Source organism: Pipistrellus hanaki (assembly GCF_964339955.1).
Source record: "Pipistrellus hanaki genome assembly, contig: scaffold_41, whole genome shotgun sequence".
NCBI classification, from domain to species: Eukaryota; Metazoa; Chordata; class Mammalia; order Chiroptera; family Vespertilionidae; genus Pipistrellus; species Pipistrellus hanaki.
In genome coordinates, this window is record NW_028182292.1 from 608,845 (window position 1) to 873,430 (window position 264,586).

The 264,586-nt window shown below is 58.5% G+C and overlaps 25 protein-coding genes, 1 long non-coding RNA gene and 1 pseudogene across 70 annotated transcripts; 10 read left to right on the forward strand and 17 right to left on the reverse strand.

Annotated features, from left to right (window-relative positions):
- Nucleotides 1-4,826: 4,826 nt before the first annotated feature.
- On the reverse strand, nt 4,827-6,694 carry TMEM249 (transmembrane protein 249; the record flags this gene model as incomplete). The annotated part of the gene is made up of 6 exons (XM_084907133.1): nt 4,827-5,009; nt 5,244-5,329; nt 5,497-5,692; nt 5,792-5,886; nt 6,084-6,355; nt 6,687-6,694. 6 exons carry the CDS (start codon nt 6,692-6,694, stop codon nt 4,827-4,829), a joined length of 840 nt encoding a protein of 279 aa, XP_084763259.1.
- Nucleotides 6,695-6,907: 213 nt separating this feature from the next.
- On the reverse strand, nt 6,908-10,026 carry FBXL6 (F-box and leucine rich repeat protein 6). Of its 4 annotated transcripts, XM_084907193.1 has the most exons (9): nt 9,424-9,906; nt 9,059-9,217; nt 8,848-8,911; nt 8,414-8,545; nt 8,232-8,339; nt 8,025-8,138; nt 7,725-7,956; nt 7,393-7,639; nt 6,908-7,129 (listed from the first exon to the last, which is right to left on the reverse strand). In XM_084907193.1, the coding sequence occupies exons 1-9, from the start codon at nt 9,831-9,833 to the stop codon at nt 6,979-6,981; spliced, it is 1,617 nt and encodes a 538-aa protein (XP_084763319.1). In that variant the 5' UTR covers nt 9,834-9,906; the 3' UTR covers nt 6,908-6,978. The 4 variants fall into 4 exon arrangements, with proteins under 4 accessions (XP_084763319.1, XP_084763316.1, XP_084763318.1 ...); XM_084907190.1 differs by having other exon boundaries at nt 8,414-8,911; nt 9,424-10,026; XM_084907192.1 differs by having other exon boundaries at nt 8,106-8,138; nt 8,414-8,911; nt 9,424-10,020.
- Nucleotides 9,963-12,600, forward strand: SLC52A2 (solute carrier family 52 member 2). Its single transcript, XM_084907194.1, has 5 exons — nt 9,963-10,293; nt 10,619-10,835; nt 10,930-11,809; nt 11,904-12,027; nt 12,128-12,600. Exons 2-5 carry the CDS (start codon nt 10,706-10,708, stop codon nt 12,338-12,340), a joined length of 1,347 nt encoding a protein of 448 aa, XP_084763320.1. The 5' UTR covers nt 9,963-10,293; nt 10,619-10,705; the 3' UTR covers nt 12,341-12,600.
- Nucleotides 12,601-19,538: 6,938 nt separating this feature from the next.
- On the forward strand, nt 19,539-32,280 carry ADCK5 (aarF domain containing kinase 5). The gene is made up of 15 exons (XM_084907283.1): nt 19,539-19,630; nt 26,249-26,343; nt 27,015-27,164; nt 29,730-29,805; nt 29,936-30,136; nt 30,212-30,352; nt 30,439-30,552; nt 30,634-30,765; nt 30,836-30,919; nt 31,017-31,098; nt 31,172-31,250; nt 31,336-31,427; nt 31,498-31,750; nt 31,828-31,944; nt 32,029-32,280. The coding sequence occupies exons 1-15, from the start codon at nt 19,619-19,621 to the stop codon at nt 32,132-32,134; spliced, it is 1,734 nt and encodes a 577-aa protein (XP_084763409.1). The 5' UTR covers nt 19,539-19,618; the 3' UTR covers nt 32,135-32,280.
- On the reverse strand, nt 32,268-42,383 carry CPSF1 (cleavage and polyadenylation specific factor 1). Its single transcript, XM_084907282.1, has 37 exons — nt 42,131-42,383; nt 40,225-40,252; nt 39,997-40,139; nt 39,808-39,888; nt 39,554-39,705; nt 39,325-39,471; nt 39,109-39,248; nt 38,926-39,036; nt 38,744-38,837; nt 38,558-38,645; nt 38,343-38,465; nt 38,216-38,267; nt 38,041-38,135; nt 37,899-37,973; nt 37,732-37,812; nt 37,564-37,653; nt 37,247-37,357; nt 37,035-37,176; nt 36,757-36,935; nt 36,542-36,678; nt 36,293-36,467; nt 36,017-36,223; nt 35,855-35,944; nt 35,322-35,465; nt 35,006-35,158; nt 34,442-34,558; nt 34,282-34,372; nt 34,131-34,215; nt 33,921-34,062; nt 33,686-33,838; nt 33,430-33,606; nt 33,250-33,316; nt 33,132-33,179; nt 32,904-33,059; nt 32,686-32,815; nt 32,458-32,596; nt 32,268-32,385 (listed from the first exon to the last, which is right to left on the reverse strand). The coding sequence occupies exons 1-37, from the start codon at nt 42,272-42,274 to the stop codon at nt 32,338-32,340; spliced, it is 4,335 nt and encodes a 1,444-aa protein (XP_084763408.1). The 5' UTR covers nt 42,275-42,383; the 3' UTR covers nt 32,268-32,337.
- A 1,413-nt stretch (nt 42,384-43,796) lies between these two features.
- On the reverse strand, nt 43,797-48,173 carry SLC39A4 (solute carrier family 39 member 4). The gene is made up of 12 exons (XM_084907124.1): nt 47,885-48,173; nt 47,280-47,564; nt 46,860-47,061; nt 46,574-46,740; nt 46,323-46,494; nt 45,895-46,067; nt 45,578-45,742; nt 45,363-45,503; nt 45,200-45,251; nt 44,958-45,110; nt 44,320-44,507; nt 43,797-44,239 (listed from the first exon to the last, which is right to left on the reverse strand). Exons 1-12 carry the CDS (start codon nt 48,074-48,076, stop codon nt 44,111-44,113), a joined length of 2,019 nt encoding a protein of 672 aa, XP_084763250.1. The 5' UTR covers nt 48,077-48,173; the 3' UTR covers nt 43,797-44,110.
- A 4,319-nt stretch (nt 48,174-52,492) lies between these two features.
- Nucleotides 52,493-67,794, reverse strand: TONSL (tonsoku like, DNA repair protein). Its single transcript, XM_084907271.1, is given in 36 exon segments — nt 52,493-52,632; nt 52,709-52,800; nt 52,873-52,926; nt 53,200-53,301; nt 53,396-53,501; nt 54,574-54,663; nt 54,824-54,861; nt 54,960-54,988; nt 55,171-55,299; nt 56,655-57,153; nt 57,156-57,183; nt 57,875-58,024; nt 58,343-58,416; nt 58,764-58,939; nt 59,557-59,728; nt 59,862-60,163; nt 60,557-60,635; nt 60,715-60,868; nt 61,207-61,283; nt 61,388-62,124; nt 62,250-62,373; nt 62,455-62,618; nt 62,698-62,770; nt 62,997-63,144; nt 63,146-63,251; nt 63,858-64,035; nt 64,140-64,265; nt 64,403-64,555; nt 64,655-64,800; nt 65,173-65,287; nt 65,408-65,579; nt 65,783-65,912; nt 66,210-66,393; nt 67,135-67,277; nt 67,478-67,573; nt 67,662-67,794. Coding segments are annotated over 36 exon segments (5,289 nt in total). The 5' UTR covers nt 67,687-67,794; the 3' UTR covers nt 52,493-52,514.
- Nucleotides 67,795-71,170: 3,376 nt separating this feature from the next.
- On the reverse strand, nt 71,171-83,086 carry LOC311616004 (zinc finger TRAF-type-containing protein 1). 4 transcript variants are annotated; one of them, XM_084907185.1, is made up of 5 exons: nt 82,392-82,618; nt 82,065-82,217; nt 74,391-74,629; nt 73,587-73,798; nt 71,171-72,183 (listed from the first exon to the last, which is right to left on the reverse strand). In XM_084907185.1, exons 1-5 carry the CDS (start codon nt 82,482-82,484, stop codon nt 71,792-71,794), a joined length of 1,089 nt encoding a protein of 362 aa, XP_084763311.1. In that variant the 5' UTR covers nt 82,485-82,618; the 3' UTR covers nt 71,171-71,791. The 4 variants fall into 4 exon arrangements, with proteins under 4 accessions (XP_084763311.1, XP_084763310.1, XP_084763313.1 ...); XM_084907184.1 differs by lacking the exons at nt 82,065-82,217; nt 82,392-82,618 and adding an exon at nt 80,077-80,552; XM_084907187.1 differs by lacking the exons at nt 71,171-72,183; nt 73,587-73,798; nt 74,391-74,629 and adding an exon at nt 82,976-83,086 and having other exon boundaries at nt 81,441-82,217; nt 82,392-82,678.
- A 781-nt stretch (nt 83,087-83,867) lies between these two features.
- KIFC2 (kinesin family member C2) lies at nt 83,868-90,275 on the forward strand. The gene is given in 19 exon segments (XM_084907188.1): nt 83,868-84,052; nt 84,251-84,332; nt 84,460-84,611; nt 84,718-84,856; nt 85,019-85,069; nt 85,072-85,139; nt 85,236-85,298; nt 85,383-85,511; nt 85,937-86,014; nt 86,120-86,234; nt 86,309-86,418; nt 86,836-86,944; nt 87,026-87,183; nt 88,513-88,617; nt 88,701-88,822; nt 88,911-89,034; nt 89,128-89,257; nt 89,362-89,618; nt 89,701-90,275. Coding segments are annotated over 19 exon segments (2,337 nt in total). The 5' UTR covers nt 83,868-83,953; the 3' UTR covers nt 89,947-90,275.
- A 473-nt stretch (nt 90,276-90,748) lies between these two features.
- Nucleotides 90,749-92,364, reverse strand: FOXH1 (forkhead box H1; the record flags this gene model as incomplete). The annotated part of the gene is given in 4 exon segments (XM_084907189.1): nt 90,749-91,526; nt 91,647-91,751; nt 92,064-92,297; nt 92,299-92,364. Coding segments are annotated over 4 exon segments (1,170 nt in total). The 3' UTR covers nt 90,749-90,761.
- A 2,785-nt stretch (nt 92,365-95,149) lies between these two features.
- On the forward strand, nt 95,150-110,550 carry PPP1R16A (protein phosphatase 1 regulatory subunit 16A). The gene is made up of 11 exons (XM_084907164.1): nt 95,150-95,268; nt 105,355-106,366; nt 107,400-107,470; nt 107,562-107,707; nt 108,587-108,690; nt 108,757-108,881; nt 108,958-109,083; nt 109,173-109,248; nt 109,325-109,454; nt 109,622-109,787; nt 109,973-110,550. The coding sequence occupies exons 2-11, from the start codon at nt 106,102-106,104 to the stop codon at nt 110,345-110,347; spliced, it is 1,584 nt and encodes a 527-aa protein (XP_084763290.1). The 5' UTR covers nt 95,150-95,268; nt 105,355-106,101; the 3' UTR covers nt 110,348-110,550.
- On the reverse strand, nt 97,024-112,323 carry LOC311616003. Of its 3 annotated transcripts, XR_014793837.1 has the most exons (6): nt 111,942-112,323; nt 108,035-108,125; nt 106,114-106,356; nt 98,912-101,828; nt 98,121-98,182; nt 97,024-98,068 (listed from the first exon to the last, which is right to left on the reverse strand). It is a non-coding gene; the product is annotated as an uncharacterized lncRNA (long non-coding RNA). The 3 variants fall into 3 exon arrangements; XR_014793838.1 differs by having other exon boundaries at nt 97,024-98,182; XR_014793839.1 differs by lacking the exons at nt 97,024-98,068; nt 98,121-98,182 and having other exon boundaries at nt 98,190-101,828.
- On the forward strand, nt 111,221-115,870 carry GPT (glutamic--pyruvic transaminase). 8 transcript variants are annotated; one of them, XM_084907167.1, is made up of 12 exons: nt 111,221-111,417; nt 112,480-112,648; nt 112,752-112,841; nt 113,373-113,481; nt 113,870-114,003; nt 114,102-114,345; nt 114,523-114,602; nt 114,805-114,941; nt 115,028-115,202; nt 115,282-115,437; nt 115,526-115,638; nt 115,715-115,870. In XM_084907167.1, the coding sequence occupies exons 2-12, from the start codon at nt 112,487-112,489 to the stop codon at nt 115,803-115,805; spliced, it is 1,491 nt and encodes a 496-aa protein (XP_084763293.1). In that variant the 5' UTR covers nt 111,221-111,417; nt 112,480-112,486; the 3' UTR covers nt 115,806-115,870. The 8 variants fall into 8 exon arrangements, with proteins under 8 accessions (XP_084763293.1, XP_084763294.1, XP_084763296.1 ...); XM_084907168.1 differs by having other exon boundaries at nt 111,347-111,410; XM_084907170.1 differs by having other exon boundaries at nt 111,351-111,417; nt 115,028-115,100.
- Nucleotides 115,871-116,007: 137 nt separating this feature from the next.
- On the forward strand, nt 116,008-119,315 carry MFSD3 (major facilitator superfamily domain containing 3). Of its 3 annotated transcripts, none has more exons than XM_084907174.1 (6): nt 116,008-117,618; nt 118,076-118,168; nt 118,462-118,609; nt 118,693-118,817; nt 118,889-118,998; nt 119,100-119,315. In XM_084907174.1, the coding sequence occupies exons 1-6, from the start codon at nt 117,201-117,203 to the stop codon at nt 119,271-119,273; spliced, it is 1,068 nt and encodes a 355-aa protein (XP_084763300.1). In that variant the 5' UTR covers nt 116,008-117,200; the 3' UTR covers nt 119,274-119,315. The 3 variants fall into 3 exon arrangements, with proteins under 3 accessions (XP_084763300.1, XP_084763299.1, XP_084763301.1); XM_084907173.1 differs by having other exon boundaries at nt 116,008-116,807; nt 116,901-118,168; XM_084907175.1 differs by having other exon boundaries at nt 117,296-117,618; nt 118,108-118,168.
- An 80-nt stretch (nt 119,316-119,395) lies between these two features.
- On the reverse strand, nt 119,396-125,649 carry RECQL4 (RecQ like helicase 4). Its single transcript, XM_084907135.1, has 22 exons — nt 125,535-125,649; nt 125,389-125,422; nt 125,188-125,288; nt 124,840-124,980; nt 124,013-124,617; nt 123,824-123,923; nt 123,611-123,737; nt 123,388-123,507; nt 123,191-123,304; nt 123,015-123,107; nt 122,801-122,937; nt 122,302-122,385; nt 122,043-122,222; nt 121,785-121,964; nt 121,240-121,716; nt 120,945-121,167; nt 120,745-120,874; nt 120,494-120,663; nt 120,243-120,423; nt 120,018-120,165; nt 119,780-119,888; nt 119,396-119,690 (listed from the first exon to the last, which is right to left on the reverse strand). Exons 1-22 carry the CDS (start codon nt 125,616-125,618, stop codon nt 119,569-119,571), a joined length of 3,660 nt encoding a protein of 1,219 aa, XP_084763261.1. The 5' UTR covers nt 125,619-125,649; the 3' UTR covers nt 119,396-119,568.
- Nucleotides 125,617-129,442, forward strand: LRRC14 (leucine rich repeat containing 14; the record flags this gene model as incomplete). The annotated part of the gene is given in 6 exon segments (XM_084907153.1): nt 125,617-125,843; nt 127,202-127,555; nt 127,710-128,155; nt 128,158-128,439; nt 128,442-128,642; nt 128,645-129,442. Coding segments are annotated over 6 exon segments (1,809 nt in total). The 3' UTR covers nt 128,944-129,442.
- A 126-nt stretch (nt 129,443-129,568) lies between these two features.
- Nucleotides 129,569-134,278, reverse strand: LRRC24 (leucine rich repeat containing 24). 3 transcript variants are annotated; one of them, XM_084907156.1, is made up of 5 exons: nt 134,145-134,278; nt 132,146-132,357; nt 131,741-132,019; nt 131,322-131,490; nt 129,569-130,687 (listed from the first exon to the last, which is right to left on the reverse strand). In XM_084907156.1, the coding sequence occupies exons 2-5, from the start codon at nt 132,311-132,313 to the stop codon at nt 129,765-129,767; spliced, it is 1,539 nt and encodes a 512-aa protein (XP_084763282.1). In that variant the 5' UTR covers nt 132,314-132,357; nt 134,145-134,278; the 3' UTR covers nt 129,569-129,764. The 3 variants fall into 3 exon arrangements, with proteins under 3 accessions (XP_084763282.1, XP_084763281.1, XP_084763280.1); XM_084907155.1 differs by lacking the exon at nt 134,145-134,278 and having other exon boundaries at nt 131,322-131,481; nt 132,146-133,366; XM_084907154.1 differs by lacking the exon at nt 134,145-134,278 and having other exon boundaries at nt 132,146-133,366.
- Nucleotides 133,499-136,388, reverse strand: LOC311616002 (UPF0598 protein C8orf82). The gene is made up of 3 exons (XM_084907183.1): nt 135,735-136,388; nt 135,144-135,192; nt 133,499-134,943 (listed from the first exon to the last, which is right to left on the reverse strand). The coding sequence occupies exons 1-3, from the start codon at nt 135,900-135,902 to the stop codon at nt 134,498-134,500; spliced, it is 663 nt and encodes a 220-aa protein (XP_084763309.1). The 5' UTR covers nt 135,903-136,388; the 3' UTR covers nt 133,499-134,497.
- A 108-nt stretch (nt 136,389-136,496) lies between these two features.
- ARHGAP39 (Rho GTPase activating protein 39) lies at nt 136,497-168,780 on the reverse strand. Of its 3 annotated transcripts, XM_084907136.1 has the most exons (12): nt 168,588-168,780; nt 155,437-155,598; nt 152,170-152,601; nt 151,653-151,736; nt 148,288-149,659; nt 146,629-147,190; nt 143,615-143,707; nt 140,528-140,601; nt 139,198-139,397; nt 138,604-138,695; nt 138,034-138,203; nt 136,497-137,915 (listed from the first exon to the last, which is right to left on the reverse strand). In XM_084907136.1, exons 2-12 carry the CDS (start codon nt 155,514-155,516, stop codon nt 137,721-137,723), a joined length of 3,354 nt encoding a protein of 1,117 aa, XP_084763262.1. In that variant the 5' UTR covers nt 155,517-155,598; nt 168,588-168,780; the 3' UTR covers nt 136,497-137,720. The 3 variants fall into 3 exon arrangements, with proteins under 3 accessions (XP_084763262.1, XP_084763263.1, XP_084763264.1); XM_084907137.1 differs by lacking the exon at nt 143,615-143,707; XM_084907138.1 differs by lacking the exons at nt 136,497-137,915; nt 138,034-138,203; nt 143,615-143,707 and having other exon boundaries at nt 140,528-140,671.
- A 3,822-nt stretch (nt 168,781-172,602) lies between these two features.
- On the reverse strand, nt 172,603-182,202 carry ZNF251 (zinc finger protein 251). Of its 8 annotated transcripts, none has more exons than XM_084907151.1 (5): nt 182,101-182,202; nt 181,164-181,212; nt 180,796-180,904; nt 180,274-180,387; nt 172,603-174,110 (listed from the first exon to the last, which is right to left on the reverse strand). In XM_084907151.1, exons 2-5 carry the CDS (start codon nt 181,194-181,196, stop codon nt 172,648-172,650), a joined length of 1,719 nt encoding a protein of 572 aa, XP_084763277.1. In that variant the 5' UTR covers nt 181,197-181,212; nt 182,101-182,202; the 3' UTR covers nt 172,603-172,647. The 8 variants fall into 8 exon arrangements, with proteins under 8 accessions (XP_084763277.1, XP_084763276.1, XP_084763275.1 ...); XM_084907150.1 differs by having other exon boundaries at nt 180,796-180,928; XM_084907149.1 differs by having other exon boundaries at nt 180,796-180,967.
- A 47-nt stretch (nt 182,203-182,249) lies between these two features.
- COMMD5 (COMM domain containing 5) lies at nt 182,250-184,195 on the forward strand. Of its 5 annotated transcripts, none has more exons than XM_084907182.1 (2): nt 182,250-182,295; nt 183,097-184,195. In XM_084907182.1, exon 2 carries the CDS (start codon nt 183,151-183,153, stop codon nt 183,823-183,825), a length of 675 nt encoding a protein of 224 aa, XP_084763308.1. In that variant the 5' UTR covers nt 182,250-182,295; nt 183,097-183,150; the 3' UTR covers nt 183,826-184,195. The 5 variants fall into 5 exon arrangements, with proteins under 5 accessions (XP_084763308.1, XP_084763306.1, XP_084763307.1 ...); XM_084907180.1 differs by lacking the exon at nt 182,250-182,295 and adding an exon at nt 182,431-182,701; XM_084907181.1 differs by lacking the exon at nt 182,250-182,295 and adding an exon at nt 182,431-182,602.
- Nucleotides 184,196-186,157: 1,962 nt separating this feature from the next.
- On the reverse strand, nt 186,158-202,179 carry ZNF7 (zinc finger protein 7). Of its 5 annotated transcripts, XM_084907140.1 has the most exons (7): nt 201,551-201,748; nt 200,922-201,217; nt 199,421-199,646; nt 199,276-199,320; nt 198,773-198,899; nt 195,945-196,061; nt 186,159-190,827 (listed from the first exon to the last, which is right to left on the reverse strand). In XM_084907140.1, the coding sequence occupies exons 3-7, from the start codon at nt 199,508-199,510 to the stop codon at nt 189,071-189,073; spliced, it is 2,136 nt and encodes a 711-aa protein (XP_084763266.1). In that variant the 5' UTR covers nt 199,511-199,646; nt 200,922-201,217; nt 201,551-201,748; the 3' UTR covers nt 186,159-189,070. The 5 variants fall into 5 exon arrangements, with proteins under 5 accessions (XP_084763268.1, XP_084763265.1, XP_084763269.1 ...); XM_084907142.1 differs by lacking the exon at nt 201,551-201,748 and having other exon boundaries at nt 186,158-190,827; nt 195,945-196,058; nt 200,922-201,411; XM_084907141.1 differs by lacking the exons at nt 200,922-201,217; nt 201,551-201,748 and adding an exon at nt 201,994-202,179.
- Nucleotides 202,180-202,301: 122 nt separating this feature from the next.
- Nucleotides 202,302-204,920, forward strand: RPL8 (ribosomal protein L8). 2 transcript variants are annotated; one of them, XM_084907176.1, is made up of 6 exons: nt 202,302-202,392; nt 202,637-202,783; nt 202,864-203,005; nt 203,424-203,642; nt 204,403-204,518; nt 204,728-204,920. In XM_084907176.1, the coding sequence occupies exons 2-6, from the start codon at nt 202,646-202,648 to the stop codon at nt 204,884-204,886; spliced, it is 774 nt and encodes a 257-aa protein (XP_084763302.1). In that variant the 5' UTR covers nt 202,302-202,392; nt 202,637-202,645; the 3' UTR covers nt 204,887-204,920. The 2 variants fall into 2 exon arrangements, with proteins under 2 accessions (XP_084763302.1, XP_084763303.1); XM_084907177.1 differs by having other exon boundaries at nt 202,388-202,494.
- Nucleotides 204,921-207,222: 2,302 nt separating this feature from the next.
- Nucleotides 207,223-215,182, reverse strand: LOC311615994 (uncharacterized protein). Of its 7 annotated transcripts, none has more exons than XM_084907162.1 (6): nt 215,094-215,148; nt 214,005-214,151; nt 211,180-211,274; nt 210,587-210,713; nt 210,281-210,394; nt 207,223-209,153 (listed from the first exon to the last, which is right to left on the reverse strand). In XM_084907162.1, exons 3-6 carry the CDS (start codon nt 211,219-211,221, stop codon nt 207,838-207,840), a joined length of 1,599 nt encoding a protein of 532 aa, XP_084763288.1. In that variant the 5' UTR covers nt 211,222-211,274; nt 214,005-214,151; nt 215,094-215,148; the 3' UTR covers nt 207,223-207,837. The 7 variants fall into 7 exon arrangements, with proteins under 7 accessions (XP_084763288.1, XP_084763284.1, XP_084763287.1 ...); XM_084907158.1 differs by having other exon boundaries at nt 210,587-210,728; nt 215,094-215,137; XM_084907161.1 differs by lacking the exon at nt 214,005-214,151 and having other exon boundaries at nt 215,094-215,182.
- A 2,042-nt stretch (nt 215,183-217,224) lies between these two features.
- Nucleotides 217,225-225,935, reverse strand: ZNF16 (zinc finger protein 16). Its single transcript, XM_084907144.1, has 3 exons — nt 225,804-225,935; nt 222,474-222,678; nt 217,225-219,488 (listed from the first exon to the last, which is right to left on the reverse strand). The coding sequence occupies exons 2-3, from the start codon at nt 222,667-222,669 to the stop codon at nt 217,645-217,647; spliced, it is 2,040 nt and encodes a 679-aa protein (XP_084763270.1). The 5' UTR covers nt 222,670-222,678; nt 225,804-225,935; the 3' UTR covers nt 217,225-217,644.
- Nucleotides 225,936-228,724: 2,789 nt separating this feature from the next.
- Nucleotides 228,725-230,879, forward strand: LOC311615984 (UPF0488 protein C8orf33 homolog; the record flags this gene model as incomplete). The annotated part of the gene is made up of 6 exons (XM_084907134.1): nt 228,725-228,898; nt 228,988-229,033; nt 229,125-229,354; nt 229,456-229,540; nt 229,687-229,833; nt 230,115-230,879. The coding sequence occupies 6 exons, from the start codon at nt 228,725-228,727 to the stop codon at nt 230,252-230,254; spliced, it is 822 nt and encodes a 273-aa protein (XP_084763260.1). The 3' UTR covers nt 230,255-230,879.
- A 4,355-nt stretch (nt 230,880-235,234) lies between these two features.
- LOC311616058 (p53 apoptosis effector related to PMP-22-like) lies at nt 235,235-236,566 on the reverse strand (annotated as a pseudogene). Its single transcript has one exon. The product of its transcript is annotated as a p53 apoptosis effector related to PMP-22-like (transcript).
- Between the last annotated feature and the right edge of the window lie 28,020 nt (nt 236,567-264,586).

Below are 264,586 nucleotides of genomic sequence, written 5' to 3' on the forward strand. Positions count from 1 at the left end.
TCCCGCGGCCGCCCCCCGGGTTTGCAGCCCCCGGGACGTTAGGCCCGTGGCCCATGGCGGGGCGCGCGGGTGCGGAACCGGAGGGGGGTGCGAGCGGCACAGTGGCCGCGTGGGGACATAGGTCTCCTCCTAGGGTTCGGCTCTGCCATTGTCTGCGCCCCCACAGGGCGGTCGGGTCCCCCTGCGCCCCACTTTCCCGGGGACCAAGGTCGCAGGGGTGGCTGCGGGGGCAGCGCCGGGCGCGGCGGAGCTGGAGGCGCGTGCACCGGGTGCGGCGCGTTGACCTTGTGCGGGGCCGGTAGCGCGCGGGACCGGGGGCGCGCGGGGCCGGGGGCGCGCGGGGCCGGGGGCGCGCCGAGCAGAGTGCTGAGCTCAGCGCCTCGCCGCCGCCCGCGCGGCGCCCGCTTCCTCCCGCGTCTCCGCCACGCAGCCAGCCGCGCCGGGCGGGTGGGGGCCAGGCCGGTCACAGGCCCGCTTTGTGGCCCGCGACCCCGGCCGTGGCGGCGGCGGGACATCCATCTTGCGTGGCAGGCGCTCCCCGGGGGCGGGGGCGGGGCGCGGCCGCCCCCTTATCGCGGAGCCGCAGCCGGAGAGGTCCGAGGTGGGGGCGGGGACCGGCATCCTCCCAGGGGGTCCGGGCCGAGGCTCAGCCGGAGACCCAGGGCCAATTAGCATTTTGATTGCGGGGCCGGGGGCCCATCTGGACTGAAGCCTAATTATGGGCGAGCCCTCCAGGTGCCGGCGGTGCGTGCCAGGCGCGGGCGGCCCCTCTCCCCGCCCGCCCAGCTCCTGGCTCTCGGTCTGCCTCCACCCCTCTGCCTCCGACCCCAGCCGTCCTGCCGTCGGTTCTTTGTCCCTCCCTCATCACCTTCTCTCTTCTCTGGTTTGGGTCCCTGCCTCTCCCAGTCCACGTCCCCACCCCGCGGTCCCCAACCTCTGGGAAGAGGAGGCGTCAGAGCTCCCACACATGGGTCCCGCGGCCAGTGCTCCCCAGAGGACCTGTGCGGGCCCTGGCTCTCCACGCCTGGGGGAGCCCGGCAGGGAGGGCAGCTGGGCCCAGGCCTTGGTCATCGAAACGGAGCCGCCTGGGTGTGGAGCGCACATGCGTCCGGCTCAATTACTTGGGCCTCCGCGTCCTGACACCCCCTTCCCCCAATCCCAAGGTTCCCGTGCCCCAGTCCTAGGATTCAGCAAGGAGAGGCTGGAAGGGACAGTTGGTGATTCTTACACTTTTTAAAGTATGTTTTAATTGATTTTTAGAGAGAGAGGAAGGGAGATAGATAGAAACATCAAGGAGAATCATGGATCAGCTGCCTCCCACACGGCCTGTCCTGGGGATGGAGCGTACAACCTGGGCCTGTGCCCTGACCCGGATCCCACAGGCAGCCTCTTGTTTCCTGGTCCAGGCTCAGGCACAGAGAACGGGAGGCCCAGAGGAGAGGCGCTATGTTGCAGGAGAGGAGATGGGGTCCCCAGGCACCTCCCTGATGCCCCCGCAGACCCAGCCAGGTGGCAGGACACTCCAGTGCCCTGGACACACCAGTGCATGTGGCCGCCTACCGAGCCTCTGGCCTCAGGGGCTGTTCCCCAATCCGGGTGCACCTGGGCCTGGCCGGTCTCCCTGTGGGACAGGAGGGAGGCCCCGGGGGCTAAAAGGCTAGGTTCTGAGGGAGAGACGCCGGCCCGACCGGCCTGGCTCAGGGGTTGAGCGTTGACCTATGAACCAGGAGGTCACCGTTCGATTCCCGGTCAGGGCACAGGCCCGGGTTGCCAGCTTGATCCCTAGTGTGGGGCATAAAGGAGGCAGCCGATCCATGCTTCTCTCTCATCATTGATGTTTCTCTCTCTCTCTCTCCCTTCCTCTCTGACATCAATTTTAAACACACATATTTCAGGGAGAGATTCTGAGCATGTGTCCCCAGCATTCTGCACCCACAGAGCCAGTAAGCCTGTGTGTGTGCCCATGTGGACCCTATGGCCACCTTCCGACCCCCTTCTGCCTGTGAGGCTCCAGCCCAGCCCAGCCTGGAGGCACCCCAAGCCCCCTCCCTGGCCTCCTGGATCCTCCCTTGGCTAGGAGCCTCCTTTGGCCTGGCTCCATGACACCTCAATACCCTCCCCCCCTCAGCCTTCTCTTCCCCGCAGACACAGAGTGCATGATGGGGTGTGTTGCCTTCCCAGAAGTCCTGGTGTCCTGGGTGCAAAGTGGACAGGCAGCCCTTCAGCTGCTGGTTCTGGCAGATCTTTGGGGGAACACAGTTACCTCCACTCAGTGTGCATTTTTTAAAAAACATGTTATTGATTTTTTTACAGAGCGGAAGGGAGAGGGTAGAAAGTTAGAAACATTTATGAGAGAGAGACATCGGACCAGCTGCCTCCTGCACACCCTCTACTGGGGATGTGCCTGCAACCAAGGTAAATGCCCTTGACCGGAATCGAACCTGGGACCTTTCAGTCCTTAAGCCAACACTATCCACTGAGCCAAACCGGTGAGGGCACAGTGTGCATTTTTGAAAATATATATTTTATTGATTTTTTACAGAGAGGAAGGGAGATGGGTAGAGAGAAACATTGATGGCTTGGATGATGCTACCTCAGTCACGTGGTTCAGGTGGCGCCTGCCACGTGTTTCTACTATAAAAGTACTATTTTTTCATTTTCTGTGCTCTATTCCAGTGATTTTCAAATGTGCAGAAATTTTTTTTTATTAAAGGATGCTGAGAGATAGAATATCAGGAAAGTCATTTTATTTATTTTTATATTTTTAATAGATTTTACAGAGAGGAAGGGAGAAGGGTAGTTAAAAACACGGATGGAAGAGAAAGACCAATCAGCTGCCTCCTGCAGGCCCCACCCTGTGGATGGAGCCCACCACCCAGGCCTATGCCCTGACTGGGAATCGAACCCTGACCTCCTGGTTCATACGTCGATGCTCAACCACTGAGCCACGCTGACCAGGCATTGCTGCTGTATTCTTAGAAAGTAAGTCACTAAATCCAGCCCACACTCAAGGTTCCCCTGATTTTACATTGATTTTTAGAGAGAGGGGGAAGGGAATGGTAGGAAGAGAAACATCGATGTGAGACTAAAACATCCGTAGGCTGCCTCCTGCCCATCCCCTCCGGGAATCAAACCGGCAACCTTTCAGGGCTGTGAACGACACCCCACCCACTGGGCCACACCAGCCAGGCGGGTCTCATGGAGATTTTGGCTGTTTCACAGAGGGCTCCGCACTTGCACTCGGCATGGGGCCCCGCACATTGTGCGCCGGTCCTGGCTCCAGGGACACATCGCTGGACACGTTCCAGAAAGACCTGGGTCCCCGCCCGGCCACGAGGGAGCATGCTCACCCAGAGAACCAGGCGGCCTTCTCTGTTCTCTGCATCCAGGAGGCAGAAACACCTACTGGGCCGGGGAACATGGCCTGGGGTTCCAGCACACACGCGGTCCCACCCAGCCTGTGGGGACCTCTGGCCTCCCGCTCTGTGGCGGGAACGTGAGGACTGTCCAGTGCAGGACCACCTCCGGGCACGGGGCTTGGACCTGAGGCCGTGCCCCATCCCATTGCTGCTGCCCAGAGGGGCAGTGCCTCCACACCCGCCTGGGACGGGCCCCCCCCGCCTAGGTTTCCGGCTGCTCCTCCACTTTGCTCCCACCGCTGCCCCCACCTTTTTTTTTTTTTTTTAATATATATATTTTATTGTTTTTTTACAGAAAGGAAGGGAGCCCAAGCTGGTGTGGCTCAGTGGATAGAACATTGGCCTGTGGACTGAAAGGTCCCAGGTTCGATTCCGGTCAAGGGCATGTATCTTGGTTGCGGGCACATCCCCAGTAGGGGGTGTGCAAGAGGCAGCTGATCGATGATTCTCTCTCATCGATGTTTCTAACTCTCTATCCCTCTCTCTTCCTCTCTGTAAAAACTCAATAAAAATATATTTAAAAAAAAAAAAAAGAAAGAAAGAAAGAAAGGAAGGGAGAGGGATAGAGAGAAAAACTGATGAGAAAGAAACATCAATCAGCTGCCTCCTGCACACCCCCCATGGGGATGTGCCCACAACCAAGGTACATGCCCTTGACTGGAATGGAAACCAGGACCTTTCAGTCCGCAGACCAATGCTCTATCCACTGAGCCAAACTGGTTAGGGCCCACTTTTTTAAAAAAATATATTTTATTGATATATTTTATTGATATATTTTATTGATATATATTAATATCAACATTTTATTAATAATTTATTAATATATTTTATTGATATATTTTATTGATAACTCTACCACTGAGCCAAACCGGCTTCGGCACCACTTTTTTTTTTTTTTTAATTATTTATTTCAGAGAGGAAGGGAGAGGGGGAGAGAGAGAGAGAGAAACATCAATGATAAGAGAATCATGGATATTGGCTGCTCCTGCAAGCCCCACTCTGGGGACCAAGCCCGCTACCTGGGCCTGTGCCCTGACCTGGAATCAAACCCTGACCTCCTGGTTCACAGGTCCACGCTCAACCACTGAGCCACACTGGCTGGGCTACCCCCCACCTTTCACTCCAGGGGCGCTGCTCACTGACAGCAGCCCGGAGGCCCTGGGAGGTGAGCACTGAAAGACCTCGGAGGGGGCCTCCCCGCATGGAGAAGAGGACCCCCAGAAGTAAGTGGCAGCTTTATTGAGAGGAGGGGGGTGGGGAAGGGAGGGGTGGGGGAGGGAGAGAAGGGGGTGGGGTGGGAGAAGAAGGGTGAGGGTGAGAGGGGAGGGGGTGGGGGTGGGAGTGAGAGGGGAGGGGTGGGGTGGGAGGGGAGGGGCATGTGCTCGGTGCAGGAGCGGAGCGGCAGCCTCACACGTCCAGGTATGACTGGCTCTCCGAGTTGGGGCTTAGGAAGCCTCCCAGGTCGTTCTCTGGGGTTAAGGGGACCCCCAGCGGCCAGTGGCGGATCACGTGCCGGTAGGAGGTGGTCAGGAAGTCGAAGTAGTTAATGTTGAGCTTCCGGGCGATGTGCCGTCCCAGGAACTCCACTAGCTGGGGAGCGAGCGGGCGGGCGGGCGGCGCTCAGCGCTCGGGGGACGGGAGCCGCGCCAAGGCCGCCCCCCGGCCCGCCAGGCCGCAGGGCAGCGCGGCGCCCGGCCCGCGCCCTCGCCGCCGCCGCCGCAGCGCCCAGGCCCGGCCCCGGGAGACGGCGCCGTCGGAGGCCCTAAGCCGCGGTCCGCGCCGCGTGGGGCCGCGGGGGAGCGAGGCCGGGCCGGGCGGACCCACCTCGTAGTGCTCCGACCGCTGCACGAGGATGAGCGGCTCCAGCTTGTGGCCGCACAGAACCAGCTGGAAGAAGCTCCTGCCGCGGGCTGGAGGGGGCGCGGCTCAGCCCGAGGCCCGGGCGGGGGCGGGGGCGGGGGCGGGGCTCCGGGAACCGGGGGGTGGGCCGCTGGCCCCCGCTCCTGCTCCCGCTCCCCGGCCGCAGCCCGGCCCCCTGCCCGGTCCTCCGCCCCCCGCCCGCCCCGCCCCTCGTCACCGTCGGAGCTGAGCGCCAGGCGCACGTAGACCAGGTGCATGGGGCCCTGGCACACGGTGCGGCCCTGGATGGAGAAGTGGTAGGTGCCGAGCACGTGGTTCAGCACCAGGCGGCGCCGCGGCAGCGACGAGATCGTGATCCACAGCCCCACGCCCACGCCGTAGGCCGGGAAGCCCCACGTCTCCTGGTTGCGCACCTGCTGGCGGCGCCGGGGAGCCTCTGAGCGGGCGGGGCGGGCGCCGGGGCGGCCGGGGTGCGGGGGGTAAGGGAAACGGGGGAGGGGGGAACCTCAGACCTGGCTCACGAGGCCGAAGATGACGAGGAAGAGGCAGACGAGGAAGAGCAGCGCGCCCTTCCACAGCGTGTCCAGGTAGTACTCGAGCACGAAGACTGCGCGGGAGCAGTGCGTGAGGAGGGGGGTGTGGTCGGCCCCAGGCCTGGGGCTGGGACCTGTGTCCAGCCGGTGATTCCGGGCCCAGGCCAGCCCCGCCCCCGCCCTTCAGGCCTCAGGCCCGCCAGCGCCGCGTCCCGCCCCCGCCCCATCAGGTCACCGCCCCGCCGCCCCCGCAGGGCGCCCGGCTCCGCACCGTTAGGCTGCAGCTGCGTGAACGGGTAGAAGCTGTTGTTCTTGATGCACCAGGCCAGGTGGCGCTCGTTGCAGCAGAGGTCGACCGCCCAGAGCTGGAAGCGCTTGCCCCGGCGAGTGGGGAGGCTGCTGATCAGGTCCCCCGGGACCTGGGTCTGGGCCAGGCGTAAGCAGTCAGTCAGCGGGCAGTCTTCTGCCCCCTCCCCGCCCACACACACACCCAGCCCTCCCGGGACCTGGGAGAAAGTTGCCAGGGCTGCAAGGAGGAAGGAGCTGGAGCGCTCAGGCGATCATCAGGGGAGACCCCAGGCAGCAGTCCAGGCTGGGCTGCGGGGTGCGCTCGGGTTCTAGAAGCTTTGGGTGCTGGGTTCTAGAAGGGTCTGTATTGTTGACCACCCCCTTCCAAGGAGAGTCCCCTGGCCAGGTCCTGGCTGTGGGCGCTCACGGCCCACCCCACCTGTGGGAGGCTCCTTGCACAACCTGGTTCACCTTTCCTGAGGGATGGGGTGGTGAGACACCCCGGCCTCACACCAAACCCTAGAGCTGAGCACGGCGGTCCCCTGCACACCTGCCAGGCCAGAGCCTCCTAACCAAGGTGGCTCACCTCGGCATCTCTGAGGGTGGGACACACAATCCAGATTCCAGTCCAAGGCACAGCCCCAGCGCCCTCTCACCCTGACACTCCCCCCTCAACCAAAGGCAGACTCAGGATCCTGTGGGACACCCCCCCAAAAAAAACACAAAACAAACTCCTGGCCAGCTCTAGCCCCAAGTGGTTCCCTCAGGTATAAGCCCTGACCATCCCCCCAACAAAAGGCCACACAATTCTTAAAAATGTTTATTGTAACAAAATGCTCCAACATCTAAAACCGGAGAAGGGTGCAGGGACGGGTGACCTAGCTGGGGGAGGGCGGGCAGGTGAGCAGCTGCTCCAGGCACCCCTGGACCTCCTCTGGGCCGCGGTATGCCCGCTTCAGGCCCCTCGGAAGGCAGCGGCAGGACTCCAGGTTGAGGTACCGCAGGCCCGGGCAGCTGCTGATCACAGAGCTGTGGGAGCAAGGTAGGCCATGGGGCATGGGGACACTGGCTCCCCGGAGACCCGGGCCCTGCCAGGGCTGGGCCAGGCCGGGAGCCCTCTCTGCCACCCAAGCCACCGAGGCCCAATGCCAGTTCCCTTGGTGCCCCCAAGCCCGACTCCAAGGAGGGGCTTTGCCCGCATATGCTCCCCTTTCAGACCCTGGAGCTGGCGAGCCAGGCAGGACAGGAGGCCGGCCATCCTGGCTCCAAGGGACGGGGGAGGCAGTGCTGACCTGACGGTGCTCGGTGTGACCCGGGTGCCCCTGAGGTTAAGGGAGCACAGGGCTGGGGGGGAGCCGCCGGGGGCGCCCGAGAAGGCGGCCAGGGCCTGCTCCAAGTCCTTCTCACTGAAGCCCTGGCCACTCAAGTCCAGCTCCCGCAGAGTGTGGCACCACTTATGGGTCAGCAGGGGGCTGCCCTCCTTGGCGAGGGTCAGCCGGTCTGACACGCCGTACAGGCCCAGGTACAGCTGCTCCAGCTCTGCAGGCGAGAGGGGTGGGCATGAGCTGTGGGGTGGGCCAAGGCCCCCGTCACACCTGCCCTGCCGCCACCCAGGGGCGCTGACCCTGACAAGGCAGGTCGTGCAGGCCGACGGGTGTGACCCGGGCGCAGCCTCGAAGGTCCAGCAGGCGCAGGCCGGGGGAGCCCCGGAGCAGGCGGCTCAGAGCCTCGTCGCTCACAAAGCTGCAGGTGGAGCCGGCGAGGCAGAGCTCCTCGAGGCGGGGGAAGCCGGGGCCGGGAGTCGCCGCTCGCCCCGCGGGTTTGGGCAGCCATATCAGGTTCAGCAGCCGCAGCACCTGGGGGCAAGGCCCAGGCTGCAGGTGGGGAGGGGCGTGCCAGGCGGGAGAGGTGGGGCAGCGGGTACCTGCAGCTGGGGGCAGCCTCTCTGCAGGGCCTCCAGGGGCAGCTGGAGGGGCGTGTTGTTCCGGTGAATGCCGGTGCTCACCTCCAAGAGCTGGAGCTGGGGGCAGCAGCCGCCCTGCAGAGGTGGGGGCGCGGGAAGGCCGGGGGGTCAGTGGCCTGGCAGTCTCTGGCTCGGCACCAACTCGGCTCCTGTCTGTCATCAACCTACCAGCAGTGCTCCCAAGATGGCAGTGGTCTGGGAGCTGTAGGTCAGCCACAGCTTGCGCATTCGAGGCCCCACCTCCTCCAAGAAGTTCACCACAGCCGTGGACTCCACCTGAGGACCCAGCACAGGGCTACCTGTCACCGTGGCTTGGGCTTCTTCGGGGCCCCTGGGGACACAGGGCTCACCATGGAGTGCTGGACGTCCAGACTGTGGAGCTGGGGGCAGGCTCTGGCCAGTGTGACCAGAGTGTCAGAGGTCACACCGTGGCAATCGGAAAGCTTGAGGAAGGTGAGCCGAGGACAGGACTCACTGACCAGCTGCAGAAGAGAGAGGCGGGGTGGGATTGAGGGAGGGCAGGCCGTGGTCAGCAAGAGAAAGAACCCAGCGGCTGGTACCACCCTCCTGCCTCGGCTACAACCTCCTTTCCTCCCTCGCCAGGCCCACCGGGAGCTCCTACTACTCTGACACCTCCCTGCTGGAGGAGACAAAAGGGAAGGAGAAGCAGGCAGGTATCCCCGTGGGCCAGGGTTGGACGCCACGGTGCCTGGCCCGCTCTCTGGACGCCATGGGCAGCCCCAGGTTTTCGCAGCTGGTGTGCAGGACAGCCTCCGGCACTCACCTTCAGCACGGGATGTACCTGGGACTTCCAGTGGATGAGGGTCAGCCTCTGGAGCTGCGAGAACCTGGGGAGAAGGCAGAGGCTGAGCTGCAAATGTTCCCACGCTGCCTCCCCGCACAGCCCCTTGGTGCAGGGGAACAGGAAGGGGCCTGGGGCTTCCCACACCACAACGGGTACCAGAAGGGGATGAGGAAAAGAGGGGATGCCCCACCGATTGGGCATAAGCCACTCCAGGGAAGCGAGGAGCTTCTTCTCGGCCTTGGCGCTGCCTTTGGTGGATCGGCCGGCCAGCGGGGGCGACAGGGTCACGGTGTGCCAGAGAGCGGGCTGGGAGGCGGCCTCGTGCCAGCGGCGGCACACGCGCGCGGCCCTGGAAGAAACCCTCTGCTGAAGGGCCGCGCTTCTCGCGGCCGGAGCCATCGCACCGGCGGCCGCAGCTCTTACAACGCCGCGGACGCTCCAGCAGACGCTCGTGGGGCTCTAATTGTGCCCGTGCGCAGGCGCGCGGCTTCTGCCCCCGCCTCTGCCCCCCACACGGTGGCAGCAGGTCCGCCACGCTGGACGGGACCGAGGTACCTGCCGAGGAAGGGCATGGGCCCGTCCGCCGCCACCAGGAGCCCGAAAATCTGTAGCAGGATTTCCAAAGGAATGCGGTCGCCCCAGCCAGGGTCCGGCCCCTGCGGCGGCGCGGGCGCGGTGGTGGGTGCGGGCCGGGGCCTGGCCTTGGCCGCCGCGGCGCGGGCCCCGGGGGGCGGCAGCGGCTGGGCGCGGCGGGCGGCGCGGCGGTGGGCGCGAGCGCGAGCGGGCCCCGCGCCGGGCAGCACGAGCAGCATGCTGTCGGCCTGCAGCAGGTGGAACCCGGAGCCGCTCGGCGCCAGCCGGTCCCACCACCAGTCCTCGGCCGAGCGGGCCCGCTCCCCAGCCGGGGGCGCGCCCCGCACTCGGCGCCGGGCTCTCCGGACCCGCCGGGCGCCCCCGGGAGCCATGGGTACCCGTTGCGCTCCGAGGACTGATCCAGGGGAGCGGAAGCTGCGGAACTCGACGACGGAAGGGGCGTGTCGGGAGGGAGGGACTTGTCATCTCTCCAACGAATCAGTGCTCACTTCCGGGGCGGAGCTTCCGGTGGGAAGACGTTGCGGGATTTAACTGTGTTCGGGCCGGGGAGGTGGAATCTCCGCTCTGTCCCGGCCACATCCCCGACGGCTCTGGGTTGGAACCACGACCCTGGGCTGCAGGCCGCGTGGCGGGAGGCCGGCCACCGAGTCGGGGGTCGCTCGGGCGCTGGACCGGGAGGCGCGGAGACCCGGACGCCCTGGCTGCTGTCCACCGTCGTCCCCCCCACGAAGGAGGCGGGGCCCGCCCAGGCCACACCCCTCAGAGCCCCGGGGCTCAGCCTCGGGGCATCGCGAACGCTCCGCACTCCCGGGAGGGCGCTAAGCTGCGAAGGTAACCCTGGCGCCTGAGCGGTGCCCTTGTCCCCACGTCTGCTCTGGGGGGTGGTCGTCTGGCCACTCAGGCCCGACGTGAGCTGCCTCTTGCTCATCCTCCAGCGGGGCTGCCCCGCACCTGGGCCGGGCTTCCCGCTTCCCCACCTGCTGCCTTGCTGTGTCGGGGTCCTGACCCGGAGGCAGGTGCTACTTGGTCTCCTTTGGAGCCTACCCCGCCCCCCCAGCTCCCGGGCACCCTCCGCTTCTCCCGGTCTTGGCCGTCTGACCTTCTGACTCTTGCGTCTCTTCCTTGTGATCCCGCATTTGCGTCTGTTTCCTTCAAGCTAGGAAAGGTCTTCGGTTTCTAGAAGAGCGGAAGCGCTTTCTTCGGACCGAGGTGTGCCCCGTCCTGTGGGGGCCCGCCTTGGCTAATGGCAGCGCCCCCACTGGGCCGCCTGGTGCTGACCCACCTGTTGGTAGCCCTCTTCGGCATGGGCTCCTGGGCTGCCATTAACGGGATCTGGGTGGAGCTGCCAGTGGTTGTGAAAGATCTCCCCGAGGGTGAGTGAGAGTTGCAGGCCACAGCGGGCCAGGCCGGCAGGGAGGCGGGCGGCAGCTGCTTTGCCTCTGATGTGGCCCCCTCCCTTCCCTGCAGGTTGGAGCCTCCCCTCCTACCTCTCTGTGCTGGTGGCGCTGGGGAACCTGGGGCTGCCGCTGGTGACGCTGTGGAGACGACTGGCCCCAGGCAAGGGCGAGCGGGCCCCCATCCGGGTGGTGCAGGCACTGAGTGTGGTGGGCACTGCCCTGCTGGCCCCCCTGTGGCAGCAGGTGGCCCCGGTGGCGGGGCAGGATCACTCCGTGGCCTTCCTGACCCTGGCCTTGGTGCTGGCGCTGGCCTGCTGTGCCTCCAATGTCACTTTCCTGCCCTTCCTGAGCCACCTGCCGCCTCCCTTTCTGCGGTCCTTCTTCCTGGGTCAGGGCCTGAGTGCCCTGCTGCCCTGCGTGCTGGCCCTCGCGCAGGGGGTGGGCCGCCTCCAGTGCCCGCCGCCAGCCCCCGCCAACGGCACCCCTGGGCCTCCCCACTACTTCCCGGAGCGCTTTTCCGCCAGCACCTTCTTCTGGACACTGGCTGCCCTTCTGGTCACTTCGGCTGCCGCCTTCCAGGGTCTTCTGCTGCTGTTGCCGTTACCGTCGTCCGCGCCCGCGGGAGGCCTGGGGCCTGGCCGTCGGACGGGAGCCCCCGGAGCGGAGGAGGAGGCGGCAGAGGGAGAGGCCTCACCACTGCAGGAGCAACCTTTCCAGGCGGCAGGCGCCACGCCCGGCCGAGACCCTGAGGCCCATCGCCTGCTCTCTGCCCGCAGTGCCTGCCTGCTGGGCCTGCTGGCCGTCACCAATGCACTGACCAATGGCGTGTTGCCAGCAGTGCAGAGCTTCTCCTGCTTGCCCTATGGGCGCCTGGCCTACCACCTGGCCGCGGTGCTGGGCAGTGTCGCCAACCCCCTCGCCTGCTTCCTGGCCATGGCCGTGCTGTGCAGGTACACAGGGGCCTTAAGCCGCCGGGGTGGGAGTTTAGGGCTGAGGACCCCGGCCAGGAGCAGGCATCCCTGACTTCCTGCTTACGCCTGGCAGGTCTCTGGCAGGGCTGGGCGGTTTATCTCTCCTGGGCCTGCTCTTCGGGGCCTACCTGATGATGCTGGCCGTCCTGAGCCCCTGCCCTCCTCTTGTGGGCACTACTGCAGGGACGGTCCTTGTGGTGAGCACACTGGGGACACTGGAGCAAAGAGGGTGGCGGTGGAGGTTTGCCCCGGAGCCAGAGGCATCTGATGTTCAGCCTGCTACTGTGTCTCACCCAGGTGCTGTCCTGGGTGCTGTGTCTGGGGCTGTTCTCGTACGTGAAGGTGGCTGCTGGCTCCCTGCTGCATGGAGGTGGCCGGCCGGCACTGCTGGCGGTTGGTGTGGCCATCCAGGTGGGCTCCCTGCTTGGTGCTGTCGCCATGTTCCCTCCTACCAGCGTGTACCACGTGTTCCGCAGCGGGAAGGACTGTGTGGACCTGTGTGGACCCTGAGGTTGGGCAGGTGGGGCTCTCACTCCGTGCCACCCGTGCTCAGGCGGGGGCTGCCACGGTGCCTGATGCCCATGTCCAGGAGGCCCTCCCCACGCCAGCCATGAACACGGACACCTGCACACTCCACAGGAGAGCTGGCACCTCAGGCCGGGCTGGGACCTCGGAGCAGGCCCGCGTCAGGTCCCCACTGGCATGTGGACGGGGCTTGAGCCTGGGCCCTGTGTGGGGTTTGTACAGTAAAGCATTTTTTTTTTCTGTGAGTCAGACTTGTTAACCTCAGGAGCACCTTTTCCTGTGCAGACAGACCTCCCGCCTCCCGGCCACAGTCATGGTCTGGCTGTTCCTGGGCGCCCGCCACCCCCACGCCGTTCTCATATTCCTGGGGTTATGGCCTCTGAGCCAGGACTCCTGCCCCCGACACCTTGCTTCTTGGACTCCCCCGCCCCCTGAGAACTCCCCAGAGGGAGGGCAAGGCCAGCTTCCAGGGCCTGGGATCGAGGCCAAGGACACACCCAGGCAGCGTGTGGCCACCAGTGTCGGCCTGCCCGGACCGAGCTCCATGGTGGGGCCTCTTCCCAGCTGGGTACCTGCAGCCTGTGGTGGCCGGGCCAGCCAGGCACAATGAACAGGAAGGGCTGTCCCTGCCCTGTGACCTGGGCGCGGCCCACTCCCCGCTGCTCTGGGGGATTTGACGCCAGGGCTTTGTTGCAAGGTCCAGGCAGGGGGGGTGCTCAGTGCGCAGGACTTAGAAGAGGCCTTGGTTTAAGGTTCCAGCCAGTCGGGACCTTTCTGCTCAAGAGCATTGACCCCACCCCCGAGCTGCCAGCTTCCAGTTTCTGGCTCCCGTGATCAGAGGCCCCAGCCCTTTAGTGTTCAGGCAGACGGCATCACCTCCTTCCCGAGCAGCCCACTGCCTGGGATGAACCAGCACCTGCAGGGAGTGGGATCTCTGCACCAGCCTCAGTCTGTCCAGGACTAGGTGGTGCTCCCACAAGGCTGGAGTGGGCGTCTGAGCCAGGACAGAGGGTGTGCTGATGCTGATGGGGCTGCAGGGGGGCGGGGCAGGCGAGGGCCCCCCTCTGCAGGGAGCCCCTGCAGCCACTAGGAGCAGGGAGTGGGTGCTGGGAGATACAGCTCCATCCCTGCTGCCCAGCTCCTTGACTCGGCCTGTGTGGGGGCCTCTGAGGGCCTCATCTGCCTCCTCCCTCATTCCCTTCACCCACCCCCACCTCGGCAGGACCACTGAGCCTGAGGCGTTCCCTGTGGGGAAAAGGGGCCCCATGCCCGGACTGTGGAGTCTCTGGTCTAAAGTCCCATCCAGCACCAGCATCGTCAGGGGAGTTTCCAAGTGGCTCAGACACAGCCCAGCCCTAAGGGCAGGAGGCCAGGCCCCAGCCTGCCTGTGGAGCAGGGGCACTTGCCTGGCTGCTGGCCTTTGGGAGGCGGGACTTTGGTGGAGGTGAGTGAAGGTGGAGGAGGAGGACGCGGGCGGGTGGACAGCACGGCCTCGCACCACCACACCCTCTCCTGCTTCCCTGGAGCTGGAGGTGGGGGTGGGGGTGAGGAAGCCCTGCCCTTTGAAGCCAGCAGGGCCTTCCGGTCAATGGTCAGAGCCCATAGGAAACAGGACAGAGGCCAAAATACCAAGGGGAGGAAGATGCTGGAGGGCCAAGTCCTGAGAGCCATCGACCTGCCCGTTCCTCTCGTGTGCCCAGAGCCAAGGCCCGCGGCCAGGGAGGCAGAGCAGCCCCCGATCCGGGACCTTCAGAGCTGGGCCCTCCCCCCTTGCCCGTCCTCAAAAGCAGACCTCCCGCTGGACAGCAGGTGTCAGCTGCTCTGAAACTCCCCACTCCGCTAAAGCCTCTCGGGCCTGGGCCTGGGGCATTAGAAGGAGACCCTGAGCCACCAGGGCCACTGCTGTCCTTCCCACCACCAGGAGCAGGCCCTTCCGTTCCTCAGAACCTGACCAAGCACCGGGGCCTGGCCAGGCACCTTTCCCGGCGTGGCCACCCTAGCTGGGGCTGCTGAGTTCCAGGACAGGGCTCCGTGATTGGCTGAAGGTGGGGCCTTCCTTCAGCACAGGAATCGCACGGGCGTGCTGCCAACGCTGTATCCACTGAGCAACACTGACCAGGGCGAAACCCTTCCTTTAAAAAAAAAGAATATATGTTGTTTATTTCAGAGAGGAAGGGAGAGGGAAAGACAGAAACATCAGTGATGAGAGAAAATCATTGATAGGGGGCGGACCCAGATCCAGCTGGGGATCGAGCTCGCAATGGGGGCATGTGCCCTGACAGGGAATCGAACTGGGATTTCCTGGTTCATAGGTTGACTCTCCACCACTGAGCCAAGCCAGCCGGGCGCCCTTCCTCTTATACAGACGCACATACATTTGGTCCAGGGAGATTCAGATGTGCTTTGTTTTTTCCCTGTGGAAAGAACAAGTGTCCATCTTTTTTAAATTCATTCCCACCTTCCTTCACGTCATTTAAATCTGTGGTTCTGAGCTTCTCTTCTGAACTTGTAATCACATTCTTGGTTCTCTCATTAGTTAGTGACTTAAATAAACCTTGGGCACAGTGTACTGATTTTTCACAAAATATTACTGAGTTGGTCGGGATGAACATACAGGTTTCAGGTGTGGGTTTCTAGGTCACAGGATCTGCCTATTGCACTGCGTGCCCACCACCCAGAGTCAAATTTCCTGTCCCCTTATATTAGGAACACTTAGTTTTTGAGTTGCTGCTGGAACACATCACCAGGGACTTGGTGGCTTACAATGACCACTGTTCATTTTGCCACAGAGCCAGAGGCTGGAGGTCAGGAATTAAAGTGGTGGCAAGGCTAGTTCCTCCTGAGGCTCGCAGGGAGCAGGCTGCAGGCCCACTTCCGGCTCCTGTGGCTGCCAGCAATTATTGGCATTTCTTGGCTGTTGGCCACATCACTGTCTTTTTTTTTTTTTTTTAATTATTGATTTTAAAGAGAAAGAAAGGAGAGAAACATCAATGATGAGAATCAGATCAGCTGCTCCTGCATGCCCCACACTGGGGATTGAGCCCGCAACCCAGGCATGTGCCCTTGGCCAGAATTGAACCTGAGACCTTTCAGTCCGCAGGCTACGCTCTATCCACTGAGCCAAGCCGGCTAACACAGAGGATATTCTTTTCCATTGGTTTTTAGAGAGAGTGGGAGGGAGGAGGAGGGGAGAGAGAGAAACATCAATGTGAGAGACACATTGACTGGTTGCCTCCCCCACACGCCCTGACCTGTGGCAGCCAGCGAACCTACAACCAAGATACATGCCTCTGACTGGAAATCAAACCCGAGACCCTTCAGTCCTCGGGCCTACGCTTTAACCACAGAATCAAACAGGCCAGTTCCCTCTTTTTTCTTTCTTTAACAGCAGTTTTGGGGGACTCAAGAGCCTGAGAACGGCGGAGCTGGGAGATTCAGAAGATGGGCTTGGGATTGGGGGACCGACCCAGAAGTCTGGGGTTTGAGTGGAATGGGCTGCCCCTAGGCTCAGCAGTCCAATTTTGGGAAAACTGACTCCACACAGCACCACTAAGGGTGGGGTAGGTGCTCCCATTCAGTGGAGGGGCCTGTGCCCTGCCATGCAGAGGGCGGCCACAGCCTGGGCCAGGAGCAGGCCAGTACGAGGGTCCTTTGATGTAGAAACAGGACAGAGTTCATGCCTTTGTTTGGCTGGGGTGGGAAACTGCTGTCCTTGTTTCCCAAGAGTGGACGGGAAGGCCTTCTGCTGCCCCCCATTCCCAGCCCAGGACAGGCGTGTGTGCGTGCGTGCGTGTGTGTGTGTGTGTGTGTGTGTGTGTGTGTCTCTCTCTCTCTCTCTCTCTCTGTCTCTCTCTCAGGTAGCACACAGCACGCTCATGCCTTCCTTGCTGGTTTCAGTTCTCAGAGGCCCAGCGGGTACTTCTGCGGCCTCCTGCCCCGCCCACCTGCACTATTTCCTGGCCTGTTTCATAAGGATTCTGGGCTTAGGAGGGGAGGCGGAACAGCGCAACTGGAGACATTCCAGAAGCCTCGCTGTGGGAGAGGCTTCAGATCCACTGGGTCAGGACACCAGGACACCGGGTGAAGGCGAGATGCCAACTTCCCGTCCTGGCAGGGTGGGCAAAGCCCTGAGGATGCTGTCTGCTCCGGGGCAAGGGAGCCAGGCGATTCTGGGCAGAGGCCGCAGGAGAGGCCTGGGTGTGAGTGCAGAGACTGGGCTGACCTTGTGGGAGGGGACAGGCTGATGACAGAGCTGCGAGCCCTAAGCAGGCCTCCTACCCATCTGTCAGATAACTGGTGAATACCGCCCCTATAGAACTTTTCTTGTTCTGAGGATTTCAATTCAGAGACCCCGTTTTCCACTTCTTCATAGTCTTTATTTTTTTTTTTATTTATTTTTTTTTTTTTAAATAAGTTTTTATTTTTCATATTATTACAAATGTTCCTTCCCCCCCCCCCACCATTGCTCTCCTCCACCAGGTTCCCACCCCACCCTCTGCCCTTTCCCCTCTCCCCATTGTCCTCATCCATAGGTGCACAGTTTATGTTCAGTCTCTTTCCACGCCCCCCTCTCCCCTTTTCCCCAAGAATCGTCAGTTCACTCCCCTTCCATACCTCTGATTCTATTATATTCAACAGTTAATATTGTTCATCAGATTTTTTTAATTTCCTTGGTTTTTAGATTCACTTGTTGATAATTACGTATTTGTTGTTCATAATTTTTATCTTTGTTTACTTTCTCTTCTGAAAGAACCCCCTTCAGCAATTCATATAATTCTGGTTTGGTGGTGATGAACTCCTTTAGCTTTTTTTTATTAGTGAAGCTCTTTATCTGGCCTTCGATTCTGAGTGATAGCTTTGCTGGGTAGCTTATTTTTGGCTGTAGGTTCTTGCTATTCATCACCTTGAATATTTCTTGCCATTCCCTTCTGGCCTGCATGGTTTCTGTTGAGAAGTCAGCTGACAATTGTATAGGTGCTCCTTTATAAGTTACTACCTTCTTTGCTCTTGCTTCTTTTAATATTCTCTCTTTATCTTTTGCTCTTGGAATTTTAATAATGATGTGTCTCGGTGTGGTCCTCTTTGGATTCCTTTTGTTTGGAGTTCTGTGCGCTTCCTGGACTTGTAAGTCAAATTCTTTCACCAGGTGGGGGAAGTTTTCTGTCACTATTTCTTTCAGTATGTTTTCGATATCTTGCTCTCTCTCATCTTCTGGGACCCCCATGATTCTGATGTTGGTTCGCTTGAAGTTGTCCCAGAGGTTTCTTACATTATCTTCAATTTTCTGGATTCTCTTGCCTTCTAGCTTCTGTGGAAGAGTGTCTTCTGGCTCTTTATGTTCCAAATCTTTGACTTGATTCTTGCGATCTTCCCTTCTGTTTTTAGGACTCTGTAGAATATTTTTTATTTCAGACAATGTATTCTTTATTTCTTGTTGATCCCTTATCATTTCTTGTTGACTCCTTATTAATTCTAGTTGATCTCTTTTCATATCCTCATAGGCCTTATCCATCTTTTCTAGGAAATTCTTGAAAAACCTTATAAGCGTAGATTTGAACTCTATATCCAGACGCTTTTTGTCCTCCATTTCTTTCGTTTGTGATCTATTTTGTTGTCGCATTTCGCAGTTACAGATGGGACGGGGTTTCAGGGTGGAGCCTGCAGCTTTGGCTTCCGTCAGCCCCGCCCTATGCGGGTCCTTCAGTGCTCGCTGCCGGCGCCTCTGAGAGAAAGGTGCCCTCGATTTTCGCCTGCTGCCAAACAGTCTATGCTCTCCCCCAATGAGCCCGGTATTGGGGTTCAGTTCAGTTGGAAGTGGAGTTGGAGGTGGCGTTCACAGCAGTCTGGAGCCCCAGTCTCCTTCCCGTCAGGGCAATCCCGCGGCACAGCCGACCGTCCCTTCTCTGGGGGCAGTGTGCGCGCCTCCGGGACCTCCTTTCTCCGCTACCCCGGGGTTCCGACTTACAGCCCAGCTCCCTATGGCTGAGCCTGAGTCCCCGGGGTCTGGGGAACTGGGATTCAGAGCAGTCAGGGGCCCAGCACAGTCGGAGTTTTATCTCCTTTCCGCTAGGGAACGCCCGCCAGGCACTCGGCCTCCCTCCTCTCCGGCTCCGTCCTCTCCGCGCACGCCGCGTGTCTCCGTACCTTGGGCTTTTACAGCTCCTCCGTGCTTCCTTCTGGTTTTCTCCTTGCTTCTTGTTGTAGGATTTCCAGTCAGTCGACTTTCCTGTAGTTCTGGGTAATGTCCATTTTATATTTTAGTTGTATTTTATTAAAATTGTTGTGTGCGGCTGCGGCTAGTTGCCTACCCGAGCAGCCATCTTGGATTCTCTCCACTTCTTCATAGTCTTTAAGTGCTGCTCAGAAAGTGAGTGTGCCATCGAACGGAACAAGTGGTCATCTGAAGGAGCAACACAACAGAACAGCATACATATCACACTGCAGGTATATTCACATATGTGTAACTCCATCTATTGAAAAAAACAACCATCGCATTATTAACCGGTACGCCCAGGAAGCCGTGGGTGTGGAGGGGGAGGCACAGGGGGGCCAGGCGACAGGAGGATCCATACCAGGTGTCACCACCCGAGGCCGGGCTGCGGGGCCACCTGAGTCAGCGGCTGGCGGTGGAGGGTGGGGTGACCTGCCTGCCTGCCTGGGGGAGCGGGGAGCAGAAGGTGGGGGGCAGCGCTGGCGGGGACGGGGCTGGGAGGGCCTTCCTGAGGGAGGAGCACGCTCTCTCCGCGGCCCGGGCACCTGCTCACCTTTCCCGGGGAGTCCCGGCACCGCTGGTTTGAGAATCACCAGCCTCCATCCAAACGGACGGCGGCGGCATTGCACGGAACACGGAGCCCGGTTAGTTCAGGGGCTCCGGCCTCGTTCCGCGGCGAGGAAACCGCGTTCTGGCCGAGACCCGCCCCAACCCGGCCCGGAAGCGTGGAGCCCGCAGGCCCAGCTCCCGTCCCCTTGGTGAGGGCTGGGCGGGGTCGAGGAGACCCCAGGGGGCGGCGGGAGAACGGGGCGAGCCGGCGGGAGCGGCCCCCACGCACCCCGGCCGCGCGCCGGCAGCCGGGGCCCTAACGCCGGGCCACGGAGGCCGGCAGGGGGCGCTGCGCCGCCGCGGACGCGGGCACGTCGGGGGCGTGGCTTCAGGCTCCGCCCACCGCGCCGGGCGCGTGCGCGGTGCGCCTCCCCGCAGAGGCTGCTGGGCGGGGCGACGCGAGCCTGCGCCGAGCGGGAGCGGAGCGGAGCGGCGGCCGGAACATGTGGAGACCGGTGAGTCCCGCCGGCGCGGCCCGGCGCCCTGCCCCGCCGCCGCCAGGCGCCCGTGCGGGCCCCTCAGGGCCGGAGCCCCGAGTCCCTGCGCCACGCGCCGCCGGGCGGCCGGGCCTGTCAGGGGCCTGTCCCCGGGCCGCCCGCCCCGCCCTCCGCGCTCCGAGGTCCCGTACGGCCTCCAGTGCCCGCCCCGGGCCCCCCCTGCGCCCCGGGCCCCTGGGAGGTGCCGGTGCCCCTCGGGAGCCCCCGGCAGAGGGTGCCCGCGCACCGGAGCCCTTCCTCACGGGCTGGAGGCCTCGCTCCACCTCACGGACAGCTCCCCGCACGGGCGCCCTTTCGCCGCAGCTGCTGGCCGCCGGCCGGCTTCGGGGCCGTGGACACCGGCCCGCCCTCGCCGTCTCCCTTCCCTCCGGCCCACCGGGCCACGCTGGGCCGGACCTGCCCCGGGACCCACGCGAGCCTCCGCCCTCGGTCCTCCCCGCGCCGTCCGGCCCGGGCGGCCTGCCCACTCCGCGTTGACCTGACCCGGCAGCCGTGCCTGGTGGCGCCTCCGTCCGTCCGCGGCTTCTCCGCAGTTCGCGCCGCTGTCACCGCTCCCCCCGGGGTCTGGCCTGCTCCCCCCAAAGGTCGCTTTCCTGTGGAACTTGCCTTTTTCTTGCAAACCCAGCCTGGTCGGTGGAGACAGTCCCGCCATGGGCTGTGGCTGGCAGCAGCTGCAGTCCGGGGGCTCAGAGACGGAGGCAGCCTCTCCCTCAGCAGCCCAGTGCCCCAGGCCAGGGCCAGGGGCAGGTTTAGCCCCGAATTAGGAGCTCCCACAGCCACCGGACCTCAGGGGCTGAGGTGGTCCTCCAGGCCCTCCCCTGGGGCGGGGTTCCAGGCCCACCCGGAGGACTGGACGTGTCTGGGGTCGCCCTCCTGACAGCGCTGGGGCTATTGACCTGTTATTAAACGTCAGGGGTCCTTCCAGGTCTGAGCAGGTTTCTTTGTTGTTTCTAACATATTTTTGTTGGTTTCAGAGAGGAAGGGATAGGGAGTGATGAGAGAGAATCATGGATCGACTGTCTCCTCCATGCCTCACACTGGGGATCAAGCCCACAACCTGGGCATGAACCCTGATGGGAATCGAACCTGGGACCCTTCATTCCGCAGGCTGATGCTCTATCCACTGAGCCACACCAGCCAGGGCTGTGCAGGTTTCTGTACAGCATCACCATGAGACTCGGTGGTGGCTTCTCACTGCCCTGGGCAGCTTGTCTGCAGTGACATCTCACCTTCCTTCCTTCTAATCAGCTTTCTGATCTGCACAGTGCTAGGAAAGCAAGCAGCTCAGCTGGTGCTGGGTGCGCGCCCACACATGGTCTTTGTCCTGCACTGAAGTACACACACCCATTGTCCATGTGAGGGTTACTGCTCAGAGATCTTTTTTTGTTGCTTTGTACGCTGTTAGCTAAGTTCTGATGAGCCCTGGATTTGTGCAGACACACTGTGCGCACATTCAAGGGAAGCAGGACAGGCCGGGGACGGGAAGCCCATCTCCTCTTGTCCACGCTGGAGGCTGTGGGAGTGGGAGGGGTGCAGGGACACGTGTGCGTTTGTCTTGGCAAGAAGGTGCCAGCGTGTGGGAGGGTCTCCTGGGGACCCACAGCCCTCTCTGCATCTCTGCACCTCTGTGTGTGATGTGCTGGACGCTACCCTGGACTGGACCCTGGAAGGCTTAGCTGCAGGCTCTGCCCCACTTTTACAGCCACATGACCCCATTGGGCTTTGGGGATGTCTCTTATGTGATGGGGATGGTTTGGGGAGCATTGGGCACCCCCCCCCCAAGGAAGGCACCTGTGGGTGCCGTGGAGTCGTCTCATCTTGGAGTCCTGTCTGGGGCTGCTCGTCTCTTGCTCAAGAGCCTCAGGGAGCCGGTGTGGGACCAGGATGGTGTCGGCTGGGCCGGGCCCTTCAGCAAACACTTTCCTTTTTCTGAGCATCATTAGGTGTCAGGCCCTGAGTGAGGAGCTTTATTTCCAGCACCTCTCACCCCTCCAGCCTTGCAAGGTGGACACTTACCCACTCAGAGAGGAAAGGTATCGGGAGGTGGTGGTTCAAGGCTGCAGACCAGCCTGTTCCTCCATCCTGGGGCTCAGCACTCGGGGACCCTTCCCCACTCCTGGCACCCCATCCTCACAAGGCTGCTGTGAGTCAGGAGCCAAGTGCGTGCCCTGCGCTGGCTCCCGGGGTTACCGGGAAACCTGAGTGGCCAAGGCCTGCCTGAGCCTTGGCATGGAGGGGAAGGAGGGGGCTGCATACGCTTCTTTGGGGATGAGCCCTCCCACCGGTGGACGGCCGGGGCTTCTTCAGGGCAAGGACTTGGCCAGCCCCCTTGGGGAGTGCTCCGCCCTGCAGGCTTCTGCCAGCTGAGTCAGAGGTGCCAGGGCAGGCTGAGTGCATGGCCACACACCTTCATGCAGCCACATGCTCAGCCTTCACAGTGGCACCTGTGGGTTGGGTGATGCTGGGTTTGGGCGTGGTCCTGGGGTTCCTGTACCGAGGCTTGGGGTGCTGCACACACAACCTCTGAACCAGGCCCTTGGCTCTGCTTCTCCGATTGTTGGCCCGTTGCTAGGATAACCTGTGGACCTTTGCCCTGAACATTGACTTCTCAGAATGAGTGTAGTTGGTCAGCTTTGGCAAGTTTCCTTCTTGGTCTGCCATGGTGAGCCCCATGGGGCTTACAGCAGCCCCCATCTTGCGGCCCTTCCACTCTCCACATCCTGTAACTAACCCCTCGCCAAGCTCTCCACGTACTGGGAATAGTCTCTTCTCGTCTTGGCAAAATAAGCCCTTCTTTTCCTTTGGGAGCCGCTGTGGGAAGCTGTGCTAACACAGATGGTTCGCTCCCGCCCAGCACGTGTGCGCTGCTGTGTCCGGCGGGTGAGAGCGGGTGGGGGGCCAGGAGGAGGCCTGGGAGAGCGCAGCGGCTCAGTGACTCCGAGGAGCTCAGCACGCACCTCTGTGCTCCGAGGTTGCAGGCCTCCGTTCACTTGGTCTGTGCGTCGCCAGTGCGGTGGTTCCGCTTCACAGGCAGGGAAACTGAGGCACAGAGAGGGAAGCATGGCTGGTAAGTGCCGCTGTCTGGATTCCAGTCCAGTTCTAGCTCCTGATGTCTAGATCCAGAGCCTGCCACCTCCCCTCCCCCTCTCCCCGCCCACTGCGCAGCCGGGTCTCCACCTGCTCGATGTCAGGAGCACCCCTCCCCCCGATTGTGACCACCATGTCTGCAGACAGTGCCCCACGTCCTAGCACTGGATCGTCCAGGCGAGGACCCCTCGCCTGGCTCTGAAACGCCGCCTTCCGGCTGAGACATCCAGCAGGACAGCAGATGCTGGGAGCCTCCTATCATGAAAACATAGGCCTACGGGTACCGGCCACAGCCACGCCTCGGCCTGCCCCGGTTGTTTCTGCTTCTCTCTGAAGACGTGTGTTTTGTTGTCATTGGACCATTTGATAGTAAGACAGACATTCTGACCTTACCCTCTAGACCAGCCGTTGCCAACTGGTGGTCCGTGGACCAACAGGTCTGTGGGGTCCGAAAGGTTGGCAACTGCTGCTCTAACCAGTGGTTCCCGATAGGGGGGTGATTTGATTTTTAAAGGGGGTGATCGAGAATGAATTAAATGAAATTTTTGCATTTCTTGTGGTTCTAGGGGCCTCATATACAGTATATTAATATGTTTTGTGACATAATTGATGCATTTCAGTTCTCTATTACATGTTTTGAAACTTTACTTTCTATTTTTTCATATAACCTATTACTTCTTTAACCGTTTCTTAGTGATTTCTTCCTCAGTACTTCAACTGTCCTTTTGTTCTTTTATTTTTTTCGTTCATGGATGCCATGTTCTTGGGAAGCTTGTTTAGAGCAAGTTAAAGTTTGGCCTTTAAGGCTTCCTCCACTTTTTGAATAGTAAGAATTATACGCCACAGGGAGGGCATCCGGATGTTAGAGACGCTGAGGGGGGGCGTGGCCAGAACAAGGCTGGGAATCCCTGCTCTTGCCTTCGCTGTGCACTCCCTGAACAAGGACATGTGCGCCCGTCACCATGGAAACTCTATCATGCCCACATGCCGAGAGCTCAGGCAGACCTTGGAGACCCTGCAGTAACGCCAGTGTCCCAGGGAGGCACGTCTTGTGGGTGTTTTGTTTCTTGGTGCACAGAGCCTATTGAGTGAGTGTGCGGGAATGCTGTGTCTAAAAAAAGACCTTGTGTACCTTAACTGAAGCACATTACTGCTAAGAAAAGCTGCCCATCACATGAGCCTGTCGGAAAATGGGCCGACAGACTTGGTGCAAACCTTTACTTTGTGAAAATTGCCCCGTCGAGGTGGGCCTGCAAGTCCATGCCCTCTCAGGCCGTCTGGGGTGGGGTTCTCCCAGGTGGAGGCGGGGTTCCTGCTTTAGCCTCCAGTCCTCCACGTTTCCCAATAACCTTCTATTTAACGTCTTGCTGTAAAGAACTGGGAACATTTGCACAAGTGGAGAGACTTGGTAAAGGACTGTGCCCAGCACCAGTACCAGCGCACGGGCCCTAGGGACTCTGTGTCTGCTTGTCGGGGCTCCTCAGGCTCGTGGTAATGAGTGAGCCTGGCGGCTGCGGCCGTGGCTGCTGTCGGTTGTGCTCGTGGGCCGTGGGCTGTGGTGGCTGCACTCCTGGCTCCTCGCGCTTGCCCAGGATACGGGCTCCTTCTCCCAGCAGCCCCTCCCTGGCCACTGCTCTGACTTGGGCTTCAGAACCTCTGAGTGGACACCTGCCCCTTCCTTCCCCACGGCTGCTGTCCCCAGCACAGCGCCCCCTCCCTGGGGAAAACCTTGGCGAGGGCCTTGAGATGCCCGCCTATCTCTGGCTCTTTGCCCCTACCCTTCCCTCGTTGGGCGGCCCCCTCTTCACCTCTGGGCACGTGTGTTTTCCACCCACACAGCCAGTCTCCTCAGAAACACCCTGTTCTCTCCTGGCTCCGGGCCTTCTTTGACAACGCAGTGTCCTCTGCCTAGAAAACCCACAGCGTCCACATGGATGTCCCCTCGCCGCCAGGCTACAGGGTCCCTCCCTCCCTGGCACCCGGTGCTGTCCCCACGGCCTGGTCACACACAGGGCCCACTGTCAGGCTGGCCTTCCTGGCAGAGTTGGGTGGGCGGGTGGATGTGAGTTGTAGAAGATACCAGTCAGGTGGGGGACACAGGAGGGCCTGGGTGGGGGACAGGCATGGTATGGGCAGGTGGGCTGACCCTCCTGGCACGTGTGCTTGTCACACACCCCCATTGGATGCCCATCCTGGACCCAGCTATTCTGCAGGCACTGACTGATGTTCTGAGAACCCACCACCGTGTGGCACGGATATGCTCTCTGGGCCTGCTCTGCAGTGCGGTGCGGTGCGGCGCGGCGCGGCCGTGTGCCGTCAGGTGGCCGGGCCAGGTGTGCAGGCCAGAGGCCAGCAGGGTGCAGAACCCCGTCCGCTCTGGCCTCGCTGTGGGTGGCCTTGCTGGGCAGAGGTTTGACAGCACCGTCCTCCTCACGGGACAATAGGTCATGGACATTTTTCTTTGATTTTGGCTTTATTTTGATGTCCTTGGAATTGTATTCAGGGCTGCGTGCTTTGGCCAGAAAGTGATTGGAAAGTCAGTTCCTTATCTAGCCCAGAGTTCACAGTGATATCTTTTTTTTTTTTTTTTTTAAATATATTTTATTGATTCTTTACAGAGAGGTGGAGGGAGGGATAGAGAGTTAGAAACATCGATGAGAGAGAGTCATCAATCAGCTGCCTCCCGCAACACCCCCAACTTGGGATGTGCCCACAACCAAGGCACATGCCCCTGACTGGAATCAAACCCGGGACCCCTCAGTCCGCAGACCAACGCTCTATCCACTGAGCCAAACCGGCCTCAGCTCACAGTGATATCTTTTAAAAATATATATTTTTTTATTAATTTCAGAGAGGAAGGGAGAGATATAAACATCCATGATGAGAGAGAATCACTGATCAGCTGCCTCCTTCACTGCCTACATTGGGGATCAAGCCCCCAACCCGGCCACATACCCTGATCAGGAATCGAACCATGACTTCCTGGTTCATAGGTCGACACTCAACCACTGAGCCATGCCAGCCAGGCACACAGTGATAATCTAACACCTGTGCTGTGGGCTATGACTTAATTACTATACTCAGCGTTTTTCCCCTAGAAACTGAGAATTTGCAGTTGGAACATTTGTAGTTGAGGAACTGGTAAGACTCGTAATTCAAGTCAGATTGGGGGACCAAGGTTGCCAGTTGGCAGAGAGCCTCCTGGGAACTTAGCTTCTCTGCCTGTCCTGCTGGAGCCTCCACTTTGCCAACAGGAGTTCCTGGTGCCTTTGTCTACTTTCAGAACAATGACCTAGGCAAGGCCGTCTCCCGTGTCCAGTCTTTTTGATTGTGTGGTTAGCATTGCTGGCACTTGCTGCGGAATGCTGCCCTCACACTTGGCCGTGGCCTCAGCTGCAGGAAAGACTAAGCGCTGGGTCCCAGGGCCCATCGTGCTGCTGGCAGGGCGTGGCCGCCGCCTCTGACCCTGTGCTCCTGTTCACTTTGCAGTCACCACGTTGCCACCTACACTGCACTGCTCTGCAGCGCCGCCCAGGCCCCGCCGCCCTGCTCAGGAGAAGCCTCAGGGTCCCGCCTGTTCAGTGGTGAGTTCTCGGCAGCCTCTCCGGGCAGGACGGGCGGCCTCTCTGGGCCTGTGGCTGGGTCTTCTCTGTGCCCCCTCCACACACACGGGGCTGGATTTGCTCCTGGTGGGTGGCGGACCTGGGACTGGGGCTCCAGGGCAGGACCCCTGCCAGCATGGTGAGCAGAGGGCAGCCAGAGCTGAGGCTCAGACAGGAAGTGCGGGGGCTGCTGTAGTGGGGCCAGAGCAAGACACAGGGGCACGAGGGTTGAGACGAGCCAGGGCATGTGGCTGCCTCTGCAGGATGGGCAGAGTGAGTTGGGCGGGGGTGCAGGCGAGACCCGGAGTGGATGCTGGTCCCACTGCGGTCCTTGCCTTGACCTCTGTTCATGTGTGCTACCTGCATGCCTGCCATCCTGGCGCTTGCAGTCCCGTGGGCCATTGGCGAGGTGCCTGGTGGGGTGACCACTGGGTAAGCAATCCTGTCCTGTGAGTGGCTTTCCATGTGGTCACCGATCCACTTCCTCCTCCACTGACCCCTCAGAGCCTAGCATCTGGGGTGCCGTGGGCTCAGGTGAGGTGACTTGGACACCGTGGTCAGAGAGCCTCCGAGACCGACATCACCTGCACAGCCCAGGCCAGGCAGGGATGGTGCGGACGGGAAGCAGCCAGCTGTGCCTTTTGTCCCTCCAGGCCCCTGGGATCCCAGCCCCTATGGAAGAAAGTGCTCGCCTCCACGGCCGTGGGGCTGCCGCTGCTCCTGGGCGTCCGCTACCTCACCGCAGAGTCGCAGGAGCGGAGGAAGATGCGGCTCATGGTGGAAGGTGTCACGCGCTTTGGCAGGTAGGGCTGGGTGGCGTGGCCCTTCCTTCTCCCTGCACAGCCTGCCCTCATGGGCCTAGTGCACTCACACTGGACACCCTCCACAGACCCTCCAGATCAGCCCTGATGGTGGGGGGTAGGGAGGGGAATGGTGCCTTCCACCCTCCTCTTCCTATATCTGCCTTCTTGCCTCAACTTCCCCACCAAGAGTTGGCACCCAGACAGAGGGCATTGGAGTGGACATGGTTCTGTCTGCTCCTCAGGCTCTGACCCTTGGGGGCAGGGCTGACCTCTCAGAGGAGCCCCTCGGGTCAGCACTCCTGCTCCTGGTCAGTCCAGGAATTCCTCGGCCTCAGAGGCCTCAGAATCAGCTCTTAGCACTGAGTAAAGCCTTCGGTTGCCCAAACGCACTGCTATAAGATTGCCTGTGGAAAGTGCTCCCGGGAGACCCTAGTTAAGGCTGCTGCTGGGGCAGGTGTGGGATTGCTAGCTGTGAGAGCCGCTGCCTCTGGGGCCCCAGAAGGAAGGCGGAGGCCACGGAGGCCTTCAGGCACCGAGCCAGAGGTTCGTGGAGATTTACTCGAGGCCGGAGAGCCAGATGGCTGACCGCCCGCTCACTCCGCCTCCAAGTTGGAGCAAGCCCATTATTTCTCCCTGGGGGGCAGTTGACAGATTTGCCCGGAACTCCCAGTTGCCCTCCTGGGCTGGTTCCTGGCGGGGACCTCTATTGTGCAAGCCTCGAGGTTGATGACCGAGCATGGAGTTGGATCTGCCTTTTCTTCTGTCCCTGTGCAGCTTGGTGCTGAAATGCCCCCTTGGCTGGCCTGGGCTTGTCTCGCCTGCCTCGTGTGGCTGCTCTGCGTGTCGGACACCCCTCCCGGGAGCACATCCCATCGCCACTGTCAGAGGCTGAGCTGGGATTGGAGGGAGGGAGCCAGACGATTATCCCCGTCTGCGCCAGGCCTTTCAGGTGCCAGGCCAGGCAGGCCGATGGGGCGTCGTGGCGGGTGCTGGGTGACCACAGGACCCCTGGAGACAGAGGACGCACAGCAGGTCCTGGGTAGCGGGCAGCATGGGTGCAGGAGCCCAGGGAAGGACACAGGTCGAGGGGAGGGGCGGAGTCTGTTCTGTGGCCGGAGGCCGAGGTCAGAGTGTGTCACAGGTGCCCGTGCACAAGGACGGGGGTGGGGGTGGGGGTGAGGGTGGGAGGTCTGCTTTAGGACCTTTTTACAGTCTCTGTCCCCAGCCCCACTTTTTTGTCACAATTTCAAATGTCCAAAAAAGTTGCAAGAGTAACACAAAAGAACTTTTTGCTGGAAACTTTGCAAGCAAGTTGTTAACATGCCTCATTGTCCCTGAAAGCTCATTGAGTGTTTCCTAAACAAGGACTTTCTCCTTCATAAGCACAACCAGAAGCTGCTCCCTATGACCTTTGACCTTCCCTGTCACCACATGCCCCAGGAGCAGCCTTCTCAGCACCAGGGTTGGTCTAGAGTCCCTGTCCTGGGTCTTCCCTTCTGGAGCAGTCCCAGTGTCTCCTGGGCTCACATGGCTAAACGGGGTCAGGGCACAGTCTTCCAACCCCCGCCCCCCATCTGTCCACGGCTCTCGAGACCAGCTGCTACTTCTGGGGCCCCCATTGGGGGGACCACAGCCTTCTCAGTTTTAACAGTCCCCAGGGCGACTCTCAGAACTCGGGACATGCTGTGCTGAGGATTGGGGTGCTGTTACAGAGCAGGACCAGCTCAGGGAGGAATGTACAGGGTTGGGCCTGGGAGGTCTCAGATCACAACTTAGGGTCCTCGGACCTGTTCCCAGCTGGCACTGATGTGGAGTGCCCTGGGCACTGGGGTCGAGTCCCAGTTGGGGTTTCAGTGCGCGGGCACCGCTGAACCTGTCAGTAGCCTTGTGACTGAATTCAGGACACCAGCCCCTTCCCGCTGGGCTTGTCTCAGAGCTCCAAAACTAACCACAGGGTGGGTCTTTCCAGTCATCAAGCCCTTCATTATAAGCCATCAGGGCCACCACGAGTCAGAGATGGTGCTGTCACTCAAGAAATTCCATGGGTGTCGAGTCTGGGCTGCAGCCAGACTTCTTCAGACACAGGGCCCTGGACAGATCTGGAGGCACCAGAAGGGGCCTGGGCCTGGGGTTGCACTGGGCTGTGTGGCCTTGGCAGGAGAGCAGTGGGGATCCCTATCTGGGAATAGTCTCCCTGGGGCTCCTGGGAGTGTGGAGGAGGCAGGACCAGGAGTGTGAGGGCCTGGGGCAAGCGTGTGTTTACATGTGAGCTGGCCAGCCAGCCATCGCAAGTGTGCCCCATCCTGGGTGGGCTTTCCTTTAGGATGAGTGTGCTCTGGAATACAGACCCCCCACCCAGCTGTCACTCCCATGGGTCCTGGGCGGCACTGCTCAGGGGCTGAAGGGTGGAGTGGGTGCAGGTGGCCTGTTCTGCAGAGCAGGAGCTGAGATGGACGCCGAGAGCAGAGAGGCTGGGGCGAGCCTCCTCTGGCCCTGGGCCCTGAGGGGCGGGCTGGGGGGGCCTGAGACTGTGCCTGCAGGAGCTGAGGGAGCCTGTGCCGGCAGGTCCTTGAGGGTCGGCCTGCAGATCTCCACGGACTACTGGTGGTGCACGAACGTCGTCCTGCGAGGGGTGGAAGAGGTCTGTCCGTGTGTCCTCGGTGACGGCTGGGCCCGCCTGTGCTGTGGGGAGGGGTTCTGGAGGAGCTGGGTGTTGGGAGGACTGAGGAGATGCCTGCCTGCCCCCATCCCCCCTCCATGCCTATGGTCAGAACAGCCCGGAGTACTTGGAGGTGATGTCTGCGTGTCATCAGCGGGCGGCCAACTCCCTGGTGTCCGGGGCCATCTACAATGGGGGCCTCTACGTGAAGCTGGGCCAGGGACTGTGCTCCTTCAACCACCTGCTGCCTCCCGAGTACATCCAGACACTGCGCGTGCTGGAGGACAAGGCCCTCACGCGCGGCTTCCAGGAGGTGAGCCTCACCCTGGAGCAGAGGCTGGGCGGGGCTCGCGGGGCCTCCACGCTGCCTAAGAACCCTCTCCACCAGGTGGACGAGTTGTTCCTCGAAGACTTCCAAGCCCTACCCCACAAGCTCTTCCAGGAGTTTGACTACCAGCCCATTGCCGCCGCCAGCCTGGCCCAGGTCCACCGTGCCCGAATGCACGATGGCACCATCGTGGCTGTGAAGGTACAGCACCCTCCCCCCTTTCTGGCGGCGGCTGGGAGGCGGCTGCAGGCGTGCGTGGCAGCAGGTGCAGTGCTTTGCCCGTGCAGGTGCAGTACATTGACCTGCGGGACCGCTTCGACGGCGACATCTACACCCTGGAGCTCCTGCTCAAGCTGGTGGAGCTGATGCACCCCAGCTTTGGCTTCAGCTGGATCCTCCAGGTAACTGCCCCCGGGCGGGAGCGGCACCCCCTGCTGGGCTGCCCTGCCCTGGCCCTGACCTGCCTGCCCATGCGGCCCCAGGACCTGAAGGGGATCTTGGCCCAGGAGCTGGACTTCGAGAATGAGGGCCGGAACGCCGAGCGCTGTGCACGGGACCTGAAGCACTTCAGCTACGTCGTGGTGCCCCGCGTGTTCTGGGACATGTCCAGCAAGGTGGGCTGGGCGCCCTCGGGGAGGGGCAGGGGCACACGGCCTGCTGAGCTCAGCCTCTCGCTCTCCCCAGCGCGTGCTGACTGCCGAGTTCTGTGAGGGCTGCAAGGTCAACGACGTGGAGACCATCAAGTCCATGGGACTGGCCCTGCAGGATGTGAGTGCGTGCGCCTGTCACGTCCACAGTGGGGACATTGAGGGACGGGGTGCCTCGTGTGCCCTGTGACAGTGACGTGGCCCTGTACCTGCCCCAGATCGCAGAGAAGCTCATCAAGACTTTTGCTGAGCAGATCTTCTACACTGGCTTCATCCACTCGGACCCCCACCCTGGCAACGGTAGGAAGCACTGCAGGGGGCAGGGCTGGGCTGGGGCCGGGCAGGCGAGCATGAGCGTGTGCCCTGTCCTTAGTGCTGGTGCGGAAAGGCCCGGACGGGAAGGCAGAGCTGGTGCTGCTGGACCACGGGCTCTACCAGTTCCTGGATGAGAAGTGAGTGTGTGTGAGGGGGGGGGAGGTGCGGGACTGAGCCTGGCCCGGCTGTCCTGCTGGGCTGGGCTCACTTGGGGCCCTGCAGGGACCGGTCGGACCTGTGTCGGCTGTGGCGGGCCATCATCCTGAGAGACGACAACTCGATGAAGAAACACGCAGAGGCACTTGGGGTGCAAGGTGAGGCAGGGGCATGTGTGCACAGGGGCACGGGGGCGTGCGGGCACACAGCCTGACTCGGCCACCCCAGACTACTTCCTGTTCGCGGAGGTGCTCATGCAGAGGCCCGTGCGCCTGGGGCAGCTGTGGCGCTCACACCTGCTGAGCCGGGAGGAGGCGGCCTACATGCAGGCCATGGCGCGGGAGCACTTCGAGGACATCATGGGCGTGCTCAAGGCCCTGCCGCGGCCCATGCTGCTCGTGCTGCGAAACATCAATACCGTCCGCGCCATCAATACTTCCCTTGGCACCCCTGTCGACCGCTACTTCCTCATGGCCAAGAGGTGGGTGCTGGCAGGGAGCCCGGTGGGGGTGGGGTGGGGCAGGGGGGGCTGGGCTGGGCTGACCATGTCTCTGGCAGTGCTGTCAAGGGCTGGAGCCGCCTGACAGGCTCAACGTACAAGAGTGTCTATAGCACCAGCCTCCTACGCCACATCAGGGTCATCTGGGAGATGTTCAAGTTTGAAGTGGCCCTGAGGTGAGTGGACAGTTGGGGCCCAGTGGGCACATGGGGGCCAGGGCCTACTCTCCACTGACTGCGACCCTCCTCTCTGCCCCCCAGGCTGGAGACCCTGTCCATGCGGCTCACAGTCCTCTTCCTCCGAGTACTGGTGTACCTCAACCTCATGCCCAAGAACGAGAGGCTCTACGAGTACCTGGAGACCTAGGGCCCGGCAGGCAGCCAGGACGGAGATGTGGACGCCCTGACCCGGGACACTGGAGCAGCTGTCAGCTTGCGTGGGGGACCCCGGGGGCTCCGACCACTGGGAGGGCCAGGAGCCCTACAATGACCACACGTACTTCTCAAACCAAACCAATCTTTTCCTGTGTTTGTACAAAAAGGGTGGTGGCAGTGGCTGTGTCCAGGGGTCTAGAAGTGGGCAGTGACCCGGTCCGTCTCTAACAGGTCATCCAGGATCTGTGGGGAGAGGGCAGGTGAGGGGTGAGGTGGGGCGGGGCGGGTGAGGTGGGGAGGTGGACGGTCACTCACAATGTCAGGGGTGGTGCCGATCTTCTTGGCCAGCTCACTGCGCTCCATGGTGCTCAGGTACAGGTAGCGGTTGAGCAGCTCTCCGTCCAGGATGTTCCTCACGGCGTTCTGCAGGGTGCGCCGGTCCACGTGCAGCATCCTAGGGAGCGTTAGGCATGGGAGCTGGGGCAGGCCCGGGGGAGGTGTGTACGGTGGGGGGAGGGTGGGTGCAGGTGGAGGCATGCTCACCGGAAGGCGCGGGGGTTGAGGCCGGCGTGGTGGGGCAGCATGGTGGTCAGCGCATTCTGCAGCATCAGCAGCCGCCGGTAGGTCTTCTCCTGCATGGGCAGCAGGAGCCCAATGCCGCCGTCCAGGGTGGCTATGGGGCACAGCATGAGCCTGGTGATCCCAGCACCACCTCTGCCCACCCGTGCCACCTCCCCTCGTCCCACCCACAAGGCCCTCACCGAACCACGTTATGTGCTTGTTCTCCCACACGACCGACTTCTTGCTGGGCCCCTCAGCAGCACCTCGGCACGGGGTCCTCCAGAAGGTGTTCACGTGGGCACCCACGTGGAAGTCCGCCCGACGCAGCAGGCGCATGCCACCGAAGCTCTCCTTGGCTGGGTGGGGGACCTCAGGTCACGGCCCGCCCAGCCCCCGCCCAGCCCCGCCCTGGGTCGGGGAGCACTCACCCTCGGGCAGGTACATGTACACCATGAGGTTTCGGTCACGGTCAGACACTGGAAACAGAGCCCCGAGTCAGCCTGGTCACCGCAGTCCCAGATGGCCCCGGCCCAGGCCTGCACTCACCCAGGAAGCCCAGTTGGGTGCTGTCCACCATGAAGTCCACGCTGTACACTTCCAGGGGCTTCGCGTCCTGGGGGCCGAGGGGTGGGTGTCACATGAGGGCCACCGGGGACAGGGACCCCGGCACAGGGCCGACCGCACCACCCAGGACACCGGGGAGACGGGTGCCCGGGAGACGGGTACCCGGGAGACGAGGCTGAGCGTCTTGCTGTCCTCCTGGTAGCGCAGCAGCGAGATGCTCTTCATGACGTCGGCGGCCAGGATGAAGTTCTTGATGCTGATCATCTGGTGGATGTACAGCTGGGTGTCGATGAAGGCCATGCCCGTCAGCTCGCTGGCACGCAGGCTCCACAGGAAGATCTGTGGGGAAGAGGGGGCAGCCAGAGGCTCGCGGGCAGGCGGGGCCGTGGGCTGGCACAGGACACGGGCAGGGACCCACCTTCTGGCCAATGGCCGACACCAGGTGGCCGTTGCAGTGGCACAGGGCCGTCACGGGTCCCTTCTGCTCCTTCTCGTACAGGACCTTGAACTTGTTCTTGGTCAGGGGCTGGCCAGGCTCGGGCACCACCTCGATCACATCCATGATCAGGATCTGCGTGCAGGGAGGGAGGTGGCAATGTGAGGGCACGCACAGGCGCTGCTGGCACACGGGTTCCTGCCCGCTGGCTGCTTACCCGCCCACGGCAGGTGACCTCCTCCCCCTGCATGAGGCAGGTCCCAGCAGCCACGTAGCCTTTGAGGCCTGACACGGTCTCCTCGCTGCGCAGCGACACCGTCTTCATGCAGGTCACGTGCTCCCACTCCTCCAGCTCGATCCTGCAGGAGCCGGGTCAGGGTGCAGCCCTGCCACCTGCCTCCCTCCCGCCCACCTGCCCCCGCCTCACCTTGCGTTGGGGATGGCCTCCCAGCTGACGGGAGAGATGAGCTGGATGGAGAAGGCCTCCTGCTGGGGGTGGATGTAGCGGTCATCTGCAGAGACAGGCCCCGGTCAGGGAGGGCGGCCCCACGAGCAGGCCCAGCTCGAGCGCCCCCTACCTCTCTCGATGGTCTCAAACTCCTTCTCCTCGCCCGTCATGCGTGGGATCCGGGTGCATGCAGTGTTGGTGCTGGTGGCCACAGCGTATACCTGGAGGAGTGGAGGTGTCAGACCAGAGACCAGGCCCAGAAGGTCCCTGGCCTCCAGGGGGACTCAGACCTTGGACTCCACGTGGTAGGCCACATAGTGGGCTGTGCAGCGCAACGGGATCTTCCTGACGGGCCACGGGGCATCATAAGACAAGTAGGCAGGCAGGACGCTGATCCTCAGCTCGCCCTGGGTGTTGAGGGGGTCAGTGAGGCCAGGCACCCACTGAAAGCAAAAGGTGACCCCAGGCCCACAGGGTTCCCTCAGATCAGCCTCCGCTCTGTGCAGCACGGTGAGCAGGCAGCTGGGGTCGTCCAGGGCCAGGATGAACCAGGACCCAAGAGCACTGGAGGAAAAGGGGCCCTGCCCCTCCCTCACCCAGTCCATCATCACTTGAGTTCTCGGGTGGCAGATGAGGAAAGTGAGGCTCAGAGAGGGTGAGCGCCAAAGGGGTCTCAGCTGACGGCAGTTTCTGCCTGAACTCCCGTCGCCCAAGCAGGTGCCCTCAACCCTCTCAGCAGTAAGCCCAGGTCTCATCTCCTTAGCCTTGCCCGCCCCCGCCCCCCCACCTCCAACTCGTCACCTGGGCCTTGTTCCCGGCACCTACACTGCCCGGCAGCCCCACCGGGCAGCTACCTGTCTGTTGAAGTACAGGAAGCCGCGGGGGCAGTTGACGTTGTGGAACGGGGCGAAGGAGTCGATGGGGCCGTCGATGCCCATGGGGTGCAGCCGCAGGGCCCCCCGGCTGGTCACCAGAAGCCAGTGCGGGGAAGGCCCACAGATGAAGACCTGGGGGCAGCACCATGAGGAGCCTGTGGAGACGGCCCTCCCCGGCTCGCCCCCCCGCCCCCCCCCGCCCCTGTCCGAGGCCCCCCCCCCCCCGTCCCTGTCCAAGGCCCCCCCCCGTCCCCCCCCCCCCGCGTCCCTGTCGGAGGCCCACCCCCGGGCCTACCCCCGCGTAGCCGTAAATGTCCTCGAAGGAGCGGAAGCGTGCCACTCGCCCCCGGGCCGTGGCCCCCTCCTCAGTGCCGCTGCCCTCCGCCTTCTTCTTGGACAGCTTGGGCTTCTTCTCTCGGAAGTTGATGTTATGGGGGACCTGGTGGAGGGAGTCCCGTGAGTACCTGCCCCTGCCCCGCCCTGCCCCGCGCCCTCGGCCACCCGCCCCTGCCCGCCCTGCCCTGCACCCCTCGGCCACCCGCCCCTGCCCGCCCTGCCCTGCACCCCTCGGCCACCTGCCCCTGCCCACCCTGCCCCGCGCCCTCGGCCACCCGCCCCTGCCCGCCCTGCCCTGCACCCCTCGGCCACCCGCCCCTGCCCACCCTGCCCCGCGCCCTCGGCCACCCGCCCCTGCCCACCCTGCCCCGCGCCCTCGGCCACCCGCCCCTGCCCTGCACCCCTCGGCCACCCGCCCCTGCCCACCCTGCCCTGCACCCCTCGGCCACCCGCCCCTGCCCACCCTGCCCCGCGCCCTCGGCCACCCTGCACCTTCTTGAAGCGAACTTTGAGGTTCCCCTGGCCGAGCTGTGAGTCGTGGGCAAAGGCCTCGTAGATGAGCAGCTCTTGGTCCACGTGCACCTGGGGGTGGCGGCGGGTCATCAGGGCCTGGCCGCGCGGGCCCGGGGCGGGGCGGGGCCTGCCCGTGCTCACCAGCAGGTAGGGCCGGCTCTGGCGACTCCCGAGCGCCACCAGCAGCACCTCCTTGACGAGGGGCAGCTCCCCCTGGCGCGTGGCCTCCTCCTTCCGGGCCTCGCCCTGCGTGGTGGGCTGGCCGAACGAGCTGTCCACCAGCACCCGCTGCCCCACCGGGAAGTTCTTCACCAGGAACACCAGCCGCCAGTCCGGGAGCTGGTAGATCTGAGGGGACGGGGGTTAGTGGGGGCAGGAGTGGGAGGGGCGGCTGCGAGGGCACAGGGCGCCACCCACCTCCATGGTTCCGTTCTCCCGCACCAGGAGGCACCAGTGTGTGGGCTCAGCCCGGAAGGGGGTGGGGTCCCGGTCGGTGGGGGGCTGGCTGCTCCTGCGCGCCTCCTCCTTGCTGGGGCTGAAGAGGGAGCCCGAGTCCCCGTACAGCATCTCCTCCTCGTCGTCCACTGTGGGGCTGCGGGACACGCGTGTTATCAGGGAGGCCCGCCCGGGACCCCAGCCCCGAGGCCCCGGCCCCGGCCCACACACCTGGTCTCTGAGCCTGGGCCCTCCGCCTCGGAGCCACAGCGCCCGCCCAGCTCGTCGCGGGCCCCGCCCAGGCGGCTCTCGGTGGTGAACAGGCCACTGACATCGCGGTACACACACATGGCGATCACCTTGGACTGCTGTTGGGGGAGGGGGCGCAGTGGTCAGCAGGGGGCGCAGTGGTCAGCAAGGGCAGTGGGCGGGGCAGAGGGGCCTACGTGGTGCAGCGGCGGCTTGTGCAGAGCCAGGCGGTGGTGGCGGCCCCCATAGGAGTCGCTCTTGAGCAGGAACATGGTGACTTGGCCCTCGGAGCTCATGATGACCACGTAGGGGTCAGCCACGGCGCACTGCACGATGGGGGAGCCCAGGTCCACGGGGATGAAGTGCAGCTGGTTCACTGCAAACACAGGCCAGTCAGCACACACTGCCCCTGCCCGCCCACCAGCCTGCCCACCCACACACGCCCACGCCCAAGCCCACCGCCCGCCAGGCCCACCTCCTTCCAGCAGGCGGATCCCCAGCGGGGACACTTGCACAATGTAGCGATTGTCCCCGATGTTGCCGGCAAAGACTGTGGGGCCCTGGGTGGCAAAGCCACTGGTGTCCAGCTCCATGATCTCCTGCCCGGTCTGCAGGATCTGAGGGCAGCGGGGGTGAGGCTCGCTCCTTGCAGGGCCCACCCGGGCACCCCTTCGCCAGGCCGCTCACCATGGTGGAGTCCTCCCGGCTCAGAATCAGGAACCCGTGTCTCCGCCCGTCGTCCTCTGTGCCAGGGGTGCTGGGCTCCTGCTCCGCGCCCTCGCCCTGAGGGGTCTCCTCCTGTGATGGGAGGGCAGAGCGCACCTCAGCACTCAGCCCGGGGCCAGAGGGCGGGCCTGGGGCTGGAGGGGCGGCCCCACGGCCGAGCCAGAGCAAGTTCTGCCGCATCCGCTGGGCCCTCACAGCTGGGCCTGCCTCCGCCCGGGCCCTCGGCCTCAGACAGCACCTGCCGCCCTCGGGGCCTTCCTGCAGCGACACGCACGCACCTGCTCCTTGCGCACAGGGGCAACCACGGTCCACATGTCGTAACAGCCAGGGAGTTCAAAGGTCGTCACCACCTGGGGCCGGATGCTCTTCTGGAAGGACAATGGGGTACATCTGTCCACCCAGGTCCCCAGGAGCCCCCAACCCCCCCTGGCCTGCCCCCCACACACCTGCAGCACAGACAGGGCCCCGTTCTTGCCGTAGCCAGAACACATCACAATCTCCAGGTCCGGCTCGGGGCTGTTCTGAAACTGTAGGGGCCGAGGTGAGTACAGGACCCCAGGCAAGCCACCCGCAAACCTGCACACCGTCCCTGCCCACTTTCCCACGCGGGCACCTCTTCAGACAGGAAGGCCGGCTCGCCCATGGCCGCGTTGGCACAGGGTCCAATGTTGAGGATGCTGTCACACACCTGAGGGCATAGCAGTGGTCAGCGGGTGGGCCCGCCAAGGTGGGGCCCCTTCTGAGCACAACCTCACCTCAAAGGAGTAAGTGGCCAGTTGTGTGCCCGACTGGGCCTCGCTGCCGTACACCTCGATCTCGTCCACCTCGTCCTGCGGCCCGGACTGGCCACCTGCAGCACACGGAGTGCTCTGAGCTGCCGCTCTGGCCCCAGCCCCCCTACCCCTTGCCCCCTCACCCCTCACCCCTCACCTGACCAGCCCCCTGTGGAGTCCATGCGCTTCTTCTTTGACAAAGGCTCGTCCTGTGAAGCAAGAGGGCGGTGAGCAGCCGGGTCACCCTGCACGGGGCAGAGTCCCCACAGACACCCGGCACCCACCTTGTCAGCGGCCTCCCGGACAGCACTGGCCGGAGCCTCCTGCAGCTTCTCCGTGTACTTGAGAAGGAGGGAGTTGCCCAGGCGAGAGCCCAGGAACAGGTACCCAGGCTCCATGGTGACCATCTGGGGGGGGGGGGGGCGGTGGTGAGGGGGGCTGAGCCCAGACCCGGACCCGGACCCGGACCCGGACCCAGCCTGCCTGCAGCCCCACTCACGCTGCTGGTGAGCACGCTGGCGGCGGCCTTGTCGAAGTGGAAGGCGCGGACGCTGCGCATCCCATCGGTGATGAGGGTCAGCACGTAGCTGCGGGAGAGGGGCGCTGAGCGGGCAGGGCTCCCGGCGGGAGCGGGGGGCAGCGGGACGACAACACGGGGCACAGGGCGCCCTGAAGGCGGACTCACATCTCTCCGCCCTTGAGGGAGATGACCATCTTGTCGTAGGAGATGAAGGCCGCCTGGGCACAGTCGAGAGTGATCCGCACGCCCTCCTGGGTGCCTGTTGAGGTGGAGGAGGGGTGTCAGAGACCAGGACGACCCCCCACCCCCAAACCACCCCAGCCCGGCCCGGCCCGGCCCTCACTCACGCAGAGGGAAGGCGGTGGTGCCTGAGGTGAGGCTGTTGAGGGCCACGCCGTACGGGGGGACGCTCTGGTTCAGGTACAGGAGCGAGTTGACTGCAAAGACCACGACCCCACCTGGAGGAGGGCAGGCTGGTGGGCAGGGCCCGGGCGCCCCCCACTACCGCCCCCAACCCGCCAGGCTCTCACCTATGGGCTTGGGCACCGCCAGGGCCTGGGTGCAGTCGAAGGGCAGGCTGGTGAGGGACCAGATGACGGGGTGGACCTTCTGGGTGATGTTCAGTGAAATGGCCACGATGGAGCACGTGTCCTGCCGCACGGCCACCCGCCTGGGACCAGCAGGTGGTCAGCCGGGTCCCGCCCCAACCCGCCCCGCCCCCAGGGGCCGCCGCACAGGGGCCTCACCCGGGCCACGTCTGGTTGGGCTCAAACAGGATGAGCAGGGTGGGCTCGTAGTAGCCGTGCAGGAACTGCAGGTCCACGATGTTGAGCAGCTTCTCGTCCAGCGCCCGGACGTCGATGATGTAGCTGGGCAGGAAGCTGGACCTCTGTCTGGGGGGCAAGGGCTTCAGCGGGCGGAGGGCGGAGGGCAGAGGGCGGGTGGGGCCCGGCCCCCCATGCGCCCGGCACTCACCCCTCGCCCATGAGCCCCTCGTGCTCCTCGGCCAGGCTCTCCCTGCGGAAGGGCAGCACCACCAGCCGCGTGCCGTAGATGAGCATGGCCGCGCAGCGCCCGTCGGGGTCTACCCGCACCCGCGGCGTGTGCACGTTCTGCACGAACCCGTCCTGGGGGTGGAGAGCCATCAGGCAGGCCGTGGGGCCAGGGGCCAGGGGCCAGGGGCCAGGGGAGGCCGCGGGGGAAGCAAGGGGTGGGCGCAGCCTGCCTACCCGCAGCTCCGGCTCCTCAAAGTAGTGCAGGGACAGCGTCTTCAGGTCATGGGTGCCTGGGTCGTACTCCACCACAGACAGCTGGGGACGGCAGGCCAGAGCTTCCACCCGCCACTGAGCCCTGCCCGCCGGCCAGCCACCACCCACCGCTGCGCCCAGGACCCGCCAAGCCCACCGCCCACCGCCCACCTTGGCGTCTTTGAAGCTCAGCAGCAGGGCGTCCCGCTTGGCGCCGGCCAGCTGCACGCTGGCCATGGACATGACGTTGCCGAAGAAGGAGAAGGACGCCACCAGCTCCAGCTTCTCCCGATGCTCCCTGTGCGCCTTGCCCTCTGGGGAGAGGGGTGGGTACAGGTTTGGCTCCCGCGCTGCAGCCGCCCACCCTCAGGCATGACCCGGCACAGCCGCGGTGCTCACCTGTGCTCCTGTCATTCTTGGCTGCGGCCTGGAGGAAGGAGGGGAGGCGTGAGGAGGCGCCCTGCACCAGGGCCCACCGCGTGGGAGGACCAAGAGGAACCACCACCCAGGCGGCCCCGCCTGGACCCCCACGGAGAGGGGAGCACGAGGCCTATGGAGAGCCTCGCACACCCACCCACGGGCTCACACGGGGTCCCCACCCTGGACACAGGCTTCTCCTGAGCCCACCCCAATCAGGATGCTCTACACACCCCTCACCTGCCTGGCTCTGCCCCACAGTGAACACGGCCGCAGACAAAGGGGGAGGGTGTAAACGGCTGGAGCTGGGTCACTTGGGGCAAAAGTGCTCAGTTGAGCCAAAATGTCAGAAATCAAGGAGGCCTGCTGTACCTCCAATGTAACTGATGAGGAAATGACACAAAACGTGCAACAAAAAAACAAATAAAGACACACCACTGATACAGATCAAAGCCAAAAAGAATGAAACAGTGAGAAATAAAGGAACAACAGGAAGACTCCGAGTCAGTCCTTCAGCCCCAAACACGGGACCACATCCATGTGGACAAACACTCCAACGAGAAGGCGTGTTCCTGCTGGACAGGCTGGGTCTTCAGGTGAAAAGTATTCATGACTAAGAAGTCAGTTCACAAGTAAAAAGGACTAAAAACGTGTAACATCGCCCTAAGTTGGTCTTATGAAGCAGCTTTAAAACACACACACACACACACACTTCTCGACACTCCTGCCGGGCAAGTACACCACCTCGGCCATCTCTAGAATTGCCTTGGATATTCTTAATTTTTGTCTCTTTCATATAAATTTGGGAGATTACTAAATCTGGTGAGGAATCTGTTGCATCTTTGAGATGAAGAATGTTGATGGATGAGCCAGGAACTGTGCTTGGGGTTACGCTGAGCCGCTCGGTGGTGTGGCCAGAGGCACAGATTGCTCGCAGCTCCAGGACACTGTCGGGGGCCAGGACACCGCGCACCCAGTGGGGACCCTGCCCAGCTCCCCCTCGGCATCGCCTCCTGCCCGCGCGTCACCCTCTGGTGTGCGAACTGGCAAACTTCCCTGGGAAGGGCCAGAGAGCAGATGCGGGGCGCAGCCTTTGCAGTCAGGTCTCCTCTGTCGAGGATCCTCTTTGGGGTTTTTCCGGCTCTTAAAGGTCCCAGAGACCTCCAACCCTGCTCTCCCGGCTCTTTCCCTTCCAGCCAACATGCTCATCTTTGCAACGGGCCTTCTTTTCCTGCCAGTCACTCCTCCATCTCCTCCTCCCTATGCACACGCCCCTCAAAGCTGTCCCCGCTCCCCGGACCGTCTACTCCGCACCCCACCGGCCCAGCCTCTGCGGAGGGCGTCCCCGCGGCCCGCGCACCTCCACTCGCCACCCGTGACTCTGAGCTTCACTCGCCGGAGGCCTTCCCGGCGCAGCACTCAGCCCCCGGCAACCCAAGGCCCCCCGACTTCCTCCCCGGCCGAGCTCCCTGCGCTTCCCGGCCCTCCCCCCACCGGCTCCCACCGGCTCCCACTCGGCCTCTGCTCCGCCGGCTGGAAACACGCGGCCTCCGCCATCGTCTGCTCCCCCGTCCGCCTGCGGCAACCCACGTGTGCTCACAGGTGCGACTCCTTTTAGGAGAAGTTCCCCGACCCGTTCTTTTTAGGTTTTGTTCACCCACTACTGACCCCACAGCAGGCGTTCCCGTCCCGACTTGTGGGAGAAACAAAAGAGCAAGCAGGATGCCCGATGCCCGACGCACGGGGGAGGGCGGGCGCCCCGGCGGGGGCTGGGGCGGCGGGGAACGTGGCGGCCTCGCGCTCGGGCGCTGGGACCGCAGGCTCCCCGGCCCCTGGGCCGTCGCCTCGGGGGCCCCGGCGGTGGAGGCGGGGCCGGCGGCCGGCCTACCTCGGCGTCGCGGTTCAGGCGGTACACGTAGAGCTGCGAGGTGCCGGCCACCACGAGGTTGCGCTCGCTGTTGTTGAAGAAGTTGCAGTACATGGAGAACTCGAGGCCGGTGGGCGGGTGCGCCTGCTTGTACACGGCGTACATGGTGCCGGGGCCGGGCTACGAGGGGCCAGAGCGAGAGGGAGCCGGCAGCCCGCCCGCGACCACCCTCCCCTGGCGGTTGGAGCCGGCTTGCGGGGGACCGGAACGGCGCTGAACACGGTCCGGCCGGGCCCGGAAGCTGAGCGCGGAGGTTCCGGGCCGTACGCCTGCGCAGTGCCCCGCGGCGGAGCGGCTGCGGGGGCCACAGCGGCCCCTGGTGGCCGCGGGGAGGTTGGGCGGTCCCGCGTCTAGAGCTCCGACGCTCCGAGCTCGCCCAGAGCTCCCGGTCCCGCTGCGGGCGAGGGGCGGCGGCTCCGGCCGGCTGGGCTCCACCTGACCCGGGATGGGGTCCGCCCGCTGGCGGTCCCTGCAGGAAGAGGCGAGTCTCCCCGCCCCCGAGCGAGGCGCTGTACCCGGAGCTGGCGCCGGAGTGAGCGAGGCGAGCCTCCGAGTGTGGACCGACCAGGAGGGAAGGGGCGCCCCGGCCGGTGCGGCCCGCCGGCGTGGAGGAAGCCCGGCCAGTTTCGGGCTAGGAAAGCTTCTGGGCTCGTCCTGTGAGGCCTCTCAGCTGTCTCCCCTGCCGGCTCCCCCCTCCCCGCCCCCCGCGGAGCAACCCCCAAACCCAGGCGCCTGGGGCCACGTGTTCGCCAGTCCTCCCGCCCCCCCTTTCCCTGCTCGCCCCCAGCACAGCGATCTTCTCCTGGTCTCGCTCCCTTCCCAGGCCGGGCACAGTTGTCCACGTTGAGGACCCTGAGCCAGGACCTCTCACAGCTAAGCAGCCTCTCCTCCCTTGGCAGGGAGTCGCCCCAGGTACTCTGGGGTAGGCCTGGGCCTTAGAAACAGAATCACAAGAAATAAAGGAAGTAGTCACACCCGAAGAAATGGGAAATAATGCGTGTTGCATGCAAGTTGGCCCACTTGCTCACAGCAGCAACCAGGCCCCAAGGCTGGACGGTGGAGCTGGGCAGCAGGGGCCACTGGCTGCCCAGGCAGGTGTGTGACCCCTGAGCCCCACCAAACCCCTTCAAGGGTCCTAAGTCCTGAGGCCGGGACTGAGGGGTGTGCTGAGGAGGCAGCACACTAGCTCCCGGCATCCACGTCACAGGGGCCGGTGGTAACGGAGTACGCTGGGCCCACAGGCGGGTCTGACTGGCCTGGCCAAGTGCCCTAACCAGGGAACAGGAACTGGTCTGTGGGGGCGGCGGTCAGTGCTCAGACCGATACTGAAGGAGCAGCGAGGGGAGGGCAGTGGTGGTGGGTGCAGAGGGGCTGGAGGTCTCGGGATGGCCAAGGTGGGCCCTGCCTGGAGGGTCCTCTTCCTCCCTGCGTGGGGGTGCTGGAAGGGAGGGGATGGGCTGGGGCTAGGGTGCTGGCTGGCTGCTGGGAAACCCCTGTGCACAGCCACACCAGACCCTGGCACTGCCCCCCTCAAAGGCCTTTCTTGTTGGGGGCCCTTCCCTCCCCAGAAGAGCAGATTGGGCAACAAGGGCAGGAACATTTTTGTTTGTTTGTATATTTTTATTGATTTCAGAGAGGAAGGGAAAGGGAGGCAGAAACATCAATGACGACAGAATCATGGACAGGCTGCCTCCTGCACAGGATGGAGTTCACACAACCCAGTCATGTGCACTGACTGGGAATTGAACCGTGACCTCCTGGTTCATAGGTCCACGATCACCCAGCCACGCGGGTGGAGCCAGGAATGTCTGTATCAGGACCCGGTTGCTGGGGCAGGGGAAGGGGCTCCTCAAAGGCCCGGGCGCTCCAGGCGCCCAGCTGTGGTCCAAGGGGCTGAGACGGGGAGCCAGGAGCCAGGCTCCGGGCTGGAGAGCGGGCGGTTCAGAGGGCGATGTCGTCCTCGTACAGCGACAGCAGCAGCAGGATGGCCCAGCCGCCCAGCAGGCCCACGTTGTGCAGCAGGAAGAGCAGCCAGGGCCTCCGGTCCCGGATGCTCAGCATGGCCGGGAGCTGAGGAGGAGACATCCGTGAGCGGTCAGCGGGGCTCCCGCTCAGCCCCCCGCCAGGCCCCCGCCTCGCCTGGCCCTGACCAGGTCGCAGAGCGCCACGTAGAGGAAGAGACCGATGGCCACCGCCAGGATCCAGGACTCGCTCTCCTCGCCGACGCCCACCGCCAGCGCCACGTAGAGGCCCACGAAGGCCGTGAGCGCCGAGACCAAGTTCAGCAGCAGCGCCCGGGGCACCGACAGTCCCGCGTGGAGCAGGGCCGCGAAGTCCCCTGGGCGGGAGGCCGGGGTCAGAGCCGAGCCCGACCTCCGACAGGCCCCGCCCCGCCCAGGCCCCGCCCCCTCACAGCTCCCTGCAGATCCCGCCCCCCAGCAGCTCCGACAGTCCCCGCCCCGCCCAGGCCCCGCCCACTCAGCTCCCTGCAGGCCCCGCCCAGGCCCCTCCCACCAACAGCTCCGACAGGCCCTGCCCACTCACAGCTCTCTGTAGGCCCCTCCCACCAGCAGCTCCAATAGGCCCGCCCCAGGCCCCGCCCACTAACAACTCCGACAGGCCCCGCCCCGCAGCTCCCTGCAGGTCCCGCCCCGCCAAGGCCCCGCCCCATTCCACAGCTCCCTGCAAACCCCGCCCCGCCACACGCCCTGCTCTGCCCCACCCAGCAGCTCCCGGCAGGCCCCGCCCACCGCAGGCCCCGCCCCCGCGAGTCCCGCCCCTCGCTCACCCAGCTCATGTGGCACCTCGTGACAGAACACGGCCAGCGAGGTGGCCAGCCCCGTCTTCCAGGAGGACGAGAAGGCGGCGCCCAAGGCCAGCCCGTCGGCGAAGTTGTGCAGGCCGTCGCCCAGTGTGATCATGTAGGGCAGCAGCCTCAGCTCTGCGGGTGCGGCAGGAGTGGGTCGTCATAGGCCCGGCTGCGGCCATTCCCCTGACCCCCAACCCTCCTGGGGCCCCCCCAGGGCTCACCTGGACTCAGCCTCCGGGCCCCGCGGCTCAGTTCAGGGCTTTCCTCCACCACCTGAGGGAGGGGACATGTGGGTGAGCCCCTGAAAGTTGGGGGGCTGGGGCCAGGTCACCCTCGGGGGAGCATCGGGAGCCTGGGGTGCAGGCGCTGGGAGTGGGGGCTCACCAGGTCTGCCCGGGAGCTCTCGTGGGGCTGCTTGGGCTGGTGGAGCTCCCGGGGCGCCAGCTGCAGAGACATGCCGTGGCTGTGGCCGTGGCTGCGGCTGCCGTGGCGGCCACCGTGGCCGCAGGACTCCTCCTTCAGGTCCTGTGGGGACAACAGCTTAGGGCCTGCTATACCCCCTCCCCACCTGCCTCCCCACCCAGTCCCACAGGCCTGACCTCCGGGTCCTGGGGCAGCAGGAGGTCACAGAGTTTCTCAAACAGGAAGAAGATGTACAGGCCCCCGAGTGCCACCAGGAGGCGCCAGATGGGCTGCGTGCCGTGGTCTCCGTGGTCGGCCCCTCCGAACTTACTGTGCCCGCCGTGCTGGTGCAGCCCCAGAACCTGGGAGCGGGGCGGGCACGGGTGGGCTGCCTCAGGGTCTCCCTCCCGCAGAGGTTAGGGTTCAGGGGAGGGGCCCGAGGAGGGCAGGCCTGGAGGAGGACCGTGCAGGGGTGTCCCGGGGCGGGCGTCAGGGTCCTGGCCGCCAGGCTGACCTTGGGCGTCAAGTGCAGGAAGGCGTCTCCGGTGAGCGCGCCCACGGCCAGGCCCAGGAAGGTCTGGATGACGTAGTGGGTGACCCCGCTGCAGGCGGAGCAGAGGAGGAGCAGGAGACCGCACACCGAGGCGAGGCCGATGAGCAAGGTGGCCAGGGAGCCGTACAGGTACTCTGGGGGGGGAGGGGAGTTTGAGCACCCAGGGCCGAGGTGGTCAGGGCCGGCTGGGCCTCTGCTGGCGCTAACTTCTCCTCCTGAAGCTCCACCCCCTCCCTCCCAGGCCTCCCACACGATCCTGGGACCCCTCCGCTCCACCGAGCTCCCCACCAGCCCAGCAGCATTCCCTGCTCCGGGGCAGCCCCCTGCCGTGTGGCCAGGCCACTGGGCACAGCCGGGCAGGCTGACCCGGGGCGGGGACAGGCGCTCACTCTCTGCCTCGCTGAGCTGGTCCTGGACGCTGACGCTGGGCTGTGGGCTGCAGGCGCCGCTCAGCTGCTGCTGCAGCAGCGCGGGGCTCAGCAGGGCCCAGGCCTCCGGGGACACTCCAGCCTGCTCCGGCAGCCCGTACACGGCCAGCACGTCCCTGGCACTCAGGCAAACCTGGGGTGGCAGGGCTGGGGGTCAGGCCTGGAGCAGCCGGGGGACCCCCTCCCCAGGACCGCGGCCCCGGGCTGCTCACTGTGTCCCACACGCTGGCGCTGCTGCTGTTGGGGGGCGCCGGGGCGGCCCTCCTTCTCAGGTGATGGTGGTCGTGGTGGTGGTCGTGGTCGTCGCCATGGTCGCCGTGGTCCCCGTGTCTCGCGGCCGAGCCACCCACCCCCAGCTGCTGCATCAGGGCCGCCAGCTCTGGCCGAGGGGACAGAACCAGTCCGTGAGGCCCCGGCCCTGCCCTCCCCGGGGGCACGTCCCACTGGGGGCACGTCCCACTGGGGGCACGTCCACTCAGGGGCCCGCCCGGGCCTCACCGTCCAGCGTGATGTTGGGAGAGTCCCCTCGGTGCTGCCGGAACACGTAGTCCACAAAGTACTGGGGGCTGGGCAGGGCGTGGACGCAGGACCCGTTTTGGAGGTGGTCCAGCAGCGCGGCCAGCACGGGGCCGGGGCTGCCGGGAGCCCCCGCCCCCGCCCCCGCCGCCTGGTCCAGCAGCCCAGGCAGGTCCACGCAGGCCTGGGCGGGGGGCAGGGGCTCAGCGGCACCGCCTTGTGGCTCTCCGGGCCCCAGCATCACCACCCACCGCCCCCGTGGCACCCGTCCCACTCGGTGGTGAGCACCCACGATGACCCCAGCCAAGCCCACCCTCCGAGTGGGTCCCTTCCCTTCGGTCCCTCTATCCCCCCGCCCCTGCCGGCCGCCCCGGCCCTCGGCCCTCGGCCCTCAGCCCTCACCTCCTCTGCGGAGGGCGAGCCGGCGGGCCGGGCCTGAATCCTCCGCAGCAGCCGGCTCAGGCCTGGGGCCAGGCCCTCGGGGCCCGCGAGCAGGGCCAGCAGGCCGTCCGCTCGGGAGGCCCAGCGGCCAGCCCGGACGTCCTCGCATGTGCCCTCGGGGTCGCTGAGGTAGAGGGCGGCGGCCGCGCTGAGGCGGGGGACGTGCTCGGGCTCCAGGACCAACTCCGGGGTCGGCCGCGGCCCCTCGGGCCGGCCCAGGGCCAGGAGGTCTTCCACAGACAGGCACTGCGGGCGGGACAGGTGAGCGGGCCGGCCCCTGGGGTCCCGGGGAGCTGCCCCCTCACCCCCCGCACCGCATCCATGGCTCCCACACCCCCTCCACGACGGCGCACACAGGGGGCCCTGGAGTCACTGCCTGGGGCCGACGGGAGAGGTGGCCCCGGGTCCCCTCACGCCCGCCCCAGGGAGAAGGCTGGGCTTGGAGCCGGCAGGGCCGTGGCTCCGGATTCGGCCTCTGCCCGCCTCCTGGAGTTTGTCCCTGGGGAGGAGCAGGCAGGGCCGGGCCGGGCCGGAGGGGACCTGTCAGGTGGGGGTGGGGCGCCTACCTTTCCACACGGCCCCTCGGAGCAGTGCGCACGGGCCGCAAGCCTATTTAACAGGCCGCCCAGGGCCACGCGGTCCAGAGCGCCCGGGGCCGAGGACCTCGAAGGCGGCAGGTGAGCAGGCGTGGCTGCCGCCAAGGTCGCCGCCAGCACCGCCAGCAGCAGCCCTGGCGTCTGCGGGGTCCGGACGGCCATGCCGAAGCCTCTGCCGGGGAGCGGGCGGGGGCGGCTGCGGGCGGACAGGGCTGCCTGGGGCCAGACTGGGGCTAGGCGCGGGCTCTCTCCCAGGTAGTCCCAGCAGGGCTCTGTGATTGGCTGTCAGCAGAGTCGCAGATTAACCATTCCAGGGGCAGGTCCTCCCCAAAACGAGGAGCCGCGGCCGGGGGCTGTGCGGTCTGGCCCGGGGCCTGGGGCGGCGGAGGGGCCGGGAGAAGCTCTCCTGGAATTTCCTGCTGTGCTGTCCCTGTCTGACACGGAGGCTGAGCATCCAGGACAGACGCGCTGCCTACGGGGACGAGGGCCCCTTCCCGGGACTCACGGCCTGGGGGTCCGCTGCCTGCTGCTCCCTCAGGGCCTCTGCACCGCCTCCTGCAGTTGTTTCTCGGGGTGCCCCCAAGCAAGGATGCTCCCCGACATTCCACCTGAGCGCCCCCTCCGCCCCTTCCCAGGGTCTCCCGGGCTCCGGAGCTGAAGCGCCCCCAGAGCCTTGAGAACGCGGGACCTTTGCCCCGGGGCCTAGGGCTGAAGTCCCCGCGGGAGGTGGGCTGAGTCACGTCCCCTCCCCCGAGGCTCCTGGGGAATTCCTCAGGAAATGGCCGAGCTGGCGGCCAGCCTGCTTGTCTCTCCCTCCTTTGGCACCTGGGGGCAGGGGGCCTCTTGGGTGTGGCGTCTAGCCTGGCCCCTCCCTGAGGCTCCCTCCCAGCCTTTGACCGGGCTGCCGAGCTGGCGTCTGGGGGAAAGGGCCAGCCTTGCCTCCTGACCCTGGGCCCTGCCTAGTGAGGGGGTGGGGGAGGGCGAGCTCCCGGCAGCAGGACCCAGGTCCAGGACAGAGCCATGGTGCCGTCAGCGGGGAGGGGTGTGTGAGTGTGTGTGTGTGTGTGCAAGGGAAGGGGCAGGACCCAGGTGGGGTTCAGGTGATTCTGGACGCTGGTGCATTGGGGGGGTGGGGGGGGCCTGGGTTCAGGTTCCCCTCACAGTTCTTAGGGCTGAGCCCATCTGTCCTGCACCAGGACCCCCTGGCGGGCTGGAGCCCAGGCCACGGCCTGCCTGGGGCCTGTCAGACCAGAAAGGTCTCCGCCCTGTCTGGCACCTGCTGCAGGCCTCGGGACCTCCCAGAGCTGGTCCTCTTTCCTCTGCTTCTGCCTACCCCCCCCTCTTCCCACTGATGTCCCCTCCTAGCTCAGCCGGGGCAGATGGGGTCCCCAGCGGCCTCTGTGTTGGTGTGGGCCTGTCCGGTGGGTGCCAGGCCCCTCCGGCATCGTCCCACCATCATTGTGATCACAGCACTCACACACCCGGGTGAGTGGGTCCAGAGCAGAACGTGGGAAGCAGGTGTCTGCTCAGATGGACCCGTGTGTTCACATCAAAACACTCAAACCGTGAAGAGTTTTTGTGAGTTTACTTGAACCAAACTGTCCACAATTGCCGGGAAGCAGAACCTCAGGGATTATTGAGATAACGCTCCGGAGAACGGCGGCTACATCTGCATTTATACCTGGCCATCAAAGGAGGGACGGAGGTGGGTTACAGGAAATCCATTGGGGATGGACTAGAGAGGCGGGAGAAAGCAAAACAGGGAAACCCCTGGGACTGGGTAAAAGGTAAAATGATGGACACATGCTTAGGTGAGTGCAAAAACAATTAACATGATAATGAAGGAATTTGAGGCATCTGCCCTGGAGCCCAGCACATGTCCACGCATGTATGTGTACAAGGTCCTTGGTTGGTTACCTCCCCTACTTCCTTCCAGAGAAAGGAAAGTTGCGAGTGAAAGTTTAATTTCAGACCATCTTTTGTGGTCACTTTAGTTCTCTGAGTTTGCAAGACTGCCATGCAGGCCTCTGGTGAACCCGTCAGTTCAGCACGTGCTCCTTCCGTCCACACTGAAATACAGACACGTCCTGTTCAGCCTTAGCAGCAAAGGAATCCTGGCTCATGCTGCTGAGAGGGGAAACCTGCCCTGGCCCCTCCCCACAGCCTGCCTCTTGAGACCTTTGACCCCTGGCCCTATCTTTGTCTCGGCGGCACCTGGGGGGAGGGGCAGGCCCTGGCACCTGCACCTGGTCAGTTCCCCGACCCCTGACTCTGAGCTCCAGGGGAGCAGGGGCCCAGGTCCAAGGACCAGCCCGGCGTCCGGTGGTCCTAGGTCAGGCCTCAGGCTAAGGGCAGTGTCCTTAGTCTGGGGTCAAGTGTTTCTCCTGCCGACCTCACTCACATACAAAGTGTTGGCCCGTCCATTTAAGGGAATAACATTCAGCCTTAAACAGGAAGAAAACTGTTTAAGCTCCATGGTTAAGCATCAACCTATGAACCAGGAAGTCGTGGTTGGATTCCCAAATCCCCAATGGGGGGGCTGGTGGGAGGGTAGGCCATAGGCAGTGTATTTTTTTAAAAAAATATATATTTTATTGATTTTACACAGAGGGGAATTGAGAGGGACAGAGAGTTAGAAACGTCAATGAGAGAGAAACATCGACCAGCTGCCTCCTGCACACCCCCCACTGGGGATGTGCCCGCAACCAAGGTATATGCCCTTGACTGGAATTGAACACGGGACTCTCCAGTCCGCAGGCTGACGCTCTATCCACTGAGCCAAACCAGTTTCGGCAATAAGATATATTTTAAAAATTCTTTGTTTAAAGTATTACATACGTTCCCATTTCCCCTCACTAATACCCTTCAGCCCACCCCGCCCCAGGTCCTCCCTACCCCATTCTGTCCATGGCATGCATGTATGAGTGCAAGGTCCTTGGTTGGTTACCTCCCCTACTTCCCTCTGAGATTTTGCTCTCTGTTCCTGAACGATCAGTCAGAGGCCGAAAACCAGGTGACTCAGGCTTTATTCCAGGAAAGGCCTGCTGGGCTGTCTCCCAAGGAGAGCAGCCGCCCATGCAGAGGTGAGCAGGCCATTGAGGGGAGGAATGGGGTTTGGGATACTCGGCGGTGCTGATTGGTGGCTTAACGTCTGGTCCATATAAGGTACATGGTTAGGTACTCAGGTATTTCCGGCTGCAGGTTACGTCACATTTACTGTTACTACACCCACTGGGGGGAAGGGAGGATCTGTCAGTTCCATGCTCAGGCAGCCCAGTGATGGTTCTCTCATCATTGATGTTTCTCTCTCTCCCTCTCCGTTCCTTTCTGAAATAAATTATACTCAATGCCACTTAAGTTAAAAAGGAGAACTTTTTAAAAATATATTTTATGGCAATGAAAATAGCCCAGCTGCATGGCTCAGGGGTTGAGCATCAACTTACAAACCAGGAGCTCACAGTTGGATTCTCACTCAGGGCACACGCCCAGGTTGTGGGCTCGGTCCCCATTGGGGCATGTGCGGGAGGCAGCCATCAGTGATTCTCTCTCATCATTGATGTTACTCTTTCTCTCTCTGAAATCAATTAAAAAATACCCTTTTTAAAAGTTTAAAATAAAATCCACCTGGACTTGTGCTGTGAACTTTTCCTGCACCGAGTCAGGAACCCACAGATAGGCCGGCAGAGGCAGAGCTGCTCAGGGGCAGGCCTTCCTCACGGAACAGGTGCCCCGCTCAGCACAGCCCACACCCCCGAGGTCCCATCAACCCTCCCGCCAGCCCTGTTCTGCTCTTTACCTTGTAAAATGCTGAGACACGCCTTCTTCCGTGGCCTGTGGCGGCCCCAGGTACAGTAGCAAGAGGCAGTTCAGAAAGAGAAAAGGCTGCCAGTGAACGCTGGCTTGTCCCTCCCCCACAGCTGCTAAGAGGGGAAACGGTGCATCCGGGGTCAGAGCCTCGGTCTCCTGGCGTGTTGCTGGCTGCCTGGCTGCCGCCACCCCAGCCCAGGTGGAGGCTCGAGCACCCCCTTGCTTGCCCAGGCCGTGCCCAGCAGGGCACCCTGACCTTCCCCGGGGGAACCGTGTGCTCCAGGGTGGCCGGGTCCCACGCGAGGCCCCGAGGGCAGACAAACACGCCAGGCAGGCCCCGGTGGGTGCCCACAGAGCAGGAAGGTCAGAGAACACCTTTATTGTGGGGAGGGGTACCAGGTAGACACACGAAGACAGACACGCAGACGGGGCTGCCACAGAAAGCTCAGGGAGCCAGGAAAGCAGACACCGTCCTGGGAGGCTGGGTTCCTGGGGGCCGGGCTGAGAACCCTGGCTCTGTCCACTCCTCCGTCCGCTCTGCATGGACGGGGAGGCCAGGGCCCAGGTGGGCAAGGAGGCCTAGCCTTAGGTGGGCAGGGAGGCCAGGCCTCAGGCGGGCAGGGCCCAGGGCCCAGGTGGGCGGGGAGGCCGTGACTCAGGCGGGCAGAGAGGCCAGGGCCCAGGGCCCAGGCGGGTGGAGCGGCCAGGACTCAGGGAGGCCGGGACTCAGGCGGGCAGGGCCCAGGGCCCAGGTGGGCAGGGAGGCTGGGACTCGGGCGGGCAGGGCCCAGGGTCAGGCGTGCAGGAAGCGGTTGAAGGCGTTGTAGGCCGACTCCAGGTCGAAGAGCATCTGGCGCACTTGGTTGTCGTCCAGCTCGTCGGAGGCGGACATGCCGCTCAGGGTCTGCAGCCTGGTGTGGGGGGGGCACAGCTGGAGAGGGCGCGGAGGGAGGGACCCCCAGGGCCACCTGAGGGCCAGACACTCACCACTGGCTGACGGTCTGGCGGCCCTCGAAGTCGGGGGGCAGGTGGCTCATGCGGTGCATCGTCTCCATCAGCTCCCGCAGGTCAGGCTGGATCTGCACACAGGGCCCCGTGAGCCCCCCGCCCCTCACTCCCCCCCTCTTACCCCCCCCCCGCCCGAGCTGCACCTCATCCATGGCGCGGATCTCCAGGCGCAGCTTGTCCATCACCGTGATGAAGAGCTGGGGGCAAGTGTGTGCGTGAGGCAATGCCCCCTCGCAGGACTCTCCCCCCACCCTGGCTGCTGGTCCGCAGGCTCCTCCCACACTTCTGCTCCCACACTTGGGGTTCATCCACCTTGCTGCCCGCGGGCGCTCAGGTGGGTCTCAGGCTGGGGGGCGGGGGAAGGGGACTCAGAGGCCTGCTGGACGCGGCCCAGGGGAGCGACCTGCGCCCTCATTCTAAGCCAGTGAGGAGCGGGGAAGCAGCCGGAAGCCGGGCTGCGCGGGGCTCACCGAGACCACGTCGGCGATGCAGCGGTTGAGGTTGCCCTTGTCGTCCTTGATGGTGATGGGCCTGTCCTCCTTGATCCGCTCCATGGCCAGCGGGCAGTCCAACTGGGGGGGGGGGGGCATGTGGGAGTTGGCAGGCCCCTTCCAACAGCACCCACGTCGCACCCACCTCCCCCCCTCCGCCCCCCCACGGACTCACGCGGAACTTGCGGCAGAATTCATCGATGGAGCTGATCTCCGAGCCCTGGACCTGCCGGAAGGCGGCTTTGTACTGCACCAGGAGGCGGGAGCAGGCCGCGGTGTACCTGGGGAGAGGACCTGCTCAGGCCAGCCGGCCGCCCACCCGCCCCCGCCCAGGCCGCTCTGGGGAGGAGGGGGCAGGTGACCAGTCAGAGCGGGGCCACTGTGGGAGACCTTCCATCGGTCTACAGAGAAGGTTCTGGAGGGGGGTGGGGACTAGGCCTGGACCGCAGATCAGCTAGAGCCCAGCGCTGGCAGAGGCTCTCCCCGCTGGACTGTGCTGGTCCCGCCTCCACACCCCGTCAGGCCTCCACACCCGGCTCGGGGCCTCCACACCCGGCCCGGGGCCTCCACACCCAGCTCGGGGCCTCCACACCCGGCCCGGGGCCTCCACACCCGGCCCGGGGCCTCCACACCCGGCCCGGGGCCTCCACACCCGGCCCGGGGCCTCCACACCCGGCCCGCGGCCTCCACACCCGGCTCGGGGCCTCCACACCCCGTCAGGCCTCCACACCCGGCTCGGGGCCTCCACACCCCGTCAGGCCTCCACACCCGGCCCGGGGCCTCCACACCCCGTCAGGCCTCCACACCCGGCTCCCGGCCTCCACACACGGCCCGCGGCCTCCACACCCGGCTCGGGGCCTCCACACCCGGCCCGAGGCCTCCACACCCGGCTCGGGGCCTCCACACCCGGCCCGCGGCCTCCACACCCGGCTCGGGGCCTCCACACCCCGTCAGGCCTCCACACCCGGCTCGGGGCCTCCACACCCGGCTCGGGGCCTCCACACCCGGCCCGGGGCCTCCGGGTGGGCCTTCCCCTGAATACAGGCTCCTGAGCCTCCCGGGTGCCAGGCTCGGCAGCCCCTCGGCGTCCCTCCCGACTCCCTTGCTCGCCTTCGGAAGTCCTCGCCAACGGGACACGTGCCCCCGGGGGCGCAGGCTGGAGAACGCTGGGAGCAGGGCGGTGGGCACCTCTCCATGGGCACGCTGCAGAAGGCGCCCGGGCTGCCAGCACCCGGGGCGCCCTCCAGCCCGGAAGGGGAGATGGATGCCCCATGCAGACCCCTCTCCCCCTCTCCTGAGCACCCTGGCCTGGAGGGAAGGCCCCTCGGTGGGCGCAGCGGCCCCGGGCCTCACTCGTTGGGGGTGACGCAGTCCTTGATGTACGCCTTCTCCAGGGCCTGCATGGTCTTCACCACGGCAAACAGCTCCGCCATGTTGTCGTACCTGGGGAGGGCGTGTCCGTCAGCCACGGCCTCGAGGCCTCAGGGCTGGGCACCAGCCCACGGGGAGCTGCCCTGCGGCAGAGCTCCGACCCACGTCTCCCGACCCTGGTGTGGAGGCGGCTCAGGGTAGAGCGTGGGCCTGGGGGGGGCGCTGCACTCACTTCTCCCGCTCCCGGGCATTCTTGTACAGCTTCACTTCCTGTTGGAGAGAGGGGCAGCACGTTGGCACCAGGGTGGTGTTCACATGGGCATACGCTGTGGGTCAGTGCCAACCAGGCAGGGGTGCCCGCCACTCACCTCATACAACTCTGGCTTGTTCCCAGGGGCTGTAACAGAGCAGGCGGAGAGCTGGCAGTCTGTCCACCACCCCAGCCCAGCCCCTCCAGAGACCACCCCAGGCTACGACCCCACATCGGGGGACACTTAGAGATGCTCCCATAGCCCCCGGCCACACCTCTGCTGCAGGGGCTAAAAGCTTGGGCCCTTCCGGTCCCCAGACCCAGCTCACCTCCCACGCCTGGCGTGGCTGGGATCCCGTGGAACATCCTGAGGCTCCGGGGGCCACAGCAGAGACCTGAGGAGCAGAACCAGCACCAATTCAGGGGCACCCGACGCTGTGTGAAGAGCTTCCCGCTCTCGGGCTTGACAGTCGAGAAACAGCTATGAACCCAGGGCAGTGGTGCTGTGTGCGGTCCCCCCCCCCCCCAAGGGGAAGCATCTCAGGAGAGCGGTCATGGCCCTGCCCCCGTAGCATCCTCATCATACACCAAGGTCAGGGGCCTGACCCCTGGCCAGGGCACACACAATGACTGCATAAATATGTGGAACAACAAGTCAATGCCCCCCCCCAAAAAATTAATAAGAAAACGTTTTTAAAGGAGAGCAGCCACGGTGTGGGAAAGGGCAGGCTGCTCTGAGCCTGCTGGCCGGGAAGGGGGGCGGCAGCCTGTGGACAGAGGACCAGGAGCAGCATTTGGACAGAGGAAACAGCACAGGTATAGGTAGTTTTTTGAGAGAGAGAGAGGGGACAGGGAGAAAAAACAGCACCCATGTTTGAGAAACGTCCATAGGATGCCTCCTGCTCACACACACACACACACTCACACACAAACCCCGTCTCGGGGATCAGGCCTGCCGCCCACATGTGCTCTGACTGGAAGGAGCCACAGGACATTCTGCATGGGAGGGTGCTCAACCCCGAGCCCACTGGCCAGGACCACAGGAGCGCGGGCTTTGTCTAAGGTCTGATGTGGGGGACAGAGAGCCGGGGTCTCTGAGTCAGGGGTGTCCCAGGCCAGGAGCTCCTGATTGGACAGGTTCTTGGGCTGGGAGGGCGTGGGCGGGAAGCAGGGCCCAGGGAGGAGGTGCGCCCTGGGTCCGCAGGACTTGAAATGGCATAGGGAGTGAACAGTGAGCCGTTGGGTCCCATGGGCCGTGAAAAGGAGCTGGGATGGAGGCGGGTGCGGGGAGTGTGCCCGGTTCAGATGCTGAGTCTGAGGCTCCATCAGACACCGAGCCGTGTGCCGAGGCGGCGCGTCCCCCGGGGTCGGGCAGCTGAGCGGCTGCGGGCCGGGGTCACCGGGGGCAGGGGCTGGGCGGCGGGGAGGGCGGGCGCCGGATGGCAGCCCCCTGGGCGGGACGCGGAGCCGGAGAACCCTCCGGCCCCCCCCCGGGGGAGGGTGCAGTCGCCGGATTCCATTCCATTCAGACACGCACACCGGGGCCCCCGGTGACAGGCGAGCACGAGACTAAACCCCACAAACCGGACTCCGGGCCAGAAAAGCGAGTCTCCGGGGAAGGCTGTGGCCGCGGGGACACGGCCGCACCAGGCCCGGGGGAGCCGGCGGGGCTGCTGCCCACCCACCCGTGGGGCGCCACCCCGGCTCCCGGAGAGGGAACCCGAGGCGAGGGGCCCTCGCGGGAGGGCGACGCCCGCAGCTGCCCTCCTCGTCGGGCCCGCGGCGCCGGCCCGCCCTCAGCCCCGAGTACCTGGGCAGGAGCCGCGCTGCGTCGGAGATGGCGCCGGGGCGGGGCCGCGATCGACTGCTCGGCGTTCGGCCACGCCGCGCATGCGCACACAAGAGCCCCGCCCCCGGCGCAGCGGGACCCGGAAGTGGGCGCAGAGCTCCGCGCGCAGGTCCTCCAGCGGCGGCACCTGCCCGACCCCCGATCCCGCGGCTGCTTCCCCGCAGCAGAACCGACCCCGCCTCCCGCCCCTCTCAGGCAGCCGGTGAGGCGGCAGCAGTGCTTTATTGGGGAGCGGAAAGGGGGGAGGGGGCGGCGGCCCCGCTGGGCTGTCAGAGTCGCCGGAAGAAGAGCCGGGAGCCTCGGTCCAGGGTGCAGGCGGGGTCCGGCTGTCCGGACAGCAGCTGGTCCGGGGCGGCCCGGTCCTCGGCGGAGAGCCGCCCGCAGCACAGCTGTAGCTCCCGCAGCCGCGCGGCGATCTTGTCCCAGAGGCGGGGGCCGAGAGGACCGCGGACAGTACAGCCTGCAGGGGGGCGGGGGAGCAGGCCTCAGGGAGCTGCTCTCAGCAAAGCGGGGAGGCCCGCGGGGGCCCCGCCCCAGGGCGCTCTCCAGCCCGCGGACCCTTCCTCGTGACCAGTTGCCCAGGGGAAGGAGCACGCAGGGCCCCAGGTGTGGGCCACTCTAGGAAGGGGTGCTCTCCCCGCGGCCAGGCAGGAGGGAGGGTGGCGGAAATAAACACCGCGTCCACATCTGTGCCTCTGAGTGTCCATGACAACGCCCGGTTTTTCCATCCATAAGGAACACACAGTAGGGGTGCCTGTGAGGCTCAGGCCTGGTACACTCAGGACCCAAGGCTTGGTGAGGGCGGAACCCCAGGAGGCCAGGGGGGAGATGGGCCACTTGGAGGAGCAGGAAGAACCAGGCTCCTGAGTACCCACCCCCAGCCTGACCTGCTGAGGACAGAGCCGAGCTCTCCTGTGGGTCTCCCCTGGGTGCTGTTGGGCACACCGACCAGGAGAACAAGCCACAGGTTGGGAAGGGAGGGTTGGCGAGCAAGAACTGGGAAGGCCCCTCAGTGGCAGCCTTTACCCCCTTCCAGTTACTTGTCTTGTGTCAGCTGCAAGGCGCCCGGCCCACCCCAGCTTCTGGCTAGTGGCAGTGACAGCCCCTTCAAAGGGGGCACCTGGCCGCAGGAGGTCCCTGAGGAGGAAGCTGTGTGCCCAGCCCGGGTGTGGCCAATGTGGCACCGTCCCCAGCGCTCACCGGACAGGCCCAGGAAGCTCAGGCCCTGGGGCCGCTCCTGCAGGGCAGACAGGAGCTCCTCCAGGCCAGCACAGCTGATCTCGGGGTTGGCAGACAGGTCCAGCGAGACAAGCGAGGGGCAAATCGGGAGGCATCTGGGTGAGGGAGGAGTGAAGGGTCAGTTTCCAGGGAGGGAGGCCCCATCACTGGGGAAGCTGCTCTGCGGGCCACGGATAACCCAGCAGGTCTCGCCCCCTTCCTGGCACAGGCACAGGCTCAGGCACAAGCTCAGGCGTTCCTCCGCGGCTGCCAGGGCACTGCCAGGGGCCGGGGTGGTCGTGGCCAGGCTTGGGGCATTCAGGAAGGAGCTGGTACCATCTTTGCTCCCCTTCCTGCCTGACCTAGTGCCCCCAAGGCTCCTGGGCCTGGAGACTAGAACCCCAGGAAGTGGGGCATGGGCAGGGTGGTGTTACCTGCTCAGGTCTCTCACTGCCTGGTCACCCAGGTGGTTTGCAGACAAGTTCAAGTGCGCCAGCGCACAGCCTTCCTAGACACAGAGGCCAAGGCTGCAGTGAGTGGTGCTTGTCCTGCCTCCCAGAGGCCGCCCAGGGAGGCCAGACTCCTTCCTTCTATCTTAGGGGTGAGGGGGCATGAGCGAGGCAGCATCCCCTCAATTTGTAGATCAGAACGACTTGAGAATCGTGGGTTCCCTGCCCCCCCAGAAGTTCCCCCAGGAGAGAGCACCGGGAGGCCGGACATTCCCTCAGACCTGCTTGGGGCAGGAAGCTTCCCCAGGCTGTTCTGGAGAACCTGCAAGGCCCTCCCAGCCCCCGCCCCAGGCTTTGGCCGGGTGCCCAGGGCTCCCGTGGCTCGGTGTCTGGCCCAACCATGTACCTTGGTCAGGTATCTGACCATGGGTTCCACCAGGCCCGAGTCACTCTTGCTGGCCACCACGGAGCTGACTTCCAAGTGCAGGAGGGTCTGGGCGGGCAGGCTGCGCAGGGTCTGGGCCAGGGCGGTGGCGCCCAGGATGTTGTAGGACAGGGACAGGGTCTTCAGGTGCTTGGCATCTGAACCAGGGGCCAGAAGCGCGGTCAGCCCTACACAGCACCACCCAGCCCAGCTGCAGAGTCCTGGACCCTCTCCTCGGGGAGCTGTCGCCGAGACCTCCTGCACAGGGAACAGGCCTCCTGCCTGGGGATGGGGGCAGGCCAGACTCCTGAGCCCAGCTTCTCCCCATCTCTCTGGCCTCTGTCTGCCCTGACCCACGACAGGACACCCAGGGCGCCTGAGAGGGGCCCAAACGGGGTGTGGGTGGGGTCTGGGAGCACTCCCCCACTGCCCTAACCCCAGGCTCCCCCACTGCTGCTCACAGCCCCTCCACCGCTGCAGAAAGGCCCTCTGGGAACCACTGACCCAGCCTCGGCGCTGCGACCTGGCTCTCTGCAGCCCTGCTGGGTGTACGTGGAATGATTCGGGCCACGGACAGAGCTGGTGAGAGCAGTGGAGCTGGGGCTCTGCCCTGTGGTAGGATCTGGCTGGGAAAGTACCAGATGCTCCTACCATGTCTGTCTGCCTACATAATGCCCCAGGCGCCCCCTGCTCAAGGCTCTCTGAGTCCCTGCACACACCCTCCTGATGGCAACTGGAACCCTGGGGCCAGGAAGTGGACGTGTGGTCAGCTCACCTAAGAAGGCCTGGCCCAGGGCTGCCTGGTGACTCAGGAGGAAACTGGCGCCGAAGCCACAGGCCCGGAGGTGCAGAGTGCTGAGTGCAGGGCAGGCCTGCAGGACCGAGGCCAGGGCCTGGCTGCAGCCGTCCCCGAGGGGGTTCATGCTTAAGTCCAGCTCCTCCAAGTTCTGGGAAGACACAGGCCCCCATGGGATCGGATGTCCGCGGCCCGCGGCCCCCGCAGAGCTGGGCGCCAGTCAGCACACCACAAAGTGTGCCTTCCTTCCCACCGTCTCTGGCCTGCTGCTCCCCGGGCTTTACCTGCAGGGTGGCCCGTCCCACGAGGCCGGAGGCTAGCTGGCGCAGGCCTTCCGGGCCCAGGTGGTTGGACGAGAGGTCGAGGAGGGTCAGGCCAGGCAAAGTGTGCAGGGCGGCCAGCAGCTCCGCGGCACAGCCGTCCCCCAGCCGGTTCGCGGCCAGGCGCAGTTCCCGGAGCGCCGAGTGCAGCTTGAGGGCCCGAAGCAAGGGGGTGAGCTGGGCCTGGCGCAGGGCCAGGGAGCAGGCGCTGAAGGAGGGGCCTACACCCTGGCGCTCCATGGCCTGCAGCACCTGCGGGTGCTCCCCTGCAAGGGGACGTGGTGTCACCAGGGCCAGAGCCGGCCTGTCTGCCCCCTGAAACCTGCATAGCCCCTCTCACTCTCCAGCCCACCTGCCCCAAGCCTGTGGGCCCCAGGGCAGGCTGGTGGTGTGCAGACCTGTGTCTGCCCCAGGAGGCCCTCCCCACCTCTCAGCCTGGCAGCTCCCAGAGGCGCCAGACTTCCTGCCTGGCCAAGCCTGGCCCAGCCTCTCAGCTCTGAGGTCTCTACAGGGTCCCACACCGCTTCCCCCACACACTGCCCACACTGGGGGCACTGGCAAGGACAGGTGTGAAGACCTGGGGACCTGGCAGAGCAGGTAACAGTGGAGCACATGCCCAGCTCCTCAGCCAGGCCACCAGGAGCCTCCTGGGCTCTTACCCTGTTCCAGACTCTGGCAGGCCCTGCGGTAACGGTCCGTCAGTGGCGGGAGGTCCCACGAGGTCACTTCAGCCAACACCTGAAAGCACCATAGGCAGGCAGCCCTGGGGACCCAGAACCGGGGACACCCACCCTCGGGCCTGGTTCCCGCCACTCACCTCCTCATTGCTCTGCAGCACATCGGGGATGGGATCCTGGGGGGCCAGCAGGGCCCCCTCCTTCCGTAGGGTGAGCCTGGGCAGCAGCCCGCAGGCCTGGTAGTAGCGCTGGGCGGCCTGCTCGGTCAGCCAGGCCACGGAGTGGGCCTCCTTGCTGTGGGACCAGAGGCTGCGCTGAGCCTGGCCCTGGCCACAGCCCTGCACAGCTGAGGAAACGCCCCCGGGCCCACCCTCATGCTCTGGCTCCTTCCCTCCCCTCCCCTCCCCACATGCCGCCTCCAGCTCCCGGGCCCCCCCCCAGGGCCCACCTATGCTTGAGAAGAGCCCCCCGCCCCTGCCTGTGGCCCCACCCCAGCTACCAGGCCCTTGAAAGGGCGTGCCAGCGCCAGCAAGGTGACGGGCTCCACCAGATGCACAAAATGCACCAACACCAGGGTTCTCGGCTGCCACTGCAGAGCCCACAGGGGCACAGAGGGAGCGGGGCCGCCTCACCTGTGTGGGACGGGGATGAGGAAAAGGTTGTCCTGAACGCGAACGCGAACCCGGATGGCAGGAGGCAGGACCGGCCCCTGGAAGGGGCAGAGAGGGATAGCAGTCAGAAAAAACGGCCCCTGGCCCTGCCCTGCCCTGCCCCCGAGCCAGGGGCTGGGTGTGCTCCCGCTGGAGCACCCACCGAGGAAAGGCCGGCCGGGGGGGCGTCCCCGCTGCTGGGGGCGTGAGGGCTCTGCAGGGGCTCCGTGCGGGAGCTGCCATCTGCGCCTGCTCGGACCGCGGCACTCCTGCTCCTGAGACAGGGCAGCTGGCTCTGCCTGGCCTGGGCCCGGGGCCTGACGGGACTCTCGTCACTGCTGGACTCCGAGGCGCTGCGCCTGGCCCTGTACCCACCGCTCTGGGGGCGGGGCGGGCGGCCGCCCTGGGGCGGCAGCAAGTCCTCTTCCAGCCAGTCCCCGGCCAGATGCTCCTCCTCAGGGATCAGCGCCGCCGTGGGAGGGGCGGCCTCCCCTGGGCCCCGGGGTGGGCCAGGCTTGGGGCGGCAGCTCTGGGCGCTGCCCACGCCTCGAATGGCCGCCCGGTAGGCTGCCGGGCCAGCTGCTGCCACCTTCCTATTGTTGACGTGGTCAAGCATGCAGGCCCCGGCTCGCCGTGCTGGAGCAGAGTGCCGAGGCCTCTTCTGGGGGGCGCCAGGGGGGCCCACGCTGTCCTCGCCCTCCGAGCTGCTGCTGCTGCTGGCCAGCTGGTGCCTGCTCCTCCGCGGCCTGGCCACAGCCGGCGCTGCCGGTGCCTCCCAGGCCCTGGCACCGGCCTGAGAGGCCTCCGGGGGTGCTGGGCAGGGGCTCGAGGAAGGAGAGGTCTCGGGGTCAAATAGACGGTCCCTCGGGAGGCTCCGGGGAGCCAGGGGGCTGTGGGGAGCTGTGGGGAGAGGGGTCTGCGGTGAGGTGGGCCCTGCACACCCCTGCCACCCACGGGAAATGCCCGAGGCCCAGGAGACCCTCCAGGCGGGGGCGCTGTCCCCGGGGCAGGAGGTCCCCGCTTGCCTCGGCCCGAGGCAGCCTCCCTGAGCCTCCTCTCCATGGCGCCAGCCTTCGCTCGTGTCTCGAGGTCCAGGTCCCGGTGGTACAGCCTCACCCACTGCTGCAGCGTCTCCAGCGGGCTGTGGCCCTGTGTGGCACCCAGCTGTGGCACCGGCGGGCACAGACCCGCCTACCGTGGCCGTGCCCACCGGCCCCTGGCCCCGCTCACCTTCCTGGTGCGGAGGGTGACCGACGCGCCCCGGTCGATGAGCAGCTCGGCCACCTCAAAGTGGCCGCAGGTGAGAGCATCGTGCAGCGGAGTGATGCCCTCGCAGCCCTGGCCGCCCGGGTCGTCCACCGCGGCCCCGTGGTCCAGCAGGAAGCGGACGATGTCTGTGGACGGGGATGTGAGCCAGCTTCCGGCACCCTGCTTGGACCCCGCCCCGTGTGACAGGCCCCGGCCCGCGCTCACCCAGATGCCCGTAGTTGCAGGCCTCGTGCAAGGGTGTCCAACCACAGTGGTCCCGAGGGTTCAGGGGGTGACCCTGTGACCAAGGATGGAAGGAGCCTGACCCCGAGTGCCCGCAGCCTGGCCCCCTCAGGGCTGAGCCCTGAGGCCTGACCAGAGCCAGGGCCTGAGTCCCACAGTCCGCCCGCAGCCTGGCCTGGCGGTCCCACCACGAGGCAGAGGCAGGCAGAGCCCAGGGCCAGCAGCCTCCCGCCCCTCCCCTTGGGGCAGGCAGTGGACCCAGAGGGTGGGGGCGGGCCCACCTGCCGCACGAGGTCCTGGACGCGGCCCAGCTGGCCCTCGATGCAGGCTCGGTGCAGCAGGGTCTCCCCCACGTCGTTGCGCCGGTTCCACTGCGGGCACAGGCGCCGAGAACACGCGTGTTGGGGGCAGAGGCAGAGGGACCAGCCCCCCACCCCCTGCCCCCGCCCTCGGCCTCACCTTGTTCACCTGCTGTCGTCTCAGGCAGCCCCGCAGCTCCTCCTCCTCCTCTAGGTCCTGGGACTGGCTCTCATCCTCTGAAAGCCAAGCGGGCACCGGTGAGCAAGCCCTCCCCACCCAGCCCTCTCCCCCCTGAGCTCTCCCCACCCACCCAGCGCCCCCTCCCAACCCTCCCCACCCAGCCCTCTCCCCCCGCCCCCTCAGCCAAGGCCAAACCTCCCGCCGGCCCTGGACGCTCACCGAGAGCCTCTCACGTCCAACACGGAGCCTCTCTCCTAGGCCCAGCCCTCCCTTCTGCCCCCACTGCCCCGAGATGTGCAGCCCATGCCCGCTCAGACCGTCCCTCATGTCCACCTGCCACAGGCTGACCTCGGCCGCCCAGGGAACCCACAGCACCGTTTCAGGAAGCGCTGAGCTCCACTCTCACCTGCCGTGAGCTCGAAGTGCCCTTTCTGCAGATCAAGCCTGCACTGCCTCCCCCTGGGCGCCCACCAGCTCCCATCACCGACGCCGCCCAGGCCTCCTGTGCACCCCTCTGCCCACCTCACGGCACTGGCCACCTCCTGGCATGGAGCTGTCTCCTATCCGACCTGTGACCAGGCCCCATCCTCACCGACCGCAGCCCGGGCCAGCCTGAGCAGCGAAGGGAGGGGGCAGGGCCGCCGGCCTGGTTCAGGCCTCACCGCTGTCTGAGAGCTCCACCTCGCTGGCCTCCGGGGTGTCGCTGTCCTCCTCCCCTTCCCCGTCCTCCTCCTCCTCGTCCTGGTCCACACGCAGCGCCCGGAGCCTGGCTGCCGTGCCAGGGGCCTCCTGGGGCTGCAGCCGCAGCTGCACCGTGTGGAGGTGCTGCAGGACCTGCCTCTACGGAGCAGGCGACGCCCAGTCAGGGCCACAGGGTCGCCAGCCACCCCGGGGGGAGACACGGGGCGGGGACAAGGGCACCAGCTGGGTGGACGGGGCCACACCTGCAACTGGGGCCGCTGAGCCTGCTGGGCACAGCCGAGAGCCTTCTGGAAGCACGGTGCCAGCTCCTCGTAGGTGTCACCGGCCTCCTCGCGGGACAGGGCAATGTTCAGCCAGGTCTTGGCCTCCTGGAGCGAGAGGAAGAGAAACGGGTTCCGTGACGGCTGCCCCGGCAAACGAAATGCCCACCTGTGCGGGCACCGGGTGGCAGTCCCGGGCAGAGCCGTGGGCACAGGGGCAGAGGCCCCGGGCGCGCCTGGCTCACCTCCAGGGCGTTGCCCTCACGCAGCCTCAGCTCCTCTTCATAGTGGCGCACAGCCCCACGGGGGTCCTTCATGTCTCCCAGGGTGGCGGCCAGGGACACGTGGATGACGGCCAGCTCGGGCCCTGGCCTCTTCAGCAGCTTCGCAAAGTCCAGCTGGGGGTGCGACAGGACAGCTGCTGCACACCTTCCGGGCTGGAGCACTGCAGCCCCTCCCCTCCCCGGCCCTCCTCCCTCCCTCCAGCCGGTGTGCACCTGCTTCTGGTAGGCCGTCACCGCCCTGGGGAAGTCGCCTGCCTTGGAGAACAGGTCCCCCAGCTGCTCACAGATGCCCATGGCGCTCTGAGGGTCACTGCTCTCGCACTCCTCCAGCTGCTGCTGCAGCCGGGTCACGGCCAGCACTGCGGGGAAGAGCCTCATGCAAGGGGGTGGCAGACACAGGCCCGGCCATCCGTTAGCTCCGTGCCCTCAGGCGGGCCACCCACCCTGCCAGCCTGTTTGGCCGTTGGTGAGGAGGGGCAGGCAGAGCATCAGCCTGGGGGTTGTTGCAAGGGTTACGAGATGACGCTGGCTTTGTCTCTCTGCGAGGATGCCAGTTCACGTGGAAACGCCTCGGCTCCTGACCACCCTCATGGCCCCTGCGCACTCAGACAGAAGTGGGGTTCTCCTCCCAATAGGAATTGGGGCTGCCGCCTCCCCAAGGACACATGCCCAGGCCCCTCTGCCAAGGAAGGGGAGCCCTTAGCTCCCGGGGTCCCCCCTTCCAGGCTCACCGTACTTGAGGGTCTGGCACACAGCCGCCTTCTGCAAAGGCTTCTGGGAGCCCAGCCTGTAGGCCTTCTTCAGCGCCCTCTTCGCAGCCAGAAAGTCACCGAGGTCCTGGAGAACCTGGGGGACGAGGGAGGTGAGGCTTGCCTTCCCGGGGCCCAGCCAGCCCGCGGCTGCGCCCACACCCACAGGGCGCCCGCCCGCACCCCGAGGGCGCCCGCACCCCACGCCCCAGGGCACCTGCGCGAGGAGGACGCAGCACTCGCTCTCCATGAACCCCTTCCGCATGGTGCGCGCGCACTCCCGCGCCCCTTCCAGGCAGCGCATCGCCTGCGAGTGCTGCCCCTGGCGCCAGTGGATGGCGCCCAGGTTGTAGCGGGCGCGGAACAGGTCCTCGTACAGGTGGTTCTGCCTGCGGGTGAGAGCGTGAGTGCCCGAGGCGCCAGCCGGACCCCGGAGCTCCGAGGGCGGCTGCTGAGGGCCGCCACCTGGCCCAGCAGCCCCCCAGCTCCGCCCCTGGCCCGTGGCAGACCCACCAGGCTGCCCCCTCCCCCAGGGCTGCTTCCTCTAGGGACAGGGGAGCTAGCTCCCTCCTGGCCAAGGGGGCAGGCTTACTCGGCCAGGAAGATGCTCTTCTTGAAGTAGTCGTTGCACAGGGCCCTCTGCCCCAGGCTCTCGAAGGTGAGGCCCAGGTTGAGGTAGAGGCGGGCCCTCATCTCACTCAGCTCTCGCTTGGGCAACATCCCTGGAAGACGACCCCTCTAAGACACGCAGGGCCGTGACCCCAGGTGGGGGCTGCGGCTTTGGACCCCATTCCCCACTCCTTCTCCTGCCTCTTATCGGGGGAGTCCCAGGGGTCGTGCTGCAGAGTGTGGAGGAACCAAGAGCAGACAATGGACTGCCAGGAGCACAGACGGGGCGCCCCGACACGAGGGGGCTTCTAAGAACAGACCCCGGCCCCACCACGGGAGGCCCAGGCAGGAGAACCCACCACAGAGGCCAGCAGGGACAGAGGGTGCGAGGCCGGACCACGCGCACTCACCCTGCAGCTTCTCGTCCACAATAGCCAAGCTCTTCTCGAAGGCGGCCTGAGCCTGCAGCAGGGCCTCCTGCGACTGGCCATGGTCATGGACGTCCAGGTGTGTGCGGCCAATGGTGGCCCAGGCCCTCTGCACCTCAGTGTAGTTGGACAGGGAGTGGGCCAGCTCCAGGTAGTGCTGCTGGTGCTGGGGCACAGGGGGGGCAGGGGCTGTGACCAACCCAAACCCCACAGGTCACTCAACTCCGGGGGGTCCCTATGCTTACACAGGAGAGCCCCCTGCTCCCTGGGACACCCCTCCCCCCAGCACCTCCTCTATGCCAAGGGCTGCCCGTGGGGACGCTGGCAAATGCCAGGCTAAGGGAGGAACAAGGCATGAAGGTTAGCTGGGCTCCTGCACCCCAGCAGCAAGGGCCAGGGCCGGCTCTGTGTGAACAGTGGGTCCTGACCCTCACCCCCCAGTCCACACAAACAGCTCAAGTGGTGGTTCATGAACGGTTTCTGGGGCCAAGCTCCCAGGAGAGCAGCCACCCAAGGACCCGGGGACCACCCACTGGCCCGCCCAGTCGCGGTACGGCCCCCTCTAGCCAGAGGCTGGGACAGCAGGCTGTTCCTCTGTCCTCAGAAAGGGACCCTTGCCCAGCCAGCGTGGCTCAGTGGCTGAGCATGGAACTATGAACTAGGAGGTCCCATTTCAATTCCTGGTTGGGGCACAAGCGAGGTTTGTGGGCCCAATCCCCAGTAGGCGGCCAGTCACTGACTCTCATCATTGATATTTCTCTCTCTCCGTTCCCTTTTCTCTCTCAATCAATAAAATCAATAAAAAGGAAAGAAAGGGACCCTTTCCTCCCTTACCCCCAACCCCCACGAAGGGCAGGCCCAGGAGGTCTGTGTCTGGCAAGCTTGGGTGCTGGGTGGGCACGCCCACCTTCAAGGCGGCTGAGTAGTCCCCCATCTCCGCCAGCCGCTCCCCGATCTTCCTGTGCGCCACGGCGCAGCCCAGGGCGTCCTCGGCGCTCTCCCGCAGCCGCAGCTCCTGCTGGTGCTCCTGCAGGGCCTCAGGGTAGCGGCCTGGGTGCAGGCGAGCGGGCTTCAGCAAGCCGGGTGGACGGCCGAGGACCGAGCCGGGCAAGACTCCCCGCATCCGTCCCGGGTCCCCAGGTCCTAGCCGTGGACCCCATCCCGAGCTCCCCGGGCCCCAGCCGCGGACCCCACCCCGAGCTCCCCGGGCCCCAGCCGTGGCCCCACCCGGTCCCCCGCGAGGGACGCACCATGGCTGGCCAGGAGCTCCCCCAGCTGGTGGCAGAGGGCGGCCTCCTCGCGCAGCTGCCCGCTGTTCTGGGCCTTGGCCTTGGCCTTGAGCAGCTCTACGGAGAGAGAACGAGGCTGGGAGGTGAGCCTCTCCGCCGCGCCCGCCCCGGGCCCCCGCACTCGGGCGCTCGGCCGGGAACTTACGGCGAAGCTCACGATCCAGGCTCATCGTTCGGGCGCCGCGCAGGGATCGGCCGCCGGGAGGAAACCGGACTTCCCGCGCTCTTGCGGCCCCGCCCCCTGGCCCCTGCGCAAGCCCAGCACCGCCCCCCGCGGCGCGGAGCATCCAGGGAAGTGTAGTCCAGCAGCCGGACCATCCCGGGAGCTGTAGTCTGGCTGTTGCTGGGCCGGAAGAGCTGCGAGGGGGCGGCGCCTGTCAGGACTCCGGATCGGGTCGTTTGGATGCGGAGGTACCCCCGCCCCCGCCACGGCCCCGCAGATTTCCCCCTCCCCGGTACACACACCAAACCAACCACAGGTGCGAGTTTTCCTAAGGGGGCACTGTCCTCATGAAGGAGGTGATCTGTGATCCGCAGGCTGAGAATGTGTGCACATCCGCTCTGAATGTGGCTGCACTACCGACCCTTTTGGAGACTCAAACTCGGTGCCGCCAGGGGAGGGCGGTATTTCTCCGTCAGAGCTGCAGGTCCAGGCTGTGCTGAGAGGCGGCAAGAGTGGCACTTGCCCCAGCGCCGTGCTGGCTGCTCCTGCGGAGCTCTGCGCACGCCTGCACCCCGTGGGCTTGGGGCGTCCAGGCCCAGGCTCTGATCACCTGCCCCGGCCCCACCCTGGGAGAGTCCAGCACCTGCCACGCCCGGGGCTCAGTCCCTGCCACCTGGCATGCCCAGGGCACCGGGTGCCATGGATGGCGTCCCAGAGGCCCCAGAGGAGGCATGAAAGAAAGGAGTGGGAGATGGACGTGTTTATTTTATTGTTTAAAAAAATATTTTGCCAAAACCGGTTTGGCTCAGTGGAAGAGCGTCGCCTGTGGAATGAAGGGTCCCAGGTTCAATTCCAGTCAAGGGCATGTACCTTGGTTGCAGGCACATCCCCAGTGGGGGGTATACAGGAGGCAGCTGATCTATGTTTTGCTCTCATCGATGTTTCTAACTCTCTCTCCCTTCCTCTCTGTAAAAAATCAATAAAATATATATTTTTAAAAATAAAAAATATTTTGGTTTTTAGAGAGAAACATCAATGTGAGAGAGAACATTGATCACCTGCCTCCTGCATGCCTCTTACGGGGGATCAAGCCTGCAACCCCATATCCCTAGCATGTGCCCTGACCAGGAATACAACTGGCAACCTCCTGGTGCACAGGATGACCCCAACCATCTGAGCCACACAGGCAGGGGTGGGTGTTTCCTCCCTATGGAAATCAGAAGACTCCCAGTGGGGTAAAGCCTCGCCCAGTGGATGGAGGACGTCTGTTAAGGAGGGAGGGATGTGGAGGGCAGATGGGTTCTTAGGTCCAAGAAAGGCTACCCTGGGCTACTGCCCATGCCACAGGGGTGGGGGGGCGAGGCCAAGCTTGAGGAGCTGCCAGAGGCAGGAAGTTAGACCTGAGACCCTCCTCCTCTTCTGCAGAGTGCAGTGCTCCACTGGGAACCCAGGCAGGCCTGGTGACAGGGGAGCAATACCAGGAAGTGGACTGGCTTGGCTGAATGGGCAGAGCTTCTGGAAAGATGGTGACTGGGCACCCCCTGCAACACCAGCATTCTCAAGGCAGCCCAGGGTCTGGGGGCCCGATTACCCCTCAGAGGACCCAGCTACTCCATGCCTCAGTTTCCCCACAGATCAGACAGGGATATGCACATACAAGGTAGTGCTGAGCAGGGGCTGGAGGCTTGAGGTGGGGAGGCCAGCGGGCACGGAGGCTGGCAGCCAGCAGGCACGGAGGCTGAGCCCTGGCTGGGAGACTAGCCGAGCCCAGGCTGTCTTCTCGTAAAGAAACACAGACAAAACATGGTTTGGAATTTTTTTAAAACTATAGTTACATACAGAAAATATCCAAAGAAAACGCAGACCACAAAAGTGACAGGTACGTCATTTCCAACAGTGGTAAAAACGCCTCTCACGCCACTCTTTAAAAAATTACCTTTATTATTTTTGCAATGTCTCGCTTTGGGTGAACTGAGAATGGAGTGCTCGCAGGGAGTGGGGTTGAGGGGCAGGCAGCTGGGTCTGCGCTGCCCGGCTGCCCCCACAGCCGCAGAAGTGGCACCTCCGCCCACTCAGGTCAGTATGCCAAGATGGCAGGGTGTCCTGGAGACAGACCACTGGTGTCTCTGTAAGTCAGTGGCCCAGACAGATGATGCCACAGGTTCGTGGCAACCCCATGGGAGCTGAAATTCACCAGGGTTCCTGGCTGCCCCTGGCTGCACATCACAGGGCTGGGATGTGTTAGCAGTCCTCTTGGGCAGCCCAGACACACCTGTAACTCCTGCAGGGAGGGCCCTGGGTGCAGTCCCACACCCTCACCCACCCCTGACTGCGGGCAATGGGGGCTGTAAGCCCTCACGTGGGGCGGACCCTCCTGCCACACACACAAGGCTGTTGGTCCCAGGCAGCCACATACCTTCCTTCACCTGCACACTGAAGCCTGCCCCCCCATGCCACCCTGTCCCCAGGAGAGCCACTGGGGCTGCCCTGGTCGACTCCATCTCACACAAGCCACCTGGCACAACTGGGAGGTTCCATCCCAGCCTGGATGCCCTCACACCACCATCATTCGGAAATCCAGAAACTAAGAGAGGGTGTCGGTCCCCAAAAGAGGCCGAGATGCAGTGACACAGCACAGTCTCCTACTCAGGACACCTGACATGCATCTACCTCAGTGTCTCCTTCTCTCCTTCTCGCCCATGGGGGGGGGGGGGCAGTCGAGCTCAGTGGGACTCACCCCAGGGTGTGTTCAAGTTGAGATCGAAGCGGGTAGAGGGACTGCAGTGGGGTCCTTTGTAGAGTGCCTCCTGGTCCCCACAGTGCCAGGCATCTGCAGACGAGTGATCCCCAAAACCCCATGCCCTGGGCTGGAGCAGGAAGCCAAATAGTTTCCTCAGAGTAGCTTGGGGAGCCAGCCTGGCAGGAGAACCAAGTGGAGGGCCAGGAGTGGGAGGAGCCTGAGAGAGAGGCCAAGCTGTGGCTGCACTGCCCACCGAGCCCTGCGGGGTCAGAGTGACAGGACTGCTCCGAGGCACAGGGTGGGCCTGGCCGGGGGCAAAGGAAACAGTTCTTTGGTATTGAAGCAATGAAAAGCTGTGTCTCCTTAGCAAAGGCGGGCGGGGGGGGGAGGCTCTCCAGTAGCTGTGAGGGTCCCAGGTCCTCCAGACAGGGCTGCTTTACCCTGAGGCCCACACTCCGGGCATGCTCCCTGGGGCTGGGCTGCAGGGTCGTGGGGCCTGGGTGTGTGTGTTTCCGGGGGAGAGGGGAGAAGCTATGCTGCCCAGGCGCTGACCTCCACGGGGGGGTCCCAGACGCAAGACCAGCAGCTGGTCCCGAGCCCATGGGGGCAGCTGCTTACCTGACCCTCACCAGCCAGGCTCCGCCACCACCAGTGGCTCCCGAGCTTTCCTCCAGCTTAGGGTGTTGTGCCCTCACTGCTGAATACAGAGCAGAGATTCTCTCTAGCTAATTTGCATAACTTACAGAGGAGCCTGGGAGAATTTCATTTATTTCCTGGGAAGAGACAGAATTTCACCCTGCATTCCGAAACGTCCGCGAGCCCAGGTGGCCAGTCCTGCCTCCCTGGGGTGGCTGGGGGTGTGCGGAGGCTGTTGGGAGGCCCCTGCCCCTGTCCACTCCCCTGCTGGGCCTATGGCAGAGGAAGCAGCATCTCCGAGGGTCTCCTAGGGGCACACTGAGGGATGAGCGGCTCTGACTCCCAGGCCACCAAAGTTTCCCCACTGTCCAATCACAGCCACGCCTTACCCTTGAACAAAACAGCAAGTAGGAAACAAGGTGCCTTTTTAATTGCAATCAGATACGCTGTCTGAAGCCAGCGCCGGAGCCGGCCCAGGAGCTGTGTGCGGCCCGGGGCAGGCGGACACTTCGCCGGGCGGCAGAGGCCGGCAGGTCTGCTGAGCTCGCCTTGCGGGGTCCCTGGACCAGCCTCCGTGCCCTGGACAGGGAGGCAGGTGGACGGCCGGGTGGTGAGCGCTCACACCTTCGCACACGCATGCAGACTTTCCCGTGTTCTCGCCTGTTCCTCCTCTGCCGAGATGGTCAGACAGCACTGCAAAGCTGCGGCCAGGCAGGTGTGGGCAGCGCAGCGGCGCCTACTTCTGGATCTGGAAGAGGAAGAGCCGCAGGTTGATGTTCTTGGCGGCCAGCAGCTTGTTGCACTCCACGGAGTCCACGATGGGCAGGGGCACGTAGTCCGTCTCGTTGCTCTCGTTGGTGAAGACGAAGTGGTAGATGACGGGGCTGATCTTGACGTCGTCGTAGGGGCCCTTGAGCAGCAGGAAGGAGCACTCCAGGGGCGCCGTGACCTTGCTCTTGAGCAGCAGCTGGAAGGACAGCGTGCGCTTGCAGGACAGGTTGGGGTTGCGCTCCGAGTCGTTCACGCGCGCCTTCAGGACCCACGTCTGGTTCAGCACCGTGAACCGTGGCGTCTCGTAGTACAGGCGCGTGATGAAGTCGTCCGTGCGGTACGGCCGGAACTGGACCTCTGTGGAGACAGACAGGCGGGACAGAGCCGGCAGTCAGGGTGGGCCGGGCTGGCAGCGGTGCCTTCCGCCAGCCGAGGACACAGGCTCAGCCAGGGAGGAAGGCAACTTACCAGGAGGACACGGGTGCTCTACTTGTCAAAGGCAAATCAAAGGCAATTATGGCAAATGGAGGCACACAAGCTTTGGGGAGAGAAGTGACACGGGTTAGCGGCAGGAGTCCGGAGGCAGTGAGGTGATGGCCAGCCCGCCCCCTGGCCTCCCTCCTGGCCCCGCCCACCCCAGGGCCATGGTAAGCAGACACACAGACAGGATGCAGTTCTGAGAACAGTGCACTTTATTGGTTCCATACAGAGCTGCCAGGAAGCCGGCAGGCAGGCCAGTAAGTGGCACCTGGCCAGAGTCGGGCGCGGGCATGCGGCCCACTGCTGTGCTCTGCTGTCCAGTCCTCAGCACAGCACGTGCCCAAGGCCGGCTTGTCCCTCCAGAGGCGGCCAGTCCTTCCTGAGCGGATGGGCTCCCTGCCCTGCCTCCGCCCACGTCACGACGCCTTGGCCTGCCCGGATACCGAGGGCTGGCCTGGGCTCTTTGTGCCGTGGTGCCCACCGGGAGACTGAGGCTGCAACTAACCGGCCCCAGGCCCTCAGCCTCTCGCCGTGCAGGCCCACACTGAGCCAGGCCCAGTCCAGGCAGCACAGTGACCGCCCTTGGTGCTTTGAGCTGGCCCTCGGCATGGGCTGGGCCGTAGAGGCTGGAGTCTCCCTGAGCGGCCCCAGCATCAGCAGGTGCTTCTGGCTGTTCTGTGTCTAGACCAGGCTCTGGCCTGGCTCCTGTTGCCAGCATGTCCGAAGGCAGTGACCAGGAGAGCCCAGGAGGTCCAGTGGGCTGAGTGCGGTCCAGCCTGCCTGTCCCTGGGAGTCCATTCCAGCTCTGCACTTTGAGCTGGGCACCCTCAGCTTGTTCTGCAGCCCTGGCCCTGAGCATCTTCTTGTGGCTTCGGAAGCTTTGTGGCCACTGCAGCCTCACACCCACATGCAGGACCCAACGTGACGAGAGTTCTTCTGGCCCCGGTCTGCGAGGCATGCCACCAGTTCCAGGGCCCCGAGCCATCCCCACCCATCCCCCACACAGCGAGGACCCCACCTGCTGAGGTGGTAGGGCCAGGGTGGGGACGACGGGTGGGAGGGGCCTGTGAGAGCCATGCAGGTGCCCTGAGGTCCGGCCCGCCCCTCCCCTGCTCAGCCTCTGGTCCATCTTCTCCCCCAGGTGTTCTGCACGCAACAGGAGCTTGTGCAGAGCCCAGCCGCCCGGCTCAGCCTGTGCCCACTGCCCAGAGCCCGGTGCTCCCAGGCTCCCAGCCGCCAGCCCCAGGCTCTGTGGCCCGCGGGGGTGGCGGACGCCTCACCTGTGTAGCCGATCTTCTCAAAGCTCAGCAGGCTAAAGATGCTGTTGTAGAGCTGCATCTCCTTGCGGTGGCTCTGGTCCATCTCATCCAGGATCTCCATCAGCTCATTGCCCGTCTTGGTGGGATGGGCACAGGCGGCCTCGTGCACAGTCAGCTCATGGAAGGGGCCGTGCCACGGGCAGCCAATTCGCTTGTACTTGCACTGGGTCACCCTGGGGGCGAGGGGGCACCGTGGTCAAGGCCTATGCCTCAGGTCTCCATTCAGCCGCACACAAGCCGCTCCCTGAAGCACACACTCAGTGGGTGTTGCCACCCAGGAAGAGGACAGTGTGAGACGGAGAGAAGGAGCTGTGTGAGCACAAGCCACTCACACCCACGGTTGTGGGGTCTCCGTCCTGGAAACAGTGGCTGCCGACTACTATTCCGGACCCGGTACAGCTTCACTCCAAGCGATGCTCCTGGCCAGGCCCCAGCTGCTGGGGAATGGGGAGTGGCCAGGACTGGGCTGGGGTGCCTCACACCGAGACCCCCGCGCTCCTGAGCTGGCCACTCTCTCCTGGGCCCAGGGATGCCAAGGACAGCCTCTAAGAGGCCATCTCACACCCAGAGCACCCGAGAGAACCAGGGTGACGTCCAGACAGCCACTGCGTACAGATCCCAGCCCCCGCCCTCTGGACCCTGAGCAGCTTCACCTGGCCCAGCCCCCCGAGGGCAGAGCACAAGGCCTGGGCAACAGGCACCAGCCAGAGCACGGTGCACGCTGAGGCCTTGCCTGCCCCAGGCGGCCTGCAGGTGGGCGGTTACCTGTCTTGGCACTCCTCCTTCTGGTGCCTCTCCAGGAGAGAGCGGGGAAACTGGCGCAGGCAGAAGCCACACTCGGAGGGCAGCTCGCTCACGGCCTTCTCCACAGCCAGGTTGCGGCAGCAGAGGCTCTTACTGATCTCACAACGACAGTTGGGGCACGTGGCCTGCTCCTCCTTCAGCCGGGCATCTGCTAGTAGGTGGATAAAACAGCCAGCGCACATCAAGTGACCGTTAGTACACTGCGAAGAAGGAAAGGGAGATGAGCTCACAGACCTGTGGCCTCGCACGTACACACATGTACACACACACACACACACACACACACACGCTGCCCGCCAGCTCCATTGGTGCTCAGCCCCCACAGGGACACTGCTTGGTAGGGTCAGGCCTCTTTCCGGGAGCCCTGCTGAGACACGGCCCGCCAGCTCCTTATGAGCCGGCCTCCAGGTTGGCCTGTGTCAGCTCGTGGAGGTTCAGGCTCATCACCGAGGCAGGCCTGCTGGCGGGGAGCCTGGCCTTTCCCATAACAGGAGCGGGGACAGTCCTGAGGTCCCCGGTTTGGGCACCTACAGGAACTCAGACGCCTGGTGGAGCGTGGCAGCCGATGCCGTTGCTGTGCCGAGGCAGGTGCGCCTCTCGCTGGCCTTCAGAAGGGCCACCTCATGCTGGGGCTGGGACCTGGTCCCTTCCCCTCTGCCTCCTTGATGGGCACAGTGATGGTGGCTACCTGCAGGTGCCTTCCCAAGACCTGGTGGCAAAAAGCTGTGGGGGGAGGTGAGGAGGCTGAGCTGGCCTGGGACAAGGGCACACAGACAGTGCATGCCAGAGGGAGGAAATGGGTAGGGGGAATGGGTAGGGGGACATGTTGCTGCCATGGGTAAGAGCCAGGCCCCTCTCCTTTGCTGAACCTGAAGATCTGAGGCCAAGAGATTGCCTATCAGCAACCACCACTCCCACCGAGGCCCTGAGCCTGTGGACAGAGGCTGCTAGCTCAACTCCGTGGGTCTCTCACTAGCTCCACACACCCCTGAGCACCCACGTGGTGCCGAGACCAGGCACGGTGGACCATGGGCCAGGCCCCCACAGGCTCAGTGTTGGGGAGGAGAGACACACACAGGAGCCACACAGGTGCAAGAATAAAGAGCTGAGCTGAGCTGAGCCTGGCTAGGTAGGTCAATCGGTCAGAGTGTGGTCCTGATATACCAAGTTTGCAGGTTCAATCTCGGGTCAGGGCACATGTAAGAACCAACCAATGAATGCATAAACAAGTGGAACAGCAAATCGATGCTTCTCTCTCTCTCCCTAAAATCAATCAATAGATTAAAAAAAAAAAGACTCATGCTGACTGTTCTCTTGGTGCAAACAGAATCCATGCCCACACAAACTTCACAGACTATCTGCACGCAAACCTCAATTTCTAAGTCGGTGCAAATGGTGGGGAGCTGGCTGGCTCAGTCTTGGAGGACAGATCTGGCAGGGGATAAGCCGCTCCAGCTCTGGACACACAGCTGGTCCCAGGAGTGGTGAGGAGGAGCAGGGTGGAGAAGCAGTCTGTCCTTCCCACCCCTAGGGGTCAGTAGGAGACACATGCCACAGGCCCCTGCCACCACCTAGGAGGCGTAGACCAAGGACCCACATCACACTCTTCTCGCCAAGGACCTGAGCCAACAGAGCCCGATGTTGCCAAAGCCTCGGGAAGAAGGAGGAAAGCGACACAGCCGACTCACCACTTGGCAACGGGAGGAAACTTCAGGCCAAGATCCGGAGCAGCTGGCTCAGGAAGGCTCATAGGACACCAATATGGGATACCCCTGGGCCTGGGCACGTGCCACTCTAGATCTGGACGCCTCCTGCTGAGCAGCCACAGCTGGGGCACCAAACCCACAAAGGCCATTCAGGCCACGGGAGGCCCCCCTCACCAGGCTCAGCAGGGCCGTGGGCACCACATATCCCACATCTCCGCCCAGTGTTCTCCACTCTTTGATCAAGGTGCGTGGGAGGGACTGCAGCTCCACAGGCACCCGGCTGCTTCCGTGCAAGCCTCACTTCAGTCTGCAGTCCTGGGCCCTGGCTCCTGACGTCACCACCCGAGAGCCAGGACTCAGGTGGGAACCTGTCACTCCGACTGAGTCAGGCTCATTATTCAGAACTAGGTGCTGCCCGGACAACAAGGTAACGCACAGGACAAACCACACCAACAGCTTTGCATCTAGCCAGTCCAGAACCCTCTCGGTCCTGGCTGTGGACACCTCAGCAGATACATTTAAAACTCTGCTCTCTACCTGTCTCCCCAAAAGCACTACCCAGCCACAGCCCGAGAGCGGGGAGGAGGACCCCAGGCCTTGGAGGAGGACAAACCCACCTGGACTTACTTGGGACAGTGCCTACAGCCCAGGCCTGCAGACAGCTGCTATGAAGGTGTCCGTGAAGGTCCCCAATGCCTGTGCCACACCCACCGGCCTGCTTCCTGAGCCCTTTACCAAGCCGGTAAAAGGCCCCTTGTGCCAGGGCCTGAGCTGAGCTCGGGCAGTGACAGGAGGCCTTGAGGAGGCACAGCAGGGCCTGTGAGGACAAGCAGGAGGGCACCAGGTGGAAGGGACCCAGGAGGAACAGGCTGGAGGAGCAGGCCTGGGTCTGAGGCCAGGAGCGGTAGGCACAGGGGTCAGAGGCCAGTTAGGACCACCTCCCAGAAGCACCTTCTCCCGATGAGGGTCACAGGGAGCTTTTCTGGCTGAGCACCAGTGAGGAGTGAAAGAGCTGTGTGGCCCCTCCCTCCAGGCACACTCCATGGCTCAAGGCCTCAGCTAATGTCAGAACCGGGTGGGGATGCACTGGGCCTCGTGTGAAGGGCAGGGGAGAGCCTGGGAGAGAGGGAGGGAGGGAGGAAGGGAGGGAGGGAGGGATCAGGCCATGGCTCCACACTCCAGGCACCGAAGCTGTTTGTCCCAGAGAAGGTGACTCTGGCAAAGGGGCTGTGACCACACGCTGCATCCAGAGCAGACGCGGCCCTTCTGCCCCACCCATGGGCCTATCGCGGTGCCCTCTTAGGCTGCATACCTTGTCAGGCCAGTCATTAAGGACACCCACACAAAGAACATGAAAGCCAGCACCTGCTGTACCTGCTCTGCACTGACCTGACCTGACGCAGGCCTCGATGAGACCCACTGGCCTCAGTGCTGTTCGTGGCCGAGTCCTGAGCAAGTGCCAGACCCAGGCGTGTGCCACGATGTGCCAGGAGAGCCGCCTGCAGGGCTGAGGTTCAGACTTGAGAGCAGGTGATGGGCCCATCACCCACAAGGCGAGCCCCGACCATCACTAAGGCTTCCCTGGGGAGATGGAGGTGGGGTCTGGTGGCCAGAGAGCAGCTCTCGAGGGACCAAGCACTCAGTGACTCCAGGCCCATGGAGTGTCCTCACAGCCAGTGCCAGGAGCAGCAGACACCAGCTGAGATAGCTCTCAGAGGCACAGGATGGCTGCTGCCCACCCTGAGCCTGGGTCCAGATGGGGTCAGGGAAATGTTGCCCAAACCAGCCCAACACTGCTCCCCAAAGGAGGCCTGCAGAGGGGAAGGGCTGAGCCTAGTCCCACAGGTGGTGGCCAGTAGTGGGCATGACCCGGGACGTGCAGAAGGCTCTGGGCCCCGTGTTTCCAGGCAGCATGTGGAACCCAGATCCTCCCAAGAGCACTCAGCTTTGGTGCCAACCAGGTTTGTCTGGGCTCCTGCCCTCAATGCCCCCATCCAGGGTCACTATGGGTGAAATGCGACACCACACAGCAGCAAGTCACCATAAACCTTCCCTCCTTCCCCCAGCTCTCCGGCCCCTCCCACCTGGTTCCGGCCCGAGCCCTGCTGGGCACCCTGGCCAGGCGCCCCGTCCCATGGCAGATCCTCCAGCACCCAAAGCGAGTTCTGACGGGGTAGGGCTCCGGTCAGCCCTTACAGTGCCAAGGGCTCTCTCTGACCCATGTGCTGGCTTTCTCCTGCCTCGAGGCAAGAAGGAAAGCATCCCACCAGGCCCAGGTGTCTGCCGCTGGAGGATGGGCTTGCACGGGGCTCGGCGTCGGGCTCTCCCTGCTGCAGACATTTCTCAGGGAAGCCGTGAGTAGAGCCATCGGCCGTGAGGAGGGCCATGGTCAGTGATGCCCCTGCGCCTTTCTGCCTCACAGCTACTCGGCTCCAGCACAGTGCGGGCCGGTTTGAACCAGCCAGGCTCAGAGGCCTGGTCACCAGCAGCTCTGGCCACAGCAGAGCTCAGCTCTCCGTGGTAAGTGGACTAGGAGCCATCGTGCCAGGTCCAGCTTCAGCCCACTCACTGGAGGGTGGGGTGGGGTGAGGAGAACCTCAAATTTCCCTGGGGCCCCATACCATTGGCTTGGCTTCCTGGGCTGTCACTCAAGGCCCACGGAAGTTCTCCCACCTGGGAGGACCAAAGGTCCTGGGCAAGGAGGGGGCTGAGAGAGGACAAGTCTGGAGGTGCATCCCCAGGCTGCGGGGTTATGAGAACCGCCCCCCACTAGTGCCAGGCCCAAGGCCTGCAGTGTCCCTGACCAGGGCCTCGGGCCAGGATCTCCCCAAAACCAAGGAGGGAGGCTGAGAACTCTGCCCACTTCCTGTCCGGCACCCCAGGGGCCTCCTAAGCAACCACACGCAGGAACAGCAGAAAGGAGGTGCGAGACCCTGAGGTTGGAAATGGTAAACCAGCCCAGCCCCAAACTACTCATTACAACAACGGCCGTCTCCCCCAGACCCCGGTCTGAGAGAAGCCCAACTCCTGTAGTGCTGACGAGTGACAAGGACCTCTTCATCCCTCAGTGGGGTGCTGGGACTGGAACAGACAGGGGTGGAGGGGTGTGTGTGTGTGTGTGTGTGTGTGTGTGAAGGGCTTGAGGTGGAGAGACAGAGACAGGCACTGCACACTAACTCTGGAGCCAGCCTGTGGTCCCTGTGCTAACGGTACCTTCTTCAGACCCACCTGGGCCAGGTACCCTCCAGAACTGCCCCGAACCGGCTAAGAAGTGGGAAAACAGGCACCAGCAGAGCGTGGACAGACCTCCTAGAGCGCCGTAGCCTGGGAAACCAGGTCTGGGAGAGGCAGGCGGGGCTGGGAGTCACCCGGGCACAGCATGTTCTAGGGACCCCGGGTCAGACTAGGAAGGGACCCGGACTCTGGCGCTGGATGTAGGTGCTTCATTCAGACCGGAATGCGGGAAAGAAATGGGGGAGGGAGAAGAGGCATCCCCTCTCTTCTCAGTATTTTTCCAGAAAAAAGGAGGATGAGGGGGTTCTTCCTCTCAGGAGGAAGAAGGGGTGCCTGAGGGCAGGTTTGGGGGAGGTGGCTGCTGAAATAGAGGAGCTCCCCGAGTCCAGCAGCTCAGCAATGCGGGGAGCAAGCTAGGGCGGGGGATCTGTCACCCGCTTTCTCTGGGGTCAGCTTGGGGGGCTGCGGAGGGCGGGGGGGCAGCAGGGGAAAGACACATGGAGGTGGGAGGAAGGTCCAGGCCGGGAAACCAGGGGGATCGGAACAAGAAGGGGTTCGAGCAGGAAATAAAATCCTGGAAAGAGGAAGAGGAGGAGAAGCTTCCAAACAGGCGCCGGAGTCCCGACCGCTGGGCCTGGCCTCGGAGGAGGAGCCGCGGTGCCCGGGGCGCCGGCCTGGCCGGATCGGGGTCGGGCCAGCGGCCCTACCTGGTACACGGAGGCCTTGGGCAGGTCCAGGCAGACGGTGCAGCACAGAACCGAGTAGAGCCGCTCCTCCAGCTTCCCGCTGCCCGCCGCCGCCTCGGCCGCCTCGGCCGTCCGCAGCCGCTTCTTGGGCGGCGCGTCGGGGTCGCCCGCCGCCTCCTGCAGCTGCCGGGCGCCGGCCAGGCCCGCCTCGTCCGGGAGCCCGGGCCCCGCCGCCTCGCCCAGCGCGGCAGCGGCCGCCTGCCCTGCGGCCGCCCCGGGCCCGGCCGCGACCGGCACGGCGCCGGCGGACCCCGCAGCCGGACCGCCTCCGCCGGCCTCCTCGGCGCCGGACATCGCTGCCGGCCGGCCCGGCGGGCGGGTGAGGGCGCGCTCCCGAGGCTGGAGGTTAGGGCGCCGCGCGCCGCCGCCGCCCTGCCGCCGCCGCGACCCTGCAGCCCCGCTCCCTGCGCCGCCGCCTCAGTGGATCCGGCCCGCGCGTCGCCCCGCAGCTGCCGCGGCCACCGACCCCGGAGCGGCCGCCATCTTTGTTTTTGCTCCGCGCTCCTTCCCCCACCGCCGCCACCGCCCCCTGGGTCTCTCGGTCATGTGACATGCGCGGACCAATGGACGCTCGGCGTGGGGTTAGCCGGTGCGGCGGGCAGAGCCAATGAGCGCGCGAGGGCCGGCCCCTGCAGAGTGGGCGGGCCGAGGGCGGCCCGCGGAGGGCGCACCTGGGGCCGCCGGGAACCGGCCGCGCTCCGGGTGGCTCCAAGGCGCGGCCCAGGCGCCGCTGGTCACCCGGGATCCTCACGTTGGGGTGTGCCTGCGCCTTTGTCCCCCAATACACGAGCTTACGTGGCCTCGATCTTGCTCACTGAATGGATACATCCCACGCCCCCCCTCGCCCTCCTGTGCGGGACCAAAAGTGCGTCCACAGGAGCCAGTGCGGGGACTGCCAGAAGGAGCACCCCAGACCCGAACCTGACTCCCTGCTCTGCCCAATCTGGTTTCCTAACCCTGGGGGAGGGAGGGAGCTGCAGAGGGTCCGCAGAGGAAAGCGAGGGCTTGCCTCGCACAGGCTGGAGGACAAACAGGGAGAGGTCCAGGCAGCCCTGGGAGGGAATGTGCGTCACCCGGGCCAGCAGCCCACATGGTCACTGCCCAGAGGCCCACCTGCCAGGCTGTGCAAGTGTTCAGAACTCCACCATGCCCCCGGAGAGCAGGCTCCCAGAATTATGTCTTCTCCATCCAGGTGCCAGCAGGAGCCCAGACTGGGCGAGGCCCTACGCTGCTTCCAGTGCATCCCCTTCCTTTGCTCCTGGAATCCGGTTGCTGACATGGGAGCTTTAAAAGTCAAACCCTCTCAAGAATGGGCAGATTCCGTATTCCTGTAGAATCCCTAAGGTTTATTGGAGACCAAAGCCTCTCTCTGGATCCACAACCATAGCCTCTCAGAATCAGAGCCCCACATGTGCTTGGACGCCATCCCCTTTATTCTGGTCTAGGCGGGTCCTCACACTCCACCTGAGGACCAGTGCCCAGATTCTGCCCCCGAGAGGTCACCCTGCAGCAAGCCACTTTGGGAGGAAGGAGGATCTGTCTCTAGGGAAGGAGGCCCCCGGAGGCGCGGTGGTAACCAGGGCAGAAGCCCCGCCCAGCCCAGCAGCCTCCAATCATCACTCCCACTGCAGGCGCTGAGTGTGCAAGGCCCGGTGGTAGGCCCAACTGCCCGCGGCCAGGACCCAGCGGCAGACGTCCTCCTTCGGCAGCAGCAGCAGCCTGTCCTCCTCCAGCCGGCCCAGCAGGCCTGCAGCACCCAGCATCAAGCCCCCCCACATGCCGTAAGTGTTGGTTGTGAACACGGCTACAATGAGAATAGTAACCGCTACCACCAGCACCACCGCCTGACCGGCCACTGAACGGCCCTCCACTCCCAGGTGGTCGCCAGCCACGGCCAGCACCATGCCCCCTCCCAGGAGCAGGTTTGCAGAGGAGCGGTCCCCATTCACCCAGTGGAAGTCGAAGGCCAGAAGGGGCAGGCCGATGACAGTGGCCACCCAGGCTCCAGCAAGACCATCTTCATCCGAGCCCAGCCCTGGAACCAGCATGGTGGCGGCAGCCACGGCCTGGAGCAGGAAGCCAGCAGCAGCCCCTCGGCTGGCCTGTCAACAGAGGGAGGCGAGATGTGGGGAAAAGAGGCCAGCACTTTCCTTTCGGGGGTCTCACGAAAGCTGGACTCCAAACACCTCTCACCGCTCTCTCCCTGAGCCCAGGAACTGGCCAAGTCCTTGGGGCTCGGGAAAGGGCGACTCCCTCCCCAGCCCCTGGGTACTCACCTGGGCAGTGCTCAGGGCTGCGTGCAGAGACACCACTCCCAGCGCCAGGTGGGACAAGGCCATGCTCCACTCACCCCACAGCGTGGGTGCCATGGCGCCTCGGGCGGCGGGGAATGGAGGAGACACTTGGGAAAGTTAGGAAGGAACGCAGAGGCCGGCGCCCCGGAGCCCTAAGGGCCGCTCTCGAGGACTCCCAGTTTCCAGGGCCCCATTTCTAAATGTTGGGAGAAGCTCACCCGAACGTTCCTGCAACTCCGAGGCCACTGGACACCACCGGGGAAGAAAACCTATTTTGCCGGAAAAAGAAAACGGGGTTGGGGGTGGGGGCCTAGATTGGGCGGGTGTGCGCCCTGGAACCCGAATGGGGGCCTCAGGCCTGGGGGACAACCGCTCGGGACGAGCGCAGGCCCACGGCCTGGACTCTGCGCTCGAGGAGGCGGCGTCTCCGGAACCCAACCCGGGCGGAGCGACAGCCCCGGCCCTCGGAGCCGGCCCAGGCCCAGCGGCGGAGCCCCAGCGCGGCGGCACACGGGAGGCCGGAACCTGCGCACGGCGCCGCCGTTCCTGTGCGGCCCGACACGAACCAACGAGAGGAGCGGAGGCTAGAGCGGCGGGGACCAGGCCAGGGCCGAGGAGACAGTCTAGGAGCGCAAACGGGTCGGCGGAGGGAGAGTCGGAGGAAGGGGCCGTAAGGGGCGTGGCAGAGGGGCGGGGCTTCGATGGGCGGGACTATAAGGGGAAAGGCCGGGAGGAGCGGGGCTGTGAGGGGGTGGGGCTGAAAATAATGGGTGGAGCTGTGAGAGGGGGCGGGGCTTAGAATGATAGGTGAAAATAATGGGTGGAGCTGTGAGAGAGTGGCGGGGCTTAAAGTGGTCTGTGTGAGAGGCGGAGCTGAAATAAGTGGGTGGGGCTGTGAGAGGGGCGGGGTTTAAAGTGGAGCTGTGAGAGTGGGCGGGGCTGAAATGGTGGGTGGTCTGTTAGAGGGGGCGGGGCGGAATCGATGGGTTCGGCTTGAGGGGGCGGGGCTTGAAGTGGGCTGTGGGAGGGGCGGGGCTGAATTGATGGGCGGGGCTGTGAGGCGGTGCAGGATTGTGAGAAGGGGCTGGACGAGGCAGTGAGAGGAGGGGCGGGGCGGTTGTCCGGGGAGGTTTCTAGGGCCGGGTGTAGGCGATCTGATGGACCGGGCTGGAAGGAGGGGCGGCGCTGCAGGGGAGGAGAGGGAGGATGCCGGGGGGCTCAGGCTCTACGGGGCAAAAGCCGTGGGGACCCCCGCAGAGGGCTGGAGGGGTTCCGAGAAAGGGAGATGCGGGGCTGTGGGCAACCTCAGCCTGCGGGGTCCTGGGAGTCGGGGCTAGGGAGTCGGGGCAGGGGTCCGGCGTGGGCCCGGGGACACCCGTCTCCGGCATCTCTTTCCTCGGGCGCGAGCTCTGCGCCCGCGGGAGCCGGGCCGCGGGGGCGGCCGCCCGGAGCATGCGCACCGGCCGCGCTGCGGGCGGGAGCGGAGCCCGGGAGCGGGGACGCGGGGCGGCGCGAAGCCGGGCCCTCCGCCGCCCCGCGCTCCCATGTACGCCTTCTACTCGCTGCTCATCTACATCTTCTACAGCCTTTTCCGCAGGGACGGAGGGGCCGCGGCGTCCGCCGGCTCCGGGGACCCCGCCCAGGTGAGCGGGGGCGGACGCGGCACGACCCGCAACCCCCCTCCTGAGAGCGGGCTGCGCAGGCCCGGGCAGCGCTGGCCACGGGCTCTGACCCGGGGGAGGAGGGCCGTGCAGAGGCCCCTGTCTGCTCAGGTGGCCAGCGGAGACCCTGTGACCCACTATCCGGCCCCTCCTCAGGCGCCTCCCCTGCCCCCTCCCTAGAATGCCCGCGGCAAGCCCGGGGATCGCCGCCGCCCCGACCAGCGCCCTGCAGATCTGTGGACCGAGCTGACAGGCCTGGTCGGTAGGTGCTGTTAGTGCGTCCGGGACGATGAGGAAACCCCGCCGTCCGAGGGGGGAGAGGTGTCGGTGGCCTCATTGGGAGGGAGACCCGACAGGTGCCCCCCCCTTCCCACTGCCTGGCCTTGCAGGCTGCTCGGAGTCGGAAGATGGACCTGGAGAGGGACCCGAGGGCCGCACCGCGGAGGTCTCCCTGGAAGAGGCTCTCGTGCGTCTTGCCGAGTTCCTTTCGGGCCAGCTGGGGGCGGAAGAGAGCTGCGGGTGTCCTGCTGATCTGAGCAAGGTGAGCCGGCCGAGAGGGGAGCTGGCCAAATCCTTCCTCCCAGTCCTGGCCTCCACACCCCTGGGCCCCTTAGTCTCTTGCACTCTGAGCCTCATCTCCTTCGCAGCCCGGGGACGTCCCCCCACTGCTGACGGTGATTGGCCAGCTCTTGGCTCTCCTGGCATGGATTCGGAGCCCCAGGGGGAGGCAGGCCCTGCCCCAGGAAACTCAGCCAGCCTCCGGGGTGCAGCCCCCCGCGACTGCCGGTGCGTAAGAAATAGTGATTTGAAAAGGGAGTGTGTGGAGGGAGTGAAGACTTCCAGGACCTCAGCAGCCTGCAGTGCGGGGTCCCAAGCCCTGCTCCCGAGGTACCCCCCCCTTCATGCCAGAAATCTCAATCAGTCCTAACTGGGTACACCCCACCTCAGGACCCACATCCCAAGAAAACCGTTCCCTTTCGCCGGGGGCTGAGGCCCAGGGGGGCAGCCCCCCCAGTTGGTGGAGGACCAGAGGGCTTGGCAGCAGCTGGAGCAGCTTGTCCTTGGACAGGTGAGGAGCCCAGGAAGCAGTGGGCGGGGGGGGGGGGGGGAGGGGGGGGCCTGGAGGGAGATGCTCCACCCAGTCCCCTTCCCCCTTCCTTCCCAGCTGGAGGAGCTGAAGCAGCAGCTGGATCTGCAGGAGGGACTGGGCCAGCTTCACTTGGGAGTGGTGAGGCTGCTAGTAGGGCTCAGGTCGGGGCGGGGAGAGGGGCCAGGGCTTTCAGGTGAGTGCAGAGGTCTTCCTCTCCTCTAGGGGGCAACAGACTCCGAGAAAAGGGTTCAGCATCTGACCCTGGAGAACGAGGCCTTAAAGCAGAGCCTGATCCTCACTCAGGACCTCCTGAGGCACTGGGGCGCCGGCCCCCCTGCCAGGGCTCCGCAGGTATTCTGCTCCATCCCTGCAGCCTGGGGCGTTTGCACACCTGGTCTCCAGCAGCATTGCTCTCAGGACCTGGTGCTCCGGGGAACAGCTGCAGGGGGTGCTCTTTGACCTTCCAGGACCAGGATGTGAACAGGCCCAGGGCACCCCCATGGAGACTGATGCCCATGGGAGATCCCCCTCCTCCAAACACACACACCCAGATACGTTCACACACACACAGAGACACACACTTACATAGACACACACACACACTCACCATGGGTCCTCTGAGTGACTGACCCCAGGCGAGCAAGGGACTTGGGGTAAAGCCCTGCATGGATTCCTGATGGCTCTGTCTGCCCCTCTTGGCCTGTGTGTGCAATGGGGCTGCCAGCATGCCCCTCCGGAGCGAGTGTCCTCCTGGCTCCTTGCCCCCACTCCCGCAGGAGGAGGCAGAGGCGCTGGTGGAGCTCCAGGGCCAGCTGCAGGAGGCCCAGGAGGCCACAGACGCCCTCCGAGTCCAGGTGAGCACCGGGCCGGGGCTGGGGAGAGGGAGGCGTGGGGAGGGGCATGTCTGAGGCAAGGCCTGGTAAGTGCCTCCTCCCTCAGTGACGGGTGGGGTGGGGCAGCTGGGGGTGCAGGAGGCGCAGCTGCAGGGCCTCCAGGGGGCCCTCCGGCAGCTCCAGCAGGAAACAGAGCAGAGCTGCAGAAGGGAGCTGCAGCAGGTGCACGGGCAGCTGGCAGGTGAGACTGGGGCTGGGGGCTCCCGGGAAGGCCTCGGGTTGGGGCTTTCCCTCACCACTTCCTTCTCCCACCAGGACTCCGGGCACGCATGGCCAGCCTGCGCCAGGGCTGCGGGGACCTCCGCGGTCTGGTCAGCACCTTCACTCAGAGCTGCCAGGGCTCCCTGAGCGAGGCCCGGGGCCAGGTCAGCACCACCCGCTCTCCAGTCATGTCCTCCCCTCCGGGGACCCCCCATTCCTCCCTCCCAGACCCAGGGTGCTGTCTGCTCTCATGGAGGTTGTGGGGTCTGGAGCCAGGACAGCTCCTGTGACCCAGGTGTTAGCTCACTTCTGGGTCTCATGCGTGTCCTGTGCGAACCGGGGTGGCGGGGGACCCCTCACAGGATTGTCAGGAAGCCCCGAGGACACAGATGGCTCCTTGCCCACGGTCCTGATTGGTGGGCTCCATCCAGGCCCGCTGAGTGATACCCCCAGGGACCCCAGCCACTGGATGTTGTGGATTCCCACAGCTGGTGGCCGTAGAGTGGCTCCCTATTGCCCTCAGCACCCTCCCCTCGCCTCGGCTGTCCCTCCCTGCCTTGCTCACATCCCTGTTCCCCCAGGTATCCTGGGCCCTGAGGACACTGTCAGACAGTGGGGCCGGGGCTCAGCTCCCCGAAGGGCAGCAGGAGCCCCCAGCTGGATGCCCAGGGCGGCTACTGGAGCTCAAGGGTATGGCCACTGGGGAGCACGGGGTGGGGTGGGCAGGCCAGAGGAGCTGGGAGGCAGCCCATGGCCATGATCTGACCCCAGGAAATATCCGTGTGCTGTGTCGGCTGAGGCCAGGGACACCCTCCAGCCTGGTGAGCTCGGAGCCCGGCCCGGGCGGCACTGTCACCACCTGCTACCGAGGGCACCAGCGTCGCTTCCGTCTGGACTGGGTCTTCCCTCCGGAGGCCAGCCAGGAGGAGGTGATGCTCTGCCCTCACACCTGTGCCGAGCTCCCGCAGGTCCCCAGAGGCCCTGGTGCCCCTGCCCTGCCCCGCGCCCTCCCAGGAGCTAAAGTGCCTAGATCCCAGCAGGGAAGGGGGAGGGAGGCTGGGAGGCCAGACAGGAAGCCGAGCTGGGCACATACGTTCCTTCCAGGGTTTCCCCTCTGCATCCCCTCACCAAGCTGTGCAGGCCCAGGGGAAACAGATCTAGGTCAGACAGGAAGGCTAACATTTAAAAAAATAATAATGTTTTTACCAGGAAACTAAAGAAAATGAACCTGTCTGAGGTCACTGCTCACGCACAGCTGGCTGGGGAGTGTAGCTGGGGTGCTGCTGTGACCACTCCCCACCCCCGCCCCTGGCTCCCCAGGCTGCCTGCTCTATGGCCAGGCCCCGGGGTGTGCCTGCTGTGAGAACAGGAGCCTTCCTCGCTTTGTGGCCAAGGGCACAGACAGGGCGCTGGCAAGCGAGCCTCCAGCCTCTGGGCCGGGTTACCCAGTGCAGACCCCGCCTCCCCGACCCCTCCCCTTCCTGCCTGACACACTAGCCTTACTAGGTCCCACCCTGCACTGCAGTCCTGCCCTGGGGTGGGGAGGGAGCTTTTCCCGACAGGGCCCTCCGAGTCAGAGTGTCTGGGTGAGGCTGAGAGGCCTCTCGGTGCCACGCCTGTGAAAGTGCCCATCAATCCGGTGCTTCCTGCCAGACCTGGAGCTTAGACACCCACTCCCGATGCTGGACTCTGCTCTCCTGGCCGGCAGCAGCACGGTCAGCAGAAATGACAGCGCACCCACTCACCAGCCTTGTGCTCGGATGGATGCTGGCTGTGCCATGGCTTACAGGCAGCTGTTGATGTCTAGCTGCCAACAGGACACACATCACAGCCCCATCTCCCCCCAGCCCTTTCCACGCCATCCCAGGGCCAAGTCCCCACCCCCCACCTCCCAGCCTACCTGAGCCCACCCTTCCTGTGGAGAGCACCCCTGTAGCCTCCGGGCACACATTCCCCCTTGCCCCTCACAACAGCAGTCTCCTGCCAGGGGGCATTGCAATCCTGCCCTTCGGTTTGACCCTGGCCGTGACTGAACACCCTGGCCCTCCCACATGGTCACCATGATGCCGATACTCTGCACACCTGTTCTCTCCTGTCACACCCCTCCCTTTGGGGGGCAAATTCCCGTCCAGAGGGCCCCCTCTGCCTGGCAGGAGACCCGCTTCCGGCAGACTTGCCCCAGAACCGTCCTACCAGGGCCCTCGTGCCTTATCCCCACCTGGCCCAGGCCCAGGGCTCAGGACCCTCCCCACCCCTAGGTCTTCCGGGAGCTGGAGCCCACGGTGCTGTCCTGCCTCCGAGGCTACAGCGTGTGCATTTTCACCTACGGCCAGACGGGGACGGGGAAGACCTACAGCATGGAGGTGGGGAGGGGCTGTGTGCTCGGGGCGGCTCCTGGGGCCAGGGACTAGGATGTGAGCCCCATGCGGCACCCACCCCTCTCCAGGGCCCACCTGAGGACCCCGGCATAGCTCCTAGGGCGCTGCAGTCCCTGTTCCGGGAGATGAGGGCCGGAGGGCACTCCCGAGTGACCCTGAGCATGGTGGAGATCTACAACGAGGCTGTCAGGTCAGGGGACACCCTGGCTGCCTCCTAGTCCCCCCCCCTCCCCCTCTGCCAAGAACCCTGAAAACCAAGGCCTGGCCCTTCCCACCAGGGACCTCCTAGCCCCCGGGCCCCCGGAGCGCTTGGTGGTGAGGCAGGGCCCGGCAGGCCAGGGAGGGATCCAGGTGGCCGGCCTCACATACTGGGATGTGCCCAACCTGGAGACTCTGCACCAGGTAAGGCTGCCGGGGGAGGGGGGCACCCAGCTGCGCTCGCACCCGGGCTGCTGGAGGCTGCAGCGGGCCCCGCCCTGTCGCTGCGCCTTCCAGATGCTGAGCCTGGGGAGGAGCAACCGGGCCACGGCCGCCACCGCCATGAACCAGCGCAGCTCTCGCTCCCACGCGCTGGTCACGCTGACCCTGCAGGCGGCGCCGTCCCCGCGCGGCGCAGGCACCACGGGTACCGCCACCCCGCCCCGCGGCGGAGGGTCCCGGGCTGGCCGGGCAGGTACGCGCTGGGGGGACCTTGCGGGGAGTCCCTCCACGCGGCTCGCTCCCCCGCAGGCACGCTGCACCTGGTGGACCTGGCGGGGTCCGAGCGCGCCCGGAAGGCGGGGGCCGTGTGCAGCGCGAGGGGCGGCGCTCAGGACGCCCAGCGCCTCCGGGAGGCCCGGACCATCAACCGCTCGCTGCTGGCGCTGGGCGGCGTGATGACGGCGCTGCGGGCGCGCCGGCCGCACGTGCCCTTCCGCGACTCGCAGCTCACGCGCCTGCTGCAGCCGGCGCTGGGCCCGGGCGCCACGGCGGTGCTGCTGCTGCAGGTGGGCGCCGGGGCGGGCGGGGGTGGAGGGTGTGTGTGTGTGCCCGCCAGGCCCCGCCCGCCCACCGCGCCGCTCCCCGCAGATCTCCACGCGCCCCGAGGACCTCGGCGAAACCGTGTGCTCGCTCCAGTTCGCCGAGCGCGTGGGCCGCGTGGAGCTGGGGCCGGCGCGGCGCCGCAGGGCCCGGCGCTCGGGGACGCCCTCCTCCGTCAGCACGGACACGCCGCTCACCGGGACCCTCTGCACCCCCACGCCGCCCCCGGGGAGCCCGGCCAGCCCCGGCCCCGACGGCGCGGCTCCCGCGTCCCCCGAGGACCTGCTCGCGTAGCCAGGCCCCGGAGCCTGGGGGTGCGCCCTCTGCCGGCGGAAGCGGCGAACCCCCTGCGCTCCGGCCACCTTTGACCTCTGGGAGCTCGCCGGTTCCCAAACTCCCAGAGCCGTCTCCCCCCCTCCCGGCGAGGAGGGTTCCGCCCGCAGCACAGATCGCCCGCCCCTCCGCCCGGCCCGGCTCCCTCCTTATCGCCATTTGCTGCTCTCTATCGCCCGACGCAGCGGGGGACCCAGCGCAGCCCGGCCTGGCCCGCTGGCTTCTGAGTCACCGCGATCCCGGCCCCGGCCCCAAACACCAGTCTTGGCATTAAAATGTGGTCCATTCCTTTACTGTTCTCCCCCCACGCCGCCACCCACACACACTGGGTCGGGTCCCTGTGCCCCTATGCCTTTCCCCAGAAAGGTGCTTCCTTCTGCCCAGACAGCTGAGGAAGGAAAGAGCTTCAGGCTGAGCTGCCATACAAGTTCTCCCTCCCCCAACCCCGCAGCCAGGAGAGGGGGTGGCAGATGGTGATGGATGGATGGATGGACGGACAGAAGAGGCAGAGAAGGTGGGGCTAGGAAGGGGACAGGAAAGGCCACTCCTCCCAGCCTGGCCTGGGGGGGGGGGTAACGGGGGCCGGGCTGACACACCCTTTGTGGGGTGGCCAATAAACATGGTAGACTCTCAGTGGCCACACTTCTGAGTCCTGGCCTTTGGTCCCCTCCACATGGGACACGGGGGCGGGGTGGTGGTGGTGGTGGTGGTGGTGGTGGTGGTGGTGGTGATGGTGGTGGTTAGGGAAGGGAGGAGAAGCAGCCCCGCCCTGGAGCTCACAGGCTGCACCAGGAGAGCAGCCAGCCGGGCGTGGGGGCAGCCAGCTCTCCGGGGTGGCTGACCCACACATCATAGATGCTCTTGTTGGGTGGCACCCCCTGGAACAGGGCGTCTAGATCCCAGAGCAGCCCCGGGGGGCCGTGGGTTTCGGGGGCCACCCCCCAGTAGGCTGGGCCGGATGGGGGCGGGCACTGGGGGCAGGAGGCGGGTGGGAGCGGTGCCAAGGGCACCACCACGTTGGGGGTGTATATGGGCAGGTAGGAGGTGGGGAGCTGCCCCCAAAGCGAAGCCCCGTGAGCCCCGGGGTCGGAGGTGCCCTGCAGGAAGTGGAGAGGCCAGGCTCTGGGCTCGGGGCGGAGGGGCGGCGGCCCGCAGGCTCTCCCCTGGGAAGGCTCCGCCTCTGGCCCCAGGCCCCCCGGGAGCCGGCCGAGGAGCCACCGCGGCCGCTCAGAGGGCTCCCCCTCCTCCTCCTGCCTTGGGGGCGCGCCCTCCCCGGGGTCCCCCAGCAGGGACTTGATGCTGAAGCCCTCGCTGGGCGTGCGCGGGGGGCTGGGGGGCCGCGGCGGCCTGGGCGGCCGGTAGGGCCGGCCGTGCAGCACGTAGGGGCCCAGGTCCTTGGCGAAGGCGCCCCGCGCGCCCCTGCCCTGCCAGCGCCGGCACAGCGCCGTGTTCTGCAGCCGCAGCGCCTCGGCGGGGATCAGGCTCACGTCCACCGCCCAGAAGTTGCCCTTGGCCTTGGGCTTCGCAGGGTCCTTGGGCACCTGGTGTGGGTGGGGGGTAAGGGGGGTTGCAAGCTTGGTGGGGCCGCCCGACCCGGGGCGTTCAGGATGTCCCTCCTCCCCCCGCCCCCGGCCCCGGCTCGGACCCCGGCCCGGCCGCACCTTGCGGAAGCAGCGGTTGGAGGAGAGGTTGTGGCGGATGGAGTCCTTCCAGCCCTCGTAGTCGTCCCTGAAGAAGGGGAACACGGCCTGCACCTGGCGGATGATCTGAGACCGCGGGACGGGCGCCGTGAGCCGGGGCGCGGGGGGCAAGTCCCCCTTCCCCCCAGCCAGGCCGAGGGCGCCCGCACCGCCCCCAACACCTGCACCCGAGGGGGGAGAGGGCACCTCCCCAGTGAGGGGTGGGGAGCTGAGCACCTCGGCTCTCCCCTCCGGTGCCCAGATCGGCACTGGCCCCAGGGGCACAGCTGGGAGGGCCGGAGGTGCAGGCCGCAGCCTGAGCCTGGGAGTGGGTGGGGGGTCGGGTCTGGGGAAAGGTCCGGAAGGGGAGCGGGAGCGAGAGCGGGGGGGCCCCCTCACCTGGGCCAGCTTCAGCCTGCGGGAAGGTGCGGCCTGGATCACGAGGGCGATCATAGCCAGGTAGGTGTAGGGAGGCTTGTCATGCCGCAGGTACCGCTTCTTCCTCCTCTGGGCGGGCTGGGAGGGCGACCCTGCCCCCGCCAGCCCCAGGCCTGGGCTGCTGCCGGGCCCCATAGAGGGGAGGCCAGCAGCGTGGGCCAGGGTCCGGGAGGGCTGAGGGCGCCTGGCAGTGGGGCAGGATGGTGGGGCAGGGCTGGGGCCTGGGGCTAGGTGGGGGCAGGCGGGCCGGGCCCTTTATCATTCGGATGGAAGGGGGAGGGGAGAGGAGGCAAAGGGAGGTGGAATGGGGCGGTGGGGGAGGGGACCGGGCGAGGGCTGCCACAATTAGCAGGTTTCGGTTAATCTGGGAGGGAGGGGCGGGAGATTCCTGTGGGGGTTGCAGGAGGCCACCCAGGCCTTGCTTCTCACCCCTGGGCTGCCTTTGGCACCCCTGTAAGCTGGGAGGAAAAGCCCGGAAGGGGCCTGGGACTGGTGGTTATTGTTTTATCCATCTGTCCGGGCTGGGGTGGAGGCTCCCATTTAACAGACAGGAGGGCGATTTGCCCAGCCAGGCTGCCCAGAGGAGTTCAAGGCCAAGCAGCTGGAAGGACCCACGTGGTGGACTGGAGGGCTTCCCGGAGGAAACCTGGAGTCGGGGCGGGAGGCAGCCGTTGGCTCAGAGGACTCCCCAGGGGCTGTGGCAGGGCCTCCGCGGCTCTCAGGCCTCAGAGACCGGTGCCTGTCCACAGCGGGTCCTGGGAGCCGAGGCCTCGTTCACTTTGCCCCTCACTGGCCCTGGCAAGCTGGACCGGCTGGCCATGAGGACTGGTGGGAGCCTCAGCTTTCCTCTCCTGCTCTGGGCCCAGGTGCTCTGGGGTTAGTTACCCCTGGGGAGGGTGCCTCTCATTCCGTGGGGGCACTTGGGCAGTAGCCTGGGCTGGGGTGCACGGGAGGGACAAGTCTCCTAGCTAGAGGGGTTTTACCGGCCACTTTCAGGGAGCCCCCTGGGTCACAGTCCCGCCCCGGGAGTCTTCGAGGAGCACCTGGCGTCACCCGGCGTGGGGTGCTGGAGGCTTGTGTGTGTGGGTGCACGGGGAGGACTTGGAGGCAGCCACAGCACCCTGGCGCCTGGCCTAGGACAGGGGTGGGGATGTGCAGTGTCGTTTGGTCTGGCCCCATCAGGGCAACTGCAGGCGGGACTCGAAATTCAATAAATTGAATTTTTTTTCAGAGCCACGTAATTATTAAGTTGATAATTTTGTATGGCTTGCAAATGATGTTATAAATATCCAAAGGCCCTTACAGAAAAAAGGTTTCCCACCCCTGGCCTCCAACAGTTTTCAGTTTTTTTCATCTCATGGTACACAAACTAATCACTAAAAGTCTGCAGTGTCACACCAACTTTTTTTTTTTTTTTGCTCATCTGACAAAAAAACAACAAACCAAATTGGCCCGGCTGGTGTGCCTCAGTGGTTAAGCTTCAACCCAGGAGCCAAGAGATCACCCATTTGATTCCTGGTCAGGGCACATGCCTGGGTTGCAGGCTTGATCTGTGGAGAAGGCAGCCAATCGATGTTTCTATCCCTCTCCCTTCATCTCCCTCTAAAATCAATAAAAACATACATTTTAAAAATCGGTATAATTTGATTCATTTACACCAGATGGCTATTGCTGTGTTGGCTGTTGTCATATTTTCATTTGATGATCTAAAGCAGTGTTTCCCAAACTTTTGACATATGTGCTCCCCTTCTATAATTTTCATAACGCTGAGTACCCCTTGAGAACGTAGAATTAGGCGCAGCTAAGCACGGTGCAGTGCCTATCCCCACCAAACTCCGGTGCAACGTGTACCCCCACCAAACTCTTCCCGCACCCCTGGGGGTACGTGTACCACACTTTGGGAAACTGATCTAAAGGAAAAGAGGTCAGTGTCCCTCTCTAGTCAGGTATTGCATATTTTATTTTTTTTGTGTTTTATTTTTTTCTTTATTAAGGTATTACCTATGTATCCTTATCCCTCCCCCCCCACTTCCGCCTGGTATCCCCTCACCCCCCTGGTGTCTGTGTCCATTGGTTAGGCTTATATGCATGCATACAAGTCCTTTGGTTGATCTCTCCCCCTTGCCCCCCATCCTCCCCTACCTTCCCTCGGTATTGCATATTTAAAAGCCCTCTCGGGCACACCGGGGTTCCTCTGGGGTCTAGGAGGGAAATGTGCTTGGGCTGGAGGGGCTGGCCTAGGGGTGGAGGGGGCTGGCCTCTGGGGAGGGCTGGCCTGGGGGGAGGGGCTGGCTTGGGGGGAGGAGGGACTCTCTAATCTAAGGAGAGAGGTCTGGAAGCTCAGGCTGGGGAGCCCCCAGCGCAGGCCCGGCCCCTGTGAGGCGTTAGCAGGGACAGGACGGAGCCACAGGCGTGGTCCTGGCAAAAAGCCGCTGGCAGCTGCCCACACCCCCCAGTCCTAACCCCAGACCTTCTGTCCCTCGCCGTGGCCTCCTGGCTACCTGGCCCGGGCGTCATCAAGGCCTGAAAACCCAGACGCCCCCACCCCACCCCGGCACGGCGGTCCAGGTCTCACCGGCCGCGGGGGCCGGTGCTGGGGCCCAGGCCCGAGCCAGGGAGGCCATGGAGCTCAGGGAGGCCATGGAGCTGGCGAGGCCGGGCTGCGGCGCACGTGGAGCCGCGTTCCCACGGCCGCCCCTCCCCGCGGACTCGGCCCGGCTTCCCCTCCGGCGTCTGTGTCTCCAGGCGGCTACCCGGATGGCTCCGGCCCGCGGGCCCCGGTCTCCGCTCTCCTCCCCGGGCCTCCCCGGCCTCCCGGAGGAGCCACCTCCCGATCCAGCCCAGCCCCCTGACCACGGCCCGCGGCCTCCGGGCTCCGCGCCCCCGCCGCGGCCCGCGTTCCGGAGGCCCTCCGCTGTGGGCCGAGCGCCGGCCCGTCCGGTGAAGCGCAGCCTCCGGGGCCGCCCCGCCGCGGAGCTGCTCCCGCCGCTCAGGGCGGACCGCCCCCGCGCCCTCCGCGCCGGCTTCCGGCCCTGGGCCGCGCGGCCGGAAGTGTAGCGTTGCCATGGCGAGGGCCCGGCGCGGGGCCCGCCCCTGCGGCGCCTGGTGGAGCGCGGGGCTGCCTGACCGACCGGGGGACCGGATCCGAACGATCGCGCGGCGGAAGGTGAGGCTCGGACTTCCGGGGCCTCGGCGGGAGGAGGCCGGGCCCCTGGGAGACAGCAGGCCGGCGTGGGGGAGACGGGAGGCCGGGCCCCCAGGAAGGAGGAGGCCTGGCCAGCCTTGGGGAATGGGCAGGCCGGTCCCAGGGGGAGACTGGAGGCCAGCCTCGGGGAGATCGGAGGCCGGCCTAGGGATGATGGGAGGCCGGGGGCCCGGGAGAGAGGGGGCCGGCCTGGGGGAGACGGGATGCGGGCCCCAGGAGAGAGGAGGACGGGTCCTGGGGGAGACAGTGGGGCGGGGGCCTGGAGGGAGGAGGCCTGAGGGGAGGCTGCGCTGAGCTGGGAGGAAGAGGCAGATAAGATCGGTCGGGAGGGAGAGGAGGAGGCCCAGATGGCCGCCTCCGGGAATCCCAGGTCTGGGCCGCACACAGGCCAGGGCAGAGGTCTCTCCAGGCCAGGCCCCTGCGTGCTGGCGGGTGAGGCCCAGGGTGGGTGCTAAGGGCCAGGAGCAGCTGGAGGAGAGAGGCCCTGAAGGCCACCGGAGTGGCTTTGACGTGAGGGGTGGTTTTCATTCCTGCAGCCTGTGGTCACACTGGGAGCACCTCCGTCTGGGCCGGCCCTGCGGCCGCCGGGCAGTGACTCACCGGCTGGTGTGGGCTTTGGCCTCGGGCCAGGGCGCCCACTGGGGCCTCTCCGGGGCGAGTTCCTTACACCCTCACACGTCCGGGGACTGAAGTGACCTCGCTTAGAGTGTGGGGAACCCGGGCTCCGCCTCAGAGATCGGGGTCACGTTGGACTTCCCCCGGGCCCCATGCTGTGCAGGGGGGACCCAGGCGGCTACCACCGATGGCCCCCGGGAGTATTGGGGCGGTGGGGACCCCTCGCGTCCTGGAGCAGAGGCTGTGGTGACTGGGATTAATTTCCGGAGCTGCGGCCAAAACTGGTGTGGCTCAGTGGATAGAGCATCAGTCTGGACTGAAGGGTCCCAGGTTCCATTCTGGTCAAGGGCACATACGTTGGTTGCGGACATATCCCCAATAGGGGGCGTGCAGGAGGCAGCTGATCGATGTTTCTAACTACCTCTCTCCCTTCCTCTCTGAAAAAAAATCAAAAAAATATATTTTAAAAGAAAATTTCCGTGGCTGTGGAGCAGGATGTGTGCAGCCTGAGGTTTAGGGAAGCCAGGGAAAGGGGGGCCCTCCCCAGACCCCAGTGTCTACCAGCGGCCTGTTCACAGTGTGCCGTTTCGGAGTCTGCGTCTCCGGTGAACTTCCGGTGACCAGCATACCACGGCTGCCCAGGAGTGCCCCGCCCCAGCCCCAGCACCGTCCACGGGCAGCAAAGCAAGGCGTCTGAGTGGGAGTCCCAGGCTCTTCCCTCCCCTCCTGGCTCCCTCAAAACTTCCTCCTGAAGAGCCCTGATAGGGCCCTTCCCATCCCTTCCTTCATCCAAATAGCTGGGTGCAGAGCTGCCCCCACGCCCGCCCCACCCCGTGACCCTGGCTCTTCAGCTCTTTGCCGTCCTCCTTTGTACCTCAGCCAGGTGAGTGACCTGATTCTTGTACTCCCCCGAAGTCCTCCCTCCTCTGCTCTGGCCCCATCCCACCGCCCTTTCATGGGCGTGGAGGTGGACGGGAGAGAGCGAGCTTCCCCCACCTGTCCCAGCTCCCTAGCACCCAAGCTGAGAGGGGCTGAGAGGTGCCGGGGGAGGGTGCCGAGGAGGAGGAGGAGGAGGGCGGGCACGGCGTGCTCTGAGAGAGGTGCTGTCTGGGAAGCACCCGCCGTCCGGGGCAGAGCCTTGTTTTGGTTCTTTAGGATGCCATACGGTTCCTTAGAACTAGCTTGTGATTTCCCACAAGAAAGCCTTTTGGGATTTTGCCTGGGATCGTATTAATCCTGTAGCTCTATTTGGGGTGAATTGACATTTTAACAATGTAGACCATGGAACGTCTCCATTTATTTAGTGTTTTGTACTAATTATACATTGCCTTTAGAAAATAATCTTAAAATAGGATGGTTTGAGCAAAAAACATAGTCTCAATGTTTCTGTGTGGGAAAGGAGTTCAGAACCATCTTAGCGGGGTGGCTCCTGCCTCATTGGCTGCAGTTGGGGTTGTCCTCTGCTCCGCCTGCCTGGGGTGTGTGTGTGTGTGTGTGTGTGTGTGTTCGTGCTTTGTGATGCGGATTTTGTAAATGATATTTAAATTCTGCACTTTCCAAGTACAGAGACATGAAGTTGATTTTGACGTTGCACTGGTGTCCTCAACCTCCTGTTTATTTGAGTAACACTCCTGTAGGTCCCTACGAACGTCCTGCAGGTCTCCCCCGCCTCTGCCTCATCCCTCTCCATCTGCCCGCTTTCTGCTCCTGGCCTCCGTGCCCTGCCGGGCCCTCCAGGGGCTCTTCACCCCTCCAGCCTCCAGGGCTGGCCTCTGGCAGGGCATCCTGACACTGGGCCAGGAAGGGTTACATGACAGCCGATCCCTCCTCTTCTGCCGCCAGAGCCATCCCGGTGGTTCCCACTGCCAGTGAGGCCAGGCCGGGAGGCCCCTGCGCCCTTCACCTTGGAGTGCCCTGCCCGCCCGGGGCCCAGTGCCACCGAGCCTCAGGAGCTGAGCACCTCTGGTCTGTGTCCCCGTAGGTCAGCTGCCCTGGGGTGCCCTTGCTAGCCATGGCCCAGCGCAGGTTCCTGTTGGGGACAGAGCTGGGAGCAGGATGGCAGTGGGGGGGATGTGTGTTTCACGGACACCCCACGTGGTTGGGGACCGTCCTGGGCTGGGTCTTCCCTGGGGGTGCTGGTCGCTGTCTGGGCCCGGTCCGGGTCAGGTTTCCCATGCGCTTCCCTGAGGACCGAGCACAGGGGCGCCCTCTGTGTGTTTGCTGATTCGAGGGGCTGCTGAGCGGTCGTCGGCCCACATTCCTGTCCGGGAGAGAGTTGCCAATGTTACTTCCTGCTTGGTGGCTAGCTTTTCCACTCGTTTTGTTTTTGAATGTTATTTTGAGATCATTGTAGGTGTACGTACACGGTTGTAAGAATCAGAGACCCCCTTCACGTCCCAGTCCCCCACACACCTGCGCTGCCGCCCTCGCCCGGGACACAGACCCTTACCGGCTTACCAGCGTTACAGCGTGTGCGTGTGTGTGCTTAGCTCTGTGCAGCCTCCCACACGCGTCAGTGTAGGTATGTGTCACCACACAGCACCCTGTGAGCAGGTGCGGCCTCCCCTTCCTCAGCTCCGCCCCGCACCCTGGATCCGGCCTCCGGGAGCGCCTTTGACTGCGCCCCGCAGGCATGGCTGCTGGGGGCCTGCTGGTGCCCTCCTGCCCCCTGAGCTATTAGGAATCAAGTTGCTATGGAACCCGTGCACAGGTTTTGGGGTGAATTTAAATTTTCATTTCTCGGGGATAAGTGCCCCAAAGCACAGCTGCTTGGTCCTGCGGTAAGCACACGCTTGGTTTTTTTTAAGAAACTGCCTGACTTTCCCAGAGTGTCTGCACCCCAGCGGTGGGAGACCCTTGCTCCCGCCGTGCCATCTGTTCCCGGGTGTGGGTGGGCTCCCTGTGGCCACCGTTTGCGTCTCCTTGAGGGCAGAGCCAGCAGGACCCCTCGCCCTGTGCCCTCCCTGGTCAGTGGAGTGTCTGGTCCCACCTTCTGCCCACTTTCTAGCTGGCACGTTGGTTCCTCCTGCTGAGCTTCGGGAGTTCTTTGTGCCGCCGGACCGAAACCGTGGCTGGGTCTGTGTTTGCAAACACGGCCTCTGGCCTCTCCGCAGGGTCTCTGGCAGAGCAGACCTCCGCTGTGCTGAGTCCGGTTGGCCACGTGCTAGCTCTGGGGCCGCGCTGGGCGTGCAGGCTTCCCCTCGGCACACGGCGGGCACAGCCCCGGCCCCCGAGCTGCCGGCCGCGTCTTCGCCGAAAATTCTCCCTCCCCGCGGCCGGGGTCAGAGCGCGGGGTCCGAGCCGCTGTCTGCACGCGGCCGCTTGCTCCGGAGCCCACTCCCCCCAGCCAGCGCCTTCACCAGCCTTTATGACGGAGCTGGGTATCTGCACGTATGAGCACTTGGAGCGTGTTTCTTTTAGGGTTGTCCGACTATTCTTTTATATATATATATATATATATATATATATATAGATTGATTTTTTACAGAGAGGGAGGGAGAGAGATAGAGAGTTAGAAACATCGATGAGAGAGAGTCATCAATCAGCTGCCGCCTGCACACCCCCCACTGGGGACGTGCCCGCTACCAAGGTACATGCCCTTGACCGGAATCAAACCCGGGCCCTTGAGTCCGCAGGCCGATGCTCTATCCACTGAGCCACACCGGTTTCAGCATGTCCGACTAGTCTTGACCTTTTGCATTTCATACAAAACAGGGAGACGTAGTTTGGAGAGAGACTTGTGTTGGGAAATTAGAGTTTGCAGCACAGCTTCGGGGGTTTTGACTGATCCCATGGAGTCTGAGGTGAGTCTGACCGCCAGCGACGTGCCCCGTGTGGTTTTCCCCGGAGGCTCTGGTGCCTTTTGTTGCTGTTCCTCATCCGAGACAAAGAAACGGGCTCAGGAGACAAGTTACAGCAGCAAAGGCAGGGCCTTGGCGCTCGGAGAGGGAGAGGAAGGTGGAGGTGATGGGCTTGCAGCCGGGGATTGAGGAGAAGGGGTGTGCCCAAGGGGAGCTCAGCAGCTTTGGTGGTGTTTGCGCGGTGCAGGCATTTTGAAAACGGAGTGTAATCGGATTAACCCATTTTCTTTCAGGTTTCCGGGTTTTGTGTCAGGTTCAGAAAGGCTGTCCCTTTGCTTGTCCCCTCCCTTCTGTGGTTTTATTGTTCCTCCCACTGGGTCTGAAGTGACCATGAGAAGAGGGGGCCCCTGTCTGTGTCCTGGGGCTCCCTGCCTCCTGCTCAGCCCTCCCACGGTCCCTGCAGCACCATCTGGTCTTCTCCCCTCTGCCCCTCACCTGGAAAGAAGCGACCGTGTGCGGGCTCCATCCCCGACAGCTCTCCTCACTGCCCTGCTCCACCTGGCTATGCTGGGGGTTGGGGACGGGCTCCAGCTCCACCTGCCCCCTTCTCAGGGCCCTCCTTCCTCCCCACCTGTCCCTCGCTGGCCTTTCCTGGGATCTGACCGCCTCGCCACCTGGCCCTGGTTACTCCCGTCCCCTGTCCACTCCCGGCTGGGGAGTGTGAGGTATCAGCGTCTCCGGGGCCCCCACCCGGGTCTGATCACATCACTCATTTGTCTGAAAGCCTCTGGCTCCTGCGGCCGGTTGGGCAGAGGCCAGCTTCTTGGCCAGGACAAGGTGGCATGCCCTCTACGGCCCCGCCCGGTCCCCAGCAGGTGTGCACACCTGCCCTCCCCAAGCAGAGCGGGTCAAGTTGTTTTGAAGTTTACCTTCAAGTCTCAAACAACAGAAATGACCAAACGTGCACACCACCCATCAGCCTCCCCCCCACCCCCCCACGGCCCATCAGTCCTCTCTCGTGTGTCCACATTGTTTGTTCCTGTTTACAGAGAGGCAGCCTGTCACACAGACGTTACCTTTCCACTGAGCAGACGCCATGCACACACGGCTCCCCCGGAGGCCCGGCCTCCCGAGCCCCGCCCTCCGGAGGCTGCAGGTCACCCCCAGCGTGTTGTCCTAAAGGGGCTGCAGCAGGGCCCAGGGGGTGCTGGGGTTAGCGTCCGGAAAGGCCCCGGGTGGTGAGCGTGCCTGGGGATGCTGCTCTGCCATAGGGTGTCCGTGGGAGGGTGCCCACAGCAGCACCCATGTGCTCTCCCCGGTCTCCCCGCCATTTCGAGACGCCACTGCCACGCTGCCCTTGCCGTTCACACTCCTCAGCCCACCTGCCAGCCCCCCGCTCCCCACTGCCGCTCCCCAGCCTGCTGCCGGCCCTTCTCCTCAGGGGAGCTGGGCGCAAAGGCCCCTGGATGGCCACCCGTGACCTCTGTCGCCTGCAGTGGACCTCGCTGAGGGTAGGGCCTGCCCTTGTTCCCTCTGCCCCGTCCCCAACCCCCTAGCCGGTGGAGCAGGGCAGTGAGGAGAGTGTCCAGGGACGGAGCCCGTGTAGTCGCTTCTTAGTGGCCTCGTGTGGCTCTGCCATGTTTCAGGGTCTCCGGGCACCTGCTCCCCCTCTGGTGGAGTGAGCCACGGGCACTTGGGCCTGAGGGGCCTGCTGCCCAGTCACACGGCTCTGCCGGTTTTGCCACCCGCCTTCCCACACGACCGAAGGGCCTCTTCCAGGTGCCGACACTCGCTGAGCCGCCAACAAGCGTGTCCTCTCGTTAAGAGACAGGCCAGGACCCCAGACAGGAAGTGGGGCACTCGTGGCCGTGGGGTGGGCGTTCGGCAGGGACAGTCTCCCGGCGAGCCAAGTCCGGGCGGGGCGGTGAGAGCCTGGGTGGGGCCGGGGCCCAGTGCACTAAGGGTTCCCTGAGGCCTCACTGCACGGCCCTCGCTGCCCAGGCGTCTCGCACGCAGCCCTGCCTCCCACAGGCCAGGCAGTGTCCGCTCCGCCTCCAGTCCCGCGCCGTGATCTTTCGATGACCTCATCTCACCTTGTCTCTGTTTCTGCAGAAAGACAACACACTTTACTTAGAGCTGTGGCATCTGTGGAAGTTTCCCTTCTGGCTAAGTAACTCGAGGCCCTGTGCACAAAATTCATACACGGTGTGTGTGGGGGAGTCCCTTTAGCCCAGCCTGCTCCCTTTCCAATCCAGGATCCCTTGGGGGATGTCTGACTGCTGGTTTAGGCCTTATCCCCTAAACCAGCAGTCAGACATTCCTCTCACAATCCTGGACCGCTGGCTCCTAATCACTCACTTGCCTGCCTGCCTGCTCACCCCTAACTGCCTCCCCTCCGCCAGCCTAGTTGCCCTCAGCTGCACCCCCTTTGCCAGCCTGTCCCCCCTCCCTGCTGGCCTGGTCGCCCCACGCAGCCTGCTGTTCAGTCCTTTGGTTGTCCCTCACTAACTCCCCTGCCAGCCTGGTTGTAGGCAGCCATCTTGTGAGGGTGTGAGGGTCAATTTGCATATTACCTCTTTATTATGTAGGATGCCACAAATAAAACCAGCTCTTTTGATTGGCAGCTATGGGAGCTCACTCCAACAGCCCAAGCAGGGCGGATGTGAAACGCCCAGAACCAGGGGGCGTGGCAGCCGCGGGGCCTTGCGGCTGGGGCTGCCCTGCCCCCAGCATTGCTGAGATTCTCCCCTCCCCCGGCCTCTCAGACTCTGCCTCTTGTTTTCTGCCCCTTGCTCGCTCACAAGGTGCTAGGAAGTAGGCACAAGAGGCAGGTGGACAGTGGTTCAGGGCACCAGCCTTCAGGCGGAGGCTCCGTTCCCCATGGAAGGTGGGGGTCAGGACAGGGACCTGCGGGGGGTGCTGAAACACTCCTGGGCTGGGGTCGGGGGCCAGGGGTCCCGGGGTGCTCTTGGCAGTCTCGGGGAGCCCAGGCTTTGGGGCCTCCCACCTCCGTCCACACTCCTGTGCAGACCGCCTGGCACAGAGCTGAGAACTGGAAAAAGTGGCCCAGATTATCTCTGTTTGACATTCCAGGGAGGCTTGGGGGCGGATTGTAGACAGAGGTGGGAGCTGCCCTGCTGAGCCCCCTGGCCTGGGTGTGGAGTGTGGGCCATTCCGGGGGAACCCTCCTGAGCTGGCCTCGCCTTCCTGGCTCCACCGAGGGAGGGGCTGGCCGCCGGTTCTGGCTCCAGCAGCTGTTCCTGGGCTGGGGCTGAGAGAGAGGCTGAGCGTAGCTAGGTGAGGGGCAAGGGGCAGGGGTCTCAGGCGGGGGTGGGGGGTGGGGTCAGGTCCTGGGAGGGGGTGACCCTGGAGTCACCGTAGACTCCCAGGTCCAGTTGCCCCAAGTCCCCCGAGCCTGCCTTCAGGGGCTCCCAGCGGGAGGGTGTCCCGCAGGCGCCCGCAGAGGGAGGACCTGTGGGCAGAGGACCGGTGAGCGGCCCCAGGTGCTGGGGTGGGCGGGACGAGGTGTGCAGTGCAGCCAGCGCCCTTTCCTCCACTGCGGTGGGGCGGGGGGGGGGGGGGGGGGGAGGTGCGGGGCTGCTCTGTGATGGGTTTACGGAGACGGCCTTCACGTGACAAACCAGACAGCCTGGGTCTGTGGGAAGCTTGCTGCGACTCGAGGGGGTTGTCTGCAGGGCGTGGGCATCAGAGTCTCCTCGTAAGAAATGATGGCATCCCTTACATCTCGTTACAAAGTGAGGCTGTGGCTCTCATGTTGGCAGCATCGTGGGGAAGGGAGACTGGTGCAGGGACCTGGGGCCCACTCCGCTGGGAAGCTGGGGGGTTTCCTTTGGCTGGAGACGGAGGGCCAAACCCGCGCTCATGGGCTCTTGGGGTCCATTTCCCTGCCAGGCCCAGACTGAGGGAAGAGGGAAAGGCTGAAACACTCCTGGGCTGGGGTCGGGGGCCAGGGGTCCCGGGGTGCTCCTTGCAGGAGGGGCGGCAGGGTCTGGATGCCAGCTCTTGGGCAGAGAGGGGCATGAGAGGAGCTGTAGGTAACTAGCAGAAAGGAGGGAAGGGGTCTTGCCGGGGGTGGGGTGGGTGTGAGGCTCTGCTGAGCCTCAGGTGTGGTCTGGAGCTGGCAGGTACCTGCGGGCCTGGCCCAGCCTGTCTCATGGGAGGTGTTTTCCCGAGGGCCACGGCAGGACAGGCTGGGAGGGGAGTCTGGACAGCTTGCGCCTGCCCCTGGCCCCGGGAGTCTGCAGAGGTGGCAGGTGGACACAGGCTGCCCAGAGCGGAGGTGCTGCCTGGACAGCACTTCCCTGGGCCTAGCTAGTCCCCAGTTCCATCCCCAGAAGCCGCCCAGGCCAGGCTCGCAGAGGCCAGAGCAGGTGGGGCCTGGACAGGGAAGCTCCTGGAGGTCCTGAGCAGGAAGAGCCGGATCTCGTTTGATCTGGCCCAGGGCGGAAGGAAGGGGTGCTCACCAGGTGCCCTAAATACACGTCTGGCCAGAGGAGGGGTCCCTTTCTAGATGGCCTCAGGCCTGGCCGAGTGAAAAGGGGACCTTCTGGCTGGAAGACAGCCAGGGCCTCCTGAGGCACGTCATGTGACCGCACCCAGCGACCACACCGGGGTAGTGGGCGGGAAGGCCACGGTGATTCTCTGTGGCTGTGCCCCCTGCCTGGCTTCGTAGATCCCAGCCCTGGGAGGCCCCTCGCCCGCCCACGTGATGGGCTGTTCTTGCAGCCCAGGTGGCTGGGCATTGCCTGGATGGGCTCCGCCCAGGAGGAAAAGGCCGATGCTGGCCGGGGAGCCAGGGTGTTGGCCAGGACAGGCGGGGCCTTGTTTGGCCTGAGGCCCAGGAGGTAGGGCCTGCCCTGGGGCAGTTCCTGGAGAGCCCAAGGAGAAGGCAGGCTTGCCTGGCCCAGCCTGGGAGCAGACAGGTCGTTGTTGTGGAACCTGGAGCCTTGGGACCTGGAGCAAAGCAGTCCCTGGGCCCTGGAGGCAACCCCCTGCTCCCTCCTCAGCCCTTTCTTTAAAAAATAAAAATAAAAAGTATATATCTCCTGTGCAATAAAGAGCTAACATGCTAATTAGACTGGACTGCTGAACCATCTTCCTGAAAGACTTTCCGAAGGACGAGTGGGTGGGGCCGCGGGCCGTGGGGCAGCGAGGCCGAGCCCCTTGCACGGATTTTGTGCATCGGGCCTCTAGTGTGTATATATCAGAGAGGAAGGGAGAGGCGGGGAGAGAGAAGCATCTGTGATGAGAGAATCATTGGGGGCCTCCTTCACACCCCCTACTGGGGATCAAGCCCACAACCCAGGCCTGACCCTGACAGGAACTGAACCATGACCTCCTGGTTTATAGTTCCATGCTCAGCCACAGAGCAACGCTGGCCCAGGCCTTCTCAGCGTTTTGAACACAGTGTGACTTAGAGGGGGGCAGAGCCAGCTGTAGGCCCCCGGCTCCCAGCCCCCAACTCCCCGCCGCCAGGACTGTAGTCTAGCAGGGCTCCCTGTGGGCACGGGCTGGGCCTCACACAGGGCAGGGCGCTGGGCTCACCTGCTGGCTGCCGGGAGCCTCGCCAGCCGACCGGAGCCGCCTCCCTGTGCTTCCTCTTCCTCCTCAGGCTGTGCGGCCGCGGCTCCTGCTCGGCTCGGCTCCTCCAGGGGCTGCCCTCCTGAAGACGGCTGCCCCACCTGCTCCGCACGCCCCCGCACCCCCGTGTCTGGGACCCCCAGGCTCTAAGCACACACCCTGCCCTGGCTGCTCTGGCTGCTGAGCCCGCCCTCCGGCCACACCTCCTTGTTAGTGCCTATGCCCTGACCCTGGGAGGCAGACAGGAGGAGGCAGAGGACGAAGAGGCCAGGCCATGGCTGCTCCCAGGCCCTACCCGGGCTCCTGAGACCTGGAAGGAGAGGGGCTCCCAGGGGCCTCTGCCCACCATCCCGCCCGCCCTTCCCCTTCGGCGAGGCGCCAGGAAGCTGCGACTTTGTTACCGGGGCGACGAGCTACAGAACCTGGACTGAGGCAGACAGGTCCTCTGCTTCCAGGCTGTGCACCCTGACCCCAGGAGGGAGAGAGGGAGGCCCGGCCCTCCAACAGCCAAGCTGCCAGGGCTCCTGAGAAGTGGCTGCTGGCGCCTCCCACGCTGCCCTTTCTGCCAGGGGCCTGTGCCCCTCAGGCTGCCTGAGCCTGGTCACAGAGTGGGATCTCCTGACCCAGCCTTGCCAGGGGCGGAGGGCACCGAGCCTTGAGGAGGGGATGCCCCCGAGGGTCCCAGTCCAGCCGGCTGCCCCGCCCCTCAGGCCCAGCCTGGCCCCCTGGTTCCCCTGTCTGGTGCCCCGAGCAACCCCCCTGGCCGGAAGCTCCCGCCATGGCCGAGCACCTGGAGCTGCTGGCAGAGATGCCCGCGGTGGGCAGGATGAGCACGCAGGAGCGGCTGAAGCACGCCCAGAAGCGCCGTGCCCAGCAGGTGAAGATGTGGGCCCAGGCTGAGAAGGAGGCCCAGGGCAGAAAGGGCCCCCGGGAGCGGCTGCGGACGGAGGCGGTGGCGGCTGGCGGCGGGCTGCAGAAGCGGGTGCTCTTCCCTCCCAGCGTCACCCTTCTTGAGGCCGCTGCCCGGAACGACCTGGAAGAAGGTGAGTATGGCTGACCCTAGGGCGGTGCCCAACCTACAGCCGTCCCCGTGGCCCTGGCGCAGTCCCGGTGAGACCTGCCAAGGACACGCTGCAGCTAACGGGGACTGGGGACCGGGGGCCGGCCGGGCTGCCTCAGCTGTGGCTGCAGGCGCGAGGCTTCCAGGAGCCCCGAGAGGTGCCCCGGGTGTGGCTGCCGTGGGCTGGGGCCCGTCTTCCTGCTGGGGCCCGGGCTGGGGACCCGGGAGGAAAAGGCCGGGCTGGACGGTGCTCAGTAGAGCCCTGTGGGGAGCAGGGCTTTCCCTCAGGGCCTTCCTGGCCTAAGCTTTGGGCCGGCTCCCCGTCCCTCCCCGGCCTCCTTCCAGGGCAGGGGCCTCTGCTGCAGGGCCCGGGGCGAGGAAGGCCGAGCTGGGGAAGTGGACAGGGTGCGGTGGGTGTGGCCCAGGGCACAGGGCACTGTGGGAAAGCGGGTGCGTCCTTGTGCTGCCTCCAGGCACCCCCAGGAGGCCCAGGCCACAAAGAGGTCCCAGGTGACCTTGGCAAGAACCTGGCCCCAAGGTGGGGCTGCTGAAGAGTGAGGGCCAGGCAGTTCTGCTCCTAGGGAGACCCTGGGGAGCAGGCCTGGGCACTCGGCCCACACTTGTGGTGGGGGGAGCCCGCAGTGGGGAGAGGGAGGTGCAGGTACCAGGGATGGACGTTTTGGGGGCCAAGAGGGCTGGGGGAGACACGGGACATGGGGCGGGGGTGGAGGAGGGCGCAACACCCTGGCTAGAGTGGGGTCATCAGGAGCCCATTGCGACCTCGCTCACCAGGAGGGGGTACGGCTGGGAGTCTGAGGGGTGGCATGCCAGGATTTGGGAAGAATGGGTGAGGCAGAGACCTCCTGCCACCTGTACCGCCATCGTCCTCATCCTTCTCTGCTCCCAGCCACAGCACAGCAGTCAGCCAGGTAACCTCAGGGGCAGGGCCCGCCCAGGACAGAGCCGTCCTGTGGCAGCATCTCCATTCCTGCCTGAGCCCCCCCTCCTTCTTGCAGTCCGCCAGTTCCTTCAGAGCGGGGTCAGCCCGGACCTGGCCAATGAGGACGGTCTGACGGCCCTGCACCAGGTGAGCACTGCAGGGGCCGGAGGGCGAGCTGGCTGGGGCCGAGGCCGGGTGTGGAGGGGCAGGCCCGGTGCTCAGGCCGCCTGGTTTGCAGAGCTGCATCGATGACTTCCGGGAAATGGTGCAGCAGCTGCTCGAGGCCGGGGCCACAGTCAACGCCTGCGACAGTGAGAGCTGGACCCCCCTGCACGCTGCGGCCACCTGCGGCCACCTGCACCTGGTGGAGCTGCTCATTGCCCGGTAGGGCCCCTGAGGGGGGCTCGGGCAGGAACGGAGATCCTGCCACAGGCCTGCTCTGTCCTGGGCGGCCCTGCTCCTGAGGTTACCTGGCTGACTGCTGTGCTGTGGCTGGGAGCAGAGTGGGCATCTGTGTCAGGGTTGGGCCACGGCTGGGCAGCGGAAAGTCGGTGCCGAGACACAGCCCTGGCACCTCGCCTGGAGCAAGTGTGCCCTCGGCTCTGTTCCCATTGGCCTTTGCTTCCCGCCTGTGTCCTGGCGTGGAGAGCTGGTTGTGGCAGGGGCCACGCGCACTCCGGACAGGTCGTTGTCGGCCGCCTGGCTGCTTACCTGGGTGTCCTGCCAAGGACTGTCATGGACTCAGGAACTCCTTGAGGGCAAGCCTTGACCTCCAGCACTGGCCTCCTGGCCCCCCCAGGCTCTGTACAGAGAATACCGTTGTGGTCAGTGATGAGGGTAAAACGGGCAAAAAGAGAGAGGAACTGGACCAGGCGAGGCCTTAACCATGAGGAGTGATCATGCCGATGGTCAGCTTCACCGGATCCAGTAGTCCTCCCTCCCCCGCCCACAGCTCCTCGACCCTGACCCCTCTGGTAGGATATGGATGGTTAGCTGCTCAGACTGTTTGTGGAGCAGCCCGTTCATTGATGGTATGTGCAAGAGAGGGGCAGTACTGAGCCCCTCTCCTCTCCAGCAGGCCAGGGCAGCCTCTCCCAGCAGCATCTGGGGCCTGGGCCTCCTCACTGTCGGCCCCACTGCCCCAGAGGCAGCCCTAGGCTGAGGCTTTGGCAGAAGAGGGACCTCTGAGTGAGGCCTGGGGCTTCCCTTGTAGGGAGAAGGTGAGGGGCCCTGTGGCCAGCACCCTGTCCATCTTCCCTGCAGGGGTGCCGACCTCTTGGCAGTCAACAGCGATGGAAACATGCCCTACGACCTCTGTGAGGATGAGCAGACGCTGGACTGCCTTGAGACGGCCATGGCCAACCGGGGTGAGTGTGATCCCACCTGCTGCCGGTGGGGCCCTTGGTGCTGGCTCTGAGCCTGTTGCCCCGCAGGCATCACCCAGGACAGCATCGAGGAGGCCCGGGCCTTGCCGGAGCTGCACATGCTGGAGGACATCCGGGGCCTACTGCAGACGGGGGCTGACCTGGACGCCCCTGGGGACCACGGGGCCACGCTGGTGAGGCCCGGCCGGGAACGCAGGGGGCGGAGGGGGCTGCGGGCCTGGCCAGGACTCAGGAGGGGTGTTTGCCTAGCTACACATCGCTGCCGCCAACGGGTTCAGCGAGGCAGCGGCCCTGCTGCTGGAGCACCGGGCCAGCCTGGGAGCCAAGGACCAGGACGGCTGGGAGCCGCTGCATGCCGCGGCGTACTGGGGCCAGGTGAGCGGCTGGGGCGGCACTGGGCGGCGGGCGGCCGGGCGCTGAGGGGCTCCCTGCTTGGGCTCAGCAGCCTGGTCCGCCGGCCGCAGGTGCACCTGGTGGAGCTGCTGGTGGCACACGGCGCCGACCTCAATGGAAAGTCCCTGATGGAAGAGACGCCTCTTGGTGAGCTGGGACCACCTCCTCAGGGTGCAGGGGAGCGGAGGGAGGGCGCCCTTGACCGCTGTCCGCTCCTCCGCAGACGTGTGCGGGGACGAGGAGGTGCGGGCCAAGCTGCTGGAGCTGAAGCACAAGCAGGACGCGCTCCTGCGGGGCCAAGGTCGCCAGCGCTCTCTGCTGCGCCGCCGTACCTCCAGCGCGGGCAGCCGGGGGTGAGCACCTGCGCCCGGCCCGGCCCCGCCCCGCCCCCGCCCCTCTGGCCATGCCCAGGCCTTTGCCCCCTCTGACGGCAATGGCAGGCCACGGTGCCAGCTGGAGCGTGGGGCAGAGTCCACGGGGAGGGAAGTGTCCTCCCCAGCCTCACCCTACACTCCCCCAGGAAGGTGGTGCGGCGGGTGAGCCTGACCCAGCGCACCAGCCTGTACCGTAAGGAGCATGCCCAGGAGGCCATTGTGTGGCAACAGCCTCCGCCCACCAGTCCGGAGCCGCCAGAGGAGGATGAGGACGGCCAGACAGACACCGAGCTCGGGCCACCGCCTCCGGAGGTGAGCCCCGCCCCTCGCTGTGGAGCAGCCTTGACCCGGGAGCCAGTGGATCAGTGACCCTGCGCCTCAGACCCGCTGGTGCCCCGCCCCCGTGCCTCCCCTTCGCCACATGGCAGTGGGCCCAGGTCCAGGAGAGCCAGACAGGGTCCCCTGAGTGGCCTCTGGGGCCTGTGCTCCCCTTACAGGAGGAGGACCCCGAAGTGTCCAGGCCACACAACGGCCGCGTTGGGGGCACCCCGGGACGGCACCTGTACTCCAAGCGGCTCGACCGGAGCGTCTCCTACCAGCTGAACCCCCTGGAGAGCGTGGCCCCCGACAGCCAAGGCCGCAGCCTGGGCCGCTCCAAGGCCCACCACACCCTGGCGGAGCTCAAGCGCCAGCGCGCGGCCGCTAAGCTGCAGCGCGGGCCCGAGGCCCCCGGGTCCGGTCTGCCCGCGGACACGGAGGCCCCCCGGCCTGAGAGTGACTCCGGGGCCGGTGGGGACCCGCCCCTGCTCAAGCTCACAGCCCCCTCCGAGGAGGCCCCCGTGGAGAAGAGGCCCTGCTGTCGGCTCATGTGAGGGGCTGGCGCTCAGGGCCGAGCTGCTGCCAGGCCCGGCGGAGCTCCTCGGGCCTTTGCCAGGAGCCGGACATGTGCCCTGTGGGCAGGCAGCCAGCCGCCGGGGACCCCACCTCCTCAGGCAGAAGCCATACCTGGGGGCACCTGGCTACAGAGACCTTGTTTCATCCTGTGACTCTCAATAAAGAGCCCCCTGCCACCTGCCTTGTGTCTCTGCTGGGCCACCGTCCGCCTGGGAGCTGCCGTGCGTGCGCCGGGCCTGAGTGCGCCGTCCCTGTGCGCCTGCGGGCCTGTGGGTGCACGCTAGGGCTCGCTGGTGGCGGCCCAGCCCATGTGGGAGTGAGGCCCACAGATGCCGGGCAGGAAGCCTGGCCCTCGCCGTGCCCTGCCTTCCCTGGCTCCCGGCGGCTCCTCTGTAACTCTTTGTTGTCCTAAAGGAGCTGCGGAAGGACACCCCCTGGGGACAGGGATGCGTGCCAGGGGAGCGGAGATCCTGGTTTGGTGAGGGAGGGGCCAAGACATACAAGGCTAGTGTCAGAAACCTGGGGCAGGTCCCCCATTCTTGGCATGCAGCCCGTTCCTGGGGCCTCGCTGCCAGATTTTCCCTGGGCTGGCAAAGGGGGCCAGCAGTTGGCCACTCAAGCTCTGAGCTGGCTGGGTACCATGTGTCGGGGTGACAGGGGCCCCTTAGGGGCCTCGCGTGGGAGGGCCGAGGGCACTGCCAGCTCGTGTCCATGGAGGGAGGTTCTGCATGGCCAGCAGCGCTGGGTGGCATGGGCTCAGGGCACCTTCCCCTCCTCGCTGGACACCGACCTGGTCAGCCCTCCCCTGAGCCTTGTGGTGGGAGGGGTCGCACCTGGGGGAGGGGCAGGTGTGAGCTGCCGGTTAAATGTAATGGGGCTGGTGCTCTGCCCAAGTCCACCTGCCACCGAGCTGCCGGGTGGGAGGGGCTGGCTCCGCCTGGGGCTGGGCCCATATTAGCCTGCACTCTGGCCTGGGGGCCGGAGGGACAGACCTGCTCACAGGAAGGCTGAAGAGGCAGCGGAGTGGCAGCTGAGCAGAAGGTGTGAGGTGAGAGTGAGGCCGGCGCCTGCCCGGGCCCCTCTGTCCTCCAGGCAGCGGAGCCGAACGGCTGGGCTCCCCTCGGGCCTGACCAGCCGCCCACGGGACAGCCCGGAGGCAGGCTCCCTGACCCTCAGCTCAGTCCCTGGCTCGGCGTCAGATGCCATAGCTGGGGTGGCCACCCTGGGCAGGGCCTGTGGGGGTGGGGCTCTGAGGGCCTATCACTGCTCACTCCCCGCTCTCCACCAATTAGCAGCCGCGGGAAGTAGAGCTGAGGTCACCCTGCCTGTGGGGTGGCCCCAAGGGCAGCCCGGCCGGCCTGGTGAAAGGGCGCCCTGGCCGGGCAGTGAGTGCCCACGGGCCTCCCCCGAACACGGCCGGGGTCTCGCCGTGCTGATGGCACCCAAGGCCCGAGAACGGGCCCCTGCAGCCCCACCCTGCCATGACCGCCCGCCCAGGAGGGGCCAGATGGAATCCCCAGGGCCTGCCCCCTCCCCCGACACCCCAGGATTCCTGAGGCTTGGCTCAGTTACCTGGGAGATAGGGCTGCTGACCCAGCAAAGATGGGGGACTCCATGGGGCTGGGCTTCCTCCTCGTCCAGCTGGGGTAAATCTCCACTCTCTCTGGATTCAGCCCTGCCCAGCTCTGCCCACCCCTTTGGGGCACTCAGCCCAGCTCCCCTCCCCCAGACCCAGTCCCTCAGAGCGCCCTGCACCGTCTGTCCCTCCCCCCCATGTGGGTCTCCTGCTCCTATCATGGGGACACGGCAGGCTCTGGGCTGAGCCCCAAGCCCCGCCTGCCTCCTCACCCACTCCCTGTGGCTCCCCGGGGCAGAGCTGTGCCCAGATGGGTGGGGCGGGCCCTGTGGCCCCAGAGGCCCTCGCCCCGCCTTCAGCCTTTCCTGTCCCTCCAGTGGGGCCAGCAGGCTGTTGAGAAGAGGGCCCTTCTTACCTGGAGCCCCTACCCTGCCTCCCCCTTGCCAGCCCTGGCCCGCTGAGCCGGGACTCGGCTCCCTCGTTCCTACGTCTGGATCCTGCCCCCTCCTGAGCCTCCCTCCTGCCCGGGTGTAGTAGGTTGATGGCAGTGAGGACGGTTGGCCACAACCAGGCCGCGATGAACGGGCTGAAGGAAAAGGTGCTGACGCTGGACACCATGAACGCCTGTGTGAAGCGGGTGGAGTATGCCGTCCGAGGCCCCATCGTGCTGCGCGCCCTGGAGCTGGAGCAGGAGCTGAGCCAGGTATGGCCCCGGGCCCACCACAGCCCTCCGGCAGCACCCGCAGCCCCCGGGACAGGAGCTGGGGGGGAGGAGGCCCGTTCTCAGTGTGGCCTCCACCCTCCAGGGGGTGAAGAAGCCCTTCACGGAGGTCATCCACGCCAACGTCGGGGACGCACATGCCATGGGGCAGAAGCCCATCACCTTCCTGCGCCAGGTGAGGCTGGTGCTGCCCCGACGGCCTCCCCGGGGAGCCTGTCAGCCCTGAGCCCTGTACCCTGTGCCCTGAGGCCTATGCCCTGTGCCCTGTGGTATCCAGAGCCCTGTGCCCTGTGTCCTGTGCCCTGTGTCCTGAGCCCTGAGCCCAGCCCTATGCCCTGTGTCCTGAGCCCTGAGCCCTGAGCCCAGCCCTGTGCCCTGTGTCCTGAGCCCTGAGCCCAGCCCTATGCCCTGTGTCCTGAGCCCTGAGCCCTGAGCCCAGCCCTGTGCCCTGTGTCCTGAGCCCTGAGCCCAGCCCTATGCCCTGTGTCCTGAGCCCTGAGCCCTGAGCCCAGCCCTGTGCCCTGTGTCCTGAGCCCTGAGCCCAGCCCTGTGTCCTGTGTCCTGTGGCCTATGCCCTGTGGTGTCCAGAGCCCTGAGCCCTGTGCCCTGTGCCCTGTGTCCTGAGCCCTGAGCCCAGCCCTATGCCCTGTGCCCTGTGTCCTGTGTCCTGTGCCCTGAGTCTGGCTTCAGCAATCGCTCCTCCCAGGTCCTGGCCCTCTGCGTCCACCCGGATCTCCAGAACAGCCCGGACTTCCCCGAAGATGCCAAGAGAAAGGCGAGGAGCATCCTACAGGCTTGCGGGGGCCACAGCCTAGGTGAGCCCACACAGAGCCCCAGGGAGGACTGGAGGAGGCTGTTCCAGGGCGGGGCGGCGAAAGGGGCATGGCGGCGGGAAGGGGCGTGGCTTTCCGGGAGGGGCGGTGCTGCGGGGCGGGGCAGCTGGGAGGGGAGGGGCTGCGGGAAGGGGCGTGGCTTTCTGGGAGGGGCGGTGCTGCGGGGCGGGGCAGCTGGGAGGGGAGGGGCGGTGGGAAGGGGCGTGGCTTCCTGGAGGGGCGGGGCAGCGGGGAGGGGCGGGGCAGCGGGGGCGTGGCTGCGGGAGGGGCGGGGCGGAACCCCCCTCTGGAAGGAGAGGATCTTCCCAGGAGCAGCCCGGACCTAACGGGCCTCCCTGCCCTCCCCTCTCCCTCCCCTCCCCTCGGCCAGGGGCTTACAGCAACAGCTCGGGCATCCAGCCCATCCGTGAGCACGTGGCGCAGTACATCCAGCGGCGCGACGGCGGCATCCCCGCGGACCCCAACAACATCTTCCTGTCCACGGGGGCCAGCGACGCCATCGTGGTAGGCGGGGGCCGGCAGGACGCCGCTGCGGTTCTGTGTCCGGGGTCAGGCTCCTCCGGGCACCCGGGCCCCGCCAACCGCCGCCTCCCGCCCCGCAGACGGTGCTGAAGCTGCTGGTGGCCGGCGAGGGCCGCTGCCGCACGGGCGTGCTCATCCCCATCCCGCAGTACCCGCTCTACTCGGCGGCGCTGGCCGAGCTGGACGCCGTGCAGGTGGACTACTACCTGGACGAGGACCGCGCCTGGGCGCTGGACGTGGCCGAGCTGCGGCGCGCGCTGAGCCAGGCGCGGGGCCACTGCCTGCCCCGCGTGCTCTGCATCATCAACCCGGGCAACCCCACCGGTGCGCCCGCCCCGGCCCCCTGCCCCCGCCCCGCCATCCCTGCCCCCGCCATCCCTGCCTCACCCATCCCGCCCGCCTCCCGCCCCTTCGGTCCCGGCCGCCTGTCCTCACCCCACCGCTCGGCCGAGAGCCTGGTGCGCCTGGCTGACGCCGGACCTGCCGTGTCCCCGCGCCCAGGCCAGGTGCAGACCCGCGAGTGCATCGAGGCCGTGATCCGCTTCGCCTTCGAGGAGCGGCTCTTTCTGATGGCGGATGAGGTGCAGGCCGGGGCGCGGGGTTTGGGGGCGGGGTGCTGGCCGCGGGGGACGGGGTCGGGGGTCGGGGGACGGGGTGCGGGCCGGGACGCGGGGGCGGGGGCGGGGTGCTGGCTGCAGGGGGCAGGGTGCTGGCTGGGGACCGGGTCGGGGGGCGGGGCCGGCCCGGGCTCCCGCCCTGACGCCGGCGCCCGCCCGCCCGCAGGTGTACCAGGACAACGTGTACGCCGAGGGCTCGCAGTTCCACTCGTTCAAGAAAGTGCTCATGGAGATGGGGCCGCCCTACTCGACGCAGCAGGAGCTCGCTTCCTTCCACTCCATCTCCAAGGGCTACATGGGCGAGTGCGTGCGGGCCGGGCCCCGGGCGGGGCCTCTCGGACCCCGGCCGGTCCCCCCCAGCCCCGCCTGGACGCGCCTCCGCCTTGCAGGTGCGGGCTGCGCGGTGGCTACGTGGAGGTGGTGAACATGGACCCCAAGGTGCAGCAGCAGATGCAGAAGCTGGTGAGCGTGCGGCTGTGCCCGCCGGTGCCCGGCCAGGTGGCGCTGGACGTCGTGGTCAGCCCGCCCGAGCCCTCGGACCCCTCCTTCGCGCAGTTCCAGGCGGTGAGCGAGGCGGCCGGGCGGGGGGCGGCCGGGCGGGGGCGCTGCACCCACACCTGACGGGCCGCCCCTCCCTCCGCAGGAGAAGCAGGAGGTTCTGGCCCAGCTGGCGGCCAAGGCCAAGCTGACCGAGCAGGTCTTCAACGAGGCTCCGGGCATCCGCTGCAACCCGGTGCAGGGCGCCATGTACTCCTTCCCGCGCATCCAGCTGCCCCCGCGCGCCGTCCGCCGCGCCAAGGTGCGGGCCCCACGGGCAGCCGGTCCCCGGGGAGGCAGGGCGGGGCCTGGGACGCCCGCCTGACCGCCCTGTCCCTGCCCCCCCGCAGGAGCTGGGTCATGCCCCCGACATGTTCTTCTGCCTGCGGCTGCTGGAGGAGACAGGCATCTGCGTGGTGCCGGGCTGCGGCTTCGGGCAGCGCGAGGGCACCTACCACTTCCGGTGAGGCCGCCCGCCGCCCCCCCCCCCCCTCGCGGCCCCGCCGCCCCGGCTCCTCTCTTACCTTCCTCCCCTTTAGGATGACCATCCTGCCCGCCGCGGAGAAACTGCGCCCCCTTCTGGAGAAGCTGAGCCAGTTCCACGCCAAGTTCACCCGCGAGTACTCCTGAGTCCTCCGGGGCCGCCTGAGGGCTGGGCGCCGCCTTCGCAGCCTCCAATAAAGCTGGGGAGCTGGCGTCTGGCCGGTGTGCACGTCTGTGGGCGCCTCCCCCCTCCTGGGCCTGGGTGCGCGGGCCTGGCCTGCCGTCCTCCCAGATGAGCGGCCCTTCCTGTCATCGCAGCCCGGCCGGGTCTGGCTCTGCACCGGGGCTCAGAGACAGGCGTGGTGTCCTGGCTGCCACCGGGGTTGCCGGGGGAGTCGAGAAGCAAGGGGGTCTCCCAGCCTGGGCTGTATGTGAAGCGCGTGGTGGATGTGTGTGGCTTCGGAGGGCACATGCAGCCCTGGGGCTGGGGGCCTGGGAGGCAGGGAGGGGGCCCTCCCACCGGAGCTGGAGCATCCGAGGGGGAAGCGGGAGGGCAGGTGCGATGCTGGGGAGACGCCCGGGGTAGCTGGGCTGGAGGACCCAGGACGGGGAGGTGGGCAGCTCGGTATCCTTGCCAGGGAGCACGCAGGTGATGTCTGCTGTGTGCATGCCAGACACTGTGTGTGTCACTGAGGTAGGCATGGAGTCCCTATTTTATTTACTCATTTTAAAAAATATATTTTTATTGATTTTAGAGAGGGAAACATCCATGAGGACCATTGATTGGCTGCCTACTGCACGCCTCCTACTGGCGATAAAGCCTGCAACAGGCGTTGTCCTGACCGGGAATCTGGCCGCCTCTGGCGCATGGGACAAGGTTCAACCAACTGAGCCACAGGGCCAGGGCCACAATCCCTACTTTAAAGAGGAAATTTGGGACCCCAAAATATGTAGAAATGACAGGAACCCCAATCGTGGTGACCCCAGCAGCTGAGGAAGCGCTTTGATTCGAGTCTGCAAGTGGCACTAGGCTCAGACACCGAGGCAGCTCTTACCCACGGGGGCGTGTGTGTGTTTGTGTATGAGTGTGAGTGTGTGAGTATGTATGAGTGTGTGTGTCTGTGTGTGTTTGAGTGTGTGTGTATGAGTGTGTATGTGTGTGTCTGTGTGAGTGTGTGTGTTTGAGTGTGTGTGTGTGTATGAGTGTGTGAGTATGTATGAGTGTGTCTGTGTGAGTTTGAGTGTGTGTGTGTGTGTGTGTGTGCGCGCGCGCGCGCAGCTCTGGCAGGAGAGGCCACAAAAGACCCCACAGTTAGCTCCCGCTTGGATGGGCGTGTCCCGCAGGGCCAGCTGGAGTGGGCGGGGCATGGGAGCTGCTGAAACCTCAAGAGCAGCCGGACAGCGGAACTTGAACCAGCTCCTCCGTGGGGGGTGCTGGAGAGGCTGCGGCCACTGGGGAGATGCTCGGAAACACTTCTGCAGAGTTTGGGTCTAGGCTCGGAGGTCTGGGGGCCGGACCCGATAACCCCGAGAAGGACCCGAATGGGTCTCATTTCCGCTCTCTACTCCGGGCGTAGTACCAACGTGGGCCACCTGGGGCGCCGGCGCACGCGGCCGCTCTGGCCCGCCGGCGCTCTATGGTCAGCAGGGTCGCGGGCGCGGAGGACCGTGTGCGGCGGTGCGGCTGGGACGCCAGCCAGTCTAACCCCGACCCCGCGCGGCCCAGTCCAGAGGCCATGCAGCCGGGTGACCCTTGACCAGACCAGACCAGACACGGAGCCGTTTTGCCCGTCCCGCTCCAGGCCCGGCCTTGAACTCGGCCCCGGCCATGCGTGGGAAGCTGCTGCCGCTGGCCGGCCTCTACCTGGTGCAGGGCCTGCCCTACGGGTTGCAGACCGGCCTGCTGCCCGTGCTGCTGCGAGCGGGCGGCCTCTCCCTGACTCGCGTGGGACTGACCAAGGTGCTGTATGCGCCCTGGCTGTTCAAGCTGGTGTGGGCTCCGCTGGTGGGCACGCGGGGCTCTCCCAGGGCCTGGCTGACGCTCAGCACGGCTGCTCTGGGCCTGGTGTGCGGGCTGCTGGCAGCTCTGCATCCGGCTGAAGGCGGCCAGGCGGAGCTTCCTGTTGCCGTGGCTGGGCTGCTGCTATTGCTGAACCTGGGTGCAGCTGTGCAGGACGTTGCCCTCGACACACTGGCCATGCAGCTCCTGGAACCGGCGGAGCTGGGGCCTGGCAACACCGTGCAGGTGGTTGCCTACAAGCTGGGGTCGGTGCTGGCGGGCGGCGGACTGCTGGCCCTGGTGCCCACCCTCTCCTGGCCCCAGCTGTTTCTGCTCCTCGCTGCCACCTACTGGCTGGCTGCTGCCCTGGCTTGGGCCACACCAGCCCTGCAACAATTGCCCCCTCCTCGGCCCTCAGAACTCCCCCCACACACCCTGCACCTTCTGCAGGACTTGCTAGCTGTGCCGGGGACCCTGTGGACCGCTGGCTTTGTCCTCACTTACAAGCTGGGTGAGTGAGGGCTTGAGTCAGCCAATCGCAGGGGTGGGGACCTCCAGGTGGGTCCCCAGGAACCCTGGAACCACTTGCAGGGCCATCCTCTTCCTGGGGTACGCCTTGGCAGTGGGGCTTTATGTTGTGCCACTGAGCTCCAGCCACACTCCCTGGGTCCTGCTGACCCTGAGCTTGCCAATGCCTTTCCACCGCCTCGGCACCAGAGGCAGGTAGCGGCAGGCGGGGGAGCGTGGCCAAGGCCCCAGGGGACACGGGAGGCGGTTGCACACAGACTCATGTTCTCCCCACAGGCGAGCAGGGCGCCAGCAGCCTGTTCCCACTCCTCTTGCTGGACCGCGGCCTCTCTGCCCCGGAGCTGGGGCTGTGGAACAGTGTGGGCGCCGTGGCCTGCTCCATTGCTGGCTCGTCCCTGGGTGGGGCCCTGCTGTCCGGACGCTGGTGAGCCTTCCTCAGCATGTCCCACTCACCTACTCACCCCTGGTCTCCCCAAACTCCTGACCTGCCCAGTCTCCTCACCCCAGGAAGCTGCCGCCCCTGCTGAGGTCAGTACTTCAGTTCCGTCTCGGGGGCCTTGCCTGCCAGACCACTCTGCTCTTCTGCCTGGACACCCCGTGGGCCAGGCTGGACCCTGGCACAGTCCTGAGAGGTGAGGGCCTGGGCATTAGGCATGGGGGGAGAACACTGCATCCTGGGCTCTGCTGACCTTGGTCTTCCCAGGGGCCGTCTTGCTGAGCCTGTGCCTGCAGCACTTCTTGGGGGGCCTGGTCACAACCGCCACCTTCACTCTGATGATGTGCTGCAGCCAGCTGGCACACAGTGCCTTGCAGGTGAGGGGTCATGGCTGGGACACCGAGGGGATGCAGGGCTGAGGGCCAAGCCAGTCCTAACCTGTCTCCCTCATCTCCCTCCTTCCCTCCCTCCCCACCAGGCCACACACTACAGCCTCCTGGCCACACTGGAGCTGCTGGGGAAGCTGCTGATGGGCACACTGGCTGGAGCCCTGGCCGACAGCCTGGGCCTGCACCTCTGTTTCTCCCTCTTCCTTGCTCTCTCAGCCATACCCATTCTGTACCTGAGCCTGGCACCCAGAGCCCTGGCCTGAGCTGGGTGTTAAGACTAGTCAGTAAAGCCAAGTGTGACCGGCCTGCTTGTGTCTGTCTGGGTTGTGTGGTGCCCAAGGCTGCCCCTACGTGTGCCCCACCGAAAAGGAGGGTGTCGCAACAATTACAGCATCTTTTGTATTTTGGGGCCTCCTTGTGCCCACATTCCGGGCAGCAGGCTTTGCCCAAGATGGTCAGTCACTGTCCCAGACAGTGACAGCCCCTCGTCTTGGGTCCTGCACCTGCCACTCCATGTGCCTGTTCACGTGTCTGACATGGCCTGCCTGTGGCCAGGGGTCAGCGGCCCAACAGGATCTCCTCGGTGGCCAGCTTGATCAGGGCGTGGAAGCTCAAGTGCAGATACTTCCTCCAGAAGCGTCGGTCCCGTCCGTACACCTGGGCTGGAAAGCAGGGGCTTCCTGTGGTGGAATGGGGTACACGGTCCTGAGGACTGTCCACTGGCCAGCCCCCAGCCCACCAGGCGGGGCCAAGCTGCCCAGGCCCTCACCGATGCCATGGAAGATGCGGGCCACAGCCCTGCCCGAGAACTGCTGCTCCGGCCACAAGGACAGGAAGTGGCGGACGTCCCTGCGGACCTGGTCCTCCCAGTCCTGGAGCTGAGGCAGGGGCGTCAGCACAACCTGAGCTTCCAGACCACAAGCTCCACGCAGGGGCAGGGAGGGAGGCGTGCACACGACGTTGGGCTGCCCGGCCTTGCCCCAGGCCTGGGAGTGACCGGCACTCACCTCGGCCTGTCCCGGCTCCGGGCCCTGTGCTTCCTTCTCAGCCACTGGACCCCCTTCCTCCAGGTAGTGGGTGAGCAGGGCCTTGAGCCTGGAGCTGCGGTCATCGTCCGGCTGCTCCAAGCAGGGCCCGCAGCTGGGGAAGGCTACGCTGGGGGGGGATGAGCTTGTCAGAGCCACCCCTGGGGCAGGGGTTGGGAGCCTCCCTCTGCCCACCCGCCCCTGCACCTGTGAAAGGCCTGGAACATAAGGCGCAGGTGGGCCAGGGCCTCCCGCTCTCTGGCCTGCACTCGGTCGTGAAGGAAGCCACAGATCTGGTCCTTTTCCTGGGCGGTCAGGTCCCCAGGGCTGTGCAGGTAGAAGGCCAGCTCGCTGAACTCCACCAGCACCCCTGTGCCCCGAGGCACACCTGCCAAAGAGCGTGTCAGGTGGGCAGGTTGGTGGGCAGGTGGCATGCAGGGCCAGGGGTGGGGGCGCACCTTTCCTGGGCTCCGGGTCCCACTGCAGTTGGCGGAGGGCCTTCCGCACGGGGGCCAGCTCCCAGCCCATGGAGTCGACCAGCTCCAGCATGTCAAACTCCACAGTGCCACTTCCCCCACCTGTGTTCTCAGGCAGCTGCCTGGCCAAGCATGCAGCCAGGGGGACACACCTATGCCAGGGGAAGGGGAGAGTGAGTGGTAGCCCAAGTCCTCGGTCCCTGTCACCATCCTGGGATAGGACGTGTGTGCACCTGTGGGCCAGGGCCTGGAGCTGGGTGGGGCCCCCAGGGCATCGCACGCAGCAGCGAGTGTAGGTGGGTGCCAGCAGCTCCAGCCAGCGCCGTGGGTGCAGCTCCAAGTAGCACAGCAGAGTCTCAATGACTGGGGGAAGAGCAGGGCTCAGAAGACATGGCCTGTGAGATGCCCCTCCACACCTGCCCCAGGTCCTCACCCTCCTCAGGCAGGTCCAGAGCCTGCACTGTCGGCTGCACTGGGAGTGCCCGCTTGTGGCCTGGGCACCGGGCTGTTTGCTCACAGCTCTCGCCTCCCTCCTGCTCGGACAGCCCTCGGGCGCAGGCGCAGGCCGGGAAGGCCCGCTGCACCAGCTTCTTCACCGCGAGGAAGTCGATGGCGTTGGCATGCACGTGTCTGCGCAGCTCCCGAAGGTCCTCGCCCTGCACAGGAAGGCTGTGAGCGCGTGGCCATGGCTCGGGAGGGTGGGGGAGTTCGAGCTGGTGGGCACCAACCTGGGGCTGCAGGAAGAGGTGGCAGTGTGCGGGCTGCCCATCACGCCCAGCCCGGCCCACGGCCTGAATGTAGCTCTCAAAACTCGGGGGCAGCCCCAGGTGCAGAACAGCCCGCACATCTGGCCGGTCCAAGCCCATCCCAAAGGCCACTGTGGCCACCACCACCCGCAGCCGGCCCCCCATGAAGGCCCGCTGCACCCGCCGCCGCTCCCGGCTGCACATGCCAGCGTGGTAGGCTTCAGCCACAGCCTCCGGGGCCCGGCCTACAGGAAAGACAGATGGTCGGTGGGCTGTATGCATGGGAAGGTCTGAGGCCCAGCCCGGCCCCGCCTCACCTCCAGGCCCCGGAGCCCTGGTCCCAGGCAAACAGGTGCGCAGCAGAGCGGAGACACGCTCGGTGTCCTCGCGCCTGTTGCAGTAGACGATGACGGAGTCCAGGGTGCGGAAGCGGTCACCCTGCAGCAGAGTCACCAGGGCCTGGCGAGGGACAGTGGTCAGTGTGGGCGGCCGGGAGGCGAGGCCTCTCCCTGTGTGTGCACACCTACCTGGTCGGGGTCCCTGTCTATGGACACAGACAGGTGCAGGTTGGCAGGGACGGTGACCGGTCCCCTGAGGACGGCCTCCTTGGCTATGCCCAGATGCTCGGCCACATCGAGGGTGGTGCTGCGTGTGGCCGTGGCCGTGAGGCCCAGGAAGCAGCGCACACCCAGGCACTCCCGCAGCACCTGTGCAGAGTGGGGTGGTGAGGATGCCCACTGGCACCCCCACCCCACCTACTCACCTGCATTCAGGACAAGGCTCACCTTGCAGACACGGAGATAGCAGGGTCTGAAGTTGTGGGACCACTGAGAGAGGCAGTGGGCTTCGTCTACACAGACAAAGGCCACTGGGGGCAGCTGAGTGAGGCAGGCAGGGCTCCCGGTCCCAGCTCCAACCAACGCCTCGGGCGACAGCATCAGCACGTGGACCTGGCCTGCCCGAGCCTGTGAACAGCAAGGTCAGGACCACTGCCCTGGGCCCTGCCTGTGGCCCCCGAGGGTCTTGCTCTGGGAGGCCCCTCACCTTCTGCAGGGCTGAGTCCCGCTGCTTCCTTGTCATGCCTGAGTGTACGCAAGCCGCCTTCAGGCCTCGGGGCAGGCCAGACACCTGCAGACACAGCAGCCTGTTGGAAGGCCATACAGAGCCCCCCCCCCCCCCCCCCCCTTCAAGTCGTTCAACTCAATAACAACTGCTGTATCCACCCCAAGTCTTATGAGGAGGAAACACCCCGACCCTGGAACTAAGAGTTGAGAGCTGCCGCCGGGCCTGGGCTCAGGCACTGGGAACAGACAGGCCTCATGGGGACGTCTCCTTTTAGGGGAGGATCTGGCCAGCCCTGTCCCTGCTGCCCTTAGGCCACTTCCCGGCTGAGGGCTGTGGACAGAGGGGGGGACCGAGAACTGTCGGGGCCCCCACGGCTCCAGGGCGCTGGTGGGGTAAGCAGCAGTAGCCCAAAGGGACAGCAGAGCCTGGGGTGCCGGTGCTCGCCCTCCACCCACACCGGAGGGCCCGGTGCACACACCTGGTCGTCCATGAGGGACAGAAGAGGAGAGATGACCAGCGTGAGACAGGGGCTTCGCCGGGCGTAGAGCAGCGCAGGGAGCTGGTAGCACAGGGACTTGCCAGCGCCGGTGGGCAGCACCAGCAGAGTAGACATGCCTGACGGGAGCCATGTCAGCAGAGCTGCTCTGCGGCCTGGCCTCGGCCCCGTCACTCCCCACGGCCGCCATGCTCACCAGACAGGATCCGCATAACCGCGTGCTCCTGCCCAGGGCGGAAGGCTCGGTGCCCCAGCTGCTCCAGGGCCTGCAGCACCTCAACCGGCGTCTCTGTGGACACAGGTGTCGGGTCAGCATGGCCGAGGCGCCCCCACCTTTGGGTAAAGGTCCTAGGCTGGTTGGCTTCTGCTCACCTGCCACCTGCCCCAAGGGACCTGGCAGGTAGAGTGGCGGCACAGCTGGGGATGGGCAGGGTGCCTCCGTGGGCACTAGCAACTCAGACCCAGCAGGACCCGTATCCTCCTCGCCTGCGGGGGTGGACAGGAGAGGATGTTGTGGGAACTCCAGACTGGCCTGGCGTCTTCCTAGCAGGAAGGCGACTTCCACTCACCAAGGAGCTGGCCGCAGGCAGTATGTGTCCTCTGAGTCACTGCCTCCAACGTGGGCAACGTGGGCATGTCCTCTTCATCCTCACCATCCTCTTTCTCCGGAACCCGGGTAGGTTTTGGGCCTGGGGCACGGAGTAAAGAGGGCTTTTTGCTTCAGTCAGACCCCAAAGAGCACAATGCCCTCTCCAAGCAGTGTTGGCCCAACACACGACACAGAAAGCTCACCTGGTTTGGGGCACTGGGATGCCCAGTGGCCGAGCTGCCCACACCGGAAGCAAGAATCCTTGACTGGGGCCCGTGGCTGCCCACCTCCGAAACATTCCGCCTTCTTCCTCCATTTCTGTTTCCACGCCTGGGGGAGGGCGCGCACGATGGAGGGTCAGAGGGTCACAGGGGGAGAGGCGGGAGGGGGGAGGGAAGTGCCTGCCACCACCTCACCTGCCTTCGGAGGAGTCTGCCCCGCAGGGCCGGGCCCCGGACGTAGCGCTTCTGCTTTAGGTTGAGCCGAACGTAATTGCCCCGGTCCCGCACAGCTGGCCTAGCAGGGACACACAGGCGTGTCTTCCCCATGGCGTCCCCACCTTGGCCTGACTCCAGGGGATCTGCTGGGAGGCTGAACGGTGTTACCTGGGGGCTGAGGGGCCGGGGAGGGGCTGCGCCGGCATGGGCTCCCCTGGACAGTCTTCTCTTGCATGCAGTGCAGCCCCAGCTCCCTCCGGCGGGGAGCCTTCTTGGCTGCTGTGCTGCTGGGCCTGTGTAGCAGTCCCGTTTGGCTCCCCACTCTGTCTCCGCTTCTTGCCTTGGCTGCTGCCCAGGAGGGGGCTCCTTGCACTGACCCCAGGTACCTTCAGAGCTGGAGCCTCTGAGCCCAGAAAAGGTGCCTCAGGGCCCCCGCTGGGGCCAGGATCAGGGGGAACACCTGACGTCGGGGGCTGTGGCTCCTCTGTACCCAGGGCAGGAGGGCAGGCCTCGGGAGTCCCCAGAAAACCTTGGGTCTCATTGTGACACCTCTGTATCCAGCCAGGATCCAGGGAGCTCAGCCGCAGGCTCAGGGACTCCTGCAGCTGCTGGAGCCGGCCTGGTCTTGGCTGGGGCCGGGGGAGCTGGGGCAGCACCTCACTGGCTTCTTCAGGAGACAAGGGGGAAGCCCCTGCAGCTGGCAGCCCTGGGGAAGGCACCTCGGCTGGGGGTCTTTGCAGAGGCCGGGGTATTCGGCGCAGAGCTGGCCCGGCCTGGAAAGGGTAGGACAGACAAGCAGGCATTGGGCGGCCAAAGATCCTGCAACCTGCCCGAGTCCCCACCCAGCCCCTCAGTGTGACTGGGACGGGAAGGAAGCTGGGAGCAGGCCTTTCAGAAGCAGAGGCGCCTGTGGAGGGCGCAGTGTCTGCTCATCCCACCCCTGGGCGGAGGGCAGTGCTGGACCAAGGTGGACGGCTCTGTGGCCCCACGCTCACCTGCAGAGCATCCTTCAGGTTTGCCTTGAGCCTCTCCCCATAGTCGGGCACAGACCCGCGAGGGCTCGGCCCTGCAGCAGGAGGGAGACTCCGGGTTACAGCCCGATTCAGGTGGGATCCCCAGCAGCTGGGCTCAGGCACCTGCAGGAGGAGACAGTGGGGTCGGCAAGGCTGATGTGGGGGACAGAGGTGTCTCCAGGCCCAGTCCCTGTCCCTCTGACCCCTGAAGGGGGCGGACCCTCCACCCCGTCCAGCCCTTCCCCCAAATTCTGTGCCCCGCGGAGCTCCCGAAGGTCCTCGCCGCACAGAAAGCTACGCCGGGAAGCTCGGGAACGGGGGCTCCGGTACCTCCTCGGCCGCCTCCGGAAGCGCCTGCGCGTGGACGCGGGGTCCAGCGCCGCTGGCCGGACGCAAGGTCTCCTTCAGGGCGCGGTACTCCCGGTAGAGCGCTGGGGGCGGGTCCGGAGTTAGAGGTCAGGGCTCGGCGGTTCCCGTTCGTCTCCCTCACCCCCGTGCCTCCACCCGGTGACCCCGCCGCCCGGCGCTCACCGCGGGTTTCCTCCGGCGCCGCTTCCACGTCCTCCTGCGAAGGGAGCGCGTCAGCTGGGGCCGCCCCCCAGCCTCCCGCCCCGGGCAGCCTCCCGCCCCGGGCAGCCTCCCGCCATTGGCAGCCTCCCGCCTCGGGCAGCCCATACCTGCACCGGCCGCCGCCCGCGCTGCCGCCGGAACGCGCGTTCCCACGTCTGCAGCTGCGCCCGCACGTCCCGCAGCCGCTCCATGCGCGCCGGCCCCGCGCTCCGCTTCTCCCGCCTTGAGGACGCCGCCGGCCGACAGCCAATGGGGACTCGGCTCGGTCGGGGGCGGGGCGTTTTAGCCAACGCGAAGCTGGGGCAGCCAATCCCCGGGTTCCTGGAGCGACGGCCAATCGGGGGAGGCTACGTCATCGGGGCGCGCAGGGCGGGGCGCGGGGCGGAGCTGACGGCGGCGGGGGCTGCTGCGGGCCGGTGAGCACCACTCGGGTGGTGGGGCTGCGGGGCGGGAGGGGACGGCTCCGGCCCTGGGGCGCCGCGCCGGGAGGAGGAGGGGTCTGGGCGAGCACCGCCCCGGAGCCGGGAGGCGGTGCGGGGGCGCTTTCGGGAAACGCCGGGCACTGCGGGCCGGCGGAGGGGCGGCAGCCGCCGCACAGAGCTCCGCCCCCGGCGACCGCACGGGCTGCCTTCGTTTCCTCTCGTGACAGGTGCTAGCTGGTCTGCCCTTTCTCGGCGAGGTATGCATTGTCCTCACGAGATGTGTCCGCGGGCAGAGCGCGGTCGAGGCTTGGCGTCAGGGCTTCTCCGGAACCGCTGTCCTGAGGTCTTGGGTTCGGTGAGTTCTGGTCCCGGCCCGTCGCCCAGGATGCAGCCCCAGCCGGGGAGGCCTAGTCCTTGGTCCTCACGTCCTGCTTCCTGTGACCGGGAGGAAGCTTGGGGGACGAGGTGCTCTGATTCAGCAGCAGAGCTGGCCCGGTTTCCTGCGGCCGGAGGCATCTCTGTGCCTCTCTAGCTGGAATGCCCCTTTGGCAGCGGCCTCTCGCTATTGGAGCAGTTTCCTAGCCTGGAGCCTCCTGAATCGATGGGTTTGAACCTTGGCTTCTTGACTGGTTCTTCAGGGAGGAGGGAGATGTTCAGACCGCTGATAAGGCCCTCGGTGGGTGAGGGTTGCTTTCCAAGGGTTTCCACGTCTGGATATACAAGTTAGGACTAAGGGTCAGGTCGAGGGTTTGGGTTACTCAGGCCATCTGGGTTCTGTTTCCTGGGCCCCGGTCCTTTATACTTGCCCCGGTGTTTATTGAGCACAGTTGCTTCCAGCCCCTCTCTGCTGCTGTCCTCTCCTGGGTCATCCTCCACTAGCCTTGGAGGAGAACACGGGAGGGAACTGCGATGCAGCTTCCAGCCCCTCCTCCCCAGGGGGCTGGGCCGGGACTAGTTTATTTTTGAAAGAGGGTCTCTAATAAGCTGCTTTGTAATTTCAGAGGCCTGAAGTGGGGGTGGGGGTGGGGAGGCTGCTGGCAGCAGCTATCAAAAGCACACCAGGTGGGCGGGCCCTCTCTGGAGCACGTTATTGCCTGCTGCTTGGCGGCTTTGTTTTCTTGAACAAGCCCCCAGGCTTCTGGAGTGTGGGAACTAGGGAGCGGCTTTGTCCCCCTCTGCACTCTGCCTCTCCAATTGTTAGGCACCTAGCACTTACTCTTCAGAGCTGGGGTCCCACAGACTACAGACTGGCAGGCACCGTGCTGGGCTTTTCTGCTATTAGTGTGTGAAGGAGTCTGTGGCCGGGGGTAGCCTGGGGTCTGTCCTCCCCACTGAAGGTCCCTTCCCTGCAGGTGGCCTCCCGCCTGGCCCGGCGCCATGCACACGCTTGTGTTCCTGAGCACACGGCAGGTGCTCCAGTGTCAGCCCGCGGCCTGCCAGGCTCTGCCCCTGCTCCCACGCGAGCTCTTACCCCTGCTGTTCAAGGTGGCCTTCATGGACAAGAAGACCGTGGTGCTGCGAGAGCTGGTGCACACGTGGCCCTTCCCCCTGCTCAGCTTCCAGCAGCTGCTGCAGGAGTGCGCCCACTGCAGCCGGGCCCTGCTGCGGGAGCGGCCCAGCACAGAGAGTGTGCAGGCCGTGATCCGGGGGCTCACAGCCCGGCTCCACACCCCGGAGGCCGAGGCTGGCACACGGTCCTTTTGCAGGTACGGATGGGCTCACCCGAGGGTCCCCAGAGAGGTTTCAGGCTGGTGCTAAGAGCTCAGTGCAGATATAGGCGTGTTGCTTCTGTCCCAAGGTGGCTGGGATTGGGTGCGGGTCTCCCTCTTACCACCTGTCTCCGCCCACCTGTGCTCCCAGGAAGCACGCACTGCGGGTGCTGGACATGACGAGCCTCCTGGACGACGGTGTGGAGCGGGACCCCGGGACCATGAGCATGTGGGACTGCACGGCAGCCGTGGCCCGAACATGCGTGGCACAGCAGCAGGGTGGGACCGTGGAGCCCGGGCTGACCCCTGCTCCCGTGGAGGTGCGTGTGGACCTTCGGGTGAACCGGGCCTCCTATGCGTTCCTGCGGGAGGCCCTCCAAAGCAGCGCAGGCAGCCCGCTGCGGCTCTGCTGCCGGGACCTGCGGGCTGAGGACCTGCCCATGCGGAACATGGTGGCTCTGCTGCAGCTCCTGGATGCAGGCTGCCTGCGCCGTGTGGACCTGCGCTTCAACAACCTGGGCCTGCGCGGCCTGTCTGTCATCATCCCACACGTGGCCCACTTCCAGTGTTTGGCCAGCCTTCGGCTGCACTATGTACACGGGACTCACGGCAGCCCTCCGTGGATGGCGAGGAAAACTTCCGATACTTCCTGGCCCAGATGGGCCGCTTCACCTGTCTGCGGGAGCTCAGCATGGGCTCCTCTCTCCTCTCAGGGCGGCTGGACCAGCTGCTCAGGTCAGTGGGCCCTACTGTTCTGCCTCTCCCCTCCCCAGAACCCTTCCCTGCCCTGCCTGTTCGTGACCCTTGCTTTACCTGCAGCACTCTGCAGAGCCCCCTGGAGAGTCTGGAGTTGGCCTTCTGTGCTCTGCTGCCTGAGGATCTGTACTTCTGGCACACAGCCCCCACGCTGTCCACCTCAAGAAGCTGGACCTGAGTGGCAACGACCTGTCTGGCAGCCAGCTGGAGCCTTTCCAGGGGCTGCTGCAGGCGGCAGCGGCCACACTGCTGCACCTCGAGCTGACTGAATGCCAGCTTGCTGATACCCAGCTGCTGGCTACACTCCCTGTGTTGACCTGCTGTGCCAGCCTCGCTACCTCGGCCTCTATGGTAACCCGCTATCCATGGCAGGTCTCAAGGAGCTCCTGTGGGACTCGGTGGCACAGGCCGAGCTGCGCACCGTGGTGCATCCCTTCCCTGTGGACTGCTACGAGGGCCTGCCCTGGCCGCCACCTGCCTCTGTCCTACTGGAGGCTGCCATCAATGAGGAGAAATTTGCTCGTGTGGAGGCTGAGTTGCACCAGCTGCTGCTAGCTTCGGGCCGTGCCCACGTGGTCTGGACCACGGACATCTATGGTCGCCTGGCTGCAGACTACTTTAGTTTGTGATCTCAGGGCTACTGGGTGACAAACGGGCTGTGCCAGAGTCCAGGGCTGCTGGAGGCCCCTCCCCCTCCTGGGTAGGCACAGCCTTGGCTGAGACCCTGCTAGAGGCCTGGCACAAAGGCACTGGTGTCTGATTTTTGTGCCCCATGGGTGTACCCTGCGAAGTTCTGCCCTGCACTTGCTCCCCTGACTGTTCACCCGTCTCTGGGCCTGAGGTCTGGATTCCAGCCCTGCCCAGCCCTGCTTGGTTAGTTTGCACTTGGCTGCTTTCTGGGTCCTGGTCTTCAGAATGCTCTGAGCTGAGAGCGGGGGCTCCCTCAGGCCCTCCTCCAGGGCAGACTGCCCTCTGTTGAAGTTGGGACTGGCATGCCTGCAGGAGGTTGGTCCTCTGCACTCGGGCCTGTCATGATTTTCCCTGCCCTGGCACTCAGGAGATTGACTGTCGGCTGTGCTTTGGGACCAGACCGTGTTATTACGGTACAAATGTGCAGTGTGTTTGGAACTTAAATTTGTGGCTGTTTTTTCTGTCCTAACTGGTCAGCGAGTTGTCCCTGGCTCTGCTGCCACACCCAGTATGGCCCCTGTTACAGCTTCTTCCGGTCCGCTCTCCCTCCCCTGGGCATTCACAGCACGAGACCTCGGGGAATGCCCGCATCCTCCCCCACTCCCGGCCTCCCGCCCACTCGGTGCCCCCAGACCCCACACACAGCTCGGCTCACGTCGCGCAGCTTCCACCCTTTACTGATCGCGCTGGAGCATGCGCGAACGGGCCCGCCGACTGGCCAATCCGCAGGGCTCGCGTCATCGGCGCGCGCCGCCCGCCCTCAGCAGTGGAGCTCGTAGGCGGCGGGCGGCTGCGGTGGGAACCCCTGCGCGGGCCCGGGCGCCACCCCATGGGCCACCCGGACCGGGTCCTCGGCGAAGAGCGGCTTGGAGCGGTCGATGACGAACATTTCGTGGCCCCGCTCGCCGCGGAGCTCCTCCAGCTGCGCGGAGGTGCAGGGCCCGTCCGAGTAGTCGTTGGCGAACAGCGCGCCCTCCCCCGGCGGCCCCGGCGCCTTTTTCCGCCTCCGCCGGCGCCGGCGGCAGATGAGGGCGGCCAGCAGCAGCGCCGTCAGCGCCAGGAGCGCGATGGCCGCCGCGATCGCCGTCTGCGTGGCCAGGCTCAGGGCGCGGAAGGCCATGCTGCTCGCCTCGGGCAGGGGCGCGAGGCCCGCGGCCGCCGGCGGGGGCTGCGGCTGCGGCTGCAGCTGCTGCTGGGACACGTTGACCCGGAGCCGGAAGGGCACCCGAGCGGCGCCGCCGGCGTTGGAGGCTTCGCACTCGTACTTGCCGGCGTGGGCCGGGGTGATGTTGGTGAGGAAGAGCATGCCGCTGCCCGTGTCGGAGGCTCCGTGCTCGCCTGGGCCTGGCACCCCGGCTCCTGGCGGGGCCTGGGCCCGCGGTTGTCCCCCGCGAGGCTGGGCCACCTTCCTCCAGGTTACCAGGGGCTGCGGGTAGCCGGAAGCCTGGCAGGCAACCCGCAGGTTCTCACCCAGGTTGGCTGTCACCTCCAGCGGCTCCACGTGCACGGAAGGTGGGATGCAGATGAGGCTACTGCCAGAGACATCCAGGAGACTCTGGAGGGCCAGGCGGGGAGGCTCTGTGCACACGATCTTCCTGTCCCTGGAGCTGAGCAACCTCTGCCCCGCCTCCTTGAGCCAAGCTCCCAGCCAGTGCAGCGCGCAGTCACAGCGCCACGGGTTTTCTGTGGACAGAGCAGCGGTGAGCAGGCAGCCCAGGGGCAGCTGCGACCACAGCCTGTGCAGTTGGAGTTCCACTGGCCAGACCAGGAGCCCCTTCACTACCTCCCAGAGTTAGGGACCCCTTCTACCCCTACGCTGACCCCAAGCTCCTTAGAGTGTGGCCCCTTCAGTTCAGGATATCTAAGAAGTCTCTTGTGCCTCTGAAGTCTCTGCAACAAGTCCCACTATTTGAGGGGAATCCTGGTGTCCACGTGACATCTCACCACCACGAAAACCTTGCAAACACTGTCAGCCTTGTCTCTCAGGTGTTGTCTGCTAGAAATGCCCCCAATCCTGGTCTCATCTTTCTAGTTTCTACCTACCTGCCCTCTGATGGCCCCTCAACTGTGTCTACTTTGTTTAGAGACTTTTCTGTCTTCCTTACAAAAGTTATCTGAGCTGTGCCCCTACCAACACCCCCATTCCTGGCAGCATTCACCGTGGTTGCTAGTAGTGGTGTGGCCTTCCAGAGCTGCCCTGGGGGTGCACAGCTCTTGGCCACTCCATTGGGTTGTCCTCCTTAGCTGGGCCTGCTCTCTACTGCCAGCACTGTGGCTTGCAATCTTTGCATGAGACCCACTTCTCCATTAGAGGTACCTGTGAGGCGTAGGACCTGCAGGCTGGCCAGGGGCTTCAGGGTCTCATGGCTGATGGTGCCCAGCTGGTTCCTACTGAGGTCCAGCAGTGCCAGTGAGGAGAGCCCGGCCAGGGCCTGGTCCTCCAGCAGCTTAATGTTGTTTTCCTGCAGGTGCAGCTCCTGCAGTCGCTGAAGCAAGGACAGCAAATCATCAGGGAAAGGGGTCCTAGCAGACATGTTTCCTTACCAGGCTGGTTGACTTTTTGTGTGTGTGTGTGTGAGGGATTAGAATTTATTTGATCATCCGCACACCAAGTTGTGCGGATGGTTGACTTTTGTCCCTTTCACAACTCCAGCCCCTCAGAGCAACTGACAGTACAGGAGGATCCCTGCCCTTCCCCCACCCCCACACCTCTCACCCTCACCCCTTACCCCTCACCGGCAAATGCAGGAAGGTGAAATCCAGCAGCTGCATCAGCTGGTTACCAGCCAGGTAGAGTATGCGCAGCTGAGCCAGGCCTGTAAAAGCCCCCAGGTGCAGGCCTTGCAGCTGGTTGCCTGTGAGTGCGAGCTCCAGCAGGCGCGACTGTGCACGAAAGGTGCCCGGCTCCAGGGTGCGAAGGCTGTTGTTGTGCAGGTAGAGGCTGTGAAGGGCGGCAAGGGGCGCCAGGATGCCTAGCTCCAGGCACTCGATGCTGTTATCCTGCAGGAACAGCGTCTGCAGGCCAGAGGGAGGGGGGCAGTACCCCACTGAGAGAGAGTTCCTCCGACTAAGGTCCCCATCTACCCACCAGGATGCTCACACACCCTTCCCTCCTCGCCCGCAGTCCCACACAGTTCCCACCTGTGTCCCAGGCGGGATTCCTGGCGGGACCACGTGCAGCCCCAGGGCCCCACACTCCACCGTGGTGCTGTAGCAGCGACAGGCAGCCGGGCAGCTGGTGGCTCCGGGCGGGAGACTGGGCAGACAGAGCAGCGACAGCAGCAGCAGTGCCGGGGCCCCGGAGGCCATCTCCCAAGGCCAGCCACAAAGTGGCAGCCTCCTCACCAACTTCGCTACAATGGGGCCCCAGATGGGAAGCACTTCCTGAAACAGTTTGGCAAGGTCTTGCCCTAACACTTGAGAGTCAGTGAAAAGCATGGATGGAAGCTCACACCATGTCTAATGTTTGAAAAGTTATAAGTCAATTTAAGAAACAGATAAAAAGTTTTCTTAATGAAAACAGTCAAAGATTTGGGATGTTAGGTTCCAATTTTGAATTTCTGATGTCCTCTGCACACAGGCCACATGGGGAGAGCCCACCCGGTCCCCTTCTCTCCCCATTCCTGGCATGGAGGCTCCCGCCCAGCCACGAGCATGTCTGTCCAGGTAGCACCGCCCTCTACACCCTCCCAACTAGCCTCTCTGGACCCGCATTGCAAGAGGCTGGTGTAAGGTATGGTGATATGGGCAGGGACCATGTGGGTGGTGAAGTCCAGAGTCATTCCCCAAGCCTGGGCCAGAGAAGGAGCAAAGACCACCCTTTTACATGTGGACTCTGCTCTCGGGACTGGCATGAGATCTTGTAAGGCCTAGAGCCCAGAGCAGAGGTCTCTTTTGTACCCCCCAAATAAGGTCACTTGATGGGAGGCAGGGCAGAACTAGTTTTAGAGTCAAGAGCCACAGAAAAATCCAGGCCCTCCTTTGTCCTGCCCAGGAGTGGGGTGGGTGGAACAGCTTACTGGAATGAGGGCTTGTTCTGTGGGAACTTGTTAGAAAGTAGAATTATGAAGCAAATGATAAGAACATTTCCCAAGCTCTGGCCTGTGTTCTTCACGCTGGCTCCCAAAAAGGTGCCTCTTTTGAGGGACAGTGGGGCCCTGGATTGGTTGGGCCACCAACTGGGTTCCTAGTGTAGTTTCATGTGACTTTCTGAAGGAATGTGGTGTTTTGTTGATTTAGGCACATGCAACTGTGACCCTAAAGAGACGGGAAGGCCTGGGTCTAGTTCCAGGCACAAGGAGTCCAGTTTTAAAGGTGAGGATCTGGGCTGAGAAACCAACCAGGGTGGCAGGGCTGAGGGTTGGCTGTCAGCCTCAAGTGCCCCCCCCCAAGTGGTACCTGCTCTGAGCACCCCCGTTCACCAGGTTTTCTGCTATCAAGAGCGAGTCTTGTAGAAAAGACTCCCTAAAGTAATTACTTAAAAGTCACTAGAGATGAAGTAGGCACAGCAAAAGCTTTAATGGAGTAGTTTGGCCCAGGCAGAGGCAGCTCCCTGGTGTTAGGATGCTTGCGGGCCCCAAGAGGCCAGGGGATTTCTCTTGGCCCCTGGCACTCATCTCCATGAGCAAAAGGGCTTGCCCACACCCATCTTCCAGGGGCACGGCCTCTCCAGCGGAGAAGGTTCTCCGCTTCCTCCTCTGGACTCAGAGCAGTGCTGATCATACGGGCATCCCTAGATGCGGAGCCTTATCACAGGGCGAGCTGGGCAGGGATGAGGGCCCAGGCGGGAGGAGCCTGGGAAGCCCGCCCACAAGTCCTTTTACTCAGCGGACAAACCCTAATCCGGCTGGGTAAGGGGCCTGGCATCACATAGGCTTCCAGAAGGCTGACAAGGCCTCGAGGGCGCCTGTCTGTGCTGGGGGGTGGGGTGGGATGAAGCCCTGCGACTCCATCGGGTGCAGAATCAAAACCGACCCAGGCACCTTAGTACCCCAAGGCGTGGCCTGCCTCCCCAAAGCGTGGGTCTGTTCCGAGCGATCCAGGCAGGGCGTGGTCCAGCCAATCGCACATCCTCGGTGGGCGCAGCAGACGGCCCCATCCCGCCCCACGCCCGCTGACCTTGCTCCGGGCGCCCCCTCACCTGACGCTCCCGCGGCGCGGCTCCCCAGCCGAGCCCACTGCGCAGCCCGGGCGGGGGAGGGGCAGGCGCCGGTCGCGCGCACACACCGGAGCCCCTGCACCTCCCGCTCGGTCGAACCGGCCGGCCGTCGCGAGCGCGGGCACAAGCAGAAGACTGACACCCTAGATGGGGAGGGAGCGGAAGGGCCCGGGCCCCTCCCGGCACTCGGTCCGGAACCAGCCGCGGCAGCACCTCGGACAGCGCCGCGAGGGGCGGGGCCTAGACGCTCCCCGCCGCGCACGCGCACGCGCACGCGCACGCGGCCCGGGCGCGTCCAGGCGGCGCGTGCGCAGCGGCGCGGGCGAGAGGCGCGCTCAGGGCGCGGGGGGGCCGAGCAGCAGCGGGGCCAGGTCCATGGTGAGGGGGAGGCGCTGGCCCTGCCAGTGCACGTGGGAGGGCACCGCGGCCGCCCCGGGCGGGTACTCGAAGCAGGCGCTGAGCTCGAAGGCCAGGGCCGAGCGCACCAGGCCGACGCCCCCCGCGCGCTCGGGGGCCGGGTGGTACAGGCGCCCGTTGGCGGCCAGCGGCAGCAGGCGCGCGGGCTCGAAGGGCACCGCCAGCGCCTCGCCGCCGCCGCAGTAGGAGAGGCGCGGGGCGCCGGGGCCCGCAGCCAGCAGGTGCGTGAAGACCACGGGCCGGTCCTCGCAGCGCAGGAAGTTGCGCTCCCTGCCGCAGGGAGAGAGGAAGGGGAAGGCGGCCTCGTAGCGCCCGCTGCGGTTGGGTCTCAGCCGAGAGAAGAAGGTGACCAGGAACTGCAGGTCTGGGGAGGCGAAGGGCACGGGCTGCTAACCATGCCAGGCCTCCTTGCCCCAGGGCCACGCCGGGGGCCGGCGCCTCCCTAGACCGCGGAGCTCCGGAGCTCAGGACGTCCAGCCCCGGCCGCGGGCGGGGTTGGGGAGCGGACCTTCCGAAGCCTTCCCCAGAGGGAGAGGAAGGCGGGAGAGGAGGGCGCAGCGGTACCTTTGAAACAGGTGATGAAGTTCTTCATCTTGGAGTCATCCAAAAAGAGCTGCAGACAGAGGGACAGGCGGTGCCCATGAGCCCGGCCGGCCCGCCCGAGGCGGGAGGTCCCTGTGGCCCTGGCCGGGCCTGTGTCCGCGTCCTTGGCTCCTCTGTGCACACCGTGTGCAGAGGAACGCGCAGAGGGAGCCGGGCCCTTCCCATTCCCCGGTCCCGCCCGCACTCGGGCCCGGCTTCAGGTTCACTGAATCGGCCTTTCCGCGTCTTTAACCTCCAGCTTCTAATCGGGTGCCGCATTCTCCGCGGGGCTACCTGGCTGGCTTCCTCCTGGGTGTGGCCATTGCCCCCCCGCCCCCGCCCGGGCTTGCAGAGCAGGCGGGCAGCCCAGGACTGGAGGCTGAAGGTGGGAAGGAACTGGGGTGCAGACACAGGTGGAGCTGGCAGCTGGGGGCGCGGGGAGGGACGACCTACCCTCCGGAGCTAAGACCCGAGGGCGAGTCTCCCCAGCGCTGAGCCAGTTCACACAGGTCTAACGGACCCGCCCGCCCTTCCGGCCCGCCCCCAGTGGTCCTCCGCCCCACCCCGGCCCACCTGGCCCTGGTGGTCCACGTAGTAAAAGTACTCGCGGGTGCGGGGCGCGGGGCTCTGGCCCTGCGTGTAGGCGACGCCCGCAGCCCCACTGCAGGCCCGCGACCCCGAGGCCCGCGCCAAGGGCAAGGCCCAGGCCCGCAGCACCCTGCACACACACACCGGCCACATCCTCCTCCCGCGCCGGAAGCGGCCGGCGGGTCAGGAGGTGGAGGCGCTGCGTCAACACGCATCCCCCGCGGCCCAGGCCTCGCGCTTCGGGTTCCGGCGCAGGCGGCGGCGGCAGTCTCTGGTTTCGCGGCTCCCGCGTGCCGGACTCCGGGCGGCCCGGACACTTGCTTTTCTGGACCTAGAGGGCAGCACGCCCTCTGGTCAGATGCGGGTGGGTGCAGGCGGGCCCGCATGTGCCTGCCTATCTTCTCCCCGCTCCCTAGGCAGCCAGCCCCGGGCAGCAGGTGCTGAATTAGAATTGAACCAACACTGTCCAGAAGCCTGTGCAGGGTTGGGAGAGGGCGGATCAGGAAAGGCCCAACCCCTGGGGTAATCCTGGTTTTCTGTAGTCAAGTTCATTGCTCCAGTGACCATAGGTGGCCCAGAAGCAGTCTCCTTCCTGGTGTAGCCCCGCCCCAGCAGCCTTGCGTTCCCCACACCCGCCCAACTTGCTGCTTCCCCCATTCTTCCCTGGCCTGTCCATCCAGAGGCCCTTACCAGCAACTGGCTGGCCATACCCCCACAGCCGCCCTGAGGAACATCTGCGAGCTTGGCTCCCAAGGTTCCATATGTACTTTATTCACACAGTTGTCACCTCTTCAGTCCATGCGTCAGAGCAAGTCTGTGGCTAGGGTTGCCCCACTCAGGCCCAAAATCACCTGACTGAGGACACACCATCCAAGGGTACCCGAGCTTCTGCAGGGCTGGGCTTTTTTAATAAATAAAAACTCAACTCTAAAAATATATATATATATAAAAACTGGGGAGAAATTAAGTTTTGTAATTTAAACTGAAAATTCCAAAATGGAAAATGTACAAACTGAGAGTGTAGGGGTCCCCTCTCCCCAGCTCTGGCCTCCAGGAAGGGCAGTCCTGGGCGCCCTCAGCGCCTTCCCTCTCGCTCTGGGGAGGGGCAGGATATGGTTTTTGGTCAGAAGCCAAGAAGTGGAGAAGAAAAAGAAATAACTTGCTCTTCACAGAGGACGGGTTAGGATGGCTTGGAGATAAATAACATTTGGGTTAAAACTATGTCATTAGCAAATGTAGTTCTTATATCTTTCCCTCTATCTATATCTCTATACACAGGAGGGTTGGGCTGCAGGATAGATTCTGAATTTATAGTTACACCAAGAAAAAATACTCTTGTCCTCCCCCACCCTGCCCCAAGAATGCCTGCCCATGCCTGCCCCCTCAGAGGACTTTGGTTTGGGGGTCCCTCCCCACCCAGAGATAGCCTGCCGGGCTCTGCCTGGGCCAGGCTCAGATGTTGGATAGCCCAGTGTCCTGGAGCCCCCAAACTCCTGTGCAGTTAGTATGCTGGAGGCCACAGGTGGCTAGGGAATGGGGGCCTGAGGAGGGAGGAAACTGCAGGTCAGACGATTGAGGGAGAGAGAGGCGACCTGAAGGGCCCACGCCAGGCCCAGGCTGAGCACAGGAGCCCCGGGAGGTGGCTGTGCCCTCGGCGCCTGTGGGGCAGTGTCACTTGGCTCCAGGAAACAGAAGGCACTTTCTTGGGGCTGACCCTGGCTGGCGTGTGGTGGGGGACGGGCAGTCCCCCGGCACTGGCCATGAGGCAGGTGGAGTCAGAGGCACCCTTCTCAAAGTCCCTCTACCCTGGCCGAGTCCTGGGGAGGGGGATGTTCCAGGGCTGGGTCGGGCATGGCCGGAGCCTGGCATGCTACCTCCACGGCTGGGGCATTCCCTCCCCCCTCCCCACGTGCTCCCCTGCCCTGGTGCACCGAGCCTGGCTGTCCCCACCCTCGTCCCTCAGCCCACGCGCTATAGCACGCCCTCCATGAAGCTGGTGTCCAGGTGCTGGATGAGCACGCGCAGGAAGGACATTTCCTTGCGCGTGTTCTCGAAGATGACGCGCGGGTCGTCCGATCGGCAGCGCAGGCAGTTGGGCGCCATCACCATGGCCAGGTTGCTTACATCCATTTTGGTGATGGCCACGTTGGCAGGCTGCACGAACACCTGCGAGAGGCAGTGGCTGGTGGGCAGGGGCAGGGCCTGCTGGGAGGGGCACACGGCGGGGCGGGGCAGGGCGGGGTGTGCTGGGGCAGGGGTGCTGGTGTCCGAGGGTCCCACACACCTGGAGGAAGCGGATGAGGTAGCACAGCACCAGGCGGTTGATGCGGGGCAGCGAGTGCACCACGGCCACGGCAGCCTCCGGGCTCTCGTACTGAGCGATGCACTGCTCGTAGAACTCGTGCGGGATCAGGGGCTCCTCCAGCTCCCGGTACCACAGCTTCAGCAGCGACGCTGCAGACACAGTGGGCAGCTCAGCCAGGCCCAAGGGCTGGCACCCTGGGCAGAGAGCAGTGTGGACCACCCGACAGACTCTGCCACAGAGTGCGGAAGGGGCCTTGGGGGAGGGGGCAGGCAGCAGGCCGCTTGAGGGCGAAAGGGTCCGCCCGGCCGCGGTGGGCCGTGATGACCCCGGCCTATGGAGGCTACGGACCTGAGAGCCGGGACGGATCCAGGCCCAAAATATGGCTTCTTTGAGGGAGGGCTGTGCAGCTGCTGTGAGCAGGCAGGGCTGGAGGGAGGACCCAGGGTGGCTGTCCAGTGGACAGGAGGTGGCTCTTGCTGGAAATGAACCAGGAGCCGCTACATCACCTGGATTGGGCCTGCTCCTGCTGCCCAGGGGCCCGGGGCTCACCGGGGACGTGGGGGTCCTCCAGGCCTGTAGGCACCTTCCACTGGTCCACCTGGAGCTTCAGGGCGTTCACTTCATCAATGTCCCCCGGGACTCTGAGCAGAAGGAGGGTGTCAGGGAGGAGCCTGGCTTCCCAGCTGCCCCTTCTCTTCCCCCTTCCCACAGGCCTCCTTCCCACTCCCATACATATGTGTTCCTCTTTAGGGATGCTGAGGCCAAATCCACATGCCTCCGTTTACCCAGCGGCCTGGGCAGGGAATCGTGACAGCAGGTGACGGGACAAGTACCACCGACCATGGGACAGGTTTTGTCGTCCTGTCACGGAGAGGACCGAGCCTGGGTTACTGCCACTCATGGCTTCCATCTCAGCCTGCTCATGGCTGTACTCCCAGTGCTCCCCAAGCCCTGGTGGCCATTTCTGGGGGGGAACTGACCCAGCAGCCCTTCCGCCTGGCCCTGCCTCCTGAGGATGGCCGGCCCTGCCTCTCAGAGTGCCTTTCCCCACTGGAAGCAATGCTGGCCTCCCTGGCTGCTTAGAAGTTCCAGACACACAGTGGAGCCGCCTACCCCCCCCCCCCCCCCCCAGGCCTTGGGCACCTGAAGATGCCTTCTGTCTGGTCACCGTTGAGCGCCAGCACCTCCTCAGACAGCCGGGTCTGCACCCAGGGCAGCTGCCGCTCTGGGTAGCGCTCCTTCTGCATGCTCATGATTTCCGGCAGGGCGCTGCCGAACATGGACGGGCTGAACACCGCGTTCTTGGCATGCCGGATCTCCTCCATGTTGGGTTTCTTCAGTCCCTGCAAAGACAGCTGCTCTGTCCTGCCAGGCCTAGCTCCCAGCCCCTACCCTCAGGACTACCTTTGGCTTGGCTACCCCCTCCTCCCTGTCCAAGAATCCCCGCTCCTTACACCCTTGAATCCCAGGTTTCTGCCCAACCAGAGCTGGGGACACCCCGACTCCCTGGCCAGTCACCAGCAGCCTCCTGCTGGGCTGCCTACAGCACCCAGAAGCCTCAGGGAAGAGGGTGGGAATGATTCTAGGCAGGCCAGTCGGAGCTGCCTGGGCGCCACAGTCGATCACACTGGGGGGTGCAGGGGGGCGGAGGTGGGTGCAGTGGTGGCTTCTGAAGCCTGCAGCAGGGCTGGAGCAATGCATTCAAAGGAGAGACCAGGCTCTGGGATAGTAGGGGGCAGTTGTAGAAGGGCCGGAGAGGCACCAGGGTGGAGTAGCGGGTGGAAAGGGATGAGGGGGAGGGGTGCAGATACTACCCCCATCCCCACCCCCTCTCCGGGGGGCAGACGGAAGGGGATGGCTGCAGATCCTAACAGGCCAGGAACAAGGCCCAGCTGGTGGTGAGATGAGGCCTCCTGCCTCTACTGGAGCCAGAGGCAGATGGCTGTGGGAAGGGGTGTGGCTGCCAAGCTCGTGCAGGTGGGGGAGGTCCCACTAGGCAGATGTCAGGGAAGCAGTGGGGAGGGTGCTGCTGGAGCCACCTGCCCATCTGTGGGGTGGGGCCCCTCCTAGGCAGGAGCCTGTGACAAGTCTGGGCTCTCAGACCTCCATGGCTGGTGGGTGGCCCGGTGTGAGCAAAGGAGCAGGACAGTCCCCTGAGCCCACCTGCGGGGGAGGTTCCCTTAGGGAGGGGTGGTCCTTTGCTTGCCCTCTGAACCCAGCCACACCAGCCAGAAGCTGGCAAGCCTGGGGCAGCTGGGCTTGCTGCCACCCTCATGAAGACTGGTGGCCTGAAGTCCTGGCCCAGCCACACGGCCCTCTGTCTGCAGTGGCTCCTGACCTAGGGGTGCACTCCTGGCTGCCGGTCCCAGTGGACTCTCCCCGGCACCTTCCGCCGTGGCTCTCATTGCCCCCATGGGTAGGCTGCCCGAGAGTCCCGCGCCCCACCCGCCAGGCCATCCAGGAGACAGTGTACCTTCTTGGCCCCCGTCAGGGCTGCCTTCTGCAGCTTGTGGTAGCAGTACTTGGCATATGTGCTGATCGCCACCCCTGGAAAGGAACGGGTGCCGGTCAGCTCGGCGTCGAGGTGTGTGGCACAGGGGCTGCAGCCAGCCCGTGACTGAGAGAGGAAGCAGCAGAGGAGTGAGAGAGGCAGCCTCGGCCAGCGCTCGGGTGGCCACAGGCCCCACCCTCCCAGCCCAGGGCAGCGGGTCCTCATTCTCCAGAGTTGTCCTCTGGAGCAAAACGCACAGAAGCAAGGGGCACTTCTCCCACCTCCAGAGGAGCCAGGGTGGAGGAACCTCTCGCTGGCCCACCCCCCTCCTGTCCATCCAACCAGGGGGGGCAGTTTGGATTCAGGTCTGTTCCCCAGGAGGAGTCGCAGAAAGGTCAGGGCAAGGCTTGGGTTCCAGGGACTCCAAACCTCAGGCTCCCTCCCCCGCTGGCCCTGCAGAGCCATCTCCGTGTAGCACCTAGGGGTCCTCGGGACGTGCTGTGCTGGGCCAGCACTAGGGGAGGTCGGGCTGGCTAGACACCAGGCCCTGCTCTCCTGCAGCCCTTCTCATGGGAACCCTGGGCTGCCCTGGGAGAGGGCTTTGGCCCCAGGACCCGCTACCTGCAGGGCTGAGGGCTGCCTGGGTGGGAGTCAGGAGAGGGAGGCCCAGGCATGGTCCAGGGTGCAAAGGGGATGAGAGTGGAGGGGATGCTGTGTCTGAGCCTGGGAGGACAGTGCCCTGGAAAGACCATGCCTTTCAAGGATGCCTTTGGAGTCTCAGCTTCCTCCACCTCTGCCTCTGCCAGCCCACTTCTCGCTGGGGGGTTGGCCAGCATTCTAAGGGCAAGGATCGCAGGGGCCTTGGCCAGAGCTCTCCAGACAGAGATGAGAAGGGAGGAGGAGAGAAGGAGACCTTGCTTAGGTGGGTCTGGAACATATGGAGCCCAGAGAGGGGATGAGAAGGGAGCAGCAGCGGGACAGAGAACACACAGTGAGGCCAAGCCCAGAGGAGCATCTGGCCAGCTGCAGACCCAGGGACAGAAAGACAGGTGGCTGGACTGTACCCTACTGGGCCTGCCTGCTTGCCCAAGGGAAGACTCTAGACCCAAATCTCAAATCGAAACGTCTGAGTCTTTTAAAGAAGTCAGTTTTTTGTGGACATAGGGTTCTTAGATCCCAGGGTGAAAAACACTAGCAGCCCTGGCCAGTGTGGTCCAGTGGCTGGGCAGCGTCCCCTGATGGAAAGGCTGCTGTCCCATCCCAGCCAGACCACATGCCCCGGCTATGGGCTTGATCCTGGGCAGGGGTGTGTAGGAGGCAGTGGATCAATGTTTCACTCTCACATCCATACTCTCTCTCCCTCTCCTTCCTCTCTATAAATTAAAAAAAAATAGCCAAAGCTGGTTTGGCTCAGTGGATAGAGCGTCGGCCTGTGGACTTAAAGGTCCCGGGTTCGATTCTGGTCAAGGGCATGTACCTTAGTTGCGGGCACATCCCCGGTGGGTGTGCAGGAGGCAGCTGATCGATATTTCTCTCTCATCAATATTTCTAACTCTCTGTCCCTCTCTCTTCCTCTCTGTAAAAAATCAATAAAATATATATATTTTTAAAATTAAAAGAAATTTCAAAAAACACACTCTACATGTCTTAGTCATAAAAATCTTTTCATTTCTAATTTTCGTAAGAGTTTTGTTACTTAAACTGACAAGGGGATTCTTTTTTAAAGTGAGCCAACTAAACAAAAAACGAGCCCCAAACCCTTTTCATGATGCCTGAACCTAGAGACTCTCTCAGGCCCTGGGGACACTGACCCTGGCAGAGAACCCTAGGTGCCGCCTCTGAGCCGCTGTGGACATGGCCCTTCCGGGGAGCTCTGTTTGGAATGGACGGTGCTCCAGCAATGGAGGCCAGGGAGCACTTTGCAGCAGCTGCTGGCCCTCACACTGGGGAAGGCCTACTCCCCTCTGGGCAGAGGGGTATGTGCCTCCAGTCCTTGTCTTGGGGACTGTGGGAGACACCCCTGACCTTGTCCCCAGGCTTCCTGGGGCCGGACCCAACCCCTGCTAGAGGCTGTGATCTAAAGACCCAGAGGCTGCCACATCTCAGCTGGTGACGGGCCAGATGCAGCCTTTGTGGCCCGAGGCCCCTCCTCTGCAGGATGGGGCGGGACACCTGTCTCTCAGGGGCTGGAGGGCTGACCTCAGAGGCTGGTATCACAGGGAGGACCACAGAGTGAGGCCAGGAGTGCACAGATCGCTCTGTACCACGTGCTGCAGTGGGCACAGCCCCCTGGGCCAGGACGTGGGTGTCCGCTGCGTGCATGGGGTGAGCAGTGCCCACGGGCAGCCCAGGGAAACCCTGGCAGTGTTGTGGGTGTTCTGCTCCACGCCCACTGCCCGTCTGGCCTCGTCAGGACTCACCAGGTCACGCCCATCCTGTTACAGATCGGAGACAGGCCCACAGAGGGACGAAAGCAGGTCTCCCAGAGTCTGCGCCAGGCAGACATTCCTCCCACCCACAGCACCCCAGACTGCAGGTCCCAGGGACAGGATCACTGCACCCCCAGCCCCACCTGCTGCTGCAGCTGATTCTCAAGAAGTGGGCTCAGGCAGGAGCTCAAAGCTCCTTCGACTCCTGGGCCAGCAAGACCAAGAGCAGCAGGAATCCTGGGTTCCAACAGCCCCTTCTCCTGCCCAGGGCAGCCCTGAGGAAGGACCCAGTGGAGGAGCTCAGGGGAGAAGGAGCAGGTAAGCAGAGTGAAGAAGGGGAGGTGAGCCTGACAGCAGCAGTCCTTAGTCCCCCCACAGGGAGGGCAGCCTCAGGTGAACGGCTTCCCTAGAGCTTGGGCAGGGTGTGGTTCTGAGCCAGGGCTCCAGGGAGGCCTGAGCTGGAGGCGTGTGCGTCTTCCCCCAGGAGCCCGTCAGTGACCAGGGCCTCCAGCCGGCTCAGGAGGCCGGAGGCTGATGGTTAGTGCCCAACCCCAGCCCAGAAGCGGTTAGAGAGGCCAGGTGGCCGAGGCCAGAGCAGAGCTGTGCAGAGCAGCGCAGGGGCTGCAGAGAGAGGCCCTACCATCTGGCTCCTCAACATAGGGCTTGGGTTTCTTTCTCAACTTGGACTTCTTCTTAGAGTTCCTGTCCAGGAGCTGCTTCATGTGCTGTGTCACTGGGGAGCAAACAGAGCCGTGAGGACCACGAACACAGAGGCCGGAGAGTGCCCATTGGTGCCCTGTGGCTGCAGGAGGCCCCTAGGTCTGCCCGGTCAGTGGGGAAGCTGTGCCCTCTCACAGTCCAACAGCAGTCGGACATCCTTAGTGCTGCCACAGAGGCGGGAGAGGCTCCTACAACTGCTGCTGGGCTCGCCAACAGTGAGCCTGGCTTCTGGCTGAGTGGCACCCCCCCCTGTGGGAGCACACTGACCATCAGGGGGGGCAGCTCCTGCTTTGAGCATCTGCCCCCTGGTAGTCAGTGGGCGTCATAGCTACCGGTTATTCTGATGTTCGGTTGATTTGTATATTATCTTTTTATTATATAGAATTTTCCCTTTCACTGACTTCTATTTTGATCTTATTTCCTTTATTCGGTTTACTTTTAATATAATTTACTTCTTCTTTTTTTCTTTTTTTTTTTTAGAAGTTTCTTAAAATAGAAGCTAAAGTCTTTAACTTCATATCTTATTTTCCTTGTGGGTATCATTTTTTATTTATTTATTTATTTTTATTATTATTTTTTTTACTGTGATAAATATATTGGCATTTACTAGTTGTTGCTATAAATTTCCCTCTAAGAACTGCATTGGTTGCATCTTACATATTAAAAATGTCTTACTTTCTTTTTCTTTCAGATCAAAATGCTTTCTAATTTTCCTTTTGAAAATTAGGGTTATTTTAAACATGGGTTATTCAGTAGTACATTCTTTAATTTCCTGATGTTGGCTGGCATAAAGGTGTGAACAAGTCTGAGATGAGGCTAAGCTGGGGGTGGGGAACATGTGAACTAGAGTTCAGCGTGTTCTGCCTTGGTTCCCAAGGGTAGTGACCCCACAGTAGATGTCACATACATGCTAGCAGATGAACTAAAGGCTTCCAAGTCTCAGCTAGCAGGATGGTCAGGATGAGGTGCCCCACATGGCAGCAAGCTCAGCTCTGCCCTCGCCAGCACTCCTGGGACAGGCTGCCATTCCCTTGTTCTGAGCAGAGGCTGCATCCTCCTGGGCTGATGAGGCCTGCCCTACGATCAGCCAGCACCCACGTTCTTGACGGGGGCCAACGGGAGGGAGCACAAAGCCTCTCCTCTGGGCTGGGCCTGTGGCAGACACTAGGAGTAGGTCTCAAGGTGAGAGGGCAGCCCCGCGACACAGAAGTGAGACCAGATCCCACAGCCCAGACGCAGGTCTCTGCCAGTGTGCCCACAGACACCCAGTCTTCCTGAGACCATCCTGGCCTCACTCAGCCATGGCTGCGTAGGCCGATCCAATTCCCTCTCACCGCCAGCCAGGCTCTCACACACAAACACGAGGACGCTAGTGCACAAACGTCCGTGCCCAAAGAAGTGCAGGCAGGAAGGTCCTGGAAGCCCCGACCTTTGTACATGCTCACTCACCTTTCACCTCAGCAGGCACTCCCTGGGGACCTGCCGGCTCTATGCTGAGCAGTGGACACTCTTCCAAGCTTTCAACTCAGAGGAGTGACATTGTAAGGCCTTTGGAAGACACTGAGCTGAACCAGGAGCCCACGGGACGCCCTGCTCCTGGAGGGGCCCAGGAGGACTGAGAAAAGCCAGGCCGCCTGCCAGCCTACTTGGCTACACATGCAGGAGCCGCCCGGGGAAATCGTGCTCAAGATTCCGCTCAGTGGATAGAGCATCGGCCTGTGGACTGAAGGGCTCCAAGTTCGATTCCGGTCAAGGGCATGTACATTGGTTATGGGCACATCCCCAGTGGTGGGGTGTGCAGGAGGCAGCTGATCTATGATTCTCTCTCATTGATGTTTCTAACTCTCTATCCCTCTCTCTTCCTCTCTGTAAAAAAATCAATCAAATATATATTTAAAAAAAACCCTGCTTGCCCGTGTGAAAATCTCCTGGCTCCCAAGCAGCAGACATGCTGGATGGTGCCTGTGCTCAATCCTGTCCCCTGGGAGCAGCACTGTGTGTGCTGCGCTGCAGCCCCGTCACAAGCAGAGATGCCTGGCCCCACTCCGAGACTGGTGCACCGTCATCCTGCAGAGCAGGCTGTGGCACGACTGACTGCAGAGCGTGTCAGCATGGGCCTGTGCACATGTGTGTCCAGATGCCATTTAAGGCCCTGCCCCCGTGCTCACTCTGCCTGGCCCGGGAATCAGTCCAACCGCTTGGTTGGCAGCACCTGAGCCCCAAACCCTCCCTTAAGTAGGCCAGGCCTGGGCCCAGACGAACACAACACGTGGACGTCAGGAGCCCAGCGTGGACACTGGCCCTGCACTTGACCCCGGCAGCTGTAAGCAGGGGCTACTATGTTGGTCCCGACCCCTGACCTCTTGGGGCAGCTCAGCACCTGCTCAGTCTGCAGCATCCTGATGGTCTGCGGGTGTCTTGCCAGACCCAGGGCTGGGCCGATACACTACGGTCACCACGCTCCTCCCTGCTCCCAGGAACCCTCCTCCAGGATCCCCGTTCTCAGCACACACAGCCTGAGCCTGGCCAGGGCAGTCACCACCCCGGCCAACGGACACTTCAGAGTGACTGCAGTACGCACACATGGGCTGACTGGGGCCTTCCTGCCTGGTCAAGCAGGGCATCTGGCCACAGCGGCCTCCGAGCAGAGTGGACACCAGCTGGCTGAGTCATGGGTACCATGAGTTCTTGTCCTGGCCCCCAACCTATCGGCCTGTGGCCAGGGACCCTGTGGCTATTCTCCGGGCCTCAGTGCCGAGGAGGGGCTCCCGAGGATGCACGTGCACAAACCTGGTGTTTGCTTGGAGTGCCTGGGCCCGCCCCCTACCTGCTTCTCTGAGGCACTGCCCCACGCAGGCCAGAGAGCTCTCGGCTCGGCCCTTGGCTGGCTGGCGGCAGAGCCTGGGGTGCTATGGGCCATGTGCAGGGCCTTACCTTTGGTGTCGTTAACGGGGTCCATGTGCCGGTAGATGTAGCCCTCCAAGTAGGAGTGAAACTTGGGTGTGGGTGGGAAAAAGGCCAGGCAGATGGCCATGAGCTCCCAGCCTCGGGCCAGGCTCTCCAGGCGGAAGTTCTCCGTGGTCTGCCGGCAGAGTTGGATGTACAGCTCGTCCCGCAGGCCCTGCATGCTCCAGCCCTTGGTGGCGATCTCCAGGGCCACGTGCAGCGGGTCCGCCTTGGCACGCCGGTCACCCATGTACATCTGGATCAGCTTGAAGATCTCGCACGCCTCCTTCTTCACGTGGCGGTCGCTGGTCACGATCATGGGCTTCTTGATGGACTCGCTGCTCCAGGCCAGCATGTTGGCGATGGACACTTTCCGCCGGAAGAGGCCCTGCGTGTGCTTGTTGAAGTGTTTAGAGGCCCAGTTCTCGATGTCGGTCTCTGAGGACGGCTTGCGCAGAGTGAATGTGGGGAACACGCAGCTGGCACTGGGCATCACACTCCGGGGCTGTCGGCCGCTCTCAAACTGGGCACAGGAGCCGAGGTCCTCAGACTGGGAGGGAGAGAGGGGCTGTGAGGGAGCGGGCCCTATGTAACCCAGCCAGGTGACAGGCATGCCCTCCCACCAGTCCCAAGGTGCTCAGTGGGGCTTTCAGTGAATCTGCTTGAGGGGAGGCAGGGCACAACATCTGCAGGGTATCCTATGATGGCGCCAGGCTATGCCTCCAGCTTTGGCCGCCTCAACTTCTACCAGCCTCACAAAGATGGACAGCATCCTCCCCGTGCAAGGCTGCGCAGAGATCTAGAAAGGCCCCTCCCCACTCCTGAGGCCTAGGTTTGGGGGGGCCAGCCTCTTCCTGTCTGTCCATCGTCCTCCAGTGCTATGAGCTGTGGACAGGAATGAGCTCTGAGCTCTCTAGCCTGGAGGGCCACTCAGGTGGCCCTGCCACGGGGATGCTGACCACCCAAGGCCACTGGGCACGGCTCCCTGGCAGGGCTGGGAGTAGACGCAGGAGCCTGACACTGCGAGGCCTTGTGAGCAGAGAGCAGTGTAGACCCTCAGTTGAGGCTTCATAAGGCAGGTCAGGAGGTGAGAACCAGAACATCAGCCAACACCACGTTCCCAACATGCAGCCTGGACAGGAGGTGCATGCAGGCTCCTAGGGCTGACCTTGGCCTCTGCCTGGTGCTGCCCCAGGACACATCCGGGCGGGCCTCTGCTTCAACCACAGCCACAGCCACAGCTGGAGCCGGAGCCTGAGGTCCTGGGGCTACTGGCCCAGGTGAGCTCATCAGCCCCAGGGTTGGTGTCAGGCTCCCTGGTGTGGGAGTTCAGGAAGCTCTGAGTGACCTGACACCCCACCTGCACTGCCCTCACCTGACAGCTGTTCACAGGGGGGAGAAAGAGGCTCAGACTCAGGGTGGGCAGGCCTGTCCATCTCCCCTGCAACCACGGCCTGGAACCAGGGCAAGGCCTCTGGCCCCAGGTGACCTGCTAGCACCCAGCTGGGCCTCACCAGGAACGGAGGTGAGGGGGCGGCCCTGGGAGTCCTCAGAAGGAGGTATTTGCTACCTGTCCACCTGGCTGTCAGCACAGTGAGCCGCCCACCATGTCTTGGAGCCACTACCTGCCCCACCAGCTGTCCGTACCTGTGAAGGGTGGAGGTAGGGTTCAGGGGAGGCCAGGTTGGTCTGCACAGAGACGCTTTTCTCGAGCAAGATCTGGGGGAAGGCCAGCCTCTCCAAGGCGCCCCTCTGCCAGTGCCGGCTGCTCTCCTGCTGGGCCAAGGCCTCGTCCTCGCTGAAGGCGCGCACCACAGGCCCGGGCATGGGCAGGGGCACGGCCCCGTCGCTCTCGTAGCCTGAGCCATCCTGCTGGGAGTCCCAGCTCCCCCTCTGCTTCATGTGGAAGTGGGCCTGCTGAGCCTCCCAGGCCAGCCTCGCCTGCGCCAGGAAGGGCTCGGCTCCCCCCCGTGCCCCGTCTGCCTCGCCCGTCTTGGCCTCCATGTGCTTCGGGGCCAGGCTGGGCCCACACTTGGGACGCTCCTCAGCCAGGGACTGTGGGAGCAGGTCCAGGTCCCCTGGGCTATCGGTGGACGAGGCACTGGGGGCATGGCACAGAGAGGGGTTCCTGCTCTTTCTCTTGCGTGTGCCTGGGGAGTAGCCTGTGGAGGACATGGTGTCCTGCTGGCTAGACCAGGACATGGCATCGTCCTGGGCCTGGGGGAGCGGCGAGGGCGGAGGGGCATGCCGCACCTCAGGCCCCTCCATGCTGCTGTAGTCCCCGGATGTGACCCCCAGGCGCTGGTCCCGCAGCAGGCAGGGGCTGGGCTGTAGCGAGAGGGACCCCCCACCAGGGTTGGGCATGTACTTGTGCCGTGGGCCTGCCCGCAGCCTGGGGCTAGAGCCGGCCTGCTCCACGTACACCAGCTGTCGCACATACTCCTTGCCCGCAGGGCTGTACTCCAGGCTCAGGAAGCGCTCTGGGCACTTCTGTCGGGTGAGCACCAGCTGCTGGAAGGGGGAGGCAGAGGCATGCTTGGGCGACTGCGGGAAGGGCACGGGCTTCTGGCCCGGAGAGCGCTGGGGGGAGCCACCCTGGCAGGCACCGCCGGCCTCATATTGCACGTCCATGGGGGGTTCATCGTAGATGGGGGCCTGAAACTCGATGGGGGGCTCTTCATAAAGGGGGGGCTCGTAGGCATAGCGCGGGGAAGAGGGCTGTGAGTCGCAGGCCGGCTTGCGGGGCTGGGTCAGCAGGGGGGAGCAGCTCCCCAGCTCGGACCTCTTCAGGAAGGGCGATGGCCTCCGCTCCGGGAAGAAGACTGAGCTGTCTGTGTCCGGGGCAAAGGTCTGCAGGCTGGGTGAGTGCTGCCCACCCGAGGGTCTGCGGGAGCGGCCCCCAGGCTGGCTGTCCAGGGGGTACCCGTTGCCCTGTGGGGAGAGGAAGCTGGGCTCCCGGTCAGCAACTTTGATGAGCATGCGCTCCTTGGTGCCCGAGTTCCACCGGAGGGAGGAGGTCCTGGGGGAGGGACAGGCACAGGTTACCTGGAGGCGACACTGGGGCGCACGGGATGCTGCCAGCCTGGAACATCACCCCCCTTCCTGGTCATTTCTCTTCCTCCTCCTCCTCCCCGCTCCCCGTGGGGGCCTGGTCCTTAAGGGAGGAGCTCTCTGTAAACTACCTGTACACCCTCTTGTCCTGGGAGCTCCTACACACACCTCCGAACCCAGCCCTGCAGGCTTCCCCTCCAGGGGGCTCTCCGGCAAGGAGCTCCCCCAGGCCCCAATAGGACTGCCTTGTGACACTCCTTGTAAGGACCCCGGCCCAGGCCACACGGCACTGTCTCAACAGTGGGGCAGCCCTCCCAGAGGCCTGTGGAGTCAGCTGCTCAGCGTGTTCTCACAATCCTGCGTGTTTCTGTGGTGTCAGCTGTTAAGCACTGCTTTAGTTCCTGATTTTACTTATTTGAGTTTCCTCTTTGTTTCTTTTTTCCCCCTCTTTGTTTCTTGATGAGCATGGCTAATGGTTCATCAACCTTGTTTATCTTTTCAAAGAACTACTCTTGGTTTCATTGGTTTTTTTTGTATTGGTTTTTAGACTCTGTCATTTATTTCTGCGCTAATCTTGATTATTTCCTACCTTCTACTTACCCTGGACTTTTCTTGTTCTTCTCTTTCTAATTCTTTAAGTTGCAGGATTGAATAGTTTAGTGTTATTTTCTTCTTGCTTTTTGAGGTAAGCCTCTCAGGACTGCGTTTGCTGTGTCCCAGAGGTTTTGGGTTGTTGCGTGTTCGTTTTTATAGGTTTCCATTCGTTTTTTATTTCTTTCCTGATCTTATTGGTGACCCATTCATTGTTTAATAACAGGCTAGTTAGCCTCCATGTGTTTGAAGGTTTGGGGGTATTTTTACTGTAGATGATTTCAAATTTCATTCCACTGTGATGAGAAGATGCTTGATATGATTTTCATCTTCTTCAACTTGCAGAGACTTGTTTTATGTTGTAACGTGTGGTCTACAGCCATGTGTCCCGGGAGGCCACATATATCACACGCACATCCCCTTTGGGTGCAGAGACCCAGGCCTCAGCTACTGTCTGTCAGCTCCCTTAATGATAACTTTTAGTTCTGGAGTTGTCAGCCTCTTTCTTCATTCTCTCGGCCCCGTATTCCTTTTAAGGTTGGCTGCCCTGCACCTTGGGAAGTTTTCCCAGCACTGCCACAGCACAGAGGCCACTCAGCCAGCCTCCCGCACCTGCGTTGCTGACGAGGACAGAGGCACAAGGAGGCTGGAAACACGCCCATGGTCACACAGCCACATGGCTGGACCCAGGATCGGCGCAGATCCCCTCCTGGGGTGTTGACGTACAAACCCCGGTACTTCTAAGCTCAACCATTGAAACTGCCGGAGCAAAGGCCCTTCAGGTCTTCAAATTCCTGCCCAGCACTGGGGTTACTCCTGGTCTGTGCTGGGGAACCCAGACCACCCACAGGCACACACCCACCTAGACCCCCACAGCCGTGGCAGGAGACTCCTGCTGCAGCCTGGACACAAGAGCTGGCCAAGGAATGGCCCCACCCAGCATAATGGCTGCTGCACCCCGGGGGCCCAAGCCTAATTTCCAGAACCTTCCAACACCCTGCAAGGTCAAACCCAGGGCCAAGAGAGGCCCAAGCCCCCTTCCCTACCATTAAAGCCAAGGTGCCCCCTTCACCTGGGAAGTGTTTGGTGTGCGGCTGGGAGCTCCCAGGAAGACTACATTCTGAGGAGCTTGTTGCTTGGCCAGAGGCCTTGTGATTCCCCAAGGTGGGCAGAGACAAGGTTCTTCTAGACCCAAAAGCTGCCACAGGAGCCTGGGGCCGCTCCGGAGGCCCCTACCCTGTGCCGGCAGCCCCGCTACGCACAGCCGCTAGGTGCTTCCTGCTGAGCTAGACACTTTTCCAGCTCACCTGAGAGCTGCCAAGAAAACCACCCTCTGGAGACAGGACCAATCCTGAGACGGCGGGCTCTACCTGTAGTGAAGAAGCTGGCCGTCTGCACTGTAATCCCGGTAAACCTCATAGTCCTTCTCAGGAAACACTCCTGGTGGGGAAGAGCTGAAACAGCGAAATGAAACAAAGGACATGAACATGTAGAAATAGGTGCATTTAAAACAGCACAGTTTCCCTTTAAGAATGTGTGTTTTTGGGTGTGTCACCCTTTATGTTTCTCGGGTGTGACCCCAGTGTCCTGGCTCCTGCCCACTAAGCTGTCCCCTCCATCAGGGCAAATGAGTATTTCTTCCGTCTGAACTGACCCGTGTGGCCTCCAGCCGCCCCCTCCTCCTCCCCATCCCCCATGCAGGAGCACCACACCAGCAGTGCAGGTGCCAAACACACAGAATCTGCCTGTGCCTCCACCCCTTCCCTTCCAGGAATGGCCATCATCCTCAGAGGAGCGAGATGGACCCCACTGTGCAAGTTAGGTCTCCAGGTTTCCACTGTCCCTGGTGAAACCCAGCCAGCCCCACACCTGCCCCGCAGCGCCCACCTGCCACTTTCCTCCTTTGCAGCCCCAAATGCCATCTGCCTGCTCCTCCCCAGCGGCTCCTGTGCCTTCTCCCCAGGGTCTGGCTCGGGGTCCAGGGAGGAGCTGGTGCTGCCCTCTCGGCTGAGGCTGCTGCCGCGCCCGGGGCTGTTGTCGGCAGAGGCGCGAGGGGACTCTGTATTCTGCTTCAGTGTCTGCAGCTTGGCCAGGGGGATGATGTCGCAGCCCTGCGGCCGGTGCCACACGGTGCGCTGCGTGGTGGCGCTGTAGTAGTAGAAGCGCGACGTGTTGGGGTCGAAGAGCTCCCACCACTGGTTCTCGCTGGTGCGCTTGATGCGGACGCCCGCGGGCGGGTCCCACACGCACTCACCGGTCACCAGGTTGGCGTACATGCGCTCGCGGGTGCGCGGCTCGATGATCTCCACCCACTCCAGCCTGCGGAAGAGCCGGCATGAGTGTGTGGCCCGGCAGCCCGGCCCCAGCCCCAGCCCAGCCCAGCACCATGGAGCGCCCACCCCCTGGGCGCCCTGCAGGGGGCACTTCCTCACAACGCAGCTTCAAATGCAAGACAGCCGCCCTATATCACAAGACCTTCTTGAAGCTTACCAGTGTCTCCTCTTCGCGGGGACAAACGATCAGGCCATCACAGAAACCATGTCAGGTTAGAAGAATGTTGGAAAGATGGCCTTCCTCCAGCTTCCCCGTTAGTGCCCAGAGCACCGGAGAGTCAAGGGCTGGCAGGTCCACAGCCCAGGGGCCAGGCTCTCCACCTTCACATTGCAGCCCTCCCGCTGAAGGGCCTGCCGTGTGCAAGCTGCTGCCTCTCGCCACTGGGCCCACTACGTTAGCACTGGGGGCTCAGCCTGCGGCACCATCGCCGGCTGCTGGCCACACACTGTGCCCATGCCCCTCCCTCCCATGCTGGAGGTAGGGCTCCGTCCTGAGCGTCTTGTAACAGAGACCTCGTGGAGCACTGGCAGCTGCCATGTGTCAGACCCCTTTCTTCCTTGTTTCTGAGAACTGTCAACAGAGTGCATTGAGCAAACCGATGGCACACAGGGAGCAGGCGCTCAGATGCTTCCAACACTCTCTACTTTGCTGTAGTCTCTGGGTGTCGACAATGTTACGGATTGCTAACTTTTGCAATTGGACAAAGTTAGAACACATTAACCTCTAAAAAAGTGTATTTTTCTACTGCAGTGTACAGTAGATGAGACTTTCCATGTTGATCTTCAAAGTTTTGGGGTGAGGTCCATGTCTGTCCTTGGGGCAGCACTACCTCCGTGTAAAGATGTGTTTTAATGTGGAACCAGACTTAATGGCAGAGAAGGACCGTCACAGTAACCAGACAGAGTTCTGTACGCTCTTTTATAAGAAGCCATGCAGATGCCTCTACGTATGTAGTTGTGCAGAAATTGTGGAGAGGATTACCTTTAGTAGAATTTGCTACAACTTTACACCCTCACCCCTTGATGGATAAGTTTTTAAAAAAATTTTTATAACAAATTTTTAAACATACACCAACATAGATTAATATAATGAATATCCATGTATGTGGTTTTAATTTTTCCTGATTATTAAATAAGTCAAGCATCTTTCTAATAATTCATGAGCCTTTTGTATTTGTCCTTTACTAAAAACACATGTAACTTTTGCACATTGAATTTTTTTTCTTACTGATTTGCACTTATTTATTTACTTATTTATTTTTATTTCAGAGAGGAAGGGAGAGAGAAAGAGAATCATTGATCAGCTGCCTCCTGTACTCCCCACATTGGGGATCGAGCCCAAAACCTGGGCATGTGCCCTTAATCGGAATAAAACCTGGGATTAGTCCTCAGACCGACGCTCTATCCACTGAGCCAAACCAGCTAGGGTAACAGAAGTTTTATTTAAAAAAATAAAATAAATCTTTTGAGCCCAAGCAGCGTTGCTGAGGATTGAGGATCGACCTAAGAACCAGGGTTTGATTTCTCGTCAGGGCACATGCCCGGGGTTACAGGCTTGATCCCCAGTGGGGGGCATGCAGGAGGCAGTCCATCAATGATTCTCTCTGATCACTGATGTTTCTATCTCCCTCCCCCTCTCATTTCCTCTCTAAAATCAATAAAAAATCTATTTTTTTAAAAAAAGCTTGAGGTTTGTCTTTTCACTCTATAATACCTTGACTTTTGATGAAAAACTTGTAACATATTTGAATTTATAAACCTTTTTCTTTTTTTTTGATTTAAAAAAGCAGGCAAGGATTTATTGAAAAACTGGCCAGGATGGCCACGGGAGCACCACACGCAGGTGGGTCCCTATAAACCTTTTTCTTCATAATTTCTCGTGTCTATTGTGTTTAAGAAATCTCTATTTCTAGGTAAAAAATATTCTAAGTTTACTTGCAAAGTTTTACATTTCATGAAATTCTTAATCTACCTGACTTTTGTTTGTGATTCGAAGCCTCCTTCTCCCACATGGACAGCCAGGGCTCCTCGGACGGGTGTGGCAGGGCACAGTGTCGGAGGTTCACTGGCTTAGCCGCTCCTGAAGCACCAGTGTCTGAGGAGCACTGGCTGTGTACTGGGTGCAGGATTTCCCAGACCCCACTTCCTGCTTCTTCAGCCACGTCCTGGCTATTTTTGTTCCCTGTGTTCCCTGTGAATTGTGGAATCACCTGTCAACTCTCACGGGATCTATTCCAGGAGAAAACAGAAGTCTTTGTGACGACCTAGTCTCACGCCCAACCACAACATATCCACTCATTTAGGTCTTCCCTAAAGGGTCAGGTTACTCTGTGACACCTCCCCGGCGATGCGCCCCAACCCTGGCCATGCCATCTATGGCCCGCCCTGGACGACTGTGTGAGGGTGGAAGAGGACACAACGGTCACAAAGGGTGAGTCTGGTCAGAGGACACATTCCTGTTCTTGCAACTTTTCTGTAAGTGTGCAATTATTTCCAGACAAAGTTAAAAATTAGAAAAATAAAAATGGAAGAAAAAGGAAAAAGGATGAGCTATAGCTACCTGCCTTGGGGCGGATCGATGCCCAGGGAGGGCACCGGGACTGGGCCCAGCATCAGGCCCGCAGAGTGTCGGCCCAGGCAGCAGTGTCCACTTGCGTGAGAAAAACGTCTCCCCCTGTCTTGCATCCGGGGCACAAAGTGGGGCGGTGCCTTGGGCCAGGCTCCCATGGAAGAGGGCAAAGCCAGAAGCGAGTGCAGATTGGCCTCGACGCCCCCACTGAGCCAGTCCTCTGATGGCCCAGCCCTGCGGTGGCTTCCTCACCTGGTGCTCGGCCCCGAGGCCCGAGGCTCGGGCAGGCCAGCATGATGGCTCTCACATTCGCAGTCCTGCAACTGGGACATCTCGGCCTCTCCCCGTGACCCCGGCGGACTGTCAGCGGATCATCGGGATGCCCCCTTCAGCACCACAAGGCAAGGTGCCACCCTGCAAGAGAGCACTGCTGTCTAAGCACATACACCCAGAAAACATGTTATTACACCTTGGGGTTTTGGAGCCATAACAGCCCAGCTGGTCCCTCACAGCCCAGAGCGCTGGCGAGGAGGAGCGTCCAGTCCTGAGCTAGTTTCTCAGGTTCCCCAGACCTACCCCCGAGCCCCAGCCGGGACCCAGCCCTGGCCAGCCCATGAGAAGGCATCCAGACCCCCTCACCAGCTGGCCCTGGGAAAGCTGCCCACCGCCTCTCAGATGTAGTGCCCTCCGGCATCAGGCATGGCGCTAAGGTGGCAACATGGGTGAAGCACACAAGGTAGCCCGACAGGGCGACGCTCCAGAATATCTGATGCCCCTGATTCATGACCAAGAGTGGACTTCTCCAAGTGTTATGTTGACTACACACAAACGGGGAAAAACAAAAAACAAAATAAGAACCTTGATCCAAAACTCGATTCCAGATAAACTGTAGAATGTTAAGACAGCCGGGACCGGTTTGGCTCAGTGGATAGAGCATCGGCCTGCGGACTGAAAGGTCCCGGGTTCGATTCCGGGCAAGGGCATGTACCTTGGTTGCGGGCACATCTCCAGTAGGGGGTGTGCAAGAGGCAGCTGATCGATGATTCTCTCTCATCAATGTTTCTAACTCTCTATCCCTCTTTCTTCCTCTCTGTGAAAAATCAATAAAAGACATTTAAAAAAATAAAAATAAATGTTAAGACAAACAGGCTTTTAGGGAAAATGTAGACAATAACCTGTGTGTTTTACGGTAGGTAGAGGTATCTTTATAGTTTTTCTGCCCCCACCTCCTGCTCTCCCTTTTGGGAACTCCGGTTACACAGACGTCAGCCTCCTGCCAGCTGTCCCACATTTCCATCATGCTCTTTCTTGCTTTTGATTATTTAAAAGTACTTTTCCTCTCCTTGTTTTAGCGTTGATCAGTCTTACTGTTTTGTCTGCAAGTCACTCATCTTTGCTTCTGCAATGCCTATTCCGCTGCCAATCCCATCCAGTGTGCTTGCATTCAGACATTTTAGTTAAAACTCTAGAAGTCTAATTTGGATTTACTTATTTTTTAGTTAACTGTCTTTACTTTACCATGTCTGTACTTAATGTGTCCAATGTTTCCCTCAGTTTTTGAACGTATGGAATGCAATTATATCTGCTTTCAGGACCTTGTCTCCTCAGCCTATCATATCAGTCAGTTTTGTGTCAGTTTTGGTTGACTTTTCACTACATTATGACATATTTTCCTGTTTTTTTTCCCATGCCTCGTCGTTTTTTAAAATATATTTTATTGATTTTTTACAGAGAGGAAGGGAGAGGGAGTTAGAAACATCGATGAGAGAGGAACATCGATCAGCTGCCTCCTGCACACTCCACACTGGGGATGTGCCCGCAACCAAGGTACATGCCCCTGCCCGGAATCGAACCTGGGACCCTTAAGACCACAGGCCGATGCTCTATTCACTGAGCCAAACCGGTGAGGGCGCCTAGCCGTTTGTTTTGGATGCCAGACACTGTGAATTTTACCCTGGAAGCTGTGTACTTTTGTGTCCCTTTGGTCTACCCGCCCTAGTCTCTGTTGCTTTTCCAACGCAGCATATTCTTCCGAGCAGCCCGTCCTCCGAGGACCAATTCGTTTCTGGCCGCATCCCCCCAGTTACCTGCTGCTGCTAACTGGGCTCTCAGGTTTGTAATGTTTTTGTTTTTTCTTTCTTAGCTCTCTCACATTCTCTCCTTTGGTTAATTTTGTCTTTTCTTAGAGCTCTTCTCTCTTTATGCATTTTGAATGTTTTTAGTGCAGAGACAGTTCTATAAAAAATGTCCTTCTGTCTCCTGGGCTAATCTTCTTCTAAATGTCTTCTCGCCGGCCGTTCCATTGCCTCTTTCCTTCCCTTTCTCTTGTGTCTACCTCAGGGTCCCTTGCTGCCCCTGATTACTGCTCATCCCTAAGGTCACAGGACAGGCAGTCAGGACCCCCCAACAAGAGTCAGGACAGCCAAAACCGGTGTGACTCAGTGGATAGAGCGTCAGCCTGCGGACTGAACGGTCCCAGGTTCGATTCCGGTCAAGGGCATGTACCTTGGTTGCGAACACATCCCCAGTAGGGAGTGTGCAAGAGGCAGCTGATGGATAATTCTCTCTCATCGATGTTTCCAACTCTATCCCTCTCCTTTCCTCTCTGTAAAAAATCAATAAAATATATTAAAAAAAAAAAAAAAAGAGTCAGGACAGACTGAAATCAGTGTGTTGTTCCAGAATGCTCTATTGCCAAGTTTTCTTACAGGCTCTGCTCTGAAAATGAGATTCTGGTATATTAAGGCATTTTTTGGTTGCAAGAGTCAGAAACCCAGCTCAAATGGAAGACACCATGCCCTGCACCTCCCCTGTGTGAGCCCCAACAGCAGGACTCTCAGGAAGGCCTGCAGCTGCCTCCTGCTCTGCCAGGCTGGCTGCCCTGGCAGGCCGGCTCTCCGTCTGCCACACAGCAGCACCCATTTCCCTCAGGTGCCAGCAAGCAAGGTGCGAGGGTTTCTAAGGAGCCATCAGGTGCTGCCAGGTGGGTGGCGGGGGAGGGCGACTCCCCAGCAATAGCTCCTTCAGGGTGACCTTTGCCCTGCCCCTGCACTCCAGCCGGGACCCAACCCTTGCTAGTCTGCTAGTAAGTGCATGGGAGCCACAGCCCAGGCCACAGAGGCCCTCGTCTTGGCCATCGATCGGCAGCTCCACAGCTAGTTGGGGTTTCCCATCTTCTCCCCATTTCCCGAGTGGGGCCCTATAGAAACGCAGGCAGAGCACCCACCTTCCTCTGGCAGGGCCCCGCCCCCAGGCACCATGCCCCGTTCTCCACGCCCAGCAGGCCACAAGCCCCTTCTGTCAAGTCCACGTCCCACTGGTGCCCCTAAAAGTCCTCTTTGTTCAACGCATACTCAGCCCCCTCAAGGCTCAGGCTTTCACTCCTCCCAGTTGGCTGACATCCTCCTCTGACTTAAATCTTGTTCCCTATTTTTCCATCTTGTTGTTCATTTCGGTGAATAAACAACTGTTGACTCAGCCATGGCTTCCAGAAGGCCTGAGTGCCACTCTCACTGCTGTTTTCCCAAGTTCCCCGTGTGAACAATGGGTGCTCTCAGTCCCATATCTGCAGGCTGGGCTCTGAGCAGCAGGCACAATGCCCCATTCTGCCAGGCAGGGCGGCTGGCATCTCCGGTCCCCTGCTCCGCAGGATGACCGCCCTGACCGCTACAGCTGTGGCCCAGCACACCATCAAGTCATGGAATCAGCTCGCAGGTTAACATCAGCTTCCAACCCTTCCGGGCCACCCCACAGAGGAAGGATGCGTGTGTGGAACCACATCATTGGGCGGAAAGTGAATCTGACGGTGGCGTTGTCTCTGAAGCACTCGGAGTGCTGCCACCACAGGGACGGAGTTTGGCTGCTGCCTGGTGCTCACAGTGACAGGACAGGCAGTCAGGACCCCCCCAACCCCTGGGCCGTGGCCAAGCCCCCACTATCCCCGCCTTTCTGGACTTCCCTTGACAACTAAACGGCACCAGGGTCCCGGTGGGACCAAGAACAAAATATGCTAGTGGTCGGAACAGAGAAGCTGGCCACCAGCAAGGACAGCCACGCCTCCAGCTGCACGGCTCTGCCCACTGGGCTCGGAGACCCAACAGCCGCGGTGGCAGGCTCTGTGAAAGAGGCGGCAGCCTTTGCAGCCTGCAGGGCTGTCTGTGCCCACACGACCCCCTTCCAGTGCCTTGAGGGTCAGAGGTCTCCATGCTGCTAAGCCCGCCCCCTCCCCCCCTCCCCCCACATGGCAAGCCAGGGCTTCAGCAGGGGCGCTGGGGCCGCGTGGTGACCTCAGACCCAGGACAGAGCACCTGGTCCCAGAGAAGGAGAGCCGGCCGCACCTTGTGGCAGATGATGCTGTTCTTATACTGAAGCCCACTGTGATGGTGTAACATCTGACAGTAGGATGAGGACGCTGCTTAGGACGCATTCCCAGCGCCTCAACTTCTGCTCAGGGAATCAACAAACACTAATGGAATCACTGCTGATCTCTTAACAGAAGTCTCCTTTTGAATGAAACAACTGTTAAGAGAGGAAGTGGGACACAGGCCACAGGGCACCCAGCAGGCTGGCCCTGCCCCAGGCCACAGCTGCTAAAAGGAGAAAATGGGGCTGGGGGAGTGTCTCAAGGAAAAGAAGAAAAGTCTTCAACAGCGAAACTGATGACACAGAGAAGGCAGTGCTAGGCAGCCTGGCCCACCTTCCGCCCAGGACTCCGGCCCCTGGACCTGATGTGAGCAGAACTTGTGCTTTGTGGCAGTGGGAGCGGAACCTTTGCTGTGCCCATCTCTTCCCCATCCCGGCCACATTCAGTGTGCTTGCTTCCTGTAGTCTTATGTATGCTTTTGTCCTGCACTGTACTTGGTTTCGTTTTGTTTTTTTTTAATATATTTTATTGATTTTTTACAGAGAGGAAGGGAGAAAGCTAGAGAGCTAGAAACGTCGATGAGAGAGAAACATCAACCAGCTGCCTTCTGCACACTCCCTACCAGGGATGTGCCCGCAACCAACATACATGCCCTTGACCGGAATCGAACCTGAGACCCTTCAGTCCGCAGACCGATGCTTTACTGCTGAGCCAAACCAGTTTCGGCCTGCACTTACTTTTAAAATTGTATTTTCAATAAAAGTTTTTGTTTTTTAAAATATTTATTTTATTACTTTTTGTGTGTGTTTATCTTCAAGGGAGGATATTTTTCCATTGAATTTTTAGAGAGAGGGAAAGAGAGAGAAACATCAATGTGAGAGAAACACATCGATTGGTTGCCTCCTGCACGCAACCTGACCAGGGCACAGTCGGGAAGGAACCTGCAACCAAAGTACATACCCTTGACCAGAATTGAACCCGGGACCCTTTGGTCCACAGGCCGACACTATATCTACTGAGCCACACCAGCTAGGGCAATAAAATAGTTTTTAATTTCTATCAGTGGTCATTGCAACTTTTCTCAAAAAGTCCTGAAGCCGCCCTAGCCAGTTTGGCTCAGTGGATAGAGCACTGACCTGCGGACTTTAGGGTCCAGGGTTCGATTCCGGTCAGGGGCACATGCCTGTGTTGTGGGCTCCATCCCCAGTGGGGACTTGCAGGAGGCAGCAGATCAATGATTCTCTCTCATCTCTGATGTTTTTATCTTTCTCTCCCTTTTCTTTCCTCTCTGAAATCAATAAAAATGTTAAAAAAATAAAATAAAAAATCCTGAAGCCCAGACTTCTCCAGTTCTCAGCTGTTTTCAGCCACTTCTCAGCTGTCTGTGCAGGTGGGGGCGGCCTGCCATGCTCCTGGATCCCACTGTGGAGACAATGCCTGCCCTTCCCTCCCCTATCTTCTGCTCAGTACTTTGTAAGAGTCTCTAAACCAGAACTCACATCACAGCTCCTGTGGCGGGTTTGCTGCCCATGTCCTGGGAAAGGAAGCTGAGGGGGCCCTGCACTCTGTCCTGGACATCACCCCCCAATGCTCCAGCAGACCCCTCCCTTGAAGGAGGCTCCTCACCTTGACAGTCACCCCAGCCCAAGCCTCTCGATGGATAGCACAGCGGAGCGCCCTGAGGGCTCTGAGCCCCAGCACACAGCACTCTCCTTCCCTGCCCTCAGCCACGGCTGCCCCTCGGGGACCGTCGCGGGTTACATGCCCGCAAGGGGAGGTGGCCGCCCCAGAACCGGGTGTCAGAGTGAAGAAGTGGGGCTCGGCGCCCATTGAGGACCTCGCAGCCCGACAGTCGTACCATGGGCAGCGAACACGTGAAATTCACTCGGCGTGACAACACCCCCTGCTCCCAAGAGCTGCAGACATAGCACCTCTGTGGACTCCTCCCACCTGGGGCTCCTGGGGCTCCTGGGGCTCCTGGGGCCCCCTGCCCCAGCCTCAGTCTTCCTCCCGCAGGTGAGCTGGGAGAGGTCCAGGGCCACAGCCTGGCCAGACCTGCCTGTGCCAACATTGAGCCTCAGTGGACAGCAGGCTGGCCGGCTGACAGGCGAGGAACACGCCCAGAGCAGAGCAAGGTGCTGGCACCTACACACCATGTTTGAGGGACCCCGTCACCATCGGGTCTCTTGTCCATCCCCCCATTCCCACGGTGGGAAAGTTCCAGTCGTGAGTGGGTGAGAAGATCCGTGATGCCAACTTCCCACGCGGGCGCTGGAACAGAAGATGCTCTGTGCCGCTGGCAGGCCTGTGCGGAGGGAGGCCCAGCCCAGGAAGCGGCAATCTGCTCCTGGAACAGGGCGACGCCCCTCCCGCAGATGGGGTGCTGTGCCCGCTCCTCAGTCCCGAGTGTGAGCACCCACCCAGCCCCGTCCCGTCCCGTCCCCAGGGCAGCCCCACACCGTCCTACCCACAGGCTGGCAGGTCCGCCTGCATACACTGGGTGTGCTAACCGTGTGTGTGGACACGTGTATATGTGAGCACATGAGAGCACGGTCGACCCTGTGTGGCCATATGTGTGACCAGCAGCAGCAGGCCTGACAGGGTCCAGAGAGGCCCTCCTGCGTGCTGCTCCTCACTCCTTGGGCACATGCTCCACCGCGTGGCCACCCCTGCACCTGTCCCAGCCTCTGACCTCTTGTGAGCCCCTTCCACACCCATGACCTGGAGGAGGGGATGACTGGAGGGAAGGGAAGGGGCCAACACCAGACAGGCTACCCTGAGACTCCCACAGCCACAGCCACAGAGCCCTCGGGTGGAGGTGAGCAACTGGAACAGTCAGCAGCACCTGTCAGAGGCAGGGGCACCTCCAGGAGGCTGGTCCCTCGCATGCTGCTCGAGGCCTGGCACTCTGGAAGGCGGGGCTCCATAACACAGCCCAGCGCCTCAGTAGGTCCCTGTCCCCCAGGGGCAAGGCCAGCAGACATTTCTCAGGTGTAGTCTGACAATTTCCACGCAGCTGAGCAGAGCCCACGGGAGAGGCAGCTCATTGCTCACTGGGGGTGGAGCTGGGGGGTGCGCGGCCACGGGAGGTCTGGTCTGTGCCCACAGAGTGGGAACTGGACCAGGGAGCCCTTTCAGGAAGAGGAGTGAAGAGTCAAAGGAAGTTGTTTTCAGATGCAGACTCCAGAGCAGACCCTGCGAGCATGGAGGGCAGAGGCTGGAGCTGGAGCCCTGAAGCATGCTCAGTGTTTCACAGGCACAGAAAGTCATTATCAAGACAAACCGCACCGGCAGGTCAATTCGCTGGGCAGGAAGTGGGGGATGGGCTGAGCAGGTGGGAGGCAGGTATAGGACTGGGTGGGTGGTGGGCTGGGGACCGGTCCGAGCCGCCGCTGTGAAACATGCAGCAGGTGTTCGCTGGGTGTTCACTGCATCAAAGCTGGCTCAGGGAGACGCCACAGGGCGCGGGCAGGGGCACTGTGGTGGGTACCAGGCCTGATGTTAGCTGAAAACTCCACACTTTAAACTGAGAGGCATGAGCTGCAGCTCTGACAGCCCACATCCTGCTGGTGATGACAGTCAATTTCCTCCCCCATGGACACGGCCCAGAAACTATGCAGCCAAACTCACACCACACTCGCAGGTAAACCCTCTTCCCACCAAGACTCTGAAAGCCCATTCGCGCACCCCTCTGTGTTGAATGCACCTAGAAAATCACTGGGCTCAGCCATGATTGTCTTCCTTCGCCCACAGGCGAGCCCAGATGGCCATCCTCATGGGTCTGGCCACCGAGGGGGCCGCCAGCACAGGCAGTGAGCGGGTGGGCTAGAGTGGACAGCAGCTTGCTGTGAGGCTGGACGAGGTAGTGGTGGCTCACAGTGCACAGGGCGGCCAGGCAGCCATTGCAGGAGAGACCAGGAGCAGACGGAGGTGCCTGGTGCTGACTTTGGCACGTGGGGGCGCCACCTCCCCTTCTGCAGCAGCCTTTTCCTGGCCCCATATTCTTTTACCCATTCAGTGTGCAATTTTAATCTATTTAGCACATGCACAGAGGCCTAGTAGCTGTGCAGGGACCACAGGCCCAGCTCAGATGCCCTGGGAGGCAGGAGAACTTCTGGGCTGAGGGAGGGACAGGACAGGCTCCTGGTAGGACCAGCCCCAGGAGGGTTAGAGGAGCTCAAGGGGCACCTGAGCTTTGCTTTTTGATGGGGAGGAAGGAACAGAAGCAGGGCGTGGCTTGGTGCCCTTGGCTGGAGAGCAGAGCACGGGAGCAGGAAGGCGGGGCGCGATCTCCAGGACAGGCTCGGGGCCTGCTCCTTGGCCGGCACAAAGGCCGTGAGCCCTCCTGTGCACACAGGATGCTGAGCAGCACCTCTGGCCTCACCCAGCTGACGCCAGTCAGGACAATGCCAGATGTCTCAGACAAACTGCCCCTGAGAACCACAGCTCTGCACACACCCTTGCACAGCGCTGTGGAGGACAGAGGGCAGGAGGCCCACCCAGGGGCATGGTCAGCGGCCCTGGTGATGGGGGATGATAGGTTGGTAAGTACTGGGCGGTGCAATGAGCAGCACTGGAGCAATGGATGCAACAGTCAGGGGAGAGCCCAGGATGCCAAGCTTCCAGGGAGCCACCAAGCTGATGCCAGTCCCCAAGGTCCCCAAGCACCAGACGCCAGACGTGGAGAATGGGGGTTTGAGGAGCCTGGCTCCAGTGCCCAGGCTGAGCAGGGAGGGAACCCCCCGAGATGGCTCAGAGCATGGAACAGGCTTGTTTCCTCCGGGTGCAATGGGAGGAGGAGGTCCACAGTATTGTCTCCAACTATCTGCCCAGCCCTTCCCCACAAGAGGGCTGCATGTCCTCGTACTGCCAGGGCCTGCCTGCCTGCCTTCCCGGAAAGAGGGAAAGCGCTGTCTCCGCCCTGGTGGGCTGGGCAGAGGACTGCTCTGGCCCATGGAACCTGAGCTGTCAGCTGAAGCCCGAAGAGAGGGTTCCTGCCACGCTGCCCTAAGGTACCATGATCCAAACAAGGCTGGCCCGAGACCCAGAATGGACTCCCAGAGAAAAGCAAATGAAATGTGAGCAAGAAATAAATCTGCTGTTGTGAGCCACTGAAATGTTGGGATAATTTGTCACCTCAGCCTCCCGCTGAGAAAGCTGTCCAGTGAAATCCCTGAGTCAAACCTCTTCCTCCTCCAACCAGTCCTGCTCACTACCATCAGGTGGAATTCCCAAACCATTTTTTCAGGACTTGCCTTGCCCCCTTAGCTAGAGAGCTACAATCTAAAGTCTTTCCTTTTTTTTTGGGGGGGGGGGGGCAATGTTAAAATATGTACACAGATAATAATTTAATAATAAAAAAAGTGAAAAAATAAAAATAAAAATAAAATAAAGTCTTTCCTCTGAATTCAAAGACACTCACATTATAATCCTTACTTCCTCTTATTCCTTACAACCTTCTAATCCCACAAACACTCAGAACCCACCTTCTTATCTTTGTTCTGACACCAGTTTCTGTTTCAACTAGTCAGTTCTGCCAAAGCACCCACCCCACAGACAAAAAAAAGTGAAGGCTTCGACAAAACTTTATTTATAAAGACAGGCAGGGGAAGTGCCAGTGGCTCTGGTGTACAGACCTGTTTGAAGGGCTTACAGTCTTAATAGGCTTTGCCCTTTTCAAACTTCTTCAAAGAACAGTGTGCCACAGCCTACGCACAACTAACTGAGCACAGATTAGATGTTCAGTTAAAAAGTACCGAATTAATGATACTTAGGAAACTTTATAGAATAGTGAAAAAATTCCTAAACTCAATAATACAGTTTTCCCGAAGACTTAAAAAAAAAAAGTAGAAAAAATCCACACCAAATGTTAAGCCAAGAAAAATTCCACCTGCCGAGACCGGCTTGGCTCAGTGGATAGAGCATCGGCCTGCGGACTGGGGGTCCCAGGCTCGATTTCGGTCAAGGGCATGTACCTTGGTTGCGGCACATCCCCAGGTGGGATGTTACTTTCTCATTGATTTTCCTAACTCTCTATCCTTCTCTCTTCCTCTCTGTAAAAAATCAATAAAATATATTTAAAAAAAAGAAAAGAAAAATTCCACCTGATGGAGCATAATAATGGCCAATAAGCTCTTTTCACAACATACAAACTGTGTCAAAGGTGGGTATGAGTTTCTGAGTTTAGCAGGGAAGCAACTCCTATTATCAGAACTCTCAGACCTATGAGGATAAACTTCATTTATGTCACCACCGCATTTTGAGGAACAAGATGGCAGGCACCGCTGAGAAACTCAAGTTCCAGGGAAATATAAAACCCTGCAAATGTCTGTCCCCAAAAGCCCGAGAGAGACGGGAGCCCAGCAGAAGCGGGAGTGAGCCAGACAGTAGGCCCAGATGAGGAGGTCCACCCCGGAAGATGGAACACTGTGCCAGAGGATGGGGCTCAGGGTCAGACAGGGCCTCAGGAAGCAGGCCCCAGGCTGATGGAAGCCACAGTGAGCATGTCCCGGAGGCAGCAGAGGAGTGTGGATCCACCTCGGGAGCAAGGAAGGTCGAGAAGCAGGGACCTGGAAGCAGGCAGACACTCCCGCTCGGTCTGCCAGAGGTGTCTCCCTGCCCAGCGAGCAGGGGCTGTGCTGGCACAGGACACGCAGAGCCAACCTGGGGAGGGAATGTGTGAAGACTCACAACAAATGACCACACGACAACGGGCTGGCGGAAAGGCTCAGCAAAAGGGTCTTGTGATCAAAGCTAGATGCCCCCCTATGAGCACAGATTACACCCCCCCTCCCCAAAAAAGCACCTAGAACCTGAAAGAAGTCTAACAAGACACAGTCATTGTCATTAAAGTGGTCAAGGGCAGTCCATGCCAGCACGCACGCATGAGAAAAGAATGGGATGGACATTTTGAAATCTATCTTGAGATATTTTCAAATTTGCTCACAAAAGCTGTTTTGTTACCATTTGTTCTGAACATTAAATGTTCTCATTATAAATCCCACAAATGCCAAAAGACTACCTCAGGGGAAGGGCTTCCCGCAGTATCACACCGATAGAGAGACAGGCATAGTGTCTGGGTAAGTCTGAGGTACTTTCCCTTGATCTGAGAAAGAATCATCTCCCTGGGAGATTTCCCACTTTGTCCTGAAGCAAGTTAAGTCTAATTTCCTCCAACAGCTCAGCAACATAGGATGTTACAGCACTGGGATATCCAAGTTCTCACTGTCTATTGCCCTGTCCTTACTGTTACTTAAACTTTGTTAGAAAATTATCTTCTATTTCAAGGATAACGCTGTGAAGTATAACAGCTATGGCTTGGGTGGCATAACTAAAACAGAAAATTACCCCAAAACTGCTCTAAATCTCATTTCTGTTTACAACAATCCTACCAACTGCCAAGGGCAGTAAGAACGAGAGTATCCAGGTGTCTCCTCAGAAGCTTTCTTTTTCTAAAAATATATTAAAAGCAGTTCTGTATACGTTATCTAAGTACACAAGACTTGCTCCTTGTGTACCTTCATAAAGACTTGTTCCTTGCCAGGCGTGGCTCAGTGGTTGAGCATCGACCTATGAACCAGGAGGTCAAGGTTTGATTCCCAGTCGGAGCACAGGCCTGGGTTTCGGGCTTGATCCCCAGTGTGGGGCCTACAGGAGGCAGCCAGCCAATGATTCTTTCTCATTATTGATGTTTCTCTCTCTCCCTCCCTCTCCTTTCCTCTCTGAAATCAATAAAAATACATTTTTTTAAAAAAGACTTGTTTCTCCACATAGGGCCCAATGTTGCCTTTGTAAGAAAAGGGAGCCACTGATGTGATGTGAAAACAAAATTAGGGGGGTGAGGCTCGGGGACCACAGCAAATGCACCTGGAACCGCATCTCGGCAGTGATGAAATCCTAACTTCCGTGAGCACTGACGATGCGGCAAGCACAGGGCGTTTTACAGTGTTTGATTCGATGAGTCCTCATCACCACCCTGTGCCTGGTGCTCCCATTTTACAGACGAGGGACCAAAGGCACTGAGTACAAAGGCAGGCGTCTGACTCCAGAACCCGCCCTCTTCTCCAGCTCCGGAGAGCTGACGGACACAGTGCGGGCCGGGAGCCGGCGTCTGCCTGCGCCTCACCGCCGCCGGCCGGGACGTCCTAGGGATGAGTCTCCCGGCTTTGCAGCCGCACCGCCTATCGGATGTCCTTCCCTTCCCCCGGCGGGAGCCGCACACCTCGCTCATTGTGCAGGGAGCGCCGCGGCCCGGGAGCCACCTGCTGTTTGCAGAGGCGCCCAGGACGCACAGGGTTCAGTTCCCCGCACCGGCTTCCAAGACAAACCCCCTATTGTCCGCCCCGGGGGAGGAACGCGAGCCCTGCAGCGGCAGGTTTCTGCAGAGGTCACCGGAGGTCTGGTGAGCCGCTCGGCACGGAGAGATGGCGGGGGAAGGGGAGGGGAGGGGGCGCCGCGTGTTTGCAGCCGAAGCAGCGCAGCGCCCGCAGCAGCTGCCGGTGGGAGCGGGGCTGCACGCCCACAGCTGCCGCGGCCTCGCACCGGCCTCGCACCGGCTGCGGATGAAAACGTCCCGACCCATGTCCACCGCCCGCCGCGCCCGCCGCCTCGGCACCAAACGCTCCACCTCCGCCCGCTCCGCTCCGCAGCCGAGAGGGGCCGAGGGGATCCCGCTCCGGGGGCGCCTGGGAGCGAAGGCGAAGCGCCCGGCCCGCCCTGCGGCAGAGGCCGCCTCCGCAGGCGCCGACCCGCGGCCCCGCACCCGCCCGCCGGCCACCGGAGGCCGCGCCGACGCCCGCCCCGGGCCGCAGCGCCTCACGCCCCCCGGCTGGCGCCCACGCCCGCCCACGCCCCCTCACACCCTGTCCGGAGCGGCCCCGGCCTCGCCCTCCGCGCCCCGCCCTGCCGCGCCCAAGGCGGCCGTCCGTCCCCCCACCCCCCGGTGGCCGCGGCCCCGGGTCCTCGCGCGGCCCGGCGGGGGCCGTGGCGCCGGCCTCTCCGCCATTTTCCCGGCCGCGCCGCCCACCGCCAGCGCTCTCACCTGCCGGCTGCGCGCGGGCCGCGCCGACACAGCCCCTCATCCCGGCCCGCGCGCCGCGTGAGATGCCCGGGGCCTCCCCGTCGCCGCCGCCCGGTCTGCGTCCGCCGCCCCGTCCGCGTCCGCCGCCGCCGCCGCCGCCTCCACCGGCCCAGCGCCCGCGGCCGCGCGTCCTCCCGTCACCAGCGCAACCCGCCGCCTCCTGCCCCGCCCCCGCCGCCGCGCCTGCCGCCAGGGGGCGCTGCGCCGCTCCCCTGCGCGTGCGCGTGCGCCGGCGCGGGGCATGTCGGGAGCCGGGAGTGCCGGAGGCCCGCTCCTCCCTCGAGGCCGGCGCGGGGGCGGGTCCCGAGCCGCGGTCGCGCTCCGGGCTCAGCCTCGTCGTCGGTCTCCGCGCCGCCCTCCGGGAAATGCCAGCAGCCGGAGCCGCCGGGCAGGAGCGGGATGAGCGTCCAGGAGAGATCCCGCGATTGTCTGTAGAGAGCAGCCCGGCGCCCTCGGACCTGTGCTTCCGTCACACGTGACCTTTCCGGCCCCGGCCCCCACCCTCCCCGAGCCTGGCCGCCTCCTTCAGGGACTTCGCCCTCCCGAGCCCGCGTCCTCACCGTCCCACCCCCACTTCCTCCCAGTGCGGATTCTCTCCAAAGGACGCATCTCTGCCCCACTTCCTGGGTGAGCCTGTCAGCTCCTGGACCCAGAACCCTGTCTTCACCTGCAGGCCTTCTCCACCTGCCGCCGCTGGGGCGTGGGGGTGTGTACAGGGGTCGGTTTAGACTGGACTCGGTCTCCTTTTTCTTGCTAGAAATGGCTCAATAGACTCTTTTAAAAGGCTTTCAGCCCAGGAAGTTAAAATTATTTTACACCTGTAATTTTTTAATCGGGATAGTCCGCGTCCTCCATGTCTGACATATTTTCTTGCTCTGTCATCTTAGCTCTTGGTAATTAATTGCTCACCTTCATCTTTACTGGTACGCCCTCCAGTACTTTCTAATCTGCATTTAGCCTGAATTGGAAGCTGAGCAGACTGACACTCTCGCACAACAGGACACTCAACCCGTGGCCACACCCTGGATCCTGTACCCAAAAGAAACTGCAGAGGGCTGAAAACTCAATTTCAAATGTCCTGGTTTGAGTTCCATATCCTGTCCTGCAGTTCGTCTCTTCCCTGTGACCCAGCCTCTGACTTCTCCCATACACATGGTCAGGTGGTCTCTGCTCTCCTTTCCAGCTGCCTCTCCTTCCTCTCCACCAGAGAAAACCCGACTTGGTGAAGGTAAGCACTCCCCATCTTTACCACTGCAGACAGCCATGCTGGCTGGCTTCACTTTAAATGTAAACTAGCACTTTGCAGCAATGTTATGTTTCTCCGGGATGGTGTTTTCCACTATCCAAAGTGACCACTTGAGCCGAAGCCGGTTTGGCTCAGTGGTAGAGCGTCGGCCTGCGGACTGAAAGGTCCCAGGTTCGATTCCGGGCAAGGGCATGTACATTGGTTGTGGGCACATCTCCGGTAGGGGGTGTGCAAGAGGCAGCTGGTCGATGTTTCTCTCTCATTGACGTTTCTAGCTCTCTCTCTCCCTTCCTCTCTGTAAAAAATCAATAAAATATATTTTTTTAAAAACAACAAAAAACAAAGTGACCACTTGAATTTCTCATGCCTCACCTAAACTGGTTTGGCTCAATGGATAGAGCATCGGCTTGTGGACTGAAAGGTCCCGGGTTCCATTCCAGTTAAGGGCATGTACCTTGGTTGTGGGCATATCCCCAGTAGGGGGTGTGCAAGAGGCAGCTGATCGATGACTCTCTCTCATCGATGTTTCTAACTCTCTATCCCTCTCCCTTCCTCTCTGTACAAAATCAATATATTAAAAAATAAAAATAAAAATGAATTTCTCAGGCCTCAGTAGTTGAACCTCCCAGATAAGACCAAAACTCAAAGGCCCGGCCACATCCTACCCCACCCCTTCACCTTTCCAGTTCTTAATGCAGTCCTTCCGCTGCTGATGTGGTACCGTCTCCCTCCCACTGTCAAAAATTGTGCTCAGCCCACAGGCCTTGCTCAGTGGTTACACATCAACCTATGAACCAGGAGGTCACGGTTCCATTCCAAGTCAGGGTACATGTTGGATGTGGGCTCGGTCCTCAGTGTTGGGCATGCAGGAGGCAGCCCGTCTATGATTCTCAACATAGAGGGTTCTATCTTTCCCTCTTTGAAATAAAAATATATTTTAAAAATTGTGTCCAGTCACCTTCTCTCCTGAGTCATGTTTGCCTTTCCTGTCTGCACCAATGCTTACACCAGACACGAGAGGATCACTTGGGCCATCTAGGACAGTGGTCGCCAACCACTGTGGTACATGAGGTTCGAAAGGTTGGAAACCACGGGTTTAAGGAAACCTTTGGAGCAGCAGTTGCCAACCGGTGGTCCGTGGACCACTGAGATCCATGAGATCCAAAAGGTCGGGGACCGCTGCTCTAATTCATCCACGTGCTTTACTAACAAAACAAGCAAAAAGACACTATCAGTGCTCCACATTCATGCACTGCCTTCAACTGACAAGGTGATTTCATGAGTTTTTCTTCTTTCCTTCCTTGCTTCTTCCTCTCTTCCTTCCCAAGTATATATGAAGCATCTATCTGTATCTGGAGATAAAACGGTGTCCAAGAAAATCCTCTGACAACAAATAACTCCAGGTGTAATGGAGAACCAGGTAGAAAGTGAACTAAAAAAAAAAAGCAAGAGCTGTGATACCATGTGGGTATAAGAGTTGTACTATGGGGCCCAAGGGTGGGAGACTTTTCCTGAAGGACGTACATTATGTGGGGCAGGTATTTTTCCCCCCCCTCCTATTTTAGAGCTGAGGGAAAAGTCCACAGAATAAGCCCAACACAGGAGAAAAAAGGCCTGCAGACCATTCTACACAGAAAACCCACACTGGGACTGGCCAAGCCCACATTTGGAAGAGGTTCTGTGCTTAAGAATTTTTATTAACAGGATAGGCAGAACAAGAGCAGGTGGAATAAGTCAAGCAAATACCAGGACAAATGTTAAATCTAATGCAGAAATGACCCCAAATTCCCAAAGGTAACACAGGGAGGGTGGGAGCAGAGATTGAGGAAGAGACTTGAAGAGGTCATATTGGACTTGGCCTGGAGGGAATGAAGAGTGGGTTAGACAACCCTGGCTTGTTTGGCTCAGTGGATAGAGCGTCGGCCTGTGGACTGAAGGGTCGCAGGTTCAATTAGTCAAGGGCACATGACTGGGTTGTGGGCTCAATCCCCAGCAGGGGGCCTACAGGAGGCAGCTGATCAATGATTCTCATTATTGATGTTTCTTTCTCGCTCCCTCTCCATTCCTCTCTGAAATCAATAAAAGTATATAATGATAATAATTATTTAAAAAAAAAAAAAAAAAAAAAAGAGTGGGTTAGCCGAAACCGGTTTGGCTCAGTGGATAGAGCGTCGGCCTGAAAGGTCCCGGGTTCGATTCCGGTCAAGGGCACGTACCTTGATTGCGGGCACATCCCAAGTGGGGGGTGTGCAAGAGGCAGCTGGTCGATGTTTCTCTCTCATCGACATTTCTAACTCTCTATCCTTCTCAATTCCTCTCTGTGTAAAATCAATAAAATATATTACAAAAAAATTATTAAAAAAAAAAAAGTGGGTTAGACAGAAAGATTCCTTTGGGCAGTCTCAGCTTTGAGTCAGAATGCAGTGTACTTGTGCCATGATGATCTAGACCAGTGTTTCTCAAACTTCCCAGTTAAACTCTTTAAGCAGTTAAACATAAGATTACCATGTAGCCCACTCTCTGTGACCCAAGAGAATGGAGAAATTACATCCACAAAATGGCCTGTCCCAAATGCTTACAGCAGCTTTCCTCATACTTGCAGCTTTATTTATACTTGCTCCAGACAGAGCAACCCAAATACTCTTCAGTGGGGAATGGGTAAACTAATTGCCTCCACTGTACAATGGATGTTACTGGGCAGTAAAGAATGACGAACTACTGGCACACACATCAAGATGAATCTGTACTTAAACCAAAGAAGCCAGATTCAAAAGGCTACACAGTGACTGATTCTGAAAACATGAGACGTTTGTGAATCGCCCAATGCAGAACAAGGTTTGTGCCACGACTGAAGCCTCTGCTGTGTCCATCACACACAGAGTGTCTCTCTCCAGTGGGCATCTGTCCATGTGGCCTAAGGCTGGGGCCAGGAACAAAGGCTGAACCACACTTTCTGTGGGCATGAGAGCTCCCTCCATTATGAACTCTCTGATGCTGAGTAAGGGTTGACCTCCGGCTGAAGGCTTTCCCACAATCACTACACTCATAGGGCTTCTCTCCGGTATGAACTCTTCGGTGTAGGGCAAGTTGTGAGCTCTGACTGAAGGCTTTCCCACATTCAATGCACTGGTAAGGCTTCTCCCCAGTGTGAACTCTTCGATGCTGAACAAGAGTTGAACTCCGGCTAAAGGCTTTGCCGCACTCATTACAAATATAGGGCTTCTCTCCTGTGTGAATCCTTACATGTTCAGTGAGGTGAGAGTTAAAACCAAAGGCTTTGCCACACTCATTACAAACATAGGGCTTCTCTCCAGTGTGCACCCTGTGGTGGAGAAAAAGGCTTGAGCTCTGACTGAAGGCCTTCCCACACTGGTCACATACATGGGGCTTCTCTCCAGTGTGGATCCTCTGGTGCTGAATTAGGCTTGAACTTCGACTGAAGGCCTTCCCACACTGGTCACACCCATGCGGTCTCTCACCAGTGTGGATTCTCTGATGCTGTGTTAACTGTGGGCTCTGGCTGAAGCCTTTTCCACATTCATTGCATTTGTACGGTTTCTCTCCTGTGTGAATGACTCGATGTTGAATAAGACTTGAACTACGACTGAAGGCCTTCCCACATTCACTACACCTGAAAGGTTTTTCTCCAGTATGAAGTCTCCGATGGAGAACTAGGTGGGAGTTGAGACGAAAAGTCTTCCCACATTCATTACATTTAAATGGTTTACTTCCAGTGTGAACTTGATGGTGCAAAATTAGGCCTGAGCTGAGAGCAAAGGCTCGCCCACACTGACCACATTTATAAGGTTTTTCCCCGGTATGACTTCTCTGATGTCTGGTTAGGTCTGAATTGTATTTGAAGGTTTTGCTGCATGTTTCACATGTAAAAGCTCTCTCTCCTGTTTTATTTTTTTGACGTCTAACAGAACTTTGATTCAGATTCAAGTTTCCATCAAACGTACCACCTTCCTGGGTTCTTTCTCCTGGAGACCTTTCCCTGCACATGGCAGTTTCTTTACTAAAAACTCTCTTGTGAAGATGAAGTTTCTTGAAACTCTGCCCAACAGAATCCCACATGTGTCCTTCTACTTTATCCTCAGGTTCCCAAACTCCCTGCAACACAGGTGCCTGTGGATCGAACCCTGAGAATCTGCTTGATATCACTTCTGGGGGTTTTACTTCTTCAGAGCATTTCTGGTTTAGAATGGACAGGTCTTTCTTGGTACCAATCTCAAAATCTGTTACATAAAAGCAAAAAGGCATTATTGAAGAAAACCATCCAATAGGGATAATATCTATAATGTGTCAAAAAGCACCCATAAAGCATCTGTAAAAGATAAAATATAGCCCTAACCAGTTTTGCTCAGTGGATAGAGTGTCAGCCTGCGGACTGAAAGGTCCCAGGTTCGATTCCGGTCAAGGGCATGTACCTTGGTTGCGGGCACATCCCCAGTAGCGAGTGTGCAGGAGGCAGCTGAATTGATATTTCTCCCTCATCAATGTTTCTAACTCTGTCTCTCTCCCTCTCCTTTCCTCTCTGTAAAAAATCAATAAAAAAAAAAAATAAATAAAAAAAAAAAAAAAATATATATATATATATATATATATATATATATATATATATATATATAAAAAAATATAGGTGACAGGTAGAATTCAGAATTAAAGATGACCAGTCCACGGGTTAAAAATATTTAGGTTCATTAGCAACCAAAGGAATAAAAATTAAAACAAATTATAATTTTTCACCTATCAAATTGGCAAATTAATCCATTCAGCAAATATTTAGGCCAGATATATGTTAGGTAAGAAATATAACAAGAAGGCAAATACAGCCTCTGACCTCCTGAGGCTTATATATTATTCAGGTATCTAGACAATTAAGTAAGTTTTTAACAAGGATGATGAATCACGTGATAGGGAAACTATACAGCAATGTGGGAAATACAGCATGGCCTCCAAGCTGGTCTACATGGTTACAGAAGACCTCTGGGAGGAAGTGGTTTCAGCTAGAGCCTGAAGATGACAGTTAGTAATGGCAGACCAGGCCCTCAATGTGACGTGTGACAGAATCCAGCAAATTCAAGAATCTCACTGTGACAGCAGCAAGAAGTATGAGGGGAAAGTGGCAAGAGGGACAGGGAATGGTCATAAGGGCACCAACACAAGCTCAAGAACCTTGAACTTGCCCTGGCCAGGTGGCTTGGTTTGAGTGTTGTTCCATCCTCCAAAAGGTGGAGGGTTCAATTCACTATCAGGGCACAAACCCAGGTTGCAGGTTTGATCCCCAGTTGGGGCACGTGCTGAAGTCAACTGACTGTGTTTCTCTTACATCGATGTTCCTCTCTCTTTCCCTTACTCTAAAATCAATTCAAACAAACAAACAAAAGAAAAACCTTAGGCTTTATTCTATTTACTTAAAACATAGTGATTTCCAATATTGATGAGAATTGAAGAAATGATCCCTGCCTATTACATGGTGTTACAGACATAATTCTGAGGGGGGAGGCAATTCAATTTATATAAAGTTCAAAACAAAACCTAGTGGTTACCCTGAAGGTAGCAATGATCAGTGATTGGAGGGTCAGCAAGGGTGCTTCCATGCTGCTAACATTGTTTTTTATCTGGTGGTTGTGTCCACATTAAATTTATGAAAATCCAATAAGCACTACAGCTACAAATGGTATGATTTTATGTATGTACATTATTTTCCGATAAAAAGTATTTACTGTATTTTTCGGACCATAAGACGCACCAGACCATAAGACGCACCAGTTTTTAGACAGGGGAAATGGAGAAAAAAAGATTCTGAAACAAATAGTGTCCTAAAATATTTTATGTGCATTAAAACCCAACATCACAGTCATAAACACATGTAATCAACCCTGTAAAGTAAACAGCAGCATTTAGAACCATTTTAGAGCCGGGCAAGCACACAGAGACCACACAGAGCCGGGCAAGTAAAAAAACTTTTTTTTTTACAGTATATGTGTAGGCTATATTTGGACCATAAGACGCAGGGACTTTTCCCCCCCACTTCTGGCGGAAAAAAAGTGCGTCTTATGGTCCGAAAAATACGGTAATATATTTTAAAAATTGATTTTAGTGAGAAAGTGAGAGGGAAAGAGAGATAGTAACACCAATGATGAGAGAGAATTACTGGTTGCCTGACATGTTCTCACTGGGGATCAAGCACCACAACCCCGGCCTTAAGCGGACTCGAATCTAGGACCATTCAGTTCTCAGGCCAATACTCTATCCATCGAGCCACACCAGTCAGGGCAATAAAAAGTGTTTTTGTTTTGTTTTTTAATTTCTCTATTGATTAAGGTATCACATATTTGTCCTCAACCCCACATAAAAAGTGTTTTTAAAGGAAAAAATAGTATTTTGTCCTGGCTATAATATAAAAAAAAAATAAGTTTTACATACACACATATATGTATATATACACATATATACATAAACACACACACACACTCACACTAGAGGCCCGGTACACAAAATTCAGTGGGGTGGGGGTGGGGGTGTTCCTCAGCCTAGCCTGCACCCTCTCCAATCTGGGACCCCTCAAGGGCAGTTAGACAACCCTTTTACAATCCAGGACTGCTGGCTCCCAATTGCTCACCTGCCTGCATTCCTGATTGCTCCTTACCACTCTGCCTGCCAGCCTGATCACCCCTTAGCCACTCCCATGCCAGTCTGATTGATGTCTAACTGCTCCCCTGCCAGCCTGTTTGCCCCCAACTTCTCTCTTCTGCTGGCCTGGTCACCCCTAACTGTCCTCCCCTGCAGGGTTGATTGCCTTCAACTACCTTCCCTTGCAGACCTGGTCCCTTTCAACTGCCCTCCCTTGCAGGCCTGGTGCCTCCCAACTTCCCTCTCCTGCTGGCCATCTTGTGATGGCCATCTTGTGTCCACATGGGGGCAGGATCTTTGACTACATGGGGCAGCCATCTTGTGTGTTGGAGTGATGGTCAATCTGCATAATACTCTTTTGTTATATAGGATATATATACATATATATACATACATATGTATGTATGTGTATATATATATGGAGAGATAAAGAGATAGAAATAGATAGATAAGATAGATAGATATATAGATAGATAGATATAGATAGAATCTAAATTAGCATGGAAAAATATCCAATACCTATTTTTTTCTATAGTCTCCTTTCAGGAATCAAACAAAAATCCTGTTAAATTATATTTCCTCCCTGCTGTCTCATATTAATGTAATGAGAGTTTTAAAAATCGATTTTATGCTGTTGTACACATATTACCCCTTTTCTTTCGGACACTTGGTGAAAATCTTCCACTGTTGACCTGTTGACCTGTTCTCAACTCTGCGGGGATAGAGCTGCTTACATCCATGTGGGTGGCCTCACCCACTGTCATCAGTGTTATGACAGACCCAGCAGAACCAGAATCCACTGAAATGTGTCAAAACAGAATCCAGAAAACAAAAGAGATAAGTGGACAGAGCTTCCCACACCTGGCTGCCAGGGCCTTCTGGATGATTGCAGGAAAACAGCAGCAGGGGTGAGGCTCTGCTGCCTCCCAGAGGTCATCTGTGGTAGGACAGCACGTATAAAATAAATCACTAGAAATGGTGACAAAGGAAGACCAGACCAATGATGCTAACAAGGTCACTGCAACCACAGCCCAACAAGAGTCCATGTGCAGGTTCGCTGCTGGAGCTATAACAGAAAGCTCTGAGGACAACAGCGCTTCAGGCGCCAGGACACATTAATACTGAGAAACATCCTCTCCTTCAATACTCACCAGGCTCGACCTGGCACCTGTCACCAACAGACTTTGAGGTAATTACTTCTAAAGTAAGGCAACTGCCATAGGTGGTGGATAGAGTATCAGCCTAGTGATTGAAGGGTCCCAGGTTCGAATCCCATCAAGGGCACATGCCCAGGTTGCGGGCTTCATTCCAGTAGGGGGCATGCAGGAGGCAGCCGGTCAATGATTTTCTCTCATCATTGATGTTTCTATCTCTTTCCCTCTCCCTTCCTCTCTGAAATCAATATGTTTTTAAATATATTTTATTGATTTTTTACAGAGAGGAAGGGGGGGAGAGAGAGCGAGCTAGAAACGTCGATGAGAGAGAAACATCAACCAGCTGCCTCTTGCACACTCCCTACCGGGGATGTGCCCGCAACCAACGTACATGCCCCTGACTGGAATCGAACCCGGGACCTTTCAGTCCACAGACCGACGCTCTACCACTGAGCCAAACCGGTTTCGGCCAAATAGATATTTTTTAAATAAAAAATAAAAAATAAGGCAAGGCAACTGTGTTCACTACTGCTCCTCTGCATGAGAAAACCTCACAGAAACAGAACCACCTTTTCCCATCAAACTGAAAGGCCTGGACACCCGGACACTCTGTGGGCCCTGCCCCATCAGGGGTGCCATCGCACCCACACTCTATATCCTGGGCAGCCCTTTCTCTCACCTCCCCAGACAGGACTTCAGGTTCCTAAATGAGCACTCTTCTCATGAGCTGACACTGTGGGGAACTGACACATTGGGCATTCCGTTCATTTCATGGCACTAACCATACATAACAGCCTAATACCATTGCAAATTTAGAATAGCACAATCAACACGTTAGTCAAATTTACAACAAAACAGTGGCTTTTAGAATCATCTTGTTACTGTTTTTTAAATATATTTTTATTGATTTAAAATATATTTTATTGATTTTTTTACAGAGAGGAAGAGAGAGGGATAGAGAGTTAGAAACATCAATGAGAGAGAATTATCGATCAGCTGCCTCTTGCACACCCACTATTGGGGATGTGCCAGAAACCAAGGTCCATGCCCTTGACCGGAAACGAACCTGGGACCTTTCAGTCCACAGACCGACGCTCTACCACTGAGCCAAACCGGTTTCGGCCTATTTTTTATTGATTTAAGAGAGGAAGGGAGAGGAAGAGATAGAAACATCTATGATGAGAAAGAATCATTGATGGGTTGCCTCCTGTATCCCCCCCAGTGGAGATTGAGTCCACCAACCAGTCATGTGTCCTTGACTGTAATCAAACTTGGGACCCTTCAGTTCGCAAGCCAACGCTCTACCCTGTGAGCAACCAGCTACAGAGAATCGTGGGTTTCTGTTGTTGTTGTTTATTTGTTTAATTTTTTAAATATATATTTTATTGATTTTTTTACTGAGAGGGAGGGAGAGGGATAGAGTTAGAAACATTGATGAGAGAGAAACATCGATCAGCTGCCTCCTGCACACCCCCCACTGGGATGTGCCCACAACCAAGGTACATGCCCTTGATCACAATCAAACCTGGGACCCCTCAGTCTGCAGAAGACGCTCTATCCACTGAGCCAAACCGGTTAGGGCCAGAATCATGGTTTTAAAAAACAATTCAACTCTTAATTTATCTCTAGTGAAAAAAGTCATGCATGTGCTCAATAACATCACACCCAGGGAGTCCTCTGAGTCATGGGGATGTTCCTTATCTTGATAAGAGATGTGGTTGACGTAGTTGTGGCTATTAAAACTCAGCAAGTTTATGCTACTAGAGGTACATTCCATCCAAACAGGAAATGCTTGATAAAATGTAGGAGAAAGGTTCAGGGTGGAAATTTAATTGAAGACCTAGGGTACTAACACAGGTGAGGATAAGAGTGATGATGTGTTATATGCTTTGACAACTGAAAAAAAATGGGAGAATAATGGGCAGAGAAAGCAGATCACATCACTGGTCATCTCAGCAGCTGGGAGTCAGAGATGTCGCTTAGAACATACTAATAAAAGTATGTTCAACAGACCAAGGTAAACATTTAAAAAATACTATTGCCGAAACCGGTTTGGCTCAGCGGTAAGCGTCGGTCTGCGGTCTGAAAGGCCCCAGGTTCGATTCTGGTCAAGGGCATGTACCTTGGTTGTGGGCACATCCCCGGTAGGTCGATGTTTCTCTCTCATCGACGTTTCTAGATCTCTATCCCTCTCCCTTCCTCTCTGTAAGAAAAATCAATGAAATATATTTTTAAAAAATAAGAAATAAATAAATAAATAATAAATAAAAAACACTATTGACTAAGACCAGGAGATGCAGGAGAAAAAGGATAGAAGTTTGTGTAATAGGTAGATAACCAATAGCTACTGTCTAGAGGAGGAAAATAGAACGGCTATTATATAAAAAAGTAAAGTTGTTATACAGGTTTAGCATAGACGTAATCACTAAATGCAAACTTCTCTAATAACCGGAGGAACTGTGTATTTTTAAAAGGAAAGCAAACAAATCAGTAAAATGAAAGCTGTTAAAACAGGCACACATGTCTGCCGGAATACTCCGCTGTTCAGGCTGCCGCCAGGAGCCCGTGGAAGTGAGCCCATCACCTAACCAGCCCCACCTACTCTCACCTGTGCTGCAGCTGTTCAAGGGCTCCGGTTCCTCAGCTCCCATGAGATCCAGGACCCACAGCTCTTCACCTTGCTCCAGCTGGGTGATCAGCTCCGGCTTAGGGACAGGGAGTCCTATTGAGGTGAGGGCACTGGGTGAGCTGGAACAGAGCACTTCCCACTGCATCTTACAGGCCAGGTGAGAAGTGTAGTTTCCCCGGAGGACTCCTGCTTCTCCACACTGTCACCCCAGGTGGGAGAGGGGCAGGGATCACAAAATGTGTGTGTTGGTGGAGTGGAAGGGACTGGTCAGGAGCAGGGGCTGAGAGTGAGCACTGAAGGAGAATAACTCATCCGTTCTCCTGCCCCTGGGTACACAGGTGGGCACGGGCATGCAGAGTGAAGTCTGGAATTGGGAGCCAGGCAGAGACCAGACGGGTACCTGGGAACAAGAGGTAGGACCCTCCCCTTTGGGCTCTAAGGTTTGGAAGCAGCCCCCGAGCTCCCCAGAGGCCCACACCACAAGCCCAGGGAGAACCGCACCCAGTGAGGCCACGTGCCCGTAGTTCTCCAGCATCACATCCCTGTACAGTGCCCGCTGGTCTGAGTCCAGCTGCTGCCCCTCCGAGCGAGAGAAGTACACGGCCACATCCTGGAAGGTCAGCGGCACCGCCTCCTGTAACGACAGGTGGCCGCTGCCCTGGGGCTGCGCCCACTGGGCACACCTGCTGCGCTCAGCCCGAGGACCAGCCGGCCACGAGGACCCGGCTGAGTTCCCAGAGTCCCTGTCCCTGGGGAGGGTGTGAGTCCAATCCCAGAGCCCTGTCCTTGGGAGCCTCGGAAGCCCGGCTTCTGCAGGAGGTGGGCTCACCGCTCCCGAAAAGGGAAGGTAGGGAGGAAAGTGAACTCACCTGGGGCGCTGGAAGCCCGAGTGCATCTGCCATCCTGGGGGAGCAGGATCTGAAGGAAGACTCAGGACCTGAGGGGGGGTGCCCTGGCCTGGGCCTCCAATGCTCACCCTCGGAGGGAGGGGACCCACACTCAGACCCACTCAGAGTCATTACATCACTTCATTAACTTCCAGGGCCCAAGGGGTGTGAGGGCGGACAGGTGAAGGGTGCCATTAGTGGGTTCCTGGAGTGGCCCCCGAGGCCACGAGTACTTTCTCTTATAGGAGTTGCTGGTCAGAGGCAGGTCACCCTGCAGCAGGACTCAGCGCGTGCCTGACTGCCCATCTACTCGTTAAATCACTAGAACTGGAAGAGCCAGAATCCAGATGGGGCCGGGGGCTGAGGAGTGAAAGCTGGCTGCTCCACTGGTCCAGTTTCCGGGCCCACCTGAGGCCGAGTTGCATCTGACACAAGGCGTGCAGCCCCCATCTGCCCCCACCCACAGGGCGAGAGGCCCGGGACGCTGCCAGAAGCTCGCCGCCCTCGTCACCCCTTCGTCCCCAGCCTCCTGGGTCGCCTCCCATATCCTCGCCGCCCCTCAGGCCAAGCGGAGGTCCTCATTCTCCCAAGTCTCCCCGGTGGCCTCCTCCGGCCCGCGAGCTCCGGCAGCCCGAGGCTGCAGACACAGCCCGACGCTCCCACCGCACGCCCAGGCCGGCCGGGGCCGACCTTCCTCCCGGCAGGTCACTTAAACCTCCGCGCCGCCGTCCCAGCCCGTCTCGACCTCGGGTGAAACCTCCCGAGGCTCCGCCTGGGCACCTCGGTCCGCGGGGCCCTCCCAGCCTCCCTTCGAACCCGCCCACTCGGCTGGCTCTTCCTCCGTCCGCACTGGGCCCCGGCGGCTCCCGCCCGCACTCGCAGCCGGTGGCGGAGTGCTCGCGCGGTAGGGGATGCTCACCTGGGCGTAGCGGGCCCGATGGGAGGGGCGGGGCCAGACGGAACGGGCGGGGCCGGGAGGCACCCGAGCTAGGCGCGCCCTCCCCGCTTCACTGCCCCACAGGCCGCGGGGGCCGGAAACGGCAGCGCGGCCGCCTGGCACTTCCGGGGCTGCTCTAGGACCGCGGAGGACTCGCGCCGTCGGTGATCTGGCGGGGTGAGGGGCGTCGGAGAGGGTCCCGGTGGGCAGGTGGACCTGCAGGACAGGCTGGACCCCGAACACCGAGCCCACTCTCCGCTCCAGGCCAGGGCCAGCCCTGTACAACCTTTTATTTTCTTTTTCTTGAAAAGAAAAGAATTTGCGTTTTCTAATCTGTGTGAAAGGGGAAACACTCGGGCCCGCAGATCTCAGAGGATCGGGTCCTCCCGGCGTCCTAGAGCTTCCCGGAAGTACTTTTGGGTGGCTTCCGCCGCCTTGCCGCTTTGTGTTCGGGCTGTTCCGCTTCAGACCTCGCGCGCGCCAGGTGGGAGGTGGCTCGGCCCTGCGAGCACCGTGGGTTGGGTCGCCCCCTCCCGGGAGGGGGCTGCTGAGCGGCACGCCGTCCCTTCGTCACCTCGGCGAGGTAATTCTGGAGGCCGGGGGCCTGTCCGCGACGGTGGCGCGCCGGCCCGCCCATTCGACGCAGCTTGGGGCGCGGCCGCAGAACGCTGACCTTGGCTCGTGCCCACGTAAGGTGTCCAGGATGCCGCGGCGAGCTCAGGGCATGACTCGAACCGGTCGCATATCTGTCGACTCCTTATCCCGCGTCGTTGGCTGCTCACTTCCCATCCCTGCCGTCTCTCTTGCTAACTCCTGCCTCCCCTCTTCCTGGGACCACCGGATCCCAGGGTGCTTCCCATGACATGGGCTGTATTCAGTAGTTCCCACTGCCACTGTCTCCAAGGTGGGACTCAGGTCAGTCCTGTCACTGATCCAAAGGACGTGGGAAGTCACTAGGCTTCTCTCCACCCCCTCCAGGCAGTTGCAGCTGGGACCTGACTGAGCCGGTTTATCAGAGAGGAGGAAGCAGTCATGTCCGCCGTCGGAGCTGTAGCTCCATACTTGCATCACCCTGGTGTCAGTCACAGCGGCCAGGTGAGTTTCCTGGGGGCCCAGCTTCCCCCAGAGGTGGCAGCCATGCCCCGGCTCCTGGGGGACTTGGACAGGGGCACATTCAGAAAGCTGTTGAAGCTGGTGGTCAGTGGCCTGCAGGGAGAGGACTGCCGTGAAGCTGTGCAGCGCCTTGGGATTACTGCGCACCTGTCGGAGGAGCGGCTGGGTGCCCTGCTTGCTGGCACCCACACACTGCTCCAGCAGGCCCTCCGGCTGCCCCCAGCCAGCCTGAAGCCTGACACCTTCAAGGACCAGCTCCAGGAACTCTGCATCCCCCAAGACCTGGTCATGGACTTGGCCAGTGTGGTGTTTGGGAGCCAGCGGCCTCTCCTTGACGCTGTGGCCAGGCAGCAGGGGGCTTGTCTGCCCCACGTTGCCAACTTTCGGTGGAGGGTGGACGTGACAATCTCTACCAGTGCCCTGGCCCGGTCCCTGCAGCCAAGTGTCCTGATGCAGCTGACACTTTCAGATGGGTCAGCACACCACTTTGAGGTCCCCACAGTCAAATTCCAGGAGCTTCGGTACAGCGTGGCCTTGGTGCTGAAGGAGATGGCTGACCTGGAGAAGAAGTGTGAGCACAAACTGCAGGACTGACCTGCTCTCCCAGTGGCTCTGGTGACCGGGGGGCAGTTGCTCAGCCATATCCAAAATGAAGCCCATCTGCGTAGGAGACACTCTTCAGTGAGCCTGTGAATGCAGCCATGTCATTCTGTTTGATTGAAAAAGTCAGCACTGTTTTTCCTTTATTTGGGAGTAAAGCAATGATTAAAAACATGTCTTCCTAGGTCATGTCACGCTGCACACACCTCCCCTGGCTATTGGTGGCGTTGCTGGGTGAGGGTATCTGCAGCTCCAGGGTGGCCATCTGGTCTGGTCAGTCTAGGGCCCAGTCCAAGGTCTTTATGCCAAGTTTATTCAGTTGGACCCCAGGTAGCGTCTGAGTGTTCTGCTCATTTGTTTCTATGAACCATGTGTTTCAGAGTGGATATTTCATCCTCGTCTTAAATCCCTGATCTCAAGGAGCCAGCATTGTAGTGGGGAGAGGAAGACATTACAGAGTGCATAACGACAAATAACTGGTGTAGCTTGTTTTTGGATACTAGAGGCCTGGTGCACAAAATTCATGCACGGTCAGGGGGTGGGGGAGGTTTGGTATGTGTCCCTCAGTCCAACCTGCCCTGTCAAATCTGGGACCCCTCAGGGAATGTCTGACTGCTGGTTTAGAGTTAAACCAGCAGTCAAACACCCCTCTCACAAACCAGAACTGCAGGCTCCCAACTACTCTCCTGCCTGCCAGCCTGATCACCCCCTAACCACTACCCTGCTGGCCTGATTGATGACTACTCCCCTGTTGGCCTGGTCACCCCACAACTGCCCTCCCTCCCATCCCCTGCTGGCCTGGTTGCCCCCAACTGCCCTCCCTCCCCTTGCAGTCCTGATTGCCTCCAACTGCCCTCCCCTACAGGCCCAATTGCCCACAACTGCCCTCCCCTGCCAGTCATTTTTGACACATGGGGGCAGCCATCTTGTGCAAGGGTATGAGGATCAATTTGTGTATTACCTCTTTATTATATAGGATAGTAAATGATAAAATAGGCCAGTGTCCAGGGAATGGGTAGCAGGACTATGGAGAATTAGGCTGTCATTTTACATTGGGTCATAACGTGGGCCTCCTAGAAGATGGTATTGAGCAGATCTGCAAGAGGTGAGGGAGCAGTGATCCAAGGAAGACTTATGGGCAGAGGGGAGTGTCGAAGTAAGTGAGGGTACTGAGGGACGTCCCACCCTGACTGCTGTTTTATAAGGATCTGTGTTGAGCCTTCACTCTGTGTCCACCAGCCCAAGCTGACCAGCACACCCAGGAAGGAGGAGGGGCCTTTCTCAGCAGCTCCAGGGTGGGTGTGCTGGTCAGCTTGGGATGGTGGACCCAGAGTGAAAGACACTGATACCTGGGAGCTTCTAGTGTGCAAGATTACCATAGTGGCGTTTGTCCAGTGCAATCAGGAATGGAGACCTTGGGTCTGAGCCCATCCTGTGTGCTCCATCAGGATGCTAAAAGCTCCACTGCCACTGTGGGACCTTGTGGCTGGGACTCCATGGCTCAAAATTATGCACCTGGTGGCAGTGAGAAAAGGTGTCTTCCTGGCCACCCTTGTACTGACTTGGGGGGGGGGGGGGTAGGAAGAGGAGGGGAATGGACCTGTTACTCAAGAACCCACCTCAAGCCTCTCAGCAGCCCCTACAGCAGGGGTTGGACAGACACTTGGAGATGCATCTTCAAATAGAAGGTAACCACTGGGATTTTCACACCTTTTTTCTGCCCACCAGGCCACAGAGAACAGTGGTGCAACCAGCTGAAGTTTCTGGCTATCTCCATGGCTGTGTTGCTGTGACTAATCTGGTAGTCCATTCTGAGGGTTACCAGAGGGTCAGCAGACTGGGGAAGGGGGATTTCTGAGGCACAGCTTTTGGTCCCGTGCCATATGTTCCCAGCACCACCTCACCCCAGGTAAGTGGGGGCACCCACCAGCCTCCCCTCCCACCACAAGATGGTCTGTGCCTTTTGTCATTCAGTTAGGAACAGATGGTTAAGATGTTCTCCATCCTACCCTGGCCAGGTAGCTCAATTGGTTACAGCGTAGTTCCAATATACCAAGGTTTCAGGTTTGATGACGCCAGGACACATGTAAGAACCAACCAATAAAGCCGAAACCAGTTTGGCTCAGTGGATAGAGCGTCAGCTTGGAGACTGAAGGGTCCTAGGTTCAATTCCGGTCAAGGGCATGTACCTTGGTTGCGGGCACATCCCCAGTAGGGGGTGTGCAAGAGGCAGCTGATCGATGACTCTCTCTCATAGATGTTTCTAACTTGCTATCTCTCTCCCTTCCTCTCTGTACAAAATCAATAAAATATATTTTTAAAAAATCAACCAATTAATATATAAAAAAAGTGGAGCAAATCAGTGTTTCTCTGCCCTCCTCCCCCTCTCTCAAATCAATTTTTTAAAAACTATTCTTCACTCCAGAATCGTACAAAATCCGTTGGTAAGTGGGTGTCAGCTCTAACTTTCAGTTCTCATCAGGCTGAAGTGGGCAGACCCCGTACACCCACAGGATTCACCCAGACTACAAAGGAATCGTCTACCCTTCTTTGTGGTTGATCATCATGGACCTGGACATGAGGACAGAGGCTGGCCTTTCCCACCTTTGTCCCAGGGAATGATGCACCTGGAAAATTACCTTTCAGCTGTATCAACTTTATTTAAATCCTATACTAGTTGGTAGTTGTTCATCTTCTGTGGGGCTCTGACTTCTCAACTTCAAAGCCTGGATACTCCTCAAATTCATCATTCACTCATTCAACAAACTTGCTGGGGTGTGAGTATAAGTCACACACACTGGGGATACAGGTGTGTAAACTCACCGGGTTCTGTCTTGCCGCAAACACTTTGGGAAGTTTCCATAAACCTCAAAATGGTTACAATCCAACATCATAAACCAAAGCTCAACCTAATAATTGAGAATAAAAGCAACCAGCTTAGAATTATGGGTTTTATTGACTCAATAAGAGAAGTCCAAAGTATTTTAAAACTATTCTTAAACAGTGCTGGAAATCCTTAAAATGAGTTGGTATTTACTGAAGCCCAAATTGGGGAATATAGCATAAAAGTAGAGCTGGGCCAGCGGGGCTCAGGTTGAACATCAACCTATGAACTAGGTCGGGGTTTGTGGGCCAGGCAGGGCACATGCCTAGGTTGTGGGCTCAATCCCCAGTGTGGAGTGTGCAGGAGGCAGCCAATAGATGATTCTCTCTTATCACTGATACTTCTATTCTCTCCCTCTGAAATCAATAAAAATGTATTTTTTAAAAAAGGACAGAATATTTCAAAACATCTGGTCTGCTTGGTAGGCATTCAAAACATCCAGTTTTATGGCCTCAGTGCTTGATTATCACCCCAGCACCACACAAAATCAGGTCTTGGACTGGGTTCACCAGCCCTTGATCTAGGAACATAGCTGTGCAGACTCAAATACTGAAGGAGATTTAAGGTAGAAGTCTCTGGCCTGCAGTTACTGTTAAGAAAGAGCATCATCTCCAGGCTGGAGTCTGGAGGAACCCACATAATACTCCATCCTTTTGTCCCTCATTACCCAGGAGTAGACAAGGGAGGTGGGGTCCAATGGAGAGGCCCTTCAGTGCACAACAGTACCAAGTGCCAGGAGATGGCAAGTGTGCCCTCTCCACTCAGGACCCTGGCTCCAGAACCATTATTGGGTGGCCTAAAATATTTACGGCCCTTCCAAATTGGGCACACCCATCCAGAAGTGTCAGCAGTGACCACATAGGTGAGCACAGCAGTTGAGGTGGGGACGCAATGAGCATAATCTCTGCATAATGTACAGAAGTCCCTGACCCTCTGGCACTGACCATTCCAGACACAAGTTCTGGGTAGAGTAGGGATGACTAGAGAGATGCGCCTACTGATTTCATGGCATCCTGGCAAGAGGTGGAGGACCTGTCAGGCAGTGATGGATAAGCAGTAGCAGTTGATAATCAGGCTGACTGGCTCCACCCATGTGCGGGAAACACAAACTCAAATAAACTCAAACACCTTGAAGTCCACTGCTCCCAACAACTGCAGAAAGCTCGAGAAACTTCCTAATACAAACATGGGAACGAGCAATCATTTTCTCCACTTGACTCAAATCCATAGCCTGCTACGGGCTATGCCATGCACGACAATAGAAGCGGCAAGGTCTTGGGGACCTGCTGTGGGCATGACCAAACCAGTGTGATGGTGACCCAAATTAAGTGTCACAGCAAATCCTGAAGTGACTAACCTGTCCCCCTCTGGGATACCTGACACATATGGAGGAAATGGCTCCTCCACTGTGCAATGAAAGCATCTCAAATATTGCCCCTCCGATTGTGGCAATGCTACCAAAGGTCAGCAGTCTCAAGTGGACCCCTGGTCTCTGGACTCCCTCCCAACTGTTGAATCCAGGACACTGGACAGGGAGGGGGTCAGTGCGGCAGGTCTATCTCATCCAGTGTCCTCCATGGCAGAAACTGCTCTGAGAGAGAAAGTGAATGAACATGGGCCCAGCCTGTCAGTCAGAATAATCATAGTGGCTTGGACCATATGAAAATTCACGTTGACCCTAGGTGGCTGCATGCCTGGGCTGCTAATTGGGGAAAAGGTTTAAAGGAGTCAGGTGAAGGCAGAAGGGAATTCCAAATACTCCTCTTCTGATTTCAGTGCATGCACGCTCTCACACCCTTGCTTAAGCCAGTCTGAGCATAGTGGTGCTGAAGATACTGAGCATCTCATCTGGCAGAGCTCATAGGACTTCAGGCCTCAGCTGCAGAACCTGGGTCATCCCTGTGCGCACTGAGAACTCTACACGGGACTCCCCTGATGCAAGGGACACTGGGTTATGGATTGGGTTAAAATCAGATTCCCAGCAATAAACATTTGTATAAACTTGAATACTTTAAAAGATCAATTCTGAGTCTTTACTTCCTAGCTTGTTAGTATCAATGATCCCATATAATTTAAGTAGGTTAAGGGTGTGGGTTTATTCCCACTTACACACAAAGAGGTGAGTGGCCAAAAACGGTCTGACTCAGAAGGTAGTGTCCGCCTGCGGACTGAAAGGTCCCAGGTTCAATTCTGGTCAAGGGCATGTACCTTGGTTGCGGGCACATCCCCAGTGGGGGCTGTGCAGGAGGCAGCTGATCGATGTTTCTCTCTCATCGATGTTTCTGGCTCTGTATCCGTCTCCATCCTCTCTGTAAAAAATTAATAAAATATTTAAAAAAAAAAAAAATGGGTGGTCTATCCCATATGAATCTTCTGATGCTGAGTGAGCCTTGAGCTCCGATTAAAGGCTTTGCCACATTCATTACATTTATAAGGCTTCTCTCCAGTGTGAATCCTCTGATGTATAATGAGATGGGAGCGCCATCTGAATATTTTCTCACATTCATTACACTTGTGTAGTTTCTTTACAGTGTTAACTTTTTTACGGCTCACATGGGTAGAACCCTCCAGGGTGCCCCCATATTCATGGTACCATTGGGCACGTGTGTGAATCCTCTGGTGCTCAATAAGGTATGAACTTCGACTAAAAGCTTTCCCACACTCATTGCATCCATAGGGCTTTACTCCAGCATGAATTATCTGATGTTGGAAAAGGGTTGAGTTCTGACTAAAGGCTTTCCCGCATTCACCACATTTATAGGGTCTCTCCCCAGTGTGAACCCTCTGATGAATTGTGAGCTGTGTGCTCATACTGAAGGCTTTTCCACATTCCAGGCACTCGTAGGGTTTCTCTCCCTTGTGGATTCTCTGATGGTAAATGAGGCTTGAACTCTGGCTGAAGGCTTTTCCACAATCACTACACTCATAGGGTTTCTCTCCGGTGTGAATTCTCTGGTGCTGAATCAGGTGTGAGCCCTGGACAAAGCCCTTCCCACACTCATCACATTTGAAAGGTTTTTCTCCAGTGTGAGTTCTTTGGTGTCGAATAAGCCGTGAGCTACAACCAAAGGCTTTTGCACATTTGTTGCATTTATACGGTTTCTCTCCAGTGTGAATCAGCTGGTGCTGACTAAGCCGAGAGACCCACCTGAAAGCCTTCCCACACTCATCACATTTAAACGGCTTCTCTGCAGCGTGGATTCTCTGGTGTGCAACGAGGCTGGTACCATCCAGGGTTTTTGGAACTGGAGGCTTCTCCCCAGTGTGCATCAGCTGGTGCTGAGCCAGAGTTGAACTCTGGCTGAAGGCCTTCCCACACTCCTGGCATGAGTAGGGCCTCTCTCCAGTGTGAGTCCTCTGGTGTCTGACCAGCTGAGACTGCTGGCTGAAGGCCTTCCCACACTCACGACAGCCATAGGGCCGCTCTCCTGTGTGTACCCTCTGATGGTGGATGAGGCTGGAGCTCTGACCAAAGGCTTTCCCACACTCCTCACACCTGTAGGGTTTCTCTCCAGTATGAATTCGTTGATGTTGAATAAGTTTTGAGCTCAGGCGAAAGGCTTTCCCACACTCTATGCATTTGAATGGTTTCTCTCCAGTGTGGATTCTCTGATGCTGATTAAGCTGTGAGCACAACCTGAAGAGTTTCCCACATTCCCCACACTCATATGGCTTTTCTCCATGGCAGTTATTTTGATGTTTCCCCTTAAAGCAATCAGACAACTTTTTCTCACACTCCTGACATCTGTTACATTTCTTCTGTACACCAAAGTGAGGCAGAGCCATGAATCTGAAACTGCTGCCACACACATCGCATCTTCGAGATGGCCCGTCTACAGCAACCTCCTGACTTTTCTCAGGTTGACAACCCAGGCTGACATGTCCCTGCTTATCCTCCTTAGCAGAGGTCTTTCTGGAAGCCACAGTCCCTGTGTGCAAGTGGTGTTTCTGAAAGAGAGAGCTTAGTTTACTCTCTGGCCAGACCTCAGGATCAAATCCAGGACTCTGAGGATAATCCCAAGGGGTGATTTTGACCATCGCTGTCAGGGATTCCGATTTTAGCAAGTGCACATCTTCACCAGCCTGCTCACCATCAGTGCTTATTGGAGAATCTGAAACATACAGGCACGATAAGGCTACTTCTCCCGAGCTCACAGGGCAGAGGCTGAGGTGGGGATTATCACTAGGAACTGAGCTCCCTTCTAGGACACCTGACATGCAAAGACACTATCAAAACTTTACACCTTTGCCGAAACCGGTTTGGCTCAGTGGTAGAGCGTCGGTCTGCGGACTGGAAGGTCCCAGGTTCGATTCCGGTCAGGGGCATGTACGTTGGTTGCGGGCACATCCCCGGTAGGGGGTGTGAAAGAGGCAGATGGTCGATGTTTTTCTCTCATCGACGTTTCTAGCTATCTCTATCTCTCTCCCTTCCTCTCTGTGAAAAATCAATAAAATATATTAAAAAAAAAAAAAAAACTTGACACCTTTGACAGTTCTCAAAATTTGGTTTCATTCATACTTTTTCTTTTACACATTCATGTAACCACAGTGTACTCAGCTGAGCGCTAAGAGCCACTCTCCAACAGGAGGCTACATCAGTAGAGGTTCATTCTGTGGGGAAATGGTATGAAGAAAAGTCCATAAAGAATCTACACCCTAGATTAGGGGTGTCGAACTCAATCAGAGAAGGGGCCAAAATCTAAAATCCAGCCTAAATGGCGGGCCGAATGGTTTACTGAACAGTCATAAACTGACAATGTCATAAACTGATAGCGGAGTGCAGTGATGACAGCGCAGTGCGGGCCACATTGCAAGGCCTGGCGGGCTGGATTTGGCCCGTGGGCCTTGTGTTTGACACATGTGCCCTAGATGATTTGGCTCAGTGAATAGAGCGTCGCCCTGTGGACTGAAGGGTCCCAGGTTCGATTCTGATCAAGGGCATGTACTTTGGTTGTGGGCACATCCCCAGTAGGAGGTGAACTGATCGATGTTTCTCTCTCATCAATGTTTCTAACTCTCTATCCCCTCTCCCTTCCTCTCTGTAAAAAATCTATAAAATACTCTCTCTCTCTCTCTCTCTCTCCCTCTCTCCCTCTCTCCCTCTCTCCCTCTCTCCCTCTCTCCCTCTCTCCCTCTCTCCCTCTCTCCCTCTCTCTCTCTATATATATATATATATATATATATATATAAAGACAGAGCATGTATCTCAGTTACAGGCTTGATCCCAGCCCCAGCTGGAGTGCATACAGGAGGCAACTAATCGATGTGTCTCTCCCAAAGAAATGTTTCTGTCTTCCCCCACCCTGCTTTCATTCTCTCTAAAATTCAATTGAAAGCCAAAACCAGTTTGTCTCAGTGGATAGGGTGTCAGCCTAGGGACTAAAAGGTCCTGGGTTCAATTCTGGTCAAGGGCATGTTCCTTGGCTGCGGGCATATCCCCAGTAGGGGATGTGCAAGAGGCAGCTGATCGATGATTCTCTCTCATTTATGTTTCCAACTCTCTATCCCTCTCTCTGTAAAAAATCAATAAAATATATTTAAAGAAATAAATAAATAACATAAAATAAAATTCAATTTTAAAACTATCCTCAAGTGAGGATTACCAGCAAAAAAAGAAAGTGAGCCTGATTTTTATTTTTATTTTTGGGGGGGGTGTTTATTGAGAGGCAGATTTAGGCTGAGAGGTCAGAGTAGGTAGTGAGGAAAAAAGATGAATTTTAAACTTAAAATAGAGGTATGGGCAGGTGCTAAGAAAGACAAGGCAGGAAAGCTAATGAAAGGTGTTTAAGGGTGAGGCTGAAGGGCTGGGAATGGGCCTGTCTTCTGGTTGGACTTCTGAGTGCATCTCAAGGCCAGAACTCTGCTTTCTCCAGTCCCCTCTCTCCAATTTGACACCTGATCATGTCCCTTTCCAGTCTGCGCCTCACCTTTCCCATATGGATTTCTCCTTCCTGTGCATTTCTAGGGGGTCCACCTACCCTGCCAGCGCACATAAGCCTTCCTGACATTAACTTACCCGCTGGACTCTCCATATAAGCTTCAACCTCCTTCCTGCTCTGCAATCCCAGGAAGTGTCTTTGCTTAAGTCGGACCCTGTCATCCCCAATCACCTCCAAGCCCCTCACTAGCCTAGGTCTGTCCCACAGTGAAACTGCGGACCCAGTGACAGGGCTCTCCTGACACCTCACGTCAGTGCTTCAGCAATGGAGACCCATCTCTATGTCAGTCCTGGCGTATGGAAGAGGCTGCATGCAAGTTAGTGAGGTCAGTAGTGGATAAGGGGTGTGTGGCTCAGAGAGGCTAAAGAGTTCACCCATGGTCACACAGCTTATGAGAGACTAAGGAATAAACCCAGGTCTGTTCCACCAAACACACACTTTTTCAACATCTCTCTGACCTTAAGATGTGGGACATCTCCTGCCTGTTCCTCACTGTTTATCGTTTCTGTGCAAACAACCTTGGTAAACCTGCTCGACCAACAGGGCAGGAGCAGCCATAGAGACATAAAACAGACAAGTACTATTTCCTCTGCATGCTGCTTCAAGGCAGAGGCCCCTATGAACAGCCCTGAGAGAGCAGTTTAGGATGTCAGCACTGCCAGGGCCTCCTGCAGCCAGATGAGGACACTGCAAGCCCACCTGGCTGCCTTAGTGTCTGCCTCCCTCTCTCCTGCAGCCAAGTCTGCAAGCAGCAGTTAGTGACATTACAAAGGTCTTGCCTCCTTACATGCCACATCCCTAGCAACAGTCTCCTATATACAGCCAGCAGGCTCCTGTCTGGCTCAACATGCACATGTCCTTCCCTCAGGGTCACAAGACACCTGCACACAGTACAGCCCATCTCTTCCTGTTCCCACTTACTAAGGACTACTCCTCTGGCAATGACCCTCTCCTCTCTAGCCCAGCCAGGCTCCTCTGAGCTTGCTCAACCAGGCCTCCCCCTTGGTATGAAGAACAAAACACTAGCAAGTCTTCTAACAGCTCCACATTGCATCCCCAAGATGACACCAACCCCTTTATTTTTTTATTTTCTTTACTATATTTTATTGATTTTTTAGAGAGGAATTGAGAGGATAGAGAATTAGAAACATCAGTGAGAGTTTAGAAACATTGAACAGCTGCCTCCTGCTCACCCCCTACTGTGGATGTGCCCGCAACCAAGGCACATGCCCTTGACTGGAATCGAACCTGGGACCTTTCAATCCGCAGGCCGATGCTCTATCCACTGAGCCAAACCGGTTTCGGCAACACCAACCCCTTTAAAGCATCTGCTTGAGAAAACTGGAGGATGCTTGTTCCAGCCAACTCCCAAGAGCAGGGCCCATCAGCAAGCCAAGTGTGTCACATGGACCTGCCTTTCTCTTCTGTGATCCATCACACCCCATGCCTGGCTCCGTCACCTCTAAACAAGTGGAAGCTGAGTTAGCTCTCAGTGTACTCTGACCTATTGCAGTTGGCACTCGGACTAAATTCTGTCCTCACCAATGCAACTATGACACTGACCTGGGACAGGGCCGGCTGTGAAGTATCAGCTGCAGGCCCTGCCCGCTCCCATGACAAGAGGATCCTGGACTATGAGCTGCACCAACCAACAATATCACACTTGGGCATGTTCTAACACATTCCACAAACGGTCATCCACAAGACTGTCCTCTGCCGTGAACATCCAGGTCTGGGAGCAGTTCTAAGTCTCATTGTAGAGAAGTCTTTTTTTTTTTTTTTTTTTAATATATTTTATAGATTTTTTTTACAGAGAGGAAGAGAGAGAGAGAGAGTTAGAAACATCAATGAGAGAGAAACATCGATCAGCTGCCTCCTGCACCACCACCACCACCACCCCCGCCCCGGGGATGTATCTCCAACCAATGTACATGCCCTCGGCTGGAATTGAACCTGGGATCTTTCATTCCATAGGTCGATGCTCTGTCCACTGAGCCAAACTAGTTTCGGCGGGAAGTCTTCTTGATGCCTAACCACCAGGAAGGTCACCTCCATATGGGAATCACTTACTAAGGAGCTCTGGCTCTCCTGCCATGGTGCCAGCCTGGCCTACGTGGCTCAGGGGTTAAGCACTGAAATGAACCAAGAGGTCATGGTTCATTTCCCAGTCAGAGTACATACTCGGGATGCAGGTTCAATCCCCAGTGTGGGGCCTACAGGAGGCAGCCAATTAATGATTCTCTGTCACCTCTGATGTTTGTATCTCTCCCTTCCTCTCTCTGAATCAGTAAAAACAGGTATCTTTTAAAAAAAATCTCATCCTAACCTGTTTAGCTCAGTGGATAGAGTCAGCCTGCTGACTCAAGGGTCCCAGGTTCGATTCCAGTCAGGGAGCATGTACCTTGGTTGTGGGCACATCCCCAGTAGGGGTGTGCAGGAGGCGGCTGATTGATGGTTCTCTCTCATCCATGTTTCTAACTCTCTGCCCCTCTCCCTCTCTCTCTGTAAAAAATCAATAAAATATATATATTTTTAAAATATCTCTCCATTTTGGAAATGTGACATGAGGGCTGGGTTTTAACTGGGCCAATCTGTCCCTTTACATCAAGCATGTCAAACTCATGCCAGGCGGCTGCATGCTTGCTTCACACCTTCCTAGAAAGGGTCAGAAAGAGGTCTGGACAGGAAGGCCCTTGTTATGAACTGATTGTGCCCCAAAAAAGGTGTGCTGAGGCTCCAGCCCAGACCCTCAGAATATTAACTTATTTACAAACAAGACCCTAGAGATGGAGTCAATTAGGATGAGGTCACATTGAAGTATGGAGGCCCTAATCCAATGACTGCTGTCCTTGGAAAGACAGACATGGAAGAGTGCGCTGTGACAAGCAGAGGAACACCTGGGGCCACCAGAAGCTGGAAGCACCCTCCCCTACAGACTTCAGAGGGGCCACAGCCCTGCCAGTGTCAAGACTGTGAGATGTTAATCTTTGTCAACTCAACCCTCCAGGGTATGGTGCTTTGTTATGGCAGCCCTGAGCCTGACCTGAGAGGCTAGGGTCATCTGGGATCCCAGAAGGTCTGGAGGAAGCTCAACAGTACCAGTGACAAGATGTTCACCCGAGAAGCTGCTCAGAACCAAGATTACTCCTTCTCCTGCATCCATGTTTGTATCTTAATAAGAGTATTGGTAAGATGAGAGACTTAATAAGATGTGGTTTAAAAACAAACTGCATAGTGATCTCTAGCATCTGCCTTCCCGGTCAGATTCTATGCACAGGACCAATCCTTACCTGTCTGGAGGGTCCTTCGTGCCTCTCTCGCCTCTGTTCCCTGCAGGTCAAGGACCCATGGCTCTTGCCCTTGCTCCAGCCGGGAGATCAGCTCAGGCTTGAAAAGCAGAAATCCTGCTGTCAAGGTGACAAAGGAAACCACATTGGTGCTGCTGGGAATGCAGCTCAGGACTCAGTGCCCCCTGGTTTCCAAGAGTAAAGGGTGGGAGGCTGCTGGGCACAGGCAGAGTCTCTAAAGGGAGCATCATAGGGTTATGATCTGGGCACATGGACCCTCTGTCTGGTTCAGTCCAGCTCCTGAGGCTAGACAGCAAGGGATGCCTGGACTCCCAGCCCATTCCCTCCTGCTTCAAGGCAAAGATCCCCCGTGGACCCTGTCACCCAAGAGTTTGCCAAGAAGAGGCCGCTGTGCTTCAAGAAGAGAAAAGCGAGGCTCTTCCAGCAATCCCCTCAGTTCAGAGGGCGTGCATGTGTTCCAAGAGGTAGGGGTGATTAAGAAACAGGACAGGAGCATTTGAGATCTTGCTTCTCAGCATAGATCATCAGTTTGGGTCAAAGAAACTCTTATTTTAAAAAAAACCGGTTTGGCTCAGTGGATAGAGCGTCAACCTGTGGACTGAAGGGTCCCAGGTTCGATTCCAGTCAAGGGCATGTACCTTGGTTGCGGGCACAACCCATTAGGGCAGGGGTCCTCAAACTTTTTAAAGTGGGGGCCAGATCACGGTCCCTCAGAGAGCTGGAGGGCCGGACTATATGAACTACTAATTCCTACTGTAACACCTTGGCTGCGCTCACTGCCCAAAAAACCTGGCGGGCAGGATCAGACTCCCCTGGGGGCTGCATGTGGCCCGCAGGCCGTAGTTTGAAGACCCCTGCATTAGGGGGTGTCCAGGGGGCAGCTAATCGATGATTCTCTCTCATCAATGTTTCTAACTATCCCTCTCTTTGTAAAAAAAAAACAATAAAATACATTAAAAAAAAAAAAAAATACAGCCGAAACCGGTTTGGCTCAGTGGATGTCAGCCTGCGGACTGGAAGGTCCCAGGTTCGAATCCGGTCAAGGGCATGTGCCTTTGTTGCGGGCACATCCCCTGTGGGGAGTGTGCAGGAGGCAGCTAATCAGTGTTTCTCTCCCATTGATGTTTCTGACTCTCTGTTCCTCTCTCTTCCTCTCTGTGAAAAATCAATAAAATATAATTTTAAAGAAAAATACAAACGGACAAAAAACCCACCCTGGCTGAGTAGTTCAATTGCTTAGTGTTGTCCTGATAGGCCAAGGATGCAGGTTTGATCTCCAGTCAGGGTACATACAAGAATCAATCAAAGAATGCATAAATATGCAGAACATCAAATCAATGTGTTTTTCTCTATTTTCCTCTTTCTAAAAATGAATCAATAAACAAAATTTATAAAAAGGAAAAAAATGAACCCAAAAGAACAACAAAAATAAAGCAATGAACAAAACACACTTTAAACCAGAAGGCAATGAGGTCCAGTCTTCACCCAGATACCCCCAGTCGTGCATCCTTGCACAACGCAAAGGGAGCTAGGCAGCCTTGGAAGCGGTGGAGATCTGTGGGTATCCGACTGACAGCCTCCTTCTAAGCCATCTGCCCCTTGCTGCGGGCATCAGTGTGGTGAGCTCCCATCCCATCCCATCCCATCCCTCAGGTTCCCGACCATGGGGGTGGAGAAGGGCAGGCAGAGAGATCCCAGGTTGAAGGCCTCAAGTGCAGGCGGTATCCTACACTGAACAGGAAACATGTGTTCTCTTCAAGCACACGTGTAACATTCAGAGAAACATGCTTGGGCCAGCCTTGAAGGTGTCATGATGCAGTGCTTAGGACCCCAGAACACAGATACACCAAAATGCAATAGAACATGAAAGTAACCATAGCACGCAGCTCAAAACTATCAGCCATTTGGAGATTCAGTAGCCATTTACTAACTGGCACAATCTGTAGGATGCAGCTGAAATAGTATATAAAGAGAGTTTACATTTTAAATATATTTACTAAAAATAAGGACAGTAGAACACAAATGAATGAGGTAAACTGTAAATTCACGACATTGGAAACAACACAGCAAATACAAACAAAGGGAGAAAATAATAAAAACTGGCAGAATTCAGTGAAATATAGAATAAGGAGCCCCACACACCACTCCCCAAAAGGTGAGCAAAACCAAAACCTTACTCTTTGAAATGATGAATAAACAGTCTTAGGGCAAAACCAATCAAGACACTGCCAAAAACTTACATAAGGAAACAGCTGCAAACACAACAGAGCTTAAAAGTAAAGAGGGAGGGTATTATGAGTAAACACATGCTGAAAATTGAAAAATCCAAGGGAATAGATGAATTTGTGCAAAAACTAGGAATGACAAAGGTGACAAAAGGAGAGATTCACAAGCTAGCTGGACCACAGACCATGAAAGAAGTAAGGGCTTCCCCAGGGCCCAGGTGTTTCACAGGGACTCCTCTAAAAAATTTGACTAGTTCAACTCACTCCATCTATATAGATTCCTCCAGAGGTTAAAAATGATTGGGGGGGGGGGGGGGGAAGCTATTTAGTTTGAATTCTATTTCTTAAAAGTTAATCTCTTAGCAGAGACAAGAAGGAGGTTGTATTGCCTCCCAGAAGTCCACATACCATGTGAGGATTAAACCTGTGACGTGATCAAATCTAGGAGCCTGGCTGGCTCACCATGACCCGTGCTAGGGTCAGGACCTGACCACATGGCCTCCATATCCCCAGCTATGAAAGAGGCCTGGCTAGGCAGGTGCAGATCTACGACGCAGGGGGAGGGGTCCCAAGGTGCAGGCTCACCTAGTCCCGCCACACTGCTGTGGTTCTCCAGCATCACCTCCTTGTAGAGGGCCCTCTGGCCAGGGTCCAGGCACTGCCACTCCTCCCGTGAGAAGTGCACAGCCACATCACCAAATGTCACAGCCTCCTGAAAGGACACAAACCAGCACCCCAGGGACTGCTGGGTGCCAGCCCTATTCTGGGGCCACCTCACAGTGTGTCTCAGAAATGTGGACCACAGGGTTGGGCAAGACAGCCACCAGGAGCCGTTGGCTCTAAAATCAAGGACAGGGGCAGTATGGAGGAGGGAAGGGACCCAGGACATGGACCTACAACCCTCCACTCGAGAGAGCCTCAGGCAGGCCCGAGTCCTGGCAGTGGTTTGCTCATTACCTTGGGGATGGGCCACAGCAAGAGGCTATAGCATGAGCTAGGCGCAGGCACAATGGACAGAAGGGATACCCAGAGGAAATGACAGAACCCTCATAAGAAGAGTGCGGGAATGGAGGCAGTCAGACTCCTACCATGAGGCTTGGTGGGTGAGTATCCATGTGTCCTGGTCGAGAAACCTGTTGACAGTTGTGAAAGGGTCAGAGGTCAGGATGCTGGAGGCCCCACCACCCCTGACATCCAGGACAACACAGGGGGCACTGTGTTGTGATCCTTTACCTCCATTTCCCGGTAGTCTCTGGCTGGGACACAGGGGGAAACCAAAGCAGCCACAGTACTTGAGCATATGTCCCCTGAGGCTTCGTTCATCTTTCAGAGCGTGTGGTGGTTGTGAATCACTCCACGGACACTTAGGGGGTGGTTGCCACTTGTGCCAGGTGCTCAACCAGGCAACAGGATGCAGCAGTGAGCAATGCACAAGGGCTCTGCCTTCACGAAGCACAGTCTAGTAGAGAAAAAAGTTTAGTAACCACCCAAATAAATGCAACGTTAGAACTGTGAGGACACCCACATACAGGGAACTACGAAAGCATTTACAGTAGGATACTCTGCCCTCGCCGATTTGGCGCAGCGGATAGAGCGTTGGCCTATGGATCCAAGGGTTCCTCACAAGTCACTGAACAAGCATTGTAAGTTCCTGGGTTCAATTCTGATTCTGGTCAAGGGCATGTACCTTGGTTGCAGGCTCCTCCCCTGCCCGACCCTGGTCGGGCTCACGAAGGAGGCAACTAATTGATGGGTTTCTCTCACATTGATATTTCTGTCTTTCACTCTCTCTAAAAATCAATGGAAAAATATCCTCGGATGAGAATTTAAAGAATAAAGTAGGATTCCCTGACTTACTCTGATGGGTGACTTCCTGGAGGAGTTATCTAGGCCAAGGAGATGGAGATAGGGAAGGTGCTTAAGCAACAGGCCCAGCATTTGCAAAGGGGCTCAGGCAGGAAGGAATGGGCCAAAGGAGCCAGTTGGGCCAGATCACAGGGAATCGCTTTGTGACCGGACGTCAGAGTAGCTGAGAGTCTGATAATGAATCGTGGGGCAAAGAGAATTGGATACAGGAACCCCTCATGTAATCTTTGCCCTCTCCCCATGTCCCCCTGGTAAGTCAGAGTGAGGAGATTCTGGGTCAGAAGTGGCTTGTGTTGCCAAAATCGGTTTGGCTCAGTGGATAGAGCGTTGGCCTGCGGACTGAAGGGTCCTGGGTTCGATTCCGGTCAAGGGCATGTACCTTGGTTATATATAATTTTTTTTTAAATATTTTTTTAAGTGGCTTGTGGGGGGATGCCCCAGGCCGTGTGCACGCAGAGAACGGCAGCCCTGAGAGGCAAACTTCCCACCCACGCAAGGAACAGCCCTTCCAGACACTAATACTAGGTCTTCCCCGGGCCGTGAGGGGAAGGAAGGCCCTTGGAGACAGTGGTCGTGCAGGAAGGAGAACCCAGGATCCCTCGGGAGCAGGCTGGCGGGAAGGCCGCGCTGGAGCCTGCAGCACTCGCCCCAAACCCTCCCGCCTCCGCCGGCGAGGCGGCCGCAGCTCCGCCACATCCTCTGTCAGGCGCTCCGGGTCTCGCCAAGGCGTCGCGCCGCCCGAGCTTCCCCGCCCAGAGGCTGCGGAGGGAGCGCGGGGCCGCTCTGCTGGAGGGCCCGCTGTGCTGGAGGTGGGCGGGCGCGGTCCCGCGAAGGCGCTCCAGGGGAGGGCGCGGGCGCCGCAACTCACCCACCCGGAGGACCGCCGGGCGCTCCGAGTGTGCGATGACGCCGGAAACAGGCCTCGAAACCCGGGCCAGCTGTCCAATTGGCTTCCGGCCCCTCTGGGCGGCTAGGAAGCTCGGCCCTCTCGTTTGTTCCCGGCTGGTCCCCTGAGAAGGGGCGGGGCCAGAGCGCGGGGAGTGCAGAGCCCTGGGAGGGGCGGTGCCCCAGCCGGGGGCGGGGCTGGAACAATGGGGGCGGGGCCAACGTTGAAGTAGGTCGGGGCCGAGCCCAGAGAAAGAAGTTCTCTTATAAAGACTCACTCTAGTTTAAGGAGAATAAAACTGAGAATATATATTCTTCTTCATTGAGTTGAGAGAGAAAGAAACATCGGTTTGTTATTTCACTTAGTTATGCGTTCATTAGTTGAATCTTGTAAGTGCCCTACCTGGGACAGAGCCCGAAACCTTGGCTTATGGGGGCCACCTTCGCTACCAGCCATCAAAAACTGACTTGGAAAAAACAACACTGCCTCTGCCCTCCCTCCCTCCCTGCCCTGCAGTTGTCCCTCTGGGTCTTCGGGAAGCCCCCTCTCCACAGCTAAGACCCCCACCTCCATCCATAGCTGCTCCCTTTCCGGGTTCAAATCCCACTCACCCCTTCCCGCAGGTTCTGGGTGAGATCATGCTCCCTCGCCCATTCCCCCTTCGTCCTGGCCATGGAACCCCAGCTCTGCTCTCCCCATTTACTGGCTGGCTGCCCCTCCTCCTCCGCAGAAATCGGACGTTTGCCCTCTGTCTTCTGAACCCCGGTCTTCCTACTGTAAACCACGTTCCCCGAACCTACCCACCCGTTTCCTTTATTTTTATTTTTTTATTTTTTTAAAAATATTTTATTGATTTTGTACAGAGAGGAAGGGAGAGTGATAGAAAGTTAGAAACATCGATGAGAGAGAGTCATCAATCAGCTGCCTCTTGCACACCTCCTACTGGGGATATGCCCGCAACCAAGGTACATGCCCCTGCCCGGAATCGAACCTGGGACCTTTCAGTCCCCAAGCCGATGCTCTATCCATTGAGCCAAACCGGTTTTGGCTCCACTCGTTTCCTTTAAAGGGGACCTGGTCAGGCCAAGCTTGGAGCCCCCGACCCCGCGCTCGGTGTTAGGCAGCGTGACCCTGAAGAAACCACCCAAGCCCTCATGGCCTCTCCGATCGCTCAGGGGGGTTGCCGGCCCTCCGAGAGTCCTCTTTGCGGGTGGGGCGCCCCTCTACCCTTCTCCCGGGCCCCGCTCGCTGGACGATCGGGAGGCTTGAGAGCTGCGGGCTCTCCAGTGCGCCTGCGCAGAGGCCCGGGCGGAGGGGTAAGACTACAGGTTCCAGGGTGCACTTCGCCTGCGGCCTCGGCGCCTGACAGGAAGTTAGTGTTTTATGCCCCGCCCCGGAAGATAAGGCCGCTTTCGAGCGCCGAGGATCCTCTTTCCGCCGCGCTAGGCAGAAGGTAAGTAGTGTTTTCCCCCGCTACCGCTTCGCTGTTATCCGCCGCCATCCGCCGCCCTGAGGCCCACGAAGGGCCTAGGCCAACTCCTGAGATGACTCCCGGGTGCAGAGCTGGGGGTGGTGGCTCGAAGGGGGCCAGGAACTGGAGGATGGATCCTGGGAAAAAGGAGCACTGAAGCCGGGTGGCGGGAGTATCTGTGTCCGTGTCCCCCTCCCCCCCGGCGCTGACCGTGAGGCTTCCGCAGACTGCCGCCATGGGCCGCGTGATCCGTGGGCAGAGGAAAGGCGCTGGCTCCGTGTTCCGCGCGCATGTGAAACACCGGAAGGGCGCCGCGCGTCTCCGCGCCGTGGACTTCGCCGAGCGACACGGCTACATCAAGGGCATCGTGAAGGTGCGGTGCGCAGGCCGGGGCGGGGGCGGGCCTGGGGCGCTCCGCTTCGTTCCCCACGCTCATGCCGCCTCGGCCCACAGGATATCATCCATGACCCAGGCCGCGGCGCCCCCCTGGCCAAGGTGGTCTTCCGGGACCCGTACCGTTTTAAGAAGCGGACGGAGCTGTTCATTGCCGCCGAAGGCATCCACACCGGCCAGTTCGTGTACTGCGGCAAGAAGGGTAAGTTTCGTGCTTCGATTGGAGAATGGGGTTGCATTGGGAGGTTCCCCCCCTAGGCTTTTAGGAAAAAGCCCCACGGTGAACCCTGCCGTGTCGAACATAACCTGTGTGCAGTGGCCATTTTGGGGTGTTTTGAGGAGGGAGTGGATTTGCGTTGCCTCTGGCCAGCAGTCGTTAAAAACACTAACCTGCCATACGGCTGTTTCAGACTGAGTATTGACCGATGAACCAGGAGGTAACCGTTTGGTTTCTGGTTGGGCAGTTGCCGGGTTGTGGTCTCATCCCTAGTGGGGTGAGGCTGCTGATGGATGATTCTCATTCATGGTTTTCTGCCTTCCTCTGAAACCCATAAAAATGTTTTTTTTCCAAAGTGCCATCTCACCATACTGACTGACTTCCTGTATGCTCTCCCTTGCAGCTCAGTTGAACATTGGCAATGTGCTCCCCGTGGGCACCATGCCTGAGGGCACCATCGTGTGTTGCCTGGAGGAGAAGCCTGGTGATCGGGGCAAGTTGGCCCGGGCTTCTGGAAATTATGCCACGGTCATCTCCCACAACCCAGAGACCAAAAAGACGCGAGTGAAGTTGCCCTCGGGATCCAAGAAGGTCATTTCCTCTGCCAACAGAGCTGTGGTCGGTGAGTGGCAGGCAGCAGTTGAATGTTTTTAGTTGCTTGTGAACAGCTAGCAAACCGGTACACCTTGGCCCTGGAACCCAACTTCCCACTCAATAGTGTAGGCTCTGTAAGCTTGAGTATATACATAGTTTTTGAGTTGTAATATTTGAAAATTGGGCACAGTGAAACCTGCTTCATTCCAGGGTGGGAGTTAAAGTAGACCAGGTTTAACCTACTGGACTTGTCTGTATTCTCATAACCTGGACTTTCTTGGTTCCTGCCCCTACCTTCACCTGCTAACAACCTTTTCAGAGATGTTTGATTACCATGAAATCGCCCAGTGTGTGTATTACAAAGGATTTGCATCCAGGTTTTGTTCACTGTGCTGTTTGACATCAAGCCCTGTGGTAAAGCTGGCCAAGATACAGTATGGTGGTTCAGCCATCACGTTGGATTTCAAAGGTTGAGTGACCTGCCCATGTCAGATGTGTTACCGGGAGGGCTTCCCTGGAGAAACCTGGATTGAGATAGGCATTCCAGGTGACATGGTATGGGTATATGTGTTGCTTGGCATCCCATGGAGCCTGAAGTGGCTTGCTGTCAGTTACTAGGGGGTTTCTGGGTGGTAGTTGCCAAGTGTTACTGGCACTTCTGTGAATATGACAATACAGAGAAGGTGATTCGTGCAGGTGTTGGGGTGCTGAGAAAGACCGGCAGGGAATATTCTGTCTGATGAGAGAATATGATGCACCTTTCTGAATTTTCCAATTATCCTCAACAGGTGTGGTGGCTGGAGGTGGCCGCATTGACAAACCCATCCTGAAGGCTGGACGTGCCTACCACAAGTATAAAGCAAAGAGAAATTGCTGGCCACGTGTGCGGGGTGTGGCCATGAACGTAAGTAGCCCAGTAATAGGCAGTGGGGAGTATTTAGGATACAGGGCCTGAGGCTGGGAAGGCAGGTCCTTTGGGATCTCCCCTTCAGGTGGGGAATTTGGGTGACAATTCATAGTATAGTATAGACCTCTTGATCTAGCCCCTTCCCCAACCTCTCCCTTAGATAGATTGGATCACCACACGTTAACACTACCTCCCTTTGTCTGCAGCCTGTAGAGCATCCATTTGGAGGTGGCAACCATCAGCACATCGGCAAACCCTCCACCATCCGCAGAGATGCTCCTGCTGGCCGAAAAGTGGGTCTCATTGCCGCTCGCCGGACTGGGCGTCTACGGGGAACCAAAACTGTACAGGAGAAAGAGAACTAGGGCGGTGGACTCAATAAAGTTTGTTTTCCTGCCACTAAGCTGTGCTGTCTGTGGTTTCAGAGGGAGGTGTTCTGGGAAGGACAACTTGAACAGAAGCAGCTCAGGTGGGGGGAGGGGTGTGTGCTCAATCCAATCACACCTTCATGTTCCTGGAATCTCTGGAGCATCCAACAAATGGACATGTGTCCTGGGCGTGGGAGAAAGTAGGTGAGGGTGTGGATGTCTGAAGCTACAGAACTTTCATGGGCTTCCTGTTTGGCCACAGCTAATGATACCTTTTCCCACATTTTCTGCCAGTTCTGTCAAAGGTGGCAGAGGCTGCTAAGCAGGCATCAAAGTGAGACCCTAGCCAAAACCTGTTTAGCTCAATGGATGGAGCGTCAGTCTGTGGACTGAAGGGTCCCAGTTTCTATTCCAGTCAAGGACATGTGCATTGGTTGCAGGCACATCCCCGGTGGGGGTTGTAGTTGTGCAGGAGGCAGCTGTTCGATGTATCTCTCTCATAGATGTTTCTGGCTATATTCCTCTCTCTGAAAAATCAATAAAATAAAAATAAAGGGATACCCTTAACCCATCAGCCATTAGGACCAGGGCACCCAAGAATCCCTTGTGAGCCAGTGAGAAGGGTTGCAGGGCACTACATGATGACCACCTACCTGAACATGGGATGTGCCTGAGTCTGCAGGTAGATGCTCTATCCACTGAGCCAAATGTTTTCTGCTGGACCTCTGTCAGGGCTGGAGTCAGGTCAGTCCTGCAGGCAGGCAGCTGTTGATGTCACCAAGCTAATAACTGAATGCCAAGGATCAAATGAGCTTCCTTGTGTGGCAATACCTCTTGAACATTTACATATGTGTCCTAGAAGGAAAAGCTGTGACTTCCCATAGAGAAGACAAAATCCCTGCATTTGGTATTTTTCCTGGATTTTGCCCCATGCAATCCCTTAACTGGCGTATTTTAATGTCCGTTCCCTGTAATACACTGTAGTCAGCTTTCAGAGCAAGTTGAGTCAATGTAGCAAATTATTGAAATTGAGGGTGGTGTTGGTGACCTGTGAACTTTTGATTGGCAAGTCTTGGGGACCCCTGAACTCCACATCATGTCAAATTCATTTCTCAGGTTGAGAACTTTTATGCATGACAAGCATTTTCTCTACTCACCCAGGTGGGCCATGGCAGAGACCCCATGCTCCTGGTAACATACCTGTGACCTTCCTCTGCCCTTGGCCAAATCCATGCCCGGGAAGGATCATCCTGGGCCTTGGCCACTAGGTCCTCTGCATGGAGTGGCCCAGCTTCCCCAGCGTGTCTTCCAGTAGTGTCCGCCTCTCTTAGGGCCACCTCAGGCTTCAGTCATCTGCTCCAGAGGTGGATCATGCATTATGTCCCCACACCTGGTGAGTCTAATTTTACTAGTAACAGTAGCAGCCATCCCCACGCCTTCACAGCTTTGTTCCTGTTTGGAATTGGTACAAGAGTCTCTTTCAGGTTTTCCTGGCAGTATTTTCCCTTATTTATAGAAATTCCTTACACCAAAGTTACTCCTTTTTTTTCACCCACAAATAGGTTCTGCTCATTGCTTTTTTTATTGGAAGGTATGTCAGGTTATACAGTTACACAGAAACAAATTTCAGGTGGACTAAAATGTTCCCCAATAGAAAATTTTAAAAGAACTGTCAAATTCTTGTTATCTGTAAGGAGAAATACTATAGAGTTAAATACATAAAATGTGCAGATTTTGAAATAGTGTGAAATGCTACCGACAAGTCATAGCTGGTAAGTAATGGGTGAGGTGAGAAGGCAGTTATCAGAGTGAGGGGATTGCCAGATCATTTTGGCCTCTCATGCCAGGGCCACTTCATGGCCCAGCAGCTGGTGTGTCACCTCCCATTCCTGGGGCCGAAATGCACAGCCCAGGAGCCTCCCTAGGGGGAGGGCGCTGTGCTCACTCCGAGTTCCATGGACACTGAGCCTGATGCTCACCAAGAGGTCCATGGCATCTGATCAAGAAAAGGCATAATGAGCCCTAGCCAATTTGGCCTAGTGGATAGAGCATTGGCCTATGGACTGGGGCGTCGTAAGTTTGATTCTGGTCAGAAACACGTGCCTGGGTTGCGGGCTTGATCCCCAATGGGGGGTGAGGGGGGCGTGCAGGAGGCAGCCGATCAATGAGGCTCTCTCATCATTGATGTTTCTGTCTCTCCCTCTCTGAAATCAATAAAAAATATATATGTATCTCATATAATTTCATTCATAGACACAAGTGGTTTAACAGAAAATAGTCCAACATTCTAAGTATAATAATTAGAATAATCATTGTGTTTAAGAAATGCATGAAATGTTCTAAGAAGAAACCTTTATTTGGGATTTCAGCAAGTTTTATTGTTACAATAATCCTTATGCTTTGGTTTCCTTTAGTTTCTCAGTTTATTTTATTATTTCTTTAAACATTTTTATTGATTTCAGAGAGGGAGAGGGAGAGAGAGAAATGTCAATAAGCGAAATCATTGATGTGCTGCCCCTTGCCCTCAGACCAGAAATCATTCTCCTCTCCCCCTGCACTGGGGATCGAGCCCGCAACCCAGGCATGTGCCCTTAACCGGAATAAAACATGGGACCCTTTTGTCCGCAGTCTGATGCTCTATCCACGGAGCCAAACCAGCTAGGGCTTAAGTTTCTCAATTTAAACTGCCTAATGTTAAAGAATTATGACTGTCTTTACCAAAATCCACTAAACTGTGATTACTCTCCAATAAGACTTCAAGATGTTGAAAAAAATAAAACTGGCACCTCTGAAGTTATTCCCCAGGAGTGATGAGCTCAGTGCTTCTCCCTGGAATTACTCTAACCCTCAATTACCAAAGGGCTTCCTATGCAGCTGACGGGAGCCTCTGCTGAGCTGGAGGCTTCCTGAGTGTGTGCCCAAGCGAGAGCGACATGTGGCTGCTGAGGTCACAGCTTCTGGTGCACCTTCTGGTGCTGGATCAGGTGCCCATGCTGGTTGAAGGCTCGACCACACTCAGCGCACTCATAGGGCCGCTCGCCGGTGTGGATCCTCTGGTGCTGGATGAGCACAGAGTACTGGCTGAAGGCTTTCCCGCAGCGGCTGCACTCATAGGGCCTCTCGCCCGTGTGCGTCCTCAGGTGCACGATCAGCGTGGCTTTCAGGCTGAACGCCTTGTCGCACTGTGTGCAGCGGAAGGGCCGCTCACCGGTGTGTATCCTCTCGTGTTGGACCAGAGACCTCCGTGCACTGAAGGCGTGCCCACACTCGCTGCAAACGTAGGGCTTCTCTCCGGTGTGCACCCGCTGGTGCTGGATCAGGTGGGAGTGCTGCACGAAGGCCTTGCCACAGGCGTAGCAGCCGTAGGGCTTCTCCTCCGTGTGGATCCGCTCGTGGTTCATCAGGGTGGAGCGGTGGCTGAAGGCCTTGCCACACTCCCCACACTCATAGGGCTTCTCGCCCGTGTGCACGTTGTGGTGCTGGATAAGGACAGAGCGGTCGCTGAAGGTGCGCCCACACTTGCTGCAGGAGTAAGGCTTCTCCCCAGTGTGCACCCGCTGGTGCTGCAGCAGTGTCCTCTTAACGCTGAAGGCCCGGCCACACTCGGCACACTCGTGGGGCTTTTCCCCCGTGTGCACCCGCTGGTGGCTGCGCAGCACGGTGCTGTGGTTGAAGGCCTTCCCGCACAGTGGGCACACGTAGGGCCGCTCCCCTGTGTGGATCCGCTGGTGCTGAATGAGGTGCGAGAGCTGAGTGAAGGCCTTGCGGCACTCGCGACACTCATGGGGCTTCTCTCCTGTGTGGATCTTGTGATGCTGAGCGAGGTCTGAGCTCACACGGAACGCCTTTCCGCACTCGTTACACTCATAGGGCTTCTCGCCTGTGTGTATCCTCCTATGTTTGCTGAGGACCGAGCTCTGGCTGAAGGCCTTCCCACAGACCCCGCACACGTAGGGCTTCTCCCCGGTGTGGGTCCTCTGATGCTGGAGGAGATGGGAGCTCCGGCCAAAGCATTTCCCACACTCGATGCACTTGTAAGGTCTCTCCCCCCCAGAAGCAGTCGGCTGCTGATCGGGTGGCTTGCTTGGGCTGCAAATCTGAACTTCAGGGGGGCTCGCAGGGCTTGGACTCAGACAGAAGCTCTGTTCAGGTTTGTAATTTCCTTCCTCAATCCACCCTGGGTGAGTTTTATCCAGAATCACGGATAATTCCTCTGAAATGAATGGCTTCAAACTACTTTGGTTCCTTTCCTTGTTCTCATATTCTGAAACCACACATCCAAAGGGAAAATGTTAACAACTGATAACCCCCTCAAATTGCATCTCAGGTGTACCCCTGAAGGTAGCTGCCGAGGGATGGCCACAGAGGTGTGGGCGGAGAGGATGGGACAGCACAGTGGTATCAAACAAGAGAGGTGTCCAGGCTGAAAGGTAAACCTCTAGCCTGAGGTCACTCCTGTGTGAGGAACACATGCCCATGGAAGCAGGTGACATCCCAGCGCAGCCTGAGTCTTGCTCTCCCAGGAGTCCTCTGTGCACAGGGCTCCCAGAGGCCATTGGGAGCAGAAATAAATGACGGATCATCCATGACTTCAGGGAGCCCCGCTGGGCAGAGAGCGATGTACTAGTACATGCAATGCACAGACAATCCCACAGACACAAGACCACAGACTTGTGCTCGAGGAGCTGTGAGCTCTTCGTGTAGATTGTGGTGGGGAGCAAGACGGCAGAGACAAGTCTAGGCCAGAGGTGGAGCCTCGGGGACAGCCGGGAGGACAGCAGATAAGATTTATCTCAATAAAACTGGTGAAAATATCACACCTTTGTTGCTGATGAATGAAGTAAAACTGAGTTTCTCCCTAATTGATTGTGAATTCTAATCAACCTTTTTTCAAGTAGACAATCATAAATACTCTACCACAGGGTCAGGTTAACCTCCCTTCCACACTAGGGTGCTTCATTTTTTTTTTCTTCTTACATATAATTTGATTTTTTTTACAGAAAGGGACAGGGAGAGAGTTAGAAACATCGATGAGAGAGAAATATCGATCAGCTGCCTCCTGAATACCTCCTACTGGGGATGTGCCCGCAACCAAGGTACATGCCCTTGACCGGAATTGAACCTGGGGCCCTCAAGTCCGCAGGCCAATGCCCTATCCACTGAGCCAAACCAGTTAGGGCCGCTCTTTTTTAAATGAACCAGGTAACCTTCATACTCTGCACATCCCATAAGTAAGTGCAGGCAGAATCACAAGTGTGCTCTCATCTCTGGCTCAGTCACGCCAACCCATATTCCTTTCCTGGGAGGCCCCAGCTGGAAGCCACCTGCTTCCTCCCAGCCACTGGGACATGCTCAGCCCTCAGCGCAGGTGCGCCAGCTCCTCTCACTCACCCGAACTGTCGTTGCCCAGGCCCTGGCTCTCCTTGGCCCCATGCCCGTCCAGGACCCAGGGCTCCTCTCCTCGCTCCAGCTGGCAGATCACATTGGGCTTGGTTCCTGGAAGTCCTGCTCAGAGGAAGGAAGGTCTTTTGTCTAGAGCGACCCACCCAACCTGAGCAGCCGCAGGTGGGAGATAGCACCAGCCTCCCTCCGGAGCTGAGCACCCTGAGGAAACTCCAAGCGGCCCCTCCCGCCGCTCCTGTACGGCCCTGCCCTGGGAAGCTCACAGACACAGACTAGCCTGCTGAGGGGCCTTACCCAGGGAAACCACGTTCCCGTAGGTCTCCATCATCACGTGTCGGTAAAGGCCTCTCTGAGCAGGGCCCAGCTGGTCCCACTCCTCCTGGGAGAGCAGCACAGCCACATCCTCGAAGGTCACCTTCACCTGAAATGACAGGGGCTGCTGTAGGTCAGGCCACATCTACATGTCTAAGAAAGAGTGGGTGTGCCTAGCCAGTGTGGCTCAGTGGATAGAGCATCGGCCTGTGGACTGAAGGGTCCCAGGTTCAATTCTGGTCAAGGGCATGTGCCCGGGTTGCGGGCTCGATCCCCAGTAGGGGGTGTGAAGGAGGCAGCCGATCAGTGGTTCTCTCTCATCATTGATGTTTCTCTGTCTCTCCCTTCCTCTCTGAAATCAATAAAAATATATTAAAAAGAAAAAAAAAAAGTGGTTGCAAGCAACATGGGGTGAGGTATACCCCAAAATTGGGGGGAAGCCCTATGACACATGGGGATTCCCTGGGAGCTAATGGGGTGACAGGAAGAGATTATGGACTTCAGGGGACGTGCTGATACTCAGGCTGCCACTGGGAGCCCTGGGCGAGGGAGAGAATGCCTCAGGGGCAGCTCACCTGGGGTCCTGCTGCTGGTGGCAGGAGACTGGCCGCTGCCATCGCCCGGTTCCCTGGAGTGTCTTATGAAATGGAACTCGAAGAATCCTGTGGGGCTGAGAAAGAGGAGGGAGCACATGAAGAGCCTGGCCGTGCCCTGCAGAGTCTGATTTCTGGGGAGCCCTGCCCTCTGTGAGGTCTGACCTGACTCTTCAAGAGTCAAAGAACCACACCAATTTAAAACCACCCATGCAATTAAAAAAGTGCAATGCAAAAAACAAAAACAAAAAACAAAAACAAAACAAAACAAAGAACCACACCATTCCCAGGAGTGGACCCAGAAGGTAAAGACCCTGGGAAGCTGGGGACGCTTGTGCACCTGCGGACTCTGGGCCATCTGCCCCCCGTACCAGGCCTGGCCCACAGTCTGCTCACAAGGGCCTATGCAAGACCGACAGCATGTGCATGGGTGCCAGTGGTCCTCTGGTCTGGTGTGGGTGCCAGGCCAGGCTGCCCCAGAGACAACCCCCCAAGAGGAGAGGCTGGGAGGGATGGCTCTGCTCAAGGCCCACACTCCTGCAGGGACCCCACCCCCAGGCCCTGCACGCTTGGCTTGGCCATGATCCTCCATGGCGACTATTGACACCGCAGCTCTGCCTGGCTGTGCCTGGCAGCCCTGGTGCCTCGTGGGAAGTTGGGTTCTGATAAAGTGAGTCTGTAGAGAATCGGGAATTTGGTCTAAGCCTCTGACAGGGAGGCCAGGTTCCGGACAAGTGAAGCTGAGATCTCTGGACAAAAGGAGGGACCCGTGGATGTCCTGACAGGAATGGGGCTCACATTTTCCAGAGTGCTGACAGGGGTCTGCAACAGGACACAGAAGCCCAGCAGGCAGACCACACCGGGAACAACAGAGGCACCCATCTGGAGAATGCACTCTAGGCCACCTGGAGGGGGCGCCACAGCCCTGCTTTCTTTTCAATACATGATGTGGGTGCCTGTTTATCCTGACACCTTTCCAGAAGATACACACTGAACTCACGGCATCTGCCCCTCTATTCACCCAAAATGCCCATTACCCCCAAATGTGTGTGTGTAAGTGCAATGGAACTCTAATGGAATCCAATGACTCCTTTGTAGGACAAATTAAGAACATGGACAATACCTAAAAATGGGACTGCAGAGAAGCCAAGAGCTAGGAACTTAACTTTTTTTTATTATTTTGTTTTTTAAGCTAAGTTTTAGGAACTTAACATCCTTTTTGGAATTCTTTTTTTTTTTTTTTTTTAAGAGTTTAAAGCAAAAGTGAGTTTATTATTGAAGCATTGAGACCAATAGCAGGATACTCCACAGGCAGAGCAGCCATTTCTGATGACGGTCTTGATGCCAGCATGCCTGTCCTTCCAAAGTCACGTGACAAGCTGTGACAGACACCCTCCGAGTCCTGGGCTGGGCGGCTCTGAGAGCTCCCTACCTCCCCTTCCCCTCTCACCCCCAGGTTTTCATGCAGGAATGCCTTGCCCCATCATGTCCATGGAGAAACACCTTCAGAAGATGCAGCTCTGAGCCCAGTAAGTGACCACAAACAGACATGTGAGCCATGAGATTCCTTACACTACCAATCCATAACAGAAACATGGGGGAAAGACTCTAGTCACAAATGGCAAGGAACATGCTGCTGATCCTGCACACTGCACCCACAAAGCCTGGGCAAGAGCCAGATGGCCGGGATGAAGTGGCAGCTCAGAACCGCAGTGCAGGCCAGGCTCGGATTCATGTCGCTGTGGGAAGATGACTCAGTGCGTGGTGCCAGGACAAAGGGCTCCATGCTCTGAGAAAATGAAACCACCTTGCCGGGACCGGTTTGGCTCAGTGAATAGAACGTCGGCCTGTGGACTGAAAGGTCCTGGGCTCGATTCCGGGCAAGGGCATGTACCTTGGTTGCAGGCACATCCCCAGTGGGAGGTGTGCAAGAGGCAGCTGATCGATGATTCTCTCTCATCGATGTTTCTAACTCTATCCTTCTCTCTTCCTCTCTGTGAAAAATCAATAAAATAAATTAAAAAAAGAAAAGAAACCACCTTTACACAAACCTCAATGAATCTTGAAGAAAGTATAGCCAAGGCGAGAAAACAAACAAAAAATAGGACAAAACAGATAATTTCCTATGTTATACGGAAAGTCTAATTACTCACTAGGCTAATTAATGAATAGGAGATAACATTTCAAATTACATCATAAAATAACTAGAATAAAAATGCAGGTAAGTTTTCATTAATTTCAGTAGGAAGGGCTTTTCTAAATACCCAAAACAGAATGCCTGGGGTTGCAGATCTGCTCGTAAAATATTATGCACATCAAAACTGCCACAAAATCCAGAAGTGGGCCTAAAGATATGTAAGAATGTAATACACAATATCAGTGGTTTTCCAAATCAATGAGAATATGTATTATTCATGAAGTACACTTAGAAATAGCATGACTTGGGGGGAGGGGGGGTAGAGAATGAAGCTGTATTCCCAGGCCAACCAAAACAAATTCCAGATGGACCCAACATTTTACCAGGATCAGAGAAAAACAAGAGTGTATTGTAAAAATAACTGTGGATTGGATTGGGGAGAGCCCGTAAAACAACAAAACGCCTTAAAGGTAAGCATTTGACCATTAAACACAGGAGGTTTTTCCACCTAAAAGAGCCCCAAACCAGAACAGAGTGACCATTTGAGAAGAACGTTTTCAACGATTGTGGAAACTATGAACTGGCACATCACAAAGGAAACACAGAGGCCAGTCACACCAAAGTGTCCGCCTCATCCATCTCCAGACGGAAATTAATGTAAGACACTGACCTAGTGAGAATGCGGCACGTCGAGGAGGAGGCCCCGGCCTGGACCTCGTCCACCGGGAGGGCGGCCTGCAGGGGGTGGGGTCGCCACCGGTCCGGCTGGGAAGGCGGTCTCAGCAGGGAAAGCCCGAGACCCTCGCGCCGGAGCCTCCTTTCACATTAAAAACAAAAAAGCGGCCGAAACCGGTGTGGCTCAGTGCATAGAGCGGCGGCCTGCGGACTGAAAGGTCCCGGGTTCGATTCCGGTCAAAGGCATGTACCTTGGTGGTGGGCACATCCCCAGTATGGGTTGTGCAGGAGGCAGCTGATCGATGATTCTCATCTGTTTCTCTCTATCCCCCTCTCTTCCTCTCTGTAAAAAAATCAATAATAATATATATATGTGTTTTTTTTTTAAAGCGCAGGTAAGGTGGACACGGGAAGGACACAGAGCGAACCGGACAGGGACTCCTCCGCGCGCCGGGCCGCTGCTCGCGGAAGGACTTCCACTGTTTACATGGACGGCGTTTGTGCTTTTTGAGTATATGTGCTGCCGAAGAGAGCACAGGTTTGGGCTTTTCGGAAATTATTGCATATTACTGTCTACTACGACCGTAAGCAGGTGATAAACAAGGGGAAATCTGCAAACCACGTCAGAAATCGCTGGCCTCGTTCATTGGAAAAGGGAGTCAGTTACTAAGCAGCAGGAACAAGACGGCGCCGCGGGGAGGGGGTGAGAGGCGGCGCGAAGCGTCTTCGCCCCGGGCCCCGCAGGAGGCTTCCGGGGAGCGCGGCGCCCCCGAGGCCGACCCCTCTCCCCCCCCCCTCCCCGGGCCCGCTGCCCCCTTCCGACCGCCGGGAGGCCCGCCGTCCGCGGCAGAGGGGCCGGGAGAGGGCCTGACCGCGCAGGGGAGGGGAGGGCGCCGGGGCGGGGGCAGAGGCCGGGGTGGGGCTGTCTGGGGTCAGGGAAAGCGCGCGGGCTCCGGCGCGTTTTCGCAGGAGGGGGCCGCCGCGAAGGGAGGGGACAGCGCGGGGTCTTGGGGAAGCGCCGGGCTCGTGCGGGGACGGTGAGGGCAGAAGTCCCGGCTGGCCCGCGCCCACCGCCCTCACTCACCGTCCACACCGCAGCCTCACCCATCGAGGGGCGGCCGTCCGCTGCGCTCGGGAACAAAGGGGACGCCCCGCCTCGCGCGCGCTTCCGCCAATCCGCGAGGCCCCCGCCTCCATAGGCCCCGCCCCTTCTCCTGGACCACCAATCCCAGAGCGCGGCGTCTCCCAGGCCGGACGTCGGCCCCCTCCCGGCGCCTTTCTCCTGAGTGACAGCGAGGCGCGCGCCCCGGAGCCACCGATATCGGCGGAGGTCTCTGCGCCGCCTAGAGAGGCCACCTCGCGCGCGGGCCTCGTACTGACCGCACTTCCGGCGGCCTCCTCGGGTCTTCCGGCGCCCCCACCCCGCCCCCCTCCGCCTGCCTCCATCTCTGGGGACGAAGATACCGCGCTGGCGCCCGGCTTTTGGCCTGTGCGCTGGCGGGTCTCTACTCCGCTTGTGCGGGTTGCCGCTCCCTCCGTGGCGGAGCTTCTGTCCGCTGCTCCGGGACCCCGCGAGGGAGGGCCTGGCTGTGGTTGTGAAGGTGACAGACCTCCTCGCCGGTGCTTGCTTACGGATTGGGGCCCCGGAGGCGGTGGGCGGCGCCGCGGCGCCTGCGGGCACTGGGGAGAGGCGTCCCGAGGGGGAAGGTCCCGGCCACCTGGGAGGAGCCGTGGGGGTAACCCTCCATCTGGCACAGGTGTTGCGGCGCTCAGAGGTCTCAGGAGGAATTCAGCAGCGCAGGTCGGTGCTGGAGGGGTCGGTCTAGCCCATGTCGAGGCAGGTCAGTGGAGGATGTGCGCGATTAGGCAGCCGGGGACCCCGAACCGGTGTGCGCCAGCGTCCTCCTAACAGTCGTGGAAGCAGCTTTCTCCAGGGAACTCCGCTTATCACATCTCTCCACCCCCCACAGTCTCTACCGAGGACTGTGAAGCTGGGGGCCAAGGTCGTCTCAGACCCCATTCCCTGCTTTACACTTTGTCATGGCCTCGCTCACTAGATTTTAACTTCTCAAGCACAACCATTTCTTTCTGTCGTTTCCTGCTGTATCCCAGTGAGGGCCAGCAAGCACTCGCATATAAAAAAAAAAAAAAAAAAAAACATTGAATTCAGGCTGGAGGAGAAATGTGATGCCAGAGAGGAAAGAGGGAGCACCTGGGTTGGGAGATTGGAGCCTCCCAGGAGGCTGAGAGACCGAGTGATAGGTAACAGGGCAGCATGCTCTAGAGTGCTACCTCGTGAACACGGGTTGGGAGCTGTTGGGGTGAAGAGAACCTGTGTCTCTGAGTGAGCAGTGATGGGTTACCATTGATGGTCTCTGGGGCAGCCCATTCTGGCCCACGCCCAAGGCATTGACCTTTTGCAAGCCTCCTACAACCTCTTTCCTCAGTGTAAACAGAAGCCAAACCCTTATTTCCCCACCGCAGTTACAAACCTGACTACACTATCCATGTCCTCTCCTCCTGGAACAATGCAGGAGGGGCCTGTCCACCCATCCACCCTATGACACCACCATGCTGAGACCGGGCAGCTGGCAACCAGGGCCTCCTGGTAGCAAAAGTGTTGCTTTTTGATCAAGTCCCCCTTGCTCGGGGAGTGTGAACACGGCTCTGGGAAACTGAGGGCCGGTCTCCATCTAGGGCACCTAGCAGGTGCTTTATAAATGTCTGGTGAATGGGCCTGGGGGAAAACCCCAAGCCTGGGAGCTAGTAGGGATAACAGATGGGGCAAGGAGAGCTGTCCTCTGGGGAGCTGACGCCAGGATGTAAAGGACAGAACTGGAGGCAGGAAACAGCTGCATGTGTCATTGTATAGTGGCCCTGAGCAGGGGCTTGGGTCGCAGCAGAGCCATGAGGAAAAAGCATGGGATCAGACTACAGATAGGCACAAAGGAAAGGTAGCAGGAGTGGATAAGAAGGTGAGGGACTGCTGGTGTGAGTACACACCACACTGGGAAAGGGTGACAGCAGTTAGACCTGACATACTCTCAACCTGATTTAATGTAAACACAACATGGATTACAGCCACTGGCAAAGGACTCCCTCCTTGTGACTAATTACCAAACAAAAGAATTACTGTGGTTACCTTGAAGCAAATGCCTACCTTTTTTGTTACATTTGTTTACTGTAATAAATTCTTCATAAATATGCAGCCTCTATCTTTTTAAAAAATATTTTTTATTGATTTCAGAGAGGAAGGGAGAGAGAAACATCCATGCTGAGAGAGAATCATGGATAGGCTGCCTCTTGCATGCCCCCCACGGGGGACCAAGCCCGCAACTCAGGTATGTGCCCCTGACAGGGAACTGAACCCAGGACCCTTCAGTCCACAGGCTGAGGCTCTATCCACTGAACCAAACCCGCTAGGCCAGCCTCTATCATCTTTTCCCTACCAGAAACATGGCTCATAACATGTAAAGACAAAACGAAAAAGAACCAAAGGTCACCTCGGGAGGCTGCAATGGCAGGAGGGAGGCAGAGAAAGCGTGCGAACAACACCCCAGTGGAGGGTCCCAGACTTTGTGAGCAGATTGTGGGTGGAGGGCAGGGAGTGAGCCTCACGGCAGCTTCGGGTGGCTTCATTCCCTGGTGTGGGTCAGCTGGTGCTTGAGCAGCTTTGAGCGCTGGCTGAAGGCCTTCCCACAGGCAGTACAGTTGTAGGGCTTCACTCCAGTGTGAATCCTCTGGTGCTGGATAAGGACCGAGCGCTGACTGAAGGATTTCCCACACTCGATGCACTTGTAGGGCCTCTCTCCAGTGTGGATGATCTGATGTTGAATGAGATGTGAGCTCTGGCTGAAGCCCTTACCACATTCAATGCATGTGTATGGCTTCTCTCCAGTGTGAACTTTCTGGTGGTGAATGAGGTTTGAGCTTCGGTTAAAGGCTTTACCACACTGGTTGCACTCATGGGGTTTCAATCCATTATGGATTCGCTGATGCTGAATGAGAGTTGAGCTTTGGCTGAAGGTTTTTCCACATTCAGTACATTCATAGGGTTTCTCTCCAGTGTGAACTCGTTGGTGAAGGATTAGGTTAGAGCTGCGGCCAAAGGTCTTCCCACATTCCCGACACTCGTAGGGCTTGTCACCCGTGTGCACACCCTGGTGCTGAATGAGGGCAGAGCTGTGGCTAAAGGCCTTCCCGCAGACACCACACACATAGGGCTTTTCTCCTGTGTGGATTATCTGGTGCTTTCTGAGCACTGAGCTGTAACTAAAGGCTTTTCCACACACATCACACACATGAGGCTTCTCTCCAGTGTGAATTCTCCGATGTTGAATGAGGCTTGAACTCTGACTGAAGGCCTTTCCACAGTCACTGCATTTATAGGGCTTCTCCCCTGTGTGAACCCGGTGATGCTTAATGAGGTTGGAGACTCTGCTGAATGGCTTGCCGCACTCATTACACTCATAAGGTCTCTCTCCAGTGTGAACCCTCCTGTGCTTCCTCAGATGTGAGCTCTGGCTGAACGCCTTCCCACACTCTTTACACTCAAAAGGTTTCTCACCTGTGTGAATCCTGTGGTGTTTGATGAGGTTGGAGCTCCGCCTAAAGGCTTTCCCACAATCACTGCACACATAAGGCTTCTCCCCAGAATGAATTCTCTGGTGTTGGATGAGGTTGGAGCTTCGCCTAAAAGCCTTCCCACACTCACTGCATTCATAGGGCTTCTTGCTCATGTGAGACTTCTGGTGCTTCTTAAGGCTGGAATTCTGGCTGAAGGCTTTCCCACAGTCACTGCAAACATAAGGCTTCTCTCCACCATGGGTGACCTGATGCCTAATGAGGTTTGCGTGCACATGGAATGCTCTTCCACATTCGCTGCACTGGTAGGGCTCACTCACATGAGATCTCTGATGATTTTTAAGAGCTGAATTCTGGCTGAAGGCTTTTCTGCATTCACTGCCTATGATAGACTTCTGTCCCATGTGAATGATCTGATGCTGAATAAGATCAGTGTTTCCTCGGAAGGTTTTTCCACATTCATTACATATGAAGGTGCTTTCAGCTGTGTGGGGATCCTCATGGCTAGTTATGTCCATGCTGTGTTGGAAGCTTTGGCCACACGGATACAGATGTGGCCTCTCTTCCACAGAGATTCCTTGATATACTGCTGAGTGTGGGCTCTGACTAAAGCTGCTCTCAAAATCATCACAGTGCATCTCTCTCTCCCCTACGGGGTTGGTAAGGAGCACTGCCACTGGTGTGAGGTCCTCCTCTCCGCATAGGGACTGCACCTGACTAATGTCATCATGGACTCCCCAGTCTCTTTCTAATACGTCCTCACAGAGTTCTCCGAGCTCAGGTTCCAGGGAAACATCATTGGTACAGTTTTCTAATATTTCTGCCTGTGTGTCTAAATCCTCAGAAACGTCTTCTTTCTCAAGAAACTCCTTGTCCTCAATCCTGGTGTCCCAATCTGAAACGACAAACATAAAGTAACTTGGAAGGAAACAGGAAAATACAGTCTGGGAGTGTGGGACCCACCGGGGGTGTTAGTCCCAGATCTGTCGAGGAGAACAGGGAGGGGCAGAGAAGTTCCAAAGGGACAAGATAGTATGGCAAGGGAACACCAACCTTCAGCCGTCTGCCCCAGTACCCACATCTCAGGAAATCACCTTCAGTCTATAGGTTTAGGGCAAGCATGTCAATCTCAAAGGCAAACACGTTACAAGTAAACAAGGTTTAAGATTATGTGGGCTGAAAAAAAAACTTCAATTTTCATAAAACGTAGGTTTATTTCAATAGAGACATGCTAAAAACAAAGGGCTGAAATAAATGAGTAATCGTTAACAAAATAATATAACATTTTATGAAAAAATTTTTTCTTGAACATTAACTTATCAGACACTGAATAACTGCACAAATTAATAAGCGTTACACAAATAAAACTATTTTTCTTGTTCCCCAAAAGGGAAATATTTCCTGTTGTAAACACCAACAAGTTAGTCCAAAACTCAAAAGACATGGCAATCAGTCGCTAAAATATATGCTGCTAGCAATAGTGGAGAGAAATGGTGCGCCTGCACGTAAGGCATGTAAGGGAAATGAATGCAACATGATTATAGTAATCAATAATTAATTAATGTTGTGGTTCGCTATTAATAATTATGTATAGCCCGGCCAACGTGGCTCAGTGGTTGAGTGTTGACCTATGAACCAGGAGGTCACGTCTTGATCCCCAATGCGGGGTGTGCAGGAGGCAGCGGATCCATGATTTTCTCTCTCTCTTCCTCCCTGTCCCTTCCTTTCTGAAATCAATAAAGAAATATGTTTAAAAAATAATAATTATATATAAGGATATTGTATTGAATAGAAATTTAGTTATGAAACTTTTTTTTTTTAAATATATTTATTGATTTTTTTACAGAGAAGAAGGGAGAGAGATAGAGAGCTAGAAGTGTCGACGAGAGAGAAACATCGACCAGCCGCCTCCTGCACAACCCCTACCGGGGATGTGCCCGCAACCAATGTACATGCCCTTGACCGGAATCGAACCTGGGACCCTTCAGTCCACAGACCGACACTCTACCACTGAGCCAAACCGGTTTCGGCTAGTTATGAAACTTTTATTAAAACGTTTCTTACATACTGTTATATTGGCTGGACTGCAAAAACTATTCATTGTTGGCTGCATGCAGCCTGTGGGCCACAAGTTTGACATGCTTGGTTTAGGCCAAAGTCCCGATGCCCCTTGCCTGCCCTTCTCACCCACAGCAGGTCATCAACGAGTCCGGTTGACTGTATTTTGGCGTGTGTCCCAAACCCAGGCACTCCTCCCGCCCCGCTATACAGAGAAAATAGTACATGCCCTGCATGACATTAGTAAACATTCTACCCATTTTTCTTTTCCATGATGCATGCTGTAAGCTTCTTGGGCCTATCTGTTGTTCACTGAGTGCTAGCTAGTGGTTTCTGGGCTTTGCTGTGGGAAGTCACTATGTGGGGAAGTGGGCCCAGAGAAGCAAAAAAACTTTGTGGTGTGGACGCCAGTGCAATGTCAGATTCTGTGCTGTTCAACCGTGTCCTCCTGCCAGAGCCACCTTCACCTTCCCCTGCTAAAAACCTGCAAATGGGACTGTGTCAGCTGAACACTTCCTTGCTCTGTGACACTGTCTAGGTGGCTGTGCCCATCTTTCTGAAGATCCTATGGCACGCCAGGAGGCTTTGGGCACCTCTCTCTTGTCTCTTCATGCCTAAAGGAACAAGGAAACCCTCGTTCCCCTGAATTGCTCATTTGAATGAAGATGCTGAGTCTCTCATTCAAATTATGACACCCAGGCCATACTGCTGCTGTTTTCTGCCTGGACATTAAGCCACACCTCACGACTCTCACCTCCACCTGCCCATAGGCATCCTGGTGAAGGCAGACCACTTCATCCTCCTAGTCCCTCCCCACACTCACCCCAACTCTGCTCTTCCCAAGCATGGTAGATACGCTTCCCTATGGTCTGCCTTGCATGGAACACACCTCACTGGAAAGGCCTTCTCTGACCACCACTCCTTCTTGTTGTCTCCTGCACAGCCCAGACTATGCCCCAACAGGGCTCACATCCCAGGGCTGGGGCAACCCCTTGTCTGGCCACAGTCAGCAGTGCTGATTGGACAGGTAAAGGACACCCCTCTTGTATTTCCCAGCCTCCTTGGGCCCGTCACCTTCCATCCTGTCCTTCAATTCAGGTCACCACCACCTGGAACTTTAGGAACTTGCTACCACAATAGCACTGTCTCCCTGGCTTGTCTGGATGCTTCTGTTGTTCTCCATGCAGACCTGGCATTGCCACACACTCAGTCTGTCTGCCCAGGACCCCTATGCATCATCCAACCCATAGTCCAGACACACTATGCTGTGGCAACCCCAAGGCTGGGAGCCCCGAGGTTTCTAGGGAATGTCACATGCTACTGGCCCAGCCTCTCCCCTCTGACACACAGAAGACTGACCCACACTATCAGCCTAGCCTTCCTTGGCCACAGAGTTTCTGAGTAGGTTACTCCGCCCAGATGTCCCAAGTATAATAGTCCCACGTAGGAGTGTCCCCTTGCACAACAACCCTCATCATGTCCCAGTGAAGAAAGCTAGTACTGAGTAACCATCCTGATCACCACTGAGGGCCACAGAAGAGCAAAGCTAGTGAGCGGTTAGGAAGGACTCGGCAGGCTTTGAAGGGGATGGAAGCAGCTGGTCAGAGAGAAGGAAGACAGAGTAGGCCAAGACCTGTAGAGTTCTGAGGGAAAAGGACTATCACCATTGTTGTTTGGGCCAGTCAGGGATCAGCTGGCAACCATCACACTACACTCCTGTATGTCAGGCTGGGAAACCAAAGTGCCACACTCACTTTGGCAATCGGGCACCCGGGCAATCGGGGTGTCCCGTGGGCTCCAGTGGGGAATTTGGTCCCAGTACCTGGCTGCTGGTGGTGAGGGGGGGTGATTCCCAGCTCAGTGTCACTGCAGTCTAGTGGCTCACAGAATGCAGATGCAGGGTTGGTTGTGGTGGTAGCATCACTCACACAGGCCTGGGCTGAAGGGGTGCAAGGGGATGGTGCAGGAACTGAGTACTCCATTTCTGCCTCGTCAGGGTGAGCTCTGAGGCTGGGCATGACTGGGACCTGGAGGCAGAAAGGACACTGTTGATTTGCAGGAGGGCTAGCTCCAGGGACCCATCCTCCACCCCTGTAACCCCAAGGCCCGAGAGCCTGATGCTGAGTCTCGGGGATCACCACCACATTCCCTGATCCTGGATCAAATAGTGTCAGCCAGCCACAGGGAGGCAGATTCCTGAGCCAGGGCTCCAGGTGTGTAGGTAGGGTACACAGTGGCCTGTGTGCACACTGTGGAAGAGCCCAGGCCTGCCATGACAGGAAGAGAGCAGCCCCCACAGAGCCTTCACCCACTTTGGGCCCACCCTCCTTCCTGACAATGCCCCGAGGGTGGACCATTTGGCCCACTCAGGAGACCAGCAGCCCCAGTTTGGGTAGCTAGGGGCAGCCTGTGCTGCATACAGGTGCACGGTCGTCATGGTGGCATAACAGTGGTTAGTTCTGTCAGAGCTGTGCCCTCCCGGCAGCATCCACAATGGATATCCTCATCTCCTCCCTCCTAAGCCATCCTCTCTCTCCACCAGTGCCTCCCTCCAAGACTCTATATCTCTTTTTTGAGTTAGTGCTCCAGGGTTACTTTTGTGCCCACAACAACTCCCTAGGTTAATTTGTCCAGGCCTGAGGCATTAACAACCCTTATCACCCTAAACGGTTTGGCATCCCAGGTTCTAGGGCATGTACCTTGGTTGTGGGCACAACCCCAGGTGTGCAGGAGGCAGCTGATCCATGTTTCTCTCTCATCGATGTTTCTAACTCTCTATCCCTCTCCCTTCCTCTATTTTAAAAATCAATGAAATATATTTAAAGCAAACAAACAAAAACAACCCTTATCCTGTAAATACTCCCAAAATGTGATCATCTCTCCAACCCTAACTGTTCTCTCTGAGCAGGAAGACAAAACATTCCCCCCTGAATACACGACAGTGTCAGACGCAGGACACCAGGGCAGCCAGTCCAGGCCAACTTCCTTTCTGGCCTCTAGCCTTGGTCCCTCAAGTTCAGGAAGCACTCTGCCTCTAATTGTAACACAGACAACTAATGGAATCGCAGGAGGACACAGACAAAGTCCCTCCAGAAGGGCTCCAGTGGGGAACTCGGTCCCAGGACCTGGTTGCTGATGGTGAGCATCGTGTTTCCCAGCTCATTGTCACTGCAGTGACACTGATTCCCCACCCATCCTATTCACCATCTTTGTGCAAATCCACTGTGTCCAGCGGCTCACCGAGGAATTGGGCAACACCCCTTCCTTAGCCCGTTTTTCACACTGTACCATCAATGAGTACATTGACCCTTCTATCATTGCCTGCCAATCTATGGACTGGAATTAAAAAATTTTTTTTTTTTATTGTTTTGAGAGAGGAAGAAGTGGTGGGGGGAGAGAAACACTCATTTGTTGTTCCACTTATTTATGCATTCAATTGTTGATTCTTGGATGTGCTTTTACATACTAAGCCTTTTGTATCAATCAGGACAACGCTCTAATTGAGCTGCCTGCCCAAGTTGGATTTTTCATATTTGAAACATCTTTTCCGTGTTTTCCCAATCACCACCATATGCCAATCAGGACTTGTCTGGGATGTTGTGTAGATACAGGAGTGAGAGTTGACACGCAGGGACTCAGTGGGGAGACAGATCAGATAGCAAATGGATTGTTGAGATGGGCAAATGTTCTGGGCAGAGGCAGCAGGGGAAGGGCGGAGGCCTAGGGCTGGGGGCATTTAAACCAGGCGCAGAAGGGTTTTAGGCTAGACCTGCTTAGAAAGATGGAAAGAGTGCTCGCTTCGGCAGCACATATACTAGAAAGGTGGAAGGAGGCATGGGTGAGATGGGGTAGGGGTGTTCTAGGGGCTCAGAGGCAGGGTTCCCCGGGAGGCAGCCTGTAAGAAGCCTTGGCTGTCTGTGAAGGTGAGGCACCAGCCACATTTCTATGTTAAGAGACAGAACTAGGAAGATCAGGCTGGTAAAAGTGGTAAGCAGGAAGAGCACTGACTTAAGGCACCCGTCTGTGTGTCAGCAGAACAGAGCAGATGTCACTTTTATGGTGTGTTTGGGGGGGGGGGGGGGGGGGTGTCACGCTCCCTCTCCCAAGGGGAGACTCATTCATTTGCAATATTCAGGCAGTTCGTTTAATTTTAAAATTCTTGAAATCATTACCACTGCCACCAAATGGGCACAACTCTACGGCTCAAATTTCAGAGGCAGGAAAAGGCTTTAGGAGGTACCTCAGCGCCCTCCCCAGTTTTTCATGTACCCTTCCAGGTTATTCTAAGCTACATTTTGTCTTTTCATTGTAAATTGTAACAAACTGTCCTCATTTTAGATCTCGTTCTTCTCATCCCAGTGGGACCTTGGCCAGGAGGACATAGAGACCAAATCGGGGGTAGCAATAATGCCCATCCCACCCGCGTACACATCTGAATGCCTGGAATCTGTGGGGATACTACATTACACAGCAAAACAGACTCTGCAGAGGGAACTGTGGCTATGCGCCTGGGTTAGCCTCCTGAATTATAAGAAATGACATGTGTTGTCGCTGACACTGACACACAGGGGTCATGGGCCTCCAGGAGATAAAGGAGTCAGCAGGGAAACATGCACTCAGAGCAACAACCTCAAGAAACTGTATTCTTCCCATGAACTTGGAAGCAAGATCCCATGGTTCAGGGCTCAACCTGGCGGTGAACAGGGACAAGTGGAAGGACAAGCAGTCCCCAGTCCACGGCAGGCACCATCCACAGGAAGGGCGTGACCCACCCCTCACTGCACTCCCGAGAGAGCAAATCCCCCCGACTCCCCGGAGAGCGAATCCACCGCCGAGGAGGCCTCCAGGCAGTGGGTCCAGCGCCGCGCGACAGCCCCACCTCTCACCCGGCCCTGCGTCCCCACCGAGCCCCTTCCTCCCCGCAGCCCCGCGCTCCAGGCCGCACTCACCGCACAGCCGCCCCTGCACTCCGCGGCAGCTGCGCCGGGCGGCCCCCCGCCAGCCTCCGGGCCGGAGCGGGCCGGCCCCTGCGGTGCCCCCCAGAAAGCGGCCCCGGCCCTCCCGCCCCACGGCTCGGCAGCCTCCGCCCAGCCGCCCGCGGTGCCCACGCCCCCCTCCGGCCCGCGCTGGGTAGTCCGGGGCCGGCACACACCCCGTGGGCACGGACATCGCGCGGGAGGGTGGCCGGCTCGGAGCAGTTCTCGCCCTCGCGCGCTGGAGTCGCTCTGGGAAGGGGCGATGCTGCGGCCGCTAAGTGGCTCGGCCCGGAGGCGGACTCCGGAAGTCCCGGCCCAACTTCTTGTGGGAGGGACCCCCACCGGGCCGAGCCAGCGTCGCCGCTCTAGGCAGCTGGAAGCCTCAGCGACTCGGTGGTTCCCAGCCAGATAGCCACTGTTAGAACCGGTCCATGCAACTAATGGGGTGGTAACGAAATAGAAAAAACAAAACAAATCAAAAAAAAGATTAAAAATGCAGGTAGAATTTTATATACCTCTGTGTGGACTTTGATACGCAACTTCTAAAATCTTAACAGACTGTAACTTGATAAAAAAAGTAAGACTGCACATGAAAGACCTGAATCCGTCAATCCAATTATTACAACCAATAGATTGAAAAGGTAATCAGAATTTATACATCCCTATGTTCATAGCAGCACAATTTTTAAAAAAATATATATTTTTAATTGATTTCATAGAGGAGAGAGAGAGAAACATCAATGATGAGAGAAAATCACTGACCGGCTGTCTCCCGCAGGCCCCTCACTGGGAACCGAACGAGCCTGCAACACAGGCATGTGCTCTTGGTCAGAATTGAACACGAGACCCTTAAGTCCACAGGCCAACGCTTTATCCACTGAGCCAAACCAGCTATGGCAGCAGCTCAATTTTTGATAGCTAGTATCTTAAAACAGCCCAAGTGCCCATGTACAGATGAGTTGATAAAAAAGCTGTAGTACATTATTTTACACCATGAAATACTATGCAACAGTAAAAAAAAAAAAAAAAAGAAGAAGAAGAAGGGTCTCTTACCCTTTGAAACAGCATGGAGAAGCCTGGAGAGTATTACGCTAATTGAAATTATTGGAAGCTGCCCATTGCCTTCACCAGCAGAAAGAGGTGGATAAGGAGTCCGGAAGGCTGGTCAACCTTGAGGCTCTGGCAAGGGTCAAAGCCAAACTCCCACTGTAGGGTGGAGACAAAGGTAGCTGAAGCAACTCCACCATTTAGTCTCATGTAACTTCTTACTGATAGGATAATTTGCCTGTTAGTGGAAATTGCCTGCCTAAAGGCCATCAGTGGATCCCAAACCTGAATGAAAGGGATCTCAAGGCCAGAGCAAAGTGGAGTCCTCTCTTGGGCTTCCACCTGGCCAATTCCCAAGTTAGTATTTTCTTGTCTCTTTCATTTGTGTGCGGCCTCCTCCAGAACCCGACCCTGAACCTGAGCCCTGAACTACGCAGTACGTGTGGGGGTACATTTGCATTAAATAAGCGAGTCAGAGAAAGACAAGTATCACATGATGTTACTCATATGTGAAATCTAATGAATAAAATAAACTGATGAACAAAATAGATCTAGAGACATAGAAGCATAGAACAGACTGAGGAAGCTCAGAGGGAAGATGGGGTAGGGTGAGTGGCTGGGAAGAAATCAACCGAAAAACTTGTATGCATATATGCACAACCCATGGACAGACAACATGGTGGTGAAGGTCTGAGGTGGGGGGTGTGGGTGGGGATGGGCTAGAAGGGGTCATGGAGGGAAAGGGGGACATATGTAATATGTTCCACAAAAATATTAAAAACCAAAACAGGTATTTTTATTGAATTTTGTTAAATTTGTTTATAGGTTTATTTTGAGGAAAATTAATACAGTTATAATATCAAATTTTCCAATACATTAATATAGAATTTCTCTCTATTCATTCAAATTACCTATTTTTGCTGTTGTTAATCCTCACCCAAGAATATTTTTCCATTAATTTTTTCATATATATTTTATTGATTTTTTACAGGGAGGAAGAGAGAGGGATAGAGAGTTAGAAACATCTATGAGAGAGAAATATCCATCAACTGCCTCTTGCACACCCCCTACTGGGGATGTGCCCGCAACCCAGGTACATCCCCTTGACTGGAATCGAACCTGGGACCCTTCAGTCCACAGGCCGACACTGTATCCACTGAGCAACACCGGTTTCGGCTCCATGAATTTTTATTTCTCTCTTTTAAATATATATTTTATTTATTTTTTACAGAGAGGAAGAGAGAGGGATAGAGTTAGAAACATCGATGAGGGAGGAACATTGACCAGCTGCCTCCTGCACGCCCCCTACTGGGGATGTTCCCACAACCAAGGTATACGCCCTTGATCGGAATTGAACCTGAGACCCTTCAGTTCACAGGCCGACACTCTATCCACTGTTGGCCCATTCATTTTTAAAGGCGAAAGATTTATGCGATCTGAAGAGAAACCAGAGCATGGCCCATTCATTTTTAGAGTGAGTGGGAGGGAAGGAGAGAGAGAAATAGAGAGGGAGAGAGATGAAGACGGAGACATCGATTTCGGACACATGGTTTGCCTCCCCCACGTGCACTGTGTCCTGGGATAGAACCTGCAACCCAGGAACATGCCCTTGACCGGGAATCTTACCCACGACCCTCAGCTGCAAAGACAGATGCTCTAAGCATGGAGCAACAACCTCCAGGGTTCCAATTCAGTTTACTATCATGTGCTTGCCCGGGAAGTCTTGCTGACTCTCAGCCACCATTCACAGCGCTTCGCTGCTGGACAGCCCTTCACGCTGGTTCACCTGTTGCTGTTGCTCCACCGGAAGGTGAGCTTGGAGAGCCAGCGGGCCCCTCTCCGCTGTCATTTCACCCGAAACAGAGTCTGCACTCCGTTCATTCAACACTGTTTCCGAGTGCGTCACGCCTGCGGCCGCCCAGCGCGAGCCCCGCCTACTTCGCGGGTCCCGCCCACCGCGCAGGTCCCGCCCCACTTCCTGAGTCCCGCCCACCGCGCAGGTCCCGCCCACCGCGCAGGTCCATCCCATAGCGCGTCCCGCCCACCGTGCATGTCCCGCCCCACTTCCTGGGTTCCACCCATCGCGCGTGTCCGCCCACCGCGCAGGTTCCGCCCACCGCGCGGGCGGCACTGCAGGCTGTGTGTGGAGGAGGAGGAGGAGGAGCGGATCCTCCGCGGACTCCTGCTACGTAGGTTCCGGCGTAAGCGCCTGCAGCGCATGGCGGTGAGCGGTGCGGAGAGGAGGCGTGGGTGGCGGGGCCCCGGTCCGTGGGTTGCCCCGGCGTGAGCCTCTTGCTGTCCCCTTTTCTCTAGGCCCTCGAACATCCTGACCGGGAGACACCGGCGGCCCCCGCCCCAGGTACCGCCCGCGCCACGCAGCCCCTGGTTCCTCTGGCCGGCCCCCCCCCCCACTCCTTCCACTGTCGGTTTCACCGTCTGTCCCTGTTTAGGACACGCCGTGCGCAGTGACGTCATAGGATCATCTGTGCGCGGTGATGTCACAGGGCACCCCGCGCGCATTGACGACACCTCCAGGGTGCATCCCGTATGCGGTGATGGGGACGCGGCCTCCAGGAAGCAAAACAAGAAGAAAAGTCGGAAAGGGGCCTCGGTGTCGAATGGACCCGGGAAGGCCTGCGAGAAGCCGGCCCCGGAGCCCTCTCCGAGCCCGGAGGCCCAGGCAAGGCCGGGTGCATCCTGGGTGCGGGTCCCCGGGGTTTGCGGTGTTGGGGAGGGCTGAGAGGGCGGCGGGGACTCTCACCACCGCCGCCTCTGCCTCAGGCGGAGCAGCTGGCCCGTGAGCTGGCCTGGTGCGTGGAGCAGCTTGAACTAGGCCTCCGGATGCAGAGCCCCAGCCCGAAGCAGAGTGAGCGCTTTGGGAGGGATGGGGAGGCAGATTGGCAGGCCGGGCCTGCAGGGGCTGCCTGGGGCTAGGCGTGTGGTTTCTGTGTGGGCGGTGAGGACGTGCGGTGAGGATGGAGGAGGCCTCCATTCCTGCGTTCTCACCTGCAGAAGAGCAGGCTGTCGTGGCCATCCGGACCCTGCGCAGCGGGAGAACCCCTCTGCCCCGCAAGAGGCAGCTGATGCGCTCCTTGTTCGGGGATTACCGGGCGCAGATGGAAGCGGAGCGGCGTCAAGCCCTGCGGGCTCTCCAGACCGGTGAGGAGCGGGAAGGGCCGATCCTGCTAAAAGCCTAGGAGCCAAAGGAAGAATCCCAGAGCAGCAGGGCTGCCTAGGGGAGGCCTGTGCCTCCGGAGACAGATCTCAGGCCTCTGGGGGCGGTGAGGGTGGAGAGACTCTGCTCCATGGCCGGGGTGGTGTGAGATCTACCCTGTGACTTTGAGACAGAAATCCGTTCACTGACACAAAGTGCTTCTGGTTGAACGGGTCCCGTGGGCATGAGCTGCTGTTACCTGCTGACACTCTCCCCTCTCCCACAGCAGCCCGTTCAGCCCATGTGCAGCCTGTGGGTGAGGCCGCCAGGAAGAGGAGCCGAAGGGTCTGCAGGCCCCGCCTGGAAAGGGGACCTAAGGCCACCGCGGACGTTCCAGAGGAAGAGTTTAGGTTCAATTTCTTTTAGCCTCTCCTCCCCTCCTGCACCTGCCCCCTTCCCCCAGGGTGGAGGGGTTTGCCGGGAGTGCACTTAGTCAGAAGGATGTGGGGTTGGTCCGTCCCTGGACAGTCAGTTCACCTGGTGCCATGGCTGCTGGGCAGATGTAAGGCCAGCATATTGAATACTGTCTGACCACCACAGGCCCCATCGGTAGGTTTTCAGATCAGTGGTTCCTGGGGCTAGAAGACAGAAGTCCATTTAAAATGCCGAAACCAGTCTGGCTCAGTGGATAGGGCATCGGCTGGCATACTGTGATGTTCAGGTTCGATTCTGGTTGGGGCATGTACCTTGGCTATGGGCACATTTCCAGTGGTGGGTGTGCAAGAGGCAGCTGATCGATGTTTCTAACTCTCCCTTCTTCTCTGTAAAAAAAAAAAAAAATCAATAAAATATATATATTTTTGAAAAAAAGGCTTCTTCAGTAAACAAGGGTCAGCATGTGGCAGGAACATCTTGCTCAGTTTTCAGGGTTAAACTGTGGCTAAGGGTGAGGGGGAAGCATCATAATTGCACATTCGTGCTCACTTAGGAAAGGCATGCTGTTACACAGGATGGTCCTTAAGGAAAGAAAAAACTGTATAAAACAACAAAACAACAACAAAAATAAATAAAAATAAAGAAAGAAAAAACTGTACAAACAAAACAATAAAAATGGGTGACAGAGTGGGAATTGCCTGTGTTAGACGAAGCTCGGGTGAGGCCACGTCGTGCACTCAGTCCTGGTTCCTATCACGCTCAGTCCTCTGTGGTCTTCCTTGGGGCAGGGTGCTGTGCAACCAACCTTTGTTCCTGGCAACCAGGCCAGAGCCCCAGGGCTTGTGCTGCCCCGAGCCAGGCTTTGCAGTTTCTCAGTCAGTGGCTCCAATGCTGTCTCTGATGGTGTCTCTCCGATGTGCATCCCATACTCAGTAGGCACCTGGAACCCAGCAGCCTAGTCAGCAGGAGGCAGAGGAATTAGTGTCTCTTTCCGGAGGACCCTGTCCTGGGGCCGCCTGGCAGTTGCTGCAGGGTCACAGGCTGGGGTTGAGGGTTGGAGAGCAGAGTCCTTTCCAAAGAACTCAGAGCTTCCAGTGCCTGGTCAGTTCGCCTCCGATTCTCAAGGAAATGTTCTTTTTGTCTCTGTTTTGGAGCTTTGACTGCAGAAGAGACCATTCAAACCACCTATGCCTTCCGGCTGGTGTGGCTCCGTGGTTGATCTTCGACCTCTGATCCAAGAGATCCTGTGGTTCCAGTTCCGGTCATGGCACATGTCAGGTTGTGGGCTGCATCCCCAGGGTGGGGCGCGCAGGAGGCAGTTGATGGAAGGTTTTCTCTAATCATTGGTGTTTCTCTCTCCCTCCCTCTCCCTTCCCCTCTGAGATTCTTAACATATTAAAAAAAAAAAACTTTCTAAAAGTCCGGTAAGCAAAATGGCAAGTGCACATATGCGGATATATATGCTATTTGATACCTATGCTCTTTTGAATAAACAATCTTCAAAGCTTCATGTCATATTTTCTGAAGGCGTTAACATCATAGATATTTTAACACTTAAAAAAATGTCGAGTTTAGCTGGGACCGGTTTGGTTCAGTGGATAGAGCGTCGGCCTGCGGACTGAAAGGTCCCGGGTTCGATTCCCGGCAAGGGCATGTATCTTGGTTGCAGGCACATCCCCAGAGGGTGTGTGCAAGAGGCAGCTGATCGATGATTCTCTCTCATCGATGTTTCTAACTTTCTATCCCTTTCTCTTCATCTCTGTGAAAAATCAATAAAATATATTTAAAAATAAATAAATAAATAAAAATGTCGAGTTTAATGCCAAAAAGAAGAGCATTTGCGAGAAGTTTAAGGTAATTACTAATAACTCCGATCTATGGGGAAAAAAATCCCGTTATTAATCGATATACCTGGTAACACCACTTTTGTGATGGTATGTCGCCTTCTTGTGGACATCTTTGGAATTGCGTCATTTGTTTACACCTTTTTCTTTTTTTTTCCGAGCCACCCCAAAGCAAAAGTACAGTAGTGACAAGTATAGCACGGAGAAGTTCCTTCACGAGCAATCTGACATTAACCATGTGATACCCTGTGACCCCGCAAATAATTAATAATTTTTTTTCGCCCAATTACCAGGGGCAATTTCCTATAAACCAGGGCCTTCTCCTGCACAACCATCAGCATCGGGTGTCCACGCTGATGCCTATCTGCTGTCCATTTCTCTGACGGATTGCAATGTGGCCTGTTGTCCCAGAAATGCCCTTGGCAGGCGGCCAGAGACTCCGCTGACACCCGCTTCCTGTGAGAGACGCCCTTTGCATTGAGTCTTCACCTCTCCCGGTCCCCCTCCTGGAACCTGTCACTGACTCAAGTGCTTTCACACTTTGCTGACCCGGCAGATACTAATGTCGGGAATCAGGGACCCTGCAGGCTGCAGAGACGCCCCCCAGAACGCACCCAGAACCGGGGACAGAGCCAAGGGGCCCTGACCCCGAACCTGAAGAGATAGGGAGCTGGGGCGACTCCCCTCCGCAGGGGTGGATCAAACCCATGCAAATGCAGTGTGAACTGAACGCTAAGTTAATGCGGTGTTAACCCTGAGTTAACATAGTTAACAGCCCACAGCCAAGGAGTCTTTATCTCCCCGGCACAGCACAGCGATTCCACCTGGCTGCGCCTGGGCAGTGTGGCTCAGTGGTTGAGCTTTGACCTGTGAACCTGGAGGTCTCATATCTGATTCCTGGTTCCATGCCCGGGTTGGGGCCTCCATGCCTGATGTGGAGGTGCAGGAGGCAGCCGATTCTCACTGTGGGTGTGTATCCCTGTGGCTGAAATCCATGAAAACATGTTATTTTCTTTTTGGAGAGAAACGCAGTGGCAGCTGTGCCAGCTTGCAGGGCTGCGGTTGGGGACGGCCTGTCAGGTGAGGTGGTAGCGGCAGGATGCCTGGGAGGAGGCACTTGAGGAGGCAGAGGAATTATTGTCTCTCTCGGGAGGACCCTGTCCTGGGGCTGCCTGACTGTGGCTGCAGGGTCACAGGCTGGGGTTGATGGTTGGATAGCAGTCCCTCCCGAAGGACTCGGAGTTTTCAGTGGCTGGTAATTTTGGCTCCGATTCTCAAGTAAATGTTCTTGTCTCTCTTCTCTGGAGCTTTGACAGCACAGGAGACCATGCAAACCACTGATGACCTCTGGCCTGTGTGGCTCCGTGGTTGAGCTTCAACCTATGAACCAGGAGGTCGTGCAGTTCCATTCCCAGTCAGGGCACATGCCAGGTTATGGGCTGCATCCCCAGAGTGGGACGTGCAGGAGGTAGTCGATGGAAGGTTTTCTGTAATCATTGGTGTTTCTCTCTCTGTCCCTTCCTTTCCCTTCCCCTCTGAGATCCATAACATATTAAAAAGAACAAAGAAAAATAATTTTTTAAAAATATATTGTATTGTTTTTTAACAGAGAGGAAGGGAGAGAGATAGAGAGCTAGAAATGTCGACTAGAGAGAAACATCGACCAGCTTCCCCCTGCACAGCCCCCACCGGGGATGTGCCCGCAACCAAGGTACATGCTCTTGACTGGAATCGAACCCGTGACCTTCCAGTCTGCAGACCCACGCTCTACCACTGAGCCAAACTGCTTTCGGCAAAAAACAACTTTTTTTTTTTTTTTTTTTTTTAGACTATCTGGCTTATTGGGAAAAATTCATAATAAAAACTGTAACTGCTTATCCTGCAATTTACAAAATAATAATTGGATATATCAAATGAATTGGTTTTCGTTCTGTAAGTACAAATGGTAAAAAAAACAATAACCCATGTGATATATCATATATTTCCCATTCAGAGATATCTCTGAATTCACCTGTTGCATGCTTTATACCAGATATTTTAAATCAGTTTACCAAAGAAGACCATGTTTTTTACTATCTTTAAGTTTTTACTTACAGTTACAATCTATCAGAAGCTGTGTCTATGTGGGTAGAGCCTGTTCAACTGAGATGAGAAATTGAAGTCATTTCTTCTCCCAAGGTTGTTTTAATGTTCTTCTGTGATAGGAATGGCCTTCCTAGTGCTTTGCTACACAACCTAAGCATATCTGTCAGTCACCATGACTTAGACCCCGCCCATCTTTCAACGCAATTTACTCTGGTCTTTAACATATACACACAAAACAATACAGATTAACATATCATTTTCCCCACACCCCACCCCTACAAACCACTTTTAAAGAGAAAATTTCATCTTAGCATTTCCTTGCATAGAAGACCTTACTACTGCTACAGGCTTTGGCCATGAAAGAATACTGTCTTACATGACATATCAAGTTAATGTGAATCTTAGCAAAAAAATAAAATAAAAAAAAATCTATTAGTTAGGATATAAATTAGAAATTCTCACAAATGATATGCATTCAGGAAACTCTTTTGCCTTCCTTAACTAGCAGGAGGCTGGGAAAATATTTATCTTCTACATTTCTTTTAGAAGATTTGGTCCCTGACAATTTTTTTTTTTAAACCAATATTTCCTTTTCTTTAAATAGACCTAGTGTAATCCGGGACAAACAGACACTTGATAAGATTACTTAAATCTTTTTAAGCCTTCTTATTTTTTACCTCATAAAATGGTAAGTTTCATATTTGTATTCTTTTACAAATGCAGTATAAATTGTATAGACATATAGTAAGACAATATTGGCATATTCCAGAAAATTCGTGAAAAGTAGTTATGTTTCATTTAACTCTATAATAATTATATATATATATATATATATATATATATATATATATATATATATCTCGAATATGAAACTAGAACACCATGTAAGAAATAGTTTCTCACACATTATTGTAGTGCTTTGCGTAGTCTAATGACATGAACAGTACCCTGCTCCCCTGCCTGACAAATAGGTTCAAAGTATTCTGGGAAAAACAGTTTCTTCTTCTGGAATCCATCCCAGCAGAAGGAATCTGCCGCCGCCTTAGGCAGAGGAGTAGAAGTATCGAGGCTTGGCGTTGCCCAGGAGGTCATCTTCCTAATTGGGGAGGCAGCAGAAGAAGGAGCAGCCGATCAGGATGATCGTGGCCGCCCACCCAAAGCCGTATGTCCAGTTATATAATAGATGTATTTGACGGCGTGGTTGAGATGAACGGTGAAGGTCTGGGTGTACTTAACGGGGTAAATCACCAGGGAGATGATCTGGAACACAGCCGCCAGGGCCAAAATGACTCTCAGGAAGGCGAGCATCTGGGGTCCGCAGAGGGCGAAAAGGAGAGGATGAAGCAGATGCACAGGATGATGAAGCCGCAGAAGAGCATGGCCTCGGCGGCCCTTCCCCACGCGTATTCGATGAGGCTCTGGCAGCCATCCGCCTCGGACCCGCTGCCGCCGCCCTCGTGGAAGCATCGCCACTACAGCGAGGACGTCTGGATGTGGTCCCTGCACTGCAGTCAGCCGCGGCCGGCCAGCGCGATGATGTTGAAGGCGATGGCGCTGAGCAGGAACAGCGGCAGGATCCAGCGGGCGCGCTCGCAGGCCAGGCCGCAGCGCAGCATCGAAAAACCACTTCCTTTAAACCCAGTGAGCAAAATGGCAAGTGCACATATGCGGATATATATGCTATTTGATTTGATACCTATGCTATTTTGAATAAACAATCTTCAAAGCTTCATGTCTTATTTTCTGAAGGCGGTAATATCATAGATATTTTAATGCCTGAAAATGTCGAGTTTAATGCCAAAAAGAAGAGCATTTTCGGGAAGTTTCAGTTCATTACTAATAACTCCATCTATGGGGAAAAAATCCCATTATTAACCAAAATACCTGGTAACACCACTTTTGTGGTGTTATGTCGCCGTCTTGTGGACATCTCTGGAATTGCGTCGTTTGTTTACACTTTTTTTTATTTTATTGTTTAAGCCGTCCCAAAGCAAAACTACAGTAAAGTGACCAGAATAGCACAGAGACGTGTCTTCACGAGCAATCTTAAATTACCCGTGTGATGCCCTATTACCCCAGAAATATTATAATTTTTTTCTCCCACACACCTTGTGCAATTTCCTATAAATCAGGGCCTTCTCCTGCACAACCCTCAGCATCTGGGTGATGCGTGTCTGTTGTCCAGTCTTCTGACAGGATTGCAATGTGGCCCCATGTCCCAGGAATGCCCTCGGCTGGCGGCCAGAGACCTCGCTGACAACTCCTTCCAGTGAGAGGCACCCTTTGCATTGAGTCTTCACCTCTCCTGGTCCCCCTCCTGGAACCTGACACAGACTCGAGCGCTTTCACACTTTTCTGACCCAGCAGATACTAATGTCGGGAATCAGGGACCCTGCAGGCTGCAGAGACGCCCCCCAGAACGCACCCAGAACCGGGGACAGAGCCAAGGGGCCCTGACCTATGAAGCATAAGAGATAGGGAGCTGGGGCGACCCCCCTCCGCAGAGGTGGATCAAACCCATGCAAATGCAGTGTGAACTGAACGCTAAGTTAATGCGGTGTTAACCGTGAGTTAACATAGTTAACAGCCCACAGCCAAGGAGTCTTTATCTCCCGGGCACAGCACAGCGATTCCACCTGGCTGCGCCTGGGCAGTGTGGCTCAGTGGTCAAGCTTTGACCTGTGAACCATATCTGATTCCTGGTTCCATGCCTGGGTTGGGGCCTCCATGCCTGATGTGGAGGTGCAGGAGGCAGCCGATTCTCACTGTGGGTGTGTATCCCTGTGGCTGAAATCCATGAAAACATGTTATTTTCTTTTTGGAGAGAAACGCAGTGGCAGCTGTGCCAGCTTGCAGGGCTGCGGTTGGGGACGGCCTGTCAGGTGAGGTGGTAGAGGCAGGATGCCTGGGAGGAGGCACTTGAGGAGGCAGAGGAAATAGTGTCTCTCTCGGGAGGACCCTGTCCTCGGCCCACAGACCATGTCTGCAGGCTCACAGTCTGAGGGTGAGTATTTGAGAGCATAGTCCCTCCCAAAGGACCTGGAGCCTCGAGTGCCTGGTAAGTTCACCTCCAACTTTCAAGCAAATGTACCTTTGTCTCTGTATATTGGAGCTGTGACTACAGAGGAGACCATTAAAGCCACCGATGCCCTACGGCCAGCCCCTGTGGCTCAGTGGTTGAGTTTTGACCTATGAACCAGGAAGTTGTGCGGTTCCATTCCCGGTCATGGCACATGCCAGTTTGTGGGCTCCTTGAGAGAGGCAATATAGGGGTAGCATATTATTTGTGAGTGTTGTTTATGGTACACACATGCCCTTTTTTTTTTTTTTAAATGCAAATGTGTTCCAAAAAGATTGTGGTGAGTAGTTTGCTGTTGCAACATATTTTTATTTTTTTAGAATTATTTTATTGATTTTTTATAGAGAGGAAGCTAGAGAGATAGATAACTGGAAACGTCTATGAGAGAGAAACATCTACCAGCCGCCTCCTGCACACCCCCTTACCGGTGATGTGCCCACAACCAATGTACATGCCCCTGACCGGAATCGAAACTGGGACCCTTCAGTCCGCAGACCGATGCTCTACTGCTGAGCCAAACCGGTTTCAGCACAACATATTGTTTTTAAAAATGTATTGGAAATTTGTTTTCTTATTTGGTAAAGGAAGAGAGGAGGGAGAAATCTGGAATCCTTGATGAGGGAGAATTGGAACTCGTGATAATTCTTGCTGTGGGTTGTGCACCCCTTCTCTTCGATGGCCGTCAAGGGGTTATCTGTAGGTTGTTGTCTGGCAGTTCCCTGTGAGATGACTGATTGGCACCCTGAATGAGATTCCCCCCCCCCGCCCCCCCTCCTGAGTCCTTTTTGAAGGGAAGTGCAGAGTGTTGAGCTGTGTAAGTTGTACGTTGATGGTGGGATGAGTGAGCAGCAGTGGGATGGTGGTGCTGTTGAGTGTTAAAGATGTGCCATTGCAAGGCTTGCCTGTGAGGCTCCTTTAGTGTGAGTGAAGGTGTTGTCCTGTGGTGTTAGCAGCACGTGTGATGCCTAGATCTTTCAGTTGAATTTGTGATTTTTTTAAAGTGTGTTTGATGTGTCCTTTTCCGTCTGTGAAATATGGCAATGTAATCATTGGTGAATTTTGTGAATTGTGTGACATTGCAAGTTTAAAATGAGTAATTTTTTGAAATTACGTGCTGCAGCAAGAGAAGTGATGAAATCTGAAGGTTGTTCTTTTTGTTTATTTTGTTGCACTCCGTCCCTTTTTTAAAATAATAATTTTTAAAGGAACTCTATACTGGCATTGAAGCTATGTTTGTTGGAATTGAATGATGTAGGAGATGGGAGGGAGAGAGGAGAGAGAGAGAGAGAGAGAGAGAGAGAGAGAGAGAGAGAGAGAGAGAGAGAGAGAGAGAGAGAGAGAGATTTCTCTTTTCAACTTTCTCCCAGGAACCTCGGTGCGAGCCATGTCGTCTGTGTCCATGGTGCTGAGAGGTGTCTTATTGTTAATGCGTTTCTCGCGTTGGTCAGCAGGTGTCGCCAAGTCCTCGCTGATGACATGGTGCTGAGAGGTTTCTCGCTTTGAAGGCGTTTCCTCCGTTTGTCAGTAGATGTCGCCAAGTCCTCAGCGATGATACTTCTTGGTGCTCCTGTCCATGTTGCTGATAGGTGTCTGGTTGTGAAGGCGTTTCTTGCGTTGGTCATCAGGTGTCGCCAATGAGACATGTTGTGTGTTGTTTTGCTGGGGAGTTTTCCTTGTGATGTGTTGGGGCGATGTGTGCCTTTGTAGAGTGTGTTGTCAAGGGGTTATCCTTTTTTTGCGCCCCTCAGGTGAGGTGCCGTTCATGGCCAAGGTGTGTTGTTATTTGTGACGTCTCCTGAGGCGCGTGGTGACTCTGCGTTTTCTTTTTACTTATTTAATTTTTTTGTGTGTGGAAGTTGTGGTTGTGTGTAGCCAAGTGTTTTGGAATGGAGCCGAGTGTTCCTAAATGTTGTTCAGAGGCAGTTGTGAGGAGGTTTAATTTTTTATTTTAAATTTAAATGAAATAGTGTGACGTTGATTGTGATTCGTTGAGAATAGGATTGCATTGTTATGTGAAGAATGTTCCATTTTTACTGTGGAGTGAGTGTTGTTGTTGGGAGGCGATGTCCCTGAGGCATGTGAGGAGGCTCCGTTCCACTGTCCGAGGCTATGTGTGTCCGTGTCCCCTCTTCCCCCCATATTTGCCATTTTGAAGGCAGCCATCGGCAGGTGTTTGAGCCCCTTATGTGGAGTTTATGTTTCGGGGTATGTGTTGCCTGTAAGGTTTTTATGATGAAGTGGTTGTGTGCATTGGGCTTGCTGGCATCCCCCATGGGCAAAACCCCCTCCTCCAGGATGCGGTTTGAGTGTGCTTGATTCCCTGATGCCATGGAAGTGCGTTGAGCACTGTTTGTTGTGAAAAACCAGCTGGGGTGTTATTTGTGTGTTGAGTTCTGGTTGTGTTTCCCTTGTGGTTTGCAGGCCATTTTTTCTGGCCTTAGTGAGGGCAGTGGTGCCTGGCACGCTTGCAAATTGAAGCAAATTCTAGCGGCCCCCCGCCCCCCTGCCCCAAGGCTGCAGTTGAATGCAAAGGTTAAAATGCAAAGGAGTTACTAGATGTCTAAGTCCTGGGGCGGGCAATCTGTTCCCTGAGGACGAGTCATTTGCATCTTGATCGGGCCATTGTTGTTTTGCCTGTGGGAGGACCTAGTTGTGAAAGGTGGTATTGAGTTTGAAGTTCCGTTTTTGGTCCCCCTGCAGGCGCATCCCCCCCACCTCCCCGTGGGATCTGAAGTGTTTTCTTTGTTGTTGTGAATGGTTAGTGTAAAGTCGTCTGCAGCCCTCTAAATGTTTTCTTTTGTTTTTTTGTTTTTGCAAAATAGCAGTCACCCCACCGCCCAGAATTGTGTGGGTGGGTTGGGTTTCTTTCACGTCCTGCACGTCTGTGTCCTTGTTTGAATGAAATTGTGTGAAACCAGGTGTTGCAAAGTGGTATTTGTAGAGCACTGTGTCCACGCGTGGATATTGTTGTGCATCGTGTTTGCCGTGTGTTTGTTAACGTCGTGTCAAAGCTCCGTGTTAGCTAGGAGGTGTTAGGAGAGACATTTATTGGGGCAGTAGGTCCACTGTGTGAGGGGATTTTTATATTTTTATATTGAAGAAACGATGGCATGAGATTGTCTTATGTGTATGTCGGTATTTTTTGGCAATTTGTAGTTCCCATGTGTTGTTGGTGGTCCTTACAGTTCCTGTGTCTCTGCCGTCGTCCCAGTGGGTCCATGGCTGTTTTTAAGGGGGCATTTGGATCATTTCCTTGTTTGTGTGTGCCCTTTTCTAACTTTTGGTTCATGTGTAAATGTTGGTTTACCAGGAAAGTAGGTGTTGCCCCTTGAGGATGCTCTGAAAAGGCAGTGAGTTCTGGAAAGTCTCCCCAGAATGTCGATGAGTCTCCTGAATGTCAGAGTGTGTGTGCGTTTTCCTCTATTTATGATTTCTCCTATGGACTCCTCCAAAGTATAAGAAATTGTTCAAACCGGTTTGGCTGATTGTGTGGCTAGAGCACATGTGTCAAACACAAGGCCCGCGGGCCAAATCCAGCCCGCCAGGCCTTGCAATGTGGCCCGTACCGCGCTGTCATCACTGCACTCCGCTGTCAGTTTATGACATTGTCAGTTTATGACTGTTCAGTAAACCATTCGGCCTGCGATTTAGGCTGGATTTTAGATTTTGGCCCCTTCTCTGATTGAGTTCGACACCCCTAGGCTAGAGCGTCTGGCTGCGCAGTGAAAGGTTCCCGGTTCTTACCCGGTCAAGGGCATGTACGGTTGTTGCGGTCACATTTTCCGGTGTGTGTTGGGGGGGGCTTGCATGAGCAGCTGATTGATGTTTGTTTGTCATCCATGTTTCTAAATCTGTATCCCTGTCCCTTACTTTTGGAAAGAAAAAAATAAGAAGTCACCAACATATTCATTAAGAAACAAAGTGTGAGAAATTGTTTCAAGATTTGGGTTTGAGCCGAAACCCAATCGTTCAAACCGGTTTTGCTCAGGTTGCCGTTTGCGTGCCTTTTTTTGTTGGTCAAGTTTTGCTATGTATGGATTATTGGAATTTAAAAAAAGGCATACGAGGTTTTTCTTTCTTTTTCTTTCTGTTTTTGTCTTCTTGAGTGCAGAAGCGTTGTGGGGTTGTAGGTGAGGGGCTGGTATGGGACAAAGGAGCGGGGCGGTGTCCTCCCACGGGAAAGAGAAGCTGTGAGATGAATCAGGAAGGTGGTGGAGTGAAGTGTGGTTGTTGTAAAGTTCCAGCTGAGAGGTTTGAGACGCAGAAGCAAGACACAGAGTCCAGGCGATTTAAAAGGGGAGAGGCTTTCATCTGCGCTATCAGGCAAAGTTCGCTGGTCTGAGGGTGGGCCACTGTCACAGAAATGTCTTTATAATTTAGTCTTTAGGATTTATAATTTAGAACAAAGTTAATTTCCTGTGGTTTGAACCTTTAAAAGGTACTGCCTACCACTGCAATGGTGCAGTCGTGTGGAGACCACCTGCTTGTGTTGCTCTCGTTGCTGACCTGGCCAGATATTTCAATAAATCCTTGCCTGTTTTTTAAATTAATTATCAGTCTCCGGTGGTCTTATTTTGAACCCAGGGTTCAACCCCACAACACAGAGTCCGAGGACAGTGATTGGCATTGAGTCAGTAGGTGCAGGAGTTTTTAGTGTAGATGAAGTCTGTTCCTTTGTGATTGTCATGTAAGTTGTTTATCCAGGTAGGTGCGTAATTTATGTCCATCAGTGTTTTCTGTGTAAAGGACCCTTCACCTGGTGAGGGTGGAGCCACACGTGCGTGTGGTGGTGTGTTGTAAGTGTAAGCTCGCAAGCCTTGTGCTGTTGTGAGAAGTGAGGTGAGGCACGGTACCGGTTGAGGTGCCTCCTAGGTGAGGTTGTTTGTTGATGAGGTGGAGGCATTTTTGAGTCCTGAGACAGTGGTATGTGTTGTGTCAAGTTTTAATTTGTAAGTGTTGTCCATGTCCTTTGAAGTGTTATTCCTTATTTGTTGTCTCGGTTGGCCTGTTTGGTAGACAGCGGATGCATTTTTAATGTTAGATTGTCATGTGTGTGAGATTCTTGGTGTTGTGGTAATATGTGGATTTTTTAAATCAAATTTTCACGGTCTATGTTTTTTATTGTCTGTTCAGGCAATGAATTCCTTAGGTTTTGATGCCTTTGCTTGTATTGTGGAGTCAATTGTGGTTTTTAGTTGAGGACGATGTAGTGGCTTTGAAAGGAGAATTAAAAATTTTCTTTTTTTTGGCAGGGCATGGTAGTTTGCATATTTTTGCTAGAAGTGTCTCTGGAGGCTGTTATTGATATGCAGATGCTATTTCCCTCCCCAGGGCAATCCGGAAAGGGAGCCTTGATGGGCCATTATTAGGAAAGCATGGCGGATGCCTAATGCAAAAGGACTGGGGATGTTGAAAAGGCTGTAAGTTGTTTATGTTTGCATGATAATTGGGCTTTTGAAATGGGGAGGAAGTTTCCTGCTAGGCCTTGTGGGTGTGGATGATCTGTCTGTCCTGCTGGCCCTCGTTTTTCCTGGAGGTGTGTGTGTGTGTGTGTGTGTGTGTGTGTGTGGCCAGTGTGTTTCATTGTGTTGTGTTGTTGGTCATGAAGGAGCGTGGACGATGGTTTGCGTTGTGTGTGTTGTGGTAGGACATGTGTTTGTGGTTGAGGAGTGAGCGTAGGCAGGCCTAGGAGGAGGCAAGTAAGGTGTGAGTGTGTTGTGTAGATTTTGGATGGAAGCCGAATGTTGAGTGGTGGCGTTGGTGCAGTAGTTTTTGATGCTAATATTTGTGTAAGTGAGGTGGTGTTGGGAGGTGGAACCCTGGGTTCAAAATAAGACCACCGGAGGCTGATTAATTAATTAAAAAAAGCAGGCAAGGATTTATTGAACTGTCCAGGACAGCCACAAGAGCACCACATGCAGGTGGACTCCAAATGACTGCACCATTTTAGGGGTAGGCAGTCCCTTTTGAAGGTTCAAACCGCAGGAATTTTCCTTTGTTCTAAATTCTAAATCCTAAAGACTAAATTCTAAAGACTGGGGACAGCCCGCAGGGTTGGTTCCCAGTCACATCCTGCTGGACATTGGAATGTGTCCCTATCTTGCGATAGCCGATAACACAGAAGCAGAGCTCAGCGGTTAGTCTCTAAAGGTTATCTACAATTTCTATCCCTGAATCTACTGAGTCAGTGGGAATTAATCTCCTGTGGTCCTGTTCCCAGGCAAGGGAAAATTGCCTTAGCCTCCAGGTCTTCACCTGTAAGCTGAGGTAAGAACCATGTGTTTTAATCAGATGCAACAGCAACACTTAGCAGGGTTAAAATTCAAACAGCAGTTTTTACCAAAGTATGGTTGCCACTATATATCAGGTGGGATGGTTGGGAATGTGAGTGAGTGTCTCCGGGGATGTGTTTGGTGGGAATTGTGAGTATTGTGTTTGACCACAAAAGGTAAATTTCAGGAACCTATTTTGTGTCAGGCAATGTACTTGTGTCAATCTTGTAGGGGACCCGGGAGTGTAGGTTTTGATTTTAGTTTTTTTTCCATGTTGGAGAGTTTGTATTGCTGTATATTTTTGTTGTGCACCGAGGAATGCAAGATCACATGGAGGTTGTGAGGTTATTTTGCTGAATGTGTTTGTGTTTTAATTTTTCAGGAGGTAAGCTTGCAGGGAGGCAGGCAGGCAGGCAGGCAGGCAGGATTTGTGGTAAGGTTTCCTGTGCCAAAGTTTCAGAAAGCAGACATTGTCCCTGGTAATAATATGTAAAAAGAGCTGGGCAACCTTGATGGCTGTGAATAGTCGTAGCCATTAAGTCATTGTGTGGTTGAGATAGTGGTCTTTGAGGCCACTTGAATTTGTTAATGCTATGTAAATTGTTCTTATTTCCTGTTTCTGGAATTTGCCACCTAAGAGATATCTTTGTGTGAGAATGTCGCGGAAAGGAATGGTAAAAGGACACAACAGACAGTCGTGCTCCCTTAGGGGTGGAGTGCTGCGTGGCCCCCATTTTCCCAAAGAAGTCTTTGAAGTGTATTAATGTTAGTGTGTGTCCTTGTCTAGAAAGCGTACTGTGAGTGGGCCCTGAACCAGGCGTGTCGTGTAATGGGATCGTGCATCAAAGTGTCTACGTGAGAAGATCTAGTAGGGTGTGTAAGATTTGTGGCACTTTGCTTCTGTTTGCTTGCTGAGTTTGCTTGTGTTCATCTTCAGAGAGAGCATGTAAGAGCATGTTAGGTAGCGTGTGGAGTCTCTTATTGAAATGTTTTTTTTCATGTTGCATGTGTTTTATTGTTTAGGTGAGGTTGTTCTTGATGTGGTATGTAATTTTTGTGCTCCCCTTGCCTGTGTTTTGATTTGTTTTTGTTTGTATTTCAAGTAGGGACACGTTAGCATTGTGTTTTTAGATTTTTTGGTCCCTGTGTGAGCACGTGTGGCTATTTTTTCCATTGCTTCGTAGGGAGCGTGTAAAAAATGAGTGTGTTCGGGAGGTATGGGGAGGGAGGGAGGGAGAGAGAGAGAGAGAGAGAGAGAGAGAGAGAGAGAGAGATGAAATGTTGATGTGAGAGATAAATGAGTTTAGTTTAGTTTTTTATCTGTATAGATATAATTGTAGGCTGTTATTTTTACAATTGTAAGGTTTTTTTTTTTTTTTTTGTTTTTTTTTAAAGAAGGAGGGAGCCTGTCCTCGAACCCCTGGAAAAGGGGCTGCGTCCGCCGCCATCCACCCCCGGCTTTCCCCGGTCCCGGCGGGGTTCGCAGAGAGGAGGCAACGGTCGCCGGGCCGGGCGCGAGCGGGGTTCTCCCTCCTCCTTCCTTCACTCACATTTGTAAGGGTTTAATGTGGGATCCTGCCATTCCCCCGTCCCAGGACATTTATGTTTGTGTTGTTGTTGTCGTATTGTGTGGTGTTTTCCTCATGAAATGGTGGTTGTGTAGATGCTCAGCAGCTGCCTATGTGAAGTGTTCTTTGTGCAATTGCTCTTTGTAGAATTGTGAGTGTGTGTGTGTGAGTGTGTGTGTGTGTTAAATGTTTAGGATTGTTTAGTTAGGTTTTATTTGGGCCAAGGCGTTTTTCCCCTCTCTCCGGGGAGTGGCCTTTTCAGTGATTTCATAGTGACTACTCCCTTTGATCAAGAGTTCTTGTCCTCTGCGGTGAATCCATTGCATTGTCTCCGCCGGTACCGGAAATGGATGAAGAAGTCTCCACCCTAAAGTTCCCGCCAAAAGTTCTTTATGAAGCCATTGACTCCCGGCTTTGGCTGCCAGAGCCACTCAAGCTGAGCTGTGCGCTGTGTGGCTGGGGGAATCCATGCTTAAGCCTTGATGTCTTTGGCCCTGTGCATTCCTCGTTTTTCCACGTAAGATTCTCCTCCTCATGTTATTCATTGAAATGGGCTATGTGCATGTGTTTTAAGGAGCCGTTGCGGATTTTTTTTTCCCAGTGTGTGAATGGAGGCGGTTGCGGGCAGGGAGATCCAGCCCCGTGGTGTTTATTTTGTGCAGGTAGGTGAGGAAGGGTCTGTTTGTGTCTTTTGTTCGCTGTGTGTTGAATGTTTGTGTCATGTGTGGTGAAGTGTCCTCTGTTAGGTATTGTGGTTTGGTATTTGCATCCTAGTGAGGTACTTGTAAGTGAATTTACTGTCGGGTAATGTGAGCGTGTCCTTGTTTGTGGCTTCCCCACGTGCGGACCCATTGTGAGCCCGTGCCCATTTTGTCCTGTTTTCCACATGTAAGCAAGCTTGGTGGTTAGAGAGTGTTCCTGACGGCGTTAAAGTCATGTAATGAGTGGAGTTGATGAGTCCTTGCTCAGCTGGCATTGCCCTGTCGAGAGAAGTGTGTAGTGTGCCGATGTTTGTGCCAGCCAGAACAGCCCCGAACGCTGAGAAACAGTGGAAGGGGATCCCATGCTGATGTGTTTAGATTGTGTTCAGCAAAAGGGTGTTTTAGTGAACATGTTTGTTGAGTTCAATGCCATTTTTGTTTTTGTGGACGTGTATGTTTGCAAGGGAGAATCTCCCAGTTGTGTCCTTCCGTGCTTTGGTGTGTGTGAGAAGAGTGAAGAAGGTCCGTGTCGAATTTGTACGGCGGAGAGGAAGAGGTTTGGCCAGTCGTTTGTGTAGAGCGTGTTTATTTCGTTGGCGTTGTGGGCGTCAGTTTTCGGCATGAGGTGGGACGCGTGTGTCAGTTTAGAGAGCGTGTTGATTATTCCCCCACTAGGTATTTGCCCCGTAATTTTTTTAAGACGTCTTGCAGCCTAGGCAGAAGAATGCATCCATAGTGACATTGCATTTGTTCTTTTCTTAATTCTGAAAGATGTTATTTTTGCAATTGTTTTAGGGTTATGTGGTGTCCCTGTTGTTGTATGAGATGGCCAGGATGGTTTGAATTTTGAAAGATGATGCCATTTCGTTGTACTTTGATAGGTTTTTCATTAGTTGTGAGGCACAGGAGAGTGACCACCAAAATATGTTAAAGTGTATTTACCAGTGAGGAGCCCTGCTCATTGAGTAGGTAGAGAAATTGGAATTGAAGGATTGGGTAGAGGAGAAAGGAGCCAACCAGGCTATCTCCCCCAATGGAGGTGGAGAGAATGGACACCTGACGTGTGGCGTGTTTTTGAGGGGAGAAAGAGGAAAGGGTTGGACTTAGGGTTGAACAGGAAGTGATGGGTGTGTTTCAGGGCATTTCAGCATATGCTGACTGATGGTTGAATGTATTTGGGATGTGTCTGGGCGATGCCAGTCATGTCCTAAATGCCAGTCACGTCCTAACTGCGGCCCCCCATTTGCGGGGGGGATTATGTCACATTTCGTTGCCCATGTGGTTCCTGTTCCCCCCGGATGGTTAGCTTTTTTTTTGTATATTTTGAATTGTGTGTCTCACAGTACCCTAGGGTCTCATTGACGTCTTGTATGGTCGTGGATTGTGCTTGAAATGTGTCTTGTGTGCCGCTTTCTTGTTTACTTATTGTAGCCATAGGTGTTATTTCTAGTCCTTTATTCACAGTGTCACGTTAGTTATAGAAAACGTGTTTTGTTTGTCGTTTAAATAAAAATTGATTTCGTTGTTGTTGTCCTGAAATCTGCCAGAAGTTCCTTATTGGGTGTTTTTTAGAGTTTTTCCCATGAATGAACCACATGTGATAAACGGTGTAATAGTTTAGCAGCTATTGGTGTAGCCGTTAGCATTATTTTTTAGCAACAGGTCAGTCTGAAATGTTGTGTGTCGGTGACTGCTATTTCATTGCGGATTTTTTTTTTTAAAATCTAGGAAAGGTAACCAAGCAGAATGTCCTTTTCCTTGTTTGTTGTAGTCTCCCGAGTTCTCAAAGTGGTTTGGTATGGTTTCTTTGTGTTAGGAGCGCGATAGGGGGAAGTGGATATTGTGGTGTGTGTGCACATAGTCACCGTGCACGGTGGAGGATGTGGAATGTTTTTTTTCTGTTGAAGTAGTGAGCGATGTCCACGGGTGTATGAAAGTAAGGTGTCTTGATTTGATTAGTTTTTTGTCATGGAGTGTGTTTGTGTGTCCTGGGTGTTGTGTTCTGGAAGTGTGAAGATGTTACCTTTTGAGCAGATGCATGTGATAAAGCGAGTGCCACCTGTTGATTGTTTTATCTTGTGTGCACGTGATCCATAGTTTGGATTTCAGGACATGTTCTTTGCCCGTTTTGGAAATGTATTTTAGGCCATGTTTTTTGCCCGTGTTGGCAATGTATTTTTTCTCTTGTTAGCTGCTATGCAATGTTTTTAGAAGTATTGAGTGTGTATCACATCATGGGTGTTCCTGGCGGTTTCCCTGGTGTCTGCATAGTTTGTGATTAGTTGAGTTTGTCATGGATTTATTAAGTTTTTGGGCCATTTTTTTGAACTCTTTTATGAAAGTGAATGTGTATTTTTTGCAGAGCACCTGTTATTTTTTTAGACATGCATGCCGAGAGCATTGCATGCCTATAGCATTTGTGTGGTGTATGACTCGGTAGCCGTGTCGTATTTTTTCCCTGTGATGGCTCCAGCGGCGGATGAGGTGCCAGGTTTGTGTGTGGAGCGTGAACCCTAGCCGTGCGTTTTCCCTGTTTGTGTGTATGTGCGTAGTACGTCCGTGATCGAAGGAAAGCATGGTGATATTGTTGATGTCTTTGTTGTTATTATTTCATGTGACCTATGTTTTCTCTCCCTCAGAAGTGCCACTTTCTCCCAATAAAGGATGGCTATCCATCTTCCCGGACAAGTGAGCATGGGTGGGACATGGCTCTTTTTGTGCAAGGCCCGTGTAGTGACTGTGTGAAGCCTGAAAAGAATGAAGCTGCAGGTTGTCCATGGAAAAGGATTGTGCGTAGCAGCGTGAAGGTAATCGTAAGTGTTGTTGTATTCCGATATCTTGTGTTGTGGCACGTGTTTGTGTATAAATTTCTGGAGTTAGTTTGTGATTTTTGAAGTGTCGGATGGGGATGGTCATGGGAAGGGGTCCCGTGTGCATTTTTAAATTGTGACCGTCACAGCCACTGAATGGTGCCCCCGAGAGAAAGAGAAACCATATTTTCGTATGATGTGTCATCCTTTTTTTTTTTTTTTTTTTAAATGGTTCTTGTAATAATGATGGTTGTCCTTGGCCATTTTTCCTCCACGACCCTTGTCCATGTTTTTCAGTATCATGGATTTCAACGTTGCAGATTTAAGTTATTTTCAAGCAAGTTTTTGTTGTATGTTCATGTGTTTGTGTTTTCTGTCTCTTTTTCGTTCATGTTTGTATTTAAAAAATGTTTAGGATGCATTTTTAAGAAAATTTTTGAAAAGATACACGTGTGTAATGTATCTCTGTATTTTTTATTTATTTTAATTTCACTGTGATTGTGGAATGATATTTTTAGAAGCCACTGTTGATTTTTGGAGCGCTTGTGGAAGTTTATGGTTGATATATTTATTGATGCAATGTGTTCCAGATGGAGAGATTTCCATGGACAGAGGAGCAGCGTTAGCATCAGGACGAGGAAGGTTTAGGCCGCGCACCTGCGGTCTCCGTTGCTTAGGCAACGTCCCTGAGTATCCACTTGACCCTTGGCTTTGTATGCGGCCTCCGCTCCCTTCAACGCTGCCGTTGTTGATCATAGGATGAGCACAAGGTAACGTCAGTGTGTGTATGTCCATGAACCCTGATATTCTTTCTAAAACACATCACCGAGGCATGCCATTTTGCTCCGCCACGTTGTGCCATGTATGTCGACATTGGCAGGTTAAGTCATGTGAGGTTTTCATCTAAAGAAATGTTGATGGAAACCAACTTTAAGTAACCATCTTTTTTAAATTGTATTTTGAATCTATGTAGTATGTAATGTATGTCCCAAAGTGGCTATGGTTTTTCAGCGGCTATGCTTACTAGCATTGCTTGTGTGTGGTCATGTTCAAATGTCCTTTTTGAATGTGTTATGATGAGCTCTTGTACGTGTTCTAGTGGGCACTTGAGGCCACGGCCCCTCACTTGCCCATGCCCGTTGCAATCGTGAGGAGCATTCCCTTTTCCTATGTGTCTTGTTTTTCAGAAATGTGTGAATGCACCCGTGTATGGAATTCATCGTTTGGTGGGTGGGTGGCAGGGTCCGTTGAGTTTGTTTTCAGCCACAGTGCTTTAAGGTTTTAAGGGTTGACAGTGCAGGAGATGGACAGCTGTGAGAGGGCGTGGACTATGGTATGTGAGATTGGAATAGTGTTTTCCTGCAGCGTGCTATAAGCCATATGTTTTACAGTTTGGGGATTTTGTTATTTTTTCATGTACCCTATGTATTGTTGTCAGGTATGCCAGTATGCAATGTCTGAATGACAAGGTACATATAAGCGTGCAGCCTGCTGTTGGCCTTCTGTGCCGCCGAGTATTGGAATTGCAAGTTATCTCATCACGGAGTGCACTTCATCTCATGAGGGATCTCATTGAACAACACTATGCATAGCCCATTTATTCCACAAGTTTGAGTTTTATGCACAGCACCAGCTCGTTGCAGCACCGTGGTTTGCAATAGCCTTCCCACCCTTTCATTTTTTTTCATTTTTGCACCTTTTTTGGCCTCACTGTGTTCCCTTAAAGGTTTTATTTTTATTTCCCCATGTGAAAACCTCCTTGTGAGTTTTTTATATATGTTCATTAAAAAAAAGTTTTATTGATTTTTTTTTTTTATAGAGAGGAAGAGAGAGGAATCGATAGTTAGAAACATCGATTAGAGAGAAACATCGACCAGGTTCCTCTTGCACACCCCCTACCGGTGATGTTCCCGCAAGCAATGTACATGCCCCTGAGCGGAATCGAACCTGGGACCCTTCAGTCCCTAGGCTGACGCTCTATCTACTGATCCAAACCGGTTTCTGCTATATGTGCATTTTCTGAGCAGCATTTATTGTCCCTTTTAATCCCTGTGCCATCCACGTATGTCCACACCCCTCCTTGTTGCATGGCTCGGCATCTTTAAGTTTAATGTATAGTATGTGGATTGTCAGGTGCAGAGTTTTTGAATAAGTGCTAACTTGAAAACTTTATGCGATTCTGTGCATATCCTGCAAGCAACCCGTGTTTGTACTTCCCCTTTCCCTACCTTATTCCATCTCTATCAGACCCTTGCATATGGTGTAATTCCCTAGTTTTACATTCACATTCCCTGGCTGACCATTGTTTTTTTGTATTGCCATGTCAGGAATGCCTGTCCTTAGCAACCCTGGGAGCCTGTCCAGGTTATGTTCATTTCATGTGGTTATTTTTCCCAACTGCCTCTCACATCACGTGCAGTCACAGTTTGGTGGCTCCTGTTCCCGACTGCATTATCCTGTGCAGCACAGCCTGATGGTGACTGACCTGTATTTTCGTGGTGGGGAGGTCCCCAAAGATGTGCAAAAAAGGCCCTGGGATGTGTGTTTGGTCGTGTGGGTGTGCCGTGTAGCTTGGTAACCAAAGCTCTCCGTCTCCCTGACCGGTAGCTGATGTCTCTGTCCAGTAACTGAACGATGCCATTCCCGTACCATTGTTTCCACTGCAGCCTATCAGTGTGCGGTCAAGCGTCCACATGTGTATTTTTCCAAAGGTGCGTTGTCCGGCTTGCAATGTGCCAGCGCCGGTTTTTCCAAAAAGTAGCGCTCCTTTGCTCACCTCCTTGTGCCCTCACACCAAGGCCCACATGTGAAAGCCATCCTAGAATAGTTTCCGTTGTGTGCTGACTCATGCATGTCCAGCTCTAGTGTCTGGGAAATGCAGTAGATAGTGTCCTGTACCCACCCCTTTCCTGCTGGACAGTCTTTACTGCTTTAGCGTGCCTGTCAAAATATGGACCCGTTGTGAAACTGCTAAAGGGACAGTAATCCTGCATTCAGTTCATTTTAGGAGCAAGGGTTTGACATCTAGCGCCCAGGTTGTGTTTCCCTTCCCATGTGGAACACATAGGTTACTGTGATTGGTGCATTATTCCTGTTGCTGTCACGAACCCCTCCTTCCGTACCACCCAATCCCATGATGTGTTAAACATAGTGACGCACTCATGGAGGGTTTCACCTTCAATGTCTGAATTTTCAAGCCTAGAAACCATGCAGCTGTTATGGTATTGTAAGTCCTTTGGTTGGTGCAGCCAAGTAAGTGCAGCCCAATCTTGTTAGTCTATGCTGTTAATTATTGGATCCTGAGGTGTCCCGTCTTAGTTTCTTTCCACTTTTTCTCATGGGGATTTGCACTATGTATGGGCCATGTATCCCATACTTGGACTTAGATGACCTTGTGTCACCATATGTGAGTCTGCTGGTAGCAGTACCCTTGTTGGCCTCATCCAGGTCCCTAAAGGGCTGTTGCTTTGCCTGCCAAAACTTGTCTGCGATATTTTTGTATATGTGCATGAGCTGACGAACCATTGAATCCCTGTGCCATGTGTGCCCATATCACTCCCTGTTCCTCGGTCATATTGCTCCGAGCTCTTGGGGTGCTGCAATGTGGTGTGGATTAGTTGAGAAAGGGCCAAGTGCAGGCTACCATCCTTTGGATGTGCTGGTAGGCACCCCTTGCCTATCTAGTGCCCCTTCTCCTAATTTAGTCCATGGAAGTCTGTCCTGCTCACTAACAGGTTATTTGTTTTGCTGTGGAGAAGTCAGTACTCATTGGCTGAAAGACGGTATGTGCCCTTGTAGGTGTCTGCATTTACCATGGTTATAATCCCACCATGGCCATGTGGTAGTAACCCCAGGAGGTCCTCGAGCCTGTTTATTTTATGTAGTCATGGTATCTCCTACCCACAATGCGCATCTACAGAATTGTATTCGCGGCCCCACCCCACCCACTTTCTGCATCATCCTGGGTGGGTAGCACAGCCTGGCGGTGGCTGATCTATATCCTCATGGGGGAAGTCAATCTCTGTAATATGTATGGCCAAATCCCTTCGTGTTCCTTGGTCACACGTGTTTAAGCTCTTGTGGTGCTGTGGAGTATTTTCAAAAGGGTTCACTTGATACTTCAGTCCTGTTAGCCCCCCATCCGTGCATTTGTACTGCCCCTTTCCCTAATTGAGTCCATCAGGTACCATTTATTTGCTATATTTCTTGGGAGCAGTGTTTACTCATCACCTCAGATGGTGTGAGCCCTTGTGGATGGTATTTCATAGGGTTAAGTATCCGTATACTGTGGATGCTCATTATCATTTGTAATGGGATATCATGGTTGTCAGCAGTAAGCCCAGTAGCCCCTCCATCCTATTATTTTATTGTATGTATGCTGTGTAGTCACGCTGTTTATTGTATGCAGTTAGTCATAGCTGGTGGTGGCTGACCTGTATCCACACGGTGGGAGTTGCACAAGGCTGTGAAGCTGCCAGGCCTTGGGTCAGTGTATTTCGTGACCTGGGCGTGGTACCTAGTGTGGGACCCAAAGTCCTCTGCCTTCCTAGGCATGATTGATAGCTGTTGCAGCTATCCAGTATTTGAATCATGGCATGACTTTCCATTTTCACTTCAGCCTATCAGTGTGCGGTGAACAGCGCATGTTGTTTGACCAGCAATGCACGAGTATGCATCCGTCCCAATGTGTCAGGTTATTTTTCCAAAAGTAGTGCCCCTTTCCACCCCTTATGTTGCTGCCGTCACAGAAAGGCCACCATGTCTGAGCACTTGCAGAATCCTGGTTTTATTGTGTGATTCCTCATTCACGTCCAGTATTGGTCTCACATACACTCCCAACCCCGTCATTCCTGCCCGTGTAGTCCTTTTCAAAAGCGGTGCTCCCTGTAAATAACACTCGAACTCTTGTCATTTGAAGGCATGAGTCCCAGCACCGAAGTTCAGGGTGCCCACCTTGGTTCATCGTCCCCATCCCCAGGACAATGTTTTCCACTAAAGTGTCCCCCTCAGGCTTCTGCCATCACTCCTCCCCTTAGTTCACTTGCTGCTTGCACCCGCCTCATGAACTTTACTGTGACGTCAGTGTGTGTGGCCACATGCCTGTTTCCCAATTTTAAGAGCACCCTTGCCTGGACTAAACATTGGACAAGGTGTGTGGATTTAGACTTTGTCCAGTTTTGTTTTTTCCCTCGTTGTCCCACATTCATCCTGAAGGTTTGGGTAGCTAAGAGGCACACTTTCCAGTGTTCCTGGTTCGTGTTCCCTGGTGTCCTGCCCACCATTGTTTTTGTTATCGCCGTCAGCCGCGTTCCACTCTTTTCATGTTTCCCTTTGTTCGCAATCATGGTGTTTCCCATGGATGCCTTAGTCTTCCCACCCCACGGATGGAGACAGGTACATATGAGTGTCATCAGTGCTAGTGTATTCTCTCATTACCGTGGTCCCGCTTGCTCTGTTTTAATGAGTGTTTTTTGTGTCCAGCAGATACACAACCCCATCTGTTTTTGTGAGGACCCCCATGCTTTTTGTCTCAGTTGTCCAAGATATTCCTTTTGTCTGGCACCTCTGCCAGCTCATTGAATAGGCTTGCTACTGTCTGGCATGCATGCCAGCTCATTGTGTAGAACTGCTACCATCTGGCATGCATGCCAGCTCATTGTGTAGAACTGCTACTGTCTGGCATGCATGCCAGCTCATTGATTCTACCTGCTACTGTCTGGCATGCATGCCAGCTCATTGATTCTACCTGCTAGTGTCTGGCACCTTTGCCAGCTCATTGATTCTGCCTGCTAGTGTCTGGCATGCATGCCAGCTCATTGTGTAGAACTGCTACTGTCTGGCATGCATGCCAGCTCATTGATTCTACCTGCTAGTGTCTGGCACCTTTGCCAGCTCATTGATTCTGCCTGCTAGTGTCTGGCACCTTTGCCAGCTCATTGATTCTGCCTGCTAGTGTCTGGCACCTTTGCCAGCTCATTGATTCTGCCTGCTAGGGTCTGGCACCTTTGCCAGCTCATTGATTCTGCCTGCTACTGTCTGGCACCTTTGCCAGCTCATTGATTCTGCCTGCTACTGTCTGGCACCTTTGCCAGCTCATTGATTCTGCCTGCTAGTGTCTGGCACCTTTGCCAGCTCATTGATTCTGCCTGCTACCGTATGGCACCTTTGCCAGCTCATTGATTCTACCTGCTAGTGTCTGGCACCTTTGCCAGCTCATTGATTCTACCTGCTAGTGTCTGGCACCTTTGCCAGCTCATTGATTCTGCCTGCTAGTGTCTGGCATGCATGCCAGCTCATTGATTCTGCCTGCTACTGTCTGGCACCTTTGCCAGCTCATTGATTCTGCCTGCTAGTGTCTGGCACCTTTGCCAGCTCATTGATTCTGCCTGCTAGGGTCTGGCACCTTTGCCAGCTCATTGATTCTGCCTGCTACTGTCTGGCACCTTTGCCAGCTCATTGATTCTGCCTGCTAGTGTCTGGCATGCATGCCAGCTCATTGTGTAGAACTGCTACCGTCTGGCATGCATGCCAGCTCATTGATTCTACCTGCTAGTGTCTGGCACCTTTGCCAGCTCATTGATTCTGCCTGCTAGTGTCTGGCACCTTTGCCAGCTCATTGATTCTGCCTGCTAGTGTCTGGCATGCATGCCAGCTCATTGTGTAGAACTGCTACTGTCTGGCATGCATGCCAGCTCATTGTGTATAACTGCTACTGTCTGGCATGCATGCCAGCTCATTGTGTAGAACTGCTACTGTCTGGCATGCATGCCAGCTCATTGATTCTACCTGCTAGTGTCTGGCATCTTTGCCAGCTCATTGATTCTGCCTGCTAGTGTCTGGCATGCATGCCAGCTCATTGTGTAGAACTGCTACTGTCTGGCATGCATGCCAGCTCATTGATTCTACCTGCTACCGTCTGGCACCTTTGCCAGCTCATTGATTCTTCCTGCTACCGTATGGCACCTTTGCCAGCTCATTGATTCTGCCTGCTACCGTCTGGCACTATTGCCAGCTCATTGATTCTGCCTGCTAGGGTCTGGCACCTTTGCCAGCTCATTGATTCTACCTGCTAGTGTCTGGCACCTTTGCCAGCTCATTGATTCTGCCTGCTAGTGTCTGGCATGCATGCCAGCTCATTGTGTAGAACTGCTACTGTCTGGCATGCATGCCAGCTCATTGATTCTACCTGCTAGTGTCTGGCACCCTTGCCAGCTCATTGATTCTGCCGCTACCGTCTGGCACCTTTGCCAGCTCATTGATTCTGCCTGCTAGTGTCTGGCACTCTTGCCAGCTCATTGATTCTGCCTGCTAGTGTCTGGCACCTTTGCCAGCTCATTGATTCTTCCTGCTACCGTATGGCACCTTTGCCAGCTCATTGATTCTGCCTGCTACCGTCTGGCACTATTGCCAGCTCATTGATTCTGCCTGCTAGGGTCTGGCACCTTTGCCAGCTCATTGATTCTACCTGCTAGTGTCTGGCACCTTTGCCAGCTCATTGATTCTGCCTGCTAGTGTCTGGCATGCATGCCAGCTCATTGTGTAGAACTGCTACTGTCTGGCATGCATGCCAGCTCATTGATTCTACCTGCTAGTGTCTGGCACCCTTGCCAGCTCATTGATTCTGCCGCTACCGTCTGGCACCTTTGCCAGCTCATTGATTCTGCCTGCTAGTGTCTGGCACTCTTGCCAGCTCATTGATTCTGCCTGCTAGTGTCTGGCACCTTTGCCAGCTCATTGATTCTGCCTGCTAGTGTCTGGCATGCATGCCAGCTCATTGTGTAGAACTGCTACTGTCTGGCATGCATGCCAGCTCATTGATTCTACCTGCTAATGTCTGGCACCCTTGCCAGCTCATTGATTCTGCCTGCTAGTGTCTGGCATGCATGCCAGCTCATTGTGTAGAACTGCTACTGTCTGGCATGCATGCCAGCTCATTGATTCTACCTGCTAGTGTCTGGCACCTTTGCCAGCTCATTGATTCTGCCTGCTAGGGTCTGGCACCTTTGCCAGCTCATTGATTCTACCTGCTAGTGTCTGGCACCTTTGCCAGCTCATTGATTCTGCCTGCTAGTGTCTGGCATGCATGCCAGCTCATTGTTTAGAACTGCTACTGTCTGGCATGCATGCCAGCTCATTGATTCTACCTGCTAGTGTCTGGCACCCTTGCCAGCTCATTGATTCTGCCTGCTAGTGTCTGGCATGCATGCCAGCTCATTGTGTAGAACTGCTACTGTCTGGCATGCATGCCAGCTCATTGATTCTACCTGCTAGTGTCTGGCACCTTTGCCAGCTCATTGATTCTGCCTGCTAGTGTCTGGCACCTTTGCCAGCTCATTGATTCTACCTGCTAGTGTCTGGCACCTTTGCCAGCTCATTGATTCTGCCTGCTAGTGTCTGGCATGCATGCCAGCTCATTGTGTATAACTGCTACTGTCTGGCATGCATGCCAGCTCATTGATTCTACCTGCTAGTGTCTGGCACCCTTGCCAGCTCATTGATTCTGCCTGCTACCGTCTGGCATCCTTGTCAGCTCATTGATTCTGCCTGCTAGTGTCTGGCACCTTTGCCAGCTCATTGATTCTGCCTGCTACCGTCTGGCACCTTTGCCAGCTCATTGATTCTGCCTGCTACCGTCTGGCACTCTTGCCAGCTCATTGATTCTGCCTGCTACCGTCTGGCACCTTTGCCAGCTCATTATATGTTTGCCGTATCCACCCACCCATCCATCCACCCACCCGTACCTAGTCATCCAGCCATCCAGGTAGGCAGGCACGCACCCACCCTACCCCACCCCATCCACTCACCCACCTGTGCAACCTCCCTCGGCCCCCATTGTCTGAAATTCAATGTGTTTTTCTGTCCTTTCCCTTCCAGTGCCCACCCTGCAATGCACGGTGGTTCCCTCCCTTGTGTCATGTTCGAAGTCGCTCACGCACGAAGAAAACATGGACACTGACAGGGCGGTGGGGTCGGGGGCATGGGGACAGAAGGGTAGCAGTGGAGCAGTGTGATGGGGTCACGGTAGGTCCATGCAGGGTAAGGGGATTGGGGGGAGGTCATCCTTTGAGGGGCCGTGCAGGGGGTTTGTTTTTTTTGGTGTATGGCTCATTTCCTGAATTCCTGGGGAATGGGCATTACAAAGCAGTATCATACTGTCCTTCCCTCCCTGTACATGGCACCCCCCAGCTAGTGTGTTCAGTAGTGATTGCTGTGGTGTCCGAGTAAGGCGCAAGTACTTGGAATTTTCTCCTGTCATCCATCAGTCACTATCAGTCCCCATCAGTCCACAGTAGTCCTAAGTAGTCCCCAGCAGTCCACAGTAGTCCACAGTAGTCCCCAGCAGTCCTCAGTAGTCCACAGCAGTCCCCAGCAGTCCACAGTAGTCCTAAGCAGTCCCCAGCAGTCCACAGTAGTCCCCAGCAGTCCTCAGTATTCCACAGTAGTCCACAGCAGTCCTCAGTAGTCCTAAGTAGTTCCCAGCAGTCCCCAGTAGTCCACAGTAGTCCCCAGCAGTCCACAGTAGTCCAAAGCAGTCCCCAGCAGTCCTAAGCAGTCCCCAGCAGTCCACAGTAGTCCTAAGCAGTCCCCAGCAGTCCACAGTAGTCCCCAGCAGTCCTCAGTAGTCCACAGCAGTCCTCAGTAGTCTTCAGTAGTCCACAGTAGTCCCCAGCAGTCCACAGTAGTCCTAAGCAGTCCCCAGCAGTCCTAAGCAGTCCACAGTAGTCCTAAGCAGTCCCCAGCAGTCCACAGTAGTCCCCAGCAGTCCTCAGTAGTCCACAGCAGTCCTCAGTAGTCCACAGTAGTCCCCAGCAGTCCCCAGCAGTCCTCAGTAGTCCACAGCAGTCCCCAGTAGTCCACAGTAGTCCTAAGCAGTCCCCAGCAGTCCACAGTAGTCCCCAGCAGTCCTCAGTAGTCCACAGCAGTCCTCAGTAGTCCTCAGTAGTCCACAGTAGTCCCCAGCAGTCCACAGTAGTCCTAAGCAGTCCCCAGCAGTCCCCAGTAGTCCCCAGCAGTCCACAGTAGTCCCTAGCAGTCCACAGTTGTCCCCAGCAGTCCTCAGTAGTCCTCAGTAGTCCTCAGTAGTCCACAGTAGTCCCCAGCAGTCCACAGTAGTCCACAGCAGTCCACAGTAGTCCACAGTAGTCCCCAGCAGTCCACAGTAGTCCACAGCAGTCCACAGTAGTCCCCAGCAGTCCACAGTATTCCCCAGCAGTCCACAGTTGTCCCCAGCAGTCCTCAGTAGTCCACAGCAGTCCACAGTAGTCCTAAGCAGTCCCCAGCAGTCCACAGTAGTCCCCAGCAGTCCACAGTTGTCCCCAGCAGTCCTCAATAGTCCACAGTGTTCCCCAGCAGTCCACAGTTGTCCCCAGCAGTCCTCAGTAGTCCTCAGTAGTCCACAGCAGTCCTCAGTAGTCCTCAGTAGTCCACAGCAGTCCACAGTAGTCCTAAGCAGTCCACAGTAGTCCTAAGCAGTCCCCAGCAGTCCTCAGTAGTCCTAAGCAGTCCCCAGTAGTCCTAAGCAGTCCCCAGCAGTCCACAGTAGTCCCCAGCAGTCCACAGTTGTCCCCAGCAGTCCACAGTTGTCCCCAGCAGTCCTCAGTAGTCCACAGTAGTCCCCAGCAGTCCACAGTAGTCCTAAGCAGTCCCCAGCAGTCCCCAGTAGTATAGTCCACAGTAGTCCCCAGCAGTCCTCAGTAGTCCACAGGAGTCCTAAGCAGTCCCCAGCAGTCCCCAGCAGTCCCCAGTAGTCCCCAGCAGTCCCCAGCAGTCCTCAGTAGTCCACAGTAGTCCACACCAGTCCACAGTAGTCCACACCAGCCCACAGTAGTCCACAGTAGTCCACAGCAGTCCACAGTAGTCCACACCGGTCCACAGTAGTCCCCAGCAGTCCCCAGTAGTCCCCAGCAGTCCTCAGTAGTCCACAGTAGTCCCCAGCAGTCCACAGTAGTCCTAAGCAGTCCCCAGCAGTCCCCAGTAGTATAGTCCACAGTAGTCCCCAGCAGTCCCCAGCAGTCCTCAGTAGTCCACACCAGTCCACAGTAGTCCCCAGTAGTCCCCAGCAGTCCCCAGTAGTCCCCAGCAGTCCCCAGCAGTCCTCAGTAGTCCTCAGTAGTCCACAGTAGTCCACACCAGTCCACAGTAGTCCACAGTAGTCCACAGCAGTCCACAGTAGTCCACACCGGTCCACAGTAGTCCCCAGCAGTCCCCAGTAGTCCCCAGCAGTCCCCAGCAGTCCCCAGCAGTCCTCAGTAGTCCACAGTAGTCCCCAGCAGTCCCCAGTAGTCCTCAGTAGTCCACAGTAGTCCACACCAGTCCACAGTAGTGCACAGCAGTCCACAGTAGTCCACACCAGTCCACAGTAGTCCACAGTAGTCCACAGCAGTCCCCAGTAGTCCCCAGCAGTCCTCAGTAGTCCACAGTAGTCCCCAGCAGTCCACAGTAGTCCTAAGCAGTCCCCAGCAGTCCTCAGTAGTATAGTCCACAGTAGTCCACAGTAGTCCCCAGCAGTCCCCAGCAGTCCCCAGCAGTCCTCAGTAGTCCACAGTAGTCCACACCAGTCCACAGTAGTCCACAGTAGTCCACAGCAGTCCACAGTAGTCCACACCAGTCCTCAGTAGTCCACAGTAGTCCTCAGTAGTCCACAGCAGTCCTCAGTAGTCCACAGTAGTCCCCAGTAGTCCACAGTAGTCCTAAGTAGTTCCCAGCAGTCCCCAGTAATCCTAAGCAGTCCCCAGCAGTCCACAGTAGTCCACAGTAGTCCCCAGCAGTCCCAAGCAGTCCACAGTAGTCCTAAGCAGTCCCCAGCAGTCCACAGTAGTCCTAAGCAGTCCCCAGCAGTCCACAGTAGTCCTAAGCAGTCCCCAGCAGTCCACAGTAGTCCCCAGCAGTCCCCAGCGGTCCACAGTAGTCCACAGCAGTCCCCAGCAGTCCACAGTAGTCTTCAGTAGTACATAGTAATCCTAAGTAGTCCCCAGCAGTCCACATTAGTCTCCAGCAGTCTGTAGCAGTTTGCAGCAGTTCTCAGTAGTCCGCAGTCCACAGTAGTCCACATGAAGTCTCCAGCAGTTGGCAGCAGTCCTCAGTAGTCCTCTGCAGCAGTAGCATTGGCGGTGGCGGCGGCGACACATAGTGTCCGGCACTTGTTTTTCCTGTGTTTTGTTGAGGGGTTGCGTTACTGAGGTTTGCCTTCCATGGAATGCCCGGCATGTTCCTCAGAGCGCTGAAGCTTTGAAACGCGTGTGTTGTAAGCTTGGGAGATGTTGGCTGCACCATCTTTACGTCTAGTTTCCCAATGCTATGTGTTATGCTGAGACCTTAATCCCTTTTGTATTTCAGTCCAGTCCCCCACCAGGCACCAATTTACAGGCATGTTTCACGCTAGTCATTGTTCCCAGGAAAATTTCCAGGGAGGTTTTCTTCTTCGCCCCCCCCCCCCCTCCCCCACTTCACCATAGTCCTTTCCCCTGTTAGGGTCCCAAGCCCATCCCATCAGTCCAAGTAATGAAATCAGTGCACCTCCAATGGTGCATCACGGCCCTGTCCCCAATCTCAGAGGTGTTTGTATGTGTGCTGCCTGGAGGCCATGCTTTAGCCGTCCTTAGTGTTGACTCCCCTCCCCCACGCTCAGTGTCAGGTAGGCACGTGGTTCGTTTTGTGTTCCGGCACAGACACTCACCCGTCAGCGCAGGCAGCAGGTGTTGTTTTCCGAGCTTGCGGCGTGTCGTGCTTCATCTTCCTCTGTAGGGTGCATGTCCAGGGAAGTCACTCAGCATCAGTGGTGGATATGTCTTTTTCTTGTCAGCTATACGCCTTTGGGAAAGAAATGCATTATGATCAGTGGCTATGCGGTGTGAAGTATTTTTTGGTCCTAGCTGCTAACAGCTCCGCGATGACTCGCTGGCTATCTGCACTGGCGTTTCTGTGGTGCGGTCGAGCCCCAGAATGCATTGAAATCTGTGTCCAGGATAGATGCGAGAGCACCACACGCAGGCGGTGTCCACGCGACCGCGCCTCTTTAGGGGCAGGTAATTATTTTTAAAGTTTGTGAAAAGGAAAACCCGCATTCTGCAACCAAGTGGAATTTTTCTGCTGGTCTTCTTAGTTTTCTTTAGCCCGTTTGAGGAGTGATGAAGATCAACTTAGCTGTCTGAGCTTGTATGCCAGATAGCAGATATGCCCACCACCATGTCAAAACCATGCCAGGTGCACCTTGTCAATTGGGTAGACCAGCATTGTTTTTTCTGTAGGCCAGCAAGCAGAGAGATAACTATTAAGTGTCCATAAGGCTGGCTCTTAAGAAAAAGAAAAAAAAGAGAAAGTTGTGCCTGTAATCCTTTTCAGAACCTTCATCCGTCCTCCCTAAAGCCATCGTGCGCTGAACAAAGCAAGCGTCTCCAAATCGTCCCCCTGCACCGTCCTACCGCTCGGGAATTGCAACCGTTGAAAGCATAGGAATTTTCCATTGTTGTAAATTTGAGATCCTAAAGATTCTATTCCAAACACTGTGGTCATCCTGCAGGATCATTCCCAATGACATCCTGCCGGACACTGGAATGTTGGTCTATTTTGCAGAAGCAGAACTGAGCGGTTAATGTTTAAAGGGTACGGTCCCAGGCCTAGGAAAATTATGTTATGAGGTTTAAAATTGAAACATCATTTTTCGGCAAAGTATTTTTGCCACTGTATTTAAGTTTCCAAGTGAGGAACATGTGGCAGTGCTTTCTCCTCCCCTGTCTGTGAGAAGTGCTGTGCACGTGTAAGACTTGTCACATTTTTTTCTGTGTCCCTATGTCCCGTCACTCCTGTGGGTGATGTTATCAGAGGAAGCATGCAGTTAGGTGGGGGAGGTGAACACAGAACAGATTTCCTGGCTACAGTGCATAGTTGAGATGTGGAGCACAAGGCGGATGGTTGGCCATGGAGCCTTTATTGGTTTACCTTACCTGTCTGTGTATTCCTCCTCCAAGCAAGCCCTGGCTCCTGTTGACATTCGGTCGGGGCCGTCCTTTGGGTTCACTGTGTTTCCTGTCGTTTAAGTATAACGGCTTAGTTAATTTTCACTGTATTTCCTGTCATTGTCAATATTAATAATGTCATCATTGTCAGTATTCATATTATTCCTTTTTTTTTTTTAAGGGTGGTGTCACTGTAGTGTGCCTGCAGTTTGGAGGGATCTTGTGGCACGCTTTCCCCAGCGTGCCGCTTCAGGGTCGAGCTCCCGGAGGGAGGGATTGAATCCCGTTCCATGCCGTGTTTTCCCACCCATCGGTGTGAAACGGCCTCCGTCCGGCGGAGCCGGCCCGCTCGGAGGCCTTCCTTACGGGCTCTCCGAGCGAGAGCGTCACTTATCCCGCGTGAAGAGTTTCCCCGGGGGGGGGGGGGGGGAAGGGGGGAGCATGCTGTTGTTCGGGGATGCCCTCCCTGCTCTCCCAGACCTTCCGGTTCCCTTAAGGGCACCCGGGAGTCAGTCCCCCAGGGGGGAGTGTGTGGAAGTTCCTTCTGGGAGCAGGCCTAGTTCAGGTCTTATTCCTGTGTGCCTGGCTATCCTGCTGTCTCACATGGCCTGCACACATTTGTCTGTCTGCTTTTCCCCGTTCCTTGCTTTCTGCCCAATTATCTAACTCTGAAGCTTTCTCCAGGGAATTGTGGCATTGCACAGAGAAAAGGAAGGCAGTGCCTCCAGTAGGCAACTCACCCAGGTTCGCCGCAAGGGGCGGAGGGCAGCGGCGGAGCGCGGCGGGCTCCACGGTGGACCCGGCACCGAGTCCCAGTCCGCACGGCGCTGCCGGGTGAGCCGGGTCGGAGTCTTCCCTCAACTGCGGGGAGGAGAGCGGGGCGTGCTTTTTTCCGGTCCTTGTCCAGTGTCCTGAGCTTGTCCAAGGTGGCGTTTCCACAGCAGCAGGCAATCCCCACGGGGAGGAACGGGCACGGGAAAGGGGGCGGACACCTCGTGCCCGTCTCTTCTACCTCTTGTTGAAGGGGCCTGTTCATTAGCTGCCGCATTCGGGGGGCTTGTGCAGGGTTTCCGGTAGGGAAGGGCAGCCATTGGGTGCGGGGTCCGGTGATTGCTGGGTAATTTTTTCTCTTGCTGGGCGGGGTGCTGAGTGATTTTGCCACCTGATGGTGGGATCTAGGCTTACTAGCCGTATTAAAGAAAGATTCCACCTGCGCCTCTTTCTTTTCTTTTCTTTTCTTTTCTTTTCTTTTCTTTTCTTTTCTTTTCTTTTCTTTTCTTTTCTTTTCTTTTCTTTTCTTTTCTTTTCTTTTCTTTTCTTTCCTTTCCTTTCCTTTCCTTTCCTTTCCTTTCCTTTCCTTTCCTTTCCTTCCTTTCTTTCTTTCTTTCTTTCTTATCTTTTTAAATCTATATATATATATGTTTTACAGAGAGGAAAGGAGAGAGACAGCGAGGTATAGAGAGAAACATGGAGCAGCTGCCTGTTGCAAATCCCCTACCAGGGATGTGCCCTCAAGCAATGTACACTCCCCTTGTCTGGAATGGAACCTGTGACCTTTCAGTCCGTAGAGCGACACTCTGGCACTGAACCAAACCGTTTTCTGCTACCTGCGCCTTTTGTTCTGCAGGTTTTTCTGTCGTCAGAGTTTGTGAAAGAGGGAGGTGACCACTTGTGTGATATCTGAGTTGAACGTAGTTTGTTGAGAGTGGGAATTTCCCCCTTGTCGTAGGTCTCCGAATTCAATGAAGTGTGGTGACGGAGGGAAGTGGCCACTTTGTGTATAGAATTTGAACGCAGTGAAGTGTGTTGACAGAAGGCTATCGGTTAGGCCAGTCCTGAGGTTTGCATGCGTTAGTTCCAGGGCAGGTCCCCGTGTCGATGACAGGCACGTGAAGTTGACGATCCCATCCCTTTTTGCGTGTGTACGAGGAGCAAGGCTTGGTGCTCCGCCCGTGCCTGCCATGCTTTGTTTGTGCAGCGCCTGTTGCATTTCGTTACAGTTTTTTCTG

Bases quoted from the DNA above. Each gene is read 5' to 3' on its own strand.
- ARHGAP39 (XM_084907136.1), bottom strand. From the start codon at position 155,516: ATGTCCCAGTTGCAGGACTGCGAATGTGAGAGCCATCATGCTGGCCTG. The intron at 149,660-151,652 runs GTAGAGCCCGCC...TCCCTCCCCCAG, and splicing joins GGCCAGCTTCTTCACTACAG to GACCTCCTCCCTCCGGTGGA. The intron at 143,708-146,628 runs GTAAGGCCCTGC...TTTGCTCCCCAG, and splicing joins CCCCGTTAACGACACCAAAG to TGACACAGCACATGAAGCAG.
- SLC52A2 (XM_084907194.1), top strand. From the start codon at position 10,706: ATGGCAGCGCCCCCACTGGGCCGCCTGGTGCTGACCCACCTGTTGGTA. The intron at 10,836-10,929 runs GTGAGTGAGAGT...CCTTCCCTGCAG, and splicing joins TGTGAAAGATCTCCCCGAGG to GTTGGAGCCTCCCCTCCTAC. The intron at 11,810-11,903 runs GTACACAGGGGC...TACGCCTGGCAG, and splicing joins GCCATGGCCGTGCTGTGCAG to GTCTCTGGCAGGGCTGGGCG.
- LRRC24 (XM_084907154.1), bottom strand. From the start codon at position 132,442: ATGCTTTTCACTGACTCTCAAGTGTTAGGGCAAGACCTTGCCAAACTG. The intron at 131,491-131,740 runs GTGAGGGGTAAG...TCCTTGCTTCAG, and splicing joins TCACCTTCCTGCATTTGCCG to CGACTGCAGGAGCTGCACCT. The intron at 130,688-131,321 runs GTACCTCTAATG...CTCTGTCCACAG, and splicing joins GCAGGTCCTACGCCTCACAG to AAAACCCGTGGCGCTGTGAC.
- SLC39A4 (XM_084907124.1), bottom strand. From the start codon at position 48,076: ATGGCCGTCCGGACCCCGCAGACGCCAGGGCTGCTGCTGGCGGTGCTG. The intron at 47,062-47,279 runs GTGAGGGCTGAG...CCCCCCGCCCAG, and splicing joins GCTCGCCCTCCGCAGAGGAG to GCCTGCGTGGACCTGCCTGG. The intron at 44,508-44,957 runs GTGAGCGAGGGG...CCTCCCGCCCAG, and splicing joins CGAGGTGCCACATGAGCTGG to GGGACTTCGCGGCCCTGCTC.
- LOC311616004 (XM_084907184.1), bottom strand. From the start codon at position 80,409: ATGTCCGGCGCCGAGGAGGCCGGCGGAGGCGGTCCGGCTGCGGGGTCC. The intron at 74,630-80,076 runs GTAGGGCCGCTG...CCTTCTTCGCAG, and splicing joins CCAAGGCCTCCGTGTACCAG to TGTACTAACGGTCACTTGAT. The intron at 73,799-74,390 runs GTAACCGCCCAC...CCTCGCCCCCAG, and splicing joins AAGGAGGAGTGCCAAGACAG to GGTGACCCAGTGCAAGTACA.
- GPT (XM_084907165.1), top strand. From the start codon at position 111,972: ATGGGGGACTCCATGGGGCTGGGCTTCCTCCTCGTCCAGCTGGG. The intron at 114,346-114,522 runs GTGCGCCCGCCC...CCCCGCGCCCAG, and splicing joins CAACCCGGGCAACCCCACCG to GCCAGGTGCAGACCCGCGAG. The intron at 115,639-115,714 runs GTGAGGCCGCCC...CCTCCCCTTTAG, and splicing joins GAGGGCACCTACCACTTCCG to GATGACCATCCTGCCCGCCG.
- COMMD5 (XM_084907182.1), top strand. From the start codon at position 183,151: ATGTCCGCCGTCGGAGCTGTAGCTCCATACTTGCATCACCCTGGTGTC.
- LOC311616002 (XM_084907183.1), bottom strand. From the start codon at position 135,902: ATGTGGCCGGTGTGTGTGTGCAGGGTGCTGCGGGCCTGGGCCTTGCCC. The intron at 135,193-135,734 runs GTGGGCCGGGGT...CTCTGTCTGCAG, and splicing joins ACGTGGACCACCAGGGCCAG to CTCTTTTTGGATGACTCCAA. The intron at 134,944-135,143 runs GTACCGCTGCGC...TCGCCTCCCCAG, and splicing joins CTTCATCACCTGTTTCAAAG to ACCTGCAGTTCCTGGTCACC.
- ZNF16 (XM_084907144.1), bottom strand. From the start codon at position 222,669: ATGCCCAGCCTCAGAGCTCACCCTGACGAGGCAGAAATGGAGTACTCA. The intron at 219,489-222,473 runs GTACTGGGACCA...TTGTCGTTTCAG, and splicing joins CCCTCACCACCAGCAGCCAG to ATTGGGACACCAGGATTGAG.
- ZNF7 (XM_084907139.1), bottom strand. From the start codon at position 201,613: ATGGCCAGGACGAAGGGGGAATGGGCGAGGGAGCATGATCTCACCCAG. The intron at 199,321-199,420 runs GTAAAGGATCAC...AACTGTCAACAG, and splicing joins GAGACTACCGGGAAATGGAG to GTTTCTCGACCAGGACACAT. The intron at 196,062-199,275 runs GTAGGAGTCTGA...TCACCTTGACAG, and splicing joins CTCACCCACCAAGCCTCATG to CAGGATTTCTGCTTTTCAAG.
- FBXL6 (XM_084907190.1), bottom strand. From the start codon at position 9,927: ATGACAAGTCCCTCCCTCCCGACACGCCCCTTCCGTCGTCGAGTTCCG. The intron at 8,139-8,231 runs GTAGGTTGATGA...CCACCTCTGCAG, and splicing joins CCATCTTGGGAGCACTGCTG to GGCGGCTGCTGCCCCCAGCT. The intron at 7,640-7,724 runs GTCAGCGCCCCT...TCTCGCCTGCAG, and splicing joins GCACGACCTGCCTTGTCAGG to AGCTGGAGCAGCTGTACCTG.
- RECQL4 (XM_084907135.1), bottom strand. From the start codon at position 125,618: ATGGAGCGGCTGCGGGACGTGCGGGCGCAGCTGCAGACGTGGGAACGC. The intron at 121,965-122,042 runs GTGAGCCTTGTC...CACTCTGCACAG, and splicing joins GCTATCTCCGTGTCTGCAAG to GTGCTGCGGGAGTGCCTGGG. The intron at 119,691-119,779 runs GTGAGGGCCTGG...ATTCCACCACAG, and splicing joins CCGCATCTTCCATGGCATCG to GAAGCCCCTGCTTTCCAGCC.
- ZNF251 (XM_084907145.1), bottom strand. From the start codon at position 181,313: ATGACTCTGAGTGGGTCTGAGTGTGGGTCCCCTCCCTCCGAGGGTGAG. The intron at 180,968-181,163 runs GTGAGTTCACTT...AGGTGTGCCCAG, and splicing joins TCGGGCTTCCAGCGCCCCAG to TGGGCGCAGCCCCAGGGCAG. The intron at 180,388-180,795 runs GTGCGGTTCTCC...TCACCTCAATAG, and splicing joins CGGGCACGTGGCCTCACTGG to GACTCCCTGTCCCTAAGCCG.
- LOC311615994 (XM_084907157.1), bottom strand. From the start codon at position 211,221: ATGGCAGCGGCCAGTCTCCTGCCACCAGCAGCAGGACCCCAG. The intron at 210,395-210,586 runs GTAAGGCCCCTC...TCCTCTGAGCAG, and splicing joins CGGGAACGTGGTTTCCCTGG to GACTTCCAGGAACCAAGCCC. The intron at 209,154-210,280 runs GTGAGTGAGAGG...GTGTGGTTTCAG, and splicing joins CCTGGGCAACGACAGTTCGG to AATATGAGAACAAGGAAAGG.
- MFSD3 (XM_084907173.1), top strand. From the start codon at position 117,487: ATGCGTGGGAAGCTGCTGCCGCTGGCCGGCCTCTACCTGGTGCAGGGC. The intron at 118,169-118,461 runs GTGAGTGAGGGC...TTCTCCCCACAG, and splicing joins TGTCCTCACTTACAAGCTGG to GCGAGCAGGGCGCCAGCAGC. The intron at 118,999-119,099 runs GTGAGGGGTCAT...CCTCCCCACCAG, and splicing joins TGGCACACAGTGCCTTGCAG to GCCACACACTACAGCCTCCT.
- RPL8 (XM_084907176.1), top strand. From the start codon at position 202,646: ATGGGCCGCGTGATCCGTGGGCAGAGGAAAGGCGCTGGCTCCGTGTTC. The intron at 202,784-202,863 runs GTGCGGTGCGCA...CTCGGCCCACAG, and splicing joins ACATCAAGGGCATCGTGAAG to GATATCATCCATGACCCAGG. The intron at 203,006-203,423 runs GTAAGTTTCGTG...TCTCCCTTGCAG, and splicing joins CGTGTACTGCGGCAAGAAGG to CTCAGTTGAACATTGGCAAT.
- CPSF1 (XM_084907282.1), bottom strand. From the start codon at position 42,274: ATGTACGCCGTGTACAAGCAGGCGCACCCGCCCACCGGCCTCGAGTTC. The intron at 34,063-34,130 runs GTGAGGCGGGGG...CGGCTCCTGCAG, and splicing joins GAGGCCATCCCCAACGCAAG to GATCGAGCTGGAGGAGTGGG. The intron at 32,386-32,457 runs GTGAGTGACCGT...CTCTCCCCACAG, and splicing joins TCGGCACCACCCCTGACATT to ATCCTGGATGACCTGTTAGA.
- PPP1R16A (XM_084907164.1), top strand. From the start codon at position 106,102: ATGGCCGAGCACCTGGAGCTGCTGGCAGAGATGCCCGCGGTGGGCAGG. The intron at 106,367-107,399 runs GTGAGTATGGCT...TCCTTCTTGCAG, and splicing joins CCGGAACGACCTGGAAGAAG to TCCGCCAGTTCCTTCAGAGC. The intron at 108,882-108,957 runs GTGAGGCCCGGC...GTGTTTGCCTAG, and splicing joins GGGACCACGGGGCCACGCTG to CTACACATCGCTGCCGCCAA.
- ADCK5 (XM_084907283.1), top strand. The intron at 30,353-30,438 runs GTACAGCACCCT...TTGCCCGTGCAG, and splicing joins GCACCATCGTGGCTGTGAAG to GTGCAGTACATTGACCTGCG. The intron at 30,766-30,835 runs GTGGGCTGGGCG...CGCTCTCCCCAG, and splicing joins TCTGGGACATGTCCAGCAAG to CGCGTGCTGACTGCCGAGTT.